This window comes from Bubalus bubalis, chromosome 4 (assembly GCF_019923935.1).
Source record: "Bubalus bubalis isolate 160015118507 breed Murrah chromosome 4, NDDB_SH_1, whole genome shotgun sequence".
Lineage (NCBI taxonomy): Eukaryota > Metazoa > Chordata > Mammalia > Artiodactyla > Bovidae > Bubalus > Bubalus bubalis.
This window is the reverse complement of record NC_059160.1, coordinates 144,280,448-144,568,805: the sequence shown is the minus strand read 5'-3', so window position 1 is coordinate 144,568,805 and position 288,358 is coordinate 144,280,448. Positions and strand designations below refer to the sequence as shown.

At 40.9% G+C, this 288,358-nt stretch overlaps 4 protein-coding genes and 3 pseudogenes across 16 annotated transcripts; 3 read left to right on the top strand and 4 right to left on the bottom strand.

Moving 5' to 3' along the window:
* Positions 1-28,211: 28,211 nt before the first annotated feature.
* LOC112584768 lies at positions 28,212-28,311 on the top strand (annotated as a pseudogene).
* Positions 28,312-117,782: 89,471 nt separating this feature from the next.
* On the bottom strand, positions 117,783-154,731 carry KIFBP (kinesin family binding protein). The gene is made up of 7 exons (XM_044942196.1): positions 154,231-154,731; positions 148,508-148,606; positions 134,969-135,048; positions 134,501-134,684; positions 131,874-131,958; positions 123,464-123,579; positions 117,783-119,226 (listed from the first exon to the last, which is right to left on the bottom strand). Exons 1-7 carry the CDS (start codon positions 154,654-154,656, stop codon positions 118,351-118,353), a joined length of 1,866 nt encoding a protein of 621 aa, XP_044798131.1. The 5' UTR covers positions 154,657-154,731; the 3' UTR covers positions 117,783-118,350.
* A 5,954-nt stretch (positions 154,732-160,685) lies between these two features.
* DDX21 (DExD-box helicase 21) lies at positions 160,686-185,532 on the bottom strand. 2 transcript variants are annotated; one of them, XM_006060323.3, is made up of 15 exons: positions 185,337-185,532; positions 182,967-183,413; positions 181,407-181,482; positions 180,465-180,643; positions 179,283-179,400; positions 174,516-174,701; positions 173,365-173,510; positions 172,504-172,653; positions 171,890-172,051; positions 170,569-170,688; positions 169,350-169,423; positions 166,998-167,157; positions 166,117-166,251; positions 163,984-164,028; positions 160,686-163,434 (listed from the first exon to the last, which is right to left on the bottom strand). In XM_006060323.3, the coding sequence occupies exons 1-15, from the start codon at positions 185,421-185,423 to the stop codon at positions 163,165-163,167; spliced, it is 2,355 nt and encodes a 784-aa protein (XP_006060385.1). In that variant the 5' UTR covers positions 185,424-185,532; the 3' UTR covers positions 160,686-163,164. The 2 variants fall into 2 exon arrangements, with proteins under 2 accessions (XP_006060385.1, XP_044798130.1); XM_044942195.1 differs by lacking the exon at positions 185,337-185,532 and adding an exon at positions 184,157-184,558.
* Positions 185,533-193,722: 8,190 nt separating this feature from the next.
* On the bottom strand, positions 193,723-228,022 carry DDX50 (DExD-box helicase 50). Of its 6 annotated transcripts, XM_006060328.3 has the most exons (17): positions 227,425-228,022; positions 226,915-227,128; positions 224,219-224,330; positions 223,433-223,729; positions 221,037-221,112; positions 220,470-220,648; positions 218,129-218,246; positions 217,826-218,011; positions 217,205-217,350; positions 211,680-211,829; positions 203,916-204,077; positions 202,591-202,710; positions 201,778-201,851; positions 201,396-201,555; positions 198,188-198,322; positions 197,051-197,095; positions 193,723-194,217 (listed from the first exon to the last, which is right to left on the bottom strand). In XM_006060328.3, exons 4-17 carry the CDS (start codon positions 223,619-223,621, stop codon positions 193,939-193,941), a joined length of 2,019 nt encoding a protein of 672 aa, XP_006060390.3. In that variant the 5' UTR covers positions 223,622-223,729; positions 224,219-224,330; positions 226,915-227,128; positions 227,425-228,022; the 3' UTR covers positions 193,723-193,938. The 6 variants fall into 6 exon arrangements, with proteins under 6 accessions (XP_006060390.3, XP_006060391.3, XP_006060388.3 ...); XM_006060329.3 differs by lacking the exon at positions 224,219-224,330; XM_006060326.3 differs by lacking the exon at positions 226,915-227,128.
* LOC102412061 lies at positions 205,186-206,461 on the top strand (annotated as a pseudogene).
* LOC102408972 lies at positions 207,300-207,768 on the top strand (annotated as a pseudogene).
* A 6,082-nt stretch (positions 228,023-234,104) lies between the features above and the next one.
* STOX1 (storkhead box 1) lies at positions 234,105-287,332 on the bottom strand. Of its 7 annotated transcripts, none has more exons than XM_006060332.4 (4): positions 286,497-287,332; positions 241,338-241,490; positions 236,941-239,272; positions 234,105-234,478 (listed from the first exon to the last, which is right to left on the bottom strand). In XM_006060332.4, the coding sequence occupies exons 1-4, from the start codon at positions 286,804-286,806 to the stop codon at positions 234,331-234,333; spliced, it is 2,943 nt and encodes a 980-aa protein (XP_006060394.3). In that variant the 5' UTR covers positions 286,807-287,332; the 3' UTR covers positions 234,105-234,330. The 7 variants fall into 7 exon arrangements, with proteins under 7 accessions (XP_006060394.3, XP_044798126.1, XP_044798125.1 ...); XM_044942191.2 differs by lacking the exon at positions 286,497-287,332 and adding an exon at positions 284,918-286,443; XM_044942190.1 differs by lacking the exon at positions 286,497-287,332 and adding an exon at positions 282,866-283,111.
* Between the last annotated feature and the right edge of the window lie 1,026 nt (positions 287,333-288,358).

Here is a 288,358-nt window from a genome sequence, read left to right as displayed (position 1 = left end):
CGCTGCTTGGTGTCCAGTACTGTTCTCAGAGTTGGGGCCCCACAACTGTGTTTCTGCCCTTGCAGAGGTGGCATTCTTGGCCTTTACACCTTCCACTTCCCTGTGTGAATCAGTGGCTCACTAACCTTGACCTCCAGCTGGGATCTGACCCAGGAGCTCCAGCCCAGCTGGTCAGTCTGTGTGGCCCAACTCACTAGAACCCTATCAAACTGGTCTCACCCTCTTTCCCCGCCTCCACCCTTTACATCCCTATTCCTGCCAATTACATCAGTACTTGCCTGGTCACCCTGGCCCCAAACTTCAGTAACAACAGAAATGGGTCACATCAACTGAGTGCTACATAAGTTCCAGGCTCATTTTTGTTGTTGCTCAGCCACTCAGTTGTATCTGACTCATTGTGACCCCATGGACTGCAGCACGCCAGGCTCCCCTGTCCTTCACTATCTCCCTGAGTTCGCTCAAACTCATGTTCATTGAGTCGGTGATGCCATCCAACCATCTCATCCTCTGCCTTCCCCTTCTCCTCCTGCCCTCAATCTTTCCTAGCATCAGGGTCTTCTCCAGTGAGTTGGCTCTTCGCATCAGATGACCAAAGTATTTGAGCTTCAGCATCAGTCCTTCCAATGAATATTCAGGACTGATTTCCTTTAGGATGGACTGGGTGGATCTCCTTGCAGTCCAAGGGACTCTCAAGAGTCTTCTCCAACACCACAGTTCAAAAGCATCAATTCTCTGGCACTCAGCCTTCTTTATGGTCTCACATCCATGCATGACTACTAGAAAAACCATAGCTTTGGCTATCCAGACCTTTGTCAACAAAGTCTCTGCTTTTTAATATGCTGTCTAGATTTGGCTTTTCTGGTGGCTCAGCTGGTAAAGAATCAGCCCGTCAATTCAGGAGATGCAAGAGACGCAGACTCAATCCATGGGTTGGGAAGATCCCCTGGAGAAGGAAATTGCAATCCACTCCAGTATTCTTGCTTGGAAAACTTCATGGACAGAGGAGCCTGGTGGGCTCCAATCTGTGGAGTCACAAAGAGTCGAACATGACTGAGTGTGCAGGCTCAGGTTTGTCATAGCTTTCCATCCCAGGAGGAAACATCTTTAACTGCATGACTGCAGTCACCATCCACCATGATTTTGGAGCCCAAGAAAATAAAGTCTGTCACTGTTTCTATTGTTTCCCCATCTATTTGACATGAAGTCATGGGACCAGATGTCATGATCTTAGCTTTTTGAATGTTGAGATTTAAGCCAGCTCTTTCATTCTCCTCTTTCACTTTCATCAAGAGGATCTTTAGTTCTTCTTCACTTTCTGCCATAAGGGTGGTGTCATCTGCATAGCTGAGGTTATTGATATTTCTCCTGGCAATCTTGAGTCCAGATTGTGCTTTATCCAGCCCGGCATTTCACATGATGTACTCTGCATATGAGTTAAATAAGCAGGGTGACAGTATACAGCCTTGACGTACTGTAAGGTGGTCTGGCCACACAGTCACAGGTTTTAGCATGGTCAATGAAGCAGAAGTAGATGTTTTTCAGGAATTCCCTTGCTTTCTCTATGATCCAACAAATCTTGGCTATTTAAGCTCTGGTTCCTCTGCCTTTTCTAAACCCAGCTTGTACATCTGGAAGTTCTCAGTTCATGTACTGTTGAAGCCTAGTTTGAAGGATTTTGAGCATTACCTTTCTAGCATGAGAAATGAGCACAGTTGTGCAGAAGTTTGAACATTCTGTGGCATTGCCTTTGTTTGGGATTGGAATGAAAACTGACCATTCCCAGTCCTGTGGCCACTGCTGAGTTTTCCAAATTTGCTAGCATACTGAGTGCAGCACTTTAACAGCATCATCTTTTAGGATTTGAAATAGCTCAGCTAGGATTCCATCACCACCACTAGCTCAGTTCATGGTAAAGCTTTCTACGGCCCACTTGACTTTACACTCCAGGATGTCTGGCTCTAGGTGAGTGACCACACCATCGTGGTTATCTGGGTCATTAAGACCTTTATTTTGTATAGTTCTTCAGTGTATTCCTGCCACCTCTTCTTAATCTCCTCTGCTTCAGTTAGATCTTCGCCATTTCTACTCTTTATTGTGCCCATCTTTGCATGAAATATTCACTTAATATCTCCAATTTTCTTGAATAGATCTCTAGTCTTTCCCATTCTATTGTTTTCTTCTATTTCTTTGCATTGTTCATTTAAGAAGCCCTTCTTATCTCTCCTTGCAATTCTCTGGAATTCTGCATTTAGTTGGGTATATCTTTCGCTTTCTCCTTTGCCTTTCACTTCTCTTTTTCCTCAGTTATTTGTAAAGCCTCCTCAGACAACCACTTTTCCTTCTTGCATTTCTTTTTCTTGGAGATGGTTTTAGTCACTGCCTCCTGTACAGTGTTACAAACTTCCATCCATAGTTCTTCAGGCACTTTGTCTATCAGATCTAATCCATTGAATCCATTTGTCACTTCCACTGAATAATCATAAGGGATTTGATTTAGGTCACACATGAATGGCCAAGTGGTTTTCCCTTGTTGTTTAGTCGTTATATTGTGTCTGACTCCTTTGGGACCCTATAGACTATAGCCCCTCAGGTTCCTCTGTCCATGGAATTTTCTAGGCAAGAATACTGCAGTGGGCTGCCATTTACTCTCCAGGGGATCTTCTCGACCCAGGGATCAAACTCACGTCTCCTGAATTAGCAGTCATATTTTTTACCACTGAGCCACCTGAGAAGCCCAGTGGTTTTCCCTACTTTCTTTGATTTAATTCTGAATTTTGCAATAAGGAGCTCGTGGTCTGAGTCACAGTCAGCTCCTGTATAGAGCGTCTCCGTCTTCGGCTGCAAAGAATATAATCAGTCTGATCTTGGTATTGACTATTTGGTGATGTCCATGTGTAGAGTCATGTTTTGTGTTGTTGGAAGAGGGTGTTTACTATGACCTCCTGGGGCTCAAGAATTCCAAGACCCACTCCCTTTCTTATTTAAAATGCCACCTGACTAGTTGTGCTTGTGGGCAGGCACAGAATCCGGGCAGTGTCCATGCAGGTCAGAAGCAGGATCAGAGGCCTGCTCTCCTGCTTCTGAAGCCTGAACAAGACTTCCTCCATTCTAATTTCCATGAGGAGGTGCTTGTGTGCTCGCTCGCGTCCAACTCTTTGCGCCCCCATGGACTGGAGCCTCCGCCAAGCTCCTCTGTTCATGGGATTCTCTAGACAAGAATACTGGAGTGGGTTGTCATGCCCTTCTTCAGAGGATCTTCCTGACCCAGGAATCAAACCCTCGTCTGCTGCCTCTCTTGCATTGGCAGTTGGATTCTTTACCACTGAGCCACCTGGAAAGCCCCTTTAATTTCCCTAACAGCATCCTAATCATTCTAATCCCTGGAACCTGTTACCTTACTCGGCAAAGGGAAATTAAGGTTGCAGATGGAATTAATACATAATCAGATGATCTTACAACTGGGCATGGCCTGGGTTATCCAGGTGGGAGCAATGTAATCACAAGCATCCTTTAAAAATGGAAGCCAGACAAAAAGGTCAGAGTGATGTGGTCTGAGAAGGACTCAGTTCACCTTTGCTGGCTGTGAAGCTGGGATTAGGGGCCACAAGCCAGGGAATGCAGAAGCTGGAAAAGGTGAGAAAGCAGATTCTCCTCTAGAGTCTCCAGAAAGGAACACAGCCCTGCCAACACTTTAGTTTGAAGCCCAGTGAGGCCCATGTCAGACTTTCTACCTATAGAACTGTAAAATGATATGTTTGTGTCATTTTAGGCCAGCAAGTTTTTGGTAATTTATTATCGCAGTCATCAAGTATGTGCTAATTTGTTACAGTTTGACTTAGAAAACTAAAACACCTTGTCTTTTATCTATTGCCTAGCCTGTAGTTATCTGTTGCCTCAGTGGCAGGCCAAGTCTACACTTCTCACTGGAAACTGAGGTCCTTCATGGGCCACCCAGCAGCCCCAGCCTATCTTTCCAGCTTCATGTCTCTACTGGTGTTTCTCTCAATATCTTCATCAGCCAGTTTCCCATTTTTCTCCCTGGGCACTTGGTGTTAAGACTGACCCATCCCCTCCTTTCCCACTCGCCCTTCTGCCACTGCAACCTACCTGTCCCTCCCTTCAGGGCTCAGCTCTCATCCCACTTCCTCTGGGTGACCTTCATCCTCAGCTGCTATACACAGACCCTCATTTGGACGCGGACTGCTGCTGCTAAGTCGCTTCAGTCGTGTCCGACTCTGTGCGACCCCATAGACGGCAGCCCACCAGGCTCCCCCATCCCTGGGATTCTCCAGGCAAGAACACTGGAGTGGGTTGCCGTTGCCTTCTCCATTGGACGCGGACACTCCTGCACGCCTGCCTAAAACTATGACTGTTTCAGAGCTGAGGACAATGGTTTGTCCCGCTGGTGCTGCGTTGTCAGTCCTAGAGGGCTGCCTCCTTCCCAGGCTGGGCATCTGGTGCTTCCAAGTGCTTCTTAGGAGGAGAAAATAGGCTCTGAGAGGGCAAGCGATGCCCCCCAAAGCCTCCTGGCTTTCACTCCACTGGTCTTTCCACTTGTGTTTGCAGCCTTCAGGCCCTCAGTAGACATGTGTTGCGTATGATGGTTTGATTTCTCAGGCCAGCTGGATGAGTCGCCTACCTCCACAGGCCAGCCAGCAGAAATGTGCGTGGGGTTGCGATGTGGGGGCTTCGAGGCTGGCTCTTTATGTTTTAATGCAGAAATAATTCAGCAAGAGGCAAAGTGATAGATAAGAAGAGATTTCTTAGAATAGGATGCTTGTGAGGCTGATAGGAGGGTGGTGGGCAAAGGGGAGCGCTGAACTCTGAGAGCTTAGTGGGCCACAGTTTTATAATCAAAGGAAAAGCGGGGAGGGAGAGAAGATCTGCTTTCATCATCAGCTCCTCCTCCACACCGGGTAAGGAAGTTTTCTTGTCCCTACATGGTCAAATTAAGAATATTGAAATGCAGTGGAAATGAGCAAAAAGGTGGTAACATACTAAATGTGGTAAATCATCTCAGGTTTCAATATAACATCTTTTCCTTATATTTTTGTTTTCAGTGTACAGGGGAGCATGTCCTAGGGATCATTATCTTACTGAGCTCGCTGGGCAGGATGTGGGTCTCATTCCACTGTTGCTTTATTTGGGAGGAGGCCTATCTCATACTTCTGTTGCATGGGTTTGTGGCTAAGCAAGTCTGCTTGGTTTTGTGGTTAAGTAGACTGTGAGTGAATGAGTAGTCATTCACTTACAGGGGTCTCCCATACTTTTTTCTCACAATCCCCTAGTGGGATGACCTATTTAATCATCTGTTTTGTCCCATTACTCTGTCCCTATCAAAACCAGTCTTTGAGGCAAGTCTACAAAATCACAGGAGATTTGTAGGAGCAGGACAATGTTTGTCTCCTTGACCGGCAGAGTAAAGTGGGGTATGCGCGTGTCCTTTACCCTGCTCTCCTTTACAGTGTGAATGAGGTGTGCTTAGGAAACTTTACTGATGCAAGAGGGATCTCTGATTCCTTGTTGAGCCCCGAGGCACTGTGCTAAACACAGAAATGAAGCGAGTGTTAAATTGACTTGGGCAACATCAGTGCTCTGCTCTGAGCCTTGGTTTCCTCATCTGTATATAAGGAATGTGTGCCATTGTGCTCATCCTCACTGGTCGGTCAGAAAAATGCAAATTATAATAACAGCAAGATACCATTTTTACCCAGCAGGTAAACAAAATGCTGTAAAAAGTGATTTCTAATGTTAGAGGGAAAATGGTAATTTGTGCATTACTTGTGGGAATATGAATTGCTACAGTCCTTGGGGAGAAGAGTGTTGCAGTATCTTCAAATGAAAAATATGCATGCCATCAGCAGTCAGAGAGGGCACCCTTGGGAGTGGGTAATACACCATTGGGAGAATTGACCAAAAGCATATAGAGGGTAGGCTCCTCAGGTGCTGGCAGTATTCTATTTCTTGACCTGGGTTCTGGTCACACTGTGTTGTATTTGTGAGAATTCATTTACGAACAACTTTACATTTATGGCATACTTTCTGGTATGTTATATTCTAATAAAATGTTATATGCTTGTCCTTTGATCCAGTAATGACAGTTTTAGAAATCTATCCTACAAAAATAAAAGCACCAACGTGTATCAAATGTAAGGATTCACTCACAAGCATGTCGATTTGCAGTGACATAAAACCTGAAAATAACCTGACTGTTCTTAGGAAATAGATGAATAAACAATGTATATACCCACTGTGGAACCAGAAGCAGATTATTCAAAAAGTTATATCAATCTATATTGAGCTGCAGAAAGGTTTATGATAAATCATTAAATCAGGGTTGGGGAAGCAGGTTTGCAGAGTAAGATGTATAATATGATTCTGTTTTTGTGAAAGAAGAGAAGGAACCCATGTCCATGTTCATATGTTTGAGTACGTGTATTTGAGGATAGATGAAGGTGTAGAAGGGCACCCACCATGCTGCTAACTTAGATTCCCTCCCCTGAAAGTTTGGGAGAGAGATTTTTATATATCTATATGCTTGTTTTTACAAGCATAATATGGGGCTGCCCTTGTAGCTCAGTTGGTAAAGAATCTGCCTGCAATGCAGGAGACCCAGGTTTGATTCCTGGGTTGGGAAGATTCCCTGGAGAAGGAAATGACAACCCACTCCATTATTCTTGCCTGGAGAATCCCAGGGACAGAGAAGCCTAGAGGGCTAGAGTCCATGGGGTCACAAGAGTTGGACACGACTTAGTGACTAAACCACCACCACTGCTACAAGCATAATATGTTTTAAAATTAGAAATCTTGATAAGCCGAGAAAAAGGAAGATACATGCTCCAGGAAAGAGTGGCTACACACGGGGAAGGTAGAGGGGAGTCCCAGGATGGAAGTGGAGCATCTGACCTGGAAGGCAATCAGTGCAGGCGGGAGCAGGAGGAAGGGAGGGCTCCTGGAGGGAGGCCTTTGATGGGAAAAGGACGACTAGATAACCAGGATGATGGATTGGCAGCCGGAATATGTTGACAGGGCAATACTGAGAGGGTAGGAGCAGTTAGAAACTCTAAGATCAGAAATCTGTAGTCAAGACTTCCCTGCTGGTGCAGTGGTTAAGACTCCATGTTTCTAGGGCAGGGGACATGGGTTCAATCTCGAGCTGGGGAACTAAGGTCTCACAAGCTGTGTGGTGCAGCCAAAAAAAAAAAAAATCTGTGCAAGAAAAGAATATAATCATAGTATATATTCTTAATTTTGCAGTGGGTGATACTAATGTAAATACAGCTTATCATTAACTTTAGAATCCTTCTACAAAGATACAGGAATTTGATTATAATAGAGTAAAATGTACACATAATAGTATGTGTGTTTATCAACACTGCCAATGTATAAATGAAAATATAGATTTGTGAGGAAAGTTGAAAGTTAAAGGCAAGGGTTTGGACACTTAGTGGATGATTAAGAAATTGAACAATAGGAGAAAAAACAAAGAAATGGAACAATATATACAAGTATAAACAAATATATTTATTATTTACATAAGTATACCTACATATTTATATATAAATTCACTACATATATTCTATATGGCACATGTATAGTTTAACCAAAAACAATTTTAATATTGGAGCTATATTGAAAGAGATGACAAGGGGCAGTAAGTTGTTGAGATATATATCCTTTACCATCATTGGAAAAAGTCAATAGATAGTGTTTTAAATTGATAAATCAAGAAGTAGTGACATGAGCGTATTGTAACACTTAACCAGGTAACCAGCAAAACGCGGCTAAACAAGTTCCCTCCTTGGAGTGGTTGGGAGAAGGTGGGGGTAGGAAAAGATGGCACTAGAAACTACTCCTTTTCATCTTAAACTCCTTGAAGCTATTTTTTTCAATCAAGGGTATTTCTTAAATTGAGTTTTTTAATATTTAAAATAAAAGTTTTTTAAAAAAACAAGGAAATGAATGTGATAATTGAGTGTAAGCACCATCAACAAATTCTAATTTGGGGACAAGTGAACTAAAAAAAATCAAGAACTACATCTCAGTGGTAACCAGTATCTTAAAAGTGGATGACATTGCTGTGGGGGACCTGGAGAGACTGACACTAGGTCAGAATGCTCAGGATCATATATTTAGGTGATTTTAAAAGCCCTTAAAGAAAACCCAAGAAGTTGCTAGCAAGGTAGAGTAGGGGAAAGCAGTGTTGTGAAAGGATGAGGAAAGAGCCTTTTCAAGGAAACGCCATGCTATCGAGAGGTCAGGAAATGCATACGTGTATGTAGTGAACAAACTTGAATCCTTATTTGAAATGACCAACCAGATAGCATATTGAAAAGCAGAGACATTACTTTGCCAACAAAGGTCCATCTAGTCAAGGCTATGGTTTTTCCAGTGGTCATGTATGGATGTGAGAGTTAGACTGTGAAGAAAGCTGAGAGCCGAAGAATTGATGCTTTTGAACTGTGGTGTTGGAGAAGACTCTTGAGAGTCCCTTGGACTGCAAGGAGATCCAACCAGTCCATTCTAAAGGAGATCAGTCCTGGGTGTTCTTTGGAAGGAATGATGTTAAAGCTGAAACTCCAGTACTTTGGCTACCTCATGCGAAGAGTTGACTCATTGGAAAAGACTCTGACGCTGGGAGGGATTGGGGGCAGGAGGAGAAGGGGACAACAGAGGATGAGATGGCTGGATGGCATCACTGACTCGATGGATGTGAGTTTGAGTGAACTCTGGGAGTTGGTGATGGACAGGGAGGCCTGGTGTGCTGTGATTCATGGGGTCTCAGAGTCGGACACAACTGAGCCACTGAACTGAACTGAATCCTTCTCAATGTGTAAAAGTACATAAGTGTTGAAAGTAGACAGTTAAAGTAGCACCTTCCAAGTATTCTGTTAATTCATAGGATTGGTTGTATTTGGGGAGTGGAATTGTTAAACTTGAGTCTTGGAAAGTAAGCTGACTGTTCACCGGGTGTTAGGGGATGGGGGAGGAGACAGGGAAGGGAGTGCAGAGAGAAAGATTCTCTGTGTGCCCATCACGCTTTGGACAAGTTCAAAGTAATGGTCTCACCATTGTTCCATCCGTGCATTCTAGTTAATATTGCTGTGTGTTAAAAAAAAAAAAATAAGTCCTAATGCCCAGAGTATATTAAATGTAGAAGTATAAAATAATCCCTTAATATATGTGCTTTTATTTGTTTTTAGGAAGGGCTATGTGTTCTGGGAGTTGTATGTTAATCCACCTCTTGGAGCTAGACACAGTTCTATATTCTAGTCACTGAAATTCTGAGGGGGGGGTAAGAGGAAGGGTGAAGGGCAGGGCTCCATATTTAGAAGATAGTTACAGGTTATAACCATAGGTCTGTGTGTGCATTTTTGTAAAGTACCTGTGTTTATTGTGGCCAAAGTTCATACTTTTATTTTGCAACATCTGTGCTTTTCAGGGGCTTCCCTGGTGGCTCAGACAATAAAGAATCTGCCTGCAGTGCAGGAGACCCAGGTTCAATCCCTGGGTTGGAAAGATCCAAAGGAGAAGGGAATGGCTACCTACTCAGCATTCTTGCCTGGGAAATCCCACGGCAAGGAAGGGAACCTGGGGGATTACAGTTCATGGGGTCGCAAAGAGTCAGACATGGTTGATGACTAACACTTTTGCTTCTCATGCTTGTTACAGGGCTTCCCAGGTGTTGCTAGTGGTAAAGAATTCGCCTGCCAATGCAGGAGACACAGGAGACATGCATTGCATTTGATTGCTGAGTTGGACATATCTGAGCATGACACAGCACGATGCTTTTTAGATGTCCTGAGGTTACAAGGTATGATAAAACATGGATGAATTAATCAATTTGTAAATATATTTGGTATGATTGATTAAAAAAAATATTTTGGGCATGGGAATTGTTAAACGGTTGCTGAGAAATGTACATCAGGACTTGCTCCTTAGGTTGGCAGCAGAGTGGCAGGAGGAAGTATAACAGGAGGGATGTGTGTGGATACATTATGTCTATATTTTAATGATACCCATCGATGTGTGTACATCTCTCAGCTGTACTATAGGATGCATTGTGGAAATATACCTCCTTGCTAATACTTAAATAGCTTATATCAGATAAAAAAAATCCTCTTAAAAGCATTATACTTTGTGTACTCTTTACTACATTCATTTTTAACTGAACATTAAGGGAATGTAGTATTTTAATCATAACTCTGCCAATATCTTTATCTAGAGGCCTGTTGCCATATTTATCTTTTCTGAAATTTTTGTTTGCCAAGAAAGGCAGGATTACATTTTTTTTTTTTCCTTCCAAATTGAGTTGGTGTGTATTCTTAGTTATCAAAATACAGCTTTGGGACTCTGAAATGGTAAATCTTCATGCTGTGTTAAAAAAGCATGGTGCATAACTGTATGATCTTAATTATGTAAAAATGGATGCTTAGTTGCATGAATACATAAATAGACCTCAGATCAGATCAGTCGCTCAGTCGTGTCCGACTCTTTGCGACTCCATGAATCACAGCACGCCAGGCCTCCCTGTCCACCACCAACTCCAGGAGTTCACTCAGACTCACGTCCATCAAGTCAGTGATGCCATCCAGCCATCTCATCCTCTGTTGTCCCCTTCTCCTCCTGGACCTAGAAGGGCATAAATACATAAATGGACCTAGAAGGACATATCAAAAGGTAAGCTGCTTGTGATGATGGATGACTTTGTTTTTTGCTTCCTGTGTTTTTTGATTTCCTGTTATGTGCATGCTAACTTTTAAGAAATGTTAATGTTGTTAAAAGGCTTTAAATGGGGGAGGGTCACGAATGAATTACTAAGAACTGAAAAGTTCCCGTTTGGCTGATCAGATTGGAGGTCTCTGGACTTCTGGCCAGTGACTAAGTCCTCTATATTCCGTGTGCACATCCCTTGGTATATTGGACCATAAGCACTGTATTTGCTACGTTGGTGTCTTGGACTGCCTTACTACAGAAGTATGAGGGGAGGAGCGCATTTTTCGGCGCATGCTGAGTTCCAGGCGGCATGTGACTCTCATCCCCTCCAAAGGAAGAGTGTTAAAGGCAGGTCCAAGTTACAAACATGTCTCTAGTCTACAGTTAGGGCACTTTCCTAGGGAAGAGATGCTCTACGAACAGAGAAATGACTGCATCCCCACAAGCAGGGACTCATTCTTTTTGAGCAGAATGTCACCAGAATACACCCTTTCTTGGAATGTGAAAGTGGGAGAATCTTAAGTACTTGTTCCACCTCAAGCTTTTCCAGCTCCTGAGAGATGGTCCTGGCTTTACATGCATAGTGCCACACCCCTGGGACAACCACTGAGCATTTCCATTTATCCTCCTAGAATTGCTGCTTGCCTCGTCTGTGTTTCTTGCCAAACAACCTCTTTCTTTTTCCTTGCCTCCCTTGAGGCATTCTAAAAGATTCTTCAGAGTTCACCAGGGAATCCTTAGCTTTCGTGTAGGAGGCCTCCTCTTGAGCCCTGAAAGACCTAGTGTTGTGGTTACCAGTCTCAGCCCCCCATTTGCATGCACCCAAAAGAATGCTCCCCATCGTACAGGAGGAGGGCCTTGCGAGACCTAGGAGAGGGTTGCAGCTCCTCAGCTGCCTACAGCTGCTGGGAACACTCTGTCCCCAGGCTTGGTGCTCCTTGGGAACCAAAGGCACAGAGTAGCTTTGTGGTTCAGGATGATTCTCCCTATAGAAGCTACTCTAATACACTCTAGCTTCCTTCTCTGAATTTGAACAACAGAACTTCTTGCACTTAATGTTTGTAAGAATCAAATGGGGTTCTACTAAAATGTAGATACCTGGTTCCCACCCCCAAGTTGCTGATTATTTTGGGGCTGGGGCCTGGGAACCTGCATTTTAAGTGCCTTGAAATGATTCTGACGCAAATGGATCCTGGGACTTGAGCAAACAATGCCCTATTCAACCTATTAAAAAAATCTCAATTATCCAAATTATTCAATAGTCATTAACTATCATTAAATATATAAAGAAATTCCTGCTGCTGACCCTGGAACAACAGAGTCGCCCACATGAGAAGCAGCTTAATTAGCAGTCTGGACTTGAATTTGGAGATCATATTTGAAAAGTATTTGTGTTCTATCTCTGGCAGCTTAGTGCCATCTCTGCTGAACAGTGATCAACCAAGCCTCTAATATTATCTCCTCTGGAGGGTGTCTGCCAATTTCTGTAAGCACCCCAAGTAATCTCAAAGTGACTTTCATTTCTAATGTATAATCATATATCAAGTCCGATCATTGCAAACATACCCACTGCATTTGATAAATATGCTTTACTAAGTTTGTGTGATAAGATATATATTCAGATTAAGAAGGTAAAAGCAATAATATTGTAAAACAATTATGTTATCGTTCAGTTGCTCAGTCAAGTCCAACTCTTTGCAACCCTATAGACTGCAGCATACCAGCCTTCCCTGTCCTTCGCTACCTCTTGGAGTTTGCTGCAACTCGTGTCCACTGAGTCAGTGACACCATTCAACTATCTCAGCCTGTCTCCCCTTTCTCCTCCTGCCTTCAGTCTTTCCAGCATCAAGGTCTTTTTCAATGAGTCAGCTCTTTGCATCAGGTAGCCAAAGTATTGGAGCTTCAGCATCAGTCCTTCCAATGAATATTCAGAGTTGATTTCCTTTAGGATTAACTGGTTTGATCTCCTTGATGTCCATGGGACTGTCAAGAGTCTTCTCCAACACCACAGTTCAAAAGCATCAATTCTTCTGTGCTCAGCCTTCTTTATAGTCCAGCTCTCACATCTGTACATGACTACTGGAAAAACCATAGTTTTGACTGTATGGACCTTTGTCAACAAAGTGATGTCTGTGACTTTTTAATACGCTGTCTAGATTTGTCATAGTTTTTTTTTTTGTTTTTTTTGTTTTTTTTTTCCAAAGAGCAAGCATCTTTCAATTTCATGGCTACAGTCACTGTTCACACTGATTTGGGAGCCCAAGAAAATAGTCTGACACTGTTTCCACTGTTTCCCCATCTATTTGCCATGAAGTGATGGGACCAGATGCCATGATCTTCGTTTTCTGAATGTTGAGCTTTAAGCCAACTTTTTCACTCTCCTCTTTCACTTTCATCAAGAGGCTCTTTAGTTCCTCTTCACTTTCTGCCATAAGGGTGGTGTCACCTGCATATCTGAGGTTATTGATATTTCTCCCAGAAATCTTTATTCCAGCTTGAGCTTCATCTGGCCTGGCATTTCTCATGATGTACTCTGCATATAAGTTAAATAAGCAGGGTGACAATATACAGCCTTGACGTGCTCCTTCCTCGATTTTGAACCAGTTATATTCCAATTTAAAAAATAAATTCTTTTAAAAGTTAAAGCAGCCCTGTGGAATTGAATTAAATTACAGCCTGGAACACTCTGGCACATTCTCAACAAATGAAAATTAAGGTATTCTTCTAGAAGAGCTTCGGAATCATTTCCCCTTATTTTTAAGTGGAACGTAATTAGGTTTTGTAGGCTCCAGACAGAGAAAAACAAACAGAAGATTAAATATTCAGAAGCAAAGTTCAAAACTTCAGTATAAAAGGACAATAAGTTGTTAACAAAGTCATTCTATAGTTTTGTGTGATCAGCCCAGTACAGTAGATTGGCAATTCTGTTTTCATTTTTATAATTTCTGATGTGATTATACCATTTTCTTAGTGTCCAGGCAATAGATGTAGGGTGAAAATTAAAAGCATAAAAGTCATCCAAAGGAGATCACAGGTGATTTTGGAGAATGATGAGTCTCCTAATAACAAAACCTGACTTAGGGTGATAACAGGAAAGCCAAAGTGATTAAAATCGGTGGAGGAAGAGTGAGTGAGATAATGCGGAAGGAAATGGGGGTAAAGAGCTCTCTGTTGATAGATGGTGAATGGCTGCTGCAGGTCATGTCAGGTTCAGAAGCTCATTATCATCCAGCAGGTTCTCTGGTTGGTTTTTCTTAACTATATTTTTGAACCCAGTTTTTATACACAGTATGTATAAGGCTTTCTTGTCACTTCCTGTAGATGAAAAATTAATATTGGGTCATGACCTCCCTGAGAAGTTACTGACTTAAAGAATCTGATTGGGTTGTATGGGTGACAAAATTCCCCCCCCTGTGAGAGCTATACTTTCTTCGGGATTTCTCTTTGACACATAGTTCCTGGTTGCTTTGTGGAATTTTTTCCTCTATTTTAAGTTTTTTTCAAAATCTCAAAATAACAAGTAATGATAACAACTTGAATGAATATTATGACCCCCAATTGATTCCCCCCAAAAACAATCACATCTCTCTGAGATGGTCCACTGGCTAAGAGTCCACTAAAAGGCCCAGCTGTGTACTGACACTAAGCCAGTTAATGCACCTACTTACACTGAGCCACTTAAAAAATATATCGTTGCCCTAACGTATTTGAGTTTTCTCTCTCCATATCTCATGATTGGTAACTGATTGTGATAATCAAAAACAGACCTGCAATGCAGGTACCTATGAAAAATTTAGAAATACTGCAATAGCTGCTAAGCTACAAAGTAGAGAATTTTTTAACCATCTATGTGTGCGTATACACATAGAGCTATAATTATGATTTGGATAATCATTTTAGGTTAATCTTCCCTTAATATAGCTTCAGCCTGGTTCAATGGCTTGTCATCAATTTTACTTCAGGTGTAGTTGTTCCTATAAAAAAAAAATTATTGATGTATTGCTGATATACAATGTTAGTTTCAAGTATATAACATGTTTTGACATTTATATACATTATGAAATGGTCACCCGAAATCTAGTAACCATCTACCACCATACAAGGTTACTGTATGGTAATATTACGTCTATAAGTAATAATATTGACCATATTCCTTATGCTGGATATGACATTGTTGTGATTTGTAGCTGTGTATCTCAATCTCTTTCCCATATTTTGCCCAACCACTTCTCTCATCTGGCAACCATCAATTTTTTCTCTGTATCCGTGACTCTGTTTCTGTTCATTTATTTTGTATTTTAGATTACACGTGTAGTGAAATTACATGGTATTTCTCTTTCTTTGTCTGACTGACTTCAGTTAGCAAACTACCTTCTGGATCTAGCCATGTAGTTGCAAGTGGTGCAATTCCATCCTTTTCTTATAGCTGAGTAATATTCTATTGCCAACTTCCATTGGATCATTGAAAAAGCAAGAGAATACCAGACAAACATCCACTTCTGCTTTATTCACTACACCAAAGCCTTTGACTGTTTGGATCACAATAAACTAGGGAAAATTCTTAGAGATAGGAACACCAGACCACCTGACCTGCCTCCTGAGAAGTCTGTATGCAGGCCAAGAAGTTAGAACTGCAGTTAGAACTGGACATGGAACAACAGACTGTCTCTAAAGAGGGAAAGGAATACGTCAAGGCTGTATATTGTCACCCTGCTCATTTAACTTATATGCGGAGTACATCATGCGAAATTCAGAGCTGAATGAAGCATAAGCTGGAATCAAGTTTGCCAGGAGAAATATCAATAACCTCAGATAGGCAGATGACACCACCCTTATGGCACAAAGAGCATCTTGATGAAAGTGAAAGAGGAGAGTGAAAAAGTTGGCTCAAAACTCAACATTCAGAAAACTAAGATCATGGTATCCGGTCCCATCACTTCATGGCAAATAGATGGGGAAATAATGAAAACAGTGAGAGACTTTATTTTGGGGGGCTCCACGATCTCTGTAGATGGTAACTGCAGCCATGAAATTAAAAGACACTTGCTCCTTGGAAGAAAAGCTATGAAAACAACCTAGACAGCATATTAAAAAGCAGACATTACTTTGCCAACAAAGGTCTGTCTAGTCAAGGCTATGGTTTTTCCAGCAGTCATGTATGGATGTGAGAGTTGGACCATAAAGAATGCTGAGCACCGAATAATTGATACTTTTGAACTGTGGTGTTGGAGAAGACTCTTGAGAGTCCCTTGGACTGCAAGGAGATCCAACCAGTCCATCCTAAATGAAATCAGTCCTGAATATTCATTGGAAGGAATGATGCTGAAGCTGAAACGCCAATACTTTGGCCACCTGATGTGAAGAACTGACTCATTGGAAAAGACCCTGATGCTGGGAAAGATTGAAGGCGGGAGGAGAAGGGAACAACAGATGAGATGGTTGGGTGGCATTACCAACTTGATGGACATGAGTTTGAGTAAGTTCCAGGAGTTGGTGATGAACAGGGAGGCCTGGCGTGCTGCAGTCCATGGGGTCGCAAAGAGTCGGACACGACTGAGTGACTGAACTGAACTGAACATTCTATTATGTATATATACCACATCTTCTTTATCCATTCATCAATGCATAGTTGTCTTTTCTTATAGTTCATTTAAATTAAAATGACTAAAACCAGCAGCTTGCTAACTTGGTAAAAGATACTCATATTGACGATAGCTCAAATGATAGCTCTGGGGAATTCCCTGGTGGTCCAGTAATTAGGACTCAGTGCTGTGGCCCAGGTTCAATCCCTGGTTGGGGAACTATGATTCCACAAGCTGTGTGGCACAGCCAAAAAACAACCAAAACTAATAATAGCTCTGCTACTTCCTAGCTATGTGAACTTGAGCAAGTCACTGAAGCTCTCTAAGCCCCAAATGTACACTCCATAAAAGGAGGGTGATAGTATCCATGTCAGAGTTTGAGACAATTGTGAAATAATGCAAATAAAGTGCTTACCAGAGTACCTGAATATACTTTTAGTAATGTTAGCTCTTATAAGTACACTTTATATGTAAAGTATAAAGAAATTCCAAAAGTAAAACAGTAAAAGCAAGAGTTGATAAACCATGCCACCAGGCCAAATCTTACCTGCCACCTGTCATCACGAGTAATTTTTATTGTAACACAGCCACATTCCTTCATTTATACATTGTCTTCAAGACTTTCACAGCAGCATTGAATAGCTGCAATAGACTGCATGGCCTGAAAAGTAAAATATTTACCATCTGGCCTTTTACATGGAGTTTGCCAACCCTCAAGTACAAGAAGAAATTTTATTGGCCCAAATAAAAATACCATTTGTAGACTTCCTTGGTGGTCCACTGGTTAAGAATCCATTTGCCAATGCAGGGGACACAAGTTTGATCCCTCCTCTGGGAAGATTCCACATGCCACAGGGCAACTAAGCTGGTGCCCCACAACTACTAAGCCTGTAAGCCCCCAAGCCCACATGCCACCACGAGAAAGCAGCCTCCCCACAGCAACAAAGACACAGTACAGCCAAAACTCAACTTTAAAAATAAATAAAATCAAAGTAGTGGCCAACTGAAAAATAATTGCTTTTAAAAAATAACCTTTGATATGTGGATGTGGCTATTTTCTAGTCAAAAATGAAAAGGAAAATCACAAAAGCTATCAAACCCATCCTCTCACATGATTTAGGGAGAAACTAACAGCGCTGACTCAAACTGACCTGAGGAGCAGAGATCAGCAAGATGTAGATAACCCAGAAAATGCCCTGAACTACAAGCAACTGCAGAACTTTCCCCAAGGCAATTGCAAGGGGAGAAGAAAAGTCTCTCCTTCATCCAGTGTAGGCCCCCGAAAATAACAGCAAAGAGATGAGGATAGTATGTAAACAAACCTGTCCTTAATAACCAGTTCTCTCCCCCAAAGATAGCCTACAGCATCTGAAAGAAACTAAAATTCACAACAAATTTCAATGTTTTTCTCAGATAACTCCTCACAATTGACAGGTAAATGCAATCTTCTGATTGAAGGCATTCATTTGTTGAATAAGTGAATGAATGAAGGGATGATGCCGTTAGCCTATTAATTGTCTAAATCTAGCAAAACAAATTTTGAGATTTTTTTCTTCCAGTTTTATTGAGATATAATTGACATATAACACTGTATAAATTTAAGGTGTACAGCATAATGATTTTATTTACATACATCATGAAATGATGACAACAATAAGTTTAGTGAACATCTATCATATTATGCAAAAAGGCAAAATGGTTGTCTGAGGAAGCCTTACAAATAGCTATGAAAAGAAGAAAAGTGAAAGGTAAAGGAGAAAAGGAAAGATATACTCATTTGAATGCAGTGTTCCAAAGAACAGCAAGGAGAGATAAGAAAGCCTTCCTCAGTGATCAATGCAAAGAAATAGAGGAAACAATAGAATGAGAAAGACTAGAGATCTCTTCAAGAAAATTAGAGATACCAAGGGAATATTTCATGCAAAGATGGGCTCAATAAAGGACAGAAATGGTATAGATCTAAAAGAAGCAGGAGATATTAAGAGGAGGTGGCAAGAATACACAGAAGAATTATACAAAAAAAGTTCTTCATGGCCCAGATAACCACGATGGTGTGATCACTCACCTACAGCTAGACATCCTGGAATGCAAAGTCAAGCGGGCCTTAGGAAGCATCACTACAAACAAAGCTAGTGGAGGTGATGGAATTCCAGTTGAACTATTTCAAATCCTAAAAGATGATGCTGTTAATGTGCTGCACTCAATATGCTAGCAAATTTGGAAAACTCAGCAGTGGCCACAGGACAGTTTTCATTCCAATCCCAAAGAATAGTAATGCCAAAGAATGCTCAAACTACAGCAAAATTGCACTCATCTCACACACTAGCAAAGTAATACTCAAAATTCTTCAAGCCAGGCTTCAACAATACATGAACCATGAACTTCCAGATGTTCAAGCTGAATTTAGAAAAGGCAGAGGAACAGAGATCAAATTGCCAACATGCATGGATCATCGAAAAAGCAAGAGAGTTCCAGAAAAACATCTACTTCTGTTTTATTGACTTTGTCAAAGCCTTTGACTGTGTGAATCACAACAAACTGTGGAAAATTCTTAAAGAGATAGGAACACCAGACCACCTGACCTGCCTCCTGAGAAATCTGTATGCAGGTCAAGAAGCAACAGTTAGAACTGGACATGGTACAATAGACTGGTTCCAAATCAGGAAAGGAGTACATCAAGGCTGTATGTTGTCACCCCGCTTATTTAACTTAAATGCAGAGGACATCATGAGAAATGCCAGGCTGAATGAAGCACAAGCTGGAGTCAAGATTGCCAGGAGAAATATCAATAACCTCATGCAGATGACACCATCCTTATGGCAGAAAGCAAAGAAGAACTAAAGAGCCTCTTGATGAAAGAGGAGAGTGAAAAACTTGGCTTAAAACTCAACATTCAGAAAACTAAGATCATGGCATCCACTCCCATCACTTCATGGAAAATAGATGGGGAAACAGTGACAGATTTTATTTTGGGGGGCTCCAAAATCACTGCAGATGGTGACTGCAGCCATGAAATTTGAAAGAAAAGCTATGACCAACCTAGAAAGCGTCTTAAAAAGCAGACACATTACTTTGCCAACAAAGGTCCGTCTGGTCAAAGCTATGGTTTTTCCAGTACTCGTTTATGGATGTGCGAGTTGGACTATAAAGAAAGCTGAGCACCGAAGAATTGATGCTTTTGAACTGTGGTACTGGAGAAGACTCTTGAGAGTCCCTTGGACTGCAAGGAGATCCAACCAGTCCATCTTAAAGGAAATCAGTCCTGAATATTCATTGGAAGGACTGATGCTGAAACTGAAACTCCAATACTTTGGCTACTTGATGTGAAGAACTGACTCATTTCAAAAGACCCTGATGCCTGGAAAGATTGAAAGTGGGAGAAGGGGACGACAAAGAATGAGATGGTTGGATGGCAATCACCTATTCAATGGACATGAGTTTGAGTAAACTCTGGGAGTTGGTGATGGACAGGGAAGCCTGGAGTGCTGCAGTCCATGGAGTCGCAAAGAGTTGGACACGATTGAGCAACTGAACTGACTATCTCATGCAGATATAAAACGAAAGAAATACTTCGTCCTTATGATAAGAATACAGGATTTACTCTTAACAGCTTTCATATATCACAAACATCGGTGTTATTAATTCCACTGTTTTCTAATGCCTATTTAGGTTCTAACTAGCCAGAAGTTATGGATATGTTGTCATTTGTCTAACAGTTAAAGCATTCAATACCCTGGGGTATTGCTTATTCCTTTCCCTGAACTGTTCTTTAAATCATATACTTTTATTTGATTTTCAGACTTCTGCCTGGTCTCTACCTAAATTGTTCTTTTTTAATTTAATCTTTATATTGGGATATAGTTGATTTATAATACTTTGTTAGTTTCAGATATACAGTGATGTGGTTCAGTTTTACATATATCCATGCTTTTTCAGACTCTGTTCCCATATAAATTATTATAGAATATTGAGTAGAGTTCCCTGTGCTATACAGTAGGTCCTTGTGGTTATCTGGTTATCTATTTTATTTTCTTTATTTTTTTATTTATGACCACACTGCTTGGCTTGCAGGATCTTAGTTTCCTGACCAGGGATTGTCCCAGGCCCTTGGCAGGGAGACTGCAACATCCTAACCACTGTACCACCAGCAAATTCCCTGATTATCAATATTATATATAGTAGTGTGTATATATTTGTCCCTAACTCCTCCCCATTACCTTTTACCTCTGGTAACCATAAGTTTATCTTCAAAGTCTGTGAGTCTGTTTCTGTTTTGTAATAAGTTCATTTATATCATCTTTTTAGATTCCACATATAACTGATACCATATGATATGTTTCTTTTCTGTCTGACTTATTAATAGCATGATAATCTCTAGATCTATCCATATCGCTGCAAATGGCATTATTTCATTCTTCTTTATGGATGAATAATATTCCACTATTTATATGTAAATCTAGAAAGATTAAAAAGAAAATAACAAAGACTGATGTAACAAAAAATATCTCACTATATTTTTAGGCAAGGCCTTACTGGGGTTCCTTCTTGCAGCAGGGAGAAGGGAGAACAAACAACAGGTTCCTTTGCTTGCTCACTCAAAAAGTCCCACTTTTTAGTAGCTCAGAATGTAGTCTTTCTCCCAACAATTAGTTTTAGGTGTGAGGAAAAGTAACACTGAAGTAACTCGATGGCTCAATAGGAAACTGACTCTAGTCCAAATTCTATCATGTTGCCAACACGTCTAAGGTTCTGGGCCTGTTGAGAGTTAGTTCAGAAAACTAATGGGGCTGCGGTGACATTAGACTGGTCTAGGTCTTCCATTTAAAGAAAATATAGACTCCTCTAAAATTTAGTACGTATCCCATGGCAGATTTTGCAAAACTATCCCAGAATTCTGACCAGTTACCTAGGTAAGGGGGAACCCCTAGTACCCTTCAGTGACTCTACAGTAACAGGAATGAAAACAACAGTGGAACAGCTCTGACAGAGTTGAAGCAGCCAAAACAGTATGAACGAACCCAGCATTGCCATGAGCCCCAATACCTACTGTGATAAAAATGTGGACTAAATAAGAAAGGAGGCTAGATTTTCTTCAAACATGGGAGATCTAGAGCAGCCACATTACTTTCCTAAACTCTAACTCTCAACATCCACTCTGTACCTTGCCCAACACAGGCTAGGGCAGCAGGTTTTGTTTTGTTTTGTTTTGTTTTTTTAATTGAAGCATGGTTGGTTTACAATGTTGTATTAACTTATGCTGTATAGCAAAGTGACTCAGTTATATACATATGCATTTCTGCTTTATTGACTATGCCAAAGCCTTTCACTGTGTGGATCACAACAAACTATGGAAAATTCTGAAAGAGATGGGAATACCAGACCACCTGACCTGCCTCTTGAAAATCTGTATGCAGGTCAGAAAACAACAGTTAGAACTGGACATGGAACAATAGACTGGTTCCAAATTGGAAAAGGAGTATGTCAAGGCTGTGTATTGTCACCCTGCTTATTTAACTTAAATGCAGAGTACATCATGAGAAACACTGGGCTGAAGGAAGCACAAGCTGGAATCAAGATTGCCAGGAGAAATATCAATAACCTCAGATATGCAGATGACACCACCCTTATGGCAGAAAGTGAAGAGGAACTAAAGAGCCTCTTGATGAAAGTGAAAGTGGAGAGTGAAAAAGTTGGCTTAAAGCTCAACATTCAGAAAACGAAGATCGTGGCATCCGGTCCCATCACTTCATGGCAAATAGATGGGGAAACAGTGGAAACGGTGACAGATTTTATTTATTGGGGCTCCAAAATCACTGCAGATGGTGACTGCAGCCATGAAATTAAAAGACGCTTACTCCTTGGAAGGAAAGTTATGACCAACCTAGGCAGCATATTCAAAAGCAGAGACATTACTTTGCCAACAAAGGTCCGTCTAGTCAAGGCTATGGTTTTTCCAGTGGTCATGTATGGATGTGAGAGTTGGACTATAAAGAAAGCTGAGCACCGAAGAATTGATGCTTTTGAACTGTGGTGTTGGAGAAGACTCTTGAGAGTCCCTTGGACTGCAAGGAGATCCAACCAGTCCATCCTAAAGGAAATCAGTCCTGAATATTCATTGGAAGGACTGATGCTGAAGCTGAAACTCCAATACTTTGTCCACCTGATGTGAAGAACTGACTCATTTCAAAAGACCTTGTTGCTGGGAAAGATTGAGGGTGGGAGGAGAAGGGGACGACAAAGGATGAGGTGGTTGGATTGCATCACTGACTCAATGGACTTGAGTTTGAGTAAGCTCCAGGTATTGGTGATGGACAGGGAGGCCTGGCGTGCTGCAGTCCATGGGGTCACAAAGAGTCAGACACGACTGAGTGATCGAACTGAACTGAACATTATTTTTCATATTCTTTTCCATTATGATTTATCTCAACAGATTGGATATATTCCCCTGTGCTATACAGTAAGAGCTTTTCTTTATCCATTCTAAATGTAATAGCTTGCATCTATGCACCCCAAACTTCTAGTCCATCCATCCCTCTCCCCCACAACCCCCTTGGCAAGTACAAGTCTATTCTCTGTGAATCTATTTCTGTTTTGTAGATAGGTTTGCTTGTGGCAAAGACAGTAAAATGTCTGCCTGCAGTGTGGGATACCTGGGTTTGATCCCTGGGTTAGGAAGATCCCCTGGAGAAGGAAATGGCAACCCACTCCAGTACTCTTGCCTGGAAAATTCCATGGATGGAGGAGCCTGATAGGATACAGTCCATGAGATTCCAAAGAGTCAGACACCACTGAGTGACTTCACTTCACTCACTCTCTTGTGCCATATATTCCAAATAAAAGTGATATGATATCATGTGGTATTTGTCTTTCTCTGATTCATTTCACTTAGTATGAAAATTTCTAGTTGCATCCATGTTTCTGCAAATGACATTATTTCATTCTTTTATAGCTAAATAGTATTCCACTGTAGTGTACCACACGTTCTTTATCCACTTACCTGTTGATGGACATTTAGGTTGCCTCCATGTCTTGGCTCAGAGAAGGCGATGGCACCTCACTCCAGTACTCTTGCCTGGAAAATCCCATGGATGGAGGAGCCTGGTAGGCTGCAGTCCATGGGATCGCTAAGAGTCGGACACGACTGAGTGACTTCACTTTCATGCATTGGAGAAGGAAATAGCAACCCACTCCAGTGTTCTTGCCTGGAGAATCCCGGGGATGGGGGAGCCTGGTGGGCTGCCATCTGTGGGGTCGCACAGAGTCGGACATGACTGAAGCGACTTAGCAGCAGTAGCAGCAGCATGTCTTGGCTGTTGTAAACAGTACTGCTATGAACATAGGGGTACATGTATCTTATTGAATTATCGTTTTGTCTGATGTATGCCCAAGAATGAAATTCTTGGATCGTATGGTAATTCTAGTTTCTGAGGAATCGTCATACTGTTTTCCATAGTGGCAACTTATGTTCCCACCCACAGTGTAGGAGGGTTCCCTTTCCTCCACATCTTCTCCAGCATTTGTTATTTGTAGACTTCTTAATGAGGGCTATTCTGACTGGTGTGTGTTGGTACTTAACTATAATTTTGATTTGCATTTCTCTAATGACTTGTGATTCTCTAATAATTAGTGATGTTGAGCATCTTTCCATACGCCTTTGGCCAACTGTATGTCTTCTTTGAGAAATGTCTGTTTTGTCTTCTGCCCATTTTTTTTCCATTTGGTTGGTTGTTGTTGTTGAGTTGTATGAGCCGTTTCTATATTTTGTAGATCAAGGATTATAGCAGTTTTGAAACTAGTGGCCAGGGAACCTCAGGCTGGGGCAAGAGAGCCCATGAAACTGTTACCATAATAATAAGACATTACTTTGTTCACTCATGCTCTCACAAATGTATAGTGGAATTTTCCAAAGGCTACATGACATGTTACGTCACACCAGTTATAAGAATCAATTTGTTTCCTATTGTCAGACATTAAAGACGTTTGCAAAATTGTAAAATATGCCACTTTTTCTGGGAAACAATTTTTCATAAAATTGTTTAAATCTAGGGCCATCCCTGGTAGTCAAGTTGTTAAGCCTCTGCACTTCCACTGCAGGAGGCCCGGGTTCAACATCTGGTCAATGGACTAAGATCCCGTGTACCTTAGAGTGCAGCCAAAAAAAATTTCAATGGGTTTATTATTAACACAAATTACTGAAATTTCCTTAAATTGAATTTCAAATAAACATAAAATATGCAACCTACATAAACAGTGAGCTTCCCTGGTGGCTCATCTGGTAAACAGTCCTCTTGCAGTACAGGAGACCCCAGTTCGATCCCTGAGTTGGGAAGATCCCCTGGAGGAGGGCATGGTAACTCACTCCAGTATTTTTGCCTGGAGAATCCTCATGGACAGAGGAGCCTGGCCGGTTGCCGTCCATGAGGTCGCAAAGAGTCAGATATGCCTGAGCGACCAAGCACAGACGCACATGAATGATGGCTGTCTGGCATCCTCCATTTTCAGTGCAAAGAGAACTTGAGACCAAAAAGTTTGAGAATTAATTAATCATCCAGACAAGCAACAAAGTCTGGGAGAGCAGCTGTCTCTTGGAAGCTCAGAAAGCAGTTTGTTGAACAGGCTATATGAGTAAAAAGGTGGAGGCCACAAGCAGCCAGTGAAACTTTCTGCCAATAACTAAAGGCAAAGTCTTAAAATATGAAAAGACTAAAGACAAAGTCTTAAAATATGAAAAGTCACTATAGAGAGGAATGGCAAAGGGGAAAGTGTGGATAGTTATGAGACTAAAGGCTGTTTTTTATGATTTAATATTATTTTTAGCTGCACTGGGTCTGCGTTGCTGCACATGCTTTCTCCAGTTGCAATGAGCAGGGATTACTCCCGAGTTCCGGTGTGTAGGCTTCTCATTGCAGTAGCTTCTCTTGCTGCAGGGCATGGACGCTAGGTGCGCAGGTTTCGGTAGTTGAGGTTCATGGGCTCTAGAGCGCTGGCTCAGTAGTTACGGCACATGGGTTTAGTTGTCCCCTACACGTGGGATCTTCCCAGACCAGGGATGAAACCTGTGTCTCCTGCATTGGCAGGTGGATTATTTACCATTGAACCACCACGGAAGCCCCTAAAGGCTAGTTTTAAGACCAGTTCTTATTATACTTGAATTTTATCTTTAGATCAGGATGAATTCAGTTGAAAAGAGGAAAAGCTATCAGGATTTAAGAAGCTGTGCCTTACAGGTTATGTTCTAGAGTGTGGCACAGAGAGCCCACAGAAAGAGCTCATTTAGTATTTGTAAAGCAAATGAATGAGTGGTTATAAAGTGAAAGTATGAGGTTGAAAGAGGTTGAGAACAAATTGGCCATACCAAGAATGGCTTATAACAGGGGGACTTGTTCTAGAGTCAGTTCTCAAGAGGGATGAAGAAATGAGAGGAGCTGAGATACAGAGACATCTCACATCCCCAGTACAACTCCCTCCCCTCTTTGCCTCCTCTTGATCCCCTTCACTTTCCTTGGAAAATCTGATTAAAGGGTGCTGTTAGCAATCATTCCTTCTCAAGCATCTTAGCATCCTAAACTCACTATGACCTAAACAGAAGTCTTCATTCTAACCCCACATCTCCCTCGAAATGAGGGTCTCTTGCACACTTCAACTTAATACAGTTCTCGACTCCTTTCCCCCTTATGCCTTCTACATAATCCTCTAGCACATCCTGTGATTCTACTTCCAAAGTACACTTTGAATTTATCCATTTCTTTCTATCCCTACTCGATCACTGAGAAGTTACTGCCTTAAAATGTGTGATTGAGTAGTATGAGCAAATTTTTTTATGAGAGCTGTACTTTTCCTGGGATTTCTCCTTGACACACAGTTCTTGGTTGCTTTCTTGAATTGTCTTTCCTATTTTAAGTTTTTTCAAAGTCACAAAATAATAGGAAATGATTAAAGAAACAACTTGAAAGGATATTATAACCCCCAATTGACTTTTCCCCCCAAAGGTCACATCTCTCTGATGTGCAAAAATGACTAAAAGGCTTCATTATGTACTGACACTTGCCTTATTAATGAATCTATCTGGGCCATTTAAAAAAATATTGTTGCCCTAACATATTTGAGTTTTCTCTCTTCATGTCTTATGATTGGCAACTGATTGTAATAATCAAAAACAGACCTGCAACAGAGATAACTATGAAAAGTTTAGAAATACTGCAATGACAACTTAGCTATAGAATGGATAATTTTATTTTGTAACTTTAAACTTTTTATTTTGTATTGGGGTATAGCCAATTAACAATGTTGAGGTAGTTTCAGGTGAACAGCAAGGGACTAAGTTATAAATATACATGTATCCACAAAATGGATAATTTTAATCTTAACATCTATGTATCTATATATATTGTTGTTGTTTAGTCCCTAAGTCATATCTGACTCTGCATCCCCATGGACTGTAGCCTGCCAGGCTCCTCTGTCCATGGGATGTCCCATGCAAGAACATTGTTGTAGGTTGCCTTTCCTTCTCCAAGGGATCTTCCCAACCAAGGGATCGAAACCGAGTCTCCTGCATTGACAGATGGCTTCTTTAACACTGAGCCACCAGAGAAACCATCAATATATATATAGGTATAGCTATAACTATGACTTGGAAAATATATGTTTTTAGGTTAATCTTCCCTTATTATAGCTTTGACCTGGTTCAGTGGTTTGTCAGCAAATTATTTCATGCGCAGTTGTTGCTTTAGATTTTTCTCATATGATGTATAGCTCATATACAATATTTGCATTATGTACAACATGACATTTATATACATTACAAAATGGTCAGCCTGGTAAGTCTAGTAACCATCTGTCACCATGCAAAGTTATTGCATGGCAATATTACATCTATAAAGAATATTATTGACTATATATTACATTCATTACAGATTATGCTATACATTACATCCCCATGACTTATAATTGTGAGTGTATACCTCCTGATCTCTTTCATCTGTTTTGCCCAGCCTCTCACTTGCTCTCCTCATCTGGCAGCCCCATTTGTTCTCTGTATCCATGAGTTTGTTTCCTGTTTTGTTAATTCATTTATTGTTTTTCAGATTCCACATATAAGTGAAATCAGGGGGTATTGTCTTTCTCTGTCTGATTTACTTCACAGACCAGAATATCTTTTGCATCCATTCATGTTGTTGCAAGTAGCAAGATTTCATACTTTTCTTACGGCCAAGTAATATTCTACTGTGTATATATACCACATTTTCTTTATCCATTCATCCATCAATGGATGGTTGTATTTTCTTATAGTCCATTTAAAGTGAAATTAATAGAACTAGCAACTTACTAACTTGGTAAAATATACTCATATTGGCCTTGGTTCAAATAATAGTCTGCCAGTGCCTACCAGTATGACCTTGAGCATGTCACTGAAGCTCTCTAAGCCTCAGCTGAACATTCTGTAAAAGGGGGATGATAGTATCCATGTCAAAGTTTGAGATAATTATATGAAATAATGCATATAAAGTGCTTAGTAGCATATCTGGCATAGACTAGGTATTGCTCAGTAATGTTAGCTTTTATAAGTACATTTTTTACATAATGTATAAAGAAAACCTAAAAATAAACCAGTAAAAGCAAGAGTTGGTAAACGATGCCTCCAGGCCAAAGCCAGCCTGCCACCTATTTTCACAAGTAAATTTTTTGTAACGCAGCCACTTTCCTTCATTTGCGTACTGTCTTCAGGTGCTTTCACAGCAGCACTGAATAGCTACAGTAGACCACTTGGCCTGAAAAGTCTAAAATATTTACCATCTGGCCCTTGACAGAATTTGCCAGCCCCTAAGTACGTGGAGAAGAAAACTAATTGGCTAAAAAAAATAGCATTTGAAATATGCATGTGGCTATTTTCTAGTCAAAAACAAAAATAAATGCTTGCTTTGGCAGCACATATACTAAAATTGGAATAATACAGAGATTATCATGGCCCCCGCAAAAGGACAACAAGCAAATTCTTGAAACGTTCCAAATTTTTGTTACCTATGACTGATTCATGTTGATGTATGGCCAAAACCATCACAATATGGTAATTATCCTCCAATTAAAAATAATTTTTTTTTAATGAAAAAACCCCACAAAATCTATCAAGCTCTCCCCCCTCACATGATATGGAGAAAAACTAACAGCACTGTCTCAAACTGATCTGAGGAGCAAAGTAGATAACCCAGACGAACAAGATACAGATAACCAAGAAAACTCCACTGAACTACAGGCAATTGCAAAAACTTTCCCCACAGCAACTGTAAGGGAAGAAGTCTCTCCTACACCCGGTGTAGGCCCCTGAGACGCACAGCAAAAAAATGAGAATGGCATTTAAGCAAACTTGTCATTAATAACCAGGCTTTTCCCCCAAAGATAGCCTATACTATCTGAAAGACCCTGAAATTCACAGGCAGTTTTCAGTGGTTTTCTCAGATAACTGCTCAGAATTGACAAGTAAATGCAGTCTTCTGATAGTAGTCATTCACTTGTTGAATAAGTGAATGAATAAAGGAATAATGCTTTCAGCCTATTAGTTGTCTAAATCTAGCCATATTTTTTTAGATCTTTTTTCTTCCAGTTTTATTGAGATATAATTGACATATAGCACTGTATAAATTTAAGGTGTATAGCATAAAGGTTTTATTTACATACATCATGAAATGATCATAATAAGTTTAGTGACAATCCATCATGTCATGCAGGTAGAAAAATTTTTAATAAGTATTTTTTCCTTGTGATAGAACTCTTATTAGAATTTGCTCTTAACAACTTTCATATATAACATACAGCAGTGTTGTTAATTCCATTGCTTTTCTTTTTTTGTCCTGCCATGTGGCATGCAGGATCTTAATTCCCAGACCAGGAATTGAACCCATGCCCCTGCAGTGGGAACGCTGAGCTTTAACCACTGGACTGCCAGGGAGGTCCCTACATTGTTTTCTAATGCCTATTCAGGTCCAAATGTGTGTTGTCATTTGTCTAGCAGTTAAAACATTCGATATCCTGAGATATTTCTTACTCTTTTCCCTGAACTATTATTTAAATTATGTACTTTAATTTTTACGGACTTTTGCCAGGTCTCTACCTAGATTGTTAATTCTTTTTTTTTTTTATTTTAATTTTTATATTTGGATTTGGTTGTTTTACAATGATGTGTTAGTTTCAGTTATACATATATCCATTCTTTTTCCGATTCTTTCCCCATATAGGTTATTACAGAATATTGAGTGAGTTCCCTGTGCTATACAGTAAGTGCTTTTTTTTTTTTAAACTTAAAAAATTTTTTTTAATTTATCTTTGGCTGCATTGGGTCTTTGTTGTACTCAGATCTTCTCTGGTTATGTTACACGTGCTTCTCATTGTGGTAGCTTCTCTTCTTCCAGAGCATGGGCTCCTGGGCACAGTGACTTCCGTAGTTGTGGTGCTCGGGCTCAGTATTTGCATCTCGCAGGCTCTAGGGTGCCAGCTTCAGTAGTCGTGGCTCATGGGCTTAGTTGCCCCAAGGCATGTAGTATCTTCCTGGACCAGGGATTGAACCCCTTCCCCCTGATTGGCAGGCAGACTCTTAACAACTGGACCACCAGGGAGGTCCTTATTTATTTATGACCATGCCACCTGGCTTATGGGATTTAAGCTCCCCGACCAGGGACTGAACTCCAGCACTAGGCAGTGAGAGCACAAAATCCTAACCACTGGAACACCAGGGAATTCCCTGGTTATATATTTTGTATATGGGAGTGTGTATATGTCAATCTCGAACTCCAAATTTATCCCTCCCCCCAACATCTTTCCCTTTGGTAACTCTAAATTTGTTTTCCGAGTCTGTGAGTCTGTTTTTGTTTTGTAAATAATTTTGTTTGTATCATCTTAGATTTTATCGAAGATTTTATTTTGTTTTATTTATTTTATTTTAATCTAATCATTTTAGATTCCACATGTAAGTGATATCATATATTTGTCTTTGTCTGACTTACTTCACTTAGCATGATAATCTCTAAGTCCATCCATGTTGTTGCAGATGGCATTATTTCATTCTTTATGGCTGAATTATATCCCATTATATATATATATATATAATGGGATATATATATAATGGGATATATATATAATGGGATATATGTCACAAAAAGCTAGTGACATTGAAAAGAAAATGGCAAGCAAGGACTTTTGTACCAAAAAATCTCACTTTCTTTTTTCAGGCAAGGTTTTACTAGGGCTCCCACTACAGCATAGGGGAGTGAGACCAAAGAAGTTTCCCTTGCTTGCTCTCTCCCTGATGGAGAAGAAAGTCTGTTCCTTATATGGGGTAAAGGTAGGGCTGTGACTAGGGTCTGACTGGAGGGGTGGCTTAGGAATTTGCCCACCTGTTAGGTGGTGGCGTGTGCAGGGCCATTCACAGGGCCCTGCTTTTGCTCCCAGCCATCTGCTTATGCTCCAGGCTCCTCAGAAGTGGAGTTTGGGGTTTTTTGCTGTCTTTGTATCTCTTAGGTCCAGAAATTGCCCCAACTGCCTATGCAGGCTCCAGGAGAGATGTATTCAGGTGCAAGCATTGTGCACTTCAGCAAAGGGTCCCAGTCCCAGCCTGTCTCATTCCCCACAAAATACTCAACACCCTATTCTAAAAGGGTAAGGGGTCAAAGTTCTCTTCTTCTGAAACTTCTTCCTCCTGGACAGAGACCACAGACCCTACCCTGCCCAAGAGGTGTAGAAGTCCCTTGCTGACTGTTCCAAGCACCTGTAGGGACCAGGGCCACTCTACTGGAATGGGCCGAATTCCTTGAGCCATCATGAGCCTTTTTTCAAACTGTTGGAGCCTAAAAAACACACACTTAACCAACAGTTTCAACGAACAAGGACTGAAAAGGAGAACAACAATCACCCTTAAGAGGCCTAGAAAGAAAAGGAACCAGGTTAACTTTGGGCTTTCTTAGCTGTTGACCAGACAAGGGAGGTGAAATTGCCCCTACCAAAATTATGAAGCCACTCTTCCTGGGCTTATATTTCCTTAACATTAACTTTTACATGTCCTATCCCATTGATCCAAGTGCAGCAGAAAGTATTAGTCATCACACAAACTCTACCTTGTTCCGCCAGAAGATATTCAAGTGTCAGACAACTGGCAAGAACCACATCAGCCAAGGAAATGAGAGCTCCCAAGTCCTGTTAAGGATTCAGATAGAAGCCAACCCACTACATCATTTTACTTTTCTGTTGACGGTGCCTTTTTGTTTTTTTTAAGCATTTTTAAAAAATGTTTATTTACTTATTTTTGTCTGTGCTGGGTGTTTGTTGCTGAGTGTGGGTGTTTCCATAGTTGTGGCAAGCAGGGGCTGTTCTCGAGTTTCAGTGTGTAGGCTTCTATTTGTGGCGGCTTCTCTTTTTGCAAGGCACAGGCTCTAGGCTCCAGAAGTTGTGGCACATGGGCTTAGTTGGCCCTTAACATGTGGGCTCTTCCTGGACCAGGGATTCAACTGGTGTCCCTTCCATTGCAAGATAGATTCTTAACCACTCTACCACCAGGGAAGACCGGTGCCTGTTTTTTGACTAGGTATCTCAGATCGTCCACTGGCTCACAGCTTTACTGTTCTCTCCAGTGACCCATGGGGTTTCTGGAAGTAAAAGCTTTAGTCTGGACAAATATACCCAACTACATATCCCTTGCAGTTTGACAGCAGTGGGGGTGGTTAAAATTACTTAATAGCTGTCCTTCCATTTTTGGCAATTCTTGGTCCTGGGGGCACCCCTCTTTCCAGGTTTTAAGAAGGATTTGGTTTCTTTGTGAAGGAGCTGCTCCATTCCTGTAGTTTTCAGTGGGAGCTGGCAGTGCCTTGTGGGCATAATCCTGGATCGCCTTCTGAATTTGTCCTAGATTAATAATAAATGTCAGAGCCTGGTTCACTTCCTCTTCAGTGAATGCCAGTAGTAAGAAAAGGCCTCCCACAGGTCATTTCAATGTGCTATGTCTCAGACCACTCCTGGGGGCTACACAGACTACACAGAGTCTGCAGTAGGAAGCAAGTTGTCCAGGGTTTCTGAGTTTCTTGGCAGAGCTTTGCTAAGGTTTTCTATAAAGTATGGTTCATTTTCTCTACCTTACTTGAAGACTAGGTTGCCAAGGGATGTGTTACTTGTAGTCTATCCCTGGGAGAGGAGCCCCTGTGTGATTTGGGCTATAAGAGAGAGCCTATTATCACTCTAGAGGGACTTTGGAAGTCCAAACTGAGGAATTATTTCTTTTAAAAGGGACTTACAGACTTCCATAGCCTTTTCAGATCAGGTAGGGAAGGCTTCAGACCATCCTGTGAAAGTAGCAAGGAATACCAGAAGATGTTTATGTCCTGATCATGAGTACATTTTCTAACTGTCAGTCTTCCCTGGTATATGTCCCTCGGGGTTGAATCAACCTGAGTAATGAAAGGGGGGTTGGATGGGTGTGTGGGTTATTGTGGGCACATAAATCATAGGCCAGCATGACTTGTTTTACTGTTCTTTTGAGCCTCTTCCCTCCAATAGTGGATGGAATCATGTCAACTCAGTGAGTTTCCATTGTTGGGCCCCAGGGATTAAAACCTTATATTCCTTTTTATACTGGCCTGTGCTTCCCTTCTCATAGCCCTATTTTTCAGTATTTGTATTCCTCTGGGGAATATTGGGGAAGGCTAGGAAGTTCAGGGGGGGCAATCACTAGAGGATGAGATGGTTGGATGGCATCACTGACTCGATGGACATGAGTTTGAGCAAGCTCTGGGAGTTGGTGATGGACAGGGAAGCCCGGCATGCTGCAGTCCATGGCGTCACAAAGAGTCAGACACAACTGAGGGATTGAGCTGAACTGATCACTAGAGCCATAATTTGTTCATATGTGCTCAGTATCTCAGTCGTGTCCAACTCTTTGGGACCCCATGAACTACAGCCCACCAGGCTCCTCTGTCCATGGAATTTCCCAGGCAAGAATACTAGAGAGGGCTGCCATTTCTTCCTCCAAGGTATCTTCCTGACCTAGGTATCGAACCCACGTCTCCTGCTTTGGCAGGAGGATTCTTTACAACTGAGCCACCTGGGAAGTCCAGGTTCCTGCATTCTAGCTGCCTGTTTTGCAAGTTGATCATCTTTGCTGTTCATCTTTGCTGACAATAGAGCCTTCCCTCAGATGGGCTCTACAGAGGATTACTGCTACTCAGATTGGGAACTACACTGCTTCTAAAAGAGCCAGAACCAAATCTTACGTTTTATGGGAGAATTTCTAGCAGTTAACCTTCCCCTTTCTTTACAAATGGTAGCATGAGCATATGGCAGGTAGAATCCACATTTAGAGTCAGTGAAAACATCTAATTTTTTATTCTTCCCTAATTGCAAAGCTCTCATTAATGCAATTAGTTCAGTCATTTGGACTAATATCTGGAGTGGCAGGGCCATGGCTTTTATGACTTCATCTAGACTAGCTGTGGCATATACTGCCTGTCGGGTTCCCATTTCTACCAAACTCCCATTCAACCTCAGGGGTGTCAAGAGGCTCATCTAGAAGATCAGACCCACTGGAGTAAGTTTGTTCTTGGGTTTCTATACACTGAGGCAATAAGTCTCCACTCTCAACCAATGAAAGCAGAGTTACTAGGTTTAGGGTTTGGCACACCTTTAAGGTAATGTCAAGGATGTCCATTAAAAGGGCCTGGTATCTTATTAACTTTCCTCCAGTCAATGAATGATGTCCTCTGACTTCCAGCACAGATAGTACCTGATGAGGGGTTAACACATCTAAGTGTTGTCCCAGGGTGAGCTTGGAAACCTCATTAACCAACATGGCTGTGACTGCTACTGCCCATAGCAGCTTGGCATTCCCAGGGCCACTGAGTCCAATTGTTTTGAAAAGTAAGCCACTGCTCTCTGATCTAGTCCCAGCCTTGGAGTCAGGATTTCTGGTGCTATCCTTGACCTTCTGTGACCATACAGAGTAGAGGACTTCTCCAGATTTGGAAGCCCCAGAGCTGGTGCTCTGTTCAGCTCAATCTTTAGAGTCTCCAAGCCCTGCTGGTGGTCTTATTCCATTGAAGGGGTACCCTTCCCCTCCCTTTAGAATGTCATATGGGGTTTTGCTATGAGGCCATAATTTGAAATCCAGATAGAACCCAGCCATCCCAAGAAAGCTTGGAGTTACCTCTTTCTGATTGGAGATGGTAATGCACTAATTGCTGGGTTTTGATCTATGGCCAGGGCTCATGCCCCTGGAGTCAAAACAGATTCAAAATATTGAATCCATTGCTGAGATCTGTGCCTTGGTTAAAGAGGCTTTATATCCCCTTTTTGCCCAAAAATTTAGACCCTAACAGTATTTTGATTTGAGTCTTGTTTGGTCTCACTATTCATCAATAATTACCAACATAATTGTAGCAGAGTCCTCAAGACTCAGTTCCCTCGATTCCCTTGCTAATGTATTTCTCAAAAAAGTGGGGGCTATGTTGAAAACCCTGTGTACTCACTGTCCATGTACATTGTGTAGCCTTCAGGGTGTCAGGGCCTCTCCATTCAAAGGCAAAAAGGTATTGAGAGTCTGGATGGAGCGGAATGTAGAAAAATGCATCTTGGAGCTCCAAAACAGAGTAATACTCAGCTTTCCCTGGCAGTTGTGTGGGAAGGGAGTACAGTTTTGGCACCAGGGGTGAACAGGGAGGACTACCTCTTTCTCTGCTCCTTAGTCTTGCACAAACTGATTCTCCCTGCTAGACTTCTGAGCAGGGAGGCCAGGGTGTTGCAAGGGGATCAGCAGAGCTTAAAGAGTCTGTGTTTTAGAAATTAGTTGAACAGTGGTTAGATTACCCTCAGGGCCTCAGACTTTAAAGGATATTGTCTCTTCCATGGGTATTTTCCCCAGGCCTTATTTTCATTGGGGGAACACGTTTTGCACTTCCTGGCACCAAGGGATCCCAACTGCAGGATCTACTTGTTCTCAAATTTCTTGGGGGAGGTCTTGGGGAATATTTTGATGCCCAACTGGTGGGTCATCTGTGACAACTAGCAAATGCATTCTCTGTTCAGATTCTTTACCTCCTTGGACTTAACCCTGTCCTAAGAATATACTAGCTCCTAACTTATTTAACAAATCTCTCCTGGGAGGTGGACAGGGCATTCTGGCATATACAAAAAGGAGTAAGTAATAATAACGGATCTGATTATTATTGACAAGGAGAGACATAAATTGCTTACCTTTGCCCATCAACTCCTGTCACTACAGTCATGGCTGGAGAGGGGGTTAGCTGGCCAAGTCAGAATAGTGTCTACAAGAAATTGATTTCTCCTACCTGCTGCATCGAGGGTGACCCGGAGCTCTGCACAAGTATTGGGGATGGATCGAGTGGGATCTGGAGCCACATAGGTGCTCCGGCCCCATCAGTTGGTGTGCGGAATCTCTCTTCTGAGAAATTCACAAGAATTGGGGCTGGCCACGGTTGCCCCTCAGTCATCACACTAGTGGGAGCTCAGGACAGTCCCCCTTCTGGAGCCCCTCTTTCTGACAAAAGGCACACTGGTTCCAGCTCAGGTGGCTCCTTGGTGGTCTGTCCAGTCTTCCTGGCCCTTTAGGGTCCCCTCAGGTGGTGAGTGAGTGAGAACAACCAAAAGCTGTGTTTTTTCCATTAGCTTCTTATTCTTATTGGCCTCCTCTGTTATGTCTTGATTATTATAACCTTGAAGGCCTCCTCTACCAAGGTTTACAGTGGAGGCCCAGCCTCAAGGTTTTGTGATTTTCTCTTGACATCAGGAGTAGCCTGGTTGATAAAATGCATGGCCAGTATGTCCTCCCTTCTGTGGACTCTGGGTCTGTATTGGTGTCCTTCCTGAAAGCCTCTGTTACCTAGCTCAGGAATATGCCTGGCTTTCATCTTTTTCCTGTGTGACCTCTCAGACCTTATAATTTACAGGCTTCACCATACACCTTTTCATTCCTTCTGATAGACAGGTAATATAATATCTCATCCTTGCCTGGCCTACTCAATCTTCATAGTCCCAGTGTGGGTCATGATCTGTAATTGCATCCCCACCCACCTGGTAAATGCAGTGGTGTGGATTGTTGGCCAGTAGGCCTACTGTGTGTTCCCTGGACTTTCTTAGTATATGCTCCATTTCATCCTGGGGGCAACAGTGGGCCAGAATAACCATGCTGTCCTGCCAGGTGAGAGAGACTGCCAGCCCCAGCCTGACAAATTTATCCCCAAACTTGTCAGGGTTCTCTGAGAACATGCCAAACCTCTCCTTACAGATTAACTCAATTAGCTTAGGATCTCTCTTTGGGATGTTCCAGGAGCCCCCTGAAGCACCCCGAAGTTAACTGGAAGTCAGAAGAATTTCTATTAGAATTTGATATTTGGGAAGTCTGTCAAAAATTTTTTTAAAGTTTTAAAACATCCAATCAGATAAGATCATAGGTTTTTGTGAAAAAATGCTTATTCTTTGTTCTATGGTGGGGGAAGAAAAGTCAAAAGTAAATATAGATCAGTTAAAGGCACCGGAACTCACACAACCTGGTTTCAAAAGCAGCATCCAGGACAACTTTATTCTCTTATGAGAGCGAAACAAACCCAGTCCTGCATCAGCCTAATCTTAATAAAATCAACTCACCTAATTAAATTTAATCCACCTTAGAAGATCCTGACCACATACAAAATTCTTTTCTCAATGTTCACCTTCCTTAAGCCTTCTACAACTTCCTGCAGCCATACATTGTCCCTTATTCTTTCCTCCGTTTAGAAATAGCCAGCTCTAAGACAACATCATCCTTTTACCTTTCAATAAGATATATTTCCATTCCTCATACTTTCTTTCCTGAATATCATCCTACTTTTCTTAAGCAATCATTAATTTATCGTGTGTGGGTGTGTGTGGGGGTGTGTGTGTGCACGCACACACACACTCAGTCACAAAGGCCTGTCTGACTCTTTGAGACCCCTTGGACTGTAGCCTGCCAGGCTCTTCTGTCCATGGAATTCACCAGGCAAGGATACTGAAGTGGGTTGCCATTTCCTTCTCTAGGGGATCTTCCCAATCCAGGGATCAAACCTGCGCCTCCTGCTTTGGCAGGCAGATACTTTCCACTGAGCCACCTGAGAAGCCCATTCTTTACATCAGAATTCCATAAATTAGTAGAGAACATGTTACTGCTGCTGCTAAGTCGCTTCAGTCGTGTCCGACTCTGTGCAACCCCGTAGACGGCAGCCCACCAGGCTCCCCTGTCCCTGGGATTCTCCAGGCAAGAACACTGGAGTGGGTTGCCATTTCCTTCTCCAATGCATGAAGGTGAAAAGTGAAAGTGAAGTCTCTCAGTCCTGTCCAACTCTGAGCGGCCCCATGGACTGCAGCCTACCTGGGCTCCTCTGTCCATGGGATTTTCCAGGCATGAGTACTAAGGTGGCAACAAATATCTTTAGTTTCTCTCTCACAAGGAGAGAAAAATAAATGAATTTAGATTTGTTTCACAATTAATGTTCCAGTATTTTATCTTATTTGAAATGCCCTGTGTGTGTCGGTTGCTCAGTCATGTCTGACTCTTTGTGACCCCATGGACTGTAGCCCGCCAGGCTCCTCTGTCCATGGAATTCTCCAGGCAAGAATCCTGAAGTGGGTTGCCATTGCCCTTCTCCAGAGGAATCTTCCTGACCCAGAGATCAAACCCAGGTCTCCCACACTGCAGGCAAATGCCCTATATATCTAATTAATTCCTATCATTAAACTTAATTTGGTTTCAAATTTATCAAAATTTGGACAGACTGTTTTAGACGCATGTTTCCAAAGCATGTAATTATTCCTATAGCTTACAAAAACTTCATATTCCAATTACATGTACTTAAAGTTTTATCATATCAGGTTATTTTTCCCTGTTAACAAGTTTATAAGAAAAACAATATGCACTTACTGACTTCTTATAACTCTTGGTATGGTGAAAGTATTATCCTTAATCTTGATAACTCTAAAAGGTCTGTATTAATTAAAGCCACAGGTTAAAGCTAGACAAGTTAATTTCTACAGAACCAGAGATCTCATAGTTTTCCCACTTGTGTTTAAAATGGCCTTTTCCCCCCTCAGTCTGGTGGGACTACAGATGAATCAGGAAGTTCCTGACAGCGTCAATTCCTAGGTAGGCTGATAAGAAGTCCAGGGTTCCCGAGGAGGAGAAAGGGGTCTGGGGCTCTTAAGGAGAAAACGACAAATGTTCTTTTCTACATTGCTTTGTCTTAGTCAATATAACAATGTATCTCTTTTTTCCAGTTTTATTTACTTATTTTTTTTACTTCATAATATTGTATTGGTTTTGCCATACATTGACATGAATCTGCCATGGGTGTACATGTGTTCCCCATCCTGAACCCCCTTCCACCTCCCTCCCCATCCTATCCCTCTGGGTCATCCCAGTGCACCAGCCCTGAGCACCCTGTATCATGCATCGAACTTGGACTGGCAATTCATTTCACATGTGATAATTTACATGTTTCAATGCCATTCTCCCATATCATCCCGCCCTCACCCTCTCCCACAGAGTCCAAAAGACTGTTCTATACATCTGTGTCTCTTTTGCTGTCTCGCATACAGGGTTATTGTTACCATCTTTCTAAATTCCATATATATGTGTTAGTATACTGTATTGGTGTTTTTCTTTCTGGCTTACTTCACTCTGTATAATAGGCTCCAGTTTCATCCACCTCATTAGAACTGATCCAAATGTATTCTTTTTAATGGCTGAGTAATACTCCATTGTGTATATGTACCACAGCTTTCTTATCCATTCATCTGCTGATGGACATCTAGGTTGCTTCCATGTCCTGGCTTTTATAAACAGTGCTGCGATGAACATTGGGGTACATGTGTCTCGTTCCCTTCTGGTTTCCTCAGTGTGTATGCCCAGCAGTGGGATTGCTGGGTTGTATGGCAGTTCTATTTCCAGTTTTTTAAGGAATCTCCACACTGTTCTCCATAGTGGCTGTACTAGTTCGCATTCCCACCAACAGTGTAAGAGGGTTCCCTTTTCTCCACACCCTCTCCAGCATTTATTGCTTGTAGACTTTTGGATCGCAGCCATTCTGACTGGCGTGAGATGGTACCTCATTGTGGTTTTGATTTGCATTTCTCTGATAATGAGTGATGTTGAGCATCTTTTCATGTGTTTGTTAGCCATCTGTATGTCTTCTTTGGAGAAATGTCTATTTAGTTCTTTGGCTCACTTTTTGATTGGGTGGTTTATTTTTCTGGAATTGAGCTGCAAGAGTTTGTATTATTTTTGAGATCAATTCTTTGTCAGTTGCTTCATTTGCTATTATTTTCTCCCATTCTGAAGGCTGTCTTTTCACCTGGCTTGTAGTTTCCTTTGTTGTGCAGAAGCTTTTAATTTTAATTAGGTCCCATTTGTTTATTTTTTCTTTTATTTCCAACATTCTGGGAGGTGGGTCCTAGAGGATCCTGCTGTGGTTTATGTCGGAGAGTGTTTTGCTTATGTTTTCATCTAGGAGTTTTATAGTTTCTGGTCTTACATTTAGATCTTTAATCCATTTTGAGTTTATTTTTGTGTATGGTGTTAGAGAGTGTTCTAGTTTCATTCTTTTACAGGCGGTTGGCCAGTTTTCCCAGAACCACTTGTTAAAGAGATCGTCTTTTCTCCATTGTATATTCTTGCCTCCTTTGTCAAAGATAAGGTGTCCACAGATGCGTGGATTTATCTCTGGGCTTTCTATTTTGTTCCATTGATCTATATTTCTGTCTTTGTGCCAGTACCATACTGTCTCGATGGCTGTGGCTTTGTAGTAGAGACTGAAGTCAGGCAGGTTGATTCCTCCAGTTCCATTCTTCTTTCTCAGGATTGCTTTGGCTATTTGAGGTTTTTTGTATTTCCATACAAATTGAGAAATTATTTGTTCTAGTTCTCTGAAAAATACTTTCAGTAGCTTGATAGGGATTGCATTAAATCTATAGATTGCTTTGGATAGTATACTCATTTTCACTATATTGATTCTTCCAATCCATGAACATGGTATAGTTCTCCATCTATTTGTGTCCTCTTTGATTTCTTTCATCAGTGTTTTCTATATATATGTCTTTTGTTTCTTTAGGTAGATATATTCCTAAGTATTTTATTCTTTTCGTTGCAATGGTGAATGGAATTGTTTCCTTAATTTCTCTTTCTGTTTTCTCATTGTTAGTGTATAGGAATGCAAGGGATTTCTGTGTGTTGATTTTATATCCTGCAACTTTACTATATTCATTGCTTAGCTCTAGTAATTTTCTGGTGGAGTATTTAGGGTTTTCTATTTAGAGGATCATGTCATCTGCAAACAGAGTTTTACTTCTTCTTTTCCGATCTGGATTCCTTTTCTGCTCTGATTGCTGTGGCCAAAACTTCCAAAACTATGTTGAATAGTAGTGGTGAGAGTGGGCACCTTTGCCTTGTTCCTGACTTTAGGGGAAATGCTTTCAATTTTTCACCATTGAGGATAATGTTTGCTGTGGATTTGTCATATATAGCTTTTATTATGTTGAGGTATGTTCCTTCAATTCCTGCTTTCTGGAGGGCTTTCATCATAAGTGGATGTTGAATTTTGTCAAAGGCTTTCTCTGCATCTATTGAGATAATCATATGGTTTTTATTTTTCAATTTGTTAATGTGATGTATTACATTGATTGATTTGCAGATATTGAAGAATCCTTGCATCCCTGGGATAAAGCCCACTTGGTCATGATGTATGATCTTTTTAATGTGGTGTTGGATTCTGTTTGCTAGAATTTTGTTAAGGATTTTTGCATCTATGTTCATCAGTGATATTGGCCCGTAGTTTTCTTTTTTTGTGGCATCTTTGTCAGGTTCTGGTATTAGGGTGATGGTGGCCTCATAGAATGAGTTTGGAAGTTTACCTTCCTCTGCAATTTTCTGGAAGAGTTTGAGTAGGATAAGTGTTAGCTCTTCTCTAAATTTTTTGTAGAATTCAGCTGTGAAGCCGTCTGGTCCTGGGCTTTTGTTTGTTGGAAGATTTCTGATTACAGTTTCAATTTCTGTGCTTTCGATGGGTCTGTTAAGATTTTCTATTTCTTCCTGGTTCAGTTTTAGAAAGTTGTACTTTTCTAACAATTTGTCCTTTTTTTCCAAGTTGCCCATTTTATTTGCCTATAGTTGCTGATAATTATCTCTTAAGATCCTTTGTATTTCTGTGTTGTCTGTTGTGATCTCTCCATTTTCAATTCTAATTTTGTTGATTTGATTTTTCCACCTTTGTTTCTTGATGAATCTGGCTAATGGTTTGTCAATTTTATTTATCTTCTCAAAGAACCAGCTTTTGACTTTGTTGATTTTTGCTATGGTCTCCTTTGTTTCTTTTGCATTTATTTCTGCCCTAATTTTTAAGATTTCTTTCCTTCTACTAACCCTGGGGTTCTTCATTTCTTCCTTTTCTAGTTGCTTTAGGTGTAGAGTTAGGTTATTTATTTGACTTTTTTCTTGTTTCTTGAGGTAAGCCTGTATTGCTATGAATCTTCCCCTTAGCACTGCTTGTACAGTGTCCATAGGTTTTGGGTTGTTGTCTTTTCATTTTCATTCATTTCTATGCATAATTTTAATTTATTTTTTCTTCTGTGATTTGTTGGTTATTCGGCAGTGTGTTGTTCAGCCTCCATATGTTGGAATTTTTAATAGTTTTTCTCCTGTAATTGAGATCTAATCTTACTGCTTTGTGGTCATAAAAGATGCTTGGAATGATTTCAATTTTTTTGAATTTACCAAGGCTAGATTTATGGCCCAGGATGTGATCTATCCTGGAGAAGGTTTCGTGTGCACTTGAGAAAAAGGTGAAATCCATTGTTTTGGGGTGAAATGTCCTACAGATATCAATTAGGTCTAACTGGTCTATTATATCATTTAAAGTTTGTGTTTCCTTGTTAATTTTCTGTTTAGTTGATCTATCCGTAGGTGTGAGTGGGGTAGTAAAGTCTCCCACTATTATTGTGTTATTGTTAATTTCCCCTGTCATACTTGTCAGCATTTGTCTTACATATTGCGGTCCTTCTATGTTGGGTACATATATATTTATAATTGTTATCTCTTCTTCTTGGATTGATCCTTTGATCATTATGTAGTGTCCATCTTTGTCTCTTTTCACAGCCTTTGTTTTAAAGTCTATTTTATCTGATATAAGTATTGTTATTCCTGCTTTCTTTTGGTCTCTATTTGCATGGAATATCTTTTTCCAGCCCTTCACTTTCAGTCTGTATGTGTCCCTTATTTTGAGGTGGGTCTCTTGTAGACAACATATACAGGGTCTTGTTTTTGTATCCATTCAGCCAGTCTTTGTCTTTTGGTTGGGACATTCAACCCATTTACATTTAAGGTAATTATTGATAAGTATCATCCTTTTGCCATTTACTTTATTGTTTTGGGTTTGAGTTTATACACTCTTTCTGTGTTTCCTGTCTAGAGAAGATCCTTTAGCATTTGTTGGAGAGCTGGTTTGGTGGTGCTGATTTCTCTCAGCTTTTGCTTGTCTGTAAAGCCTTTGATTTCTCCTTCATATTTGAATGAGATCCTTGCTGGGTACAGTAATCTGGGCTGTAGGTTATTTTCTTTCATCACTTTAAGTATGTCCTGCCATTCCCTCTGGCCTGAAGAGTTTCTATTTAAAGATCAGCTGTTATCCTTATGGGAATCCCCTTGTGTGTTATTTGTTGTTTTTCCCTTGCTGCTTTTAATATTTGTTATTTGTGTTTGATCTTTGTTAATTTGATTAATATGTGTCTTGGGGTGTTTCACCTTGGGTTTATCCTGTTTGGGACTCTCTGGGTTTCTTGGACTTGGGTGATTATTTCCTTCCCCATTTTAGGGAAGTTTTCAACTATTATCTCCTCAAGTATTTTCTCATGGTCTTTCTTTTTGTCTTCTTCTTCTGGGACTCCTATGATTCAAATGTTGAGGCATTTAACATTGTCCCAGAGGTCTCATTTCTTTTAATTCTCTTTTCTTTTTTCCTCTGTTTCATTTATTTCTACCATTCTATCTTCTACCTCACTTATCCTATCTTCTGCCTCTGTTATTCTGCTGTTGGTTCCCTCCAGAGTGTTTTTGATCTCACTTATTGCATTATTCATTATATATTGACTCTTTTTTATTTCTTCTAGGTCCTTGTTAAACATTTCTTGCATCTTCTCGATCCTTGTCTCCAGGTTATTTATCTGTAACTCCAATTTGTTTTCAAGATTTTGGATCATTTTCACTATCATTATTCAGAATTCTTCATCAGGTAGATTCCCTGTCTCTTCCTCTTTTGTTTGGTTTGGTGGGCATTTATCCTGTTCCTTTACCTGCTGGGTATTTCTCTGCCTTTTCATCTTGTTTAAATTGCTGTGTTTGGGATGGCCTTTCTGTATTCTGGCAGTTTGTGGTTCCTCTTTATTGTGAAGGTTCCTCGCTGTGGGTGGGGTTGGACCGGTGGCTTGTCAAGGTTTCCTGGTTAGGGAAGCTTGTGTTGGTGTTCTGGTGGGTGGAGCTGGATTTCTTCTCTCTGGAGTGCAATGAAGTGTCCAGTAATGAGTTTGAGATGTCAGTGGGTTTGGTGTGACTTTGGGCAGCCTGTATATTGAAGTTCAGGGCTATGTTCCTGTGTTGCTGGAGAATTTGGGTGGTATGTATTGCTCTGGAAATTGGTGGTGCTTGGTTTCAGTGTAGGTATGGAGGCGTTTGATGAGCTCCTATTGATTAATGTTCCCTGGATTCAGGTATTCTCTGGTGTTCTCAGGATTTGGACTTAAGCCTCCTGCCTCTGGTTTTCAGTCTTATTCTTACAGTAGCCTCAAGACTTCTCCATCTATACAGCACCGATGATAAAACATCTAGGTTAAAGATGAAAAGTTTCTCCACAGTGGGGGACATCTGGAGAGGTACACAGAGTTACATGAACAAGAGAAGAGGGAGAAGGGAGATAGAGGTGACCAGGAGGAGAAGAGGGGGAATCAAAAGGGGAGAAAGCAAGCTAGCCAGCAATCACTTCCCTATGTGCTCTCCACTGTCTGGATCCCTCAGAGATGTTCACAGAGTTACACAGAGAAGAGAAGAGGGAAGAAGGAGACAGAGGTGGCCAGGAAGATAAAAGGGGGAGACAAAAGGAGAGAGACAGATCCAGCCAGTAATCGGTTCCCTAAATGTTCTCCATAGCCCGGAGCACACAAAGAGATTCACAGAATTAGGTAGAGAAGAAAAGGGTGAGAGGGGAGATAGAGGCGACCTGGTGGAGAAAAAGGAGAGTCAAAAGGGAGAAAGAGCAATCAGGCCAGTGATCTTGCTCCCAAGTAAAAATGGGTACTGAAGATTGGGTTCTTAAAGGTACAAAGTTGATAACAAATACCAAAAAGCAAAGATTAAAAATCTAGAGTAGAGGTTAGATTCTCAAAAATACAATATTAAAAAAAAAGACACAAAAATTATAGAATATGTATATATGAAATTTGCTTTAAAAATGGGGTCTTTTTTTTGCAAGTTAATGGTAGGTTATAAAAATGAAAATTAAAGGAGTAATGGAGGACTTTGGAGAAGGCAATGGCACCCCACTCCAGTACTCTTGCCTGGAAAATCCTATGGACAGAGGAGCCTGGAAGGCTGCAGTCCATGGGGTCGCTAAGAGTCAGACACGACTGAGTGACTTCCCTTTTACTTTCACTTTCATGCATTGGAGAAGGAAATGGCAAGCCACTCCAGTGTTCTTGCCTGGAGAATCCCAGGGATGGGGGAGCCTGGTGGGCTGCCGTCTATGGGGTCGTACAGAGTCGGACACGACTGAAGAGACTTAGCAGCAGCAGCAGCAGCAATGGAGGACTTAAAAATTAAAAAAAAAAATTTTTTAATTTAAAAGATGATAATAGTAAAAATATATCTAGGACTTTCTCTGGAGCTGTTGCAGACAGTGTGGGGTCAGTTCATTTTCAGATAGTTCCTTAGTTTAGCTTGTACTTCTCAAGGTCTATAGGCCCCTTCCTATGTAGTCAGTGCTAACTACAGGGTTTTAATCTATTGCACCTGTCACTTCCAAAGGGGTTCCCTCTGTTCATTTTAGCTTCTTCTGTTTGCTGGTCTCCTCAGTGTCTAATTTCCGCCCTGACACAAGGAGGGCAGTGGTGGTCACTTTTTTTAGGTTCACTTGATCAGTCGTGCTGTGGGGAGGGAGGAACACTGCAAACAAATACACTGTGGCGTGTGCTCACAGTGATTCAGCCACACTGGGTTTGGCCCCGCTCATGGCATGTGTGCTTTCCCAGTCTACACTGCTCAGGCTCTAGGTTGCTCTGCTGGGAACTCTCTGACGCAGGCCCTGGGTTGCGTGCACTCCCCAGGTCTAAGCCACACAGGTTCAGGTTCTCGGGTACTCCACAAAGGTGCAGACTTGGGCCTGCGTTTTGTGCCCGTCCCAGGTCCAAGCAGCTCAGGTAACCAGGTGCTTGGCGAGCACAGTCGCCCCCAGTTGAAGACTGCGACTTATCACCTCCCCCATCCCAGCTGCTTGGTTTTCTGGGTGTACAACGGGCGTGCCTTCTCAGATGTGCCCTGTGTCTCTTCTGGGGAGCTGATCTCTGGCTGCGACCCTCCTGGGGATGTCAACCATCCAGAATCCCAAGAAGTCTTGGTTAGCAATGAAGTCTGCTTGCAGTTTGGTATAGGATGCCTCTCTGGGGCCGCGATTGCCCCCCTTCTGGCGCTGGCTGTCTCTGGCGGGGGATGGGCCGGTCTGCAGCCAGCCAACTCTGCTCAGTCCTTTGTTCTGTGTGCAGGCCTCGTGGTGTCTTAGGTTAGGGCTTTTTGGGATAGCTATCCCACAGTGTGGGTTGCTATCTCAAGCTAGTTCCCTCAGATTGCCCTTGGGGCATTCAGGCCTGGTCCTTACCTAAGCAATGCAGGTCGCGCCTCCCTGTCCAGCCCCTGCCTGCTAGTGGGCGATCCGGGCATCTGGGCTGCTGCTCTGCTGGGAGTTGCTGTTAGGTACGTAATCTGTGGGTTTTAATTATTTATTTATTTTTCCTCCCGGTTATTTTGCCCTCTGAGATTCCAAGCCTCACCACAGACCCACTGGAGAGAGTGTTTCCTGGTGTTTGGAAACGTCTCTCTTTTTTAAGACTCCCTTCCCGGGATGGATCTCCATCCCTACCTCTTTTGTCTCTCTCTTTGTCTCTTATATTTTGTCTTACCTCCTCTTGAAGACAATGGGCTCCCTTTCTGGGTGCCTGATGTCCTCTGCCAGCATTCAGAAGTTGTTTTGTGGAATTTGCTCAGCGTTCAAATGCTCTTTCAATGAATTTGTGGGGGAGAAAGTGGTCTCCCCATCCTATTCCTCTGCCATCTCCTGGCTATTGATTTCTAATTTCTTAGAGATATTCTGGAAAATATTTTGATGACCAGCAGGTGTATCATCACTACCAATAGATGTATTTTCTGTTTGAATTCTTTACCTACTTGGATTTCACTTATCCTGAGACTATATAACTCCTAATTTTTATTTATTTATTTATTTTTAGCCAACCTCTCCCAAGGAGGGGGAGAGGGCATTCTGGCATATACAGAAAGGAGTGAGTAGTGATAATGGTCCCGAGTCCGCACATTAAGGAGAAACATAAACCACCTTCCCTTTGGCTGTCCATCATCTCCCATCACAGTACAGTCATGGCTGGAGAGGGGGTCGGCTGGTCAAGTCAGAACAGAGCAGGTGGATCAGGTGTCCAAAGAAATTCAGTTTTCCTACCTGCCATGTCTAGGGTGACCTAAGACTCTGCTGGAGTCATGAGAATGGTCAAGTAGGATCTGGAGACAGGCAGGCACTTGAGTCTACCAGGCAGTGTACAGGAATCTTTGAGAAATTATCAAGAAACTGAAGCTGGTCAGGGGTACCCCTCGGTCATCCCACCAGAGTGTACTCAGGACATTTCCCCTTCCAGTGTCCCTCCTACAGACAAAGGCACACTGGTTTCAGCCCAGGGGACTTTCTAGCTATCTGTTGGATCTTCTCACCCCTCTGGGGTCCCCTCAACACGGCAGGTGAATCAAAGCAGCCAAAATCTGCTTTTTTTCTTCATTAGCCTCTTATCCTTATTGGCCTCCCTTGTTATATGTCTAGGTCATTTTTGACCTTGAAGGCCTCCTCTATCAAGGTTGACAATGAGGTTTTGGGGCCCAGACTCAAGGTTTTGTAATTTTCTCTGGATATCAGGAGTAGCCTGGATGATAACATGCATGACCAGTATGTCCTCCCTTCTGTGGATTCAGGGTTTGTACTGGTGTCCTTTCTGAATGCCTCAGTCCCCTGGCTCAGGAAGACTGCCTGTTTTTATCATTTTCCTGTGTAATCTCTCAGACTTTATCATAATTTACAGGCTTTGCCACATAGCTTTTCATTCCTTCTGATAGACAAGTAATGTGATATCTCATCATAGCCTGACCTACACGATCTTCATAGTCTGGGTGTGGGTCATGTTCTGGGATTACATCTCCACCCACCTGGTAAATTTGGTGTGTATGGGTGGCCAATAGGTCATCTGTGTGTTCCCCAACTTTCTCAGTATACACTTCTTTTCATCCCTGAGGCAACAGTGGTCCAGAATAGCCAGGCTGTCCTACCAGTTGAGAGAGACCTCCAACTCCAGCCTGACAAACTCATCCCTAAATTTGTCAGAGTTCTCTGAGAACCTGCCAGATTTTTCCTTACAGATTAACCCAATTAGTTAGGACCTCTCTTTTGGATCTTCCAGGCATTTGAGCAGACTCCAGGAGACAGTGGAAAACAGGGAAACTTGGCATGCTGCAGTTCATGGGGTCACAAAGTGTCAGACCTGACTGCGTGCACACACACACACACACACACACGCAAAGAGGGAATGCTTTTAGCACCCCAAAGTTAACTGGAAGTCAAGAGAACTTCAATTGCAATTTGATATTTGAGGAGTCTGTCAAAAATTGGTAAAAGTTTTAAAATACCCAGTTGGATAGGATTATAGGTTTCTGTGAAACAATACATGTTCCTGGCATTAAGTTGGGGGGGGGGGGGGGGAATCAAAAGTAAATATACATCAGTTAAAGGCACAGGAACTCACATGAAATGTTCTCAAAAGCAGCATCCAGGACAACAGTGTTCTCTTATGAGAGAGAGGAACCAAATCAAGCCATGCATCAGCCTGTTCGTTATAAAATCCACTTATGTAATGAAATTTAACCTAACCTTAGAAATTCTGACGATATACAAAATTCTTTTCTCAATGTTCCTCTTCTGCAAACCTTCTATAACTTTCTGTAGTCAAATTATGTCCCTTATTCTCTCAGAAATAGCCAGGTCTAGGACCTGTTTTATAGTTACCTGTTTTCCTTTCATCAAAATATATTTCCACTCCTCATACCTTCTTTTCTGAAAACACACATCCTACTTAAGAAACTATGAACTGTCCTTTACATTATCTTTCCATTCACTGACAGACAACGTGTCAAGGTGGCACCAAACATCTCTAGCTTCTATCTCATAAGAAAACAAAAGTATGAGAACTTAGACCTGTTTAGCAATTAATGTTACAATAGTTAACCTGATTTGAAATGGCCTGAATATCCAATTAATTCCTCTCATTTAACTTAATTTAGTTTCAAATTTATCAAAATTTAGAGAGACTACTTTAGATGGATGTTTCCAAAACATAATTATTCCTATAGTTTACCAAAAACTTTTTATACAAGTTACATTTACTTAAAAATTTAATCATATCAGGTTATTTCCCTGTTGACAGGTTTTACAACAGAAACAATATGTACTTATTGACTTCATGTAACTTTAGGTACAGTGAAATTATTATTCTTTATATTGATAACTCTGAAAAGTCTATATTAAAGCCACAGGTTTAAACTAGACAAGTATATTTCTACAGAACCAGAGATCTCATAGTTTTCCCACCTGAATTTAAAATGGCCCTTTCCCCCCTCAGTCTGGGAGACTACAGTTGAATCAGTAGTTCCTGAGAGCCCAGGCAGAATAATTACATTGCAAGAGCAGAGGAAGGAGAACACAAGCTCCTGTATTTTCTTTTTGTTCTTTAAAATCCCACTAAGTAACCAAAGAATGGAGTTCCAGGAAATATATATGGGCTGTGTCTGTATTTCAACCTGGAGAAGGGCGTGGCAACCCACTCCAGAATTCTTGCCTGGAGAATTCCATGAACAGAGGAAGTACTCCACTGTGCTCACAATGTTGGCAGAGACTTGCAGGAGCAATTGGACAGACAAAACTACACCAGAAACAATGATACCAATGACAAAACTTAAAGACAAACAAGTTTTCAGGATAAAGGGGACTGGAGTATAGGGGTGAAAACCAAGAGAGATGTAAAGGGAGGAGGGACAGAAAAGACAGAAAAAGAGAAAGAGACCCAGAGAAACATTGCCATTCCCACCCACCCCCGCAGGTGTCTATTCAGGCACCAACCTGCACGCTTCCAGAAAGGGCTGTGAAGAAGGGAGCACCCTGTCCACTGCCCTCCAGGGTGATCAAGCCTGGAAACCAGACAGTTACACATCCTGTGTGGGACTGCAAGCCACAGGAGAGACTCTCACCCACTTGTACACCAGTACATAGAAATCCTCAGCCTGTTCCCAACTAGACTTCTCTTGGCAGCAGGAAAATAAAGGTGAGAATATTGGAGGGTCAATTTCCAGCCACTACATGATATGAGGTTTGAACCTGTATCCCTCTCATACGGCTACCGGCAGTGGGGAGGCCCTGGACCAAGGTCTGCAAAGTATGAGTTAAGTCTCTCCCTCCTCTGCTTGTCACCTGCCAAGGTGAGCCTTTCCAGGCCAGAGGGAGCAGGTCTTACCAGCTGGGAGGAGTGATTCTGTAGCTGCCTGATGACCACACTCTCAGAATGACAGAAGTAAGAGAGGACAGAGAGAGAGGAGAGGACACAAAAGTAGAGAGATTTCAGGAGAGAGAAAGGGAAAATGGTGAGGGAAAAGTACAAAGGGAGGCGCTAAGTGAGGGGTCTGAGGCCTCAGGGACCAGGGAAGCAGAGTTAACAAACGGGTGACTCTGAAACAGGTGGTTCAGGTTGCTGCTTGTCACCCATGGGGAGGCTGTGTTAGGTGTCCCACGGGTGCCCAGATCCTTTCCTCAGTAGGGGACAAGCCCCATACTGGGTGCCGTAAAATGGTACCAATTAAGGTGGTTGTCTGCCTTCATCAATAGAAATTGATCACAGGCCAGATTAGAAATTCAGGAAAGGCTTTATTGAGGCCCTTGCTGCAGCGGGGGGGGAGGCTAGGACAAACAACAGTTTCCCTTGCTTGCTCCCTGAAAAATCCCCACTTTTTATTACGTCAGTATACAGTCTTTGCCCCAGTAATTAGCTACAGAAGTGAGGGAAAGAAAAAGGCTCTGTGGCTCTGATAAGGCATGGCTCTGGTCCAAGTTCTGTCATGCTGCCAACCCATCTAAGGGTTCTGGGCATACGTATTTCATGGAAGATTTTGCAAAACAATCCCAGAACCATGAACCAACTGTCTTCGTAAGGGGGAACCACTAGTACCCTTCAGCAACTCCACACTAATAGGGATGAAAATAACAATGGAACAACTTTGACAGAGTTGAAGCAGACAAAACAGGATGAAAGAGTCCAGCATTGCCAAGACACACAATACATTCATGATAAAAAGACATGACATCGCCAAGACTATACACTCAACCAAAGCCAATGTGGAGTAAGTAATAGAGGAGTCTACTTTTTCTTTTCATGGGAGAATTGGACCTGCCACTGCAGCCAGACTTAAACTAAGTCTCAACATCCATTCTGCATCTTGTCCAACACAGAACAGGCTAGGGAAGCTGTTCTTTTTTAATTGAAGTGTAGTTAATTTACAATGTTATCTTAATTTCTGCAGTACAACAAAGTGACTCATTTACACACATATATACATTCTTTCTCATATTGTTTTCCATTATGCTTTATCCCAGGAGGTGGGATATGCTTCCCTGGATATGCTATATTGGATATGCTATACAGCAGGACCTTGTTGTTCATCCATTCTCGATGTAATAGTTTGCACCTATCCACCCCAAACTCCCAGTCCCTCCCTGCCCCTCACCCAATGCCAACCAAAAGTCTGTTCTCTATATTTGTGAGTCTATTTCTGTTTTATAGATAGGATCGTGTGTGCCATGTTTTAGATTCTACATATAAGTGATATCATCTGGTATCACTTTTTCTGACTTACTTCACTTAGAATGATAGGATCTAGTTGCTTCCATGGTGTTGCAAATGGCATTGTTTAATTCTTTTTACGGCTGAGTAGTATTCCATTGTATGTATGTACCACACCTTCTTTATCCACTCATGTATTGATGGACCTTAAGGTTGTTCACATGTTCTGGCTATTGTGAACAGTGCTACTAAGAACATAGGGGTGCATATATCTTTTTGAATTATAGTTTGATACAGATATATGCCTAGGAGTGGGATTGTTAGATCATACAGTGATTCAATTTTTAATTTTCTGAAACCTTCATAATGTTTCCTATAGTGACTATGGGAATTCTATTAATTCCCACCAAAAGTGTAGAAGGGCTCCCTTTTCTCTATACCATATCCATCATTTGTTATTTACAGACTTTTCAATGATGGCCATTCTGACTGGTATGAGATGGGACCTCCTTGTAGTTTTGATTTGCATTTATCTAATAATTATTGATGCTGAGCATCTTTTCATGTGCCTATGGTCAACTGTACATCTTCTTTGAGAAATGTCTTTAGGTCTTCAGACCATTTATTGATTGTGTTGTTTTTTCTTGTTGTTGAGTTGTAAGAGCTGTTTGAATATTTGGGAGATAAAGTAGGGCAGCAGTTCTTAAGGTAGGGCCCAGGGAACCTCAGACTGGAGCATGATGTCCCATGAAACTATTTTCATAACAATATGACATTACTTTGTTCACACCCTCACAAATGTACAGTGGGGTTTTCCAAAGGCTACATGACACATTACATCACACCAATTATGAGAATCAACCCTTTCCTATTAAGTCAGAGATTAAAGATGTTCCAAAAGAGTAAAGTATACCACTTTTTCTGGAAGATAAATTTTTCATAAAATTGTTTAAATCCAGGGACTTCTCTGGTGGTCCAGTGGTTAAGACAGCACTTCCACTGCACGGGCTATGGTTGGATCCCTGGTCCGTGAACTAAGATACCATATGCCTCAGGGTATAGCACACACACACACACACACACACACACACACAAATCCAATGGATTTATTAACATTAAATTATTAAAGTTTCCCTTGAATTTCAGATAGGGCAAACATAGATAAAACCACACAAAACAAAAGCTCCCTGACATCCTCCATTTTCAGTACAAAGGAGCCTTGAGACCAAAAAGTTTGAGAACTGCTAATCCAGAGAAACAAGAAAGTCTGGGAGAACACCGGTCCCTGGGCCCCTTTGCTCAGGGAAAATGGTCTGTGGAATAGGCTATGTGAACAGAGTGCAGGCCACGAAGCAGCCAGAGAGATTTTCTGCAGATAACTAAAGACAAACTCTTAAAATAAGGTAAGTCACTATAGACAGCAAATGGTAAATCGCAAAGTATGTTGATGGTTACAAGGATAATGACTGATTTTAGGACCAGTGCCTTTTAACATGAAGTTTACCTTTTGAACACAAATTTAGTAACAGATGAGAGGAGGAAAAACTATCAGGGTTTAAGGGGTTGTGCCTTACAGATCATGTACTAGAGTTTAGCACAGACTAGCACAGAGAAAGAGCTCAGAAAATATATGTTAAGCAAACGCATGAATGATTATAAAATGAAGTTATGAGATTGAATGAGGTTGAGAACTAAATGGCCATACCAAGACAGGCTTATAACAGAGGGACTTGTTCTACAGTCATTTCTCAAGAGGGTTGAAGAAATGAGAGGAGCTGAGATGCAGAGCCATCTCACATCCCCAGTCAACCTCTCTCCCCTCTTTGCCTCCTCTTGATCCCCTTCACTTTCCTTTAAAGTCTGATTAAAGGGGGCTGTTAACAATCATTCCATCTCAGGCATCTTAATATCTTAGACTCACTATGACCTAAACAGAAATTTTCAGTCTAACCCCACATCTTCCTCAAAGAAACATGCTTCTCCTGCACACTTCAGCCTACTACGGTTCTTGACTCCTTTCCCCCTCACGCCTTCCATGTAATCCTCTAGCATGTCCTGTGATTTTACTTCCAAAGCACATTCTGAATTTATCTACTACTCTCCATCCTGATTTGATCTCTGAGAATTTGTTGGCTTAAAGTGTCTGATTGGGCTGTATGTGTAAGATTTCCTATGAGAGCTGTACTTTCTCTGGGATTTCTCCTTGACAAATTGTTCCTTAATTCTTGAAAGTTTTTTTTTTTTCTTATTTTAGGTTTCTTCCAAGTTCAAAAATAATCAGTAATGAGAAGAACAACTTGAATGGATATTATGACCCCAGTTTTTTCCCAAATGATCATATCTCTCTAAAGTGCAAAATGAGTAAAAGCTCTAGTTTGTACTGATATTCTATTTTTTTTATAATTTTATTTATCATTTATATTAACTCTGCTGGGTCTTCATTACTGTGAGGGCTTTTCTCTAGTCGTGGTGCAACCTTCTCATTGTGGTGGCTTCTCTTGTTGCAGAGCATGGGCTCAAGGTGAGCAGGCTTCGGTAGCTGCGGCAGGTGGTCTAGGCAGTTGAGCTCCGGGCTCTAGAGCACAGGCTCAGTACCTGTGGTGCACCAGCTTAGATGCTCCACTACACGTGGCAGTCTCCCAGATCAGGGATTGAACTCATACATTGGCTGGTGGATTCTTTCCCACTGAGCCACCAGGGAAACCCTCTGATGCCCTCTTAATGCATCTATTCTACATACACAGGGCTACTAAAAGCAACATCACTCCCCTAATGTATTGGAGTTTCTCTTCATATGTCATGGTTGGTAACTGATTGTGATCATCAAAAACAGACCTGCTATGCAGGTAGCTATGAAAAGCTTAGATATACTGTCACAGCTTAGCAACTTAGCTGCACAATGGATCATTTTTAACATCTATATATCTACATATAGATATAGCTCTAATTAAAATTTGGACAAAATGATTTTAGGTTAATCTTCACTTATTATAACTTCAGCTTGGTTCAATGGCTTGTCAGCAATTTTACCTCAGGTTTAATTGTCATTTTAAAGAAATTTCATATTGATGTCTAGTTGATATACAGTGTTAGTTTCAAGTGTACAACATGAGTTAACATTTACATAGATGATGAAATGGTCACCCTAATAAATCTAGTAACCACCAGCCACCATACAAAATTCCTGTATGGTAATATCATGTGTATAAGTAACATTACTGACTACACATTACATTCATCATTGTCTATCGTGTACATTACATCCCTGTGACTTGACTTATAATTGTGTGTACCTCTTGATCTCCTTCACCTATTTTGTCCAACTTCTCACCCCCTTCTGTCATCTGAAAACCCGTTTTTTTTCTCTGTATCTGAGTCAGTTTCTATGTTGTTTATTCATTTATTTAGTTTTTTAGATTCCACACGTAAGTGAAACCTGGGGTATTGTCTTTCTCTGTCTGACGTCACTTAGCATAATGCCCTTTGGGTCCATCCATGCTATTGCAAGTGACAAGATTTCATCCTTTTCTTATGGCTAAGAAATGTTGTCCACGTAAATTAAATCTTCTTTTTCCACTCATCTATCAGAAGATGGTTGTCTTTTCCTATAGTTCATTTAAGCTAAAATTAATAGAAATAGCAGCTTGCTAACTTGATAAAAGATACTCATACTGACCTTGGTTCAAATATAGCTCTGCCACTTCCTACCTGTGTGACCTTGAGCAAATCACTGAAGCTCTCTAAGCCTCAGATGCACATTCTATAAAAGACAGGATGACAGTCTCCATGTCAAAGTTTGAGACAATTACATAAAATAATGCATATAAAATGCTTAGCAGAGTACCTGGAATAGACAAGGTAGTGGTCAATAACATTGGTTTTTATAAGTATGTTACATACCTAAGGTATAAAGAAATTCTAGAAGTAAACCAGTAAGAGCAAGAGTTGGTAAACCATGCCCCCAAGTCAAGTCTGGCCTGCCACCTATTGTCACTAGTAAATTTTATTGTTCCACAGCCACATTCCTTCATTTATGTATTGTTCAGTTTCTTTCACAGCAGAATTGAACAGCTGCAATAGACTGCATGGCCTAAATAGTGTACAATTTTTACCATACAGCTTTTTACAGAGTTTGCCAACCCCCAGGTACACGGAGAAGAAACTTAAATTGGCTGAAACATAAGTAAGTTTTGCAATGTGGATGTGGCTATTTTCTAGTCAAAACAACAAAAAAGAAAAACACAAAATCTATCAAATGCACCCTTTAACACGATTTGGGGAGAAACCCACAGCACTGACTCAAACTGATCTGAGGAACAAAGATGAGCAAGATGTAGATAACCCAGAAAACTCCACTAACTACAGGCAACTGCAGGAACTGTCCCCAAGGTAATTGCAAGGGGAGACGGAAAGTCTCTCCTACACCCAGTGTATGCCCCTGAGAATAACAGCAAAGATATGAGAACAGCATGTAAACAAACCTATCCTTAGTAATCAGGTTTTCCCCATTATGATATATTAACCCATCTGAAAGACACTAAAATTCATAGACAATTTTCACCTTTTTTCCCAGATAACTTCTCAGAATTGACAGGTAAAAGCAGTCTTCTGATAGAAGGCATTCACTTTTTGAATAAGTGAATGAATGAAGGAATGACACCTTTAGCCTATTAGCTGTGTAGCAAACTTTGTTTTTGAGATCTTTTTTCCTCCAGCTTTATTGAGATATAATTTCCATACGGCACTGTATAAATTTAGGGTGTAGAGCATAATGAGTTTTTTTACTTACATCATGAAATGATGACTACAATAAGTTTGGTGAACATCCATCATTTCATGCAGGTAGAAAATTAAAAAAAATACTTTTTCCTTGTGATGAGAACTCTTAGGATTTACTCTTAACAACTTTCATATATAACATACAGCAGTGTTATTCTATTGCTTTTGGGGGGGTGGCAGACCCCACCAAGTGGCATGCGGGATCTTAGTTCTGGAACCAGGGATTGAACCTGTGCTACTGCCGTGGGAGCTCCAAGTGTTAACCACTGGACCACCAGGGAAGTCCCTCCATTGCTTTCTGTGCCTATTCAGGTCCACAAGTTATGTCTGTGTTGTCACTTGCCTAGCAGTTAAAGCTTTCAATATGCTGAGATATTTCTTACCCTTTCCCCTGAACTGTTATTTCAATTAGATACTTCTATTTAATATTCATGGACTTTTCTTGGTCTCTGCCTAGATTGTTCTTTTTAAAATTTTTATATTGGGACCTAGTTGATTTTCATGTCATGTTATTTTCATGTGTACAGCAAAGTGGTTCAGTTATATATATATCTCCATTCTTTTTCAGATTCTTTTCCTATATAGGTTGTTAAAGAACATTGAGTAGAGTTCTTTGTGCTATACAGTAAGTCCTTGTTGATTATCCATTTTATTTTTAAACTTTTTTTTTTTTTTTTCTGTGCCGGGTCTTCGTTTTTGCATGCAGCGTCTCTAGTGGTGGCAAACTGGAGCTGCTCTCTAGTCGCAGTGCTCAGGCTTCTCGTTGTGGTGGCTTCTCTCCGTGCAGAGCGCATGTTCTCGGGCGGACTGGCTTCAGCTGTGGTCCCCGGGCTCAGTAGTTGCCACTCACTGGCCTCTCGAGTGTGAGCTCAGTAGTTTTGGTGCATGGCCTTAGATGCTCCACAGCATGCAGAATTTAATCCCAGATCAGGGATTAAACCTGTTCCCCCTGCATTGGCAGATTCTTAACAACTGGACCACCAGGGAAGTTCTTATTTATTAATGGCCACACCACACAGATTGTGGGATCTTAGTTCCCCCCAGACCTGGCAGTAAGAACATGGAGACCTAACTATTTGACCACCAGAGATTTCCCTGATTATACATTTTGTATATAGAACTGTGTATACATTAATCCTAAACTCCTAATTTATCCCTCTCCTACTTCTTCCCCTTTGGTAACCATAAATTTGATTTCCAAATCTGTGAGTCTGTTTGTTTCATAAATAAGTTCATTTGTATCATCTTTTAAAATCCACATATAAGTGATATTTTATAATATTTTTCTTTGACTTACTTTACTTAGTATGATAATCTCCAGGTCCATCCCCATTTCTGCAAATGGTATTATTTCATTCATTTTACAGCTGAGTAATATTCCACTGGGGCTTCCCAGGTGGCACTAGGGGTAAAGAATCCATCTGCCAGTGCAGGAGACCCAAGAGATGTGGGTTAAATCCCTGGGTCAGGAAGATCTCCTGGAGTAGGGAATGGCCTATAGGGAATTCCCTGAGTAGGGAATATAATGGATTATAATATTTCATTATACACATACACACACACACACACACACACATATGTAAATCTAGCAAGAGTGACTAGAAAATGGCAAAGGACTTCTGTGTAAAAAAACTCACTTATGATTTTTTTATGAAAAAAATAAAAATTGGAGCCTCCTGCTGCAGCAAGGGGAGCAGGAATAAACAAAAAACTCCCTTGCTTGCTCACTCCCTGAAGGGGAGGTGCTGAGCTTGTTTCTTATATGGAGTGAAGATACAGTGTGTCCAGGAGTCAGACCAGAGGGGTTGCTTAGGTGTTTTGCTCACCCCTTAGGTGGTGTTGGAGAAGGCAATGGCACCCCACTCCAGTACTCTTGCCTGGAAAATCCCATGGACGGAGGAGCCTGGTGGGCTGCAGTCCATGGGGTCGCGAAGAGTCGGACACGACTGAGCGGCTTCACTTTCACTTTTCACTTTCATGCATTGGAGAAGGAAATGGCAACCCACTCCAGTGTTCTTGCCTGGAGAATCCCAGGGATGGGGAGCGTGGTGGGCTGCCATCTGTGGGGTCGCACAGAGTCGGACACTGAAGCGACTTAGCAGCAGTAGCAGCAGTAGGTGGTGTTGCGTGCAGGTGCACCCCCAGTACCCCGCTTTTGTACCAGGCTCTTCAAAAGTGACAGCTGGGTTTGTTGGTTTCTGCATATTTGGTCCAAAGTTTGCCCTAACTGTGCATGCGGTTATTTTTAGTCCCATACAGTTTCCTTGTATTTTGTTGCTCAAGGTGTGTTCAGCTGCAAGAATTGCAACACTGCAGCAAAGAGTCCCAGGTCCTGCCTGTTTCATTCCCCCTAAAGGAATCTACGTCCTTATTCTAAAGAGGTGAGGGACCAAAGGTCTCTTCTTCTGAAACTTCTTCCTGCTAGACAAGGGCCACAGGCCCTAGTCCACCCACGAGGTATAGAAGTCCCTCAATGACTGTTTCAAGGACGGATAGGAACCTGGCCCAATCTCCACTAGAATGGGCTGAATTCCTTGAGCCATCATAAGCCTTACTTCAAACCTTTGGAGTCTAAACACATGAACTTAACCAAAATGTTAAACAAACAAGGGCTAAAAAGGAGAACAACAACAATTGCCGTTAAAGGACCTAGAAAGGAAGCAATCCAGTTGATTTCCAGACCAGACAAGGGAGGTGCTATCTCCCCTACTAAAATTATGAAGCAACAGCTGCCTAGACATACATTTCCTTAACAGTAACTTTTACATGTTCTGTCATATTGATCCACGTATGGCAGGAAGTATTAGTTATCACAAACTCGACCTTGTTCAATCAGAAGGTACTCAAGAGCCAATTGTCAAGAACCACACCTGCCAAGGAAAGAGTAGAGGTCCCAAGTCCATAAAGGCTTCAGATTGGAGCCAACCCACTACATCCTTTTACTATCTGCTGATGGTGTCTATCTTTTGAATAAGTTTCTAGCCAGATCTTCCGCTCACAGGTGTACTGTTCCTCTCTTGTGACCTGAGGGATTTTAGGAGGTAAAAGCTTTAGTCTGGACAAATGTACCCAACTAGATATCTCGTGCAGTTTGAGATATTTTGATCTGAATCTTTTTTGGTCACACTACTTATCAATAAATCATAAGCATACTGTAAGCAGAGTTCCCTTCTCAAAGTTCAGGTCCCTCATTTCCCTTGCTAATGCATTGCTAAAAAGATGGGGACTCTCCCCAAAATCCTGTGGGAGCACTATCCATGCATATTGGGTGGCCTCCAGGGTGTCAGAGCCACTCCATTCAAAGGCAAAAAGGTAAAACGGTATGAGAGTCTGGATGAACCCAGAAAAATGCATCTTTGAGGTTCAAAACAGAAAAATACTGGGTCTTCCTGGCCCTTGATGAGGAGGGTATATGGTTTTGGCATAGTATGATAGTCTCCAGTTGCATCCATGTTGCTGAAGATGGCATTATTTTGTTTTTTATGGCTGAGGAGGATGCCATCATATATGTTCCACATCTTCTTTATCCATTCATCTATCAATGGGCATTTAGACTGCTTCCGTGTTTTGGCTATGGTAAATAAATGCTGCTGTGAACATAGGGGTGTGTGTATATGTTCTTTTAATTTTTTGGTCTGTGACGAGTCTTCGTTGCTGCATGCAGGCTTTCTCTAGTTGCTGAGTGGGGGTTTCTCTTTGTTGCAGTGGCGAGTCTCTAAGTGTGGTGGCTTCTCTTGCTGAGCACAGTCTCCAGGCATGCAGGCTTCAGTGGCTGGGACACATGAGCTTTGTTGTCTCATGGCATATAGAATCTTTCCAGACCTGGGATCGAACCCTATCTCCTGCATTGGCAGGTGAATTCTTAACCATTAGACCACCAAGGAAGTCTGCATGTATCCTTTTGGATTATAATTTTGTCCAGGTATATACCCCAAGCCTTAATCTTCTTTCTTCGAATCTATCTATTTATCCTTTGGCCATGCCACATAGCGTCTGAGGCCTTAGTTCCCCAACCAGGAATCAAACTCGTGCCCCAGGCAATTGCTGAGCAGAGTCCTAACCACTGTAAAGCCAGGGAAGTCCCCTGAGTATGTAACTTCTAACTAATATATCACAGAGTGTGCATAACACCAAATTTCAGACCTCTGGGGGACGAAGTGGGAAGGAAGGAAATGAAACAGGAAGGGGTTAAGCGGTGTTCTGGGTATATTGGTGCTCATTATTCTTTATATCTTTTCATAAGTCTGAAATATTTCTTTCCTTTTTTTTTAATCGAAGCACAGTTTATTTACAATATTAGTTTTATGTGTACCTCATAGTATTTCAAAATTTTAATATACTATACTTCATTTTTAATGTACTATAAAATATTGGCTGTATTCCCAGTACTGAACAGTACATCCTTCTGGTTTGTTTATTTATTTATTGAAATATATTGCTTTACACTATTGTGTTCGTTTCTGCTTTACAATGACATGAACCAGCTATATGTGTATATATTTCCCCTCCCTCTTGAACATCCCACCCACACCACCATCCCACCCATGTAGGTCACCACAGAGTACCAAGCTGAGCTCCCTGTGCTAAACAGCGGCTTCCCACGAGTTGTCTCTTTACACGTGGTAGTGTACATATGTCGATGCTACTCTCCCAATTCATCTCACCTCCGCTTACCCAGCTCTGGGGTCCATATGTCCATTCTCTGTGCCTGCACCTGTACTCCTGACCTGCAAATAGGTTCATCTGTACCATTTCTTATGCATGCATTAATATACTATACTTGTTTTCCTCTTTCTGAACTCCTTCACTCTGCATGACAAGACTCTAGGTTCATCCACATCGCTACCAATGACCCAATTTCGCTCTTCTTAATGGCTGACTACTATTCCATTGTATAAATGTACCGCATCTTCTTTATCCATTCATCTGTCAGTGGGCATTTAGGTCGTTTCCATGTCTGGCTACTGTAAATGGTGCTACATGAACACTAGGGTCCACGTGTCTTTTGAATTATGGTCTTCTCAGGATACATGCCCAGTAATGGGATTGCTGTGTCCAAGGCCTTAATCTTACTTTTATCATTTCACCCTTCCTGGAACCAAGTTATCTCAAACTGCATGATCCACCTGTCCTCTAATTTCTTAGAGGATGTCCTGGGATATATTTTGATGGCAAGTAGGAGGGTCTTCACTACCAATAGATGCATTTTCTCTTTGAATTCTTTACATCCTTTGATTTTACCTACCCTAGACTACATCGCTGCTAATTTATTTATCAAATCTCTCCCAAGGAGGGGGACAGGGCATTCTGGCATATACAGAAAGGAGTGAGTAGTGATAATGGACCCAAGTCCATAGGCAAGGAGAGACATAAACCACCTTCCCTTTGACTGTCCATCAACTCCCATCACAGTACAGTCATGGCAGGAGAGGGGGCTGGCTGGTTAAGTCAGAATGGAGCAGTAGCTCGGGTGTCTGTAAGAAATTCAGTTTTCCTACCTGCCATGTCTAGGGTGACCTGAGGCTCTGCTGGGGTCCTGAGGATGGTCAAGTAGGATCTGGAGCCAGGCAGACACTTGAGCCCTCCAGATAGTGTACAGGAATCTCATTTGAGAAATTATCAAGAAACTGAGGCTGGTCAGGGGTACCTCTCAGGCATCCCACTGGAGGGTGCTCAGGACACTGCCCCTTCCAGTGTCCCTTCTTCAGACAGGTGGCTTCTTGGCTGTCTGTTGAATCTTCTCAACCCTCTAGGTCCACTAAATGTGGCAGGTAGATTACAGCAGCCAAGCTGAGCTTTCTTTACTAGCCTCTTATCCCTATTGACGTTCTCTGTTACATCTCCGTTGTTAAGACCTTGAAGGCCTTTTCTTCACGGTTGACAGTGGGATTTGGGACCCAGCTACCAGCTTTTGTAGTTTTCTCCTGATATCGGGAACAGACTAGATGATAAAATGCACAGCTGATAGCAACCTCCCTTCTGTGGACTCATGGTCTATATTTGTGTACATCCTGAATGCCTCTGTCACCAGGCACAGGAAGACTGCTGAGTTTTCATCTTTTTCCTGTGTAACCTTCAGACTTGGTCATAATTTACAGGCTTCAACCTTTTCATTTCTTCTGACAGACCAGTAATGTCTCATCCTAGCCTGGCCTACACGATCTTCACAGTCCCTGTTTGGATCGTGTTCTGGGATTGCATCCCCACCTACCTGATGAATTTAGTGTGCATTCTGCATGTTCCCTGGCCTTTTGCAGTATACACTCCTTTTCAACCTTTGTGCAACTGTGAGCCTGAATAACCATGATATCCTGCCAAGTGAGAGAGACTGCCAACCCCAGCCTGACAAATGTATCCCTAAACTTGTCAGGGTTCTCTGAGAATCGGCCAAACCTCTCCTAACCCAGTTAGATTAGGATCTCACCCCAAAGTTAAATGGTAGTCAAGAGAATTTCAATCAGGATTTGATATTTGGGAAGTCTGTCAAATATTTTTTTTAAGTTTTTAACACTCAGTTTGATGGGATCATAGGTTTCCATGAAACAATACTTATTTCTTGAGCTAAGTGGGAAAAAGAACTCAAGTACAGACCACGTAAAGACACAGGCACTCACACCACCTCCTACCAAAAGCAGCCTCCAGGACAACATTGTTCTCTTATGAGTGAGAGAAACCAAATCCCATCCTGCATCAGTCTACTCTCCAATAAAATCCACTCACCTAATTAAATTTTATCCAACCTTAGAAAATCCTGACCCCTGAGAAAATTCTATTCTCAATGTTCCTCTTCTGCAAACCTTCTATAACTTTCTGGAGACATACTTTATCCTTATACTCTCCCCATTCAGAAATAATGAGCTCCAAGACATCACCCTTTATCCTTTCAACAAAATATATTTCCATTCCTCATAACTTCTTTTCTGAAAACACACATATACTTTCCATAAGCAATCCTGAACTGTCCTTTACATTGCTGCAGCTGCTGCTAAGTTGCTTCAGTCGTGTCGGACTCTGTGCAACCCCACAGACGGCAGCCCACCAGGCTCCCCCATCCCTGGGATTCTCCAGGCAAGAACACTGGAGTGGCTTGCCATTTCCTTCTCCAATGCATGAAAGTGAAAAGTGAAAGTGAAGTCGTTCAGTCATGTCTGACTCCTAGTGACCCCATGGACTGCAGCCTACCAGGCTCCTCCGTCCATGGGATTTTCCAGGCAAGAGTACTGAAGTGGGGTGCCACTGCCTTCTCCTACATTAGCATTCCATAAATTGGTAGAGAACAAGTCAAGGTGGCACCAAACATCTTTAGTTTCTCTCTCAAGTGAAGACAAAAGTAGGCAAATTTAGACCTGTTTAGCAGTTAGTGTTCCAACATTTTATCTTGTTTGAAATGGCCTGAATATTCAACTAATTCCTATCATTTAATATCTATTTTTTAAACTTATTTGGCTGTGCCAAGTCTTAGTTGTAGCACTTGGAATCTTTGATCTTTGTTGCAGAATGTCAGATCTTTAGTTGTGGCATAGGGAATCTAGTTTTCTGACGAGGGATCAAATCACAGGGCCCTGCATTGGGAACACAGATTCTTAACCACTGGACCACCAGGCAAGTCTCTAGACAAGTTAATTTCTACAGGGACCAGAGAGCTCATGGCTTTCTTTCTTGAATTTAAAATGGTGCTTTTTTTTTTTCTCACCTCAGTCTTGGAGACCACAGCTAAAACACATATTAGTTCCTGAGAGCCCAGGCAGAATAATCACATTGCAAAAGCAGAAGAGGGGAAAATGCAGGCTCTTGTGTTTTCTTTTTGTTCTTTACAATCCCACTACATAACTCAATGCTGGAGTCTCAGGCAATGTGGGCTGTGTTTGTATTTCTGGCTAAATATCAATAAAGACTTGCAGAAGCGGTTGGACAGACAAAACTACATCACATACAAAGATACCAATGATAAACTTAAAGATACAAACAAGTTCTCAGGATAAAGGGACTGGAATATAGAGTTGAGGACCAAGGGAGAGGTATAGGGAGGAGGGACAGAAAAGAGGGAAAAAGTGACAAAGGCCATTTCCACCCACCCCCTGCAGGTGTTCATTCAGGCACCAACCTGCATGTTTCCAGAAAGGGCCAGTGAAGGAGGGAGCACCCTGCCCACTGCCCACCAGGGTGATCCAGTCTGGAAACCAGACATGTGTACTTTCTGTGTGAGACTACGACCCACAGGTGGGAGTCTTAACCATGCATACAGCAGTATATAGAAATCTGCACTGTCCCCAGCTACACTTCTCTTGGTGGCAGGAAAATAAAGGAGAGAATTATGGGATGATTGGCTTTCCAGCTCCTACATGTAATGAGGTTTGATCCTGTATCCCTCTCATAAATCTCTGGCCAGAGACCGCTCGCTGGACCAAGGAATGCACTGTTTGAGGTGAACCTCCCCCACCTCTGCTCATCATCCATCAGGGTGAGGCACTGAGGCCACAGGGAGCAGGTCTCACAAGCCGAAGGAGCGATGCTGCAGTCGCCCGGTGACGGCACTCTTGCAAGGATAGGACAGAAGTAAGAGGGGACACACAGAGGAGAGTCCAAAGAGAGAAGCAGAGAGGCTTCAAGAGAGAGAAAGAGACCAAGGGGAGGGAGACACATTGCCTGAACGAGGCCTCAGGGGCCAGGAAGGCAGAGTTACCAAACATGGTAATGCTGAAACAGGAGGCTCATGTGGCTGCTTGTCACCCATGGGCAAGCTGTGTTTGGTGGTCCTGGAGGTCCCAGGTCCTCTCCCTAGAAGGGGACAAGCCCCACATTGGGCGCCACAAAATATGTTACCAAGCAGAGTTCTCAGCCCCCTTAATCAATAGAAATTGATCAGAGCTTAAGACTAGAAATTCAGGCAAGATTTTATTGAGGCCCCTGCTACAACAGGAGGGAGTGAGAACAAACAACAGTTTCCCCTGCTTGCTCACGCAAAAACCCCACTTTCTAGTAGCTCAGCATGTAGTCTTCCTTCAGTCACCCGCTGTAGGGGTGAGCAAAAGAACACAAGGCTGCTTGAAATAACTCAATTGCTCTGATAGGTCACTGGCTCTGGCCCAAATTCTATCCTGCTAACACTTCTAAGGTTCTGGGCATGTGTATTTCATGGACAATTTTGCAAAACTACTCCAGAACTGTGAACCAATTGTCTAAGTAAGGGGAAACTCCTCTTATCCTTCAGTGACTCATTCAGTACTAGGGACAAAAACAACAATGAAACAGCTTTGACAGAGTTGAAGCAGACAAAACAGTATCAAAAAACCCAGCATTGCCAAGAGCTCTAGGCCCTACTATGATAATAGTAAAGATGTTACACTGCCATGACTCTAGATTCAACTAAAACCAATGTGGACTAAGTAAGAGAGGCATCTATATCTTTTTTAAATGGGATACCCAGATCAGCCATATTAGTTTTCTCAACCAACCCTCAACATCCACTCTGCACCTTGCCGACCATAGAACAGGCTAAGGGAGCAGTACTTTTTTTTTTTTTTTTCCCCAGCTGAAGTATAGTTGATTTACAATGTTACGTTAATCTCTGCTGTACACCAAAGTGACTCAGTTATACACACATAGACATTCTTCACATTCTTTTCCATTATGATTTCTCACAGGAGACTGGATAGTGTTCCATGGGCTTTACAATAAGACCTTGTTGTTTATCCATTCTAAATATAAGAGTTTGCATCTACCCACCCAAACTCCCAGTTCATCCCTCCCTCTCCCCTCTTCCCCCAGCAACCACAAGTCTGTCCTCTGTGTTAGTGTATTTCTGTTTGGGTAGATAAGTTCATTGGTGTCATATTTAAATTCCACATATAAGTGGTATCATTTGGTATTTGTCTTTCTCTGACTTACTTCACTAATCTTGATAATCTCCAGTTGCATCCATGTTGCTGCAAATGGCATTATTTCATTCTCTTTTATTGCTGAGGAGTATTCCATTGTATGTATGTACCTCACCTTCTTTTTCCACTCACCTTGGATGGGTTTATAGGGTGTTTCCATATCTTGATTGTTGTGAACAGTGCTATGAACATAGGAGCACATGAACTTTTTTGAATTATAGTTTTGTACAGATATATGCCCAAGATTGGGATTGTTGGATCATATTGAAAAATCTGAGAAACCTTCATAGTGTTTTCCATAGTGGCAACTTACATTCCCACCAACAGTGTAGGAAGGTTCCCTTTTCTCCACACCCTCTCCAGGATTTGTTATTTGTAGACTTTTTAATGATGGCCATTATTTTTTTCTTTTCTTTATTTATTTGTCTGTGCTGGGGTTTTGGAGAAGGCAATGGCACCCCACTCCAGTACTCTTGCCTGGAAAATCCCATGGATGGAGGAGCCTGGTAGGCTGCAGTCCATGGAGTCACTAAGAGTTGGACACAACTGAGTGACTTCACTTTCACTTTTGACTTTCATGCATTGGAGAAGGAAATGGGAGGCCACTCCAGTGTTCTTCCCTGGAGAATCCCAGGGACGGGGGAGCCTGGTGGGCTGCTGACTATGGGGTCGCACAGAGTCGGACATGACTGAAGCAACTTAACAGCAGCAGCAGCAGCTGGGTTTTAGTTATAGCATGGAGGTTCTCAATCTTCATTGTGATATGCAAAGTCTTATTTGCATGCAGGATCTAGTTCCCAGTGAAAGTGAAATCACTCAGTCGTGTCCAACTTTTTTTTTTTTTTTTTTTTTAATTTCTTTTTTTTTTTTTAATTTTATTTTTAAACTTAACATAACTGTATTAGATTTGCCAAATATCAAAATGAATCTGCCACAGGTATACATGTGTTCCCCATCCTGAACCCTCCTCCCTCCTCCCTCCCCATTCCATCCCTCTGGGTCGTCCCAGTGCACCAGCCCCAAGCATCCAGTATCGTGCATCGAACCTGGACTGGCAACTCATTTCATACATGATATTTTACATGTTTCAATGCCATTCTCCCAAATCTTCCCACCCTCTCCCTCTCCCACAGAGTCCATAAGACTGTTCTATACATCAGTGTCTCTTTTGCTGTCTCGTACACAGGGTTATTGTTACCATCTTTCTAAATTCCATATATATGCGTTAGTATACTGTATTGGTGTTTTTCTTTCTGGCTTACTTCACTCTGTATAATAGGCTCCAGTTTCATCCACCTCATTAGAACTGATTCAAATGTATTCTTTTTAATGGCTGAATAATACTCCATTGTGTATATGTACCACAGCTTTCTTATCCATTCATCTGCTGATGGACATCTAGGTTGCTTCCATGTCCTGGCTATTATAAACAGTGCTGCGATGAACATTGGGGTACTCGTGTCTCTTTCCCTTCTGGTTTCCTCAGTGTGTATGCCCAGCAGTGGGATTGCTGGATCATAAGGCATGTCTATTTCCAGTTTTTTAAGGAATCTCCACACTGTTCTCCATAGTGGCTGTACTAGTTTGCATTCCCACCAACAGTGTAAGAGGGTTCCCTTTTCTCCACACCCTCTCCAGCATTTATTACTTGTAGACTTTTGGATCTCAGCCATTCTGACTGGTGTGAAATGGTACCTCATAGTGGTTTTGATTTGCATTTCTCTAATAATGAGTGATGTTGAGCATCTTTTCATGTGTTTGTTAGCCATCTGTATGTCTTCTTTGGAGAAATGTCTATTTAGTTCTTTGGCCCATTTTTTGATTGGGTCATTTATTTTTCTGGAGTTGAGCTGTAGGAGTTGCTTGTATATCCTCGAGATTAGTTGTTTGTCAGTTGCTTCATTTGCTATTATCTTCTCCCATTCTGAAGGCTGTCTTTTCACCTTGCTAATAGTTTCCTTTGATGTGCAGAAGCTTTTAAGGTTAATTAGGTCCCATTTGTTTATTTTTGCTTTTATTTCCAATATTCTGGGAGGTGGGGTGTCCAACTTTTTGTGACCCTGTGGACTGTAGCAACCAGGCTCCTCCATCCATGGGATTTTCCAGGCAATAATACTGGAATGAGTTGCCATTTCCTTCTGCAGGAGATCTTCCCAACCCAGGGATTGAACCCAGGTCTCCTGCATTGTAGGCAGACACTTTACCGTCTGAGCCACCACGGAAGTGGTGGAGGATCAAACCCAGGCCCCCTGCATTGGGAGTGCAGAGTCTCGGCCACTGAACCATCAGAGAAGTCCCAATGATGGCCACTCTGACTGGTGTGAGGTGTGTAGTTTTCATTTGCATTTGTCTAAAAATTGGTGGTGCTGAGCATCTTTTCATATGCCTGTGGCCAAATGAATGTCTTCTTTGAGAAATGTCTGTTTAGGTCTTCTACCCATTTTTTGATTGGGTTGTTTTTGTTGCTGAGTATGAACTGCCTGTGTATTTTATAGATTAAGGACAGAAGTTCTTAAAGTGAGGTCCAGGGAACCTAGACTAGGGCAAGAGACCCCATGAAACTGTTTTTATAATAGTTCTTTCTTACTTACCTGCTCACAAATGTACATTGGAGTTTTCCAAAGGCTCCATGACATGTTACATCACCCTAATTATGAGAATCAACTTGTTTTCTATTACATCAGACATTAAAGATGTTTGCAAAAATGTAAAATATACCACTTTTTCTGGAAAATAATTTCTTTAAAAAATTGTTTAAATCCATTCTCTAGCTGTCCAGTGGTTAAGACTCCATGCTCTCTTTGCAGGGGGCAAGGGTTCCACCCATTGTTGGGGAAATAAGATCCCACATGCTGCTGGGCATGCTAAAAAAGGAAAAAATACATTGGGTGTATTATTACATAAATTATTAGAGTTTCCATGCATTAAATTTCAAATTGGGTAAACATAGAAAGAACCACAGGAAAAAAAGCTCTCTGGCATCCTTCATTTTCAGTGCAAAGGGACCTTGAGACCAAAAAGTTTTAGAACTAATAAGCTAGAGAAACAAAAAACCTGGAGAACAGCTCTCTCTGAGACTCTGAGCTCAGGGAGAGTGGCTGTAGAACAGGCTATGGGAGCAGAGTGCAGGCCACAAAGCAGCCATTGAGATTTTCTGCTAATAACTAAAGACAAACTCTTAAACTATGAAAAGTCAATATAGACAGAAAATGGCAAATAGCAAGGTATGTTGATGGCTATGAGGATAAAGACTGGTTTTAAGAGCAGTGCCTGTTACACGTAAATTTCACCTTTTGAACTCAGGTTGAATAACACAGTTGAGAAGAGGAAAAAGCTATCAGGATTTAAGAGTCTGTGCCTTACAAATCATATTCTAGAGTTTAGTGCAGAGACTTGCACACAGAAAGAGTTCAGTAAGTATATGTTAAGCAAACGCATGATTGATTGTAAAATGCAGTTACAAGATTGAATAACGTTGAGAACAAAATGGCCATATCAAGAAAAGCTTATATAATAGGGGGACTTGTTCTAACGTCAGTTCTCAAGAGGGTTGAGGAACTGAGAGGAGCTGAAATGCAGAGCCATCTCACATCTTCCCCTCCTCTTTGCTTCATCTTGATCCCCTTCACTTTCCCCTTTCTGATTAAAGGGGGCTGTTAGCAATCATTCCATCTCAAGCATCTTAATATCCTAGACTCACTATGACCTAAACAGAAGTCTTCATTCTAACCCCATGTCTCCCTCACGGAAACGTGCTTCTCCTGCACACTTCAACTTAATACGGTTCTTGACTCCTTTCCCCTTCATGCGTTCCATATAATCCTCTAGCATGTCTGCACTAGTGATTTACTTCCAAAGCACATTCTGAATTTATCCACTTCTCTCCATCCCTATTTAATCCCTGAGAAGTTTCTGGCTTAAAGAGTTGTATGGGTGAGATGTTCTATAAGAGCTGAACTCTCTCTGGGATTTGTCCTTGACATTCAGTTCTTGGTTGCTTTCTTGAATTTTTTTTTTCATATTTTAGGTTTTTTCAAAGTCCCCGTATGGTAAGTAATAAAAAAAACCTTGAATGAATATTACAACCTCTAATTTTTTTCCCTCAAGTGATCACATCTCTCTGAATTGCAAAATGAGTAAAAGGCCCAGTTGTGTCCTGACAGTTCAGGTTAGTCGTGTCCAACTCTTTGTGACCCCGTGGACTGTAGCACACCAGGCTTCCCTGTCCATCACCAACTCCCAGAGCTTACTCAAACACATATCCATCGAGTCGGTGATGCCATTCAACCATCTCATCCTCTGTCATCCCCTTCTCCTGCTGCCCTCAATCCTTCCCAGCATCAGGGTCTTTTCCAATGAGTCAGTTCTTCACATCAGGTGGCCAAAGTATTGGAGCTTCAGATTCAGATTCAGTCCTTCCAATGAATATTCAGGACTGATTTCCTTTAGGATGGACTGGTTGGATCTCCTTGCAGTCCAAGGGATTCTCAAGAGTCTTCTCCAACACCACAGTTTGAAAGCAACAATTCTTCAGTGCTCAGCTTTATTTATAGTCCAATTTTCACATCCATACATGACTACTGGAAAAACCATAGCTTTGACTAGACAGACCTTTGTTGGCAAAGTAATGTCTCTGCTTTTTAGTACGCTATCTAGGTTGGTCATAACTTTTCTTCCAAGGATCAAGTGTCTTTTCATTTCATGGCTGCAGCCACCATCTAAAGTGATTTTGGAGCCCAAGAAAATAAAGTCTATCACTGTTTCCATTGTTTCCCCATCTATTTGACATGAAGTGATGGAACCAGATGCCATGATCTTAGTTTTCTGAATGTTGAGTTTTAAGCCAGCTTTTTCACTCTCCTGTACACTTTCATCAAGAGGCTCTTTAGTTCCTCTTCACTCTCCGCCATAAGGGTGGTGTCATCTGCATATCTGATATTACTGATATTTCTTCCGGCAATCTTGATTCCTATTTCTTCCAGCAATCTTGATTCCAGCTTGAGCTTCATCCGGTGTGAACTTGAGCAAGTCACTGAAGCTCTCTAAGCCTCACATGCAGATTCTGTAAAACAAGGATGACAGTATACATGTCAAAGTTTGAGAGTAGTTTCCCTTAAAATTTTTTTAAAGTGATGTAAAGCTGATATACAATATCAGTTTTAAGGATACAAGATGATTACACATTTATATGTATTGTGATATGGTCACCCTGATAAGTCTAGCAATCATTTGCCAACATACAAATTTACTATATGGTAATATGATGTCTATAAGTAATATTATTGACTATACATTACATAGTGGACTGTGTTATACATTACATCCCTGTGACTGTGCAGCTGTAAGAGTGTACCTCCTGCTTTCCTTCATGTATTTTGCCCAACCTCTTACGCCTCTCCTCTCATCTGGCAACCCCAGTTTCTTCTCTGTAACCTTGAGTCTGTTACCGTTTTGTTTATTCATTTTTTTTTAAATTCTACATGTAAGTGAAATCAAGTGGTATTGCCTTTCTCTGACTGACTTCACTGAGCATAATACCCTCTGTGTCCATACACGTTGTTGCAAGTGGCAGGATGTCATCCTTTTCTTACGGCTGAGGAATATCCTATTGTGTATATAAACCACATCTTCTTTATCCATTCACCAATGGATGGTTGTATCTTTATATAGTCCATTTAAACTAAAATTAATAGAACTAGCAGCTTGTTAACTTGGTAAAAGATACTCATATTGACTTTATTTCAAATAATAGCCCTGCCACTTGCTGCCTGTATGACCTTGAGCATGTCACTGAAGCTCTCTAAGCCTCAGATACACATTCTGTAAAAGGATGACAGTATCCATGTCAAAGTTTGAGACAATTATATGAAATAATGCATATAAAGTGCTTAGCAGAGTATCTGGAATAGACTAGGTAGTGCTCAATAATATTAGTTTTTATTAGTACATTTTATATATAAATACAAAGAAACTCCAAGAGTAAACCAGAAAAGCAACAATTTACCCCAGTAAAAGGAGTACACCACACCCCCAGGCCAAATCCAGCCTGCCACCTATTGTCACAAGTAAATTTTTAGTGTAACACAGCCACATTTCTTCATTTATGTATGGTTTTTCACAGCAGCATTAAATATCTGCACCAGCCCGCTTGCCTGAAAAGTCTAAAACTTTCGCCACCTGACCTTTTACAGAGAATTGGCCAACCCCCAAGTACAAGGAATAAACTTAATTGGCCAAAACAAAATTTCAAATACATTTGAAAGGCGGATGAGACTATTTTCTAGACAAAAACAAAAATCTGTCAAGCCCTCCCTCTCACGAGATCTGGGGAGAAATTAACAGCAGTGACTCAAACTGACTTGAAGAGCAGAGATGAGCAAGATGTAGATAACCCAGAAAACTCCACTGAACTACAGACAACTGCAAAAACTCTCCACAAGGCAATTGAAGGGGAGAAGAAAAGTCCTGCATCCAGTGTGGGCCCCTGAGAACTAACAGCAGAGATGAGAACAGCATGTAAACAAACCTATCCTTAATAACCAGTTTTCTCCCCCAAAGATAGCCTGCACTATCTGAAAGACCCTAAAATTTATAGACAGATTTCAGTGTTTTTCTCGGATAACTCCCCACAATTGACAGGTGAATGCAGTCTTTTGATTCGAGGTTCACTTGACAAATAAGTGAATGAAGGAAGGAAGTTTGCCCTTAGCTATTAGTTCCCTAAAATAGCAAGATTTTTTTGAAATCTTTTTTCTTCTAATTTTATTGAGACTTAAGCATTGCTTAAGTTCAAACTGTACAGAATATTGATTTGACTTGCATACATCATGAAATGACCACAGTAAGTTTTGTGAACATCCATCATCTCATACAGATATAAAAGCAAAAAATTATATTTCCTTGTGATGAGAACTCTTGGATTTACTCTCAACAGCTTTCATATATCATGAAGAGCAGTGTTATTAATTCCACTGCTTTCTAATGCCTATTCTGTTCCCACTAGTCAGAAGTTATACGTGTGTTGTCATTTGTCTAGCAGTTAAAGCAGTCAGTACACTGGGGTATTTCTCACTCCTTATCCTAAACTTTTACTTAAATTATATACTTTAATTTTCACAGACTTTTCCTGGTCTCTACCTAAATTGTTCTCTTTTTAATTTAATTTTTACATTGAGGTATAGTTGAATTATATTTGTTTTAGATGTATAGCAAAGTGGTTCAGTTGTATATGTACATAGATTATTCTTCAGCTTCTTTTCCCATATAGGTTATTCATTTCATTTTATTTTATTTTTATTGGAGGATAATTGCTTCGCAATACTGTGATCATTCTGCTGTACATCAACGTGAATCAGCCATAGATATACAGATATTCCCTCCCTCTTATGCCACCCTCCCTCTTCCCTCTCCTCCCCACCTCTCTAGGTTGGCACAGAGTGTACTGGCTTTAGATTCCCTGCTTCATACAGCAAATTCCCACTGGTTGTGTTATATATGGTAATGTACTCATATAGGTTATTAACGGAGTGGAGTTCTCTGCGCTACACAGTAGGTCCTTGTGCTCAGTAGGTCCTTATGTACAGTAGGTCCTAATGCTCCTGTGCTCAGTCATGTCTGACTCTTTGTGACCCTGTGGACTGTAGCCCACCAGGCTCCTCTGTCCATGGGATTTTCCAGGCAAGCATACTGGAGTGGATTGCCTCCAGATCCCTCCCCTCCAGGGATCTCCTCCAGGGGATCTTCCCTACCCAGGGAACAAACCCAGGTCTCCTTTGTCTCCTGCAAAGACTTTGCAGGTGGGTTCTTTACCAGTGCGCAATCAGGGAAGCCTGTTGATTATCTAGTTTATTTTTAAACCTGCTGCTGCTGCTAAGTCGCTTCAGTTGTGTCCGACTCTGTGTGACCCCAGAGACAGCAGCCCACCAGGCTCCCCCGTCCCTGGGACTCTCCAGGCAAGAACACTGGAGTGGGTTGCTATTTCCTTCTCCAATGCATGAAAGTGAAAAGTGAAAGTGAAGTCGCTCAGTCGTGTCCAACTCCCAGCGACCCCATGGAATGCAGCCCACCAGGCTCCTCCGTCCATGGGATTTGCCAGGCAAAAGTACTGGAGTGGGTTGCCATTTATTCATTTATTTATGGCCACACTGAACAGCTTGCAAGATCTCAGTTGCCAACCAAGGATTGTCCTGGGCCCTCGTCAGGGAGACCTTGGAGTCCTAAGCACTGGACCACCAGGAAATCCCTGATTATCTATTTTATATATAGTAATATGTATATGTTAGGAGAAGGCAATGGCACCCCACTCCAGTACTCTTACCTGGAAAATCCCATGGAAGGAGGACCCTGGTAGGTTGCAGACCAGGGGGTTGCTAAGAGACATGACTGAGCGACTTCACTTTCACTTTTTACTTTCACGCATTGGAGAAGGAAATGGCAACCCACTCCAGTGTTCTTGCCTGGAGAATCCCAGGGACAGGGGAGCCTGGTGGGCAGCCATCTATGGGGTCGCACAGAGTCAGACACCACTGAAGCGACTTAGCAGAAGCAGCAGCAGTATATATGTTAACACCCAACTCCTAATTTATCACTCCCCCTAAACTTTCACCTCTAGCAAACATACCATTTGTTTTTGTGACTCTTTCTCTTTTGTAAATAAATTCATTTGTATTTTTTTAGATTCCACCTATAAGTGATGTATTTTTTTTGGTCTGCCTTCACTTAGTATGAAAATCTCTAGGTTCATCTGTATTGCTGCAAATGGCATTATTTCATTCTTCTTTACAGCTATGATTAATAATGTTCCACTGTGTATGTGTGTGTGTGTGTGTATATATATATATATATATATATATATATATATATATATATATATCTAGAAAGATTGAAAGGAAAATGGCAAGGGACTTCTGTATCAAAAATCCCACATTTTTGGTAAGGCTTTTTCTTAAGGCCCCTGCTGCAGTAGAGGGGAGCAGAACAAACGATAGGTTCCCTAACTTACTCACTCCCTAAGGCTGGGGTGAAGTAGGGGCATGTCTGCGGGCCGGGCCTGGGGGGCTTAGGGGCTCTGCCCACCCCTTAGGTGGTGCCATGTGCAGGGGGCAAGTGCACTACCCTGCTTTTGCTACAGGCTCTTCAAAAGTGGCATTTGGGTTTTTTCATTTGTATCTTTTGCCCATAATTTGCCCTAACTGTGCATGCAGGCTGTTATTTTTACTCCCATACAGTTTCTTTGTATTTTGTTGCTAGAGGAGAGGTGTGTTCAGGTGCAAGCATTGTGCACTTCAGCAAAGGGTCCCAGGCCCCAGCCTGTCTCATTACTCCCAAGACTCTACACTCTTATTCTAAAGGAGTAAGGGATCAAAGGTCTCTTCTCCTGAAACTTCTTCTTCCTGGACAGGGACTGCAGACCCTAGCCCACCCAAGAGGTACAGAAATCCCTTGTGACTGTTCCAAGGCTCTATAGCAACTTGAGCTGTTCTCCACTGTAATTGACTGAATTCCTTGAGCCATGATGAGCCTTACTTCTAACTTTTGGAAGCTAAACACACAAATGTAAACCAAAGGGTCAGCAAACAATGGCTAGGAGAGGAAAAGCAATGACCATTAAGGGCCGAGAAAGGGAAGAAGCCAGGTTAATTTTGGCCTTGCTTAGCTGGTGACCAGACAAGGAAGGCGATATTGCCCCTACCAAAATTATGAAGTCACTCTGCTTGGGTTTATATTTCCTTAATAGGAACTTTTACATGTCCTGTCTCATTGATCCAAGTGCAACAGGAAGTATTAGTTATCATACAAACTCTACCTTGTTCTGCCAGAAGGTAGTCAAGGACCAGAAGACTGTCAAGGAAACAAGAGAGGTCCCAAGTCCCATGAAGGCTTCAAATAGGAGCCAACCCACTACATCATTTTACTTATTTGTTGATGGTGCCTGTCTTTTTTTTTTTTTAAGCATTTTAATAATTATTTACTTATTTTTATTTTTTGCCATGCTGGGTCTTTGTTGCTGCGTGCAGGTTTTTCTCTAGTTGTGGCTAGCAGGAGGTACTCTCTAGTTGGTGTGCAAACTCCTCAAGGCAGTGGCTTCTCTTATCGCGGAGGACAGGCTCTAGGCTCATGGGCTCCGTAGTTGCGGCACATGGGCTTAGCTCTGCAGCACATGGGATCTTCCCGGACCAGAGATCAAACTGCTGTCCATTGCCTTGAAAGGCGGATTCTTAACCACTTGACCACCAGAGAAGCCTGATCCCTGTCCTTTGACTGGATATTTCAGATCTCCCACTGGCTCACGGGTTTACTGTTCCTCTTTTGTGACCTGCGGGGTTTTTGGAGGTAAAAGCTATAATCTGGACAAGTGAACCCAGATAGATATCCCTTGAAATTTGACAGTGGTGGAGGTGGTTAGAACACGTAACAGGCATCCTCCCATTTTGGCAATAGTTGGTCTTGGGGGCACCCCTCTTTCTAGTTTTAAGAAGGATTTGGTTTCTTTGTGAAGGAACAGCTCCATTCCTGTGGTTTTCAGTGGGAGTGGGCAGTGCCTTGTGGGCATAATCGTGGATCGCCTTCTGAACTTGTCCTAGATTAATAATAAATGTCAGAGCCTGGTTCACTTCCTCTTCAGTGAATGCCAGTAGTAAGAAAAGGCCTCCTGTAGGTCTCTTCAATGGTCTAAATCTCAGACAACTCCTGGCAGCTTCATGGACCTGAGGACTCCAATAGGAAGCAAGTTGGTTCAGAGTCCTGGGTTTCTTGGCAGAGCTTTGCTAAGGTTTTCTTTAAAATATGGTTCATTTTCTCCACCTTCTCTGAAGACTGGGGGTACCAAGAGGTATACAGCCTCTAGTCTATTCCGAGGGCCATTGTGAGCCCCTGTGTGTTTTTGTCTATAAGTGACAACCTGTTAACTCTTTGGAGGGACTTAGGATACCCAAACCAAGTGACTATATGTTTTAAAAGGGACATACAGACTTCCATCACCTTTTAAGATCGGGTGTGGAAAATTCCAACCCATCCTGTGAAAGTGTCAACAAATACCAGAAGATATTACATCCTGGTCCTGAGAGCATTTGAGTGAAACCTAACTTCCAGTCTTCTCCTGGATATGTCCCTTGGTGTTGGACTGGCCTGACTAAGGAAGGGGGTGCTTGATGGTCTGTGGGTTATCACCGGTGCGTAAATCACAGGCAAGCATTACTTGATTTACTATTCTTTTAACCCCTTCCCTGAAAAACGCTTTGGCACCAAGTCTCATAGTGCATCCCTCCCATAGTGGGTGGCACCATGTAAGCTCTTAGTGAGTTTCCACTGTTGGACTTCAGGGAATAGAACCTTAGCCTCCTTTTCATATCAGTCTGTGCTTCCCTTCTCATAGCCCCACTTCTCAGTATTTCATGTTGCTGTGGGGAATACTGGGGAAGACTAGAGAATTCAGAGGAGCCAATCACTAGAGCCATAACTTGTTCAGGTTCCAGCTGCCTGTATTGCAATTTGATCATCTTTGCTGTTCCCTTGGCTTACAAAAGCCTCTTCCCTCTGATAGCCCCTACAGTAAATTACTGCTACCTGGGTGGGGAGCTACACTGCTTCTAAAAGAGCCAGAATGGAATCTTTATGTTTTATGGGGGAATTTCTAGCAGTTTATATTTTTCTTTCTTTCCAAATGGCAGTATGATCATGTAGCACATGGAACCCATATTTAGAGTTTCTAAAAATACTTCATCTCTTATCCTTCCCTAATTACAAAGCTCTCATTAATGCAATCAATTCAGCCCTCTTGGCTGATGTCTGGGATGGCAGGGCCTTGGCTTCTGTGACTTCATCTAGACAAACTATAGCATACCATGCCTGTTGGGTCCTTATTTCTACAAAACTGCTCCCATCAGTAAATCATTCGACCTCAGCTCATCTAAAAGATCAGACCTAATGTAGTGAATTTGTTCTAGGGTTTCTATACACTGAGGCAATAAGTCTCCACTTTCAACCACTGGAAGCAGAGATGCTGGGTTCAGGGTTTGGCATATCTTCTTGGTAATTTCCGGGGTGTCCACTAGGAGGGCCTGATATCTTGTGAACCTTCCTCCAGTCAACCAGTGATATCCTCTGACTATAAGCACAGATTATACCTGATGAGAGATCAACACAACTCAGTATTGTCCTGGGTGAGCTTGGAAGCTTCATTAACCAACCCAGGACTGTGGCTGCTACTGCCTACAGGCAGTGTGGCCATCCAAGGTCACAGAGTCCTGTTGTTTTGAAAAGTAAGCCCATGCTCTCTGATCTGTTCCCAGCTTTGGGATCAGGACTCCTAGTGCTATGCCTGACCTTCTGTGAACATATAGGGTTAAAGGCTTGTCGAAATTTGGAAAGCCCAGAGCTGGTGCTCTACTCAGTCTTTAGAGTCTCATAGACTTGCTGGTGGTTCTTATTCAATTGAAGGGGTTCCCTTTCTCCTCCCTTTAGTGTCTCATGTAGGGGGTTTGCTATAAGGCCATAATTTGAAAACAAGGTAAGACAGAACCCAGCCATTATGAGAAATCCTCAGAATTGCCTCTTTCTGGTTGGAAATGATAATGTACTAAATGCTATTTTTTGGTCTATGGCCAGGGCTCATGCACCTGGAGTTGAAACAAATTCTAAATATTGAATCCATTGCTGTGAAATCTGTGCCTTAGTTAGAGGAGCTTTATACCCCCTTGTTGCCAGAAAATTTAGTATCCTAACTGTATTTTGATCTGAATCTTTTTTTGATGTCACTACTTATAAATAAATCATCAACATATTGCAGCAAATTCCCTTCTCAAGGTTCAGTTCCCTCGCTAGCGCAGTTCTAAAAAGATGGGGACTGTCCCAAAAACCCTTCATAAATATTGTCATGTATACTGGGTATCCTTCAGGTTGTCAGGGTTCCTCCATTCAAAGGCAAAATGGGATTAAGATTTTGATTAAAGGGGAATACAGAAAAATGCATCTTTCAGGTCCAACACAGAGGAATACTGGGTGCTCCTGGCACTGGGATGAGGAGGGTGTATGGGTTTGACCCCAGTCGGTGAACAGGGATGACTGCCTCGTTCACTGCTCCTCAGTTCAGTTCAGTTCAGTCGCTCAGTCGTGTCCGACTCTTTGCGACCCCATGGACTGCAGCACACCAGGCCTCCCTCTCCATGACCAACTCCTGGAGCCTACTCAAACTCACGTCCATTGTGTTGGTGATGCCCTCCAACTATCTCATCCTTTGTCGTCCCCTTCTCCTCCCGCCTTCAATCTTTCCCAGCATCAGGGTCTTTTCCAATGAGTCAGTTCTTCGCATCAGGTGGCCAAAGTGCTCCCAAGTCTGCACAAACCAACACTCCGCACTAGACTTCCAAACAAGGAGAACAGGACTGCTGCAAGGGGATTAGCAGCGCCTAAAGAGTCTGTGTTTTAGGAATTTTCTGACCAGTGGTTGGATCCCCCTCAGGGCCTCAAGCTTAAAAGATGTTTGTCTCTTTCAGCGGTATCTTTCCCCAGTTCTTAATCTTTTTTTTTTTTTTAACTCTATCAGGAAAAAAATTGAGAGTGTTTAATTTGATTTGTTCTTCTTTCATGTATTGATATTCTTTTTATTACTTTCTTAAAATTGTAGTTCTTTTACAGTGTGTGTCAATCTTTGTTGAGTGACTCAGTTTTAAACATACATGCATTCTTTTTTAAATATTCTTTTCCATCATGGCTTATCCCAGGAGATTGGATATAGTTCCTTGTGATATACAGTAGAACCTTGTCTCTGCATTCTGATAGCAATAGTTTGAATCTACTCACCCCAAATTCCCAGTTTACCCTTCTTCTGCTCCCCTCTACCTGGTGAACCACAAGCCTGTTCTGTAGTCTGTGAGTGTGTTTCTGTTTTGTAGATGTGTTCATTTGTGTCATATTTTAAATCCCACATATAAGTGATATCACTTGATATTTTTCTCTTTCTGTATTTCACTTAATTTGATCATCTCCAGTTGCATCCATGCTGCTGCAAATGGTTTTGTTCTTCTTACAGCTGAATAGTATATCACTGTATACATGTACTACTACTTCTTATCCATTTATCTGTCGAGGAACATTCATTCAGGTTGTTTCCATGTTTGGGCTATTGTGAATAGTGCTGCTATGAACTTAGGGGTGCGTGTATCCTTTTTACTTGTATTTTTTTATTTTAGCTGTGCTTGGTCTTCCTTGCTGCACACATGCTTTCTCTAATTGTGGCAAGTAGGGGCTACTCTTCATTGCTGTGCTTGGGCTCCTCACTGCAGTGGCTTCTCTCGTTGCGAAGCTCAGGCTCTGGAGTGCAGGCTCAGTAATTGAGGCCCACGGGCTTAGTTTTCTCATGGCATGTGGAATCTTCCTGGACCAGGGATTGAACCCACGTCCCCTGCATTGGCAGGTGGATTCCTAACCACTAGACCATCAGGGAAGTCCACATGTATCCTTTTGCATTACAGTTTTGTCCCGGTATATGCCCCAGGCCTTAGTCTTTATTATTTAATTTGTTTATCCTTTGTCCATGCTGCTTGGCCTCTGGGATCTTAAATATGAAATCTTAATCCTTAACCAGGGATCAAATTCTCACCCATGCATTAATAGAGCAGAGCCCTAATGCCTGAACTGCCAGGGAAGTCCTCTGAATATGAAACTTCTAACTCTATATTATACAGTATACGTAAAAACTGAACTTAGGACCTCTGAGGGATGAAGTGGGAAGGAAGGAAATGAAACAGGGGTTAAGCAGTGTTCTGGGTATCTGGGTGCTCATTATTTTTATCTTTTCATAAGTCTGAAATATTTCATTCTATTTTTTAAACTGAAGCATACTTGATTTACAATATTAGTTTTATGTGTACTACATAGTAATTTGAAATTTTTATAAATTATACTTCATTTTAAGTTATAAAATATTGGCTATATTCCCATGCTGAACAGTATATCCTTGCAGTATATTTATTTGAGTATAATTGCTTTACATTTTTGTGTTAGTTTTTTTTTTTTTCTGATGTACGACAACATGAATCAGCTATATGTATACATATATCCGGGCTTTCAAAATAGTCAGTCATACAAGAAATCAATCCTGAATATTCATTGGAAGGACTGATGCTGAAGCTCCAATACTTGGGCCACCTGATGGGAAGAGCCAACTCACTTGCAAAGACCCTGATGCTGGGGAAGATTTAGAGCAGGAGGAGAAGGGGGTGAAAGAGGATCACCCCCATCAGGAGGTGTGCCATCTGTTGGATGGCACAACAGATTCAATGAACATGAGTTTGAGCAAACTCTGGGAGATAGTGAAGGACGGGGAAGCCTGGTGTGCTGCAGTCCAGGGGGTCACAAAGAGTTGGACACGACTTAGCGACTGAACAATAACAAGCAGCCCAGGCTTCCTAGGTGGTACTAGTGGTAAAGAATGTGCCTGCCAGTGCCGGCTATGTAAAAGACAGACTTAGATCCCTGCATCAGGAAGATCCTACGGAGGAGGGCATGGCAACCCACTCCAGTATTCTTGCCTGAAGAATCCCGTGGACAGAGGAGCCTGGCAGGCTAAAGTCCATGGGGTCCCGGAGAGTTGGACACAACTGAAGCAGCTTAGCACACTCGCATACATATATCCCTCTTGAGACTTCCTTCCGCCCCACCCTCCATCCTACCCATCTAGGTCGTCACAGAGCGCTGGCCTGCGCTCCCTGTGCTGGGCAGCAGCTTCGCGCTAGCAAGCTATTTCACACATGGCAGTCATATGTCAGTGCTGCTCTCCAGTTTCTTTGACCTTCTTTCCCCACCCCCATCTTGTCCGTATGTCTGTTCTCTACACCTGCATCTCTATTCATAACCTGCAAATAGGTTCATCAGTGCCATTTTTCTAGATTCCATATATACATGCATTAATATATAATATTTGTTTTTCTCTCCCTGATCTACTTCACTGTGTGTGACCTACTTCACTCTGTATGATGGACGCAAGGTTTATCAACATCACTACAAATGACTCTCTTTTTTTTTTTATGGCCATGGGATCACAAAGAGTTGGGCATGACTGAGCGATCAACACACACAATATTCCATCTTATATATGTACCACATCTTCTTTATCCATTCATCTGTCAATAGACAATTAGGTGACTTCCATGTCTGGCTACTGTAAATAGTGCTACATGAACACTGGGGTCCACGTGTCTTTTGAATTATGGTCTTCTCAGGGCACACGCCCAGTAGCGGGATGCTGTGTCCAAGGCCTTAATCTTACTTTTATCATTTCACCCTTCCTGGAACCAAGTTATCTCAAACTGCATGATCCACCTGTCTTCTAATTTCTTAGAGGATGTCCTGGGATATATTTTGATGGCAAATAGGAGGGTCTTCACTACCAATAAATGCATTTTCTCTCTGAATTCTTTACGTCCTTTGATTTTACCTACCCTAGACTACATCACTGCTAATTTATTTATCAAATCTCTCCCAAGGAGGGGGACAGGGCATTCTGGCATATACAGAAAGGAGTGAGTAGTGATAATAGACCCAAGTCCATAGGCAAGGAGAGACATAAACCACCCTCCCTTTGACTGTCCATCAACTCCCATCACAGTACAGTCATGGCAGGAGAGGGGGCTGGCTGGTTAAGTCAGAATGGAGCAGTAGCTCGGGTGTCTGTAAGAAATTCAGTTCTCCTACCTGCCACATCTAGGATGATCTGAGGCTCTGCTGGAGTCCTGAGGATGGTCAAGTAGGATCTGGAGCCAGGCAGGCACTTGAGCCCTCCAGACAGTGTATAGGAATCTCATTTGAGAAATTATCAAAAAACTGAAACTGGTCAGGGGTACCTCTCAGGCATCCCACTGGAGGGTGCTCAGGACACTGCCCCTTCCAGTGTCCCTCCTTCAGACAAAGGGCACACTGGTTTCAGCCCAGGTGGCTTCTTGGCTGTCTATTGGGTCTTCTTACCCCAATAAGGTCCCCTCAATATGGCAAGTGAATTAGAGCAGATAAAAATTGCATTTCCTTTGTTAGCCTCTTATCCTTATTGGCCTCCTCTGTTATATCTTGGTTGTTATAAACCTTGAAGGCCTCCTCTACCAAGGTTTACAGTAGGGTTTGGGGCCCAGCCTCAAGCCTTTGCAGTTTTCTCTGGATGTCAGGTGTAGCCTGGGTGATAAAATGCATGGCCAGTGGTGTCGTCCCTTCTGTGGACTCTGGGTCTGTTCTGGTGTCCTTTCTGAATGCCTCTGTCACCTGGCCCAGGAAGACTGCCTGGTTTTTACCTTCTCCCTGGTTAAACTCTCTGACCTTATAATTTACAGGCTTCACCATACCCCTTTTCATTCCTTCTGAAAGACAAGTAATATGTCTCATCCTAGCCCAGCCTACACGATCTTCATAGTCCCAGTGTGGAGTCATGGTCTAGGATTAGATGCCCACCCACCTGGTAAATTTGGTGTGGGTCGGTGGCCAGTAGGCCATCTGAGTGTTCCCCAACTTTCCCAGCATACACTTCTTTTCATCCCTGGTGCAACAATGGGCCAGAATAACCATGATGTCCTGCCAGGTGAGAGAGACTGCCAACCCCGGACTGACAAATTCATCCCTGAACTTGTCAGGGTTCTCTGAGATCCTGCCTAACTTATCCCTCGGGATTAACCCAGTTAGTCTAGGATCTCTCTTTAGGATCTTCCAGGCATTTGAGCAAACTCCAGGAGGTAGGGAAGGACAGGGAAGCCCGGCATGCTGCAGTCCATGGTATCACAAAGAGTCGACACGACTTGGTGACTGAACAACCACAAAGTCCGCAGGGTCACAAATAGTCAGACAGAAAGCACACACGTACCACACACAGGGACCCCTGAAGCACCCCAAAATTAACCGGAAATCAAGAGAATTTCAGTTAGAATTTAATATTTGTGAAGTCTGTCAAAAACTCGTAAAAGTTTTAAAACACCTGGTCAGATAGGATCATAGGTTTCTGTGAAACAATTATTATTCCTCATACTAAGTTGGGGGAAAAAAATCAAAAGTAAACAGAGATCACTTAAAGGCATAGGAACTCATGTGATCTGTTCTCAAAAGCAGCATCCAGGACAATTTTTTTCTCGAGAGAAAGAGAGAAAAAGCAAATCCAGTCCTGCATCAGTCTACTTTTTAAAAAACCCACTTACCTAATGAAATTTAATCCAACCTTAAAAATCCTAACCATGTAGAAAATTCTTTTCTCAATCTTCTCTTCTGCAAATCTTCTAAAACTCTGTAGCCAAATTTTGTCCTTTATTCTTTTCATATGCAGAAATAGCCAGCTCTAGGGCAAAATCACCCAATTTCCTTTCAAAAAATATATTTCCACTCCTCATACCTTCTTTTCTAAAAACACACATCCTACTTAAACAACACTGAACTGTCCTTTACATTACCTTTCCATTCATTGGCAGAGAACATGCCAAGGTGGCACCAAACACCTTTCGCTTCTGTCTCATAAGAAGACAAAAGTATATGAACTTAGCCCTGTTTAGTAATTAATGTTCCAATATTTTATCTCATTTGAAATGGTATGAATATCCAATTAATTCCTCTCATTTAAATTTATTTTTTTAATTGAAGGATAATTACTTTACAGAATTTTGTTGTTTTCTGTCAAACACCAATGTGAATCAGCCACAGGTATACATATGTCCCCTCCCCCTTGAACCTCCCTCCCATCCTACTCAACTAGGTTGATACAAAGGCCCTGTTTGAGTTCCCTGAGACATAATTTAGTTTCAAATTTATCAAAATTTGGAGAAACTATTTTAGACGGATGTTTCCAAAACATAATTATTCCTATAGATTATCAAAAACTTATTATCCAAGTTACATTTACTTATAATCATCAGGTTATTTTTCCCTGTTGAGAGGTTATGTAACAGAAACAATATGTATTTATTGATTTCCTATAACTCTAGGTACAGTGAAAGAATTATCCTTAATAACTCTGAAAGGTCTGTATTAATTAAAGCCACAGGTTTAAGCTAGACAAGTTAATTTCTACAGAACCAGTGAGTTCATAGTTTTCCTCCTTAAATTTATAATGGTGCTTTTTTATTCCCCCCTCAATTTAGGAGATCAAATAAATGAGGTATTAATATTTCCTGAGAGCCCAGGCAGAATAGTTAGATTGCAAGTACAGAGGAGGGGAAAATGCAAGCTCCTGTCTTTTCCTTTGTTTTTTTAAAGTCCCACTAAGTAATCTAAAGAAGGAGTCCCAGGAAATACGGACTGTTTGTATTTCAAGGCTTCAGAGCTGAGCCATGCCCACAATGTCAACAAAGACTCGCAGGAGCAGTTGGGCAGACAAAACTACATCACAAAGATACCAATGACAAAACTTAAAGACACAAACAAGAAATTTTCAGGACAAAGAGGACTGGAGCATAGGGGTGAGGACCAAAGGAGGGGTAAAGGGAGGAGGGACAGAAAACACTGAACATGAGAGAGAGGTTGCCATTGCCACACACCCCCTGAGGGTGTCTGTCCGGCACCAACCTGCACTCTTCCAGCAAGGGCTGTGAAGGAGGGAGCACCCTGTCCACTGCTCACCAGGGGGATCAAACCCAGAAACCAGACAGTTGTCCATCCTGTGTGGGCCTGCAACCACACAGTACATCAGTACATAGACATCCTCAGCCTGTTCCCAACTAGACTTCTCTTGGAAACAGGAAAATAAAGGGGAGAATACTGGGACAATTGGACTGCCGGCCACTACACAATATGAGGTTTGAACCTGTATCATTGTCATGAATCTCCCATCAGGCAGATCCCGCTGGAACTAGGTTTGCACCGTATGAGGTGAGCCTCTCCCACCTCTGCTCATCACCCATCGAGGTGAGCCTTTGCCGGCAGAGGAGGCAGGTCTCACAAGCTGAGAGGAGTGATGCTGTAGCTGCCCATTGTCCACACTCATGCAAGGATAGGATAGAAGTAAGAGAGGACAGAGAGAAACAGATGTCAGGAGAGGGAAAGGGGAAAGGGAAGCATGGACTGAGTGAGAGGACTGAGACCCCAGGGGCCTGGAAGCAGACTTAACAAACAGGTGAGGCTGAAACAAGAGGATCAGGTGGCCACTTGTCTCCCACAGGGACGGTGCGATTGGTGGTCCTGGAGATCCCAGAACCTCTCCCCAGAAGGGGACAAGCCCCACATTGGGCGCCACAAAACATGTTACCAAGCAGAGTTCTTGCCCTCCTTAATCAATAGAAATTGACCAGAGGCCAAGACTAGAAATTCAGGCAAGGACAAAGAGGTAGCAGTGGGGACCAAGAATAACCAACAGATTCCCTTGCTTTCTCATGCAAACAAAATCTCACTTCTTAGTAGCTCAGTATATAGTCTTTTGGGCTTCCCTAATGGCTCAGACAGTAAAGATTCCGCCTGCAAAACAGGAAACCTGGGTTCAATCCCTGGGTTGGAAAGATCCCCTGAAAAAAGGAAGGACAACTCACTCCAGTATTCTTGCCTGGAGAATTTCATGGACAGAGGAGCCTGACAGGCTACAGTCCATAGGGTCGCAAAGAGTCCGATACAACTGTGTGACTTTCACTTTAACTTTCACTTTTGTATTATCTTTGCCTCAATAACTAGTTGTAGAGTTGAGGAAAGAACACACGGCTGTTTGAAATAACTATATGTCTCTAATAGGTAACTGGCTCTGGCCCTAATTCTGTCATGCTGCCAACACATCTAAGGGTTCTGGGCATATGTGTTTCATGGAAGATTTTGCAGCATTTATTCCAGTACCATGAACCAACTGTCTAGGTAAGGGAGAACTCCTAGTACCCTTCAGTGACTCCACAGTAATAGGGATGAAAACAACAATGGAACAGCTCATAGTTGAAGCAGACAAAACAGTGTTAAAGAACTCAGCATCGCCAAGACACCCAATATATTCCATGATAAAATAATAAAGACATGATACTGCCATGACTCTAGACTCAACCAAACAAATGTGGACTAAATAAATAAGAGATGAGTCTATATTTTCTTTAAACAGAAGGCCTAGACCAGCCACCGCAGCCACGTTAGTGTCCCCAGATAACTCTCAATATCCACCCTGAACCTTGCCCTACACCGAACAGGCTAGGGCAGAAGTCCTGGGCTCCAAAATCACTGCAGATGGTGACTGCAGCCATGAAATTAAAAGATGCTTACTCCTTGGAAGGAAAGTTATGACCAACCTAGATAGCATATTCAAAAGCAGAGACAGTACTTTGCCAGCAAAGTTTCGTCTAGTCAAGGCTATGGTTTTTCCTGTGGTCATGTATGGATGTGAGAGTTGGACTGTGAAGAAGGCTGAGCGCCAAAGAATTGATGCTTTTGAACTGTGGTGTTGGAGAAGACTCTTGAGAATCCCTTGGACTGCAAGGAGATCCAACCAGTCCATTCTGAAGATCAGCCCTGGGATTTCTTTGGAAGGAATGATGCTAAAGCTGAAACTCCAGTACTTTGGCCACCTCATGCGAAGAGTTAACTCATTGGAAAAGACTCTGATGCTGGGAGGGATTGGGGGCAGGTGGAGAAGGGGACGACAGAGGATGAGATGGCTGGATGGCATCACTGACTCGATGGACATGAGTCTGAGTGAACTCTGGGAGTTGGTGATGGACAGGGAGGCCTGGCGTGCTGCGATTCACGGGGTCGCAAAGAGTCAGACACGACTGAGTGACTGATCTGATCTGATAATTGATTTACTGTTATGGTAATTTCTGCTGTACAGCAAAATGATTCAGTTATATATATATGTACACTTTTTTATATTCTTTCCATTGTGGTTTATTCCAGGAGATTGGATATAGTTCCCTGTGATATACAGTGGATCTTGCTTTTTATCCATTCTAAATGTAATAGTTTGCATGCAGCAACCCCAAACTCACAGTCCATCCCTCCCTCTCCACCAGTCCCTTGACAACTGCAAGCCTGTTCTTTGTGCTTGGAGTCTCTGTTTAGTAGACAGTTTCACTTATGCATATTTTAGATTCCATATGTCAGTGATATGATTTAGTATTTGTCTTTCTCTGACTTTCTCTGACTTATTTCCCTTAGTACTATAATCTCCAGTTGCATCCATGTTACTGCAAATGGCATTATTCCATTTTTTTTATGGCTGAATAGTACGTATGTACCACACCTTCTTTATACACTCACCTGTCGATGACCATTTAGGGTGTTTCCACGTCTTAGCCATTGTAAACAATGCTGCTATGAACACAGAGGTGCATGTACCTTTTTGAATTATAGTTTTGTCTGATGTATGCCCAGGAGTGCAGTTGTTGGATCATATGATAATTCTGTTTTTCAGTTTCTGAGGAACCTTCATACCGTTCCCCATAGTGGCAACTTACATTCCTGCCAATAGTGTGGGAGGGTGCCCATTTCTCCACACCCTCTCCAGGACTTGTTATTTGTAGTCTTTTTAATGAGGGCTATTCTGGCTGGTGTGAGTTGGTACCTCACTGTGATTTTGATTGGCATTTCTCTAATAATGAGTGATGCTGAGCATCTTTCCATATGTCTATGGCCAACTGTATGTTTTTGAGAAATGCATGTTTAGTCTTCTCCTTGTTTTTTCCTTTTCATTATTTGTTGCTGCTGAGTTGTATGAGCTGTTGGTATAATATGCAGATTAAGGAGGGCAGCAGTTCTGAAATTGGGGGCCAGGGAACCAGACCCATGAAGCCATTTTCCTAATAATAGGACGTTATTTTGTTCGTACACTCTCTCACAAATGTTCAGTGGAGTTTTTCAGCGGTTACACGACAGTTTACATCACACCAGTTATGAGAATCAACCTTTTTCCTCTTAATCCAGATGAAAGATGTTTGCAAAATGTCAAACATGTTGCTTTTTCTGGAAAATAACTGTTTCACAAAATTGTTTAAATCCAGGGACCTGGCTGTCCAGTGGTGAGGACCCCATATTTCCACGGCAGGGGCTGTGCATTCAGGCCCTGGCTGGTGGATTCCGCATGCCACGAGGTACAGCCAAAAATAGAAAAATCCAGTGCGTTATTATTAACATAAATTATTAAAATTTCCTTAAATTGACTATTAAATAGGGTAAACATAGAAAGATATAACCTACATAAACAAAAGCTCTCTGGCATCCACCATTTTCAGTGCGAAGGGGCCTTGATACCGAAGTTTGAGAACTGCTGATCTAGAGAAACAAGAAAGTCTGGAGAACACCTGTCTCTGGGGGCCTGTGCCCAGGTAAAGCAGTCTGTGGAATAGGCTGTGTGAACAGAGTGCGGGCCACAAGCAGCCAGTGAGATTTTCTGCTGATACATAAACTCTTAAAATATGAAAAGTCACCATAGGCAGCAAATGGTCAATAGCAAAGTATGTTGATGGTTTTTAGGATAATGACTGGTTCTAAGACCAGTGCTCAACTTCGATTTTACCTTTTGAACTCAAGTTGAATAACACAGATGAGAGGAGGAAAAACTATCAGGATTTAAGAGGCTATGACTTTTGACTTACAATTCAAGTTCCAGAGTTTAGCACAAAGACTAGCACACAGAAAGAGCTCAGTAAGTATATGTTAAGCAAATGCATGAGTGATTATAAAAGGAAGCTATGAGACTGAATAAGGTTGAGAACAAATCGGCCATATCAAGAAAGACTTATAACAGGCAGACTTGTTCTAGACTCAGTTCTCAAGAGGGTTGAAGAAAGGAGAGGAGCTGAGATACAGAGCCATCTCACATCCCCAGTCAACCTCTCTCCCCTCTTTGCCTCCTCTTGATCCCCTTCACTTTCCTTTAAAGTCTGACTAAAGGGGGCTGTTAGCAATCATTCCATCTCAGGCATCTTAATATCCTAAACTCACTTGCTGTAAACAGAAGTCTTCATTCTAACACCACATCTCCCTCAGAGACATGTGCTTCTCCTGCACACTTTAATTTAATATGGTTCTTGACCTTTCCCCCTCACGCCTTCCACGTAATCCTCTAGCATGTCCTGTGATTCTACTTCCAAAGCACATTCTGAATTTATCTACTTCTCTCCATCCCAACTCCATCACTGAGAAGTTTCTGACTTAAAGTGTCTAATTGGGTGGGATGGGTGTTTTTTTATGAGAGCTGTACTTTCTGTGGAATTTCTCCTTGACAAATGGTTCCTTGCTTTCTTGAAATTGTTTCCTATTTTAGGTTTTTCCAAAGTCCCAAAATAATAAGTATTGATAAAGTCAACTTGAATGGATATTATGACTGCCAATTGATTTTTTTCCCAAAAAGATCATATCTCTCTGAAGTCCAAAATGAGTAAAAGGCCCAGTTTGTACTGGCATCCTATTTTTTCAAATAATTTTATTTATCTTGGCTCTGCTGGATCTTCACTGCAGTGCGGGCTTTTCTCTAGTTGTACTGTGGGCTTCTCACTGCAGTAGCTTCTCGTGTTGTGGGGCACAGGCTCTAGGCTGAGCGGGCTTTGGTAGTTAGGGCGCATAGGCTCAGTAGTTGGGGCTCCCAGGCTCTAGAGTAGAGGCTCGATAGTTGGGGTGCATGGGCTTAGTTGCTCCACTGCGTGTGGAATTTTTCCAGATCAGGGATTGACCTTGTATCTCCTGCCATTGTCTGGCAGATTCTTTCCCACTGAGCCACCAGGGAAGAAGCCCACTGACACCCTATTAATGCACGTATTCTACACAGACAGAGCCATTAAAAAAATATCATTCCCCTAAGGTATTTTGAGTTTTTCTTCATGTCTCACAATTGCTAACTGTGATAATCAAAAACAGACCTGCAATGCAGGTAGCTATGAAAAGTTTAGAAGTACTGCAGCTGCTTAGGTACAAAAAGGACTATTTTTAACATCTATGTATCTGTATGTAGATATAGTTTTAATTATAATTTGGACAGTATGATTTTAGGTTACTCTTATTATAACTTCAGCTTGGTTCAATGGCTTGTCAGCAATTTTACTTGACATGTAGTTGTCACTTAAAAAAAAGTTTATTGATGTCTAGATGATAAACGGGCCTCCCTGGTGACTCAGATGGTAAAGAATCCACCTGCAATGCAGGAGACCTGGCTTGGGAAGATTCCCATGGCAACCTACTCCAGTTTTCTTGCCTGGAGAATCCCCATGGACAGAGGAGACTAGCAGGCTATGGTCCCATGGTGTCACAAAGAGTCAGACACAACTGATTGACTAAGCACAGCACAGGTGATATACAATGTTAGTTTCAAATGTATAAGATTTGACATTTATGTACATAGCAAAATTATCACCCCAATAAGTCTAGTAACCATCTGCCACCATACAAAATTCCTGTATGATAATATAAGTAATACTATTGACTATACATTACATCCATTGTTGACTATTCTGTATGTTATATCCCTGTGACTTGACTTATAACCCTGATCTCCTTCACCTGTTTTGCCCAACCTCTCACCCTCTTCTCTCATCTGAAAACTCCAGTTTTTTCTCTCTATCTGTGAGTCAGTTTCTATGTTGTTTATTCGTTTATTTAGTTTTTTAGATTCCACATGTAAGTGAAATCATGGGTGTTATCTTTCTCTGACTTCACTGAGCAGAATAACCTCTGGGTCCATCCATGCTCTTGCAAGTAGCAAGATTTCATCCTTTTCTTATGGCTGAGGAATATTCTATCGTGTGTATATAACACATCTTCTTTCTTCATTTATCTGTCAATGGATGTGGTCTTTTCTTATAGTCCATTTAAACTAAAATGAATAGAAACAGCAGCTTGCTAACTTTCTAAAAGATACTCATATTGACCTTGGTTTAAAAAATAGCTCTGTGAACCTCTGTGAACTTAAGCAAGTCACTGAAGCTCTCTAAGCCTCAGTGACACATTCTGTAATGGAGGATGACAGTACCCATGTCAAAGTTTGAGACAACTGTATGAAATAATGCATATAAAGTGCTTAGCAGAGTACCTAGAATAGACTAGGTAGTGCTCAATAACATTAGTTTTTATAAGTACATTTTATATACAAGGTATAAAGAAATTTTTTAAAGTAAACCAGTTTCATTGACTATCCCAAAGCCTTTGATTGTGTGGATCACAATAAACTGTGGAAAATTCTGAAAAAGATGGGAATACCAGACCACCTGACCTGCCTCTTGAGAAACCTATATGCAGGCCAGGAAGCAACAGTTAGAACTGGACATGGAACAAACAGAATGGTTCCAAATAGGAAAAAGAGTACATCAAGGCTGTATATTGTCACCCTGCTTATTTAACTTATATGCAGAGTACATCATGAGAAACACTGGGCTGGAAGAAACACAAGCTGGAATCAAGATTGCCGGGAGAAATATCAATAACCTCAGATATGCAGATGATACCACCCTAATGGCAGAAAGTGAAGAGGAACTAAAGAGCCTCTTGATGAACATGAAAGAGGAGAGTGAAAAAGCTGGCTTAAAACTCAACATTCAAAAAACTAACATTATGGCATCCAGTCCCATCACTTCATGGCAAATAGATAGGGAAACTGTGGAAACAGTGAGAGTCTTTATTTTGGGGGGCTCCAAAATCACTGCAGATCATGACTGCAGCCATGAAATTAAAAGACTCTTACACTTATATGCAGAGTACATTATGAGAAATGCTGGGCTGGAGGAAGCACAAGCTGGAATCAAGACTGCTGGGAGAAATATCAATAACCTCAGATATGCAGATGACACCACCCTTACAGCAGAAAGTGAAGAACTAAAGAGCTTCGTGATGAAAGTGAAAGAGGAGAGTGAAAACTTGGCTTAAAGCTCAACATTCAGAAAACTAAGATCATGGCATCCACTCCCATTACTTCATGGCAAATAGATGGGGAAACAGTGGCTTACTTTATTTTGGGGGGGGGCTCCAAAATCACTGCAGATGGTGACTGCAGCCATGAAATTAAAAGACGCTTACTCCTTGGAGGGAAAGTTATGACCAACCTAGACAGCATATTCAAAAGCAGAAACATTACTTTGCCAACAAAGGTCCATCTAGTCAAGGCTATGGTTTTCCAGTAGTCATGTATGGATGTGAGAGTTGGACTATAAAGAAAGCTGAGCACCGAAGAATTGATGCTTTTGAACTATGATATTGGAGAGGACTCTTGAGACTCCGTTGGACTGCAAGGAGATCCAACCAGTCCATCCTAAAGGAGATCAGTACTGGGTGTTCATTGGAAGGACTGATGCTGAAGCTGAACTCCAATACTTTGGCCACCTGATGTGAAGAGCTGACTCATTGGAAAAGATCCTGATGCTAGGAAAGATTGAAGGTAGGAGGAGAAGGGGACAACAGAGGATGAGATGGTTGGATGGCATCACTGACTCAAAGGACATGGATTTGGGTAGACTCTGGGAGTTGGTGATGGACAGGGAGGCCTGGCGTGCTGCAGTTCATGGGGTCACAAAGAGTCAGACACGACTGAGTGACGGAACTGAACTGAACTCCTTGCAAGAAAAACTATGACAAACCTAGACAGCACATTAAAAAGCAGAGACATTAGTTTGCCAACACAGGATCGACGAGTCAAAGCAATAGTTTTTGTAATAGTCACGTATGGATGTGAGAGTTGGACTATAAAGAAAGCTGAGTGACAAAGAATTTATGCTTTTGAACTGTGGTGTTGGAGAAGACTCTTGAGAGTCCCTTGGACTGCAAGGAGATCCAAGTAGTCCATCCTAAAGGAGGTCAGTCCTGAGTGTTCATTGGAAGGACTGATGTTGAAGCTGAAACTCCAATACTTTGGCCACCTGATGCAAAGAACTGACTCATTTGAAAGGCCCTGATGCTGACTGTGTGGATCACAATAAACTGTGGGAAATTCTGAAAGAGATGGGAATACCAGACCACCTGATCTGCCTCTTGAGAAACCTAAGCAACAGTTAGACCTGGACATGGAACAACAGACTGGTTTCAAATAGGAAAAGGAGTATGTCAAGGCTGTATATTGTCACCCTGCTTATTTAACTTATATGCAGAGTACATCATGAGAAACCCTGGGCTGGAGGAAGCACAAGCTGGAATCAAGATTGCTGGGAGAAATATCAATAACCTCAGATATGCAGATGACACCACCCTTATGGCAGAAAGTGAAGAGGAACTAAAAAGCCTCATGATGAAAGTGAAAGTGGAGAGTGAAAAAGTTGGCTTAAAGCTCAACATTCAGAAAACGAAGTTCATGGCATCTGGTCCCATCACTTCATGGCAAATAGATGGGGAAACAGTGGAAACAGTGTCAGACTTTATTTTGGGGGGGCTCCAAAATCACTGCAGTTGGTGATTACAGCCATGAAATTAAAAGACGCTTGCTCCTTGGAGGGAAAGTTATGACCAACCTAGATAGCATATTCAAAGTAATGTTGACATTACTTTGCCAACAAAGGTCTATCTAGTCAAGGCTATGGTTTTTCCTGTGGTCATGTATGGATGTGAGAGTTGGACTGTGAAGAAGGCTGAGCACCGAATAATTGATACTTTTGAACTGTGGTGTTAGAGAAGACTCTTGAGAGCCCCTTGGACAGCAAGGAGTTTAAACCAGCCAATCCTAAATGAAATCAGTCCTAAATATTCATTGGAATGACTGATGATGCTGAAGCTGAAACTCCAATACTTTGGCCACCTGATGTGAAGAACTGACTCATTTGAAAAGACCCTGATGCTGGGAACAATTGAAAGTGGGATGAGATGGTTGGATGGCATCACTAACTCAATGGACATGAGTTTGAGTAAACTCCGTGAGTTGGTGATAGACAGGGAGGCCTGGCATGCTGCAGTCCATGGGGTCACAAAGAGTCGGACACAACTGAGCGACTGAACTGAACTGAACTGATGCTGAGAAAGATTGAACTCAAGAGAGGAAGGGGATGACAGAGGATAAGTTGGTTGGATGGCATCACCGACTCAATGGACATGTGTTTGGATAAACTCCATTCTTTCTCGGAGAAGGCAATGGCACCCCACTCCAGTACTCTTGCCTGGAAAATCCCATGGACAGAGGACCCTGGTGGGCTACAGTCCATGGGGTCGTGAAGAGTCGGACACGACTGAGAGACTTCGCTTTCCCTTTTCATTTTCATGTATTGGAGAAGGAAATGGCAACCCACTCCGGTGTTCTTGCCTGGAGAATCCCAGGAACGGGGGAGCCTGGTGGGCTGCCGTCTATGGGGTCACACAGAGTCGGACACAACTGACGTGACTTAGCAGCAGCAGCAGCAGCCATTCTTTCTCAGATTCTTTTTCCATAAAGGTTATTGCAGAATCTTGAATAGAGTTCCTTGGATTATACAGTAGGTCCTTGTTGATTATCTATTTTATTCTTAAACCTATTTTTTAATTTTTTAAAATTTATTTTTGTCTGTGCTGGGTCTTTGTTGCTGCATGGCTTCTCTAGTTGTGGCAAGTGGGGGTTACTCTCTACTTGCAGTGTTCAGGCTTCTCATTGCAGTGACTTCTCCCCTTGCAGAGCACAGGCTCCTGGGCACGCTGGCTTCAGTAGTTGTGGAACTTGGGCTCAATAGTTGCAACTCACTAGGCTCCCGAGTATGAGCCAGTAGTTTTGGTGCACAGGCTTACTTGCCCCACAACATGTGGAATCTTCCCAGACCAGGGATTGAACCCATTCCCCCTGCATTGGCAGGCAGATTCTTAACAACTGGACCCCCAGGGAAGTCCTTGTTTGTTTATTGATGGCCACACTGCATGGCTTGTGGGATCTGAGTTCCCCGACCAGGGACTGAGCCCCAGCCCTGACAGAGTACAAAGACCTAACTACTGGACCACCAGAGATCTCTCTGATTATATATTTTGTATATAGGAGTGTGTATATGTTATTCCCAAACTCCTAATTTTTCCCTCCCCTACATTCTTCTCCTTTCAGTTCAGTCACCCAGTCATGTCCGACTCTTTGCAACCCCATAGACTGCAGCACGCCAGGCTTCCCTGTCCATCACCAATTCACAGAACTTGTTCAAACTCATGTCCATCGAGTCAGTGATGCCGTCCAACCATCTCATTCTCTGTCTTCCCCTTCTCTTCCTGCCTTCAATCTTTCCCAGCATCAGGGTCTTTTCAAATGAGTCAGTTCTTCACATCAGGTGGTCAAAGTATTGGAGTTTCAAACATCATCCTTCCAATGAATATTCAGGACTGATTTCCTTTAGGATTGACTGGTTTGGTCTCCTTGCAGTCCAAGGGACTCTCAAGAGTCTTCTCCAACACCACAGTTCAAAAGCATCAATTCTTCGGCACTCAGGTTTATTTATGGTCCAACTCTCACATCCATACATGACTACAGATTGTATTTCCAAGTCTTGAGTCTGTTTCTTTTTTTTTTTTTTTTTTTTTTTTTTTTTTTTTTTTTTTTTGAGTCTGTTTCTGTTTGATAAATAAGTTCATTTGTATCATCTTTTTAGATTCCCCATATAAGTGATATCATATAACGTTTGTCTTTGACTTACTTCAAATCACTTACTTCATATCACTTAGTATGATAATCTCTAGGTCCATCCATCTTGTTGCAAATGGCATTATTTCATTCATTTAATAGCTGAGTAATATTCCACTGGTAAAGAATCCTCCTGAGAGTGCAGGAGACACAAGAGATACAGGTTCAGTCCTTGGGTCTGTCAGGGAAGGTCCCCCAGAGGAGGGAAATGCCTGTAGGGAATTCCTTGAGTAAGGAATATAATGGAATACAATGTTCCATTATATGTATATATGTAAATCTAGCAAGATTGAATAGAAAATGGCAAAGGACTTTTGCATTTAAAAAAAAAAAAAACTCACTCTTTTTTTTTTTAAAGGAAGGATTTATTAGGGCCCCTGCTGCAGAAGGGGGAGCAAGAACAAACAGCAAATTCCCTTGCTTGCTCACTCTCTGAGAGGGCGGGGCCCAGTGTGTTTCTCACATGGTGTGAGGGTAGAGTGTGTCCAGGGCTCAGGCCAGAGGGTGCCTGAGGTGTTTTGTCCACCTCTTAGGTGGTCATGTGGGCAGGGGGCAAGTGCAGTACCCTGCTTCTGCTCTGGACAATCTTCTTTTGATTCAGAGCTTCAAAAGAGGCAGGGTTTGGGGCCTCTTTGCATCTTTTCTCCAAAATTTACCCTCAAGGTGCATGCAGGCAGTTATTTTCAGTCCCATACAGTTTCTTGGTATTTCGTTGCTTGAAGAGACATGTGTTCAGGTACAAGCATTGCAACACTTCAGCAAAGGATCCCAGGTCCCAGCCTGTCTCATTCCCCCAAAAAGATCTGCACCCTTATTCTAAAGGGGTAAGGGGTTGAAGGTCTCTAGTTCTGAAACTGCTTCCTGGACAGACTGCTGACCTTAGCTCACTGAAAGTCAAGGACCTGTAGGGTAAGGGGCTGAAGGTCTTTTGTTCTGAAACTGCTTCCTGGACAGACTGCTGACCTTAGCTCGCTGATTGTTTCAAGGACCTGTAGGAACCTGGGCCAGTCTCCACTGAAATGGATTGCATTCCTTGCACCATCATGAATCTTATTTCAAACTTTTGGAGCCTAAGCACACAAACTTAACCAAAAAGTTAAATAAACAAGAGCTAAAAAGGAGAATGACAACAATAGCTGTTGAAGGGTCTAGAAAGGGAAGGAACCAGGTTAACTTTGGTCTTCCTAAGCTGTTGACCAGTTAAGGGAAGCGCTAAATCCCCTACCAAAGTTATGATGCCAAGTCTGCCTGGACTTATATTTCCTTAATATTAACTTTCATGTGTCCCGTCACATTGATCCGAGTGCAGCAGGAAGTATTAGTTATCCCACAAATTCTACTTTGCTCTGCCAGAAGGTACTCAAGGGCCAGACAATTGGCAAGAACCACACCAGCCAAGGAAACAGTAGTGGTCCCAAGTTCATAAAGGCTTCAAATAGGATCCAACCCACAACATCCTTTTACTTACCTGTTGATGGTGCTTGTCTTTTGACTAGGTATCTCAGATCTTCCACTGGCTCACAGATGTTCTGTTCTCTTGTGTTGGGGTTTCTGGAGGTAAAATCCTTAGTCTGGACAAGTATACCCGTTCTCTTTCAGTTTCACAGCAGTGTGGATGGTTTAAATTACTATAGGGGCCTTCCCTTTTGACAGTGGTTGGTTGGGGGAACCCCTTTCCGGGTTTTAAGAAGAACTTGGTCCCCGGGGTTTCTTTGTGAAGGAACTGCTCCTTCCTGTGTATTTTTAGAGGGAGCTGGCAGTGCCTTGTGGGGACAGTCCTGGGTTGCTTGTGAACTTGTCCTAGGCAAATGATATATCTCAAGGCCTGGTTCATGTCCTCATTCACTAGAATGTCAGTAGTAAGAAAAGGTCTCCTATAGGTCATTTCAAATGGGCTAAGTCTCAGATCACTCCTGAGGGATACACAGACCTTGAGGACTGCAATAGGAAGCAAGCTGGTCCAGGGTTCCTGAGTTTCTTGCCAGAGCTTTGCTAAGGTTTTCCTTAAAGTATGGTTCACTTCTCTAGCTTACCCAAAGACTGGGGGTGCCAAGGGTATCGCTTGTAGTCTGTTCCTAGGGCTGTTGTGAGCCCGTGTGTGACTGTGGTTATGGAGAGGGCCTGTTATCACTCAGGAGGGACTTTGGAAGCCCAAACTGAGGAATTATTTCTTTTGAAAGGGACTTACAGACTTCTACAGCTTTTTCAGATCAGGTGGGGAAGGCTTCAACCCATCCTGTGAAAATATCAACAAACTTCGGAAGATATGTCCTGCTCATGAGGACATTTGGGTGAAATCTAACTGCCAGTCTTCCCCTGGATATGTCCCTCAGCATCTAATCAATCTGAGCAGCAAAGAGGGATTGGATGGGGGTGTGGGTTATTATGGGCACATAAATCACAGGCAAGCATCACTTGCTTTACTGTCCTCTTCACCACCTTCCTGCAAAGCCTTCTGCCCATATGCATCCCTCCCATAGCAGGTGACATCAGCAAGCTCTTCATGAATTTCCATTGTTGGGCCTTCTTCCTTTTCATGCCAGCCTGTGCTTTTTTTCTCATAGCCCCATTTCTCAGCATTTTCTTCTTCCTGTGGAGAATACTGGAAAAGGCTAGAGAGTTCAGGGGGACAATCACTAGAGCCATAACTTGTTCAGCTTCTTGCAGTTGAGCTCCTGTTTTGCAATTTGATCAACTTTGCTGTTTTCTTGGCTCACAGAAGATCCATCTCTCTGATGGCCTCTACAGTGGATCACTGCTACCCACGTCAGGAGCTTCACTGCTTCTAAAAGAGCCAGAATGAAATCTTTGTTTTATGTGGAAATTTACAATCGTTAACATTCCTCTTTCTTTCCAAATGACAACATGAGCATTTAGCACATGGAACCCATATTTAGAGTCAGTAAAAATATTTAATATCTTATCCTTTGCTAATTGCAATGCTCTCACTAATGCGATTAGTTCAGCCTTCTGGGCTAAAGTCAGGGATGGCAGGACTTTGGCTTCTGTGATTTCATCTAGACTAACCAAGGCATAGCCAGCCCACTGGGTTCTCACTTCTTCAAAACTGCTCCCATCATTAAGTCATTCGACCTCAGGGCTGTCAAGAGGCTTATCTGGAAGATCAGATCTGCTGGCATAAGTTTATTCTAGGGTCTCTATACATTCTGCATTAAGTCTCCACTCTTAACCACTGGAAGCAGAGTTTCTGGGTTCAGGGTTTGGCACACCTTCAAGGTAATGTCAAGGGATATCTTGCTAACCTTCCTTCAGTCAAAAATGATGTCCTTTAACTTCCAGCACATATTGTACCCTGATGAGAGATGAACACAATTAAGTGTAGTCCCAGGGTAAGCTTGGAAGCCTCATTAACAAACAGGCCTGTGGCTGCTACTGCCCACCGGCAACTTAGCTATCCCAGGACCCACTGAGTCCAGTTGTTTTGAAAAGTAAGCCAGTACTCTCTGAGTCAGTCCAAGTTTTGGGGTCAGGACTCCTAGCACTATCTCTGACCTCTTGTGAACATACAGGGTAAATGGCTTGTCCAAATTTGGAAGCCCCAATGCTGGTTCTGTACTTGACTCAGTGTTTAGAGTCTCAAAGACCTGCTCAGATCAGATCAGTCACTCAGTCATGTCCAACTCTTTGCAACCCCATGAATCACAGCACACCAGGCCTCCCTGTCCATCACCAACTCCTGGAGTTCACTCAGACTCACGTCCATCAAGTCAGTGATGCCATCCAGCCATCTCATCCTCTGTCGTCCCCTTCTCCACCTGCCCCCAATCCCTCCCAGCATCAGAGTCTTTTCCAATGAGTCAACTCTTCACATGAGGTGGCCAAAGTACTGGAGTTTCAGCTTTAGCATCATTCCTTCCAAAGAAATCCCAGGGCTGATCTCCTTCAGAATGGACTGGTTGGATCTCCTTGCACTCCAAGGGACTCTTGAGAGTCTTCTCCAACACCACAGTTCAAAAGCATCAATTCTTCGGTGCTCAGCTTTCTTCACAGTCCAACTCTCACATCCATACATGACCACAGGAAAAACCATAGCCTTGACTAGATGGACCTTTGTTGGCAAAGTAATGTCTCTGCTTTTCAATATGCTATCTAGGTTGGTCATAACTTTCCTTCCAAGGAGTAAGCGTCTTTTAATTTCATGGCTGCAGTCACCATCCGCAGTGATTTTGGAGCCCAAAAAAATAAAGTCTGACACTGTTTCCACTGTTTCCCCATCTATTTGCCATGAACTGATGGGACCGGATGCCATGATCTTCGTTTTCTGAATGTTGAGCTTTAAGCCAACTTTTTCACTCTCCTCTTTCACTTTCATCATGAGGCTTTTTAGTTCCTCTTCACTTTCTGCCAAAAGGGTGGTGTCATCTGCATATCTGAGGTTATTGATATGTCTCCCGGCAATCTTGATTCCAGCTTGTGTTTCTTCCAGTCCAGCGTTTCTCATGATGTACTCTGCATATAAGTTAAATAGACAGGGTGACAATATACAGCCTTGACGAACTCCTTTTCCTATTTGGAACCAGTCTGTTGTTCCATGTCCAGTTCTAACTGATGCTTCGTGACCTGCATACAAATTTCTCAAGAGGCAGATCAGGTGGTCTGGTATTCCCATCTCTTGAAGAATTTTCCATAGTTTATTGTGATCCACACAGTCAAAGGACTTGGCATAGTCAATAAAGCAGAAATAGATGTTTTTCTGGAACTCTCTTGCTTTTTCCATGATCCAGCGGATGTTGGCAATTTGATCTCTGGTTCCTCTGCCTTTTCTAAAACCAGCTTGAACATCAGCAAGTTCATGGTTCACATATTGCTGAAGCCTGGCTTGGAGAATTTTGAGCATTACTTTACTAGCATGTGAGATGAGAGCAATTGTGCAGTAGTTGGAGCATTCTTTGGCATTGCCTTTCTTTGGGATTGGAATGAACTCTGACCTTTTCCAGTCCTGTGGCCACTGCTGAGTTTTCCAAATTTGCTGCCATATTGAGTGCAGCACTTTCACAGCATCATCTTTCAGGATTTAGAATAGCTCAACTGGAATTCTATCACCTCTACTAGCTTTGTTCATAGTGATGCTTTCTAAGGCCCACTTGACTTCACATTCCAGGATGTCTGGCTCTAGGTCAGTGATCACACCATCGTGATTATCTGGATCGTGAAGATCTTTTCTGTACAGTTCTTCTGTGTATTCTTGCCATCTCTTCTTAATATCTTCTGCTTCTGTTAGGTCCATACCATTTCTGTCCTTTATCGAGCCCATCTTTGCATGAAATGTTCCTTTGGTATCTCTGATTTTCTTGAAGAGATCCCTAGTCTTTCCCATTCTGGTGTTTTCCTCTATTTCTTTGCATTGATTGCTGAAGAAGGCTTTCTTATCTCTCCTTGCTAGTCTTTGGAACTCTGCATTCAGATGTTTATATCTTTCCTTTTCTCCTTTGCTTTTCGAGTCTCTTCTTTTCACAGCTATTTGTAAGGCCTCCCCAGACAGCCATTTTGCTTTTTTGCATTTCTTTTCCATGGGGATGGTCTTGATCCCTGTCTCCTGTACAATGTCACAAACCTCTGTCCATAGTTCATCAGGCACTCTGTCTATCAGATCTAGGCCCTTAAATCTATTTCTCACTTCCACTGTATAATCATAAAGGATTTGATTTAGGTCATACCTGAATGGTCTAGTGGTTTCCCCTACTTTCTTCAATTTAAGTCTGAATTTGGCAATAAGGAGTTCATGGTCTGAGCCACAATCAGCTCCTGGTCTTGTTTTTGCTGACTGTATAGAGCTTCTCCATCTTTGGCTGCAAAGAATATAATCAATCTGATTTCAGTGTTGACCATCTGGTGATGTCCATGTGTAGAGTCTTCTCTTGTGTTGTTGGAAGAGGGTGTTTGTTATGACCAGTGCATTTTCTTGGCAAAACTCTATTAGTCTTTGCCCTGCTTCATTCCATATTCCAAGGCCAAATTTGCCTGTTACTCCAGGTGTTTTGACTTCCTACTTTTGCATTCCAGTCCCCTATAATGAAAAGGACATCTTTTTTGGTGTAAGTTCTAAAAGGTCTTGTAGGTCTTCATAGAACCGTTCAGCTTCAGCTTCTTCAGTGTTACTGGTTGGGGCATAGACTTGGATTACTGTGATATTGAATGGTTTGCCTTGGAAATGAACAGAAATCATTCTGTCTTTTTTGAGATTGCATCCAAGTACTGCATTTCGGACTCTTCTGTTGACCATAATGGCTACTCCCATTTCTTTTGAGGGATTCCTGCCCGCAGTAGTAGATATAATGGTCACCTGAGTTAAATTCTCCCATTCCAGTCCATTTCAGTTCACTGATTCCTAGAATGTCGACATTCACTCTTGCCATCTCTTGTTTGACCACTTCCAATTTGCCTTGATTCATGGGCCTGACAGTCCAGGTTCCTATGCAAAACTGCTCTTTACAGCATCGGACCTTGTTTCTATCACCAGTCACATCCACAGCTGGGTATTCTTTTTGCTTTGGCTCCATCCCTTCATTCTTTCTGGAGTTATTTCTCCACTGATCTCCAGTAGCATATTGGGCACCTACTGACCTGGGGAGTTTCTCTTTCAGTATCCTATCATTTTGCCTTTTCATACTGTTCATGGGGTTCTCAAGGCAAGAATACTGAAGTGGTTTGCCATTCCCTTCTCCAGTGGACCACATTCTGTCAGATTTCTCCACCATGACCCGCCCATCTTGGGTTGCCCCACGGGCATGGCTTAGTTTCATTGAGTTAGACAAGGCTGTGGTCCTAGTGTGATTAGATTGACTAGTTTTCTGTGAGTATGGTTTCAGTGTGTCTGCCCTCTGATGCCCTCTTGCAACACCTACCATCTTACTTGGGTTTCTCTTACCTTGGGCGTGGGGTACCTCTTCACGGCTGCTCCAGCAAAGTGCAGCCATTGCTCCTTACCTTGGAAGAGGGGTATCTCCTCACCACCACCCTTCCTGACCTTCAATGTGGGATAGCTGCCCCTGCGCCTGCACAGCCACAGCTCCTTGGACATGGGGTTGGTCCTCCCAGCCACCGCCCCTGGTCTCGTGCTTAGGGGTGTGGGGTAGCTCCTCCCGCCCGCTGACCCTGGCCTCGCTAGAGATTCTTATTCAATTGAAGGGGTTCCCTTTCTCCTCCCTGTAGAGCCTCAAGTAGGGGTTTTGCTATAAGGCCATAATTTAGAATCCAGATGTAACAGAAGCCAGCCATTCTAAGAGGCCTTGGAGTTGCCTCTTTTTGGTTGGAGATGGTAATGCACTAATTGTTTTCTATCTATGATCGGGGCTTGTTCTGCTGGGGTCAAAAGAAACCCTAAATATTGAATCCATTGCTGTGAGATCTGTGCCTTTGTTAGAGAGGCTTTATGCCCCTTTGCCAGAAAATTTAGGACCCTAACGGTATTCTGGAGAAGGCAATGGCACCCAACTCCAGTACTCTTGCCTGGAAAATCCCATGGATGGAGGAGCCTAGTAGGCTGCAGTCCATGGAGTCGCTAAGAGTCGGACACGACTGAGTGACTTCACTTTCACTTTTCACTTTCATGCATTGGAGAAGGAAATGGCAACCCACTCCAGTGTTCTCGCCTGGAGAATCCCAGGGATGGGGGAGCCTGGCGGGCTGCCGTCTATGGGGTCGCACAGAGTCGGACACGACTGAAGTGACTCAGCAGCTAACAGTATTCTGATGTGAATCTTGTTTGGTCACACTACTTAATCAATGATCACCAACATATGGTAGAAGAGTTCCCATCTCAAGGCCCAGTTCCCTCAGTTGCCTTGCTAATTCATTTCCAAAGGTTGGCAGCTGTCTCAAAAACCCTGCAGAAATACTGTCATGTGTACTGAGTATCCGTCAAGGTGTCAGGGTTCCTCCATTCAGAGGCAAAATGGTATTAAGAGTCTGAATGTAGATGGATACAGAAAAAGAATCTTTGAGGCACCAGGGGGTGAACAGGGATGACTGCCTCACTGCTCCAAAGTCTTGCACGAACAGTTACTCCCCACTAGGTTTCCGAATGGGAAGGATGGCGGTGTTGCAAGGGGACTGGTAGGACCTAAAGAGTCTGTGTTTTAGGAATTTTCTGACCAGTGGTTGGATTCCCTTCAGGCTCTAAAAGAAAAGATATTGTCTCTTTCAGCAGTATCTGTCCCAAGGTCTTAATCCTTTTTTTTTTTAACTCTATCAGAAAAAAATTGGCAGTGTTTGATGTTTCTGTTCTTGTTTCATGTATTGACTTTTTTTTGTTTTTATAAATTGAAGTGTAGTTCTTTTATAGTGTGTGTTAATCTCTACTGTACAGCAAAATGACTGAGTTTTTCCATAAAATACACTCATTAAAATATTCTTTTCCATTATATCCTGGGAGATTGGAAATAGTTCCTTGTGCTATATAGTAGAAGCTTGTTGCTTATGCATTCTAAATATAATAGTTTGCATCTTGTTTGTTGTTCAGTCGCTCAGTTGTGTCTGACTCTTTTCAACCCCAAGGACTGCAGCATGTCAGGCTTCCCTGTCCTTCACGGTCACCTGGAGCTTCCTCAAACTCATGTACATTGAGTTGGTGATGCCATCCATCTCGTTCTCTGTCGTCCCCTTCTCGTCCTGCCTTCAACCTTTCCCAGCATCAGGATCTTTTCTAATGAGTCAGTTCTTTACATCAGATGGCCAAAGTGTTGGAGCTTCAGCATCAGTCCTTCCAAATAAATATTCAGGACTGATTTCCTTTAGGATTGACTGCTTTGATCTCCTTGCAGTCCAAGGGACTCTCAAGAGTCTTCTCCAGCACCACAGTTCAAAAGCATCAATTCTTCCGTACTCCGCCTTCTTTATAGTTGAACTCTCACATCTATACATGACTCCTAGAAAAATATAGCTTTGACTATACTGATCTTTGTCAGCAAGGTAACGTCTCTGCTTTTTAATGCACTGTCTAGGTTGGTCACAGCTTTTCTTCCAAGGAGCAAGTGTCTTAATTTCATGGCTGCAGTCACCATCTGCAGTGATTTTGGAGCCCAAGAAAATAAAGTCTCTCACTATTTCCATTGTTTCCCCATCTATTTGCCATGAAGTGATGGGACCAGATGCCATGATCTTAGTTTTTTGAATGTTGAGTTTTAAGCCAGCTTTTCACTTTCCTCTTTCACTTTCATCTTAGCTTTCTGCCATCGGAGAAAGCAATGGCATCCCACTCCAGTACTCTTGCCTGGAAAATCCCATGGACGGAGGAGCCTGGTAGGCTGCAGTCCATGGGGTCGTGAAGAGTCGGACACGACTGAGCAACTTCACTTTCACTTTTCACTTTCATGCACTGGAGAAGGCAATGGCAACCCACTCCAGTGTTCTTGCCTGGAGAATCCCAGGGACGGGGGAGCCTGGTGGGCTGCCGTCTACAGGGTCACAGAGTTGGACACGACTGAAGCGACTTAGCAGCAGCAGCAGCAGATTTCTGCCATGAGGGTGGTGTCATCTGCATATCTGAGGTTATTGATAGTTCTCCTGGCAATCTTGGTTCTAGTTTATGCTTCATCCAGCCCGGCATTTTGCATGATGTACTCTGCATATAGATTAAATAAGCAGGGTGACAATATACAGCCTTGATGTGCTCCTTTCCCAACTTGGAACCAGTCCGTTGTTCCATGCCTGGTTCTAACTTGCTTCTTGACTTCGCAGGAAGCAGGTAAGGTGATCTGGTAGTCCCATCTCTTTAAGAATTTTCTAGTTTGCTGTGATCCACACAGTCAAAGGGTTTAGCGTAGTCAATAATGCAGAAACAGATGTTTTTCTGGAACTCCCTTGCCTTTTCTGTGATGCAACTGATGTTGGCAATTTGATTTCTGGTTCCTCTGCCTTTTCTAAATCCAGCTGCCCACCCCAAATTCCCAGTCTGTCCCTCTCCTCCCTGCCTCCACCTTGTGAACCACAAGTCTGGTCTCTAGTCTGTAAGCCTGTTTCTGTTGTGCAGACATATTCATTTGTGGTCATATTTTAAATTTCACATACAAGTGATACCATGTGGTATTATTATTCTCTTTCTGTATTTCCATTCGTATGATTATCTCCCATTGCATCCATGTTGCTGCAAATGGCATTATATTGTTTTTTTTTTTTTTGGTGAGTAGTATACCATTGTATATATGTACCACATCTTCTTTATCCATTCATCTGTGGATGGACATTTAGGTTATTTCCGTGTTTTGACTATTCTGAATAGTGCTGCTATGAACAGAGGGTGCAGTGTATTTTTTATTTTGGGTGTGCCTGGTCTTCCTTGCTGCACACATGCTTTCTCTCTTTGCTGTGACTGGGGGCTACCCTTCATTGCAGTGCCTGGACGTCTCATTGCAGTGGCTTGTCTTGTTGCAGAGTTCAGGCTCAGTAATGTGGCACACAGGGTTAGTTTCCTTATGGCGTGTGGAATCATCCTGGATCAGGGATTGAACCCACGTCCCCTGCATTGGCAGGTCGATTCCTAACCACTAGACCATCAGGGAAGTCCACATGTATCTTTTTGAATTATAGTTTTGTCCGGGTATATGCTCCAGGACTTAGTCTGTATTCTTTATTTATCTTTGGCCATGCTGGATGACATGTGAGATCTTAGTTTCCCGACACCAGGGATCAAATTTGCAGCCCATGCAACGGCAGAGCGGAGTCCTAACCGCTGGAATGCCCTGAATATGTAACTCCTAGCTGATAAATTATGTAGTATGCATAAATACCAAATAGGACCTCTGTGGATAGAAGTGGGAAGGAAGGAAATGAAACAGGTTAAGCAGTGTTCTGGTATGTTGGTGCTGGTATGCTGGTGCTCATTATTCTTTGTGTATTTGTTAATATCTGATATTTGTTTCTCTCTCTCTGAGCTACTTCACTCTGTATGACAGACTCTAGGTCCATCCACATCACTAAAATAACCCAATTTCATTCTTTTTAATGGCTGAGTAACTGTATTCCATTGTATTTCTGTACCACATTTTCTTTATCTCTTCATCTGTAAGTGGACATCTAGGTTGCTTCCATGTCCTGGATATTGTATATAGTGCTGCTGTGAACACTGGGGTATATGTGTCTTTCTGAATTATTATTTTCTCAGCAGTACATGCCCAGTAGTAGGATTGCTGTGCCCCAGGCCTTAATCTTATTCTTATAAGGGAAGGAATTTCGCCCTTCCTGGAACCAAGTTACCCCAAACTACAAGATCCACCTGTTCTCTAATGTCTTAGAGGATGTCCTGGGATATATTATGATGACCAGCAGGTGGGTCATCTGGAGCTATCACTACCAACAGATGCATTTTCTGTTTGAATTCTTTCCTCCCTGGATTTCACCTATCCTAAGACTACATGGCTCCTAATTTATTTAGCAAACATCTCCCGAGGAGGGGGACAGGGCATTCTGGCATATACAGAAAGGAGTGAGTAGAGATAATGGACCCAAGTCCATAGGCAAGGAGAGACATAAACCACCTTCCCTTTGACTGTCCATCAACTCCCATCACAGTACAGTCATGGCAGGAGAGGGGGCTGGCTGGTTAAGTCAGAATGGAGCAGTAGCTCGGGTGTCTGTAAGAAATTCAGTTCTCCTACCTGCCACGTCTAGGGTGATCTGAGGCTCTGCTGGAGTCCTGAGGATGGTCAAGTAGGATCTGGAGCCAGGCAGGCACTTGAGCCTGCCGGACAGTGTACAGGAATCTCATTTGAGAAATTATCAAGAAACTGAGGCTGGTCAGGGGTACCTCTCGAATGTCCCACTGGAGGGTGCTCTAATGTCCCACTCTAATGTCCCACTGCCCCTTCCAGTGTCCCTCCTTCAGACAAAGGGCACCCTGGTTTCAGCCCAGGTGGCTTCTTGGCTGTTTGTTGGGTCTTCTCACCCCTCTAGGTTCCTGAAACATGACAGGTGAATTAGAGCAGCCAAAAGCTGATTTTTCTTCATTAGCCTCTTATCCTTACTGGTCTCCTCTGTTAAGTCTTGGTTGTTATAGACCTTGAAGGCCTCCTCTATCAAGTTGAAAATGGGGTTTCAAGCCCAGCCTCAAGCCTTTGTAGTTTCCTCTGGATGTCAGGAGTAGCCTGAGTGATAAAATGCATGGCCAGTGGTGTCCTCCCTTCTATGGACTCATGGTCTATACTGGTGTCCTCTCTGAATGCTGCTATCACCTGGCCCAGGAAGACTGCTGAGATTTCATCTTTTTCCCTGTGTAATGTCTCAGACTTTATCATAATTTACAGGCTTCACCATACACTTTTTCATTCCTCTGACAGACAAGTAGTAAAATGTCTCATCCTAGCCTGGCTTACACAATCTTCATAGTCCAGGTGTGGGTCATGTTCTGGGACTGCACCTCCTCCACCTGGTAAATTTGTTGTGGATGGGTGGCAGGAGGCCATCTGCATGTTCCCTGGCCTTTATCAGTATATGCTCCGCTTCATCCCAGGTGCAACAGTGGGCCTGAAATACTGTGATGTCCTGCCAGGTGAGAGAGACTGCCAACCCCAGACTGACAAATCCATCCCTGAACTTGTCAGGGTTCTCTGAGAACCTGCCAAACCTCTCCTTACAGATGAACCCAATTAGTTTAGGATTTCTCTTTGGGATCTTCCAAGCATTTGAGAAAACTCCTGGAGATAGTGAAGGAAAGGGAAGCCTTGCATGCTGCAGTCCATGGGGTCTCAAAGAGTCAGACACAGCTTAGCAGCTGAATGGCAACAAGCAGTCTAGAGTGCAACAAGGTCACAAATAGTCAGAACTGAACATGCACCTACATGCACACAGGGGACCCCTGAAGCACCCCAAAGTTAACTGGGCATTAGTCCAGAGAATTTCAATTAGAACTTCATATTTGGGAAGTCTGTCTAAAATTTGTAGAAGTTTTCTAATACTCGGTCATATGGGATCATAGGTTTCTGTGAATCAATACTTATTTCTTGGGCTAAGTTGGGGGGAAAAAAAAAAAAAAGTAAATGTACATCAGTTAAAGGCACAGGAACTCACACACTATGTTCTCAAAAGCAGCATCCAGGACAATTTTACTCTCTTATGAGAGAGAAGAACCAAATCCAGTCCTGCATCAACCTACTTTAAAAAAAAAAATCCAATTACCTAATGAAATTTAATCCAACCTTAGAAATCCTGACCACATACAAACTCTTTTCTCAGTGTTTCTCTTCTGCAAATCTTCTAAAACTTTCTGTAGTCGAAGTTTGTCCCTTATTCTTTCCCTACTCAAAAATTGCCAGGGAAAAATTGCTAGGGAAAAATCACCCATTTTCCTTTCAAAAAATATATTTCCAGTCCTCATGCCTTCTTTTCTGAAAACACACATCCTACTTAAGCAACCATGAACTGTCCTTTACATTACCCTTCCATTCATTGCTAAAGAACATGTAAGGTGGCACCAAACATCTTTGGTTTGTCTCACAAGAAGACGATTAATGTTCCAATATTTTATCTTATTTGAAATGGTGTGAATATCCAATTACTCTCATTTATTTTCAAATTTATCAAAATTTGGAGAGACTCTTTTAGATGAACATTTCCAAAACATAATTATTCCTATAGTTTTCCAAAAACTTTCTTATCCAAGTTACATTTACTTAAAAATTTAATCATATCAGGTTATTTTTCCCTGTTAACAGGATTTATAACAGAAACAATATGCCCTTACATTCATGTAACTCTGGGTACAGTGAAAGTATTATCCTTAATATTGATAACTCTTAAAAAGTCTATTAATTAAAGTCATAGGTTTAAGCTAGACAAGTTAATTTCTATAGAACCAGAGATCTCAGTATTCCCACTTGTAATTAAAATGTCTCTCTTTACATCCCCCCACTCCCCCACCCCGCTCCCAGCTGTCTGGGGGACTACAGATGAATCAGGTATTTCCTAAGAGCCCAGGCGGAAGAGTTACAAGCCCATGGCAAGAGCAGGCATGTCTTTTGTTTTTTAAAATCTTAAAAGTCTTGTCTTTTGTTTTTTAAAATCCACTAAGTACCCCAACAAGGCCAAGTCCAAGGCAATGCAGGCTTGTTTGTATTTCAAGGCTTCAGTGCTCCACTGTGACCACAATGTCAGCAAAGACTTGCAGGAGCTGTTGGACAGACAAAACTACTTCACAGAGATACCAAAGATAATACTTAATAACAGAGAAGTTTTCAGGATAAAGGGGATAGGAGTATGGGTTGAGGACAGAGGGAGAGGTGAAGGGAGGAGGGACAGAAAACACTGCAAAAAAGAGACACACAGATTACCATTTCAACTCATCCCCTGCGGGTGTCTACTCAGACACCCAGCCACGCGCTTCCAGAAAGGGCTAGTGAAAGAGGGAGCACCCGTCTCCTGCCCACTGGGGTGAAAGAGGCTGGACCAGCCAATTGTCCGTCCTGTGTGGGGCTGCAACCCACAAGTGGGCCTCACATGTACACCAGCATATAGAAATCTGCTGCTTCAGCCCGTCCCCTGTGGGACTTCTCTTGGCAGCAGGAAAATAAAGGTGAGAATATTAGGAGGATCAGACTTCCAGTCACTACAGGATATGAGGTTTGAACCTGTATCCCTCTCATAAACCTCCAGTCAGTGGGGAGCCCCTGGACCAAGGTCTTCAGGGTATGAGCTAAGCCTCTCCCACCTCCGCTCGTCACCCATCAAGGTGAGCTGTTGCCAGCCAGAGGGAGCAGGTCTCACAAGCTGAGAGGAGTGATGCTACAGCTGCTCAGTCCACTCTTTCAAAAGGAGAGGACAGAGAGAACAGTAGAGAGATTTCAGGAGAGGGAAAGGGGAAATGGTGGTAAATGAAAAGGCACAAAGGCAAGGGAAAAGCATTGCCTGAGTGAGGGGACTGAGGCCCCAGGGGCCAGGGAGGAAGAGTTAACAAACTAAGGTGACTCTGAAGCAAGTGGTTCAGACTTTTGTCACCCACGTGGAAGCTGTGTTAGGTGTCTCCGAGATGCCCAGATCCTTTCCTCAGTAGGGGTTGATCCCCACTTTGGGCACCACAAATTGTTACCAACCAGGGTTGTTGGTCTCTTTCATCAATAGAAATTGATCAGAAAACAGACTAGAAGTTCAGGAAAGGCTTTACTGGGGCCTTTGCTGAAGCAGAGGGGAGTAAGGACAAGCAACAGTTTCCCTTGCTTGCTCCCTGAAAAAAAGCCCACTTTTTATTACCTCGGTGTACAGTCACGAGTTGTAGTCATTAGTTGTAGGGGTAAGAGAAAGAACACAAGGCTCTGTGGCTCTGATAGGTCACTGCCTCTGGCCCAAGTTCTGTCACGCTGCCAACACATCTAAGCGTTCTGCTGCTGCTGCTCCTCCTGCTGCTGCTAAGTCGCTTCCGCCGTGTCCGACTCTGTGCGACCCCATAGACGGCAGCCCACCAGGCTCCCCTGTCCCTGGGATTCTCCAGGCAAGAACAATGGAGTGGGTTGCCATTTCCTTCTCCAATGCATGAAAGCGAATCCCAGAACCATGAACCAGCTTCATAAGGGGGAACCACTATTACCCTTCAGCAACTCCACACTAATAGGGATGAAAATAACAATGGAACAGCTTTGACTTGAGTTGAAGCAGACAAAACAGGATGAAAGAATCCAGCACTGCCAAGACGCCCAATACATTCGTGATAAGATAATAAAGACATGACATTGCCGTGACTCTACACTCAACCAAAACCAACGTGGAATAAATAATAGATTATTTTTTCTTTTCATGGGAGGATTAGACATGCAACTGCAGCCACATTAAACTAAGTCTCAATATCCATTCTGCACCTTGTCCAACACAGAACAGGCTAGGGAAGCTGTTCTTTTTTAATTGAGGTATAGTTGATTTACAATGTTAATTTCTGCTGTAAAGTGACTCAATTATACACATATATACATACTTTTTCATACTTTTTTCCATTATGGTTTATCCCAGGAGATTGGATATACTTCCCTGTACTATAAAGTAGGACCTTGTTGTGTATCCAGTCTCAATGTAATAGTTCACACCTACTCACCCCAAACTACCAGTCCCTCCCTCTCTCTACCCCAATGGCAACCACAACTCTGTTCTATCTGTGAGTCTATTTCTGTTTTATAGATAAGTTCATGTGTGCCATGTTTTAGATTCTACATATAAGTGATATCATCTGGTATGTCTTTTTTCTCACTTATTTCACTTAGTATGATAGGGTCTAGTTGCATTCATGGTGTTGCAAATGGCATTGTTTCATTCTTTTTTATGGCTGAGTAGTATTCCATTATAGTATTCCATTGTTTGTGTCTAAGTTGGCTTAAAGCTCAACATTCAGAAAACGAAGATCATGGCATCTGGTCCCATCACTTCATGGCAAATAGATGGGGAAACAGTGGAAACAGTGTCAGACTTTATTTTTGGGGGCTCCAAAATCACTGCAGATGGTGACTGCAGCCAAGAAATTAAAAGACACCTACTCCTTGGAAGGAAAGTTATGACCAACCTAGATAGCATATTCAAAAGCAGAGACATTACTTTGCCAACAAAGGTCCATCTAGTCAAGGCTATGGTTTTTCCTGTGGTCATGTATGGATGTGAGAGTTGGACTGTGAAGAAAGCTGAGCACCGAAGAATTGATGCTTTTGAACTGTGGTGTTGGAGAAGACTCTTGAGAGTCCCTTGGAGTGCAAGGAGATCCAACCAGTCCATTCTGAAGGAGATCAGCCCTGGGATTTCTTTGGAAGGAATGATGCTCAAGCTGAAACTCCAGTACTTTGGCCACCTCATGTGAAGAGTTGACTCATTGGAAAAGACCCTGATGCTGGGAGGGATTGGGGGCAGGAGGAGAAGGGGACAACAGAGCATGAGATGGCTGGATGGCATCACCAACTCGATGAACATGAGTTTGAGTGAACTCCGGGAGTTGGTGATGGATGGGGAGGCCTGGCGTGCTGTGATTCATGGGGTTGCAAAGAGTCGGACACGACTGAGTGACTGAACTGAACTGAACTGACCACATCTTCTTTATCCACCCCTCTACTGATGGACATTTAGGTTGTTGACACGTTCTGACTGTTGTGAACAGTGCTACTATGAACACAGGGATGCAAGTATCATTTTGAACTATAGTTTGTAGATATATGCCTAGGAGTGGGATTCTTGGACTATATGGTAATTCTATTTTTACTTTTCTGAGTGCCTTCATACTGTTTCTGATAGTGACAACTTACGTTCATTCTCACCGACAGTGTAGGAGGGGTCCCTTTTCCCATACCCTCCTACAGCATTTGTTATTTGTAACAAATGGCCAATGATGGCCATTCTGACTGCTGTGAAGTGGTACCTTATTGTAGTTTTGACTTGCATTGCTCTAATGATTAGTGATGCTGAGCATCTTTTCATGTGCCTGTGACTGACTGTGTCTCTTCTTTGAGAAATGTCTTCAGGTCTTCAGACCATTTATTGATTGCGTTCTTTTTTCTTGTTGTTGAGTTGTAAGAGCTGTTTGAATATTTGGGAGATAAAGTAGGGCAGCAGTTCTTAAGGAAGGGCCCAGGGAACCTCAGACCGGAGCATGATGTCCCATGAAACTATTTTCATGATAATATGACGTTACTTTGTTCACTCACACCATCACAAGTGTACAGTGGGGTTTTCCAAAGGCTCCGTGACACGTTACATCACACCAGTTATGAGAATCAACCTGTTTCTTATTCAGTCAGACATTATGTTTCAAAAATGTAAAGTATGTCACTTTTTCAAAAGTAAAGTTTTCCACTTTTTTCATAAAACTGTTTATATCCAGGGACTTCCCTGGTGGTCCAGTGGTTAATACTCTGCAATTCCACTGCACAAGCTGTGGGTTCGATCCCTGGTCAGGGAACTAAGATCCCACATGCCACAGGGTGCAGCCAAAAAAAAAAACAAAAAAAAACCAATGATTTATTAACATTAAATTATTCAAGTTTCCCAAAATTAGATTTCAAATAGGGTAAACACAGAAATATATAACCTTATAACCTACATAAAACAAAAGCTCTCTGGCATCTTCCGTTTTCAGTGCAAAGGGGCCTTGAGACAAACAAGTTTGAGAACTACTAATCCAGGGAAACAACAAACTCTCAGAGAACAGCTGTCTCTGGGACCCTGCACTCAGGAAAGCAGTCTGTGAAACAGGGTCTGTGAACAGTGCAGGCCAGGAAGCTGCCAGATTTTCTGCTGATAACTAAAGACAAAGTCTTAAAATATGAAAAGTCACTAGATAGCAAATAGTAAATAGCAAAGTATGTTGATGGTTACGAGGATAAAGCCTGGTTTTAAGACCAGTGCCCGTTACAGTTGAATTTTACCTTTTAAAGTCAAGTTGAGTAACAGCTGAGAGGAAGAAGAGCTACCAGGGTTTAAGAGGCTGTGCCTTACAGACCATGTTCTAGAGTTTAGCACAACTAGCTCACAAAAAGAGCTCAGTCACTTACGGAAACACCTGAATGACTATAAAAGGAAGTTATGAGACTGAATAATGTTGAGAACAAAACGGCCATATCAAGAAAGGCTTATAACAGGGGGACTTGTTCTAGAGTCAGTTCTCAAGAGGGTTGAAGAAATGAGCGGCCCTGAGATGCAGAGCCATCTCACATCCCCAGTCAACCTCCCTCCCCTCTTTGCCTCCTCTTGATCCCTTCACTTTCAAGTCTGATTAAAGGAGGCCGTTAGCAATCATTCCCTCTCAAGTATCTTGATATCCTAAACAGAACTCTTTATTCTAACCCCACATCTCCCTCAGAGACATGTGTGTCTCCTGCACACTTCAGCCTAATACTGTTCTTAACTCCTTTCCTCTCAGGCCTCTTAACTCTCTTAACTCTCAGGCCTTCCACATAATCCTCTAGCATGTCCTGTGGTTCTACTTCCAAAGCACATTCTGAATCTATCCACTTCTCTCCATCCCTACTCAATCACCCTTGGATTAATCCTAATGGAATGTGGCTTGTCTCCCTGCTTCTCTTTTGGCGCTTTCCCCGTCTCCCTACAGGAGAAGGCAATGGCACCCCACTCCAGTACTCTTGCCTGGAAAATCCCATGGATGGAGGAGCCCGGTGGGCTGCAGTCCACGGGGTCGCTAAGAGTTGGACACGACTGAGCGACTTCACTTTCACTTTTCACTTTCATGCATTAGAGAAGGAAATGGCAACCCACTCCAGTGTGCTTGCCTGGAGAATCCCAGGGATGGGGGAGCCTGGTGGGCTGCCATCTATGGGGTCGCACAGAGTCGGACACTGCTGAAGCGACTTAGCAGCAGCAGCCGTCTCCCTACAGTCTATTCTCCCCCCAGGACCCAGATCAGTTTTTCATTAATATGCCAATCAGATCATGTTCTCCCCCTTTTAAAAAAAAAAAAAAAAATCCACAAATGTTCCCACTAAGCCTATAATAAAATCCTAACTCCTTACCCTCATCTACAAAGTCCTCTCCCACACCTGCCCCACCCCATCTCGCTCCCACCTCCTCTGCTGCAGTCACACAGGCCTTTCCTATCTTCTCAAATTCAAAACTCCTTCCTAAATTCAGTCCAACCTGAGGGCCTCATATTCTCTGGAATACTCTCCCAAAGAATACTGATTTTGCAGCTCTCTTCAGTCAGTCTGTTCAGTCGCTCAGTCGTGTCCAACTTTTTGCGACCCCATGGACTGCCGCACACCAGGCTTCCCAGTCCATCACCAATTGAGCTTGCTCAAACTCATGTCCATTGAGTCGGTGATGCCATCCAAGCATCTCATCCTCTGTAGTCCCCTTCTCCTCCTGCCTTCAATCTTTCCCAGCATCAGGGTCTTTTCCAATGAGTCAGTTCTTCACATCAGGTGGCAAAGTATTGGAGCTTCAGCATCAGTCCTTCCAATGAATATTCAGGACTGATTTCCTTTAGGATTGACTGGTTCGATCTCCTTGCAGTCCAAGGGACTCTCAAGAGTCTTCTCTAACACCACATTTCAAAAGCATCAATTCTTTGGTGCTCACTTTCTTTATGGTCCAACTTTCACATCTGTATGTGACTACTAGAAAAACTACAGCTTTGACTAGATGGACCTTGGTCAGCAAAGTAATGTCTCTGCTTTTTAATACGCTTCCTGGTTTGTCATGGCTTTTCTTCCAAGGAGCAAGCGTCTTTGCATTTCATGGCTGCAGTCACCATCTGCAGGGATTCTGCCCTTTTAGCCCATTAAATTCTTATCTCAGTGTCACTTCCCACCTTTTCAGCAGCCTTTCAGGTCACTTTCACTAAACTAGCTCCACTTCCCATTAAATGTCAACCTAGCATTCTGGTTCCTTTTTAAAAAAATATTTATTTTATGTGGCTGTGCTGGTCTTAGCTGTGGCATGCAGGCTCTTTCAGTTGCAGCATACAGGATCTCTAATTGCAGAATGTGGGATCTAGTTACCTGACCAGGATCAAACCTGGGCCCTCTGAAGTGGAGCAGGGAGTCTTAGCCACTGGGCCACTAGGAAGTCCCTCTGGTTTCTTTCTTAATAGCATTCATGACCTGAAATCTTCTTGCTTCTCTATTTACTTGCTCCATGAGAATAGGACCTTGTTGATCTTCATTATTGTATCCTCTAAGCTCAGAAAAACAAGAACAGTGCCTGACCCACAGTATTTAATAAGTATTAAATATTCAGTGATTCACACAATGCTGTTACATTCAAAGATCCACACCCCCCGCCCCCCTCCACCTCCAGCAAACTGACCTCAAAGGAAAAGCAAGGTACTTACCACACATACATAAACATCACAGAATCCTAGGCTTGGCTTCAGGACGCTTAGGACTAGGTTAACACAGTGCTATTCTCTGTATCAAATTTTACAGCTGATCTTGAATTTTGCACTATCGGAAGAGGAGCTCCATTTCAATCCTGCATCTACTTAAAATAACATATACTAACAATGTTATTATGTACAGATCTTTTTTCAACAAGGCTTTAAGGTTCACCAATACACTAGGATCCTCTGAGAAACTGAAGCCAGTAGAACTTTTCTGGTACATGGCAGTATTTCAGTAAGGATACTCAGTAAGATTTTACATGTTCTCTCTGTACAACATTACCAAAGAAATATTCTTCTCTGGCTTCAAATAAGGTAATACTTTTGAAGTATCAAAAATAAACCAATTCTTGCAAGAAGACAAAAGAATAAATGGAAGCTTTTGTTAGTGAAACAAGTCAATTTATTGTATTTCCAACAAGGCCTTTTTTTTCTCTATAATGAAACATACTACAATATTTTACAACATAACTTAGTTTTTAATATCTCAGAAAGGAAACTTTTTTTTTTTAAGGAAAGTAAATATTTTGGGAAGAATAACTACAAGAAGTTACTTTTTCAATTTTAATACAGTAACAGCTTGCTCCCCAGGTATATTAGCCAGCATTTTTTCCTTTAACAAATCCATCAAGTAAATATTAGCCAACAAAAAACCTACTTTTAGAAAATGAGGCAGAAAAGGCTTATATTTAAATAGGAAACAAGCAATCTAAAATACCAATCACATGTCACTTTAACAAGGCAATGTATTTACATAATTAGGTATAAATTATTAATTATGCTGATTAAGGTCCTAGCAAAGACTCAATTGGGCTGACTGTATCTCCAGTTCAAACAGCACTCACCTGGCTATTAAGTTAAACACCACAATGGAACTGGGTCTGTTTAACTAAGGGGGAAAAAATCTCCTCATTATTGCACATCTTCTGTCATTAGAAACAAGGATAATTAAGTTAGGGCCATCTTGGTTCTGAATCTCTCCATTTTTGTTGGAAGCAGACTTACCATCTCTTTACTAAGCTCTAGCTCAACTTCTATTTCCTGGGCAGCTTCAGGGTGCTTCTCACAGTAATCAACAATAAATTTGTAATGTTCCAATGATGTTGCCAAATTTTCTAGCTCTTTCTTGGGATCTGCAGTGATGATTTTGCCATAGAGGCGGGCAACTCGAAACTTAGCTAACATGGCAGGGCGAAGAACATCTTCCCCTATATGCTCAGGAAAGACTTTATTTGGGTCTCTCAGAGAGTCTAAGAAGAGCTGATAGTACTTCAGTGCTGACTTATTCAAATTATTGATTTTTTTCACAATGTGTGAATCAGGATCCCTCAGCTTGTCAGCTATGGCAACCTTCAGATCCATCATATCATAGTAAGCATGTGCAATTTCAAACTGAATCTGTCTGTTGACCAACAGGTAGTACTGTGGATTGAGGTCCACGATCAGGGGCTCTAGCATAGCTATTCTGCGTTTATGCATCTTGCACCGTCTCTCCATGTCAGTTTCAAAGAATGCAAGCACCTTAAACAGAGCGCTGTGGTCTTGGACAACTTCAATATGGTCAGTGACATAACCATCAATCTGAAAGAACTCTTTTGCCTCAAAGACATAGTGCTGACCCGTTAAGAAAAGCTCTCTGGCTTCTTCAAAATCTAAAGGTCTCAGATAGCTCACTTTCTCTTCCACTGCAGAGATGGCATCACACAGTTCACCGGTTCCAAACTGCACAGCTTTTTTCCTAACACTTTCTTCCTCATCTAGTTCTTTTTTCCTTAAAGCTCTAAGTTCAGATTGTTTATCAAGATCAAGCTCTCCTATGTTGTCCTGAAAGAAAAAAATAAATTATGGTTAAGGAAGACAGACACTGACTTGTCTCCTGCTGTCAGTACTAAAGTAAATTTAAGATCCCCTGGAGAAAGGAATGGCTACCCACTCCAGTATTCTTGCCTGGAGAAGTCCATGGGCAGAGAAGCCTAGCAGGCTACAGTCCATGGGGTTGCAAAGAAAACTGAGCAACTAACACACAAGAGTAAAGACAAGAAAACCCTCTTACTTCCCAATCTGGTGGAGGGAGGTATTATAATCACATCTTTTAGACACTCAGTTGTGTCCAGCTCTTTGTGACCATATGGACTGTAGCCTGCTAGGCTCCTCTGTCCATGAGATTTCCCAAGCAAGATTATTAGAGTGGGTTGCCATTCCCTTTTCCAGGAGACCTTCTCAACCCAGGGATCCAACCTAGAACTCCCACATTGCAGGCGGATTCTTTATCACCTGAGCCACCAGGGAAGCCCACATCTTTTTAAAACTCCTAGTTTTTTTTTAATATTTATCTATTTTTTTTTTAATTTGACTGATCCAGCTCTTAACTGTGGCATGTGGGATTTTTTAGTTTGTGGCAAGCAAATTCTTACTTGCAGGCATTCAGGATCTAGTTCCCTGACCCAGGGATAGAACCCAGGCCTCCTGAATTGGGAGCGTGGAGTATTAGCCACTGGACCACCAGGAAATCCTGACTTCTTTCTAGTTATAGTCCAAGTAATTAAAAATGAAAGAAACTAGGAAAAAAGTAAATAACACAACTAAACTGTTTATTACTTTCCTCTTCAGGGAACTAACTCATTTATAGTTACTCCTTCAGATAACATAAATGCATATGAACGGTAAGAGCTAAGAAATATTACATACATGTAATACATTGCTAGTATTGATATTTTAACATTAGAGTAAGGCTGAAATCTGTCTTAAAAATATTGCAAAGAAATTCCATTAACAGCATGATGTTTATGCTAAGTTATTTAATAAAATACACTACAGAGAAATGCTCTAGGTCTCTCAAAGATACTAAAATAAAGACAGTGTTAAATCTACCATCATAGTTAAAGTTATCTCCCCTACCTCCCGGGGCAAAAAAAAAAGAGGAAGGAACTAAGATGGTTGAAAAATAGACAGTTCATTCTCTTCTTCCTGGACGATAAAATTAAACATCAGATAACCAGTGGTCAGCCCCAAGGCCAGCTCTTCTCTTCATTTGAAAAGCCTTCTCTCTAGATCTGCACTGTTCAGAATAGAGTCATGTGGTGCGCACGGATGACTACTGAGCATTTGAAATGTCCACACTGAGATGTGATCAGTGTAAAATAATATACACCCAATTTCCAAGACTTAGTACAAATTATAAAACAGTGCAACAACTTTTTAGTATTAATGACAAACAGAAATGAATATTTCTTTATATATTCTAGGTGGAAGAAATACAAGTTAAAATTAATTTCACCTGCTTTTTTCTTTGTCTAATGTCACCATTTCCCAGGTGGTGCTAGTGGTAAAGAACCCACTTGCCAATGCAGGAGACATAAGAGACATGGGTTCGATCCCTGGGTCGGGAAGATGCCCTGAAGGAGGGCATGGCAACCTACTCCAGTATTCTTGCCTGGAGAATCCCAAGGACAGAGGAGTCCGGCAGGCTACAGTTCATGGGGTCACAGAGTTGGACACGACTAAAGTGACATAGCACCAAGCACAATGTAGCCACTGGAAAACTTAAAGTGACATATGTAGCTGGTTTTCTATTTCTATTGCTCAGCACAGCTCTACACAGGTGTCTCCATCTGTGCCCATGGTTGCAACTGCCATCCACAGGAGGAGGACCCACAAATCTTCAGGTACACCAGGCTCTTATTAGGCTCCAGACCCATAACTAAAGCGCCTCACACACCTCCTGCTCCTCTCAGGAGATTAGGACCCCTATTCCTCAAAATGTCCACAATGGAACTCTCCCTCTTCCGCAAACAGGTTCCTATTCTACTCTTATTTTAGGGAAGGTCACTCCCTCGATCTGGACAGCCAGCCGATGTGGGAGAATCATCCTTGATGTCTCTCTCCTCTCTCAACCCACACTTCGTGTCTATAATCAAATCCTTTCTGTCTTGCCCCCTAAATAACCTCTTGCACCCACTCTTTCCCACCATCTCTTCTGCCACCATCCTAGCCCAAGCTCCCTTCACATCTCACCCCCACTGTTCCAGTGACCTAAGTAATCTTCCTTGTCCACGCCTGCCTTCCCTCAATCCTCCATTCTGCCACCTAAGTGATCAGTCCAAACCCTCCCGCCCCCCACCAAGGCTTCCAGTTATGGAAGGCCCAGCATGTTCCAGGCCTTTTCTAACTCGGTCTTCTATCACACATGCTCTCTCTGCTCCAGCCTCACAGGCCTTGCTCCATCATTTCCACCACCATGCTCCCTACACCTCAGAACTTTTCAACATGCTGCTTCAGCTCCTTGGAATGCTGTGCTTTTTCTCCAGTCTAGAAATTCCTACGCATTCCCAGAGCTTCCTTCAGATGTTACTTCCTCCCATTGTGACTTTTTATATCTTGTGTCTCTCCTTTGTGGAACTTACTAAAGTTGCACTTCCCTGTGATGCCTATTTTTGTTCATCATAATACAATGACTACTATAAACCTGTCAGAAATAAATACCTAAATTTGTATATGTTATTAAACTTGAATTAAAGAAGGCTTTTCAGGTAAGCAGATGATCAAAGGATGAAGCTAAGGTAACAGCCAGATTCAAGGAAATCTGAGTAATTTAGTGGTGTGGTCACTGTGTGAGTTTAAAACAAGCAGGTGGTAAATTCCAGGCCCAGTCTGGAAAACACGGACTAAAGGAGCGGCAAGAGTAAGCCACAGGGCGCTCTGCTCGACACAGTCACTTCAAATGCAGGCCCAAGCCTCTAAATCCTGGCGGTGTCTTTATTTACACACTTTCTAGACTGCTTTCTGAGCAGAAGAATACTGACAGATTTTCCAGGCTGCAATTTCTCTAGACGTAAAACTCCCTAGTTCTTCTCCCCACACCCTTCCTTTTCCAAATATGCCTCATCTTTACCCTCTACCTCCAAAGTGCTCTCACCTTTGAAACACTGCTGCTTCTGGGGTTTTGTGGTTTGTTTGCTTTTATTTTGTATAGTAGTTTCACACGGTTCTATATTTACTAGTAAAAAACGGTTATACTTTAATGCATGTAAACAGAAGAGAGGCATGACAACTCCTCCAGGAAAGTCTCCTGGAGAATATGCATCCAAATGATTTCTTTTCCTCTGTAGTGTTAGTCTCTCAGCTGTGTCTGACTCTTTGTGACCCCAGGGACTGTAGCCCCCAGGCTTCTCTGTCCATGGAATTCTCTAGACAAGAATACTGGAATGGGTTGCCATTCCCTTCTCCAGGGGAATCTTCCTGACCCGGGTATAGAATCTGGGTCTCCTGCATTGCAAGCAGATTCTTTACCATCTGAGCCACCAGAGCTCTGATTAGGAACTAGAATCCATTAAGTATGGATTAGTAATAGTGGTATCAACAATGATAGTTAACATTGATTGAGGACTTAAGTTACCTCTTGAACACTTTCTGAGCCCTTTATACATATTTAACTCATAGGAACACTATTAAGTAATATTATTATCTCCATCTTACTTGTGAGGAAACTGAGACACAGAGAAGTTAACTGCCATGGAGACAGCCACAAACTAGCAGGGCTGTTTCCAGATACATTCATACTTATATTTTTATCAATTATATATTATTTACTGTCCAAAGTATATAAAGATTATTAAGATTTCCTGCCATCAGGTTGCTTCCAGTCTAAGAAGAGGTAAAGGAATAAGATAAGCATATGAATAAGAATAATACAAAGTCAAGTGACTTAGGGAGGGTTCTTGAGGGAGAAGAGATCTGTAGGGTTTAAGAATCGTATATACATTCAATAGTTTTTGAGCACCTGTTATGTCTAGAAGTCGGTACATAGTATGAATATGATGAAGACTCCCCTCTGGTGGGGCTTATGCTCTATCCAATGGCAAGTCTTGAAGGAAGAGGTGCTGTTTGAGACAGCCTTAATGGAGGAGTAAGATTTGAACAGGCTGAGACAGGGAAAGCAAGAAATAAGCTTTCTGCATGCCACGAATACACATGCAGTGAGCCCAATAAGCATACTTCCCATTTTAAGCTTTTACTTACATCCTACTGTTTAAGACAGAAAAGATCACTTTGACTGTATTACCTGCATGGAAAGTTGGGCATTCTGCATGAGAGTCAGACAGTACTTGATCCAGCATCTTGCTATTTCCCCTTTTCTTTGGTGATAAAGCTCTGGCACATCTCCTTCGGCTTCCGTAGCTAAAAGGTACAACGTGACTTGTGTAAGCCAATGGTCACAACTGTAATTTTCATTGTGTACGCCATTCTTCTTTATATCACTCTTGATTATAAAAATAACAAGTCCTAACTGAAGCAGTGGGAAGAAACTCACCCAAAATTCCTACCACCCAGAGGTTCTTTCTAGTTTTTTTTCTTTTGTATTACCTACAGGTAGAAACTAAGGTCACCACATATATTAAATTTTGAGTAAAAGCACCTCAGATATTGCAGGATTGGTTCCAGATCACCGCAATAAAATGAGTCTCGTGAATTTTTGGTTTTCTGTGGCTTATAAAAGTTAAGGTTTGCACTATGGTGTAGTCTATTAAGTGTGCAATAGCACTGTCTTAAAAATGTACACATTCTCATTAAAAAATACTTTATTGCTAAAAAAAATGCTAAACATCATTTAAGGCTTCAGAGAGTCATAATCTTTTTTGCTGGTTAGAGGGTCTTGCCTCATTGCTGATGGCTGCTGACTGATCAGGGTGCTGGTTACTGAAGGCTGGGGTAGGGAGGCTGTGGCCCTTCCTTAAAGTAAGACAACAGAGAAGTGTGCTGCATGATGGACTCTTTCTTTCAGGAACAATGTCTTCTGTAGAATGCAATGCTGTTTGATAGCATTTTACCCACAGTAGAACTTCTCTTAAAATTAGTCAATCCTCTCAAACCCTGTCACTACTTTATCAAGTTTATGTAATATTTTAACTCCTTTGTTGTCATTTCAACAATTTTCACAGTATCTTCACCTGGAGTAGATACCATCTCAAGAAACCACTTTCTTTGCTCATCCCTAAGAATCAAGTCCTCAGCTGTCAAAATTTAGCATGAGATTGTAGCAACTCAGACAAACCTTCAGGTTCGACATTTAAGAAATATTTATTTACCTATTTATTCAGCTGCACTGGGTCTTAGTTGTGACGGATGAGAGCTCTGGTTGTGGCATGTGGAACCTAATTACCTGAAAAGGGATCAAATGTCGGTCCCCTGCTTTGAGAGCACGGAGTATTAGCCACTGGACCACCGGGGAAGTCCCCTAGGTCCAACTTTTAATTTTAGTTCTCATGCTATTTCTACTATATCTGCAGTTCCTTCCTCCACTGCAGTCTTGCAACCCTCAAAATCATCCCTGAGGGTCTGGTCAACTTCTTCCAAACTGCTGTTAATGTTGATATTTTGACCTCTTCCCATGAATTATAAATCTTCTTAATGACATCTAGAATGGTGAATCCTTTCCAGCAGATTTTCAATTTACTTTACCCAGATATATCAGAGGAGTCACATCTACGGCAGTGATAGCCTCATGATTTTTTTCTTCAAATAATAAGACTTGAAAGTCGAAATGACTCCTTGATCTATGGGTTACAGAATGAACGTTGTGTTAGCAAACAGCATTAATCGTAAGTATATCTCCATAAGAGCTCTTGGATGACCCAGGTACACTGTCAATGAGCTATAATACTTTGAAAGGAATTTTTTTTTTTGAACAGTAGGTCTCAGCGATGAGCTTAAAATTTCCAGGAAACCATGTGTTGTCATCCAGGTTTTGTTGCTCCATTTACAGAGCACAGGTAGCATGACTGGCATAAAGCATAATCAGCATAATTTTTAAGGACCCTAGGATTTTCAGAATGGTAAAATCACCAGCTGCACTAGCCCCTAACAAGAGTCAGCAGCTTGTCCTTTGAAGCAGGCACTGACTTCTGTCCAGCTATGAAAAGCCCTAGATGGCCCCTTCCTCCAGCAGAAGGCTGCTGCAGCCACACTGAAAGTCTGTGTAGAGTAGCCACCTTCATTAATGATCTTAGCTGGATCTTCTGGAAAACTCGCTACTTTACCTTGCCTTTTTATGTTATGGAGACAGCTTCCTTCTTTAAATCTCAACTTCAAACTTTTCTTCTGCAGCTTCCTCACCTCTCTCAGCCTCCACAGAATTGAAGAAAATTAGGGCCTTGCTCTGGATTAGCCTTTGGCTTAAAGGAATGTTGTGGCTGGTTTGATCTTCTATCCAGACCACTAAAACTTTCTCCATTATCAGCAGTAAGGCTGTTTTGCTTTCTTATCATTTGTGTGTTCACTGGAGTAGCACTTCTAACGTCCTTCAGCAACTTTTTCTTTGCATTCATAACTTGGCTAACTTGCACAAGAGGGAGTATCTTCTGCCCCATATTTACATGCGTTCCTCACTAAGTTTAATCACTTCTAGCTTTTAGCTTAAAGTGTGAGATGTGCAACTCTTCCTTTCACTTCAAGGTCACTGTAGGGTTATTAGCTGATCTAATTTTAATAATGCTGTGTCTTCAGGAAATAGAGGCCCAAGGAGAGGGAGGGAGACACAAGGCAACAGCCAGCCAGTGGAGCAGTCAGAACACGTTTACCAACTACCATTACCATCTTCTATGGACACCGTTAGTGGCACCCAAAACAACTTCAACAGTGAAAGATCACTGATCACAGACCATCGTAACAAATAATGATGAAAAGGTGTGAAATGTAATAAAATGAGGGCTTCCCTGATGGCTCAGATGGTAAAGAATCTGCTCCCAATGCGGTAGACCCAGGTTCGATCCCTGGATCGGGAAAATACCCTGGAGCAGGGAATGGCAACCCAAACCAGGAATCTTGCCTGGAGAATTCCATGGACAGAAGAGCCTGGTGGGTTACAGTCTATGGGGTCACAAAGAGCCAGACATGACTGAGTGACTAACATACTTATCACTATCAACTCTTTAACGTCGTTTTTAAGTCTAGCATCATGGACAATGTATAGAAATATATTTCTATACTTCAGTCATTCTTCTAATACTGCCCATTGTTTCCAATTCCTCTTTACAAACAACTCTGAACAGGAAGATCTCTGTGCATAGATTTGTCTGGATTTTCAATTATTTCCTTAAGATAGATTCCTAGATGTGAAATTTACTGGGTCAGAGTTTACACCATTTAAAATGTTCCTGATACACACTGCCAAATTATTTTCAACAAATACTCGAACAACATATAAGGCTGCTCAATAAAGTCATTTTAAAAACACTGAACATAGCCAATGTTTTCGCTTTCTACTTTAAAGAGTAAAGACAAAACATCTCACTGGAGGTTTAGTTCTCATTAACTATTTCTTTTTGTGGACAAATACCTTTTAGACTTCAATCTATGATTAATTGAATGTTATAAGAGAAAAAAAATTAATTTTATAATGTGCATTCCTCTAACTCAGCCTCTGTATTCTTCTGATCCTTAATGATACAGTTACTTTATTATAAAACTTGTTAGGTGACCAACACAGTTTTTAAACTGAGATAACTGACATATTAGTTCCAGGTGTACAACATAATGACTTGATATTTTTAAATACTGTAAAATGATCACAACAGTAAGTCTAGCTAGAATCTGTCACTATACATAGTTAACTGTTTTTTCCTGGGATGAGACCTTTTAAGATCTACTCTGTTAGCAAATTTCAAATATGCAATCAATACATTATAACACACACTATGCTGTACCTTACATCCCCATGACTTATAAATTTTATGACGCCCTTCACGTATTTACCCACACCCACCTCTGGCAACCACCAATGTGTTCTCTGTACCTAGGAGTTGTGTTTTGGGTTTTGTTTTCTTGGGTTCCACATATAAGTGAAATCATACTATAGTGTGTGCCACTTTCTGATTTCACTTAGTATGATGCCCTAAGGTCCACTCGTCAAAAATGGCAAGATTTGTTTTCTTCTTTTTCTCTATTTTTCCACATACCATTGTAATAGCTAAGATTTACTTTTCACTTTCCAAAAAACCATTTTCATCCCTAGTAAGAACACACACTTTAGGTATTTTAAGTATCTTGTTAGAAACCAACACCCATTATCATGATGTTCAGCCTGTTGTACAGAATAAGTTTGGGAAAACTTTTTCCTAAACACTGTAAGTTTGATTTTTATCTGTCTTGAGCCTTCACAAGGTTGCAGAGCCCCCCATCCAATTTCAGAGAGCAGAGATCAGGACAGCGGCTCTACCTGGGGAGAAGCAAGTTGCTCATCTCCTTCATATGAATGTTTGGTTCTGTAGAAAAGGTGATTTTTAATCCCAACAGTAAAACTTTTCTACCTGGATTCTAAGGAAACAATATACAGCTGATTCTCATCATTCATGGTAGTTATGGTCTATAAAGTCACTGTGAATAATAAATTAGGTAATGCTAAAATATCACACCTAGGGGAAACATAGAGTTAGGTTCTAATGAGCTTCTGGACACAATAGTTTCATCAATTGATCAATATATAACACTTTACATGCATTTCTGTTTAAAGACACCTTGTTTCATGTCTAACTACTGACTCATTAACAATGAACTCGTGGCCAACAGCACTGTCGCCTGTGCCTGAATGAAGCTTGTCTAACACTGTATTTTCTCCAGAAGGTGCTTCACAGCCTTCACGTGCTTACGAACACTAGATACCACCTCAGCACTACAGCTGGGGGCCATTTTAAACAACAAAATGCAGAACAATCTGAAAAATGTGGAACTAAATAGACCACAAAAAGTATACTTGCTTATAGTATGAGGGCCTGAAATGAGAAGGCAGAGCGTTACCTTGCTCAACCGCAGCTGGTAATGTGCACCTCAGGTGTCTCAAACCCTCTGGCTCTCTGCAAATGACCACAGAAGTGCCTCGAGTAATAATCTTGGGGTTATAAGTAGATTGTAGCAAGTAGGCAAATTCAAAGATATGAAGCCCTTGATCTTTCCTTTTTAGACACAGTTTATGGATTATAGCTTATGGATATGAGTAAGTGACCTCCTTAAGGTCTGGAACCAAAAGTTACTGGACTGATACCTTACTAAAATGTGCTCAGAGGTCCTATGTGGGCATATTACTGCTTTTTTTTTTTTTAATATTAATTATGGAGAAGGCAATAGCACCCCACTCCACTACTCTTGCCTGTAAAATCCCATGGGTGGAGGAGCCTAGTAGGCTGCAGTCCATGGGGTCGCGAAGAGTCGGACATGACTGAGCGACTTCACTTTCACTTTTCACTTTCATGCACTGAAGAGGGCAATGACAACCCACTCCAGTGTTCTTGCTGGAGAATCCCAGGGACGGGGGAGCCTGGTGGGCTGTTGTCTATGGGGTCACACAGAGTCGGACACCACTGAAGTGACTTAGCAGCAGCAGTAGCAGCAGCATAATTAACAATGTTGTGTTAGTGTACAGCAGAGTAATTCAGTTATACATATACACGAATCATTTTTCAAATTCTTTTTCCATTTAGGTTATTACAGCATATTGAGCAGAGTTCGCTATGCTATACAGCAGGTCCTTTCAGGTAACCTATTTTAAATACAGCAGTGTGTACATGTCAATCCCAAATTCCCAATCTAACCCTTCTCCCAATTTTCCTGCCTGGTAACCATAAATTTATTCTCCAAATTGGGGCGTTTCTCATTTGTAAAGAAGTTCATTTGTATCATCTTTTTTATATTCCACTTATAAGTGATATCATATGATATCTGTTTTTTTCTGTCTTACTTCACTTAGTATGATAATCTCCAGGTCCATCCATGTTGCTACAAACAGCATTATTTCATTCTATTTAATGGCTAATATTCCATTGAAAAGACAACCCAAAGAATGGGAGAAAATATTGTAAATGACGTGATGGACAACGGATTAATCTCCAAAATTTTAAAATAGCTCACATGGTTCAACAGCAAAACAATCAAGAATGGGCAGAAGACCTGAACAGACATTTCTCCAAAGACATTTAGAGAGCCAAGAGGCACATGAAAAAATGCTCAACATTGCTACTTATTAGAGAAATGAGGTATCACCCCACACCAGTCAGAATGGCCATCATCAAAAAGTCTACTAATAATAAATGCTGGAGAGGGTGTAGAGAAAAGGGAACCCTCCCACATTGTTGGCAGGAATATAATTTGGTGCAGCCACTATGGAGAGCAGTATGGAAGGTCCTTAAGAAACTAAAAACAGAACTACCATACGATCTAGCAATCCCACTCCTGGGCGTGCATCTGGAGAAAATCACGGTTCAGGAGGATACATGCACCTCAGTGTTCACTGCAGCACTGCTGACAGCAGCCAAGCCACAGAAACAACCTAAATGTCCACTGACAGGCAAACTAAAGAAGGTGTGACACACATATACACAGTGGAATATTACTTGGCCATTAAAAAGACACTGCTATGTTTAAAATAGGTTACCTACAAGGCCCTACTGTAGAGCACAGGGAACTTTGATTTTTTTCCTGAAACATAACACTGTTGATTAACTATACTCCAATATAAAATAAAATTTTTAAATAATTCTAGAAAGTTCCAAAAGCAAAACTTGAGTTTGCCACATGTTGTCCATTACTTATATAGCATTTACACTGTATTTAGTATTGTAAATACTCTAGAGATGATTTAATATATACAAGAGAGGATGTGTGTTGGTTATATGCATTATGACTGGAGCATCCATAGGTGTTTGCTATGGGGGGGGGGGGGGGTCCTGGAACCAATCTCCTGTGGACACCAAGGGGCAACTGCACCCAAGAATTGCTGGATCATATATAGCTCTATTTTTAATTTCTTGCAGAGCTTCCATACAGTTTTTCATAGTGGTTACACCAATTTACAATACCACCATAGTGCACATGGGTCCCCTTTTCTACACCTTCACCAACGCTTGTTATTTCTTGTCTTCTTGATAATGGCCAATTAATACATGTGAAGCAATAGCTTGTTTTGGTTCTGACTTGCTCAAATACACATGCTGACTGTGCTGTGATTTATAAAACTAAGTGAAACACTATAATTAAAACTAGATATTTGGACACATCACATATACAGTATTCCAACCAAAAACGTAAATCTGAATCTTAGTGTAAGGAAACAAACACCAAATGGTAGAAAATCTATAAAATAAGAGGTCTATATTTTTTCAAAAATGCCTGATGAAAGAAAAGCTGAGGAACTGGTCCAGATTAAAGACAACTCAAGAGATGTGACAACTACTATGGGAAACAGTATGCAGGTTCCCTAAAAAACTGAAAATAGACCTACCCTATGATCCTGCAATCCCACTCCTGGACATATATCCAAAGAGAACCATAATTCAAAATGATATTCACACCCCAATATTCACTGCAGCACTATTTACAATACCCAGGAAATGGAAGCAAGAATGGATAAACAGAAGAATGGATAAAGATCTGGTACATATATACAATGGATTATTGCTCAGACATAAAAAAAATGAAATAATGCCATTTGCAGCAACATGGATGGACTTAGAGATATGAGTGAAGTCAGAGAAAGACAAGTATCATATGATATCACTTATATATGAAATCTTAAAAAATGGTACAAATGAACCTATTTATAAAATAGAAATAATAGGGAGGAAAGCAGGGCAGGGAGGGATAAACTGGGAGATTGGGACTGACATATACACGTTACTATATATAAAACAGATAACTAATAAGGACCTACTGTATACCACAGGGAACTCTTCTCAATATTCTGTAATGACCTATATGGGAAAAGAATCTTTACCATCTGAGCCACCAGGGTAGCCCCTGGGAAAAGAATCTAAAGACTGGATATATATATATGCAAAGCTGATTCACTTTGATGTACAGCAGAAACTAACAACACTATAAATCAACTATATGTCAATAAAATTTTTTTTAAGTACTAGAGAAACTAGTTGAAACTCCAGTACTTTGGCCACCTCATTGGAAAAGACTCTGATGCTGGGAGGGATTGGGGGCAGGAGGAGAAGGGGACGACAGAGGATGAGATAGCTGGATGGCATCACCGACTCGATGGACATGAGTTTGAGTGAACTCCGGGAGTTGGTGATGGACAGGGAAGCCTGGCGTGCTGCAATTCATGGGGTCGCAAAGAGTCAGACAAAACTGAGCGACTGAACTGAACTGAGAGAAACTAGTACTATAGAGAAACTGCTACAAAGGACGTTATGGAGACAGCTGCTAAATATGAATTATAGATAAAAGAACTGTATCTATGTTACATTTCCTGTTCTATGATTATGTAAGAAAATATTTTTCGGAAAAACTCACTGAAGCATTAGGGGGTGATGGAGCCTAAACATATCTGCAAACGAGGCAAATATAAAAACTTGGTGAGTTCAGATGGGCCTATGGTAATTCTTTGTTCTGTTCTTGAATTTTCTAAATTAACAGGATCTCAAAATAAGATTTTTTAAAAAGTTATATAATGAAACATGTACACATAAACTTACTGTCTTCTGTGGTTCGGATCTTTCCAATTTGACCAAAAATGACATTAGCAGCTGATAAACAGTGTCTGGCCTCCATAAAGCATTGCTGTTGCAGAAATAAGAATAAATTCAATTATCACAAAACCTTATTTGCAATAGATACTTGCATAGTCTCTTAATATGGGAAAAGCTCTAAATTCAGGTAAAAAACACTACTAAGGATACCCTGTATGTTAACTAAACAAGAAAGTATATAAGACATGTCTGAATATCATTTGGTTAAAAAACTTCTTAAAGATTAAAATAACAATACCCTCAAACTCTTAATAATCCAAACTGTCTGGAGAAATGCTTGCTGATTGGAAACTAGCCCCTCAAGGAATCAGTCAGCAGAAAAGAACGGCTGTCATCCTAGAGTCCACCACGCATCCGCGTCCTCTAAGCTTCAGTCTGAACAGCCGAGTTACATTCTGTCAACGGACTGGAAGATTTCATCTTTCTCAGGTTTAGAGATCCCCTTTAAATCCAATCATTCAAAGGCAAGCAGGATAAATACTGATAAGAGATTCCTGTCTTCTGAAATCTTTCCAATTGTACATATAATGAGGCTTCCCAAGTTTTGAAGTGAACAGACTTCCACAGACAAACTCTATGGAACTGCTTTACCAACACAGTTGAAGACTTCACAGTTCAAAGCTGGGCATGGTAAGCTTCTCAAACCCTTGGAGAAGATCTCCTTGTTACTTACTTTACATGTGTCATGTAAGTCACAGGAATACTCAGCAGAAGTACCAAGTTAAAAGTCAAATTTTAGTTGGAAGCCACCCTTGTTAAATGTCTATTTCATATTAGTAACACTGATTTTGCTAAGGTGGTTTTTAACAGTTGACTATGACTTTAAAATCTCAGCACTCAATGTATCTCCCCATTATGGTAATTCAGAAGCCATCTTGAGCACAGCTGGGTACCATGTGTAGTACTAGCCCAGCAGTATCTACAGATCAAAATATTGGTGTTAAACCTCAAAATCCAAAAGAAAGTTACAGTTTACATAAAGAAGTTTTAATTGTTGCTCTATAACTTCTTATTCATTATCACTGCAGCACTGTCCAGACTGGTTATCTGAAAGTAACCACTGTTAGAACTAACAGTGAGTGTGCATGGTGTCCCCTACGTGGCTGGTAAATGTGGGACTTTAGCACCTGCAAGGCAGGGACTCACTACGTAGCAAAACCTCATGGAACCAGATGAAATGACAGTGACATAAATGACAATTGTATTAAAAAAAAAAAAAGGCTCAAATCTCTCTTCACATTATAACTTAGTTAGTTGGAACAAAACTTACAAAACACTTTGGTGAAAAAAGAAAAGCACATGGTGGGGGAACGTCCTCATGAAATTTACTACATGCTCTACATAAGCAATGCTTAACAACTTTAAACTTGTAATTACACTTTAACATCTGGATATCTTAGTACAATTACAGTGAATAATTTTAAAGTTGCTAAACAAAATAAGGTGCTTCTGGGAACTATTTAAAAAAGGTGCCACAAGCAGAAGCACCAGGTAAGTTTTGATGATCACGATGAAATGAATTAATGAGATTTAGATTTAACTGAATGCTCTGATATATGCAGTAGCGTTACTTACACGCTTGATCTTAGACCAAAGTCCTAGAAGCGATGCTGTAGTCACCACAGCCCTTTCTCTCCTGCTAATAGCTTTTCTGAATGAAATTCTGTGGGACAATACTTTAAACACAGGGCGCGTTTATAGAACCAGCACTAACAAGACACTTAGAAAGGATATAGGCCCAGTAAGGATACAGCAGCAGATAAAGAGAGATCTAAGAAGGAACTCTGATAAGCAAAGAATTACCAAAGTTTCAGAGGCATGTGAATTCAAAATACAAAGAAAAGTTATTTCTATTACTGAGATATTGAGAATTAATATAAAATCTGGCTGGAAAAGGAGGCTTTAAAGTGTTTTAGCATTAAAAATACTTTTAAGGGCTAAAAAACTTAAAAGGTCAATTAAGAATATATCTACATAAAAAAATAAAAAGATATCTACATAATTCAGGATAATTCTGAAAGCAATGAAGAAGCTCAAATTTGTCCTTGTGTAATACTCTAGGTAAAAATATAACCACCCAGAACTCGAACTGAGCAGGACATTCCCAACACAGAGTAAGTTTCACAAAGGAGTTAATTCTAAAGAATAACTGAGAGCATTACATGCTTCTATCAAAGCCCACATTTAACAGTCAACTTCCTCAGACAAATTCTCACACTTGCCAGATTACCAATGCATAAAGATAAATCTACAAGATAAAATCTGCAATTTAAGGTAACATTTCACTAAAACAGAGATAGCCTGCCTGTATCAAAAAAGAATTGGTCGTAAGCAACATGTAGGACATAGTAAAATTATTTTAAGATTCAAAAGGATTATTGCAACAAAAGCTACAAACTTGAGTACACTGGCAAACTGGACTACATTTTTCTATTTCGTTTACATCATAAACTACAAGTTTTTGACAACATAAACTATCTGTTTTTAAAAGATGACATTTTCAACATTCTTTCGGTTCTACTTTTATACACACTATTGGTAACTCTGGTAGGTAACTACTCTGAGTAGCTTACCTTATTGATGTAAAATTGTGACAAGGTAGCAGCATTAATAGCCCACTCCATGGGATGGTAGGCGTTGTGCTCAAGCTGGCGTTTGAGGGTACTGTGGCAATAATGGGCAGCCTTCTCAAACATTTCCATATGCTGGTAGACTTGAGCCAGGTAATACAGATTATGAGTGTAAACCTTCTCAAATCTATAAAGGAAAAAATATCTCTGTAACAGTGTATAATTTATAAGGAACTTTCAAATCTATCAAATTTATAAGGAACTTGTTATCTTGACCCTCCAGTTCATATGACTACTGTATCTGACAGATAAGGAAACTGAGCCCCAGATATAAACTGGGTAACGCATCTAGGAAGTGGCAAATGACGGTTTTAATCTGTAACCTTTGCCTTGAAAGAGAAAATATTGAGCAATCATCTCAAATACACTATGTGGAAATACCTGTGAGGGCTGATTTCTAGACCTGCTCACCTTTTTGATCTCTCCTGTTCAGGAAGTTTCTCTTCTTCAGGAAGAAAATGCTCAGTAGGGTCAAGAGGAGGACTCCCAATCTGCAATCAAAGAAAAAGAAACTAAATTTTTACTGTAAAAACCAAGCACCTTCCTCTGGAGGAACTTGAGAAATCAAATTTGATTTTTTTTTTTACTTCATTTTTAACTAGTTCATTTTCACATACTATCTAAGAAGTAACTTCCTAACAATAATCTTAGAGTCAAATAAATAAAAAGAGAATACATACAAGCTCACACTTAACAATACTTTAATTACTGCTCAGGAGAACTTCAAATACACTTAAAAATCTTTCATTTTTAGAGATGTATAATTCTATAGGTATCTTAAGTCTTAATCTTCTCACAAACAAAAGCTCTTCTGAAAACTTACATAAGCATGATGTGTAACAAAATGTATGTACGTCCTCAGAGCAATATTGTTCTAAGCTAACCACCAGTAAAAATCAAAGTTTCCAGTATTTATTCTAATATTGTCAGGGAAACAAGGAGAGCATACACAGATTACCCCCCTTTCAACACAGGGAAATTAAAGTCAGTTATTCCATCATTTATTACCTTGGGCAAGTTACCCCATCTCTTGTTATGTTTCCTCATCTATCAAGTAAGGATAATAACATCTACCTCAACAAGTAGTTACGAGGATTCACTGAATTAATACATATAAAAAACCATATAATCTCATCTGAGGTCTTCCAAAAAAAGCTGCTGCTGCTAAGTCGCTTCAGTCGTGTCCAACTCCGTGAGACCCCATAGACAGCAGCCCACCAGGCTCCCCCATCCCTGGGATTCTCCAGGCAAGAACACTGGAGTGGGTTGCCATTTCCTTCTCCAATGTGTGAAAGTGAAGTCGCTCAGTGTGTCCGACTCTTAGCGACCCCATGGACTGCAGCCCACCAGGCTCCTCCGTCCATGGGATTTTCCAGGCAAGAGTACTGGAGTGGGGTGCCATTGCCTTCTCCGTCCAAAAAAAGCAGAACTACTTAACCACTGCCTCATTCTACTTCCGGGAGGACAGGCTGATCTGCCTTAAACTGAATTCACTAAACTGCAAATAGCAACCATGGTTTTCGTTTAAAAAAAAAAAAATGTGATCTTATATTCTGGATGCAAACATTAAAAGGATCACTTCTGTTCCTAGAATTCACAAAAAGTAAGAATGGCTAAGACAGGAAGCAAGGCCTAAGGCAAACAAATTATTCTTCAGAAACCTCCTTAACAACTTTGAGGGCTGTTTTGAATGCTTAGCCCTGTCCTGACGAGAGGAATTAATGTATTTTTTATGTACATACTATATCACACATCATACTGTAACACAGTCAAACCAGTCTCTTAAATAAAAAAGAGGTACAATTAAGAACAAAGAATTTTGCTATGTGTTTTATGTTTTTATATTAATACTAGTATTTAATGAAATATAGGTAATAATAGTATTAAATGAAATAATGACATTAAACGCTAATTAATACTAGTATTTAATGAAATACAATCTTCACATTTTAAACTAACAATGTCATGTGTAAGACTATGATCCTAAACTCATAAAGGCAACAAACACATCAATCTGGCTTTGTGAGGCTCTGCCCTTAGCACTTTATGAGGAAATTTTTAAAACTAAGATAGAATATCCACAGCTTTTAAAATTCAACTTGCTGATATATTCCTCAGAAAAAGTGTTAATGGCCTAAAAATGCACATTCAAAATGTACGTTAAACGAATCAAAAATGGTCAGACAACCTAAAAAAAACATTTTCTGAAAAGAAAAACACACAACTAAGAGGCACATGAAAACATGCTCAAAACTGTTTTCTAGTAATAATTGGAAAAATTCAACTCAGAATTAAAAATGAGACATCTCAAACCACTCAGAAAACCTATCATCAAAATTTCTACAAACAATGAAAGCTAAAGAGGGTGTACAGAAAAAGGAACACTTCCACATGCTAGTAGCAAAGTAAACTGGTACACCCACTATGAAAAGGAGCACAAAAGTGCCTTTAAAACGTTTAGAAAAACACACCTACTATATGACCCAGCAGTCCCACTCTTAAAGAGTACACGGGAGAGAAGCAGACTTTGAAAAGACACAGGCACGCAACGTGCACTGCAGCGCCTATTACAACAGCGAAGACGCGGAAGCAGCAAATGTTCATGGACCGACGAGCAGGTGAGGAGGTGCAACATGTGGGCAATGCAACTTGACTCAGGCATGAAAGAATGTAACCATGCCAACTGCCAGAACCTATGTGAAGTAGAGAGAATCCTACTAAATGAAGTCAGAAAGGCAAAAGTTTTATATTACTTGCAGGTGTAATGTGCACACCCCATGAACTAATTGGGAAAACAGATGCAGACACTTCAGAACCAAATTTATGGTAACAATAGGAAGCGCGGAAGGGATAAATTAGGAAATTAGGATGAACAAATACAATTATTACTCATAAAACATAATTAACAACAAGTGATATTCTACAAAGGAAGACCTAATTAACACTCTTTAGTAACTGAAATGGGAAAAGAATCTGAACATACAAAGATGTATGTATATGTAAAACAGGAAGATTCTGTACACCTACATCACCTACAACATGTACTTAAATGTTACTCCAATAAAAAATTTAAAAGTTAATACAAAAGAGAGCTACGCAAAGGCAAGTTTTGGGGCGCTTCTTCTGGAGCATTCCACTCTACAACCCAAAAGCAGGACTTGCTCTAAGGTTCAATGTCTGCTTGCCAGGGAAAACAGGGCTGAGGATGAAGAAATGCTGCCCACATGTGGCCACTTCAGGCAACAACTTGAAAACTACTGCCTCAGTTCAGTTCACTTCAGTCGTGTTAGACTCTTTGCGACCCCAAGGACTGCAGCGCACCAGGCTTCCCTTTCCATCACCAACTCCTGGAGCTTGCTCAAAGTCATGTCCATTGAGTCAGTGATGCCATTAGTCATCTCATCCTGTCTTCCCCTTCCTCTCCTACCTTCAATCTTTCTCAGCATTAGGGTCTTTTCAATGAGTCAGTTTTTCGCATCAGGTGGCCAAAGTATTGGAGTTTCAGCTTTAGCATCAGTCCTTCCAATGGATGTTCAGGACCGATTTCCTTTAGGATGGACTGGTTGGATCTTGCAGTCCAAGGGACTCTCAAGAGTCTTCTCCAAAACCACAGTTCAAAAGCATCAATTCTTCGGCGCTCAGCTTTCTTTATAGTCCAACTCTCACATCCATACATGACTACTGGAAAAACCATAACCTTGACTAGACAGACCTTTGTTGGCAAAATAAGGTGTCTGCTTTTTTATATGCTGTTTAGGTTGGTCACAGCTTTTTTTCCAAGGAGCTAGCTTCTTTTAATTTCATGGCTGCAGTTACCATCTGCAGTGATTTTGGAGCCCAAAAAAATAAAGTCTGTCAGTGTTTCCACTGTTTCCCCATCTATTTGCCATGAAGTTATGGGACTGGATGCCACGATCTTAGTTTTCTGAATGTTGAGTTTTAAGCCAACTTTTTCACTCTCCTCTTTCACTTTCTTCAAGAAGCTCTTTAGTTCTTCGCTTTCTGCCATAAGGGTGGTGTCATCTGCATATCTGAGGTTATTGATATTTGTCCCAGCAATCTTGATTCCAGCTTGTGCTTCATACAGCCCAGCATTTCACATGATGTACTCTGCATGTAAGTTAAATAAGCAGGGTGACAATATACAGCCTTGACGTTCTCCTTTTCATATCTGGAACCAGTCTGTTGTTCCATGTCCGGTTCTAACTGTTGCTTCCTGACCTGCATACAGATTTCTTAGAAGGCAGGTCAGGTGATCTGGTGGTCCCATTTCTTTAAGAATTTTCCAGAGTTTGTTGTGATCCTCACAGTCAAAGGCTTTGGCATAATCAATAGAGCAGAAGTAGATGTTTTTCTGGAACTCTCTTGCTTTTTCCATGATCCAGCGGATGTTGGCAATTTGATCTCGGGTTCCTCTGCCTTTTCTAAAACCAGCTTGACCATCTGGGAAGTTCACGATTCACATATTGCTGAAGCCTGGCTTGGAGAATTTTGAGCATTACTTTACTAGAGTGTGAGATGAGTGTAACTGTGCAGTAGTTTGAGCATTCTTTGGCATTGCCTTTCTTCGGGATTGGAATGAAAACTGACCTTTTTCAGTTCTTTGGTCACTGCTGAGTTTTCCAAATTTGCTGGGATATTGACTGCAGCACTTTCACAGCATCATCTTTCAGGATTTGAAATAGCTCAACTGTTGAAATAGGGACTCCACCACCTTCACTAGCTTTATTCATAGTGATGCTTCCTAAGGACCACTTGATTTCTCATTCCAGGATGTCTGGCTCTAGGTTGATGATCACACCATCGTGATTATCTGGGTTGTGAAGATCTTTTTTGCACAGTTCTTCTGTGTATTCTTGAAACCTCTTCTTAATATCTTCTGCTTCTGTTAGGTCCATACCCTTTCTGTCATTTATTGAGCCCATCTTTGCATGAAATGTTCCCTTGGTATCTCTAATTTTCTTGAAGATACCTCTAGACTTTCCCATTCTACTATTTTCCTCTATTTCTTTGCACTGATCACTGAGGAAGGCTTTCTTATCTCTCCTTGCTATTCTTTGGAACTCTGCATTTGAATGGGTATATCTTTCCTTTTCTCCTTTGCCTTTTGCTTCTCTTCTATTCACAGGTATTTGTAAGGCCTTCTCAGAAAACCATTTTGCCTTTTTGCATTTCTTTTCCTTGAGGATGGTCTTGATCCCTGCCTCCTGTTCAATGTCACAAACCTCCATCCATAGTTCTTTAGGCACTCTGTCAGATCTAATCCCTTGAATCTATTTGTCCCAGGGGAACTGAATATTCACAAGCACCTGTGGGCTGTGTATGGTACCTGTTCTCCAGTATTTCCAAGAGTAAGCAAGCAAAAAGAAAGAAACATGGGGCACACTTTCAGGAAGACAATTTCAACAGGTAAGTGCAACTTACAGTGTTAAAAAATAAAGCACTCGCAAACATACAAGACATGGTGAATTATTAGAGACATGCAAATCACAATCAAGAAAGGTATCCCCTTCTTAGTAGGCTAACTAGCCATAATCAAGACATCTCCAGACAGTAAAAGCTACAAATGGGACTAAGATAAGGGGACCCTCCTATGCGCTGCTGAAATGTCAATGGTGACAGCCACCAGAGAGAACAGTGAAAAGTACCTTTAGCAACAGTAAGAGTACAGCTGTCAAATATTTGGTCCTACTCTTCAGAGTATGTGAACCACAAACCAGACCTCGAAAAGACAGGGGCCCAAACATGCACTACAGCACCACTTACAATAGTCAAGACATGGAAGCACCAAAATATACATGACCAGAAGAGTCGATAAGGAAGAGGAACATACAATGCAATCTGAATAAGGCATAAAAAACTGTACACACCAACTGCTAAAACATAGCTGAACCTAGAGATAATCCTACAAGGTGAAGTAAGTCAGAATTAGAAAGGCAAAAATCATATGCTACCACTTATCAGCACAATTTAAACAAGCATACCCATGAACTAACTTGAAAGCATGAAAAGACTGGAGAGACTTGAAAACTACATTTATGGTAACCACAGGGGAAAAAAGTGGGGAAGGGATAAATTAGGAGGGTGGGATGAACAAATACAAATCATTGCCTACAAAGCACATGATTAAAAAAAGAATATCAACCAAGGGAGGTCTACTCAACACTCTGTATTAACCTGTATCGTAAAGAATCCAAACATACATAGATAAATGTGCATGTGTAATAGGAAATGATTCTATACGCTACGACACACACAACATGTATTTCCAAGTTACACCAAAAAAAATAAAAGACGTAATGAGAAATAAATTTGGGGTGCTTCTTCTGACACACTGCACTCTAACTTACAACCCCAAAGCTGGACTTGCGTGAAAAAATGCTGCCTCCTTGTGGACACTTCCCGCAACAGCAACCTGAAATCTACTGCCTACGAGAACTGTCAGTTCAGTCGTTCAGTTGTGTCCGACTCTTTGTGACCCCATGGACTGCAGCACGCCAGGATTCCCTGTCCATCACCAACTCCCAGAGCTTGCTCAAACTCATGTCCATCGAGTCGGTGACGCTATCAAGCCATCTCATCCTCTGTCGTCCCCCTTCTCCTCCTGCCCTCAATCTTTCCCAGCATCGGGGTCTTTTCCAATGAGTCAGTTCTTCGCATCAGGTGGCCAACATATTGGCGTTTCAGCTTCAGCATCAGTCCTTCCAATGAATATTCAGGACTGATTTCCTTTAGGATGGACTGGTTTGATCTCCTTGCAGTCCAAGGGACTCTTAAGAGTCTTCTCCAACACCAAAGCCTCAATTCTTCGGCACTATGCTTTCTTTATAGTCCAACTCTAGTACCTGCCCTCCAAAATTTCCAGGAGTAAGCAAGCAAAATGGAGAAGGAAATGGCAACCCACTCCAGTACTTTTGCCTGGAAAATTCCATGGATGGAGGAGCCTGGTAGGCTACAGTCCATGGGGTGGCAATGAGTCAGATACAACTAAGCGACTTCACTTTCTTTCTTTCTATAGTTCCTTTTGGAGAAGGAAATGGCAATCCATTTCCTTTCTTCAGGCAAGGAGTGTTCTTGCCTGAAGAATGCCATGGATGGAAGGGCCTGGTGGGCTACAGACTATGCGGTTGCAAAGAGTTGGACACGATTAACCAACTAACACACACACACACACAAGCAAGCGAAAAGAATTAAACACAGGGCACACTTTCAAGAAGACAACTTTAACAGAGAAGTCCAACTCAGTGTTTTTTTAAAAAAAGCACCCAGAAACAGGCGCAATATGATGAATTATTAGAGATGTGCAAATCAGAAGGTATCCCCTCACATCAATCAAAATGGTCATAATCAAGAAGTCTACAGACAATAACGTCTACAACAGAGTTAAGAAAAGGGGACCCTCTGATGCTAACAGCCACTAGAGAGTACACTATAATAGTGCCTTTCAAAGGTAAAAACACAGCCACCCTATGATCTGGCGATCACACTCTTAAGAGTATGTGTGCAGCAAACCAGACTCTGAAGAGACTCATGCAAACGTATACTACAGCACTATTTACAACAGCCAAGTCCTGGAAGCCACCGAAATGCCCACAGACAGATGAATGGATAAAGAACTGACGCGTGCACAGAATCAAACATAACTCAGCCATGAAAAAACATACGAAATGATGCTATTTGCAGTAACCTACAGTCCAAGGGGTCGCAAAGAGTCGGACACAACTGGGTGATTTCACTTCATGGACTTGTACATAATTTTAGTAAGTGAAGTAATTCAGAGAAAGACAGATATGATATTACTTGTAGATGGAATAGGTTAAAAAAAAAAAAATTGACACCAATTCACTAATTCGCAAAAGTGAAACAGACATTCAAACTTCAGAAACAAACTTAACAGTCACCAAGGAGAAAGGTGGTGGGCAAGATATGTTACGAGGTTTGGATCAACCTATACACACTAATCTGTATGAAACAGATAGTCAACAGAGGCTTACTGTATCGCAAGAGGGGTGTACTAAGCAGTCTTTAATCATCTGTATGTGAAACGAACTGAAGATGAATACGTAAGTGTGTATTTACCTGAAGAAGACTCTGTAAACCTAGAACAAATACCACGCTGTAAATCAAGTTTATATCACTAAGAAAAACATATTAAATTTAAAAAAAAAAACAGGGAGTTTTGAGACACAAACTTTTGGGTCTTTATTCTGGCACATTTCACTCTAATTTACAACCCGGGAAAAGGAATTCCCCTAAGGCTCTAGTTACTGCAATAAGAAGAGTTGGGTGTGAAGAAATTCAGCCACCCTGCGACCATTTCCCAAAACAGCAACCTGAAAATTGACTGTGCAGCACTGTGCAACTCTACTAAATACTCTGCAATGGCCTAAATGGGAGAGAAGCTAAAAACGTGTGGATATATGTATATGTATAACTGATTTACTTTGCTGTATACTTGAAACCAAAACAAGATATAAATATACTATACTCCAATAAAATTTTTTAATTCTGTATTATATATCTGCAAGTTGTTAAGAGAGTAGATCTTAAAATTCTCATCACAAGAAAAAAATTCTAAAAATGTGTGGTGATGAATACTAATCAGGCTTACTATGATCATTTCATAATATATACATATATTGAATCATTATGTTGTACACCTTCAACTAACATTATATGTCAATGATAACTCAAAAAGCTTTAACATAAAAGAGCAAACAAATTAGAAAGAAAACACAAAAATTGAGTAAATATGTGTAAAAAGTATGCACACTTTCAAAAGAGAAAATACAAAAATGAAAATAATATTTTAAAATTATTTTAATCAAGGAAATTCAAGATAAAATGAGACATTTTGCCTATATTAGAAAATATTTTTTTCAAATCTATGTAGGGAAAATATGTGAAGGAGATGAGAACGCTCATATAACAGTGGTGTAAGAATACATCGGGAGACTTTCTGTAGCAATTTTATAATGACTGACATGCTTATAAAATGGTCACCTTCCAAATACTGTATAGCATCATTGATATGTGGAATCTTAAAAAGAAAAAAAGAGTGAACTCCTAGAAACAGAATAGAATGGTGGTTGCCAGGGGCTGAGGTGATGGGAGAAGTGGGGAAACGTTTGGCAAAGGGTACCAACTTCAAGTTTAAGAAAGTTCTGGGGATCTAACATACAGCATGTTGACTATAGTTAATAATACTGTATTGTATACTCAAAAGATGCTAAGATGGTAAACCTTAAATATTCGTACCACAAAAACAAATAGAAAGAAAGGTAACTTTATGAGGTGATGGAGATGTCAATCAATCCTGTTCTGGTAATCATTTTCAATATATCTGTGAATCAAATCATCACACTGTGCATCTTAAACTTACACAAATTATATGCCAATTGTATCTCAAATCTGGAAATAAATCAATGAATGAATGTTTAAAATTCCTCTGCAGGACCTCCCCTGGTGGTCCAGTGGTTAAGAATCTGCCTTTCAATGCAGGGGATACAGGTTCGATCCCTGGTCGGGGAACTCAGATCCCACGTAACATGGGACCACTGAGCCCATACTAGCCACAACCAGAGAAGCCCCCGTACCCGGCAACACAGAGCCCACACACTGCAGCAAAGATCCAGTGCAGCCACAAGAAAAAAACTGAAATGTATGGTAATGTCCAAAATCAGTAATAATAAAATAAAAACCTTCTAGCTTGTAAGATTGTGTCTCTTCAACCACCACCACCCAAAACTTGCTAATAAATAACTCTTCACAACTACAGAATGCATTTTCTTTTTATAATTCTATATTTGAGCAATTTTATGGAGAAAAAGAATCCCTTTATTTTAATACAATAACTAATATGTCACCTTGGAAAACAGCGTGACAAAGAACAAGAGTTTGGGATCAGACTAACCACACTTAAATTCTGATTGTGTCACACAGTATATGCTTATCTCACTGAATCACAAAGTCCTTACTTATAAATGGGAATAATAGTATTTCTTTCATAGTGTTGTTATGAGAATAAAAGGTAGCCTGCTTAAGCACTCAATAAATATTAGTCTTTATTAGTTGCATCTTCTAAAACTAAAACATTAGTTTTATTAGTTATATCATCTAGTTCATCTTTACAGAGCCTTACAAGAAAAAATGTTAATATAGCTGTAATCACGGTGTATATGTTAAACGCATTTTCCATATACTGATAACCCAAATACTTCTATCATTTTAATGGTTACATTACATTGCCTTGCTAAGAGAGTATCATCATTTATGTAACCATTCTGCAATCACTGGATGTATACAGCATATTTTCAGTGACTCTGCATTAACTACTTTATTATCTGCTTTCCTGTTTCCTATCTTCAAATTCAATGATTCCTCCCTTTGTTTCGATCTCTCCATTATCTAGAACTATATTTTGTATGCATAGATTTTTAAAAATGGCATTCTAACCTGCCACTATTAGGTCAATAATTTATGAAATATTTTATTCAAAATTATTCATTACTGATTGATACCAAACAAGTAGAAAACCATATAAGCAATCAAACTTCTCCAACTAAACACTAGCTTATACATTTTTAAACTGAAACTCTCCATTAAATTCATTCAAGCATTCACACAGTAGTAACACTATTCCGTTTTTGGTTGATCTGGATGAATAAGGTAAAATATCACTCACTGGTTATCAAGAAATAGATATTGTTCTAGATGCTGCAGTGAATACAATAGCAAAAACATCCTTGTCATCCTGGAGCATACACTCTAGTACTGAAGAAGGATGATGAATAAAATATTAAAATGAATAATATGTTAGTGACAAGTGCAAAGCAAAAAAAGCAGGAAAGCGGGGGCAGGGTAGGAAGTGTTAGGGAGGGTTGGTTTGCAGTGTGAGGTGAGTAGCCAGTGAGTCCTCCTTGGATGGGAGACATGTGAGTCAAGATCCGAAGAAAATGAGGGAGTGACCCAGACAGATATCTAGGGGAAGAGCAGTATTAGCAGAGGAAACAGAGAAGGGCAGGGGTCCTGAGCTGGGAGCTTATCTGGTGTGTTTTAGGAACAGCAAGGCCAGTGTAGCTAAAATCGAATGAGACAGGGGAGAATAGCAGATGAAATTAGAGAAGTAACTGTAGCCAGATCAGATAATGAACTTGTAGGTTTTCATGGGTCTTCAGAGTCTACTGAGTAGGATGGGAAAACCACTGAAAAATCTGAGGAAAGGAGTGGTGTGATCTGATTTACCTTTGAACAGGGCTGAGAACAGACTGAAGGGGGTATAATACCAGGAAGACCAACAAGAAGGTTACAGCAAGAGATGATGGTGATAGCAGTGGTCTGATTCTACACATTACTTTGCCAACAGAGGTCCATCTAGTCAAAGCTATGGTTTTTCCAGTAGTCATGTATGGATGTGAGAGTTGGACCATAAAGAAAGTTGAGCGCAGAAGAATTGAGGCTTTTGACCTGCAGTGTTGGAGAAGACCCTTCAGAGTCCCGTGGACTGCAAGGAGATCCAACCAGTCAATTCTAAAGGAAATCACTCCTGAATATTCATTGGAAAGACTGATGCTGAAACTGAAGCTCCAATACTTTGATGGCCACCTGATGCAAAGAACTGACTCATTGGAAAAGACCCTGATGCTGGGAACAGTTGAAGGCAAGAGAAGGAAACGACAGAGGATGAAATGATTTGATGGCATCACTGACTCGATGGACATGAGTCTGAGCAAGCTCCAGGAGTTGGTGATGGACACAGAAGCCTGGCATGCTGCAGTCCATACGGTCACAAAGAGTTGGACATGACTGAGCATCTCAACTGACTGATTCTAGACCTAATTTAAAAGTAAAGCCAAAGGGACTTCCTCAGTGATCCATTGGCTAAGACTCCACACTCCCAACTCAGGAGGCTTAGATTAGGCCCCTGGTTGGAGAACTAGATTTGCACGCCACAACAAGATTCCACATGCCACAACGAAGATCTAAGATCCCAAGTGCCTCAACTAAGACCCAGCACAGCCAAATAAATAATATTAAAAAATAAAAGTAAAGCCAAGAGATCTGCTGAGACTGTGAGCAGAAGTCTCCAAGGTTTCAGGCCTCAACAATTCATGAAAGAAACTGGTGTTCATAGCAAGCAAGGTAGGAAGGGGAAGGTATCAGAAGCTCAGTGTTAGACAGTAGTTTTAGAGATACCTACCCATCTCATAAAGAGTGCGAGTGTCAAATCAGCTGTTGGACAGACAAGTTTGGAATTAGAGAGGTACAGACTGGGGATATAATTGGGGAGTCATCAGTATAGAGATGGTATTTAGAACAAAGAAGTGAATGTAGATGGAAAGAGATGCCCAAACACACTGAACTCTGGGTACCCCACTGTTTAGAGGTTGGGGATACAAAGATGAAGCAACAAGAACTGAGAAGAAGGGAAAACAAACACGTGGAAGCTAAATAAAAGAAGTAGTCGGACTTCCCTGGTGGTCCAGTGGTTAAGAATCTACCTGTCAATGCAGAAGACATAGGTTCAATCCCTGGTCTGGGAAGATGCTGCACAGCAACGGAGCCTGTGAGCCACAACTACTGAGCCCACGCCCTGGAGCCCACGCTCTGCAACAACAGAAGCCACCGCAACGAGAAGCTTATGCACTGCAGCTAGAGAAAGCCCTCATGCGGCAACGAAGACCCAGCCCCAGCGCAGCCAAAAATGAGGAAATAAAAGTACAACTTGGTATATAAGAAAGAAAGAAGTATGTCAAGGAAGAGAGACTACCCAACTGAGCCAGAGGCCAGACTGAATAACTATGCCAAACGCTCAAGATGAAGACTAAGAATTTACTACTGAAGTTAGCAATATATGAATCATTAGTGAAACTGGTAAAACATTGATTCTTAACCTTGAGTTTAAAAAACCTCAAAATACCTGGTTATTTCAAAAACTGCTACACATAGCCTCAGAACAAAATTAACTAAATCCATTTTAATTACACAAGACTGCCAATATTTTGTAACAGACTTCACTTTTTAGAGCAGTGTTAAGTTCACAGTGAAGCTGAGAAGAAGGTACAGAGATTTCCTATTGACCTCCCTGCCCCCAACATGTATGGCCTCCTCCAGAAAGTCAAGGGGCGCGTAAAATTTATTAAGGAAATGAATGGCAACACAGAGGTGTTACAAAGTTCACCTTTGTAGGACGGTGAGCCTCTAAAGCCCAAGTTTTCAACGTGGCTCTCTAGAGCCCTAGAACTAGTCCTACAGCACCTCTTGTGCTACCACAGCAGGGAGGGAAGAAGGCATCTGTAGTGGATTGGGCTCAGGGTTCTTCTGACCTGTTTCACCACAACACCTCTATCAAGTTTTACATATTGTATTTCAGAAGGGTTTTACAATTCAAAAACATAAAGTTATTGAAAATCACTGCCCTGAAGCAGTGCTTCTCAAAGCGCAGTAGCCAAACCAGTAGCAGCAGTAGCACCTGGTTAAAAAGGTCCCAACCCAGACCTACTCACTCAGAGTCTGGGGGTGAGCACTGTATTTTAACAAGTTCTCCAGGTGATTCTGATACATGCTGAAACTTGAGAACCAGTGCCTCCAAAATTTCAGATATTTTGCTTAAGTACTGATAGCTGTTTGCTTTCCTCTAAGCACTGCCATCCTCAGTAGAAATCAAAATAGAAATTTTGCAAGTATCAGTATTTCAGGACATTAGAATAATATTTCTTATACAGTTATACTTGGATTAAGACTTTATCCAAGGATTATTATTAAGAATGCTAAAGTCTTTAATAAAAAATATTAAATAATTTTAGCTATTAGGTGACCACATAGACAGTTGTATAAAGACATCCCAAAGCACACTGAAAAGTCATATTGTAATATTAAGAAAGGAATTCTTAACATCAATTTTTAACTAGTTTCAATCAAAGATTAAAATTTATCTGACATGCAACATACCTCTTTCATATACTGATTATATAGAGCTTCAGATGATTCTAGATAAGCTTGTGCAGTTTCAATTTCTTCTCTTTCAGACCACAAGATACCCAGGTTATTCTGAAAAATAAAAAGAGAAAAAAATGACAATATAAATCATCCAATAAAGTAGTTTTCATAGTTTCAAAGTCAATGCTTACCTAAATAGTACTAGTGTCTGATTAACAATGAATTAATTATTCATAATACTATTGTCCTTATGTCACAGGAGGAAGGAAGAAGAAGAGGAAGAGAAGTCGCTTAGTCGTGTCTGACTCTTTGTGAGTCCACGGACTGTAGCCTACCAGGCTCCTCTGTCCATGGGATTTCCCAGGCAAGAGTACTGGAGTGGGTTGCCATTTCCTTCTCCAGGGGATCTTCCTGACCCAGGGATCGAACCCAGGTCTCCTGCACTGCAGACAGATGCTTTACCATCTGAGCTGCCGGGGAAGAACAGGAGGCAGTCACTAAATTGGGTTCCCCAATGATTCCTGCCTTCTGGTGTTCGTGCCCTTGTACAATCTCTTCCCTTTAAGTCTGGGCTAGATTTAGTGACTTGCTTCTAACAAACAGAACACGGCAACAGTGATGGATGGTCCCTTCCAACATTAAGTTACAAAACACTGTGGTTCCATTTTGGGTGCTCCCTCTTGCTGTTCTCGCTGAGGCAAGTCAAATGCCATATTTTGAACCACATTAGGGTGTCAAGGAACTAAGGGAAGTCAACAGTCAGGGCCTGAGACCAACAGCCTGTATGAATCCTGCCAAGAACCACACAAGTGAGCTCGGATTCTCTAGGTGAACCTTCCAGTGCAGCCCCAGCAGGCCAATAATCTGATGACAGACCTTGAGCTAGGGGCAAGCCAGCCTGGATGCCTGTTATTTCAGTAACTAAGTTTCAAGCTGCTGACTTTGGGGGTACAATGTTACATTTTAAAAACTAAGTCAGTTTTCCCCCTGCTACACAACTCTTTTATCATAGGGCAAATCAGGCCTGTGCTGAAGACTAGCTCCTGCTTAGACGATGGGATTAGTCAGCGGCCAGACCCTCAGGACAGTCTTTCAGGCACAGGGATTCTTCTGAGGCTGGGCTTCTACCATCTCTTTTGCTTACTCCCCCAGAGAAGGGAACAGGAGAAGGAAACAATGTTTTTAAAGCAAATTCTTAACCTTGGCCCAAGAACCCACAAGTTACCCAGGAAGAGAATTCAGAGTCTATGAATGTGGAATGTGGATGGTGAAACATTACAAAGTCATTTTCACTATATCCTCTTAAAATTTAGCATTTTTTTTTTCAGGTATGAAGGCAGGAAACAAAATGTAACAGTGTTACAGTACCTGGGGCTTTGTGGTCTATAGAAGTGAAAAAAAATCTTTGTATTATAGCTCACAGATATCTCAAACTATCATTAATATTCAATAATACTTTAAAATTATATTTTAAAATAGATGTTATTTAATGGACTCATAAGGAACCTTATATATCACTATATCATACATTTGTTTTAAAAAATATTTGGATAACTTCAATATTACTGGTTTCTTTTGCAACCCTCTACATTTTATTTTATACATTTAAAATCATTATTCTGTTTCATGAAATACAGGCTTCAGTAGACTGCAAAAGGGGCATGTGGCAGACACAAAAAAATGTTTCAAAATCCTACAGTTTAAAGGTAATATGATCGCTGCCCTGGAACATAGACCTCTGGTCCTATGGCCTTACATAGTATACCTATTCTAGTTTGGGGGGTTTTTTTTAAGTGACTTGACCAGTTCTCAGTGTCTAGAGCTGCAGGTAGGTTATGGTGATAAATTACTGAGATTGGGCAATTCTATCCTCTGTATTTCTTTGCAGTACCCTGGGGAAGCTTAAAGACTCAGTACTAATTTAATGATTATTCTGCCCATCCAGCCTCAAGAGAATATAATCTCCCTTAAAACTCATTTCTTGAATTTAGAAATGAATCCACAAGTCACCTTTTCTCACTCCCTGGGTCAATTCACTTTTCGTCTGAGACACTCCATTTGGCCATGACACCAGTAAACCCAAACCCAGCAGACTGTACCTAACTAGAGAAGTACCTACTACCAGGAACCAGTTAGCCACATTTACTCTATTTAGATGGGATGGTGATGCATTTAGGCTGCTAGATCCAGGGTAAGCTCTGCCACAGAAAGCACCAACTCTGGTGTGTAAATCTGAAACCAAGTAGAGACCTAGAGTGTGTCTAGAAATGACACAGGTTTTTCTTCTGAACCATAACTTACTGAGGTCCTGAAGTTAAGGACCATGCAAGGGATCTAAAACTGACCTGACTTTTCAAAATACTGTTAATGTTTTGCTTCAGTGTTTCCTCCACTGAGGTAATCTTTTTTTTGATGTGCTAATTATTTTTACAATATAAATCCCATAATATATCAGAAAGTACTGTATCATTCACAGAGCATCACCATGTTCCTGCCCTTGGGATAACAGAATAGGTAAGGGAAAAAACTGAATCAAAAACAGCTAAAAAAGTACTACTAGTGAATTCTACCAAACACGTAAGGAAAAAATAATCCCAAGTCTACACAAATTCATCCAGAAAAACAAAGAGGAAAGAATAGTCCTCTATACCAAAGACATAACAAGAAACTACAGACTGATATCCTTCATGAACAAAGATACAAAAAATACTAACAAAATTTTAGCAAATTCCGTCCAACAGTACATAAAAAGGGTAATATCGGACCCAACTTTGGCTTGACAAAACCTCCAAGTGGAGTTTATCACAGGAAAGAAAGATTGGCTTAACATTAGAAAAATCAATCAATGTAATTCACCATATTAACAGACAAAAGAAAAAAAAATAAAAAAGATTATCTCTGATGCAGCAATGAAATGATGATGATCAGTGAAAGAAGTCAGACAAAAGAAGAGCATACACCATATAAGGCCATTATGGAATTCTAGAAAATGTGGGGGAGGAGGGCAAGAAGGGAAAGAGAATATAGGAGTGAGTGAGGGGTTACAAATGCACCTGCACAAAGAAACTTTTAGTGGTGATGGATGTGATCGTTACCGTGATTGCCGTGACTGTTTCATGGGAATACAGAGATGTCGAAATTCATCAAATTGCATACTTAGACACGTGCTGTTTACTGTATGTCCGCTGTACCTCAGTAAAACTGAGGTCCTCCTTAAACATATATGTCCGGGCAGTGGGGAGAACAACCTACTAATTTTGTCAAGTTAAATTTTGCTCAGCATGATAATGCAAGTGTGTATTTCTGAACAAACAAATCATTTCTAAAGGCTGCATACTGCTCTTCTATGTGGATGTACCAGTACTTATTTAACTACAGAGCTACTCACTAATGTTTATTTTATTCTTTTCTTTTTTAAATTAACAACGATATGACAAACATCCATGTTAACAGATCTTTGCATTCCTGTCTCAATGTTATTTTACAATACTGACGGGAAATTTTTAAGTCAAAGTCTTGACTCAGATACCTACTGATCTCCAGAAAGTTCTATGGATTTATATTTCCACCAATAATTATGCTAATGGACAGTATCCATCTCCTCATAGTTTCTCCAAAAATGAATGCAATCAATATCTTTAATAATCTCTGCCAATGTGATACAATTATTCTATACCATCCTTTCCGTCTGCTTTATTATCAGTAAGGTCAAATCTCTCATCAAAGCAAATATTAAATGTAATAAAAGGCCCCTGTAATAAACAGATCAGCTGAGCAGTAGACTTCAGAAACAGACTAGCATAAGCTGAATCTAAATAATCTTGCCGCTGAGGAACACGGTATATCACTCCTTTTAAGATTATCAGTTCTATTATCCCACCCTTTGTAAATGCAATTTCTAAAAATAACACTTTTAACAAATTATTGCTTATAGACAGAATACTATTGATATTATATATTTACCATATAGCCTCCTGGTTTGGTTTTGTTAACCTCCTGTTTCATCAAACAGTTCTAAGACTTTTATAGTTGATGACTTTAGGTATACATAAATCACATTAAAAAAATGATTTTTATTTTAAAAGATCGATACTATTTTTTGCTTTCTATATTACTGCAATGGCCAGAACTTCTAATCAAGATTTCGTTCCTGGTTTTAGTAAAAATATCTATAATAATTCACCATTCAGAAAAAGCTGGCTGTTCAAAATGCTGTAAATCATTGAATGTAAGATGTTAAAATTTTTAAGACACAATTATTTTATGTATCAACAAGAAAATACTGCCAAGTAAATTTTGACATAAAATCAATCAACTGTAAAATGGATCCTGATTTCAGAGATATTAATGTATTTAAGAACATGCACATTAAAAGTCACAAAAGTACAGTAAATACTGGAGACCTATATTACATTAAAGAAGGTTTCTATTTTTGAGATAGGGAAGGAATTTTTAAAATGTTCATTAAGATCTTAGGAGGAGAAGGCAATGGCACCCCACTCCAGTACTCTTGCCTGGAAAATCCCATGGACAGACAAGCCTGGGAGGCTGCAGTCCATGGGGTCGCTGGGAGTTGGACACGACTGAGCGCCTTCACTTCACTTTGCACTTTCACGCACTGGAGAAGGAAATGGCAACCCACTCCAGTGTTCTTGCCTGGAGAATCCCAGGGATGGGGGAGCCTGGTGGGCTGCCGTCTATGGGGTCGCACAGAGTAAGACATGACTGAAGCGACTTAGCAGCAAGATCTTAGGAAGCCAAATGGTTGAAGAAAATTTCAAATAATTGAGATTTTGTTTGAATTCAACATCTTATGGATTTCATTAGATCACATCCACTCAACAAACAAATGATTTAGAATGGTCTTTTATGTGCCAGGGACTGAGATTACAAATAATGAGCAAAAAAGAGATATAGTTCCTGTTATTATGTAGCTTTTAATTTAATTGGACCATGATAACAGAATATGTCCTATACAATGTCCTTTTTAACTCTGAGACCTACTAAGATCAACTGAGGTAAATGTTCCCTGAATCACATATACTAGGAACTGGAACTACTGAACATAAGGGTTTGTGAGCTAACTTAAGCAAAGTACGTGACACAAAAGTTCATACATATTTGCATTCTGAACTGTTATGTTCCCAACGAGAATGTCAGATTTATTTCTTAATAAACCAAGCACCAGAGAAATACGGAACAGTTGAGTATTAACGAAATCAAACGTATTAGGAGGAAGTCGGTTCAGAATACAACGATCCAAAGAAAGTTACTAAAACTATGAAGTGAATCTTGAAATCGGTTTTGAAGAGTGGGCAGGAATTCCCTGGGAAGCAAACGAATGACTATGGCAAGACAGACATCTTATTTCAAATTAAGAATGCACTCTGATTATTCTTTACAATTTCCTTGAGATCTGAAATTAATAAACAAATTACTTCGGGTTTTTCTTAATAGAATGAACTGGATTTGGAAAGGTGGAGGGTTGGAAAGAGCATTTACAATGTAGGAGGGTCTTGGGTAACCGATGCGTTGACTACGACTAAGTGAAGCAATGCGATGAAGGAGTAAGCGAAGAGGATGGAGAGGGAGTTTGGAAGCCGCTTACCACAGAGGTTTGAAAACGTGGGGACAAATTGTGCCTTATTACGTTTGCCTTTGGTCTTGGCAAGAGTTGAGGCCCCTCTCCACCCATTGGCCTCCGGCCAACAGCAGCGGGCCCGCATCTTTCTCACCTGCGCCTGGATGTAGAGGGAGACGCAGTCGTGCGACAGTCGGTACTTGCGCAGTAGCCGCAGGCATTTTACCAGATGCTCCTCCCCCGCCGACAACTCCTCGGTGTCAATGTGGTTCACCCCGAGATGGAACTCAATAACCGCTCGCCTCACGGCTCCCTGGGCGACGGGCCCCTCGGCCTCCACCAATTCAGCCGGCAGCCCCAAGGCGTGTTCCCCCGCGCCCAAGCTATCATCGGCCTGCGGTCGCTCATCCTCGTCCTCAGGAGCGGGTCCCAATAGCGCCTTAACCTCTTCCAGCAGCGCCCGGGCGCTGTATTTCGACTTGTACGGTTCCTTCTCCGGGTTTTTATGCAGTTCCACCCGTGATAAGGCCAATGCAGTCTGGAATTTCTCACGAATCTCGTCCCACGGAGAATCCGCCATAGCGGCCTGGTCAGCCTCGGTTTCAATTGGGACTCCCGCCTTCCTTCTCTTTTGCGACGCTTCACTTACGGCCTCTACAGCCCTGCGCCTGCGCATTGCGGAACGCTAGCCAATGACGTACTGCCGGGGAACCGCAGTATGCTTTGCAGTGACCAATGGGAAGGCGTTGTCGTCACCACAGCAACCGTTGTCATGGAAAGGAAGCTGTCCGAAGGCATTACCATTTCCTGCCCAGTCCCGCCCTCTGCGGCAGGGAGTCTCTCTTGCTTACCTGGTGATATCGATTGACTAACAGATCACAAGGAAATGTTGTTTACAAACATAGCTGGGTAACTACTCTCGTTAATTGCTATAAGCTGAAAGGCAGAAACGTTTTGACATTTGACAGTATATAACCCAGCCCATCAGTGGATAAAAATGTAACAAGGATCCGTGTATTGTTATTAATGTATAGCCTCTATGAACGTAAAAAGCAGAGTGATTGACAAATATTTTCATTTCAACCCTGAAATACAGGTTATAGGTCTATGTACAACTTCTCAATACAGGAGTGAAGCCCCAGAGCTGTCACAAGACAACTCAAGCAACGCCTTTCCGATTACATAACCTTCAAAATTACCAAGTAAAATAGGAGGGGCGGGAGCCTGGCCCCAGAAAGTTTTATCAGTTCAGTTCAGTCGCTCAGTCTTGTCCGACTCTTTACAACCCCATGGACCGCAGCATGCTAGGCCTCCCTGTCCATCACCAACTCCCGAAGTTTACCCAAACTCATGTCCAGTGTGCTTGTGCTTCTTCCAGCCCAGCGTTTCTCATGATGTACTCTGCATATAAGTTAAATAAACAGGGTGACAATATACAGCCTTGACATACTCCTTTTCCTATTTGGAACCAGTCTGTTTTTCCATGTCCAGTTCTAACTGTTGCTTCCTGACCTGCATATAGGTTTCTCAAGAGGCAGGTCAGGTGGTCTGTTATTCCCATCTCTTTCAGAATTTTCCACAGTTTATTGTGATCCACACAGTCAAAGGTTTTGGCATAGTCAAAGCCTTATAAAAGCTGCATAGTTAGGTCCACACTAGTTCTGAGTTCATCTTCTATGGCTCTCTACATTCTCTCTACTCCAGCCAAGAAGTTTCCTTTTCCTTGAACACATCAGACAGTCTCCTGTGTCAAAGCCTGTGTATTTGCTGTTCGTCTATCCTTCCACTAATTCTTCATGGCTCAATACCTCAACTTCAGATCTTTACTCAAATGATGACTTTTCAGGAAAGTCTTTCCTGACCACCATGTTTAAAAATAGCAACCTTGCCTCATTGGCTAACAGTCCTTATCACCTTTGTTTCCATAACAACTTATATTACTATGTGTGCATGTGCTCAGTTGTGTCCAACTCTTTGCAACCCCATGGACTGTAGCCCACCAGGCTCCTGTATTCATGGAATTTTCCAGGCAAGAGTACTGGAGTGGGTTGCCATTTCCTACTCCAAGGGATCTTCCCAACCCAGGGATTGAATTGCGTCTGTTGAGTCTCCTGCATTGTCAGGTGGATTCTTTACTGATCGGCCACCTGGATAGTTTAATGTCTTTCCCTGTATTAGGGCAGAAAGTTTTTTAATTGCTGAATTCCCAGATCCTAGAACAGTGCCTGGAAGATTAACAGACATTTAAAATATTTATCAAATGAACAAATTAGTCATTTGAAGTGTTGTGGAAAATGCACTGGTAGGAAGCTAATGTGGCAGCAAGAGTACCTGTTAAAGTAATTCAAAAGATGATGGTCTGAACTACTAGAGATGAGAAGTAGACCAAAGTAAGAGCTTTATAAAAGGTGGACTGGAGGTGGCTAGTGCTTAGTTTTACATTTAAGGATGAGAGAAGAAAGGAGAATGAATGCAGGAAATCAGCTTGGTGTATAGTGGTGTCACTCACTGAGATGCAAAACAGAACATTTTGGTGTGGGTGGGAAGGAGACTGTGAAGAGGAAACTTGGGTTCCAATTTGAAATAATGATATACAGGAGTCAGCTAAACATCCAGGAGTGGTTGTTCCAGTTGGGAGATGAATATTACAGTCTGTATCTCCAGAGAGCCATCTGGCCTGGCTACCAAGTTTTGGAAGTGAGCAGCCCATGCAACGGAAATCTTGGAAGTTTGTAAGATTTCCCCAGGACAGAGTTTAGGAAAGACTCCTGAGAAGCACCAGCATTTATAAAGGATAGAATCTGTACAGATAATATTATCACTCATGCTTTGCTTGAGAAAGGTAAAGCTTAAAAATTTGAAGCTTATCAATTTGAAGCACATCTGAGATTCAAACTTTGTGTCTATGAGCTTCCAGAATCAGTGCTCCTTTGTGTATCTCAAAGTGCTGAATATACCCAGGTCTTATAAAACTTTCTCAGGAGGCAGGTCAGGTGGTCTGGTATTAACATCTCTTGAAGCATTTTCTACAGTTTATTGTGATCCACACAGTCAAAGGCTTTGGCATAGTCAATAAAGCAGAAATAGATGTTTTCTGGAACTCTCTTTCTTTTTCCATGATCCAGTGGATGCTGTCAATTTGATCTCTGCTTCCTCTGCCTTTTCTAAATCCAGCTTGAACATCTGGCAGTTCACAGTTCACGTATTGTTGAAGCCTGGCTTGGAGAATTTTGAGCATTATTTTACTAGCGTGTGAGGTGAGTACAATTGTGCGGTAGTTTGAGCATTCTTTGGCATTGCCTTTCCTTGGGATTGGAATGAAAACTGACCTTTTCCAGTCCTGTGGCCACTGCTGAGTTTTCCAAATTTGCTAGCATATTGAGTGCAGCACTTTCACAGCATCATCTTTTAGGATTTGAAATAGCTCAACTGAATTCCATCACCTCTAGCTTTGTTCATAGTGATGCTTCCTAAGGCCCACTTGACTTCACATTCCAGGATGTCTGGCTCTAGGTGAGTGATCATACCATTGTGATTATCTGGGTCATGAAGAAATCTCTATGCAGGTCAGGAAGCAACAGTTAGAACTGGACATGGAACAACAGACTGGCTCCAAATAGGGAAAGGAGTACGTCAAGGCTGCGTATTGTCACCCTGCTTATTTAACTTATATACAGAGTACATCATGAGAAATGCTGGACTGGATGAAGCACAAGCTGGAATCAAGATTGCCAGGAGAAATATCAATAACGTCAGATATGCAGATGACACCACCCTTATGGCAGAAAGTGAAGAGAAACTAAAAACCCTCATGATGAAAGTGAAAGAGGAGAGTGAAAAAGTTGGCTTAAAGCTCAACATTCAGAAAACTAAGATCACGGCATCTGGTCCCATCACTTCATGGGAAATAGATGGGGAAACAGTAGAAACAGTGTCAGACTTTATTTTTTGGGGCTCCAAAATCACTGCAGATGGTGACTAAAGCCATGAAATTAAAAGACGCTTACTCCTTGAGAGGAAAGTTATGACCAACCTAGATAGCATATTGAAAAGCAGAAACATTACTTTGCCAACAAAGGTCCATCTAGTCAAGGCTATAGTTTTTTCAGTAGTCATGTATGGATGTGAGAGTTGGACTATAAAGAAAGCTGAGCACCGAATTGATGCCTTTGAACTGTGGTGTTGGAGAAGACTCTTGAGAGTCCCTTAGACTGCAAGGAGATCCAACCAGTCCATCCTAAAGGATATCAGTCTTGAGTGTTCATTGGAAGGACTGATGCTAAAGCTGAAACTCCAGTACTTTGGTCACCTCATGTGAAGAGTTGACTCATTGGAAAAGACCCTGATGCTGGGAGGGATTGGGGGCAGGAGGAGAAGGGGACAATAGAGCATAAAATGGCTGGATGGCATCGCCAACTCGATGGACATGAGTTTGAGTAGACTCTGGGAGTTGCTGATGGACAGGGAGACCTGGCGTGCTGCAATTCATGGGGTCGCAAAGAGTCAGACACGACTGAGCGACTGAACTGAAGTGACTGACAGTGAGTTTGGATAGTCTGTGTGAGATGGGATGGTTTTGAAGGACAAGATATGATTTAACAGGATTATTTAGAAAACAAACTGAAGGGAAAAAGCGGGAAGACTCGTAAGGAAACTACTGTAATCACCATAGTAGGTGCTCAGTATACATTTGTCTCTAGGAAAGTGATTTGCACAAGGTTAATTTGGTATCTCATTACTATGAGCCAGATAACATTCTATGTATTAAAATCACCTAATCCTCAGAACAACTCTGTGAGATATTATTCCCATTCTGCAGATTAGAAATTGAAGTCTAGAGAGATTAATAATTTACCAAAGGTCACATACAGTAATGCAGTTTTGCTCAAGAGCCCATACTTTTGATCATTATGCAATACTATCTTGCAATAGGAGCTCATCAAACCACCATGACACTTGGTGCGAACCTCTAAGGACCTTGCAAGAAGCATGCACACATGAAAACAAAAGGATTTTGATAAATCCTTAGATAGACATACCTGAGAAACACAAAGACATGGGACTAGGAAACGAGATGGGAGAGTTCTAGCTGCCAGGGGAGCAGTCCCTGTGGGTGTCCCCTGTCCAGTGAGTGGCATAGAGTACAGATCACCAGAACACAGTGACCTGAGATTTAGGCAATGATCACTTCTTGCTCCTAACATCAAAAGAGGGACAACTGGACATTGGGTACACTTTGCAATCTAATTATCAATGTATTAGATTGATACAGGAGGAAAAGGAGCTTAAGTGACAGATGGGAGATGCTTCAGCAGAATTCAGAATGTGGTAAAATCTACAGAACAAATGGCCTGGCTTCTTCAAAAAATAAATTCCAAGAAAAAAACTGCCCTTCTAGGATTCCCCTTGCCAATACATGATAATAAAGAACAAAAACTACATATGTACTTATCTTCTGACTCAGCTATCTCACTCCTAGGAATCTACTCTCAAGATACCCCTCTGAAAGTACATAAACACACACATAAGGAGGTTTCTTCCTGCAGCACTGTTTGTAATTGAAAAATACTGGAAACAACCTATGTGCCCATTCATAATAAGAAAAGGGTTGAATAAACTATAGTGTACCCACACAATGGAGTATGATGCAGTTGTAAGAACAAACAATTTCTGTGAACTAATGTGATTTCCAGGGTATACTGAGAAGAAAAAAAAAAGGTTCAAGGAAGCATCTATGGGATGGTATGCTTCATGTTAATAGATTGGTTTCATTCATTGTGCTATGATAATGGAAAACATTTATTAAACTCCACTCATGTCCAGTGGAGAGTATACACAAACTTTGTTCTATTTTTGCAACATTTATCTAAGTACAAAATTAGTTCAAAATAAAGTCTTTTCAAGAAATGCAAGTGACCAATAAACTTAAGATGTTAATCCTCATTCAATTAAAAGACGTAAATAAATCCATGTAATGCACCTAGCAAAGTGACCAAAAGCCAACACTTAGTGTTACTGCTGTGGGGAAACAGGTTTCTCTCCTAGAGTGGAGGGTAGGACCATAAACTGGAACTGCTTTGGAGAGCAACTTGCACCAAAATTTAAATTCATTCACTTTAACCCTGCAATTCTTTTATAGGATTTATCCTACGGTGGTAAGAAATCAGGTAAGTACACAAAGATTTAAACAATAACATTCATTTTAGGGCTGTTTACAGAAGAACAAACATGACCATCTTATAGTGGCATATTTATACTGTAAGACGGCATAGTTATCAAAAATGGCACAGGGACTTACCTGGTGGTACAGTAGTTAAGACTCCACACTTCCACTGCAGGGGGTGTGGGTTCCATCCCTGGTTGGAGAACTAAAAAAACAAAAGACACAGAAAAAGATGCACATGCCGTAGAGGGAAAAGCAATTCACAAAACTGAAGGAATGATTCCAATTTTGTAAATGAATTCCTGGAAGAGATGTTCACAAAAATGTTGGATATATGGTGACTTACTTGCTTTTCTGTTTGGATATTTATACCCATCAGTTATTATTTTTAAAATAAAAATTCCAAGCTTCAATTTTAGGGAAAAAAGTCACCAAAAACATAAATAGTAAGTACTAGTAATTTTATTATGGCATAAGGGTCTATTTGTATACATTAATTCAGTTTTACAGTAAAAACACTATATGTATAACTGTAAAGAAATGCTGCACAGATAGTTCCAACATAAAAACTGGTTTTTAAAAGTTCATTGAGTTGTCTGATACATAAGTTGGAAAATACTTTCTCTGTAGAAAATGGTAAAAATGATATTATTTCCCAGGCTAGCCCAACAAGCCCATTTAAACCGTACAGTAGTTGAATTATACATTTATAAATATGGTTTGAATTCTGGGATCCAGGAGAAATTTTAGCTTCATTTATTGAGAGTCATGTTGTCCTAAGCCATGTAAAGTGAAATTCCCATTCATCTTCTCCCTTACTCTCTTGAGTATTTCCTCCTAAAGTACAAGTCCACTGTCCTACTTGATAAACCAACCCATTCCTATCCAAACTTAAATGTTTGGGTTGTTGTTTAAGTATGCTCAGTATCTCAGCAAAAGAATTTAATAAAATGTGATCCACAAGGCAGGAGTTGTTGGTCATCAACTACCTAACTTCCTCTGGTTTGAATGGGAAACCATGAGGAGGTCAAGCGATAAAACTGACAAGTGGATCAAAGAACAAAAGCCAAGAGAATGTGAGAGCAGAGAGACATCCAGTCAGGATTCAAAAACAGAACTGAAATCTTAACAGAAAAAGAATGCTATCTCAAGAACCAAGGAGTTGAGCTGGTAATCTGAGCCCCTTACTGAAGGTGACTTGAGTAAGAAGCAGTTGGCTATAAAGACGCAGTCAGAGAAACCAGTGTCCAGCAAGATTTCAATTGTTCAAAATAATTAAATGAAAGTAAGATAGGTCATGTGTTTGAATTCCTCATATCATAGTTTATTTCCTGAAATTCCCAGTACAGAAATTAAAGCAAGACAATGTTACTCTTAACTCCTGTACCATGTACAAAGTTTCCCAGAGAAATAACACTTGAGACCTCGGAGCAATACTGGCCAGGGGCTATTTTAGGTTCTTCGGTTCCCTCAAAGCAACAACTTAAAAATAACCATAGTTTGTTCTTAAAAAGAACTCTAGGAAGCTGCAACCTTTCAATGCAGTAGCAATCTAATAGGAAGAGATCCTATACTGTGGCTATAGCAGCTAGGCTTTGAGAAACTAAACTGGATCGTCGTACCTAAAATCCCCAGCTTGCCTGTTAGAAATTAAGCTCTAAACACACTAATGAACCATTATGTTTTCATCATTAAAAAAAAGCTTTATCATGCACCTTCACTTGTTCTTCTCTTTGCTCTCAATATACATGTTTCCTTTTTGCATGTAGAAAATATTTTCAGTGGATTTTTGACTCTTAAGCAATGCAAATCTCTGCCCCCTATTCCCCTAGTTCCTTCTTGGTAAATAATGTTAATTTTCCAATAGGAGGTGGAGTACATTATCATCAAGCACCATTTATCTAGCTTCCTTACTTATGAAGAAAGTTATGGGGCCATGTTATACACCTGGAATTCCTTAAAGATACTTGCTTTCTAGTAAAATACGTGTATTTACACATATACATTATTTTTAAAATCTGTGAAGAATTCACTGAAGCATGAAATCACCTTTTGAGAAGCTAAAAATGTATCAAAATGCACATAACAATGGCTAAATACTATCTCCTATCAAATGCATCACCATCCTCCAAATCTAGAGTATATGCAGGGATAAACTGTATTAATCACGGTTAAGTGTGAAACCTTGCTTTGAAACATTGCTCACTATTAAATCTCAGAAGAAATATGCTAGAACCATAGGAGTAATTGGTGGGCAAGTGGCTGAGGAATACCAGTTAGAAAACAAAGCTTTGAGTGCTCAAAGTGCTTCTCTAGAAACTGTTGTATTCCCCATGGTATTTAGGAAGGGCACTATTAAGAATGAGTGTGAGTGATAGTTGCTCAGTCATGCCTGACTCTGCAACCCCATGGACTGTAGCCTGCCAGGCTCCTCTGTTCATGGAATTCTCCAGGCAAGATTACTGGAGTGGGTTGCCATTTCCTTCTCCAGGGGATCTTCCCGACCCAGGGATCCTACATCGCAGCAGAGTCTTCACCATTTGAGCCACCAGGGACGCCTACTATTAAGAGACATTTCTAAGTATAAAGATTTATACTTTATACTTAAAGTCAACTTAAAAAATATCAGCAGATACATGCTTCACTTTATCTTATACTCTATAAACAATACATTAGAATATGTAATGAATCCATACACCTTTTCAAAAGGAATACCCAAGACGGAAGTAGCAATAAAATTATAAATGACAGTCATCAATCAGATGAAATAATTTAGATGAAGCTTTTCTCTCTCAAAGAGATGGGGACTGGGCAAGTGGTCAGAAAGGAAATACAATGTGCTTTTAACTTTGTATGAAAAATAATGTTCAGTTTCACATTGCTGAACATAGTTCTGTTTTTGCCAAATAAATCCTCTACTTCAGGTTACTGTCCAAATGCTTTATTAAAACTCCGCTTCTGGCCTTTGTTTTGAAATCTGTTACTTTTGTTGCCACCTCCTGATCGCTGTCCTCTGAAGCTTCTACTTCTTTCCCGCTGTCCCCTGGCACCTCGGTTGCCCTCGCGCTGTCCCCTGAAGCCTCGGTTGCCTTCCCGCTGTCCTCGGAAGTTGCGATATCCTTCCCGTGGACCTTCTAGCTCTGGTTGCTCCGTGGCCACAGAAAGCTGCCAGCGCCGTGAATCATGCCACTTTTCCTGTTGAGAGAAGGTACTATTTTTTACCTGCTGTGATTTCTACTGAATTTGGTTTTAAAAGGCATGAGAAAGACAATATTTTTACCCTTTTTCTTAAGAAAAACCAGACTGATAACCTAAGTGCTTAAAAGGTCACTGGTCAAAAATAAAGTATCACTATAAGTACTCTCATCATTTATCCAATCTAGTAACTACAGGGTATCCACAGCTGTCAGGTAGTAAAACATATAAATATACCATGTATCAACATATTTCTGACAGTACTGAATAACGATATAGCAATTTAAAATGTCTATATAAACCCTGTAAAATCCATGGAGAAAAAAGCTGGATATTGTTCACAATGTTGTAAACAAAAACAGGAAAACAGGAAGGCTGAATAAAGAAAAATATCAATATAAAAAGAATAGCAGAAAAAGTAGTAAAATTTACTTCTTAATGGTCTTTTAGAGACTAGAGCTGTTGTTTCCCTATTATTCTGTGCTTTAAATAACAAACATTTTACAGTTTAGATACACATTAACTTCAAAATCTAAGAGAAAAGAATACCTGTACTTCTGTTACTGATGCAGTAGGGATATCAAAGCAAACACCCTAGAAATCAAAACAAATGCAAGTTAATCCAGATTTTGACAAGAATTATAAAATGCAAATTAATCGATACTCCAAAAGACTAGGTAATATGTAAAAGACAAAAAGATTAAAAAAAAAAACACCATTTTAGATAAACTTTAGACCAAGCCCAACACAATACATCCCCAAAGAACAACAGCAAAAAGCCAGAGGTATTTATGAAAGGACTCAAGACTCCCTAGAATTGACTAGAGATCATTCTTGGTTATTACACTGTGCTAATCCTCACAGAGCAATCAGCTACGTTTTATAGCTGAGAAAACAAAGGCTTGATGAGGCTAACTTGTCTAAGGTCCCACAGCAGGTAAGAGCAATTTTAAAAACTTGGTAAGCATAGCTCTAAAACAAAACCTATGGTTTAAAACCATTAAAATACACTGCCTTCCTGTAATCAGGATGACCTAACTAAAAGCAGAAAAAAAATTATATTGTTCGTTTTCTAGTTTCTGTAATTCAAGCTCCAATGAAAAGTATTTAAAAACTAAATACTATACAGGACAGTATCTTCGTTAACAAACAGTGCCATCATTTCCAATTAGGAAGTCCTCAATCCCTGGCCAAGGAACTAAGATCCCATAAGCCACTGGATGCAGTCAAAAAAAAAAGGAAGAAAAAAAAAAAAAAAACAGAAGAAAAAAGTCCTCCTGTTTCTCAGTGTCCACAAAATAATCCAATTCCCCTCGTAAGTGACACAGACACTCCTCTCCCTTGGCTGTCTTTAACTGCAAAATTTTGAGGAACATCCATTTCACTAACAATTTACCCAATTATAACCACAGATAGTATCAGGTACTGTTGGATTTTGCCATCTGTGGGAATCTTCATTCACATTTTAACTAACCATTCAATACCAGGCACTCACTGCAGTATAGAGACATCTAGAAAACAGTTTTGGCCCTTGAGTCGGCCATAGTGTTCTTGAGACTCTCAATCAGTATGCAAGCACAGCAAGGCAAAAGTTACATGAATAAACCCAAAGAATGCTAAAGTATACATAGAGGTACCCCCAACTCTGCCATTTGGCCAGGGGAAGTTTCAAAAAGACTTAAGGCTAAGCCGAGTCATAAAAAATACCATGGAGGGTAAGAAACACTCTGTAAACAGTGGACTGTGCATATACTAGGATGAAAGAAAGCAAGATGTACTTGGCACTGTTGGACTGGAGGGCGCTGGTGAGGAGATAGGAAGCTGCTAATGAGGACAGGAGCCAGCTAATGAAGAATCCCCATGTGAAAGTTGGGACTCTATCCCACAGATAATGTGGAGGTGCTTAAGGAGATAAACAACATGGTCAGAGAAGCAATGAGTTGAAGATAAACCTGATTTGGTTTACAAGGTCAGCAGTTCTCCAAGTATAGTCCATGTACCACTGGAACCCTGAGATCTTGGAGGCATTCTACCAAGTACACATTTTTATAATACTACAATGTTCTCTGTCCTCTTCATCCTCTTAAGGGTAGAAGGTTTTCAAGACATTACATTATAGTTGATATTGCTGTCTGACGACTAACAGAACATATTCTTAACGCTTTATTAGAATTTCAGTCTTAATTTCTAATACATAAATATCAATAGGTATAACCCACATAAACAAAAGCATTTTGGTGTCCCTAACAATATATTAAGAATGTAAAAGGGTCATTAGAGCAAAATACTTGAGAATTGCTGTAATAGTCTATCCATTAACTGAGGGCAGGAGTCAGAAGAATGAACACTAGGTTCAAAAGGCAAGATTTTAGATTTTTAATTCAATTTTGAATATTTCTGCATTAAGTTACTTAATAAACCCCATCTGGGTGGGGATGTCAGGGAAGTAGATGGGTCTTCAAGTCTGGCACTTTATGCAGATAGTTCAGGCTAGATACACATGGGGCAGTTGTCAGTGACCAAGTGGCAACTGAGGGTCATGGAAGACACTGCCCAGAGAAGACTATCTACAGAATGAAAATATGCAGCATCCTGGCAGAACAGGGAAAAGCTACCACACAGTGTTTCACCACCAGCATGAAGCTACTGAACCAAGGGTTACAACAGAGGCCTCAGCCTTACCTGCTTTCCTTTGAGAAAGACCATTCCCTTCACTTTGGAATCAATATCCTCACCCAGCTGCTCTTTAAGTTCTTTCCAAGCATAACTAATGTTTGGCATTTCAATTGAGCACCGCAAGATCATGGTCACAAAGCCCTATGGAAGAGGAACAAAGTTAAAGTCTCAAAAACAAACATACGTGATATAAACACTTGTCCTCATGTTTCTAAGATATTTATAAGAAAGTTCTTTCTAAAAACATACCCCTCCCACCCTGCCATTTTAGTACGAGTAAAACTGAGAAGCTCTGAATAAGACTGGTGCATTGTGCTAGCGTTGGTATCCAGATCATGATATTATACTTTTGTAAAACGTTACCACTGCAGGAAACTGGCCAAGTGTACAAGGAATCTCTCTGTATTAACGCTTACAATTTCACTAGAACCTACAATTATTTCAAAAATTTAAACTTAAAAAAAAAAAAAAAAAAGCATTACCTTTTTACGTTTCTAGGTATCCTAGCTAAAGAAATCATATGCACTTACATTGTTTATATGACTGGGGTTTTTTTTTAGGATTAAGAAAAATTGGCATACGATACACATACCATAAAATCTGGCTGGCATTTTAAAGTATACAATTCAAGGGGGTTTAGTATTTTCACAAGATCTACAATCACCAGTATTTAAAATTCCAGAATATGTCAGTATCCCTTTACCCCACCAAAACCCACATTCCCTTCAGCAATCACTGCCATTGCCCTCCTCCAGTAAGACACTGCAACAATTAACTTTCTATCTCTATGGATTTGTTAATATGTATCAACCTTCATGCAAAAGTTAAAACAACTGGGAAGTTTCAATGGGACACTAAAGTGTCAGAAATTTGACAGGGACCCCTACCACTTCTGAGTTGATCAAGGAGCGCTGGTCTACCGACGTGGCACCAGAAATGTGGGCCAGGGCTGCTGCCAGGGCTTCCACAGCCCCCTTCTCCTCAATCAACTTCTCGGCTGATTGCTTGAAGTGACCGATCGCAGTGGGAGGCACAGAGTCCAAGAGCCTGTGGTTTGATGGAAAGTAGATTTGTTAGGAAAAAGGATAGTCAAAGTGGACAGATTTCATTTTCAAGACAGCACAATCTTGAGATAAATCAGTCTTTCAAACCAAATCTTGCACATGTGTAACATCATTTTGATGTAGTGTATAAAATTATCACATTTCTGTAGCAATAAATCCACTCCTTTGATTGTGTCTAATTCTAATTTACCATCTAACCAAAAAAAATTTATTCAAGAAAATAATAAATAAGACAAGTATTAAGATGTTCATTACCCTGTTACAGAAAGAGTATAAATAATTTTAAAATGTGCACCAATATGGACTGGTTAAGTAAACCATAAAACAGATACAATGACATGCCATACTGCCATTAAAAATGTATCAATAAATAACAAACTTTTACAATTAAGTATGTGTTACTTTTAGAATTAGAAAATACTACAGCTATTCTCATTCTGAAATAAAAGAACTCTCAAATCAGGTTATATCAGACCCTTATGAGATTACACATTTGTTAGGAAATGACTATTATCTTGGTGATAAGAAATAAATGTCACATCTCAAAATTGAAAGAGATCACCCAAGACAAGGAGGAACAAGGCTGCATGAAGCAGCTTCTTTTGTCAAGGCTGCCGCTCTAGAAGCCTTCTCATGTACCACTAGCATCTTGGTCTCTTTTCAACTTTCTGGCCATCTAACCCCAAATTTTCTTAACTGGCATCACAGGAAACCCTGTTTGCAGGATAAAGAAAAGCATGCTAAATTTTAAAAATGCTGAATTAAATTGTTTTCATTTGCAAAACTTTCCTGAGCTACTAGTATGCAAATATTTAACATTTCTTCTGATCATGAACTCTTTTTTAAATTAAGTTTCTCACACATTTATAATAGTAACTATGAAAAACACTGTAAAAATGTTGCTCAGACTCTGGTTCTTAAGCAGGGGATGTAGCTCACCACTTGGAAACATTTGAAAAATCACTGGGACCTTTTTGGTGCCACCTCGCTCAACCTCAGGAATATACTGCACATCCAGGGATGCTAAATAGCTAAGTATCCTTGCCAATCAAAAAAATGGGCAGAAGACCCAAACAGACACTTCTCCAAAGACATATGCATGGCCAACCAGCACATGAAAAAACACTCAATATTACTAATTATCAGAAAAATGGAAAGAAAAACTACAATGACCATCACCCCACAGCTGTTAGAATGGTTATTATCAAAAAGATCACAAATGTTGCAGAGGATGTAGAAAAAAGGGAGCTCTTGGGAATGTAAATTAGTGCAGTCACTATAGGCAACAGTATGGAGGTTCCTCAAAAGACTAAAAATAAATTACCATGTGATCTTACAATTGCACTCCTGAGTATATATCCAAAGAAAATGAGACCGCTAATTTGAAAAAATTTCAGAACAGCACTAGTCACAATTGCTAAGATATGGAAGCCACCTAAATGTCCATCAACCAATGAATGGATAAAGATGTGGTATATATATATATAAGGGAATACTATTCAGCCATAAAAAAGAATTAAGTATTGCTATTTCCAACAACATGGAGATTATCATAATAAATGAGACAAATGAAATCAGAGAAAGACAAATATCATATATGACTCATGTGGAATCTAAAAAAATAATGCAAATGAAACTATCTACAAAAAGGAAACAGACTCACAAACTTATGGTTACTAAAGGGGAATAGAGTGGAGGGATAAAAGGGATAAATTAGGAGTCTAAAACTAATACAATACAGTAAATCAACTATAGTTCAACCAAAAAAAATTAAGTATTCTTCAATTTGTAGGACAACTGCACATAATGAAAAATGTTCTTGCCCTTATGCAAGTAGCACCTCCAATGATACTGTTAATCTAATCCTTACCACCTAGATATTTTCCATAACTTTTACCTACACCATATCTAAGACACAGTTATTTAAAATGCCAACACAACCAAACTATTAATAATGGTTTCCTCTGGTGAACAGGATTGGGCACGATGTGCAGAAATGAGAATTTTTATTTTATACAATTTTACTTCAGCACAGTCTATTTTTTTAATAAGCAGGTTATAAATTGTTTAAAACACTAAATAGAACACATTTTAATCTAAATTTCATTAATGCACAAAAACATGTAATAAATACAGCAAGCATAAAACAAACCACAGCAGTGGTAGAGAACATACCTGATGGCATCTTTGCTAGAAGCTTTTATTATCTCTGTTGGAGAAGGAACACCTATTCGTTTAAATTTAATTCCCTACAAGGAAATGAACCATAATTTAATGCACAACATGGCCATCAATTATTTCTACTGAGACCAGTAGTCCCCCAATTTTCTAATACTTACCAAACACATTTGGTAATTATTTAAAACAAACTTTTATCTTAGAAAGGTTTTTAGATTTACAGAAAAGTTGCAAAGATAGTACACCGAGTTCCTGTCTACCTGCACCTATTACTTTGGTACATTTGTCAGAACTAAGAAACCAACAGTGCTACATCACTATTAACTGAACCCTAGATTTCAGTCAAATTTCACTAGTTTTTCTAATATCCTTTCTTCTGTTGATATATGACCAAGAACACCACATTACATTTAGTTAACAATGTCTTCTTAGTCTTCTCTGATCCGTGACAATTTGTCTTTCCTGTTTTTCATGACCTTGACAGTTTTAAGGTGTGCTAGTCAGTATTTTGTAGACTGTCCCTCAATTTGAGAACATCAGTTTTTCTCACAGGGGTTAGACTAGGGTTATGGGTTTAGGGGAAGATGACCAGAGGTAAATGCCTATCTCAGTACATCATATCAAGGGCACATGCCCATCACTGATGTTGACCACAATCACCTGGCCAGGTGGTGCTCCTCCCCAGGGGAGAAAGTCCTCACCCCCAATCCCACTCTTCTCTTTACAAGACGGTAACTAAGTGAAATCCACTGAAGGTGATTAAAGCTCCACCTATCATAGGAGAAGGTATAAAATTCTTCTGCAAGGAAAAGTGCATTCTTTCCCATTAAAGAATTTCTCCTTTTGACAGTCTCATCTTTCATGGTTTTCAAGCAATTCTCCAAACTTCAAGTAACCCCCTAAACCTACACTTAAAATATTTCTGATGTGTTCATTGTGCATCACTGTCAGAAAACTGTCAAACATCTCAATAAAAAAAGACCCCTTCTCATCATAAATATTAAGACAAAACCACTGCTTTCAAATGCAAAGTTATTCAAAATAGGCTTTAAATGATATGACAATATATAAAACACATATTTAACGACAAGCTTTCAGTCATGGCCACATGCTTAAAAATAAAACTTAAATAAAGTTAACAAAAACCGAATAAAGAGACAAAGACTGACTTTGGAATTCAACATTAGCTGAATGAAGGCTAAGAAAAAAGTTTTACCGCTTTTTGTTCCACTTGGACTAACTGGTATTCTTCTTTGTGCTGGTAAAAGCAGATGCAAACCCCAGTTCTCCCAGCTCTACCTGTTCGCCCAGAACGATGAATGTAGGATTCAACATCCTATGGAAGTAAAATATGTCAATGATACCAAACAATGAAGAAAGATAGTCCTGAGAGCCTACGCAGAGCCGAGTGTCATGGTGACAGACTTGGACCGAGAGGGGAAGGTGTGAGGGAGGAGGCACCTAAGCATTCCAAATTTAAGAACTGAAAAAACTTTGAAACCTCTAGAACAGTGGTCTGTCCCTACGCTATGGGTAAATCTGCAAAAAGTATTGCTTTTTTAAAAAAGCATTATTTTATTTAACCCACTATATCCAAAAGTTTGCCATTTCAGTATGCTATTTCTACAAGACATGTTATCAATGAGATATTATACATTCTTTTCCCACAAGTCTTTCAAAACTACTGTGAATAGAAAGTTTAAATATTTTAAAAATCCAATGTGTATTTCATACTTACAGCACATACAAGTCAATTAAGACTAGTTGCATTTCAAGTACTGAACAGCCACGTACGTGCCTGTGGTGCTCATACTAGATAGCGCAGGTATACCGGCTTATTTAAATAATGTCTGTTACACACTTATGGGACATCCTGCGTAAGAAATGGTGACTTTGTAGTAATGTATTTTTCCATCACTGTGAATATTAATGCTGAGGGATTTGCCAAATTTGGGGGTAATGGGGTCTTCATGCCTGAAGTGATGGGAACAAGCTCCTTCAGACTAACTTTTATGTAAGTGTCCACACCATATAAACTGTTCATCAAGGACCTCTTTGGGAAGTTCCCATCACCCAAGCAGTTTTAACCAGAAGTTGTTAACTACAGGCCTTTCTCGCTTCTCTATTCTCTAGCTCTCAAGTTTATCTACCCTACCACCAACCCATCTATGCCTTACCAACTTCAAAGTCCAGTTCAAAATTGCACTACCCCCATCCAGCAACCTTTCAGGACAATGCTCTAACCAGAAACTATCTTTCCAACCTCTGCCCACTCACCACACTGTCAGTTCTGAGAGAGGTGGGGACATATGACAGGTTTATTTTAAAATCACCCTTAGCAACCTAACACCCCAAAGAAAGCTATCACTAATCATCTGAAAAGAAGCAATACAACTTTCAATTTAACACCCAAAAGAAACAACAAAATAAAAGTTGAGTGTAGCTTTGCACAGTAGAAGTATCGTAGCCAATGAAGTTTATCCAAGATGAATTATTAATGGGGTGGGGGGTGCGGAATCTAACTGTAAATCCCTTACCTTTGGTGGAGAACTTTGAACAACCAGATCAACCTCGGGGATGTCTAGCCCACGTGCAGCAACATTGGTTGCAACCAAAACTCCAAAATCACCATTTCTAAAACCTTTCAGGGTGATTTCCCTTTGCTTCTGTGGAATGTCTCCGTGTAAGGACTGGGCATCCTGCCAAAGAAACAAGCTCACTTAAGAATACCAGATCATATAATGCAGGTACTTTTAAAATCATCAATTTGGCCTATGTCTTTAGACATTCACATTTTGGTGACACCTCTGCTAAAAATAATACAAAGGGGAAAATATGCCTTCCATGGACAAGTCTCAAATTTTCAATGGTGGTCATTCAATCAACTGTATTCAACTATTTGTTGTCAACTATTTCAGTCACTAAGTCGTGTCTGACTCTTTGCAAAACCATGAACTGTAGCATGCCAGGCTTCCCTGTCCTTTACTATTCAACTACACCAAATATGAGTGATCAAATATTTGTAACCTTGGGTTTGAGCCACACTTTCTTCATCTGTGAGATAAGATGGGCAAATCAGATGAACTCTAAGATGTACACTCTATTAATTGAAAGATGCTGTCTCCTTATGGGAAGAGAGGGTAAGACCAACCTGTCTTATAGCCACATTCTGTGACAACTCCTGGGCTTCTTTCTTTGTTTCACAAAATATGATGGTGCGCCCTTGAAAACCACTGTACACTCGGATCACGTCTCCAATAACTGCTGCCCTCTGAGTCCAGTGGCACTTGATAGCCAGATGCTTAGGAAAGAGGGGAAAAAAGATTATTCAGTAAAGCCTCACTAGAATCTAAATCATCTGCCCAAGTCTAATGATACTAAAAGCAATTGTTTAAGCCTGACTAGAGAAAACTTCCACCACCACTGTTTAGAGGGAAAAAAACTGAACAACTAAAGCAGATAGCCTTTCCTCTTTCACCAAAGAGTACCCGGCTTCTTTATCCATTTTTTGACCTAACATGGAAAATGTAAGAAAAGAAATGCTGTTCCTAAATTCCCACAAGAAACCAAATAACAGGCAGCAGGAAAGCCTCTGTGTGTTCTGTTCTTTCATCCACTTAAACATGCAATCAGTAGTCAGTTTCTGTACAGGTCTGTTGCTTGGATGCAATAAAGTCCACTAGGTACTGGACCCTAAGGAAAACACAGCTTTAAGAGCAACACTACGATTCTGTTGCCCTCTAATGTATAAACTTGACGTGTAATGTCACTCCACTTACCAATAGATTTAAGTTCCAAAAGATTCTTCAATCAGGCTACCAGATAATGAAATTTAGAAAAAACACAGATACCATTTACCACTCGATTAGAAACGTAACTTTACTTGGCTTTTCACATAGATTTAGTAATTATCGGGAAAAGGAGTTCGTATCTGCACTCTAAATACGATCAGACAGGGAAAAGCATTATATATTATTTGTAACTAATGCCAACAACTGAATGAATCATTTACCTCTACAGTTATCGCTGTTTTCTGTGTCTTTTTACCAATCAGGTCCACTTGTTCATATGTAGATTTCATGTATTTCTTAGCAACATTAAACACCCAATAGGGGCAAGTTGCAGAAAAAAGCAATGTTTGGGGATTGTCTTCTGAATCTTTGAGGGGGGAAAAAAAAGTATGAATAATTCAAAATAGCCTACACAGACAGAATTCCACTTCACCCAATTTTTCCAGGGTCCATCCAACATTCTACAAGAAACACTTCTTACACCAAGCCAGGCATTGAGGACATAAAAATTAAAGACATCAAGGTTCCCAGTCGGCAAAGAAATATTGCCTTAATAATTTAAGTAAAGGATTCTTGAAATACCCAGAGAACTTTAAAGTTATTTTGCTTTCTAACCATCGGCCCTTATGAACCATGAGGGAAATCTGTCCTTTCTAATCAGACCTACTAAGTGGATAACACCAATTAAAAAGGTCCAATAACCAATGAATTTAAGTCACTAAATAACCTGTAATCAACACAATCGATTCTGTACTCATCTATTCTCCCAAGCATTTCCTCAACATTTGGAGGTTAGAATTTATTCATTTTTTGAGGTCAGACACTAAAAGTAACTCCCCAACCTCAATTTTTTTAAGTTTGCTCTTAGAAGACCACTGCATTTTCCTATATTTCCAATGGTAGCATAACTGACAGAACCCTTCTGAGAGCAACCAGACAGTGTATATTGAGGAACATAAGTATTTATACCTCTCAAATCAGATCTCCTTTGTGGAAATCTATCCTTAAGAACTAATTTTGAATATTGTTGTTTGAAGTAAGCTGTCTACATAAAAATGTCTGTCAGCAGATTTATAGTATGTAAAAATTAAAATATATAGACAGATTATCATGGCACAAATAGTTCATGGAGTTTTACATGTACAGTATGATTACAGTTAACATACACACAATAGCACAAATCAGGAATAAACCAGAAACAAAGTATACCAAGCTGGCTTCTCTTATTTTCCCAAATTTTCCCTATTGTAATTATGTGCAAATCATGGAAATTTCCTGCCAACTTCCTAAGGTTCCATTTAACTTTCAGAAGACTACTTAATCACTACCCTTCCTCCGATCCCTTATGCCAGTTTTTGAATGTGCAATTTACCTTTCTTGTATGCTACACATAAAATCTCTTCCACTTGATCAGCAAAGCCCATATCCAACATCTGGTCAACTTCATCCAGGACAACATGCTTAAGTTTGGTGAGATCTAGCTTGCCATTCTGCAGGTGGTCTTTGATACGACCTGGTGTCCCAACCAGGATATCGATCCCATTCTTCATGCGTTCAACTGTAAAGAACATCAATGATGAGATATGCTGGATTTTTAAGTCCTTTTATTAATCTGGAACACCAATTTGATATATTTTTTATTCTAAAATATTTATTAACTACAAGTATTAATACAAGGTACTATGCCAAATACTTTAGATACAGACACTCGAAGCACTCCTTTACCTACTGCGGAAATATGTAAGAAATGAGAGTCCAAAGACTTCCTTTGCAGTCCAGTGGTTAAAACTCCACACTTCCAATCTAGGGGGCACGGATTCAGTCCTTGGTGGGGGAACTTAAGATCCCACATCCCACACAGTGTTAGTGGGATAGAAAAAAAATAGAGTGGCAGTCCAGTGTACTACATGACATAACAAAAAAAAAATGCACCAATGAGGGATGGTAGCACCAGGAAAGAGATTATTTCCTTTATTGGTGGAGGGAGTCAATATTTCACAAAGTGAAAACAAGTATCTTAAAAATAGTAACTTCCTATAGGCAAGAATGCCAGGAGAAATATCAATAACCTCAGATATGCAGATGGAGAGTGAAAAAGTTGGCTTAAAGCTCGACATTCAGAAAACGAAGATCATGGCATCCAGTCCCACCACTTCATGGGAAATAGATGGGGAAACAGTGGAAACAGTGTCAGACTTTATTTTTCTGGGCTCCAAAATCACTGCAGATGGTGACTGCAGCCATGAAATTAAAAGACGCTTACTCCTTGGAAGGAAAGTTATGACCAACCTAGATAGCATGTTCAAAAGCAGAGTCATTACTTTGCCAACAAAGGTCCGTCTAGTCAAGGCTATGGTTTTTCCTGTGGTCACGTATGGATGTGAGAGTTGGACTGTGAAGAAGGCTGAGCGCCAAAGAATTGATGCTTTTGAACTGTGGTGCTGGAGAAGACTCTTGAGAGTCCCTTGGACTGCAAGGAGATCCAACCAGTCCATTCTGAAGATCAGCCCTGGGATTTTTTTGGAAGGAATGATGCTAAAGCTGAAACTCCAGTACTTTGGCCACCTCATGCGAAGAGTTGACTCGTTGGAAAAGACTCTGATGCTGGGAGGGATTGGGGGCAAGAGGAGAAGGGGACGACAGAGGATGACATGGCTGGATGGCATCACTGACTCGATGGATGTGAGTCTGAGTGAACTCCAGGAGTTGATGATGGACAGGGAGGCCTGGAGTGCTGCGATTCATGGGGTCGCAAAGAGTCGGACACGACTATGTGACTGATCTGATCTGATCTGATGCAGATGACACCACACTTAAGGCAGAAAGCAAAAAGGAACTCTTGATGAAGGTGACAGAGGAAAGTGAAGAAGCTGGCTTAAAACTCAACATTGAAAAAACTAACATCACAGCATCCGGTCCCATCATTTCATGGCAAATAGATGAAGAAACCATGGAAACAGTAACACTTTTTCTTGGGCTCTAAAATCACTGCAGATGGTGACTGCAGCCATGAAATTAAAAGAAGCTTGCTCCTTGGAAGAAAAGCTATAACAAACCTAGAATATTAAAAAACAGAGATATTACTTTGCTGACAAAGGTCTGACTAGTCAAAGCTATGGCTTTTCCAGTAGTTATGTATGGATGTGAGAGCTGGACCATAAAGAAGGCTGAGCACCAAAGAATTGATGCTTTTGAACTGTGGTGTTGGAGAAGACTCTTGAGAGTCCCTTAGACTGCAAGGAGATCAAATGAGTCAATCCTATATGAAATTAATCCTGAATATTCATTGGAAGGACTGATCCTGAAGCTCCAATACTTTGGCCACCTGTCACGAAAAGCCAACTCACTCAAAAATTCCCTGATGCTGGGAAAGACTGAAGGCAGGGGGAGGGGACAACAGAGGATAAGATGGCTGGATGGCATCACGGACTCGATGGACATGAGTTTGAGCAAGCTCCGGGAGATGGTGAAGGATAGCAAAGCCTGGCGTGCTGCAGTCCATGGGTCGCCAAGAGTCAGATACGACTGAGCAACTGAACAGCAACACAGGCAAGCAGGTATAGGGAGAATGACAGGATAGATGGGCAAGCATTATAAGAAAGTGCAGAGATGGTCAGAAAAGTGGGGTTCAATGTAACTGGGGTGAGATGGTAATGATACAACTTTGTTTCCATCCTGTTTTTGAAAATTAATTTCTATTGCTGTATAGTTGATTTACAATGTTGTGTGAGTTTCAGGTGTACAGCAAAGTGTTCCCTGTGCTATATACAGCAGGTTCTGATTAGTTATCTGGATGTAACTTTCTATCGAGTTGTTACTGTAGTTGAGGAATCTACTGCTAGGTACTTGACATACTTAACCAATTTCATCCTCACAACACTGCAGGGTGAGTTTAGCAATCCTACGTGAATAAACTAAAGTGCAGAAAAATCAAGCGACTTAAACTGAAAAATCACTCAGGTACTCTGTGAGCAGAGGTTAGAGGCAAACCCAGGCCGTTCTGATGCCAAAACCTATGTAAGTTCCACCAAAGCCGAAAAGAGATAATCACAAGCCTTGTGTGCCAATACTAAGACTTCTTTTGTCATTTTTTGTATTATTTGTAAATTTTTATTTTATATTGGAGTATGCTGCCACTGCCCAGCATCCTGAGAGAGTATCATATTGCATTTCACTAGCCCAGGAAAAAATAGAAATTCAAAGTATAGTTGCTACTGAATATGTATCACTTTTGTACCACTGTGAAGTCGTGAACTCTTAAGTCAACTCATCTTAACTGAGGGACCTTAAGTTGCTGTCAGGGACCTTAAATAGTTCTTTGGCTACATGGGTATCATATTGGTAGGGTAAATTCCTATAAGCAGATTTTTTTTTTTTTAGTAAGTAGAATTATTGAGTAAAAGAGTTTATGTATTTCAATTTAAAGAGGTGGTTTAATTCTCTAGTAGTCAAATATGCCTGTTTTCTTATTCAAGGAATTTTCAAACTATCTTTTATCCTTTGATACTCTAAACAGGTAAAATATTCATTATAATTTTAATTTACATCTCTGTGAATGAAACTGAATTTTATTTTATATATTACAATCCACTTTCTTATAATGTGAAATATTAATGCTCTCTGTTTCATCTTTAATCTTTTCCTTATTGATATACATATTAAGGGCTTCTCTGGTAGCTCAGCAGTAAAGGATCTACCTGCCAACGCAGGAGATCCACCTGTCAATGGATTCCATCTCTGTGTTGGGAAGATCACCTAGAGAAGGAAATGGCAACCTGCTCCAGTATTCTTGCCTGGAAAACCCCATGAACAGAGGAGACTGGCGGGGTATAGTCCATAAGGTCAGAGAGAGTCAGACACAACTTAGCAACTGAACAACAGGTGATTTACAATGTTGTTTTAGTATCAGATAGATAGCAATGTGATTCAGTTACACATATACATATATCTATTCTTTTTCAGATTCTTTCCGTATACAGGTTATCACAGAGTATCAAGTTTCCTGTACTATACTGGAGCACCTTGTTGATTATGTTTTATATCTAGAAGTGTGCAGATGTTAATCCCAACCTCCTAACTTATTTCCCACCCTCCACCCCTGCCACCTTTCCCTTTTGATAACGTAAGTTTTCTTCCTTTTTGGGTTCCAGGGGATGGAGGCTAGGGGTGGATTGGGCTGTATGGCTTGCAGGATCTTAGTTTCCTGATCAGGAACCAAACTGGGGCCCTGGCAGTGAAAGCACTGAGTCCCAGCCATTGGACCACCAGGGAATTCACAAACATGCATGTGTTTTCTGAGAGTCTGTTTTGTAAACACGTTCACTTGTTTCATTTTTTCAGATTCCATATATAAGTGATACCATATATTTGTCTTTCTCTGCCTGAGTTATTTAGTGTGATAATCTCTAGATCCATCTTGCTGCAACTGACATTATTTCATTCTTTTTATGGCTGAGTAGTATTCCATTGTATGTATGACCATATCTTTACTCATTCATCTGTCCAATACAAAGACTTCCAAAATGCTTAAGTCCCTTCCTGAATTATGTATCTGACCTACAAAACAAAGTTTCTAGGTCTTAAACTGGGAAATAATGGAATATTATAGGAGGGGATACATATGGCCCTTGGCACCAGAAAAAGGAAAGGCTGCCTACAGTAAAAAGAGGCAAGGACCCAAGGTCCTTGACAGATTGAAAAGAATAACCTTGAATTCTGACTTTCTAGTTCCTGGATTCTGTCCTCTTAGGCTCAGTAAGGCAGTCTTTAGGTAAACATAGATAAATAATAACAAAAGTCCTAAGATCCACATACAGATTTGACACATCATCATGCAGGACTGTGTGCCTGACCATCTTTAAACAATAATGGCAAAGGAGAGAGTTCCCTGGTGGTCTAGTGGTTAGGATTAAGCACTTTCACTGCCATGGCCCAGGGTCAATCCCTGGTTGGGGAACTGACATTCTGCAAGCCACACAACATGACCAAAAAATAAAAGAAGAAAAAAAAAGACAAAAGAAAATGACCATAAATGACTAAATCAGGTAGGAAAAGACAGATGTCAAAGTCAGAAGAAATTCCATCAGGTCATCTTAAAAGTAGATGGCATTTTCCTTTCCTCACTTGTGGATTAACTTACTTTGTCCTCCATAGGGAGTTCCACCATAAAAACAAGCCACTGCCAGCTTTTTTGTGATGTCACTGAAGTCTCTGCTTACTTGACTTGCCAATTCCCTTGTGGGTGCAAGAACCAGTACCTAAAAAGAAAAACTAATAATGAATCCAAAGTATTATGCAATATTTTTTTAACAAATTTCCAATGCACCAGGAGGTTCAATTCATCCTAACAATTACTTTCAAAATACCTATAATAATACCTAAAATAACACACAACAGATTTCTACCAAACCAAAAGGTAAAGCCTAGATTTAAATTCAGGTAGCCAGGATACAAAATCTATAGTCTGAAATCTCCACACTACAGTGAAATGGAAGTAGAATGGAAATCAGAAGAGTAAGAGCAGACCAATATGGTGAAGGGCTTTGAATCATAACAGGAAACACAACACATGACCACAACAGACCCTCAAATTGGGTAACAGCATGAAAACAAATGTGATTTAAGAACAACCTAATACATCCATTCAACAGGTATTTACTGAACATCCATTATATACCAGGCACTATTCCAGGTGCTAGAATAATTTATTGTTACAGCTGCTGAAATTGCAGACAAACAACAGTAAACGAATTAATGAGGAGGGGGCATGGATACTGGAAAGCCCATGAACGAAGTGAGGCCAAAAAGTCAGGTACAACAACCCAAAGCCAAGGTGACAACACAGGCATTTCAAGGAGGTCAAGGTTTGAATGCCAAGTTCTTTAGAAATGAGCTCAATAAGCACCATCCTCATCAGAGGGCTTGGCCTCTTCACATCGAATACTCCTTCCTATTCAGACATCTCTATTATCTATTAAAAATGTTTTCCCCATTTTAGGCAAAAATGCAGACACTTGACAAAACCCTTGAGCCCCAGGGACATCTAAAAGTCTTAAAGAAATATATAAGCATTAATAATAGAGGTGATCATTACCATGGAACAAATTACTATATTTAAATACATAAGGTTTGCAGTCAACAGTCTTAAAAGAATTATCCTGATTTATATCTTCAGATAAAGATCTCTAGTAAAAAAGATCTTAAGAAAAAGGCCTTAAGAACTCAAAACGAAACAAAGGGATATATAAGTGATGTCCAAGCAATGTCTTTTTGTGCGGACTTAGAACCTGTAAACTCTAAAGGCTGTGTTAAAGATACTTACCTGAGGGGCACGCCCTCTCTTCCGGTCTTGCAGTTCTCCAAGAAGTTTCTCAACCAAAGGGATAGCAAAGGAGAATGTCTTTCCAGTTCCTGTCCGCGCCTGTGCAATCAAATCCTTCCCACTATAGACATGGTGAAAAGTCTTTGCTTGTATAGGAAACAGGAAGGTCACCCCACGGGCTGTGAACAAATGAGCCATGTTACCTGACTGTGCAGTTCTTAAAGCCTCGGCCATACTGGAGGATGAAAGCATAGCCAGGCTTCTGATCCTGCAGAATTCTAGAATTCTACATTCTGGTCAACATCTACAAAGTTAGGTTCAAATATATTCTGGCAATGAAGAATCTTTTGACCAAAAATATCAATAAACTTTAAAGCACTAGAGTACAGTAAATATTTATTATCTTAAGAGATGAAGCCTCTTGTCACGAAATCTCACCCACAGGCCAATATAAGCCCCAAAATCAGGCGTTTTGCTGTCTTGACTGCACCATACCTGATTCAGAAAACACCTAAGTTGAGTATCTGTGACTTTCTACTTGGTTCATAGGCACAATACTAACCTGAGTTCTGAGTCAGGCTAGTATCATTAATCTAGGGATGCCTCAAGAAGTGCAAGAGGGTAAAAAAGAAAATACCAACATGGCATCAACTATTTAATTGCACCAGTACTATCAGTCATTATACCTCTGAATATATATAATGTATTTTTTATTTTTTTTGAATATAATATATTGAATAAATTTTAATCATTCGTTTAAGAGGCAGTAAAGGCCATCACTAGTTTAGTCCTTTACCAAATATATAGACCTACTTCATTATATATATAAGACTGCATATATCATCCTCCAATAAGAACATGTCCCAGTTTATCTCAACAAAACCAGTAGAGTGCTTCCAAATAACGTGTTCTAACATTATACAATATTGCCAAGAATATTACCTTTAAGAAGTTTAATAGTTTCTTCAGATATGGGAAAATTAGAGAAAGCGCCTTCTTTTTGCTCCACAGTCATTTCCTATCAAATAAAGGGGGCCACAGAAAGAAATCAGTAACTTTATCCCTACAGGTTAAATACAGAAAGCCTTCTCAGAAATTATTCTAAAATATTTCTTCTAAATCAACCAAAAAGACAAAAACACTCTGGTAAGTATATCAAGATCTGAAAAGGATAAAGATGACAGTAATCTATAAAACCCTAACAAAAGAAATTTTGTGGCAAATATATATAGCACAGATATACCACATATGGCTAGTGAAAGCAGTTTCAGCCTCAACTAAGAACTTTTCCAGTTATTCCAAATCAACAACACACTGGTGAACAGGTTATTAACCACTTCCCATAGCAACATCTTTCATAAACATATCCACAGAAAATAAGGGCTAAGCATTTACGACAAATGATTACACTGGCACTATGTGATAGTGAAAAATCTGCATGTCCGATAATTGAATAATTCAGTGAATTTCTAAACATCTATATGATGGATTACATAACCACTAAAAATATTTAATATTTAAAAGTAAGGAAAATGCCTATATAAAAATATAGGCAATGGGCTTCCCTGGTGGCTTAGTGGTAAACAATCCACTTGCCAATGCAGGAGACATAAATTCAATCCCCAGTCAGGAAAGATCCCACATGCCACGGAGCAACTAAACCCATGTGCACCACAACTACTGAACCTGTGCTCTAGAGCCTGGGAGCTGCAACTCCTGAGCCCAAGTGCCATATCTACTGAAACCCCCAAGTCTTAAAGCCTGTGCTCCCCGACAAGAGAAGCCACCACAATGAGAAGCCCAGGTACGCCATCCAAGAGTAGTCCATGGAGCAACAAAGACTCAGTACAGTCATAAATAAATAAAATTATTTAAAAAATAAAAATATAGGTAAGCTAGGAAAAGGCAAGATACAATATTGATAAAATCATAATCTGACAAAAAATAGCTGTATATGTTTTTTATAATCAGGAAAAATTTTTAAATCTTGATTACAACCCTACGGCAAAGAGAAATTTACTAGATTTAGCATTTTTCTTTGATGATTGAGCTTCTGAAAGATAACAGGATTAGCTTCCAAAAGGACATTTAAACATTGTATTCAACTCAAGTTAGTTAATGACCTAAACAAAAAAACTTGTGCAATCAAGCAAGCACCTTTTCAGTAGTTCCACTTAATCATGATTTACTAGGTGAAACCCTCAGAGGGATGCTGGAGTACATATGCATAACTGTATACCTCCTGTTGATTTCTGACTTGAAAATAAGCAGATCAAGTGTGGAGAGAAGACATTCTCTAAACTTAAACCTTGCCTAGTTGCACAGGAAGTATTCTGACACTGCAGTTTTTAAAATACTCACCCTGCACCTCAAGAGAGGCGCTATGAAGTGCTGACACATCCAATTTCCTCCCGTTATTAAATAATATGTGTAACAATTATATACTTATTTACCTGAATCAACATCAAAAGATACACTGTACATATTAAAATGCAACTTTACCTGCTCTAACTCACTGTTTTCTTCACTGGCAGCTTCCTTGGAGTTGGAGTCAGGTCCAGAGTCAGGGAATCCATTCTTGAGGTTGGGGCTTTTCTCTTGAATTTCTCCATTTATTTCTTTTTCTTTCTTCATCTTTTTGGGCTTAGGTGCACCCAATTCTTCCTCAGAAGGCTCTTCATTTTTTATAGCTTTTTTGGTTTTAGGAGAAACAACTGTCTTTTCACAGGGTTCCTTTGATTTTTTCGAACTTTTGGTTTTAGGAGAAATAATGTCATCTTGAGATGGCTCCTCTTTCTTTTTTGCCTTTTTAGATTTTGGAGAATTCACGTCAACCTCAGAAGTCTCTACTTTCTTTGTAACCTTTTTAGCTTTGGAAGAAATCATTTCTTCTTTTTCTTCTGCTGCCTCTTCAGTCTTACTAGATTTTGGCTTCTCTTTTTTACCTTTCTAAAAAATAAATAAAGACAATGCAAATGCTGAGCAAAGCACTGATACAGTTGCATAATATATCAATTATGCATTATTTCAAGATCACATAATTATGAAAAATACAATTTGGAGGCATTTTTCAACATGTGTACTTCTACCTTGCACTAAGGCAAAAATCAAACAGTATGCTTTTTAATACTGTTTCTTGGCTAACATGGAGAGAATAATATACCAATAACTTCACTAGCTTGGAAGAGAATGCTTCTTGGTAACTATTCAATTGTACAAGCTGTACAGTCCAATTTTTACAAGGGACTTGGAATGGCTCACAGGATTCTCCAACATGTTCTAAACCACAAACTACAGGAAATGATCAAGAACAATTTAACTTAATTTAACTTGATTAAGTTAATACAAGTATGTATGTCCACAGATAGATAATATTAAACAGATTTCTTTCTCTGCTTGAAGCCCTCTACAAGTAAAAAAAGGGATTCATAATCTCTGCCTTGCTTTTCTCACAAATGCAAAGAAATTTACATACAGACATTTTATGAACCAAAAAGTTGTAAAAACCCAATCTATCACCTCATGCGTAAAAAAGATATACCTAACTTAAAGGGAAAAACAGAGGGCACAAAGTCACAAGAAAATGGAACAAGGGAAACCCCAAAACCAAACTAGATTACAGCTCCGAGCTGAAATGTCTGACCATCTCCAACTTTTCATATTTCTGAAAACTTAGTGAAAATGTGTTTTACCTTCTGTTAAAACCTCCGTGGCAGAGCCTCAGGCCAAGGCAAGAAATATGGGGACTATTTCATTGAGCTGAAATCTGCCTCCAAAAAACTTCAGGCTTGGCCTCTGCTCTGAAATCATGGATGAACGGTAATCTCTCTCATATGACCTATCCTTCAGACATCTGAAAAACAATCTGGTCCACTCCATCTTACGGCTTCAATTCTACCATCCCTTTGTTCCACCAACGAGAGCGGATTTTCAGTCCCTGTGGACTGCTTTGGAATGCAGTGGAGTTTGCTGGTCGTGTCCTTTCTAACTTCAACATCCCACAACTGAATAGGCTGGCCGATGCAAGGTAAGGAAACCAGGACTACTTCCTCCCCTTGGGGACAAGTCTCTGCTACCTCCGTTTCCTACAACACCAAAATATTGCTGCTGGATAAACTCTCCCGTTAAAAAGACCCTGAAACAGCAGGAAAGAAATTCTAAGTCATGAACAACACAAGTTCCTAAGGACAATCTTTGTTTTCTCTGACCTTACCTCGGAACAGACAATCAGTCACAAGTTAAATCGCTTTCTAAGGAAGTAATAGGAAGGAAGCAGACAGCTATCGAGGTAACTTAAGACTACCGCACACTGCTAACCTATATAAAAAAAAAAAAAATACGGTGCGCAGTCAGCACAACACGTCTACATTTCCACGGGAAATCTGGCCAACAAACATTAAGAGGAACTGAACTACTTCTTCGTCTAAGGGCCGCTTTCCGGAAAACTGTATTTCCACCAGTAGGGTAAAAAATGTCACGACGGACGCCACCCACGTGTGCAGATGGGTTTCTGGCTGCGCCACTTCAGGAGGAAACGCTGGTCCCTCTTTTGACTTACAATTCCCTCCGCGCACTCTCACGCCGGGAGGTCCGTGTCTGGGGCAAAATGTGGGGCCTAACGGTGACCAGGTGTCGGACGTCCAGACTCTGAGACCACGTGGGACACCGGCCGGCTCATTAGTTCCCATCTGCCCGGACTTCTCGGCAACGCGCACACCGCCCGTGAAGAGCACCGACCATTCCCGAAACCCACGCGGGTCTCCGGCCGGGCAGGGTCCGCGCCGCGTGCCTTGTTTCCCGGCCCAGGCTCCTACTCTTAGCGCCCGGGTCCTCGTCCTGCCTGGTCCCAAGTCCCTCGGCCCTCAGTGGTACCTTCTCATTTTGTTTTCGCGGCATCTCCACTTTTGCCACGGCTGCGTCTGACTCCAAATCCGCGTCACTAAGAAGTTTCCCCGGCATCACTCAGCACAAGCTATGTAGGCCGACCAGTCTCGTCTACCTCGTGGAGAGAAAGAGAAAACGCTGCCCCTACAGCCCACCCAGCTTTCGTCACTTCCTGTAGTAGAGCGGAAGCGGAAAATACCGGCAGGCGAGGGCGTCGGTGGTAGTACCAAAGTAACTACTTCTCACATCCGGAGGACTCTGTGAATTAACTGCTTATGGCGCCTGGACTAGAAGGCATCTATAAAAGGGTAGGAATCCCATGGACGGAGGAGCCTGGTAGACTGCAGTCCATGGGGTCTCTGGGAGTCGGTCACGACTGAGCGACTTCACTTTCACTTTTCACTTTCATGCATTGGAGAAGGAAATGGCAACCCACTCCAATATTCTTGCCTGGAGAATCCCAGGGACAGGGGAGCCTGGTGGGCTGCCGCCTATGGGGTCGCACAGAGTCGGACACGACTGAAGCGACTTAGCAGCAGCAGCAGCAGGAATCACAAAGGATGATTTTATTCTCGTTCGAACACTGCCCAGATTCTCGCTAGCCCCAGCCTGATAAATGAAGATTTGGAGTTGCTTTTGAGTGGCGCCTCTTCAGTGCTTTGTATCCGATTGCTCGCGTTTGTAAGGTCCTTTCACGCGCAAACGCGCGTCATGTGTCATCATCTTGTGGAAACGTCGACCCATGAAAGGAGACCCCAGACTCACAAGCCTGGATAAGAACTAGATGTTAAGCGGGTCTGGCCCTTCATTCATGCGTGCGCTCAACATATATCTGCTGAGAATTCACCGTGTCAGGTGTGAGAAACAAGGTTGGGATTCGGCACAGAAGTCTGTCTTCAATAAGCTTTGTAGACTGGGGGGAGATGGAGAAGTGTCAGTTGTTTTGAAGGCATAAATAGGCACTTAAACCAGCTTTGGGACCTGTAGAAAGGGTCCCAAAACCATATAGACTTCTACTAGAAAATATCGGGGACCCCACTCCAGTACTCTTGCCTGGAAAATCCCATGGACGGAGGAGCCTGGTGGGCCGCAGTCCATGGGGTCGCTAAGAGTCGGACATGACTGAGCGAATTCACTTTCACTTTTCACTTTCATGCATTGGAGAAGGAAATGGCAACCCACTCCAGTGTTCTTGTCTGGAGAATCCCAGGGACGGGGGAGCCTGGTGGGCTGCCGTCTATGGGGTCGCACAGAGTCGAACACTACTGAAGCGACTTAGCAGCAGCAGCAGCAGTCTTGCAGAATTTGGACATAAACTACTTAGAGCGGTTGAGGGAAAGTGGTCCACTGAATGACGTATAACCAATATCGCTAAACTTCCTGTGAAGAACTAGTGAGGCAAAGAATTGGGAGCTACTTCATCATAAAATCATTTTTTTAATGGGTTGAAATCTTTACTGTCTTTGAAAAACTGAACCGTTTGCTCTGTGATTTTGGCCATATTTCTTAATCTGAATCTGAGTTTCTTATGCATAATGGGGATAACAAAACCTACTTCATCGGTTGACAAAATTAAGATAATGAATGAAAAAGGGTTAGCATTGTCTGGCACACAGAACACAATAAATAAGAGCTATTTAAACTGATAGGGGGAACTATACCCAACATAACCTATGAGAAAATAATCTGAAAAAAAAATAGATATATGTGGATCAGTATAACTGAATCACTAACCTAAACTCACACTGTAAATCAACTATACTATAATTAAAAAATAAAAACATGAAAAAAAAAAAAGACTCATAGGTATGTCAAGGTTTTTAGAAAGAACTCAAAATGTAATCACTTTGTGACCAAGGGAAATAACTGGGAGTTTTATTTCTGTATTTCATAAGATTAGTTTTTACTGCACATTCTTTAATCTGACAGTTCAAAGAAAATTGTTCATGTTTCACACATTATGTTTCACACATTATGTTTCACAGTGTCAATTTTTTAGCAGATAAATTTATGTAAATATACGATGCTTTCACTTAACACCCTGTGATATCCTTGAGCCAGGAGCTTTGATTGATTTATCCATCTTTGTATCCTTAAGATTTGGGGCAGTTCCTGGCACACATTAGCCTACCACGAGTAGTGGGGTAAGGAAGGAACGCTTTGAAATAAATTTTAGTTATATGTCCAGGCAGGAAAGCTATTAGGAAGTTGCAGTCTAGTCAATAAACCACAAAATTACATGATCCTGCTGTATATGATATGGCTGTACACAGTACAGAGAAGAATGCTACTAAATGGGAAATTTTTGTCAAGGCTCATACAGTAAATTCTTTTTTAACATACCTGCACATAGGCACAAGGCCAAAATTCCAAGGGGAAATATGCATATAGCCCTTTTTGGCTCAACGGTCACCAGATTACTATATTTAATCTTATTGTCTGTACAAAATTCAGTAGCAAGTGGAAGAAATGGGTCTTACATCCATTTGATAGGGAATTGGAAGTACTTCTTGAATTCTGCCAAGCCAGTCTCCTCTGATGTAGATAATGTAATATGTTTTCATAAAATTGGGAGAATTTTCTATTTCAAAAAGTAGGTACACACACATACACAGTAAATTAAAAATCTATACAACAAAATGTAAGCAGTAATGATCTCGGAGAGAGGTAATTATAGGTGGTTTTAATCTTCCATTTGCTTATCTATGTTTTTTCAAATTTCCAACAATGAACATACATTACTAATATTTTTTAAAGGAATACAGTTTTTAGAAAATAACTATTAAGCACTACTCCCAAATTATACAAAACAGAGAGGCTTTCAGACATTCACACCAAAGTGTGAATTTATTATCAAATTCCTAATGCTGAAAGGAATAAAACACATTATTTACAAATTCAAAAGCTGAAGATCAAGGTAATAGATTCAAGTTCAAGTAGATATCAGGGGACCACAGAACTAGGGTACAGAGCATCATACAGAAGGCTCTGAATAGCTGAAAGGTGGAGCCATGAAGGCACTGAGCTCTATGAAGAAGGAGCAAAGATAAAGAGGTGGAATGCAGCCCAAAGCTGAGAATTTGGTAAGGAATTTGCCCTGCCCCTCCTCCTTCCAGAAGACAGAGAAAGCTATTGTTCTATTTTCTTAGGATTTGCCCCTTTCCTTCGGAGAAGGAAATGGCAACCCACTCCAGTATTCTTGCCTAGAGAATCCCAGGGACAGAGGAGCCTAGTGGGCTGCTGTCTATGGGGTTGCACAGAGTCAGACACGACTGAAGCGACGTAGCAGCAGCAGCAGGAGCCAGTATTCTTGCCTAGAGAATTCTGTGGACAGAGGAACCTGGTGGGCTGCTGTCCATGGGTCGCACAGAGTCAGACATGACTGAAGCGACTTAGCATTCATCCATGCATTGGAGAAGGAAATGGCAACCCACTCCAGTATTTTTGCCTGGAGAATCCCAGAGACAGGGGAGCCTGGTGGGCTGCCGTCTATGGGGTCGCACAGAGTCAGACACTACTGAAGCGACTTAGCAGCAGCAGCAGCCCCTTTCCTTGCTAATAAGGACGCCGGCCTTTAGCAAGGGGACCCCTTAAATCCATTCTCCTTGGTATTTGCCTGCATGCATATCTTTTTCACTCTCCCTTACCCTCCAGTGGCTCTTCTACAACAAGGTCTATGAAGCCTTCCAATATATGACCCTTGTCGTGTTCTCACCACCACTTTCCTCACAGTCAAGATCCTGACAAGAACTACTTATCGTTCACCATGCTTAGACCATGTTGTATTAGCTACTCTGTGCCTGTTTCTTTTACCTCACTTAACTCACAATCATCGTGGCCAAACGCTTTCTCTGAACCTCCCATCCCAGCTTCCTGGGCTGCACTTGGTGTTCTGGTACAGAGTTTGCCAATCATCACACTTCGTCGTTGCCATGGACCCAGATTTATGTGTCCATCTATTTCACTATAATCTGAGCTGTCAAGGGCAGAGACTGAGCACTCCTTATTTAACTTTTATATTAATAAAACTTATTCTGAGGTACCAAACACCTCAGTAGGAATGCAGCCCTTATTCCATTTTGGGTATCAATACAGAGCTCTGCTGCTGCTGCTAAGTCACATCAGTCGTGTCCGACTCTGTGCAACCCCATGGACGACAGCCCACCAGGCTCCCCCGTTCCTGGGATTCTCCAGGCAAGAACACTGGAGTGGGTTGCCATTTCCTTCTCCAATACATGAAAATGAAAAGTGAAAGTGAAGTCACTCAGTCATGTCCGACTCAGCGACCCCAGGGACTGCAGCCTACCAGGCTCCTCCATCCATGGGATTGTCCAGGCAAGAGTACTGGAGTGGGGTGCCATTGCCTTCTCCGAATACAGAGCTCACACTTAACACAAATGCAGACAGAGCCATCTAGATTTCCCTCCCCCAAGTCATGCTATTTGGAATCCCACTGCCCATAATCAAAACTTCTCAATCCAGCACCAACAGTCCTTCTTCCCTCTTGGGCTAACTGTAATCTGGCTCTTACTGGAAAAGACTCCCCTATTGCTTCCTCACACATACATTGCTTATTCCTTCACATCCAGTGTGTAACTGGTGTCAGTGTCTTCCTCTTTTCCTCAGTTACTCCTTGACTTTCATGTAAATGCCCTTGTGCCTTTGGAAATCTGTGGTAATCTCACCTTTTCCCATTCCTAATTAATTTGCCAACCTCCACCACTTAACGATATTTTGGCAACTGGATTAGTTTTACACTTCCTCCTCAGTTCTCATTTGTCTTCATTCTCATTTGTCTTCATTATCCATGGAAACCATCCACATTAACAACTGGCTTCTCAGTTCTTTGACCATCTAAACTGAAATAACCTTTGCCCCCAACAGGCCTGCTCTGCAATTGTCTTCTCAACAGCTCCTCTCCTAAATCCTCAGACTCCGTCCTCAATCCTGTGCCCCTTCTGCGTCCTCCCTACTGTCAACCCCATCTCCACTTCAATTCCTAAGTAGGCTAGACTCCTTGGACTGTTAATCACTTATGCTGAATCCTTAACATCTTCACCTTGTCATCATTTAATCTTAGAGCAAAACCCCAGTCCCCCATCAGCTGTCTCCCACCTCCACTCCTACAGCACAATGCTGAGTGTTGTCATAGGAAATCACTCAACCACTCTAATGCCACTACAAATTCAGTCTCTCATCACGACTGGATCTCTGTGACCCTGTTTGCCTGGTGAGTTCTTCATTATGTTCTCTACTCAATACCTCTTGTTTCTCCACTTTCCTCAAATTTCCTAGCCTGCTACTTCCCTTTTCACTCTCAGTGGCTGACCATGCAAAACTACCACAGGAAAAAAATAGGAAGACATTAGCCAGATATGGAGAAGGCAATGGCAACCCACTCCAGTACTCTTGCCTGGAAAATCCCATGGACAGAGGAGCCTGGTAGGCTGCAGTCCATGGGGTCGCTGAGAATCGGACATGACTGAACGACTTCACTTTCACTTTTCACTTTCATGCATTGGAGAAGGAAATGGCAACCCACTCCAGTGTTCTCGCCTGGAGAATCCCAGGGATGGGGGAGCCTGGCGGGCTGCCGTCTGTGGGGTCGCAGAGTCGGACATGACTTAAGCGACGCAGCAGCAGCAGCAGCAGCAGCCAGATAATCTCTCAACTTTTTACCTTAACACCTGCAAACTCACCTCCATGATAATCATACCTTCCTCTTGACATTAGAGATGGGCTTCCCTGGTGACTCAGATGATAAAGAGTCCGCCTGCAATGCAGGAGACTCAGATTCGATCTCTGGGTTGATCCCTGGGTCAGGAAGATCCCCTGGAGAAGGAAATGGCAACCCACTCCAGTATTCTTCCCTGGAGAATTCCATGGATATAGGAGCCTGGCAGACTACAGCCCATGGGGCCACAGAGTCGAACATGACTGAGTGACTAACACTTTCATTTTTTCACTTTTCTGCTGTCTATGGCTAAAATCTCCAGAATGTGCTTGAGCTCATTTGTTTGGATCTTCATAGAGATTTTGATCTATCATATATTCATTCTTTCTCCTCCCCACTTCCATATTAGTATTTCAGCATGCTCAAATTGCCCTCATCTCCCCACCCAGCCAACACAAAATTCTCACTGCAATCTCGTCCTTTCTTCTACGTCGTTTTAGCTTGTTCTTCCCTATTCCTAGCCAAGTTTGTGGAAGACATGTTCATTGTTTGTTATCCCTACTTCACCTCCCTACTGAAGCCATGGCTAAATAGCTTCTACTCAATACTGTGTTAATATGGCTGCTCCCCATATCAATGTCTGCTTGCCAAATCCAAGGCTATTTCAATTTTCTCTTCTGGTGGCTCTGGAAGCCCCATATTTCTGGGCTTTGGGCCCTCTTCTTGTCACCCCTTCTCAGTGAGATCCCCTTTCCTCTGCTATGCAGTAAGTACACTGGTGTGCCTTTGGGTTACGTTTTCAGACCTTTTTCCTTGCTGTACTTTCCCTGGATCATCTCATCTACTAACTTAACTACAATTACCATTTTTTGTTTATTATTGCCAAATGTTTCGAACAGCCTCTCTCCTTCATATAAATCCAACAGCCTACTGTATTTCCTGACGTATGGACTACTCAATATTAAAATACATCTAATCCTGAACTAGTCATGTTCCCTCTTTCCCCCACATAACTTTTCTTGCTCTTTGTTCTAGTACCTATCTCAGTGACAAACATAGGTTTAATTCTTCTGCCTCTTTTATCTTCCAGTTGAAAGCACCAAGTCCTAACAATTCCATATCCTAAAAACCTCTGAAATCTATCCATGTTTCTCAAAGTCCACTGCCACTATTTAGCACAGTAGTTAAGAATGCTGGTTCAGAAGCTAGACTTGGTTTAAATCATCACTCCACTATATATTATCCAGCTGAGTGATTCTAAATAAGCAATAACCTCTCAAGTGCCTCAGTTCTCATCACTCAAAATATGTTACCTATCATTTATTAGTGCAGACCACCATCACCTCTACCTGGAATTACTCTAACAGCATCTTAAGAGGGCTCACAGTGCCTAGTCTGGCCCTTCTGCAATTCAGTCTCCTCAGCATAGTCAGTAATCTTTCTGAAACACAAATCTCATCATGTCACTTCTTACTGTAAGCTCTTTAATGATTCTCCCTTGTCTTCAAGAAAATATTTCAACTCCTGGGGCCTCTCTGGTGGTCCAGTGTTTAAGACTCCATGCTTCCACTGCAGGGGTTGCAGGTTCAATCCCTGGTCTGAAAACTAAGATCCTGCATGCCACGTGGCCAAAAAAGGAAAAAGAAAAAAGTTCTGTGATAAATACAGTATTTCATTTCCTTAAAAATGCACACAGGACTTTTGAAATCTGGTTCCTAAATCCTTATCTATTACTGTCCTCTATCACATGTAAGCCATACTGAACTATGTGGAGGCCTTCAGATTTACCGTGTTTTCTCTGCCTCTGGATTGCCGCGTATACAAGCATCCCTAGGAAATATTGCAGGTTCAGTTCCAGACCACCGCAATAAAGCAAATACTGCAATAAAGTGAGTCACACAGATTTTTTGGTTTCACAGTACATAAAAAAGTTATGTTTACACTATACAACAGTCTAAAGTGTATAAAGCTTTATATCTAAAATAAGGTACATACCTTAATTCAAAAATAGTATCAGAAAAAATAGGACCAACAGACTTGTTCAACACAGGACTGCCGCAAACCTTCCATTTCTAAAATATACAGTTATCTGTGAAGTGCAACAAAACGAGGTAGGCCTGTACTGCTCTGACTACAAACCCTCTCCCTGCTAACCTGGCTAGATCAACTTGTACTTCTGCTTTACTTCTCCTATCACTTCATCTAAAAAAGCCTGACTCCTAAGGCTGATTAGGCACACCCCAATTAGATCCTTCACATTCCATAGCTACTTTCATCCTAAACATCAGGTGTTAATCTCAACCAGAATTGCTGCTTTAAACTGTAAGTTCCTTGAAGATGGCGACCATGCCTTATTCACCACTATACCCCTGGGGGCTAGGATAGTGATGGGCACATAGTAGACATTCAACAAGTAACTTTAACTGTTGAATAAATAATTGAGGATGCACTGCTTGCACACCTTTTGATTAACTTTATCTAAAATTTAAAATGTTACATCTAACCAATCATGTCACCAGTCTTGACAGCCCTTTAATGCAAAAGGCATTTCTTATTTTCTACCCTATTATTATACAAAAGGAATGATCTTAATACAGACACACCATATTTTGTATTATGCAAGTAACGTTAAGATTGACTTAACTGCCACATTTTAGAAGAATTTTAAAAGATCACATTGAGAAAATTCTTAACACACAGTGAAAAGAGACAATAAAAGGAGGTTTTTTTATTCAAAGGTATAACTTGATAAGTAGATTTGTTTACAACCATTCTTGTGAAATACTTTTTAAAAAAATACAACCAACTTCTTTCCAAATAGCAGACACAGACCTCAGCTATGATGACCTAATTTTTGGTTGATAATGTACATGATTATGCAGAAACAGGCAAGCTCACACTGGAAGATTAACTATCTCAGTCAAAACTCCGCTTGTGGCCCCCACTTCTTGATCGATTTCTATTCCCACTTCGTCTTCTACCATCTTGTCGACTTCCTGACCGACTCCCCTGCCGACTCTGTCTACCTGACCGGCCACCGGATCGACCACCTGACCGGCCTGACCGGCCCGACCGGCCACTTGACCAACCACTCCTCTGTCTGGAATTAGAAGATGTGTTTCCATCATAATATTCTTCAATTTCAGGCAACTTGGCTGGCACTGAGAGTATCCAGTCTGAATCATGCCACTCTGCCTGTTGGGGTAATTTACAGGATTAATACAAATGCAAAATAGAAACCATAAGCAAGAACATGCGTATAGGAGACTCTTTGAATATCTATTAGCTAAATGTCATCAATCTATTAAGTCTAGAGTATCTGGAATAAAACTAAAAACCAGAAAGCAAAAAATATTCAAAGCTAAAACATAGGAACTTAAGTTTCCTAAATTTCATGAACAAACAAAACAGAAACAGACTCAGATACAGAGAACAAACAGGTGGTTTCCAGAGAAGAGAGAGATGAGGGGGATGAGTGAAACAGATAAAGGAGATCAAGAGACAGAAACTTCCAGTTACAAAATAAATTAATCACAAGGATGAAATGTACAGCTTGGGGAATATAGTTAATTATACTGTAATATTTTTGAATGATCAAAGTAGCAAGACTTATTGTAGCGATCATTTTGTAATATAAATACAGAATCACTATATTGTATACCTAAAACTAACACAGTTTTGCAGGTCAATTATACCTTTTAAAATTTTTTTAAAAATGTAGACACTGGGAGGAAATGCTTCAAAATGCTAATAGTGGTTATCTCTGGGGGATGGGAATTTATGTATGATTGTTACTTTTTTTGTTAATTGCTCAGTCGTGTCCGACTCTTTGCAACCCCATAGAGTGTAGCCCACCAGGCTCCTCTGTCCATGGGATCCTCCAGGCAAGAATACTAGAGTGGGCAGCCATTCCCTTCTCCAGGTGATTATTACGTTATACTTTTATGTGTTTCTAGTTGTCTGCAATGAACATCTACTCCTTGTAAAACTACAAAAAAAAATACAAAACAATAAATGTCATTAAAAATGAAAAAAATCCAGCTAAAACTTAAATCTCAAATTTAATGCAACAGTACAAAGCTTGGATCCTCCTCGCCCCCAAAAAAGTTTCTAAAAGCTAAGTATTAGTCGGAAGAGAGATTTTCAGGCCAATTTTGGCACTCTAAATTCCTACTCGGTTTATACATTCTAAAAGAGCCCACCGGTTTCTCAGCACAAAACGAACAGGCCACTAATAAGTGGTCATTGCTTTCAGAAGGTATACTGACAGAAACAAGGTCTGAGAGCTGATAATGCAGATTAAAAATCTGTCAACAGGGACTAAAAATGTCGCTATTGGAAACAATTTGGTATTGGGGTAAACAAAATATAAAGATCAGCAGCGCTTAAGAGCATCAATATGTCATATCCTGCTACACTGTCTTTCATTGTGATCATGAGTTGCCAAGGCAAGTTAATAGTAAAACACCTTACATGTCAGAATGAGCAGAGGCAAATAGCCACACACACAACTGGTGGCAATATATGACCAAAGCCTTAAAAATACACACAGTTTTTGGCCAAGCAGATATCTTAAAAAGTTCATCTTAAAGAAATAAACTTGGCAATGCATAAAGACTTAGCTATGCCAACATTTAAGGCCAACCTGTTTATAATGCACGTGAGTTGCTCAGTCATGTCGGACTCTTTGTGACCCCATGGACTGTAGCCTGCCAGGCTCCTCTGTTCATGGAATTCTCCAAGTAAGAATACTGGAGTGGGTTGCCATTTCCTTCTCCAGGGGATCTTTCCAACCCAGGGATCAAACATTGTAGGCCGATTCTTTACCATCTGAGCCTCCAGTGCAAATCTGTTTATAATAGAGTATTAGTATTGGAAATAATCTAAATGTCAGAAAAATAGGACATTGGGTAAGCTGGTCACCCATATGGCCAAATGCCAGGGAGCCAATAAAAGTAAGTAACTGTATAGTTGATAAAGAAATGTGTTTACAACATATTCTGAATTTTAAAAAGGACTTTGAAAACCAAATAATCCCGTTCTTGTGTCAAATATGTATGTATCAGGGACACAGATAGACAAATTTCACAGTGTAGGAATTTAGTGGACAATCTCTTTCTTCTTCAGATAAAACACAAGGAAAATTTTTTTAAAGAGACAAAGGAACTGGAGAACCTACAGAGTAAAAGAGACAAAAATCAAATTATACAGAATGAACTTTGCAGACCTTCTTATATTTAAAAATATTCAGGAGACAGAGGAAAATGTAAACACAAAATTGGATAATACTGATGAATTACTATTTGGGGGGCTTAATAATGGTATTATGTTTTTTGAAAGTGTTTTTAATATTTTAGCTATATAAAAGTATTTATGGTTGAAATGATAAGACTTCCTAGAATTTGTTTCAAAAGAATACAGGAGAGAGCTTCCCTGGTGGCTCAGAGTTAAGAATCCACCTGCCAATGCAGGAAACATGGCAGTTCGATCCCTGATCCAGGAAGATCCCACATGCCACGGAGCAACTAAGCCTGGGTACTACAAATATTAAGCCTGTGCTCTAGAGCCTGGGAGCTGCAACTACAGAGCCCATGTGCCTCAACTACGGAAGCCTGTGAGCGCTATAGCCCAGGCTTCGCAACAGGAGAAGCCACTACAACTAGAGAAGAGCCCCACTCTCTGCAACTGAGGAAAAGAAAAGCCCACACAGCAAGGAAGATCCAGCACAGGCATAAACAAAATTAAAAAAAAAAAAAGAAAAGGAATACAGTGTAAGTAGATGGAAGCAGACATGAAACACAACTGACCGTGAGCTGATAACTGCTGAAGCTGGGTGATGAGCACATGAGGATTTGGTATGCAATTCTATATTTTCACATTTGACAAACTGGATATTTATAATTTATTAGTTTATTAAGGATTTTTTCATTGATTTACACATGATAAAGATATTATAAATATGTCTTTTTAATCTCTGTATTTCAGAGAAACATATTCAACTATTTAATGGATAAAAATTTTTATATACCTGTAACCTTTCTGATTCGGCTGTGGGAACATCAAAGCAAACACCCTAAAAGCAAAATGAAAATATTTTTATTTAGATGCACACAAGGTGATTTTTTAAAATGCCTTCTTATAATTTTATATAAACTAAAAAAAGAAAAGATTAAGTGGGTCCCATGCTTACAGCTTACCAGCTAATACATAATAATAAAAAAATAAAAGATTAAGTGGGTCCCATGCTTACAGAATTAAACCAGCTAATACATAATAATGTATGACACAGAATGACTGTTAATTGTACTTCCTAAATCTAAAAGTAAACCAGTATCTAATAAGAATTGACTACTAATGAGCACCTAGAGTAGTCCCTAGAAAAGTTTTTGTAGACACTATAATGTTCCATGTCCTTTGTAAAATGACCCATCTAATAAATTCCTTTAAAAATTTAATAACTGAAGATGTTTCCTCTTTGATCTTGGCTGCCAGTACACTGAAAGTTAATTAATATCCAAGTATAGCAAATGGTTTGGCCTAAGGATCTAAGTATATTTTCCCTCCCCCTCCACATTTTTTCTGAATATACGTAGCTGTCTTACGATCTTTTTTGAAGGTAATATTAAACTTTGAGAAAGATAACTTTCCAATAAACAAGTTAATAAATTCTAGATTAGCATGAACTTATATAGTCAGGTGAGATGAATAAATATAACGTCTTTACACAAAACCATTAGAAGAAATCAGTCACTAAGATTACAGATGGCTTTAACTTCGCTATTTCATAACTGTATGAAAATACCTAATTCAGTTATCCTCATTAACAACCAATAGCAGGCCACTTAGAAACCAATATTGTATATTCTCTTAAAAAAAAAAAAGATTTAGCTGTTGCAATTATGTTGCTCAATTGTAAAAAATAAACACACACAACCACATATGCTTTCAAAGGCAGAAACTCAGATAACTTGAATTACAAATTAAGGAGAATGACTTACAGCTTTCTAGAGGAATGGGTTACTTACTAACTCCCCAAATTTCCAACTGGAAACACACTAACACATGGATAAAATAGTATTATTCATCCCATTAGACTTCAAAAAAACAATGAACAAAATCTACTAGTCTTTATAAACATATACGACAGTTGTCTAGAAAAGCCTACCATATTTCCTTTCAGGAGGCACATTCTGGTAATTTGGGACACAGCATTACTACTCAGCTTTCTGTTAAGTTCTTTCCAAGCACAGCTGACATCCTGTATTTCTTCTGGGCTTTCCAGAGTCATGGTCACAAACCCCTTAAGGAATAAAAGTCACATTGTATTTGAGAGAAAAGCAGCAGCAATAGGACAATAACATTCTAACTCAGCCTTTTTTTATGGCGTCCCAGGTGGCACTAGTGGTAAAGAACCCGCCTACCAACGCAAGAGACGCAAAAGACAAGGGTTCAATCCCTGGGTCGGGAAGATCCTCTGGAGGGGGAAATGGCAACCCACTCCAATATTCTTACCTGGAGAATCCCATGGACAGAGGAGCCTGGAGGGCTACAGTCCAATGGGTCGCAAAGAGTTGGACACAATTGAAGCGACTTAGCGTGCATGCGTACACTTCTTATAAGCCAACATGACCAGTATAACGTGACCACTAAAAAAATAAACTATACTAATATAAGACTAATGCTTATAGACCATTGAAAGTACCATTCTTCTATACATTGATGTAAGACTACATTTAATTCTTAACATAATGCTTCAAGAGGAAATTATACAAACTACAGCATCAGAGATAAGGTAGTGAAGAGTTAAGGAAATGCTGAAGGACTCAAGGTTAGCTTTGAGTGGAAAAACAAGAGGACATAAACTTGTTTAAACTTTTGAAGAACTACACTTGAGCAAAAATGACTTGCTTTGTAAAAGTTCACTGGACAAGAAAACGATCAACATGAAGAAGATATAGGGAGACATTGATGTAACAAATGGTTAAGTGCCCCCTACATATGTGCCAGAGACTGTCCTAGGTGCTAGAGATTCAGCAGTAAATAGTCCTTTGTCTCAGGGAGTTACCTTGTACTGTACATGTAGCAAGGGGTTGGGGTGGGGGCAGTGAATGATGATGGGAGTTGTTGCTGTTTAGTTGCTAAATTGTGTCCAACTCTTTTGCTACTCTGTAGCCCACCAGGCTCCTCTGCCCTGAGATTTCCCAGGCAATAACACTGAAGTGATCATGCCATTTCCTTTTCCAGGAAATCTTCCTGACCAAGGGGATCAAACCCAACTCTCCAGTTTGGCAGGCAGATTCTTTACCACTGAGCCACCAGTGAAGTCCAATGGTGGGAGAGGAGACAGTAAACAAAGAAGTAAATATATATAATGTCAGATAGTAATAAGAATCATTAAAAAAAAATAAAGCAGGGGAAGAAAACGAAAATAGAGAGAAAAGGCAGGAATAAGCTACCTTAGACAGGGTGATGGGGAAAGACCTCTGATACAGTGATACCAGATAGAAAGCTGAATGAAGTGAAGGAGGGAGCCAAGATTAGTAAAAGAACATTCAGAATAATACAAATAAGCACAAAGGCCTTGTGTACGATTAAGTTTATGTTTGAGTATCAGCAAGTAGGTTACAATAGTTGAAACAAGCAAGGGGAGAGTGACAGGAGATGAGGCCAAAGAGGTAGCAAGGGAAGACCCCACAGCACATTCCTCGTAAAGACTTTGGATTTTGATTTTAACCCATAAAAGAAATATAAAACCACCTACACCCTGTTGCTAAGATATTTAAGCAGAGGTTAGATGACCCATCTGCCAAAGAAGGATTCTTTTTATTAGATAAAAGATTTTAAAAGATAAAGGGATTAGATAACCTCTTAGATACTTCTTAGGTTTAAAAGTCTACCTTATGTTGATGTATGGCAAATATGAAACAAATACTATAAAGCAATTATCCTTCAATTAAAAATATTTTTTAAGTTAAAAAAAAATATATTACAATGGTAATGATGAAATATTATGAATAGTTTTATGCCAATAAATTTGATGACTTAAAAAGTGTACCTTAATGTTTCCTTAAGAAATGTGGTTTAAGTTTTCTTGAGGAGTATCTGGTGGGTTATTAGGGATAAAGTATTTGCTCAGTGCTAAAATAACACCCCATGGATTTCTTACTAATTACAGAGTAAAATATACTTTTTATAATGGGAATACATGGCTCTGGTATGGTTTGACATCTGATACTGACCTGGCAGGGGGACAGGTCAGATGGTGTTTTATACACATACACATACTCTCCACATATACAGGCAATCCTTACTTTGCATGGGAGAAACGCTGGGCTGGAAGAAGCACAAGCTGGAATCAAGACTGCCGGGAGAAATATCAATAACCTCAGATATGCAGATGACACTACCCTTATGGCAGAAAGTGAAGAACTAAAAAGCCTTTTGATGAAAGTGAAAGAGGAGAGTGAAAAAGTTGGCTTAAAGCTCAACATTCAGAAAACGAAGATCATGGCATCTGGTCCCATCACTTCATGGCAAATAGATGGGGAAACAGTGGAAACAGTGTCAGACTTTATTTTGGGGGGCTCCAAAATCACTGCAGATGGTGACTGCGGCCATGAAATTAAAAAGACACTTACTCTTTGAAAGGAAAGTTATGACCAACCTAGATAGCATATTGAAAAGCAGAGACATTACTTTGCCAACAAAGGTCCATCTAGTCAAGGCTATGGTTTTTCCTGTGGTCATGTATGGATGTGAGAGTTGGACTGTGAAGAAAGCTGAGCGCCGAAGAATTGGTGCTTTTGAACTGTGGTGTTGGAGAAGACTCTTGAGAGTCACTTGGACTGCAGGGAGATCCAACCAGTCCATCCTAAAGGAGATCCGTCCTGGGTGTTCATTGGAAGGATTGATGCTGAAGCTGAAACGCCAATACTCTGGCCACCTCATGCGAACAGCTGACTCACTGAAAAAGACTCTGATGCTGGGAGGGATTGGGGGCAGGAGGAGAAGGGGATGACAGAGGATGAGATGGCTGGATGGCATCACCGACTCGATGGATGTGAGTCTGAGTGAACTCCAGGAGTTGGTGATGGACAGGGAGGCCTGGCGTGCTGTGATTCACGGGGTCGCAAAGAGTCGGACACGACTGAGCGACTGAACTGAACTGAACTGATGTTAGCTGGAGTCTGTTTCTTGATTTGCATGGCTCCATGACAAAAAAAAAAAAAACCGAGGAACAGGTTCTGGTATACAAGTTTCAGTTAACACAGTACTGTGCAAGGTAAAGATGTCCTATATTTCTCTCCAGATAAATATCTATGGTTCAGTTTTAATCTTTCTCAACCAGATACAATTTTCTCACAGATTTCTACCTTATCGGAGGTGATCAAAGATCGTGGTTCAAAACTTGACGCGCCAGAGATGTGGGCTAACGCTGCAGCCAGCGCATCCACTGCCCCCTTCTCTTCTATCAGTCTCTGAGCTGATGGTCGGAAAAAATCAACAGCAGCATAAGAAACAGAAGCCAAAGACCTATGGTTCAAAAACAGCAAATTTTCTTGGTCAAGACAAACGGGAAAGATTAAAGATAAAAGAAGTAATGGGAAAAGAGAGCAACTTTTTCGTATTTTAATGTAATTAAATGTCTGTTGGTAAAACTGGTGATTAAATTTTCTGATATGTCAACTAGGAGAGCTTAAAGATGTATAGCCTAATACAAAAGAAAAAATCATTCAGCAAGGTCAGAAAGCATACCTGATGGCATCCATGCTTTTAGATTTAACTAAATCCATTGTAGAAGGAACACCTACACGTTTAAAAGTAATTCCCTGAAAATGAAAGAATTACATTAAAGAAAAATGGAAGTCTTTACAATTAATTCCTAAATTAATCTAGATTGTTGAATTTCCATTTCTTGGACTTAAAGATTTCCAAGCCCTAGCAGATCAAGATTTCCTAATAAATCATCAATAACAAATTCTAGAAAAAGGGAAAAAAAAAATTTTCTTTCAATTGTCTCGTAGTTACAAATCATGGAATTACAGTTACAAAACAGCTGATTTTTTAAAAAAGATGCTGTTTACAATAAATTTTTTATTATCTTCATTGTACAAAGTATGTGAAATGTATGAAAATACACATCATAAAAACAGGAAAAATACTACAAAAACTCGAGACCACAGAAAAATGTGTAATTTCTTGTAGAAACTGGCTATTGTAACATTTCTCAATATAATCTTGACTATTACACCAAGATAATGTCATAATCATCCATTTACAATATCAGACTAAGAGGTACTGAAATCACAATGCACTTCTGATTTTAGTCAAGGGAGAAATTCAAGGGAAAAGGGAGAAAGTCAGCTCTTCTGTCTTCATAATAAAAGCTGTATTAAAACAAAGTCTTGCAGCTAATATAAATTTAGCTCTCCACATGCTTCACATCCAAATGCAGCTTAAAGGAGAAGTCATAAAATCTATTTGTGAGAACAAATATAAAAAGATCTCTGATCTCTTTTCTAAGGCACCATTTAGATAATAAGCCTGAAATAATTTAACTCTACTTACTGCTTTTTGTTCCACATATCGTAATTGACCTCTTTCTCTCGGTTGATAAAAACATATGCAGATCCCTGTCCGGCCAGCTCGACCTGTGCGTCCAGAGCGATGAATATAGGACTCAACATCCTAAAAATAAAAGAGGTAACTCTTCTTAAAAAATGTGGCAAATTAAACAGTCATTCCAGCAACCAAATAGTAATACTAGAAACAACTACTACTATGGATAATAACACTTTTATTTCAATCCTGTTGCTCTTTTCAATATTCCAGAGAATATTTATGCTTGAATTCTGCAGTAAAAGGGATGAGATTTAAAACCTTTTTATCCAGCCTATCCCAAGGTTCTTTATATGGCAACTTTTTATACTTGTCTTGCATGATTACATACTTCAAAAGTAAATAAAGAACTTAACCATTTGCAAAGGTACCAGATTCTGATCGATTTAACATTACACTAACAAAAACTGGCTAAGAGCAAGAATAGATAACATATATATTTTTTAATCTAAGCAAAGTCTTGTAAATAAAAGGCAATTTATATAGCTCTTATTTTCTCCAAATCAAATTTCATTTCCTTGCAAAGTAAAAACGCAACGAAATATCAACTTACACCTATTAGAATGGCCATCACCAAAAAGACAAAAGAGAACAGATTAACATTTGTTAATGCTGGTGTGGAGGTGGAGAAAAGATAACTTTATGCACTGTTGGAAACCAATATGGAGGATCCTCAAAAGTTAAAAATAGAATGACCACATGATCCAGTATTACATTTCCAGGAGTATATCCAAAGGATATGAAAACACTAATTCAAAAAGATATCCACACCCCTATGTTCATGGCAGCATTATTTACAATAGTCAAGACACAGAACCAACCTGTGTCCATCAAGAGACAAACAAATAAAAAGGTTTACATGGAATATTACTCAGCCATAAAAAGAGGAAATCCTACCATTTGTGACAACATGGATGAACCTTAAAGGCAATATGCTAAGTGAAATAAGTCAGAGAAAGACAAATACTGTATGATCTCACTTACATATGGAATCTAAACAACAACAAATAAAAAAACTAAACCCATAGAAACAGAGGGTGGTGGGGAGGAGAAATGAAGGGAGGTGGTCAAAAGATATAGACTTTCAATTAAAAGATAATTCCTTTCTTCTTTTATACCTATATGAGAAGATGGGTGGTAGTTGAACCTATTGTGGGCATCAATTCACAACATATATAAAGCAAAGCATAGTGCTATTATGGCTTAAACTTACACAGTGAGGTATGTGAATTATTTTTCAATAAAATTGGTGGGAAAAAACACTCATTTCCTACCTGCGGAGGTGAACTCTGAATCACCAGGTCAACCTCAGGAATGTCCAAACCACGGGCAGCCACGTTGGTTGCCACCAAAACTTTAAAACTACCCTCTCTGAAGCCTTTCAGTGTAATTTCTCTTTGTGACTGAGCGATGTCCCCATGTAAACACTGGGCATTCTATTTGGAAAAAAAGGAAAAGTAAGTGGATAGCACATAGTTAGCAGTGACAGCATCCAGATACTATGTAGTCTGTGCTCTTTTTGTTGCTGTTTTTATTTATTTGGCCACACCGTGCAGCATGCGGGATCGTAGTTCTCCACCAGGGATTGAACCTGCACCCCTGGAGTGCAAGTGTGGAGTCTTAACCACTGGACCAACAAAAAGGGAAGTCCTTCCTCTTTTTGTTGTTGTTTCTAAATCTGGTAATTATAAAAATACATGCTTATTGTTTTTAAAAATCAAACAATGCAGAAAAACGTTTAGCATAAAATGCAAAAGCTTTCCTTAATATCAGTCTCCTAATAAGTAACTGCTAACAGTTCAGTAAATATTCCTCCACACACTATTTTTTAAATACACACACCTCACAAATCCTAGCATATAATTTTATGAATTTATAAAGATGGGATTATACTGGGACTTCCCTGCTGGTCCAGTGGCTAAGACTCTGCACTTTCAATGTATGCAGCCTAGGTTTGATTTCTCAGGGAACTAGATCCCACATGCTACAACTAAGTGTTCACAAGCCACACTAAAGATCCCACATGCTACAACGAAGACCTAGTGCAGCCAAATAAATAACTTAAAAAAGAGAGATTATACTATATATGTATGGTTTTACAACCTACCTTCTAAATTTGTTGTATCTTAGCCATAGATACACATCTACTTAATTTTTTAAAACTACATATAATTTCTTCATATGGCTACAGTATCTTCTTTTCTTTCTGGCTGTGACACATGCAATCTTAGTTTCCCCACCAGGGACTCAGCCCAGCCTCAGCAGTGAAAGCTCTGAGTGCTAACCACTGGATTGCCAGGAAATTCCCAGTATCATTTATTTTAGCAATACCCTACTAATGAACATTTGGGTAGGATCCAAACTTTCACCTTTAGAAACAAGGCTATAGTGAATAACCTTGTACTGTATCTCCAGATCCCTCAGTATATGTATAATTTCAGTAGATTACATGTCTAGAAGTTGAATTCCTAGGTCAAAAATTATAAACATTTAACATTTTAATAGCTACTGTAAAATTGTATTATAAAAAGAAGTTTATAAACAAATAGCATATACACATATGACTGGAGCCACTTATCTGATCTTATAAAAGTAGTTAAAGTACCACAGAAGACACTCCTGATGGATGCTCTTAAAGAAGAATCTGAGATAATTTATGACTTTTGCGTGTGCAACCCTCCCTTTTTTGCCAATCAGTTGGAAGCCAAGGGAGTGAATTCTGAGTGACTTCTCGAAATCCTCGAAGACCCCCACCCAGTTCTGTAAATACAGGAGGAAGCACAGAGATCATGGCAGAAGGAGGTGAATTAGAGTTTGTTAAAAGGATCATCCACGACAGTTTACAGCTTAAAAAAAGATTAAGATGGTATAGCTGTATGCTGGGGAAAAAAATGCAGCCTGGCTCCTCTGAAGGAAGAACTTCACATACAAGCGGTTCCTAAAGTCACCTATACTGAATTCTGCCAGGGTCAGACAATGAGATGGGCTTTGGCTTGGAGTTTTTATGATGACTAACAGTACCATTACCACCCAGTAAGTGAAGAAAACTAGAGAAGCCAAGGAAGCCCATTACGTTTGTAGTCCTCGGGTCTGTGATGAAAGAACTAGCCCTCAAAGCACCATCTCTGGGCCCTGAGACGGTGGAAGGCATCGTGGTTGTGACAACATGGATTGAAAAAATCCTCACTGATCTAAAGGTCCAGCATAAATGAGTTTCCTGTGGAAAGGAGAAATCAGCCTTTTCCTAACAGCCCTAGAAAACTCCTGGATTCACTTGAGGAGGAAGAAAAGAGACCGAGTGAGACAACTGAGAGAAGTGCCCCTAGCTCCCAAGAACGTGATCGAAGCCTTGGAAGAGAAAAAGTCTGCCCCCAAAGAGTCTGGCAGTAGTCAGGATGTTGCCCAGGGCCCCCAGGAGAGTGCCCTCGGGGGTCCTGCTTCACCAGAAGGCGAGTCTGCCACTGTGGGGGGCCACGGCCCCAGCCAGGACTCGCTTTCCCAGGAGGAAAACCCAGAACCCATGGAGGAAGAAAGGAGTGAGGAAAAGGGGGACATGGAGGTTCTGGAAGGTTGTAAAGGCTCTAGTAATGGAGCCCAGGACCACGAGGCTCCTGAGCCCTTCAGCAGCCCAGTGTCTGAAAAAGGGAACCATCTCCAAGGAGTGGCTGGACGTTACTTATTCAAGTGTCTGATAAACGTTAAGAAGGAGGTAGATGACGCCTTAGTTGAAATGCACTGGGTTGAGGGCCAGAACAGGGATTTGATGATCCAGCTTTGTACTTATATACGTAACCAAATTTTCAGGCTTGTTGCTAGTTAACTCCAAATTTCTAGCACAATTGGGAAAGTTCTATAAAGCAGCTTGCTTTGAAGAGTGGCCTGGGGGGTGGCAAGCTGAATTCCATCATTAGCTCACTAGTAACATTATGTGGAATTGTCTTAAAAAACCAACAAATGAGTCCATTTTTAAACACCCGCCTCCTTTAAAAAAAAAAAAATTACAGGGCATTGTAGTATGGTAGTTCAGAGAAAGAACTGTGGTGATCAGCATCAACAAAATGCCATCGGTAAACACATAAGGGATTTAAACCTGACTTAAGCTGATCACCTTTGGAGAAGGAAATGGCAACCCACTCCAGTATTCTTGCCTGGAAAATCCCATGGACAGAGGAACCTTGTGGGCTACAGTCCATGGGGTCCCAAGAGTCAGACACGGCTGAGTGACTTTCACTACTTCACAATAGGAGTGATTAGTTATATTTATCTATTTAACAATACTTAGTCCTAACCACTAGACCACCAGGGAATTCCACACCTATACGTCTGTATTTCTGTACTTATTGACTGCTTGTTATAAGAAAAGCACTGAATAAACACCTTATTTTGTCTTAAAAGTATATTAAAAAATTAATACCAATTTTTAAAATGGGAACATGGGCAGTGAAATATGAAGTGATTTGCCCCAGGTTACAGAGCCAGGAAATAACACAATTGGAATTTATATCGTGTTCTGACTCCAAAGTGGAACTAAACATTATACACAGAAAGAACATGTTAATAAGTGAGAACAATTACAGAAGTAGAACTGTGAGGAATGCCAGTATTTAAAGTGCAAGTAAGAGGAAGACGCGGTCGCGGCTGCTGCAGACTTTTGTGCCGCCCGCTCCTGCTCCTGACTCACCGCTGTTCACTCTCGCCGAGGAACAAGTCGGTCAGGAAGCCACGCCGCAGCCATGGCCTTTAAAGACACCGGCAAGACTCCCGTGGAGCCAGAGGTGGCCATCACCGGATTAGGATCACCCTCACCAGCCGCAACGTGAAGTCTCTGGAGAAGGTGTGTGCTGACCTGATCAGAGGCGCGAAGGAAAAGAATCTCAAAGTGAAAGGACCAGTTCGGATGCCTACCAAGACTCTGAGAATAACTACGAGGAAAACTCCTTGTGGTGAAGGTTCTAAGACTTGGGATCGATTCCAAATGAGGATCCACAAGCGACTCATTGACCTGCACAGTCCTTCTGAAATTGTCAAGCAGATCACTTCCATCAGTATTGAGCCAGGAGTCGAGGTGGAAGTCACCATTGCTGATGCCTAAATCAACCTTTTTAATAAATCGATCATCAGTTGTTATAAAAAAAAAAAAAAAAGTGCAAGTAAGAATATAAAAAGACTTCAACAAAGTTGGGAAAGATTAACCAGGGAAGAAGTAAGAAAACCTGTGTGATATCATGGAACCCAAGTTAGGAGAACTGTTTCAAGAAAAGATACTTTTTTTTAAAGTCAAAAGCAAATATACTTTTCCACAAACATCTATGACAAAATTTAGTGACAAGGTATTTTCATGGTTTCCAAACATAAGCAGGTAGAGACAAAAACCTACTGGGGTGGGGGAGGGGTTTGCTAGCCCTAAGAACACATAGATACTCCCTAGAAAGCATAATGGGGAAAGCATAATTTGAGAAAGTCAGTTGAAACTGGTAGAATTCTTAAACATTTAAGGGTGATCATGAGGAGCCAGAGGTAAAGTGTGAAACCAAATACCAAAAAAATTAGAATTCAAGAAATTTTGCTGAAAAAGCCTGAAACAGTCTGGGCCCAAATGAACTCTCAAACTAACAAACCAATGCTTCTTTGAAGGGACAAAGCCCTGCACTAAGAAATTATTGGACCTAAAATTCAAACTGAGGATGACAGGGATCCCAGAAGCAAAGGAAAGAGATGACTCAGATGAAAGTGAAGGGAAAGTCAATCAGAGCTCAAAAAGTGGGAGACTTTTTTTAAAAAGCTTTATTGAGATATACTTTGTAGACTGTATTCTTAAATACTATCAAAAATAAAAATGGCAGCTCTAGACCTGTGAAGCGAGAAAACTATTCTGACCCATAGCTCCCCATCAAAAGTTTGAAAAGATTAATCCCATCTAAAAATGAGCAACAGAACAGGTTATGGTTAAATACTATAGAAAGTAATTATAATGGAACAAATAAAAATATTCACCAAAACAATGAAAGAGCTCTAGAAAGGAATGCCTGCAAAACAGATAAAGAGTATATATTATATTTCTGAATGAGCTAAAAGAAAATTTTTAAATATTGATACATGAGAGAACAAGAAAAATCAGAATGAGAAAAAGTAAAATATGGGATGAAATGACTCAAAGAAGTAGAAATAAAAGGCAAAGACTTTTCACAAATGAAGACTACACCGGAAGGAATACAAGACCGATTGAACACAACAAATGATACCTTAATTTTGAAAAGTTTGAAAATTTAAATAAAGATTAAAAAATTTGTTATCAAGTGATAAAGGAGAGAGGAAAAAAGAGCCAACATATGTATAACAGGAGTCCTTGAAGGAAAAAACCAAAGCAATCAGACAAACCAAATACCAGAAAAATTAGAATTCAAGAAATTTTGTTGACATTTAAAAATACATACATTTGAAACTACAAATTATATGCACTGTGCATTCATAAAAAGTGAACAACACCGAAATATATTCTAGTGTAACTACTGATTTTTAAAGGAAAAGGAAAAAACACTTGTATTCAGGCAAAAAAACTTAATCAATCACTTATAACAGGAAAAAAATCAGACTGGCATCAGACTTTTTATAGTAGGCTTTATTCCAATGGAAAACATATGTAAGATACTGAAGGAAAAGGTAAACCAAGAATTTTAAATCCAACCAAAATGATTTTAAAGTTACAAACAAGCTATCATCAATACTACCAATACTAAGTCGCTTCAGTCGTGTCCGACTCTGTGCGACCTGAGACGGCAGCCTACCAGGCTCCTCTGTCCCTGGGATTCTCCAGGCAAGAACACTGCAGTGGGTTGCCATTTCCTTCTCCAATGCATGAGAGTGAAAAGTGAATCATGAGCCCTTACTTGGGAATCTTCTAGATACTAAGTGACAGCAAAAATGACTGAAGAGACATTGACACAAGGCCAATGGTGTTATCAATATAGGTTAAAATCATAAAAAGGAAAAAGAACTAGATATTACATATCTCCTGATGGAAGTATATCATCTGTGAAATAAATTTGCACAAACCAACCAACCTCAATTTACAGGAAATACAGAAAACAGCAGCATACTGCTTTCTGTTAAATGGTATCACTCATGAAAACTTGGTTTCTTAACTAATTTAAAAAGCTATAGAAGAAATAGAGGAATCCATGTATTGAAGAGATTTAATGAAATCACTTATTTGGATTCAGATTAAAAAAAAAAAAAACAAGCCATAAAAGAAAAAACAAAGCATGTATGCATGAGGCCATTGAGAATTTGAAGACTGATATTTGAAGATATTAATTTTTTAGATGTCATTAACAGTATTGTGAGTTTTGAAAAAAATAACCCTTTTATTTTAGAAATACATACCCAAATATTTCTGGGTATAATAACATGTTGTCTAGCATTTGCATCAGAATAATTCAAGCACAAGAAGTGAGGGGGCATTTGGATAAAATAATTGTTGCAGCTGAAAAACAAATACACAGGGGCTCATTACACTGTCAACTTCTGTATATGTCTTAGATAAGTTTGAAATTTTCTGTTATAAAAACTTAAAAAAGACATAAGGATTTAGTGTTCTGACCCATTCACTCAGTAAATATTTGCGTTTCAACTTATACACAACTCTACAACATTACCCACTCTTATCCATAGAAACTCATCTTGTTTCACTCTTCTGTGTTTTCAAGATCACATTTGCAAAGTCTTAAGAAAACTTCCAAATAGGAAAAGGAGTACGTCAAGGCTGTATATTGTCACTCTGCTTATTTAACTACTATGCAGAGTACATCATGAGAAACGCTGGGCTGGAAGAAGCACAAGCTGGAATCAAGACTGCCAGGAGAAATATCAATAACCTCAGATATGCAGATGACACCCCCCTTATGGCAGAAAGTGAAGAGGAACTAAAAAGCCTCTTGATGAAACTGAAAGAGGAGAGTGAAAAAGTTGGCTTAAAGCTCAACATTCAGAAAACTAAGATCATGGCATCCGATCCCATCACTTCATGGGAAATAGATGGGGAAACAGTGGAAACAGTGTCAGACTTTATTTTTCTGGGCTCCAAAATCACTGCAGATGGTGATTGCAGCCATGAAATTAAAAGACGCTCATTCCCTGGAAGAAAAGTTATGACCAACCTAGATAGCATATTGAAAAGCAGAGACATTACTTTGCCAACAAAGGTCCATCTAGTCAAGGCTATGGTTTTTCCAGTGGTCATGTATGGAGGTGAGAGTTGGACTGTGAAGAAAGGTGAGTGCCGAAGAATTGATGCTTTTGAACTGTGGTGTTGGAGGAGACTCTTGAGAGTCCCTTGGACTGCAAGGAGATCCAACCAGTCCATTCTAAAGGAAATCAGTCCTGGGTGTTCTTTGGAAGGAATGATGCTAAAGCTGAAACTCCAGTACTTTGGCCACCTCATGTGAAGAGTTGACTCATTGGAAAAGACTGTGATGCTGGGAGGGATTGGGGGCAGGAGGAAAAGGGGATGACAGAGGATGAGATGGCTGGATGGAATCACCGACTTGATGGATGGGAGTTTGAGTGAACTCCGGTGGATGAGGATGGACAGGGAGGCCTGGCGTGCTGTGATTCATGGGGTGGCAAAGAGTCAGACATGACTGAGCGACTGAACTGAACTGAAGCAAACTTCTGATGAAAATGGATAGAATTCAGGATTTTCCTGGTGGTCAAGCAGCTAAGACTCCACATGCCAATTTCTGGGCAGGGAACTAGATCCCATATGCTGCAACTAAAGATCTCACATGCTGCAACTAAGATCCAGCATAGCCAAATAAATAAACAGTTGCAAGAGGATTTAGAAATCTTATATTAAAAAAAAAAACTGACAGAATTCTATCCTGACTTAACAGATCATGACAGGCTGGCTCTAACATCTTTCTGAATTAGACTCAACTCTAAGAATGACAATCAAACCTAGATTACAAAGGACATGACTTTTTTACCTAGTGATTCATAATCTATAATCTCAATTAAAGAAATCATGAAAAAAGACTTACCTGTTTTATGTGTGGATTCATGGCCATTTCAGTTACATTCTTTTTGGTCTCACAGAAGATAATAGCCCTCCCTTCAGACCCACTGTAGACTTGAAGGACATCTCCAATAACTGCTGGCCTCTGAGACCAGTGGCACTGGATGGCCAAATGCTTTGAGGAAAGAAAATACCAAATATCTGCTTCATTCAAATTATTGAAAAGATTTCTTGTCTACATTTATTTCTATTTGTTCAAGAATTGGTCTTCCTGGAACACAATAAGACAATGATACTCCCCGATGCCACTTTAAAACAGCCATCAACAAGTGAAACGATAGGCAAATTGTAGTACACTTATACAGCGGAATCCTATTCAGCAGGTAAAAGGAATCAGCTACTGATCTATACAACAATATAGATGAGTCTCAAAACGTATCCTAGGTGAATGAAGCCTTACAGAAAGGTACACACAATACGATTCCATTTATATAAAGTTTTAGAACAGGCAAAACTAATCTATGATGGAAAACACACAACAGTGGTTTGCCTCTGAAAGGGGAATGGGCAGAGGCAGAGGGAACTTTCTGTGATGATGGTATAATATTCTTTATTTTGATAGGGGTTTGGGTTGCACACATGCATGACTCTACCAAAATGAAGCAAATGTACACTTAAAATCTTGCATTTTGTTGTATGTAAATCTTATCTTAAAAACTGTAAATATTAGGTGGATGAACCTCAAAAACATGCTAAGTCAAAGAAGTCCAACACAAAAAAGCCACGTGTTGTAATGATTACATTTATATGAAATATCCAGAAGAAGTAAATCCAAAGAAACAGAAAGAAGATTGGTGGCTGCCTGGGGCTAGGATAAGGTGGGAATGGACAGTGACTGCTAAACAGCTACAGGATTTCCTTTTCAGGTAATGAAGTGTTTTGGAAGTAAAGAGAAGCAATGGTTGTGTAATACCATGAATGTACTAAATGACTCTGAACTGCACACTTCAAAGTGTTTAATTTTAGCTATGCAAACTTTACCTCAATTTAAAAAATTACATGTAAATATTGAAATCTAGCTAAAGATATGCACACTAAAATACTTATGGGGAGGGAATTCAATGTCAGTCCAGTGGTTAGAACTCCAAGCTTTCACTGCTGAGGGCAAGGGTTCAATCCCTCAACTAAGATCCTGCAAGTGGCACAGTACAGCCAAAAGACAAAAACAACTTACAGGGAAGTATACGATTTCTGTAATTTGAAGTAAATTAAAAAATCAGATAGATATAAGGGATGAGTAGACAAGCAATAAGCAAATACAGCAAAATATTATTGGCAGAATCTAGCTGATGGGTACATGGGTGTTCACTATAAAATTCTCTCAGCTTTCAGTGTTTGAAAATCTTCATGATAAAATGTTGAGGAAAAATCTACTGTAACATTTTAAATCCATACATTTTAACATACTATATCTCAATAAAATTGTTTAAAACAATTAATTATTGAACACATGGAAAACACAGACAAGCACAAAGAAGAAAATTAAGAATCATCTGTACCAGGTAAATCAAAGTCTTGCTTCTTCCTCTCCACCTCTCAAAAATAAAAATAAAAAAGCAGGGCTTCCCTGGTGGCTCAGCAGTAAAAAAATATTCCTGCCAATGCAGGACACCAGGGTTCAATCCCTGATCCAGGAAGATCCCACATCAAGTGCACCCCAACTATTGAGCTTGTGCTCTAGAGCCCCAGAGCTACTAACTACAGAGCTCACGTGCCACGACTACGGAACCTTGCGTGCCCTAGAGCCAGAGTTCTGCAACAAGAGAAGCCATCACAATGAGAAGCCGTATACCACAACTAGAGAGAAGCCCCTACTTGCTGCAACTAGAGAAAAACCCATGCAGCAACGATGACCCAGCACAGCTATAAATAAATTTTTAAAATATCAGGTTGGTGCAAAGTAATAATGGTTTTTGCACTGTTGATATTTGCCATTTGATATTGGACAACATTCTAAATGAGGTTATCTTATACATTATTTTACTGTGCATTTCTCGCTTTATGGGGGTTTTTTTGCTAATAACTTATCACTTATTTTATACTATGGAAATGATGTTACACAAAATAGCAAATTCGAGTAATTTTCTTATTTGAGTTCAAAATGGGTCATACAACAGCAGAGACAACTCACAACATCAGCAACACATTTGGCCCAGGAACTGCTAATGAACATACAGTGTCGTAGTGGTTCAAGTAGTTTTGAAAAGGAGACAAGAGCCCTGAAGATGAGGAGCATAGTGGCTGGCCATCGGAAGTTGGCAACAACCAATTGAGAGGATTATCAAACCTGATCCTCTTACAACTGCACAACAGGTTGCAGAAGAACTCAAAAGTTGACCATTCTACGGTTGTTTGGCTTTTGAAACAAACTGGAAAGGTGAAAAAGCTTGATAAGTGGATGCCTCATGAGCTGACCAAAAATTTTTTTTAAATCATCATTTTGAAGCGTTGTCTTCCCTTATTCTACGGAACAAATAACGAACCATTTCTCGATTGGATTATGCTGCTGCTGCTGCTAAGTCACTTCAGTCGTGTCCAACTCTGTGCGACCCCATAGACAGCAGCCCACCAGGCTCCCCCGTCCCTGGGATTCTCCAGGCAAGAACACTGGAGTGGGTTGCCATTTCCTTCTCCAATGCAGGAAAGTGAAAAGTGAAAGTGAAGTCGCTCAGTCGTGTCTGACTCTTAGCGACCCCATGGACTGCAGCCCACCAGGATCCTCTGTCCATGGGATTTTCCAGGCAAGAGTACTGGAGTGGGGTGCCATTGCCTTCTCTGCAATTGGATTATGACATGCAATGAAAAGTGGATTTTATATGACAACCAGTGACGATCAGCTTGGTAGTTGGACTGAGAAGAAGCTCCAAGGCACTTCCCAAAGCCAAACTTGCACCAAAAGATCACGGTCATTGTTTGGTGGTCTGCTGCCCATCTTATCCACTATAGCTTTCTGAATCCTGGCAAAATCATTACATCTGAGAAGTATGCTCAACAAATTGATGAGAAGCACTGAAAACTGCAACCCCTGCCACCAGCATTGGTCAAAAGAAGGGGTCCAATTCTTCTCCATGACAACACCCGACTGCACATTGCATGACCAACACTTCAAAAGTTGAACTATGAAGTTTTGCTTCATCTGCCACATTCACCTGACCTCTTGCCACTGACTACCACTTCTTCAAGCATCTTGACAACTTTTTTGTAGGGAAAACGCTTCCACAATCAGCAGGAAGAAGAAAATGCTTTCCAAGATTTCACTGAATCCCAAAGCATGGATTTTTATGCTAGAAGAATAAGCAAACTTATTTCTTGTTGGCAAAAATGTGCTGATTGTAATGGTTCTTATTTTAATTAATAAAGATATGTTTGAACCTAGTTTTATTGATTTAAAATTCACAGTCCCAAACCGTAATTACGTCTACACCAACCTAACAAATAAATAAAAATAAAAAGATCCTGAATCTCATCAAGCCTGACAATCTAACCATCAACTCACAGGAAAATTAAAGCAGAGGAACATGTTAACTAACACCAGAGTTGCAAATCAGCAAACTGAAACTATGGGAAACTTGAAAGACAATTTTTTATTCAATTAAAAACTGCAAAGAAGGGACAGAGGAAACTATATTTAAAAGATTTAATAGATGAATGAATAAAGATATATACGATGGAATATTACTCAGTGACAAATAAGAAAATGAAACCTTGCCATTTTCAACTACATGGATGAATCTAGAAAATATCAGACAGAGAAAGACAAATACTGTATGATCTCATTTATATGTGGAATCCTAAAAAACAAAACACAAAAAAAATGAAAACAGAAACATAGATACAAAATACAAAACAGTGGTACTGTTTTGAAGTGCAAAGTGGCGGGGGGGGGGACTTGTGACAGGGATTGACAGGTAAAAACTTCTAGTTCTAAAATAAATACACCACAGGGATGCAATATACAGCATAAGGAATACAGTCAAAAATATTGCAACAACTTAGTATGGGAACAGATGGTTATCAGATTTATTGTGGTGATCATTTCATAACATATGCAAATATCAGATCACTATTTAGTACACCTGAAACTAACATAATATTGCATATCAACTATATTTCAGTTTTTAAAAAGAAAAAGATACAGTGAATAAACAAACATTCAACACAAGAATTAAAAAAAAAAAATTAAAACACATATAAACCAGTAGCAATATAAAGATCTTATGTGAATCCATATTCAAACGTACTACTTACCAAAAAAAGGACAAATAGGATAATGTGAACACTAGCTATTTAAAGATATTTTTAAAAATTGTTTTTTTCTACTGTGATGGTAACTTTGTGTTTTTGTTTTTAAAGAGCTCTTCTTTCCCATAAGTAATCATCAGTATTAGTTTGATGCTTATCCTTCCCACCTATCCACCTATAAATATCTAAAGAATCTATTTAGGATTATTTGTGTATCTTTTAAAATAGTACGATTCTGTACTTAGAATTTTGTAATCTGGTTTTTATCACTCAAATTCTTTTTAGCCATTATGTTGTGTTTATAGATCATACTCTTGCTCATCTGGACTATTTTAATCTACGTACACATGTATGTACATCTATCAAATGTAAAGGTGACATATGTGATACATGCTATGCTATGCTATGCTAAGTCACTTCAGTCGTGTCCGACTCTGTGTGACCCCAGAGATGGCAGCACACCAGGCTCCCCCGTCCCTGGGATTCTCCAGGCAAGAACACTGGAGTGGGTGGCCATTCCCTTCTCCAATGCATGAAAGGGAAAAGTGAAAGTGAAGTCGCTCAGTCGTGTGCGACTCCTAGCGACCCCATGGACTGCAGCCCACCAGGCTCCTCCATCCATGGAATTTTCCAGGCAAGTATACTGGAATGGCGTGCCATTGCCTTCTCCTATGTGATACATACTTGTCAAAAATAATGCAAATATTACCTTAATTCTCTTAAAAAAATATACTACAAGTTTAAATTTTCATCGAGTCAAAATTATAAAGCTTTTCCTTTATGGTGTCTTCTACTTTATGTCTAGAAAAGCCTTCCCTCCCTGAAATCAAATAATGATCTACAAACTGCTGTAAATTATTATATGGCTTAATTTTTTTAAATATTGGTGAATACGGTTGGTACAGGGTATGAAATGAGGATCTTTATTCCACCTAAGCTTTAATATATTATCCCAACACCAGCAAACTGTGATCAGTCACCTCACTTCTCACATTCTACATACTTTAAATCTGTCTCTATGGATATATGTATCTCTCCCCTGTTAGGACTTGCCTGTTCACAAACTTGTTCCCCTATTTAACTCTGCTCCTCAGTCTTAGACCATAGAAATACCTAGGCATCTTATTGACTAAGGACCAAAAACAAAAGATTTGGCCTGAATTGGTACCAAAAAACATACATTTAGCTTCAACAAATTTCAAAACACCAACTAAAAGCTAAAATCTATCATAATGGAAAGCTACTTACTTCCACAGTAGTTGCAGCCTTTTGAGTCATTTTCCCAACAAGGTCAACCTGTTCATATCTGGATTTCATATATTTTTTTGCAACTTTGTATACCCACTGTGGGCAAGTTGCAGAAAAAAGCAAAGTCTGAGGATTGTCTTCAGAATCTTAAATAAACAAAAAGAATTCAAATGCTTTATTTCTTAATATCCCACAAGACAGTCAGCTCTTAAAAATCCCCCCAAACTTCAAAGAAATTATGAATAATTCAAAACTTGGGGTGAATTTTGAACTTTACTGCAGTTATTAAAACTTTCAATTTTCAAAACTGAGGGAAAATATGAAGAAAACTGAACCCAAGAGGAAGATGCAAATTTAAGAAAGAACAATAAGCAAAGAAATCAGTAAGTTAGTAAAACTACTTTTATAAAATAATATATGTAAGAAAACATGGAAAGCAAAGAAAATGGTTAATGTGTACTACTAAACATTCTTGTTCAGGAAGAAAAGATACCAAATACTTTTAGTCTTGTTAGAACACTGGGGACATGTATCAATATTAAAAATTATAAAATAAACAATTCATAAGCTTTTAGATAAGAGAATAATTGCTAAATGTGCTTATTTTGAATTAGTATATACCAGTTTTGTAGGACTCATGGAGAATGTCTTCAACTTGTTCAGCAAAACCTAAATCTAACATTTGATCCACTTCATCAAGCACAACGTGGCGCAGTTTAGAAAGATCTAACCGGCCGCTCTGCAGATGGTCTTTGATACGACCTGGGGTCCCAACCAAGATGTCAATACCATTTCGAATATGATTAACTGTGAGAGGAGAGAAATGTAATACAGAAACTTCAAATATAGATTTTCACATCATACTTTTTTTTAGATTTCAGCAGCAAATAGATCTTTGTGCCACCATCACATATAGTTACTCACTTTGGCTTTGATATGATGTTCCACCATAAAAACATGCCACACTGAGTTTCCTAGTTATATCTTTGAAGTCTTTGGCTACTTGGTTTGCCAGTTCCCTTGTAGGAGCCAAAACAAGTACCTGAGCAAAAGGTTTAAGAAACAAAAAAATAAATTTCTATAGACTTCTAAATTCAAACTGAGACTTTTTAACTTTTTAAAGATGCATTTAAAACTAGAAATCTCACCATTGTCATTGTATTTAAAGACAGAGCACAAACAATAACAAGGATGGCTTATGTTTATTATATCCTCCTTTATTTCCTTCTGGAGAAGGAAATGGCAACCCACTCTAGTATTCTTGCCTGGAAAATTCCATGGACAGAGGAGCCTGGCAGGCTATAGCCCATGGGGTCACAAGAGTTGGACATGACTTACGAACTGAAAACCACCATTACTTCCTTCAGATCTCTTTTCAAAAGTCACTTTCTCAAAAGGATTCCTAACCTTCTTTTCATATCCTCCCAACCTTGATTAACTGTTTCTTCTTAACACTTATACTGTATAAAATATTTATATTCTACATATTTGCTCACCGTCTATCTTGCTCACTAAAATGTAAGCTCCATGAAGGCAGGGATTTATGTCAGTGTGAGCTACTATATTTCCTGGACTTCAAACAGTGCCTGGCACAAAACAGATACTCAAAAAAATATTTGTTGAATGAATGAATGAATCTCCAACATGTGCCATTTTTTAAAAAGAAACGGTTCAATTTATTTAAATTGCAATTAGCATATAAAATTGAATTTGTAGCTAGCACCAGAGAAGGGAGGGCTTCCCAGCTGGTGCTAGCAGTGAAGAGCCCGCCTGCCAATGTGGGAGTTGTACAGAGATGTGAGTGTGATCCCTGGGTAGGTAAGATCCCCTGGAGAAGGACATGGCAGCCCACTCCAGTATTCTTGCCTGCAGAATTCCTTGGATAGATGAACCTAGTGGGCTATAGTCCATAGGGTCTCAAAGAGTCAGAGACAACCGAAGTGACTTAGCACGCACACATCGGAGAATGGTCTTAACTGTTTGGGGTTTAATGAGAGGAGCTTCTTCTACACAGGATTCCAAGAGACTTACTTGTTTTATTAAGCAAATAAAACTCATGCTTCAAACAGGTTATACAGAAATTGATTTACACTTCATTTCCCTTTTTTTATATTTTGAAACTGCAGATTTAACAAAAGGTAGCCATAACCTTTCTGTGTACAGGGTCAATTATAATTATGCAAACAATAGTGCCTTACACGATTTAATTTAATCCTCACAAAAAAAAACCTATGGTGTGGTATTATCTTCCCAATTTTACAAATGCGTAACATGAGTCTTAGAGAAGTTGAGTCTCGTCCAAGATCAAATAGCTAGAAGTGACAGAGTTGGAATCTCCAGTAGTATCCTTGTAGCATGAAAGTTTTGAAGATAGTGTTGGGATTGTGTCCTATTGCTATTACTTTCAATCTTCCTAATTTCACCTAAGAAACAGAACTCTCTAATCCAAGACCATTATTATTTAATTATAGTCATATATGTGAATTTACTTTCACACTATTGGGGATCCCCAGGTACCAGGGACTGAACCTGTGCCCCCTGCAGTGGAAGCCTGGAGTCTTAGCCACTTGATGGCCAGGGAAGTCCCAATACTGTTGTTTTTCTTCTGCACTTTTATGAACCTGAAAGTGAACACAGGTTCTAAAAAGGTCAAAGTTTAGGCCAAAATTTCACTAGGTCCTCTCTGTTCTTTACTGCTGATATTATTAAGACAGATCTTCAGTGTCATATCTATAATACTCTTAAAGTCAATCAATAAAATAAATATTATTTACTGAATGACCAAATAAATCAATACCTCTAGCAAAATCACTGTTTAAAAGCAAAGGTTAGAAAAAAAAAAGCAAAGGTTAGGAATGAAAAAAGAAGAAATTAGATATGCTGGCTTCATAATATACAGTTATCAAAGACATCTATGGATCCATAGACATTACATTCATATGCAATAACTCACTTTAGCTTCACTTGAGATTTATCTTAAAAATCAAACTTTTGCTTTAGGCCCCAAATTTTTACTTTATGCCCCAGGAGTAACTTTTCTATCTTTGGGGCACTTGAATTGAAGACCAGTATACTGTTTTTCTTTTTTTGGGCCATGCCATGCAGTTTGCAGGATCTTAGTTCCCTGACCAGGGTCTGAACCAGGGTCATGGCAGTAGAAGCACTAAGTCTTAACCACTGAACCACCAAGAAATTTCCAAGACCAGTATATTCTTTCTTTCTCTTTCCATTAATGTTTAAACCTTTTACTCCCTATAATGGTTACCTTTGGTGAGCGGCTTTTTTTAATTGTCTCTTGATTTCTTTGGAGTCTTTCAATCAAGGGGATGGCAAAAGAGAATGTCTTTCCTGTTCCTGTCCGTGCTTGAGCAATTAAATCTTTTCCTTCATATACAGGACCAAAAGTCTTAACTTGAATTGGAAAGAGATATGTTACCCCTCGACCTGTAAAACGAGATTTCATTGAAATATTTACCTAAGACTAGCATTAGGAAAAATATATTTATTTGAAATTAACATTTCTAAAAAAAACAAAGAAAAGAAAGAAATTAACATTTCTGATTCATCAATATGTGCCTAAAGATATACCACCTAGCAGCATCTACAGCTATTCCTACCCCAAAGAGGAATTGGTCTCAACTTTTAACAAATACATTCAATTCTTTAAAGTTAAACTAATCAGAACACCCAAAAAATGATGTAGAAATAATTGCAATTATAAAAGCTATTTCTCTATGTTTTGTACATTTTCCTCTGGGTCAGAAAAGGTACAAGAGTTTTCTACAATCTAGTTTTAGATTTTCAATTGCCTATGCGTTAAAATTCATTGTACCTTTCAGAAGCTTTATAGTCTCTTCAGAAATAGGGAAATTGGAGAAGCCTCCTTCTTTCTGTTGACGTGTTAGGGTCTGTCAAAATGAAATCAAAGTTCTAATATAGTTCATATCCAACTAGGTATTTAGAATCTTTCATGCATTTACTGCTTTTAGTTTTACTAAAGGAGCTAGCAAATCAATTTTTCGTTAGTACTTGCAAAAACTGTGTAACTTACAAGATAAATTAATGGGAAATTCTTTTAATCTCAAAAGTATCCCTTTAAACATCAAGCTTATTTAATACATTTTCCCATAAAGCATTTAAAAACGATTAACTCACACATAAAACTTCCTTTAGACATACATTTACTACATAAATCAAAATATAATTCCACTTGACTAAGATATTACAGAAGAGTTATTCAATAACTCCATATTCACAGATATAGATAGTATTAATTACGAGATTAACACCAGGCTATAAACCAGCCTCAAAAGAAACTAAGCAACGAGGAAAGTAAATTGTTTCTAAAAGTTAAGTAAGTTGTTCTATGAATCTAAAAAGCATATTTTAGTCCACTCATACAAGGAAAAGTTCCTGTAAGCTTGAAAATTTCTCTAATATATATATACAGGTTATACATATATATATTATAATTTAACATCTATTGAAAACTTCATGTATTAGTCAATGCATATACAGAACAAAGACAATATATCTACTTATAAACTTTATTATTGGTTGTTTAAAGAAAGTAATTATAAAATCATACAAAACAGCAATTTGCAAACCAAGAACCAGATAAAAGACATAATATCAAATGCAAATGTAATCCATTTAAGCAAACCTAAATGCTGTTATTTTTTTAAGATTAAAAGAAAAAATTTTATTACAAAACTAATACATTTTCATTGCAGAAATTTTAGAAACCACATATTAATAGAAAAACATTTTAAAGTTATCTACAATCTGGTCAGTTAAAACCACATTTGAAACACATACTTGTCCAATCCTCACTCTATGCATATATACATTTTTAAATTAAATAAAATCATACTGTATATACTATTTTGTAATCTTTTTTTGCATTTAATAGGACAGACTGAATATCGTTGTAACATACTTATGCTCTTTAGAATCAATGCATTCTATTGCATGAATATAGCAACATTTTATTAAACCGATTTGCCCACTATCAGACATTTAAGATGTTTAAATTTTTTGCTATTATCAGCATCACTGTGATAAGATACTGATTCATACAACTCTGCACACCTCATGATTATGTCTTTAGGAAGAAAACTCCTAAAAGTAGAATTCCTGGATTCTAACATAATCTAAACAAAATAGTAAAGTTACGCTTATTACAATACAGACCAGTATAGCAGGCAAAAATCCCAACACAGCAAGATGTACATTCCGCTATTGAGCAACTCAGATTTGCAGGGCCTTCTTTAGATCAACTTTCTAACAGATGTGCTTCCTGACAGATAGCAAACTCACAAACTGCACCACACTGTAAAGCAAGGATTCAACATCTTCTCTCAAAGCTTCCCAAAGATAGCACATTCAGTTCAAATGTATCTAAATTAACAGCAACTGTCAGATTTTTTAAATATAAAGAATACTAAACACCAAGTTATTAAGAATCTCAAAGTTGTTTCCTTCTAAATATCTGAGTAATTTACTGACAATTTATAATACCTAGATAAACCTATGAACTCTGCTAGAGGAAGATACAAAAACAAATCGAATAAATTCAGTGCAAGAAAATACCTACACTAACAGATACTGATAAAAGCAGTGACCCAGGAATGAAGATTCTATACTAAGCATGTTTTCTATACCTCCCCCAAAAATTAATACCCAGGAGAACAGAGATCTTCAGATCATTTGTATATGTGTCATTTCTGCTTAAAAAAAGCAAACAGGTTTAAGACTGAATTACAATAAGACCTAAAAATCATTTAAAGTTGCTATTGTTACAGAAGTACAATAATAAGGCAAAATATACAACATCAAGAAGACTTTATGTACCCTGTTTTCAGAAAAGTCAGAATTTAATTAATGAGTACTGGCAAGGACTGAAGTAACCACAAGAATACAAAGTAGGTGACCATCAATTAGCAATTTGGAAAATCTATTTAGGAACCCAGTGTACAGGAAAGGTTTAAATTTGACCACCACTCCCTCTCCACCAACCTCTGCACCAAGAAAAAGGCAATATAATGAAAAAAACAAGGGACAAAGGAAAAAAGGCTCAGGTTTCAGCTCTATAGATCCCCCAGTCCAACTGAGAGTATTGGACATTAAGCAGGAAATATTATAGAATCAATTCTAATTAGTCTACAAAAGTCAAATTAACCTATATTTCAAGGATAATGTCAAATAAAAAACAAAAAATATCCATACCTCTTCTACTTTATTGTCACTTGATTTATGAGTAGAACTATTTAAAGATGACACTCGCTTTGATCTTTTTTCATGTTCATCAATATCTCCATTTGATAGATCTTTTCTTCTTGGCTTATGAGATTTAGAAAATTCATCTGAAAGTCTATCACATCCTTCCTCGGTGTCACCATTTAGCTTCTCTTTCATTTTAGCTTTTTTGGGTTTGGGAGCATCCAAGTCATCTGTAACACCATTTTCTCTTGTTTCTGATTTCTCATCTGAGTCATAATGGTGCCTTGACTTCCTTCTATCACTCTGTGGAAAAACAAAGAAGCAGTGACAGGAGGGTCACAAGGTCTGCTTTTAAGACTCTAGAGAAGTTAGAGTATGACTCCCCCCAACCAGCAAAGCTCAATTTATCGCAATCTTTAAAAGTTAGCTGGTAGAATTCTAGACTAGTTGCTATCCATTGTTCTCTTTCTCATCCCAACTCTTGCACTCTTAAGACTTGGCCTCTGCTGCTGCTAAGTCGCTTTAGTCATGTCCAACTCTGTGCGACCCCATAGACGGCAGCCCAACAGGCTCTTCCGTCCATGGGATTTTCCAGGCAAGAGTACTGGAGTGGGGTGCCATTGCCTTCTCCCTAAGACTTGGCCTCTAGTCCCTCTCTAATCCCATTATAACATTTAAGGGAAACTGAAATAGTTCCTTTTCAGTAAAAGAATGAGAACTCAAGACTATAAATTAAAAAGCAAAAATTTCTAATACCTTCAAGAAAGAAATTAAGATTTATTGAGTACCTACCCAGCACTGTGTAAAATGTTTTCAGCTTATCTTGTTTAAATCTTCATAACAACCCTATAAGGGAAGTACAGGTCCATAATCCCTTATCCGAAATTCCGATATCCATAATGCTCTGAAAACCGAAAGTTTTTTTGTAACTTATTTGGAGACAAAACCTTACCTGTCCTCAAATCATTCTGTGGCAAAATTTGACTTCAGAAAACGTAAAACTATTTATAATCTTTATTTATTCCATTCAGTATGAATATTCATATTTAACATTAAAGCATTTGATTATAGATTGGGGGCCCCAAACTCTACCGAGATGTTACCCTTTTAAAAATCCCCAGAGTTCTGAATTCCAAAACTAGCCTCAAGGATTTTGGATAAGGGATAGGGAACCTGTATTAGCTTTGCCATTTTACAGACGAGGAAACAAGTTCTCAGATATAAGTAACTTGCCAAAGACCCACATATGGGATTTCCTGCAAGTGAAAGTGCTATTTGACTTGAAAGCCCATGCTCTTTTCACATCATGCTTCCTCTCTGAACTCTGATAAACAAAAACCAAAGTATGTAATTTATATAAAACCATGATGGTTAATACTCCTATGGAAGGACAACTGTATTAGTAATCCCAGAAATTTAAATTTTTAAAATTTGGATAACAGAAAAAAAAAAAAAATTGGTTAACAGGACTTAAAAAGGGGGAAAGGAGGTGGAGGTGGCTTTCTGCAACTTTAGTTTTGAAATGCCAAGCTAGTGGCCAGTGTTTTAATATTGGCAGACAGCAAGAAATGTTTTGGAAATTTAGCACTTCAAAATTACTTGGTCAAACGTTCAAAATAAATTACCTAGTAATGACTAGTCTTGTTAAAACTACCACCACCAAAATATTTCACCACGATTTACACAGTTTATACAAAGTACTTTCACATATAAGTTTCTCATCCATAAAAGTTGCTATGAAAAATGAATAATATATATGAAAATGCTTTGTAAACATTAGAGCTTTACATTAATACAAGCTATACAGTTATATGTTACATCATTTGATCTTTAGTTAACTGAACTAGCTCACATCTCATCAAACCAATAGGTTCTATAGAAAAACAAGATTATTTATAGACCCAGCCTTGGGGTTTGAATTGTTCCTGGGCCCTGCACTTCAGGGAGATGAAGCAAGGTAAAATGAGACCTGTAGGTCCAAGCCCAGCAACATCCCAAGGTGATGAAATACATCGTTCCATTCAGATCCACAGTGCTCAACATTCTCCACTTTCTTGGCTTCCAAGACACACAATATCCCCTCTTTACTCTCTTACCTCTATCTTCTTCGATGTTTCCTCTTTATCCTTTTGTGGATGCTTAAGTCTCTGTTCTTTATGTACACTTTCATACCATTTTCATGGCTTCAACATACATTTCCAGGCTTCATTCCTAACCTGCACTCCAATTCTGAGAACCTAAGGCCCAGCTCCATATCTCAACACATCCAAACCCAGTTACCTTCATCTCAATGCCAGACCACTATTTGAATGCTCTATTTCTATTAGTTGGTACTCTAATCTGTTTCCAAATCTTTCGTTATCTTTCATAATTAAAGGAAAATCAACGAGCACCTCTGGAGAAACTACAATGTGAAAACTACCAATTGACAAAGATAAAGTGAAATATAAGCATGGGCAAAGATATGGTAATTTCCCTCAAGAATCTTTGGGAAATTTGGGGAAAGGATACACACAGGAAGAATGAGCTAACTTTACAAGGAAGTGCATAATACATGCTAATCAAATTATAAAGCCAGCACTGGAACAAGACTTTACGGGGGAATGAGATGACTGTATGTGTACACGGGAGTGGCTATAACAGACACAAACTAAACTTTGACAGATGGACAGGATATGGATGCCAAAAAGGGACAAGTATTTTTGGAGGAGCAAGAACTAAAATAACTGCTTGATGATTTCACTTACAGGAGTTATCTAGAGTAGTCAAATGCATAGAGACAGAGAGGTGAATGGTAGATGCCAAAGGTTGGGGAGACAGGGCAACTGAGGAGGTTGATGTTTAATGGGCACAGAGCTTCAGTTTGGGAGAATGAAAAGTTTTGGAGATCAAGGAAGATGATGTCTGCAAACAAATGTGACTGTACTTACTGCTACAAAACTATAAACTTTAAAACAATTAGGGATTTCCCTGGTGGTCCAGCTGCTAAGACTCAATGCTCTCAACACAAGGAAACTTGAGCTCCTGGTTGGGAAACTAGATCCCACATGCCAGGGCAGCCAAAAAAATTAATTAATTTTAAAAAGTAAATGTAAATTTTATGGTACTTGTATTTTACCACAATAAAAAAGAAATAACTGCTTGGCTGGAATGGCAGGTCTACCTTGTTGACAAGGTCAGAAGGGTAGGTTCGGCTCTCTGGAACTATGCAGAATATTTTCATTCTTTGGTCAAGTGTCAGGCTTCAGATACTGCTTCCTTACCCTCCAAAGCTCTGTTTCCTTTTCTCTAAGTCTCTTGAGAAGTGGGGCGGGAAGTCTCTGCAACTCTTCTAACAGACTCCTTGAGAGCAGGGACCTTCTTGGTGCCCAGCAAAGAGTCTGGTATAAATTAGGCTCAATAAATATTTGTGAATTGAATGAGAACACTATGAGAAAAGACTATTAATAATAATAGTAATAACAGCAACAAAAATAATAATAACCCACATGATCTCCATCAGCCAAATCCTGGCAGTGTTGGCTGTAACACTTTTCCTCAATCCTCTATTGACCCGTTATCGAGGTTTGTAAATCTAAGATCGCTTTCCCCAAGATTCTCGCATACAGGACAGGATGACGGAGAAGTTACACATATTCAAGGCAATCGTTTTTCTTAAATCATCTTCTAAGACGGCCAACGAGAACCAAACGACAGGCCTCGCTGCTTTAAGAAGAGGAAAAAAATGATTCCGCGATGAGAACTTGAGTCTGCCCATCTCTTAGGCGCCGACGGGAAGGACTGGGGGACCACGGGAGGCTGGGCCAAAGCCCAGTGCTGCCCTTCTCCGGCTGGGGATGTGGAGGTTGGAATGGCTCCAGAGCGACCTCCCAGGAACGAGGCCGGCGCGAGGAGAGGCCCTCGGATGCTCCGGCCCGGTTGGTGACAGACCATCAGGGAGACTTCCCTCCCCGCCCAAGCCGGCGCTGCCCAGGAGGCGCGGCCCATCCTCAGCGCACCTTTTGCCTCTCCTTCCTCTGGCTCTCGGTCTCCTCCAAGGGTGCCTCCATCTCCATAATGTCCCCCCAGAGGAGTTTCCCAGGCATCACTCGCCTCCACCGCTTGCTGCCGCCTCCCTCTGGGCACGGTGGCCACAACCACCTACGGGCAGCGACAGCGTGAAAGGAAGCGGGGGCTGGACGGCCTCCAGGCCAAGGCCGTGCGTCACTTCCGGAACACGCATCGCACGGCGGGGGAAAATAGTCCCGGATACTCCCAGTTTAAACTCCTTCCTTGCGACGCCGTCTCCCAGCCAATCAATGCGAAGAGTCTCGACTGACCCACCCTTATTCTGAAATAATTGGCTTCTAGAGTAAAACCCTGGCCAATCTCTATAAAGGATACGCAAACTGATTAGCATAAAATGTTCGCATTTTTTTTTCCGCTTTCTCTCCCCATCCCCCACTCCGAACGATTCTCCGCAGCATAGCGGAGATAATTTGGAGCTTCCCAGCATGCAGTTCAGGCGTTGGGGAGAACCCCAAAGGCGGTGGAGCGTAGCTCACAGGCGCAACTGGCTGGAAGGAGGACAGGCCCGTGCGAGAGCTAAGCGAACGCCACGCGTCGCGTTGCTTTTCGCCGCCGGAAGCTGCAGGCCTCGGCCCCGCCCATTGCGGAGTGAGGCGTTAACGTCTAACGGCTAAGCGCGAAGCCAGCCACCTAGCGTTGGTGGGAAGGGCGTCGTGGGGTCTGCAACGGGATAGGTGGGCTTGGGGTGAAGGCCAGGTCCGAGCAACCTTCCCTCAAGGTTTTAGTTGTGAAGTTAATCCTTTGTTCATTTTAGGTCCTTCCCACCCTACCCATTTGACATTAGAGGAAACTAACCCCCTAAGGGGCTTCCCTAGTGGTTCAGTCGGTCAAGAAACCGTCTGCAAGGCGGGAGACCGGATTCGATCCCTGGGTTGGGAAGGTCCCCTGGAGGAGGGCATGGCAACCCACTCCAGTATTCTTGCTTGGAGAATACCGATGGACAAAGGAGCCTGGCGGGCTGCAGTCCATGTGTCGCAAAGAGTGGGACACGACCGAACGACTCAGCACACAACCCCCTAAGAGGGATTAATTTGGCTTAAGTCACACTATCAGTGGCACAGTGAGGACTAGAAAGCTCATCTCCTGAATTCCAGATCATTGCTTTCTCTGCCACACCAACCTGAAAACTTTGAGTTTACCAAAACGTTTTGGGAAAGATGTTCCCATGAAACATGGAATGAATAATAGGGAAAATATGGAGAAATCTAGGAAAGAAACAAGCCTAAAATGTCTTCGGCAGCTTATGTATTTGCAATGGATAAAAGGATTTTACTTATGGGGATTAAACTGACCGTGAATTAAAACCTTGAACAAAACTGGAAACCTTTTGATAACACAAAGGGCTCTTTGGCATATACCTTTTCTTATATCACTGGTGCTAGCTTGTTTTTTACTTTCTTTTCACAGCCCCTTTCTTTTTATCTCTTCATGATCTCATCAACCTAGCTACTCTTGAGTGGAGAAAAAACAAATTGAGATGTAGGTGCGGGGGTACTCGCAAACCTCTTGACAATGTCTAGCACACCAGCTTTGTAACATGAGTATCAAATTTAAGTCTTCACAACATTTCAGTTTGCTATATGTCCGCAAAGAGTTGGACAAGACTGAGCATCCGAACTGAACTGACACGTCCTAGAGTTTGATTATTCGTCTTGAATAGCTGAAACCCCAAAGATAAATCTGTGATTGCTACAGGTCTTCTGTATAATTATGGGTTGGCCTGAAATCAGGGGCTATACATTTACCTAAAGTGACCTTATGGATTCAGTACTGTGAACAAATGGGGTGTTCAGTTGATGGTGAAAAAATGCTTTTCTCTCCCTAAATCATAATAGCTATGCATCTCTAGATTGGTGCTTTTCTAAAACCTTTATGTCCCACTCTCACACCCACTCCCAATTCTACCACTGTGAAGTCTTTGTAGCCCTACAGCAAGGTATGATGTGCATAGAAACACAGGAGTGGATGTGGCTAAGAATGTCACATGTTCAAAATTGGGATAATCATAGGAATAGCTGTTATTATGTTATGGTTGAAAATCAAATACAGATAAAGTAAAGCTTTAGTGCCTCAACTATTTTTGGCATTCATTGTTATGTTGGAGGTCATACAACAGGTCTGAAAAAGAACTGTTCAAGACTCCCTAGGCAAGAGACTAATAAGTATATTAGTATTTTTTAGAATGACCTTCTATGATTTGGGACACTCTACAAACCCTACCATTCTAAGCACCAAACTCATTGAATCAAAACTCTGACTGCTATCTATGCAGGTAGAGAGGGCAACTGTGGGGAAATTAAACTGAGTCATAAATAACTTGACCAAAGTGTGGCTTAGCCGAAAAAAATTAGAGTACCACTATATGTGTTCTCAGTGGGCATCAAATGAAAACATTGGGAATGGAGATGACAAAATGGATAATTCATTTTTTCATATTTGGTCCCTGTAAGTCTCAAAAGATTATACAGATGATGAAATTTATTGGGGGGGACACAAAGGGGGTAGAATGAATAATTAAAATGTACAAGTAACTCAAAACATAGTATTACTAGAACATCTTTGTTTTCCAAATATTTTGCCAGAGTTCCTGATACAATTTCTCAAAATTTGAGAGTTGAAGTGCCTCATCTGTTGCTCTGTTGTAACATTCCATAAGATTTTCCTTGCCTTGGTTTTGGCTCATTAAACTCTATAAAAACAAGATGATTATTTATAAACTTGCCTCTCTGGTCTTTCTCAAACCTTAGTGGGCTAGATTTTTATTTTTATTTCAGTTAGAAAGTAGAAGGTAAAAAGAACCATTTTGCCATCTTCATGTCAAGATTATGTGAGGAATTGAACCACCATTTTAAAATGTTAGGACATGGAAATAGTTTAAGGGGCAGCTACAAATGGATCAAGAGATGGTGAAGGCAGAGGTTGAGGAGAGTACTAAGAAGCAAGAAAATGAAAGAGGGAACAGAAAAGGTAGTTTCTACCCTTGCTAGCCACATGACCTTGGCCAACTGTAAAGTGGCTTTTTGTTAGTAAAGTAGGGGCAAAATGCCTTTCCTGCTGATAGTTCAAGGAATTGGGGGGATCCCCTGATATAACAATACAACAGAGATGATGTACAGAGGTACTTCTGTTTCTTTTAGCTTCAGGTTTTGAGTGTTGGCAAGGAGACAGCTTTGAACGTATTTATTTAGCATATGTATACTTCTATATGTATCTAGCTCATAATTCAAATTATTTGAGAAAGCTTTTTAAAGGTTTAACCTTTGGAAGAAGGTCTGTTTCTTTAGTCAATTGCTTTGTAGAAGCTTTGAATCAAACTTTCAAACAAACTGAGTAAGTCACTCAGTTTCTTCAGAAGAGGGCACCATTCCCCAGGAAATGGAATAGCTACTGCTAACCCACTGCAATGCCAGAGACCACGGTTCAATTCCTGGGTCGGGAAGATCCTCTGGAGAAGGGATAGGCTAACCACTCCAGTATTCTTGGTCTTCCCTGGTGGCTCAGCTGGTAAAGAATCTTCCTGCAATGTGGGAGACCTGGGTTCAATCCCTGGGTTAGGAAGATCCCCTGGAGAGGGGAATGGTTACCCACTCCAGTATTCTGGCCTGGAGAATTCCATGGTTGTGGGGTCACAAAGCACAACTGAGTGACTTTCACTTTCACTACTGAAAAGGAAACAAATTTCTAAGATTTCAAGTGAGACAAGGATCTGTAGAGGCAAGATAGTCATGAATTTCTTTTTGATATATCCTTTGGCCATTCTTGTTTCATGACTCTCACGTCTCTCCCACACTCCTTTTAGGCATTAGTCTGTCTTCCCCCTTCCTTAAAAGCTTTCTCAGGTAACTGTAGGATGGATTCTCAAAATGCACTTGATCCCAGTTTTTTCCCTGCTACGGCTCTTTCTACTCTTCCTCATGGAGCTGACATTGTGAAACATTGTCTGCTAAACTGCATTTAGTAATAATTGATTCATGATTATTCTAATATAAGAATAAGATACAAATGAAGCTTAACAAGGTCACACCAGCATGTGATAGGGTTGCATTACTGAGCAGGTGTAAGTTTAGCCACTGGCAAAGAAACTGATATTTCAGTTAGCAAGGAGTTAGGCAAAGGGTATGTACAGTTTCTGTTAGGATTATTTAAATATTGAAAATTGTTTACAGAAGCCAGCTGAGGCTTCAGAATCTGAGGATTCCAAGGGGTCTGAGATCCCAGATGAAAGAGGAGGAAGAACGTGATCTCACATTATATGACAAGCCACAAAAAGCCCATGCTTTGCATATTTTATTCCTATTTATAGCATAAGGAATTAACTGAAAACTTGTTAGCCAAAAGCATAATACCTCACCCAGGAATATCTGGATTTTGGTTAATGATACTTTTCTATAATCTTGAAGGACTGAATCTCTAAATGGAGGATTTCCAGACAACCTGGCAAAAACAAGAGACCCCTATAGTAGGCCATGTATAGATGAGTTTTGTGAATAAATATACAAAAATACACACGTATATTTGTAACAATGTTAGGTGCATCCTGCTTTGGGCACTTTAAATAGATTATTCTCAAATCTTACAACAATTCTTATAAGGTATATATCATTACTATCTTCCTTTACAGATGAGAAAAAATGAATTAGAGAAGCTTGGTAACTTTCTCCATCATACAGCTATGAGGGATTGGAATTACAATTTAAACTTATCTGACTCCTAAACTCAGGTCATCGATGCTGTTTCAAAAGAACAGTTTTCTCTCAGCAGACAGACAGAAGTGGGAAAGAAAATCATTAAGCAAAATTTCCACACACAAAAATTAACAGTGGGAAAAAAATTCAAGTCACCCATTGTAGAGAATAATCTCCCAAACAATTTAAGAACATGTACGCTCATCTTTAGTATCTGTGGTCATATGTTGTGTTTTACAGAAGGGAGGTTTACTGGTTTCATAATGGGCTTCATTTAATACATTTAGAGAGTATCAAATGTATCTGACAAAACTAGATAGATTTCATTGGTCCCTAGATGTGGCCAGAGTCACGAAAGACTCTGGATTCCCCACTGTATTAAGAAAATTGTCCAGGTCCAAGATCAAAGAAAAGTAGTCGGTACTCCTTTGACCAAGGATTGGTAGGGAAAGTGCAGACATAGAGACCTGGAAGCAGTACTTGGAAATTTTGAGTGAGTTCAGTATTTCACAAGATCCTCAGTGAATCTTTTTTTCCCCCTTTTTAAAAAATTGGATTTATTTTTATATAACCTTCACTCTACTGTTGGAAAGAATCTTCAAAATCGTCTAGTTCTGTCATACTTTTAAGAAAAGTACTGAAAATACCTCTACAACATACCCGTCAAGGGATCACCAAGCCCCTGTTTGAATGTCCTAAATGGTGGGAAGTTCATTTGTTTACAGAGTTGCCTACTTAATCTTCAGATAGTTTTATCTAATAAGTTCTTCATAATGAGCTGAATTTTTTTTTCTCTCCTAACTTCCATTAACTGGTGCTGACTCCAAGCTGTAAGACCCCCTAAATCTTTGCCTCCCCCACAGGGCTTTTCTATCCAGATAACCCTTGGTACTTTCTTTACCCAGGGTTTTTTGAATATCCCAGTGACCACAGTTAATCTTGGAATGCCATGGTAGATTGGTCAGAGCCATGAAAACCAACTGTCAGGAGTGAGTGGTCCAACCACAGTGAAACGGGCGTGTCTGATCTTTGGTCCTCTGCACTCTGACAGGGCCTGGAGGCAGCTCCCCACAGTGCTGAGCTTCATCATTCTGGCCTTCACTGTTACCTGGTTGGTGAGAGCTGGAAAGTATTCTCTATTCAATCATCCTTAGAAACCTCTTAGAAGAAACATCCCCTCAACTGTAAGTCAGCATTATGATCTACCCAACATGCTGAAACCAGTCTTGACTGCCCCACGTGTTTCCTAAACCCAAAAGAACTGACCATTCTACTACTTGGTCTGAAAAGACTTGACAGAAAAAATTCTGGTGAGGCTATGTAGGTCTTATGATGAACAAAAAAGATCAAATGTAGAAAATTATCTATCAGCTATCTTCCATCTTTTCTCTAAATCTCTTAATTCAGAATCTCCCTTTTACTCACAAGCCATCCTGCTTCCCTTCTATCTCCACCACTGAGAACATCCTGACTCCTCAAAGCCATTTTATAGAGAGCCTCAAACATGGGGAGAAGCCAGAGAAACAGTTGAGCCATATGCCTACTGCCACAAGTATTCTGGATATTGTCATTCAATTACAGTGTAGAGCCATTTCCTCATGTTAAAGCTGGTCACAAAAAATATCCTAGGCAGCAATGATTGGATAGAAGGAATTCTTGTTGTAAAGTACCAGTACCCAGTACATCTATACAAATTCTTTCTGAAGATAAAAGACTTTAGTTGCAAACAAAGTATCTATGCACCTAAAATACCATTTTCTAGAGTTATGTGTTGAAATCTGGTGAGATCCATTTACCATAAATACTCAGCATTGATGTGAGCACAGAAATTCACTACTGGGTAGTAAATTAGCATCTTATGTATTTGAAAAACTAATGTCTGTCTGTCTGATAGTCAACTTAATTACATTTAATTAGGAGAGCAATTATTCCATGTTTTTTATTGTAAACTATATAACCCCCAATAAATTTATAATAAGCTTCAAAAAAATCATTGTCAAAAAAGGAAAAAAGCCAGTTAACTACAACAAAATATGTAATGAGATTAATAACATATATGTTTGGCTTTAGAGAATTCTTATAAACTCAGTTGATTAAAACACTCTATATTAATGCTATACATTTTTACAAGAGTTTCCAAAAAAATTAGAATTAAACATTTATCACTGGAGTTAGTTGTAGTAAGGAGCTGGATGTAAGTGTTTGACTGCTCTTTGTGCCTTCAAAGTTCTGCAGTAAATTTTGTCTTCTTTTTAGTCCATCCAAAATGACTGAATTATTAGATGCCAGACTCTGTGTCCTAAAGATATTAAAAATAACAGAATTATTGCCTTTAAAAGGATTTCTAACCAAAGCATTATATCTTCATTTGTTACCCTTTGAAGCAGTACATTTACTAACAGGAGCTAACTTATCAAGTAAGTTAACCTTTAAAACTCTAAAGTGCTCTTTTACATTTTAAAGGGTTTCCAAAAGCAATTCAATTATTTGACAGCTGCTTTCTAAGAAGTTCACATTTTCTAAATATCTGTTCTCAGACCTAGTATCAAGTATATTCTAGTCAGAAATTGTAAGTTCCCTGAAAAACTCTTCTATACAGCTTCAGTGACCAATATCTTCTTGTGCAATTTGTTTCTTTTTTGAAAAGTCATATGGTAGAGAAAAGCCAACTATAATATTTTTCATATTGACAATGATTCTTTCCTAAGAGCTGTATGCTATGTTAGTCCCTTATTCAAAATACCTGCCTTGCTTCAGCCAACTCACATTATTGGTTTGGCATTTTGCTTTTGACAGTCCCTTCTCCCACCTTGCCTCCTCTCCCTCTCTTGTCTATTACATCGAGATGTCTCAAATGTGTCTTCCCACACATCACTCTTAATTCTACATCTGACAGTTATGAAGAGTTTGCACTCTGGTGTTTGTTCATTTGTTGGTCTTTTCGACTAAGCTGTAAGCTTCCTATAGGCAGCAACAACATCTTATTCATCTTTGTCTCCCTAATCTTCATAACAATTATAGCACATAATTGATGTCCAAATGTTATTTCCCCTCTCTTTTTCTATAAGTGTCTTTAATGATTATAGTTATAATAAGTCTTTCCAGAAAACCACATTATAAGCAATTTTAAAAAATTCAGTTTCTCAGAGACTTCCTTGGTGGTCCAGTAGTTGAGACTCCATACTTCTGCAGCAGGCATGGGTTAGATCCCTGGTAGGGGAACTAATAACCTGTGCAGAAAAATTCTCAATTGCATGCCAATTTCTCCTCTCTGTTTTGGGTTTGTTTTGGTTTTGTTTTTGCTTTTGCTTTTGCTTTTGCCAGAGAGAGAAAAAAAGGGGACCCCATGGGTTACTGGTTCACACCTCCATTGTTTACCTCAAAGACAGCATGTTTTGATACTTTAATGACAATATAACTACTATTTCAAGCAGAAAGATCTTGGATCTTGTTCCCCAATAAAGTAGATATGTTTAAAAAATGCAGACTCCCAGGAATTTAGCCAAAGTTATAATCCAAAATGTCTGCAAACATTTATATAGCAACAATTTACTACAGATTGAGTTATTAAAGCAAAAAGTTGGGAATAACTGAAATGTCAAAGGAAGGAAAATAATGGTTATATAAATAACAAGAGTCCACATAATATAATACTAAGTAGCCATTTTTTTTAAATGAGCTGGATATATATGTATTGATTGCAAAATATCCATGATAAATTAGGTGAAAAAAGAAAGCCACAGTTCTGTACAATCTGTTGTTAAAAAATATAGTTATAAATGCATGGGAAAAAGTCTGAAAGATATATGCCAAACTGCTAAGAATATTTGGGTCACCTCCTTGGAATAGGAATGGAAAAGGCTGGGAAATGGAGACTTCTAGTTTTACTTTTCTGTATTACTTTACTGTTTCAAAAGGAGGTACACTATTTTATTTAATAATAAAACTTATACATATATATATACACCAAATTTTAAGATGACTTTTTAAAAAACTAGTAACATGGAAATGTTCATTATATTTTATATTCTGTTGAAAAAGCAACATGCAAAATAGTAACTATAGTATGAGTTCAATAGACAAAATATACAGATCAATATGTTCAGACAGAAGTGTTATAAATACACCAAATGTAAAAAGGATTTTAAAATATCTAGATATCAGAGTGATTATAGGTGTCTTTTAAAAATAATTTCAGGGACTTCCCTGGAGGTCTATTCCTGTTCAATGCCAGTTCAGTTCCTCGTCAGAGAGCTAAGATCCCACATTCTCCATGACAAGGCCACAAAGAAAGAGGAAAAAATACTTTTCAGTATTTCTCAACTATTCTATTATGACCAAATTACTTTTATGTTTCTACTCTGAGCAATGTTATTTAAACAAATTGGTGTGGAAAAGATTAGTGGAAAATAGCTACATCTCTGTCTCATATTGTACAGAACCAGGAATGTTAAGTGAAAATATCCAACGTTCACTTCAGGAAGTGCTTGGTTTATGGTAGTTCCTTCCTATCTTTAGAAATAACTCAAGATTTTAGTAGTGGAACAGTGGAACAGTCAAATCTTGGTTCACATTAAAAATGAACTCTATCCTATTGTGTAAGAGTTTCATTATAACTTCATATAATTGACTCAGTAAAGGCTGGCAGAACTGCATTATTATAAAAAGTTTATGCAGGAATCTCCCGCTAGATAACTCAATATGCCCTTGATTTTAATAATTCCCGTGGCTTAGTGGCTGGTCACTTATGCGTGCACTTACCGTGGAGAATCTATTCCACTGTCTCCTGTCAGACTCTGGTTTTCTGCTCCTTCCAAGTGACTGCGTTCAGATTGGACATCCTGAGCCAACGCTGACATATGTGAAGTGCTGAAGAGCTCCAACTTGTGTGTGAACTGTTTTCTCATTTCCTGACTCTGAGCACTCTGACTCCAGCTACCTGGTTTCTTTCCTGTATCACCAACAGAGCCTTGTAGGGCTTCGGCCTCAGCAGTGGCTTTCCCTGTGCTGTAGTAACCAAATATACTTCCATCATCAGCTGCCGAGGCCTGTACACATTCAGCGACACTGGGTTCCTCCTCATAGTTAAAACCACACTGGATTCCTAAATTGAGGATACGGTTTTCAGCAGAAAGGTTGGGTTTTTGGCTTTCACCAGGGTTAGTGAGCTTGTAATGTTCATTTCCTTTAAGCACCTGAGGCTCAAACCTCTGTATGTTGCTGTCGTACTCAGTCAGAGACCTTTCTGTCACCTTCTGTTTTCCTAAATTATTCCACTTGTTTCCCTCCAGAAAGGAAAACTGAATGTTGTCCGGCAGCATTTGAATTAAGTCGTCATTCTCAGAAAAGTCATCCTCATCCAGATAGAGTGAACTGCAGGCCCCATCTTCATCTTCCACTTCATTCTGATACAAGGCCTGGTCATCATCAGAAAGCCCTTCATTTTCTAGACACACAGTCTGTACTTCTTGGACACGCGCCTTTCCTATCAGAGTTTCTTTAGAGTCTCGGTCTTGTCTCTCAGTTTGTCTCAAATGTTTTGCACCAAGTGGGTAATCCAAAAGACCAAGATTTTGGAACTGGTGTACTGTATTGTCAACTAATCTACAAGCAGGGGATGCTTGGTCTAAAGAAGACCCTCCAGATGGCAGGACATGCTGTGTCTCTTCTGTCTCTTCTAATGTGTCAAGATGAGAATAACTCTTCCTCGAGACTTCAGGGATTGCCTCATTTTCTCCACCATACTCATCGCATCTCAACATGCTTTCCCTGAAGGAACAGCATTTTCTACCATTCTGCAAAACATTACATTGAGAGTAATTTAAGAGGTGGTCTCTAAAATCATCGCTGATAGATTTGACAGGAGAGTGATTCACATAAGTGGATTCTTCTCTCAGTATATCATTACATTGTTCGCCATATAGCTCTTTGGCTTCACTCTCAAAGATTCTTGAGGAAACCAAAGACCCTGACCTTTCAAAAGGCTTTCCCTTTGGTCCAGTCTGATTGAGTTCCAAATCATTGGTCTTCTGGATTTTGTGCCCTTTGGTTATTGGGCTCCCTCGGGGAGCCAAACCCTGGAAAGGATTACTGATTCGCTTTTTGTAAATCAAATGGGGACCCAGTGCTAATGGATTCTCACCAAGTGGTTTCTGAAGTACTGCTTCATTTGGGCTTTTAATACTGGAGGTAGGCTGTGTAGCAGAGAGCTTGGGATGTTTCTCCAGTCTAACATTTCCTGGCTGAGGCCCACTTCCCTGACTCCTGGCTTTGTGTCTGTCCCTATGCGAATGGCCCTGCCTTCGAGGCTTTACAGACCAGCCCTGTCTTTTCTTAACTCCCACTTTTGAAGAATACTTATGTCTGAGCATCAGCATATCAGTGGATGTACCCTGGCTATTATATTTTTTCTGTTCTTCATACTTTTGCATTAGGACAGTATGTTTGATTAAGTTGTCAACAGTCAGAATGGGATTAATTCGTTTGATTATCTCATGTTCAATGTCTCGAGGGATATTGTCCATGTTATCTTCATCTCGGACAGGCCATTCTTCTGGTGGGAACTGGGCAGAGAAACTGCTGTGCTCTATTCTGGACTTCTCCTTTCTGGATATATTGCGCCAGAAGAGGTTAAAGCCAAACTTCTTGACTTTTTCTCTGTCTTTTGTGTGTGGTAAAGGTTTGATACTCTCACAGACGTGATTCTCCTCAGACACTGAAACTGCTTGATTGTGTACTAAAGATTTGGATTCCACAAGACCTTTCTGCCCTTTGTTAGTCACTTCTACAGCAGCTGGTGGTTCTTGTACATCCTGAGTGCACACATCATGGAAACACCGGCAAGAATGACAATGGGAAATGAGGGCCGTGTTTTCTGCACAGCTCTCCACGTTCACCAGATATGTAATGGAAGTTGGCATCTGGGAATTTTCATCTGACAGAACTCTCTTATTTTCTTGGGGGGTTGTATTTGTGATGAAGTAAGTCTGAGGAGTAACGATGAAGTATCCTTCTCCAGTATGATAAATCTTCCTTTCTTTAATGAGAGTTCCCAGAGTGGTATAAAGAATATCTCGAGATGGAATTGCAATGCCTAAAACAAACAAGAATTTTACCCTGATAGATTCTGAATAAGAAATATTTTTCATGAGTGACCCAATTAATATATGTAATGTCAAAAAAGCAATAAAAATAATGAGAGTTCAATTGAATAATAGGAATATAATTTGGTCTACACAAAGATATATGGGTAGGTTACCAGTTAAGTAGAGGGGAAAAAATGAGTTCCCTCAAACACAAACCCCAAGTTAAATGATCTCATTACAAATTTAAATTTTGATTAAGGAAAGACTTCTTGAGAGCAAACATAGTTTTTGAAAACCAGTCTCATAGCTTAAATCATAGTAAGAATCCAAAGGAAAAATGAAAATCAGTCTGTGCTTGGGTAAGGGCAAACCACCTACCATCTAGATTATGGTAGTTTTTCAAAAAAGGAAGTTAACAATTTTAAAGAAATTCCCTTTCCAGATAGCAGGGTTCAAAATTATATTTAGATTGTGAAAACAATGTTTAAAAGTGTAACACTGGAAGAAAATACATCAGTCTGTTAATATTGGTTTCCTTCGAGTGCGTGCTCAGTCCCTTCAGTCGTGTCTGACTCCTTATGACCCTATGGACTATGGCCTGGCAGACCCCTCTGTATATGGGATTATCCAGGCAAGAATACTGGAATGGACTCCCATGCCCTCTTTCTCCAGGTGATCTTCCCAACCCAGGGATCGAACCCGCATCTCTTATGTCTCCTGTATTGGCAGGAGAATTCTTTACTACTAGCACCATCTGGGAAGCCCTTTGTTTGAGCAGTGGTACTATAAGTGATTACCTTTCTATATTTTCTGGACTTTTCTACAATATGCATATTTTATAATGGGAAAATGAAAAATACTCTTGGGTAACTGCATTTGGGATATCATGCAGCTATGAAAAGAATGAGATTGATATATGCTTCAACAGAAAGACATCAAAAATCTGTCTTTAGCTTTAAAAAGAAAAGGTGTACAAAGAATATGTATATGTGTGTGCTCAGTTGCTCAGTGGTGTCCAATTCTTGGTAAACCCATGGGCTGTAGCCCGCCAGGCTCTATCCATGGAATTTTCCAGGCAAGAATACTGGAGTGGGTTGCCATTTCCTACTCCAGGGGATCTTCCCGACCTCAGGGATTGAATCCCGCATCTTGCATCTCCTGGGTTGGCCCGCGGATTCTTTACCACTGTGTTACCTGGGAAGCCCAGAAAGAAAGTATAGCATGATCCAATTTGTTGCTTTAAAAGGATACATATATTCAAATACAATATATGAAGAGTCCATGAGAAACTATAAATGATAGAAGTTGTCACCACTGGGAAGTGGCAATTTAAGAACAGGCAGGGACCTCTGTGGTAGATACAGTGTTTAAGACTACAATTCCACTGCAAGGGGCATAGGTTCGATCCCTGCTTGAGAAACTAAGGTCCCACATACTTCAGAGTACAGTCAGAAAAAAAAATAGGAGGCATGGGGAGAAGATTAATCATCTTTTGCTTTGCCCTCCTTTCTACAGAGTCTGACTTAATTAATTAAATTACTACCGTAAACATTATTTTTGAAAAAGTTCATCTGGAAGATAAAAGAAATACTCATAAATTTGCTGATGCAGACCTTTTTCGGACAGGGCTCTAATATAAGTTTCTATGATAGAAAAAAAATGGGAATTCCCTGCTGGTACAGTGGATAAGAATCCATCTTCTGATGATGGGGACACAGGTTTAATCCCTGGTCCAGGAAGATTCCACACGCCTTGGAGCAACTAAGTCCATGAGTGGCAACTACTTGAGCCCATGCACTGCAGCTACTGAAGCCAGAGCACGTGGAACCCGTGCTCTGAAACAAGAGAAGCCATCAAAATTAGAAGCCCACACACCACAACAAAGAGTAGAAGCCTCTGCTTTCTGCAACTAGAGAAAGCCCAAGCATAGCAACAAAGACTCAGCACAGCCAAAAATTAATTTTAAAAAAACCCTTTAAAGAAAAAAATTGTATATTGCCCAGTTTATGTGTTTAAGATTTATAAATAGAAAACACAGGCAATGAACTAATAGAGAAGAACTTGTTACTCTACCTGGGTAACGTCTCATCAAATGTTCCAACAGTGATTCTTGTGTTACTAGCATCTGATCAGCATTCATATCAGATATAGCACAGCAGAGAACTTCAGCCAAAGGTATAAACTGAGATTGAGCTATTGGATTCATTTGCACTGGAAAGACATCACCTAAATTGGAGATTTGAGGGGAAAAAAAGTGATAAATTTGCTACAAGATAGAAAATATTTGAAATTAGTTAATCAAGAATAAAGACAATATCAGGTGGAACTGCTATTTTTTCATCAGTCTTTACTCAGTCTGTTAACATTATACACACAATGATAAAAACCACAGGAAAAAAAAAAGCTTACTTTATGATCTCTACTTTTAAGAAGTCTGTGATATTTGTCACTATTTTATAAGCAAGAGATAAAAAGTTTCCATAAGAAAGCTCAAAGCGCTACTGGAGTTCAGGCCAGACAATGCTTATATGGCAGTTCACATCTTTCAAAGCATTTTTTCATATTAGCTACCAGAGATAAGCACAGATGGAAGGATTTCTTTATTTATAATATATACAGTCATAAAAAGCTCAGTAATTGTGCCCATAGTAGTTGTTGTTCAGTCACCAAGTTGTGTCTGACTCTTTGGGACCCCGTGAACTGCAGCACACCAGGCTTCCCTGCCTTCACTATCTACCAGAGTTTGCTCAAACTCATGTCCATTGAGTAGGTGGACATGACATCCAACCATCTCATCCTCTGTTGCCTCCTCCTCCTTGTGCACTCAATCCTTCCCAGCAATCAGGGTTTTTCCAGTGAGGCAGCTCTTCGCATCAAGTGGCCAAAGTATTGGAGCTTCAGCTTCAGCATCAGTCCTTCCAATGAATATTCAGGGTTGATTTCCTTTAAGGTTGACTCGTTTGATCTCCTTGCTGTCCAAAGGACACTCAAGAGTCTTCTCTAGTACCACAATTTGAAAGCATCAATTCTTCAGTGCTCACTAAGCCTTCATTATGGTCCATTTCTCATATCCGTAAATGACTTCTGGAAAAACCATAGCTTTGACTAGATGGACCTTTGTCAGCAAAGTGATGTCTCTGTTTAATGCACTGTCTAGGTTTGTCATAGCTTTCCTTCCAAGGAACAAGCATCTTTTAATTTCCTGGCTGCAGTCACCATCTGCAGTGATTTTGGAGTCCAAGAAAACAGTCTCTCACTGTTTCCATTGTTTCCCCATCTATTTGCCATGAAGTGATGGGACCAGATGCCATGATCTTAGTTTTTTGAATGTTGAGTTTTAAGCCAGCTTTTTCAGTCTTCTCTTTTACCTTCATCAAGAGGCTTTAGTTCCTCTTCACTTTCTGCCATTAGGGTGGTATCATCTGCATATCTGAGGTTGTTGATATTTCTCCTAGCAATCTTGATTCCAGCTTGTGATTCATCCAGCCCAGCATTTTGCATGATGTATTCTATATAAAGGTTAAATAAGCAGAGTGACAATATACAGCCTTGACATACTCATTTCCCAATTTCGAACCAGTCTGTTGTTCGTCTGGTTCTAACTGTTGCTTCTTGACCTGCATATAGGTTTCTTGGGAGGAGGTGAGATGGTCTGGTATTCCCATCTCTTAAGAATTTTTCACAGTTTGTTGTGATGTACCCAGTCAAAGGCTTTAGCATAGTCAATGAAGCAGAAGTAGATGTTTTTCTGGAATTCCCTTGCTTTTTCTGTGATGCAACAAATGTTGGCAATTTGATCTCTAATTCCTCTGCCTTTTCTAAAAACAAGTAAGGGGACAGAAATCAGTCTTCTGACTCCCAATCCAATATTTTGGTCATTCCACCATTTCCTAATTGAAATAATTAGTATGAGGAATTCTCTAGTGGTATCCAGTGGTTAAGACTTCCTTAACCTTCCACTGCAGCCATTGCCACATTAAAAAAAAAAAAAAAAAAAGTCAGTTTGTGGTATTTATTCCCTGGTGGTCCAGTAACTAGGATTCACTGCCGAGGGTGTGGATCAGCAAACTAAGAATCTGAAAGCACAAGCCATGTAAAACACAGCCAAAACAAACAAAAAATGTCAGATTGAAGGAAGGGAGTTGGTGAGGAAAAAGTGAAGTTAATGAGTCTTCCTTCTGAAGCAGGGTTTCTCATCTTTGGCACTTTTGACAAATGATGACAGATGTCAAATGGGGCCAGATGACAAGGGTGACAAGGACTGAGGGGTTTCCTGGGACTCAAGATTTTCAGTGCTATAACCAGAAAGTTGAAAGCAAACTGAGATGGTTGGTCACCATGGACAGAGAATTATTTGTTGTGGAGAGCTCTCTTGATCATGGTAGGTTGTTTATTAGCATCCTTGGCCTCTCAAAGCCAGGAGCATCTCCCACAGTTGCAGCATCCAAAAATGTCTCCAGATACTGCCAAACGTCCCTGAAAGGAAGGGGTTGGGGGTCAAAAGTATCTCAGTTGTAAACCACTGTTTTAGACCATTTGTTGGGAAAATCTTATTGTGAAAGAGTAGAAATAGAACACAAACAAGGAAAAATTAGGATCAAATGAATGTGACTGTGTAGGTTGTGATTTTCTTAAAAGAAGATCTTTGCACATTTGGATGCCAAAAAGAAGGACTTAGTGGCAATGATGAAAATTATTCCATGAGAGAGAAGACAACAAGATCCCAAAGAAGGGGAAAAGGAAAGTGCCTAAAAGGCACAGGTAAAAGAAGAACTATCTTAGAAATGAGAAAGATTGTACTTCATCTGAAACTTGAGAAAATATAAGATGGCACATGACCAGAAATACTCTGAGGCATGGAAGGGAAAAAAAATATTAGTACAGCAAAGTCATCTGATCTCTGGAAAGGGAGAAAGAAAACAGAGATGGGAGGAGAGAAAATGGGACTGAGGAGGTAAAGAGTAGGAAGGAGGGAGTTTTGGGGAGTTAGGGTACATTAGGCAATTTAAAGATGAACACAAAGATTATGAAGGAGCTCTGAGTCTCCTAAGTGTGGTTTCTGGCAGATGAAGCAGTCTGAAATCAAAAAGGATGGGAGTCAGGGAGGCTACTAGTTTCTAAAACTTGAATGTGCATGTGAGAATCACCAAGCGATTGTGCTAGGGTACAGATTCTGTGTGATTCAGACGATCTGAAACTAAGCCTATGATTCTGCATTTCTAACAACCTCCCAGGTGATGTTTCATGTTGCAGTTCTGAGGACCGCTCTTTAGAGTGGTAGAGGCTTAGGGTGTTAAAGTAGTTAACCGGTCAACAAATAAACATGGCCCCAGGGCAGCATGGGAGTCCACTCTAGCCAAAGAGAAGCCAAAGAATTTAGAAAACCTGGCTATAACCCTGCATTTGACTCTCCTAGTATCAGTGAGGAAGCCAATATATTGCACTGTTTCTTGAGGAGGAAATAAAGTGATGAGGACTGGCCAGGAGCAAAGGGTTGTAGCCAAAGTTGATAAGTGGCTCATAATACTTAGTGTATCTGCATGAAAGATAAAGGACCTCTTCCATCAGGAAACTAATAAGCCATTTGCTGTTAAAGATCACATTGATCTGTTTCCTTGTTTACTTAAGCTTCTCTATTTGGCAGGCTGGGGCATCTTTGACCTTGGAAGGTCACAACACAGGGCAGAATTGCTGTCTGCTTTGGCAGCAGAGGGAAGGATGTCCTCTTGGCCTGCTAGGTGTTCCACTGGGTGATGCTAAGATACCTATAGCGTTCTGAGAAGCTAAGATGAATGGCTAATCAGTTAGCATTTCAAAGGGCGGTGGTAAGAGATGATGCTATGAAACTGACTGTCCAAGCGGAAGGTTAACTGACCTAAAACTCAAAATTCTCCTAGAAACCCTACCTCTGAGCTAAGAGTAATAATAATAAGCCTTTCTCCCTATCTTCATTCCCTCTTTGCTTTTTTTTTTTTACTTTCCACATATGAGACTTACTTTCTTTTCTTTCATCTCCCTCCTCAACCGGACAAAATATTGAATTAAAGTACAATTTCACATATTTTTATGCTTCTTAAACATAACTTTATGTGTTTAATTTAAAACAAACTTATATAACTCTCTTCCCCATCTTCCAAGTCACTCTTGGTGACTTTTTTTCGTGTACGTGATCTTAAGTTGATTACCTGCCCCACTTCATGTGGATTTAGAAGTCCTTAATCCAAAAAGGAGGGACAAGTTCTTCTCTGCTAGAAATATACGGGCTAGAATGTTGGAGAAGTAGAGGGCAAAATCTAAAAAGGATTTGCTCAACCACACAATACACACTCAAACCTCACCTCACCCCTGGCCTAAATCCAGTCACTCTGAACTTTGAGACAGGGGGGAGTGGGAGGGAAGGGAAGGCTAGAGATGAGTGGCTAGAAAGTCAATTTATGTTTGATGCCCCTGCTGTGCCCCCTGCCAGTGACTGTCCATTTCTGTACACATGAAACAGGAAGCTGTACTAGGGTCCAGGAAAGGGGTTAGACCCGAAGCAGCCCATTTTCTAGTTCTACCCTTAAGTTTGTTTCCTCTTTTCATAGGAAAATGAATAGTCAAAATGGATTTTTTTTATGGGCCTGGGGGCAGACATACATGGGATGTTCCTGTACATTTGTCTGCAATCTCCTGTATATAACTACTTCCAAACAAAAGTTAAAAAAAAGATTTTTCAGAAAGTACTACTTTTCGTTAACAAGAAGTGCATGAGAAACAGAATGTTTCTCAGACATTTTAAAAATCCCAAGCAATTTTTTCTTAATCTCAACACTGCTTGCCAAATCCAAAGATACTTTTGGAAATTTTATTCGTAATTCCTACCATAGTGTGGGGATGTATATTCTAAAAGAGTAAACAAATCCACTACCCACTAGAAAGACAAATGCCTTTTTTTTTTAAATTACTACAGTTATATGTCAACTGTCTTTTAGAAAACATGTTGAATCGCATGTATCCTCTGCTTTGGAGCTCCCTCTAGACAAACCCTAGAGAAAGTTTCTCAGCACATTCCTTTCACAGCTGTTGCTAAGATACGTCTTCAGGTGCATAAATCATCAAGAGTTTTTTGTGTAGGAAAGCAGGGTGAACCCTGACATGGGAACATTTGTGACAGACATAAGAATCATTTTCCAGCTGCACCCATAGTTTGTTTCAGTTACTTTTGCACTTGGATTTCTGGAACGCAATGACCCTTGGAGTTTTGCGCCAAAATTTAACATTCTGTGTAGAGAATTCCTCTTTTAGATGTAATTAGATTTCACAGTAAAAGAAGGCCAGCCCTTTGTCTTTATCCTCAAAGTAATCCTGGAGTAATTGAAGAGCACCTTTAGTCCAGGCCTGCTATGGACCTCTGACCCTTGAGCTGGAGCAGGGATCAGAAGGCTAGGAGAGCTTGTGGGCCACAGTAAATAGTTCACAACAATGTTCTCTGTGTTTACACAGTCTTGTACTCTCGGGTGCCACGGAAAGGGGAGAAGTATTTATGCCAAAGGCTGATTTCACAAAAACTACCAAAAAAGTAGAACCGTACAGATTAGTGCCTGCTACATTTAATGCCACCTTTTCTGCACAGGACATTTTTCTTTTTACCCTGCTGTATTCTCAAAGGATTTAGTTTGTATATAAATTAAAAAAAAAAAATTCCAAGTTGTAACAATGAGGCAAATTATATGAGTTTTAAAAAGATTATTCTTTCGAAGTCCACTTTTTTAGGGAACAAAGAAATAATGCAAGGCAAATTAAATGTATGTAGCATGTAGATAAAATGAACATTGAAGCCCTAAACTATCAAAAGCAGATAGACATCCAGTAAAGTCCAGAGCCAGGCTCTCTGGGGCTTGCAGTCCTAAAACTGTGACTAGAAGCAGCTTCCTTTGTGATGGACATGAATTCATATAGACTCAGTCAATTCCTGCTCCCTGGTGCCTAATGATAGTGGTCTAGGAAGCCTCTGGCCAATAGAGCAGAACCCTGGAAATGTGGCTTGTTCCTGGAGTTGGTGATAATCACTCAACAATAATCTGCTGCAATCAAAGACCTCATCAAAATCCTGAGGACAAAGGAGGTGGTTTCTTTATGCTGGGACACAAAGGCCTCCTCCCTATGCCTCAGTCGCCTCAGCCTCAGTCCTCTAGAAGAAAACCCTCTTCTGGCTGTTTTCTAACAGTAAAGAAAAGTGGCTGAGAGAACTACTTCCTGAACAAGTCATAAGGCGTGAATATTCATGCTCCCGTGAAAAACAGCAAGAGGCACATTCATGACAAATATGGACACAGCAAGATTGCCTTTCACCAGACCCACAGAAGGCAGCTGGAGTAGACCAAGCTAACCTCCCCACCCTGCCAGCTCCACAGAGCTGTGGTACTGGAGAAACGGTCAATCCAGGAACACAGGACTCCCAAATCTGCCAGTATAGACAATCAGTTGGAAGTTTTAGTAAAATTAAAACAAGCCTAAACTTTATACTCTCCAAGTGAGAAAGGCAGAACCAAAATCAAGTTACAAACTGCCTATCCCAAACTTGAATTTGCTTTGTCCACTGGAAGTAAAAGCATCTTTATCAAAATTGAATGTGTTTATTTTGATATCTGAATACTCTAGTTAGAGTTCAGGGAAAAAATTAGTTTTCCATAAAAATGTTCCCTTTAGGGGAAGAAAATTACTATACAGTATTTATATTTATCTTGTGCTTTTAATTAAGGCACCTAAACAAATTCCAAGAGGGCCTCCTCGTGGAATCTATGCTCTGACATTGGGCATAAGAAGATGTTGCTACCAAACATGCAAAAGAAAGGAAATACGTCTTTGGAAATTTGGAAAGTTTCCCATTAGAACTTTTCTGGGTAACACTAAAACATGAATTGGCCACAAAATTAAATTCTAGGCAAAACTAATCCTAACATTATTTCATATTTAAAACACAAAGTTTTCTCTACTATAAACATGTTTAGTCCCTATACAAGTGTGTTTATGGACTCCATACTAGGCAGTCTGCCAGAAATTCATGTATTATTGACCTTCAAAGGGTTTAACTGAGCTGCTCAAACTCAGCTAATTACCTGGACACATGAAATCGGAGAGCATCTTTTTGGGAGCTTGTATTGAATGACACTGTGGGAAAAATATCTTCTACGTGCATTAGAAATGACAATAGAGCATGAAAAAAACAGCCTCCTGATACACTCAAGTTTAACAAAAAAGGATGTTTTGTCCTAAGTAATCCAAGAAGCCTCCCTGATTTTAAACTATGCTTTTATCCAGTACAGAATTTCCAAATTTCTTTAATAAAATTAATTCTGAACTTTAAAAAAATGAAAGTAATCTGTTACAAAGTGCCTCAGCCGAGATTAGATGCTGTGTAAAAATTTCCATGACTTTCAGTAATTAGATCTACTGAGTTAAACACTTAAATAGGTTCAGAAAATCAAACAAAAGGGGAACAAAAAGAAGAAAGGTTTCAAGCCAGCAAAGCCAGGCCCCTCTCCATGTCTCCCTTTTATTTTACAAAAATGAAAGAAAGCAAACACTTTGCTCCACAGTTAGAAACAAAAGAGAACCATGACTCAGAAACTGGCTAAGAGTAGTCAAGTTATCTACCATGGAAGCTGAAATTCCTTCTCCAGCTCAGTGATGTTTATTCTGGAGTCCCAGACAAATGGCTCCCTTTCTGGGAAATGCCCTCTGTTGAAAAGCTACAGGCTTCCCTGAAAAGAAGGCTGGGCCGTTCACCAGCAGGAATCCTTAGTGCTATCTTTACTAATGGCACTTCAACCTGTCAGGATTAGTAAATGAGAAGGCACTTTCTTTTTAAGTGACTTGTCCACTGATACTAACCAGTAGTGGAGTTGCAAAGGTCTTGGGCCATTTATGATGGAGACTTCAGAATCTGGTTGTCCCAGCACATGGATATGCTTGCAAAGACACATAGTTGGCCCTATCAGGGAGCCCTTTGAGCCTCCAGCAGCCTTCCTCTATAGAGATACAGGCATGCCTGGCTGGGAGGGAAGGACGTGAATGACTGAAATCAGCTGACCTTTTTTTAAAAAATGCTAAAACCAATTCACACTGAGCCCCAAAGCCCCTCAGGCATGGTGGTGCCCTTCCCTAACCTCTATTCCCTTCCCAGGTTCCACTTGGGATATGTTAATGACTTTACCCAGATGAGTTAGTTTTCTAAATAAGAAAGTCTGAAGTCTGGTGGGCTACACTGGTTCCTCTGCTCTAGGACTCATGGCCTGGGCTCTGATTGGAGGCTCTGGGGGAGAATCTGCTTCCCCGCTCATCCAGGGTTTTGGCAGAATTCAGTTCCTTGTGGTTGTAGGACTGAGGTCCCATTCCCTCAATGGCTGTCAGATGGGAGCCCTTCTCAGCAACTTAAAGCCACTTGGACTTCTTGTTATGTTGCCCCTTCAGCTTCAAAGACCACATGGGGTCTTCTCTACTCTTCCATTATCTCTCATGTGCCCTTCTGTTGCTTTGCTTCTGCTTCTGCTTCCAGCCAGAGAAATTTCTCTGCTTTTATGGGCTCATGTGATTAGATTGGGCCTACCCATATAATCAAGGATAATCTCCCTAAAGTCCATAACCTAATTACATCTGCAAAGTCCCTTATGCCATGTTAGGCAACATATTCACAGGTCCCAGGGATTCAGATGTGGACATCCTTGGGGGGGCGGGGGGGGCATTCTGCCCACCACAGCAGGTATAAGGGTTGGGGACAACAACAAGCTGAGTAGAGACCAGGTTGTAAACTTCCACAGTCCCTATATCTTCTTAAAAATGGGTGCACAGAAAAACATCCTTTCTTTGCCCTCCAGGCAAACCTGGGGCTGATTTGAGATGAACCTTCTTCCCAAGGGTCTAGAAGCTGCACAGGCAATGATAGCAATTCTCATCTTTGCTTGGCATCATGGTGATGAATATAAAATACCACTGTGCAAAACTTGGGGAAATTTTAGCACTAAGGTTGTTGTTTGAATAACAGATAAATAAAAGTTACCTGTAACAAAGAAGCAGCCTTTTAATATGCACATAGTCTTCATGTTACAAATGAGCATTACTCTGGAGGCAAGCCATCCGATGTGGGTTCTAACCCAGGTTTGCTATGTGGCTCTGAATAAGCCATCTCTCTTCTCTGGGCCTCAGTTTCTTTGTCTATAAGTGTGGAGCTGAACTAGATCAGCATTTTCCAAAATGCATTCTACGGAAAATTCATTCCATGAAATGCTCTGCAGGAAAAGGGTCCTAAAGGCCAATGTTTGAGAAAGCCCAGAGTCCCAGGGACATTGTTAACGGTTCTGAGAACAGTAACACAAAACCTAGCTTGTTTAACTCAATGTTTTCCAATCACATTTGGCAAGTTTTTACTCCAGGACTTATTACCCTTCAGCTGTGACTTCTCTCCATTCCAATTGGCCTCTCTCTGAATAGTCTGTATTTTCTCATCTCCATGACTTTGTTCCCATTTCCTCCACCTAAAGCACTCTTTCCCCACACCTCAGTGCTTCAAAATCCTGCCACAAAGACTGGCTCAAACACTGACTAACTCTCCCATGAACTGTTCTCTAATTCCATCAGTTGGAGATAGTCTCCTTCCTACACGGACCACTTAAGAAATATCTAACCAGTAGCTACCATGGCATGGTGTCCAGCACGCTGAACACACTGAGGTTATGACAGCAGAGTCCTTCAATCATTCCTTGTCCAGCAAATATTTATTGAGTACCTACCATATGCCAGTTAATGGGGATACGACAGTGAACACGACACAGTCCTCACCCTCAGAGGGCTCCCATTCTAGTGGAAGAGCAGTGCTTGGAGGCAATCATAACCCAACATGAGGGCTATAATTAGTAGGACTGGGACTCAGTATTCCTGGGTTCTACTCCTGAATGCCATTCTTGGAAGTTTGTGGAGCCCAGGCATGACCATCATAAGGAAGATGAGTCAGACCTGTCCCTATGTCGCCTTGGGTTACCTAAGACAGCTTGGGGTAAGAAAGAGAGTCCTGGAATTGGTCAGCCAGACCTGGGCTCAGATCCTCCACTTCCACTTCCTGAATGTCCTCTTCAAGAAATCATTACTGCTCAACCAACAGTATTTGGTTCAGATGTTATTGTGGAAAAACATCCAAAAGTACCTGGGATAAGATTTGACACACATGAGTTCTACCAATATTAGCACTCTTTAACTTCTCTTTGCAAATTAGGGATATTAAATTGATCATCTCTTATTCCATGTTATTATTATTACTTTGAAGGCTTCTTGGAGGGCACGGTTCTACACATGGATAAACTTAGCCAATCCTGACTTTTCTTTTCCTAACTTCCAGAGCCAATTTGATCAGACACCAGTCTTGACCATGACCTTCTCCCTACCTGAAAGTGAAAAGTGAAAGTGAAGTCACTAAGTCATGTCCAACTCTTTGGGACCCCATGGACTATAGCCTACCAAGCTCCTCCATCCATGGGATTTTCCAGACAAAAGTATTAGAGTGGGTTGCCATTTCCTTCTCCAGAGGATCTTCCTGACCCAGGAGTCAAACCCGGGTCTCCCGCATTGCAGGCAGATGCTTTACTGTCTGAATCACCAGGGAAGCCCAACCTAGGAGAAAACAAGTTATGTAGGTAAAGTCTACTGCTAGCCCTTCTTTCTTCTATTCACTAACACTTTATTTGTGACCCCTTGTAGACATTGTAGGCTGGCTCATTCAACCCACATTCCGAATCACCTTTCTCCACTATGGAGGCAGGAAAAGCATATTACATACCCAGTTTCCCAGGCTCACTTAAAACTAGTGGACATGTGACATCATGGTGGTCAACAAGATAAAGGCAGCCAGTCACCAGTGCCAGGAGAAGAGCTCTCAGAGAGAAAAGGTCTTTATTTCATCTTTTACCTTTCCATTCTTGACTCTTTTTTCCAGCCTGCATCCTGAAGAGATTGCAGCCACCTTGTGACTGTGAGGTGACAAGCATGGGGTCAAAAACCCTCACCCGCTAAGGAAGACAAAGCAGAAAGAGTGAGCCCTGGTGTCTGACAGCCTTGCTGAGCCACTGTGCTGGCCCAGGGGGCTACCTTCCTCCAGACTTCTTGTGATGAGACAAATCTACTCCTTATTTGTTCATGCCATTCTTAGAAGATTTTCTATAATCTACAACAAAACACATCTCTAACCAATACTTAGTCAAGGGCATCTGACATTTACCTCCTCATATTTTCTACTGTGGGCAAGTTTGTCTTGTTGAGGGCTTGAGTAAGCTTCTGGGTTTTATACCAGTTGGGTGTTTTGACATCCAACATAGCATAACACCTTAACTGCTATGAAGCTAGAAGGCCACACTGGTGGGTATTTACAGAAAAGGGGTCAGGGCTCCTGCTGCTTTCCCCCCATCATGTCAAGTCAAACATGCCAAGAGAAGAGACACAGAAGCTTTAGTGAGTTTCACTCATTTTCAACTGTACTTAAAAAGGTTACAATGGGCTCTCTACTCTAGATGAAAAAGGCTATCCTTATTACATGGAGAAATCACAGAGGGGAAAATAAGAAATGTCACAGTTGATACACCTTGATCTCAAAATATGAGTATCTACAGTTACAGCCCTAAGAACGGAGTGCCTTTTAATCTCTCCTGAAAGGAAGTCTTGTGAAATAGGGCCAGTAAGTCAATATCACCATTAACATCAATGTAAGATTAACTCAGGATTTAAAGAGGAAAATCATGAATAACCTCACTTAGACTTGAGGGGTGAGTGATCTCTGTCTTTGTTGAAGAAATCTGTCTCTGGTCGTAGATCCACACAGGCCCTGGGTCTGCAAGGTGGTGGACTAACCCCAGCAGAGGCCTCCTGCTCAAGAGAGGGCTGGGTTCTGTGGTATGAAGGGAGCTGGGAGAGGGTTCTACTCTGTAACACACACAGTGCTGCCTTTTACCACCGCCCCCCCTCCCCACACACACACACTTTACCAAAAACATCACAAACATTGCAGCCTTGCTGCTCTTCCCCTACTGAAAGTGGTGGGGGTTGGGTGACTCAGAATAATGAACAGGATCTGCCCAGAATCCAGGGAGGCTTATCAGTGTCCACAGGTGTTTCCCCAGGCCTCCCAGCAGGCTGCTCTCCCACCAAATCTGGAAAGCATCACTGAGTTTCTGTATCAACAGTCTCTTTCACTTCTCGGAGACTGTCTGCTGTGCTCTTCAGGTTGATTACAGACTCTCTTTTGGCCTCCTGAAATACTAACTTTTTAAAAGATAAAAGCCACTCCAGGGATACAATTCACATAAATGTATTTTTACTAAGAAGCACTTCTCAGCTGTTAGAAACTTTAAAAGGCATAAATGTTTTGATTTTAAGATTGTGAGTTTCCTTTTCTTCAGCACAGAAGGCTTCATCTTACATCTGGGCAAATGTGACTGCACCTCCATGGGGACTTCAGTGTATTTCTACAAGGTCATTGCCTTAGGAATGAAAATGTAAAGTTCACCACCCTGAGAAATCTTAAAAGAGGCTGAAGGTCTTGCTCACTACCAGTGACTCTGATCTTTACATGGGAGGGTCATCTGGTCACTGCTTCTAGGAGCTGACCACCTACTTCACACTAAACCAACAATTACTGCACCTTTGACCCAAGGCAGCCAGATGGTTTTTCTCAGATTACATTCTGGGAGAAAGAACATGGGCTTGTGCACATTGTGTGGTGAGGCTGTCCAGGCAGAAGCCTCTAGGGTCCATCTGCAGAGGTTACCTGACCTCTCCTTTGCCTTCCACACAGAGAGGGCCCCCCAACCCCACACAGAACAAATGCCCATGCTTTCTCTTCCTCCATCTCTTGGGTTTCAGCCAGAAAAGGGGTTCCAACCCATCTCTTAAATACACTTGCTTCCTAGCTTGCTATGTCCCTAGGCCCCTCCTCTTCCTTTCTAGGAGTCTAAGACTAACATTCTCCATTTACTCATGAAATATTCCTCCCCCGAGCACTGCACACCAAGTATTCCCACTACCCACACACAAGTACTCCCACTACCCACACGCGAAAGGTTTTCTCAACTCCTACTCAATCACCAACCCTCTTGCCAAAGCCAGCTCCTCCCTTTCTCGCTGCCACCTCCCGCCTTAGCCTAACAGCCCAAAGCATGGTGCCAAAGCTCAGATGCAGGAGAGCCAAACCAATTCTCATGCAGTTGCCTGTGGCAGCAGCACAGGCAGCTGGGGCTCGGGAGTTGTGCATCCATCCTGCTCCCAGCATGGCCCAGTGGAGCAAACTGTTAGCAAGAGCAGCTTGCGCTCTGACTCTCAAGAGCTGGGGCTTTCTGGATAAATGACACTGAAAACTTGGAATCCTCAGCGAGGTTAACTGACAACTTGCTAGTAAGAGGACGCTAGAGAGCTTTACTAACTCTGAAGGTGTGTTTAGATTTCAAGGGGAAAACGAGGCCCGAGACAGAGTCAACTCTAAGTCATAAAAACTTGAGTCATCAGGGTTGATCTGGGCTGCTTCAGAGATGTATTTATATTCCAAAAGTTTAGAGGGAGAACCCAGGATCCTTCTATCCTGTCTCCATGCAAAAAAGGTTCTTTCCCCCTCTTTCTGGGAGAGAAGGAAGCTGTTGTCTCTTTCTCTTGTACATAAGCAAAGAAAATTCACTTTTCTCCACCCCTCACCTATGGAGTGTCTGACCACCCCTGTTGGAGATTTTTCCCTCTGGCTTTCCTCTTATTACCCCAGTGGTAAGCATTGAGGCACGGGGTCTTGATGCAGGTATAATTACTTACATAATTATATTACTTTTAAGTTACTGCATAATAACTACCCTGTCCCTGATCAAAATACCTATGTGCATTAAAAATAAAATGAATAGAGATGAATATTAAAAGCCTGACAGCTCTGATGGCAAGAATGATGGGATCCGGTGTGTCTCGTGGCATGCTGGGAGATAAATGAGAGCCCTGAGGCTGGTTAGCAGGAGTTGCAGAAGATCCTGATAGCCCAGCTGTCAGGCGTCTGGCTTGGAAAATGGCAGCCTAATGGCACTTTTGGATTTAGCTCTCTCCGGTGGGACCCTGAAATCCTTAAAGGTGGCCTTTAAGTGGGAAAGGGGAGTCAATTAGCTCCACGGCCAGAGCAGGTCTAGGAGAACTGCAGAGCTACGCTGCCCAGAACTGCAGGGATGGAGTCTGCACCACAGTCTTGAAGACACTTCTCTGCTCCCCTCTGATCCTTTCCTACCCCAGAAATGATCGTCCAAGATTGGAATGCTGGGAGCTCTATTGGACGCCAGCACCATGTAGCCATGTGGAGAAGGGGACACAGGACAGAGGGTAAATGAAGATACTCAGGAAGACTGAGCAAAACCTCAGTGAGTGAGCAGAACAGTGCCAGAGTCTCCTCACACAGGCCAGAGGGTGAAATCTGGGCTGTTCTAAATGCCTGCAGTCTGCCTCCATTTTGCGTTCCCCCACTGGCAGTGAGGAAAACGGCTTCTCCTTGCAGCTGTGACTTTTATCCCTGTAAATGGTGACTTGAACTGCTAGGAGTTTGTGCAAAAGTTCGAAGTGTGAAAAAAGAGGAATTTAAAAAAGGCTTTGCAAAAAAAAAAAAAAAAAAAAAACTTTGCATGGTTTTCTAGGCTACTTCATCTGAATGTATGGCAGAAATTGATTTGGATGTTATATGCTTGTCGTAAGTGCTTGAGAGGGATCATCTCATGATCAGAGAAAGATGCAAAAAGATGTGTTCATGGGGTTCCCTTGCTTTTTGCCACCTGTGGCTGAAATGGATGCCTTAACCCTGAGGTTCTGGCCATGAAGAGAAAGCTGCTAGCTTCTTACCATCAAATTGGAGGCCTGCAGTCTTCATGGACTCTAGGTGTAGGAGACAGAACAAGTCCCTGTACTGGATTTTGGCTAGAGGCTTGCCTCAGGAAAGGTGTAGTAGTAAGCCAAGAAAGCAGGAGAAGGAAGGCTGTTTCCAGATTAAGGTCCACTTTAGAAGTTTCTGACATGGTTACTAGACACATGCCCTTTTGAAAAGCGGCTTCTAAGCTTGCAGAGGAGCTCCTGCACAAATCAGATTGCCCATGTGTATATCATGAAGTTGTGAGTCAACTCATATGACAGACAGGTGAAAGGAGCTTTAGAAAAAACTCCTTGCAAGAAAAGTCCTGCTAGCCAGGTAGCATTTCAGCTTTGCCCAAGAAAGTGGCAGCTATCCCCTCTGCTGCCCCAAGCAAGGAAAAGCTGCTGCTGTGCTAACTGGCTAGTCAGAGGGAATCACAGATTCACAAAGTTTCCCTCAGTTGCCTGGGTCAGGCTCACCCGATGCCTGTTGTGGCTTCAGGCTTTGCTAAACTAAAAACAAGTGTGGTCTCCCAGGTCCCTGAGCAGAACTTGGACTCTGAAACTGTTGAAAGACACCCTTTTGTGGGGCCGTGAGCTGTGGAAGACAGATCATGATGGCTGATAGACTTGTCGGGATTAGCACAGAAGCCTGTGGAAAGGCCTGTTTTCTGAAGAGGTCACTGCACATCGGGAAAGCCTGACTCTTGCCCAGCAGGGTTCCTAGGGAAGCTGCAAGTTGAGGAAGGTCCAATCAAGAGAAGCATGGCCCATCCGCCCACTAGGGAAGGTGTTACTGATGTTGGCTTTTTGGTTTCAGCCTTTCTGATTTTTGCTGTCAGGGCAACGCGTGCCTTTCCTGGTTCAGGCTGAGGTCACTACCAATCAGCTGCTGGTCCGACTCCCCTTTCACCTTATACCTCCTAAGGCAGCTTGATCATTCAATGCAGCCTTCACCAGGAGGGCTGATATTTAACAGGAGGGAAAGGGGCAGGGCACAACTTTGGAAAGAATGACATAGCCCAAGGACACGACATAAACCGATTAGAATCAGATGGGACCAAGATGGCAGACAAGACTAGACCTTAATCCTCAACCAACAAATGAGATGACACACCCAGAGGTGCCATGAGAGTTCCAGGGCACTTTTAAAAGACCAAGGAGTGAGTGGTGGCCCAAATCCTGGAAATCTCCACCCCTTCCCAAAAATAGTTGGAATAATCCTCCCATAGCAGATGAAATTACCCAGCCTATAAAAACTAACCACACCAAATTTCGTGGCTGCATTCACCCTCTGCGACGATCCACACACACTCTGTCTGTGGAGTGTGCTTCTCTCTGTATCTAAATAAATCTATTTCTTACCTACCACTTTGTTGCTCACTGAATTCTTTCTATGATGAGATATCAAGAACCTGAGCTTCATTAGGTCCTGAAATCAGGTACTATGGGTTTGGGCTGGGTTTCAGTCCCAGCCATGTGGGTTTAAGTCCCAAACTGGGTTTTGGCTGGGTTCGAATCCCAATATGAGATAAACGGTTTCAGATCCACTTTTGAATCTTTCCACTGGATCACTCTAGGATGACAAGGGTGAAGGCCACATAGATCTATTTCAAAAAAATTTGTATTTCAAAATTCTGCATTGATCATTGTCCTGGACATAAAGTAGCTTCCTTTCTGTCCCCTAACAACAACCCTAGATTGGTGTGCCTGAAAAGGGTCCTAGGAGATTTAGATTTAATAGTTAAGTCTGTTTGAACTGTATGAAAATATTCTGTGAGGAGGCATTCAGCCTCTCTTGCACCCACCCTCCTGGAGGAAAGGTCTGGGTGAGACAGGAGAATGGGGGAATAAACCTGTGAAGTTGCAGTGATGAGAAACACTGGTTTTATAACAATGGAGGGAAAGCAAAAAGCAAGGCTCCAGGCAAGGGAAAACTTGAGGCCTGGGAAGATAGTGGGGTGGGGGCAGAGATTAATGATCTCTGTTTTTCAGAATCTGCTCCTGAAGCCCCCCTCCCAGGGCAAAGCCACGCCTCTGGATTCTCCTGACTAGCAGCCCTGCAACCCCTTTCCTCCCTGCCCTTTGTGCTATTGTGAACATTCCCAAATTCAAACTGACCGCTGCCTGACACTGACCAGACAGGCATTTCCATGCAGAACACCTCCAAATATCTTCCACACTGCAGGGACAGATGAACAGATGGCATGAGAAGCAGGACTGCTTGAAACTACACTGAGAACTGAACTGACCTGAATCATCTGGGCTGAAGTGCAGAGTCCCCAGATGTATCCACTGGTGGGAGGTCAGAGGCCCCAGTAGGGATCCTGCCCACTTGTGCTGCCTAAATGATGTACAGCTCAATTTGGGCGCCCTCATAATTGGAAATTCCTTGTTCTCAGGGGTGCCCTGTGTGCCCTCTGCAGCTGGATGTATGAAAGGCAGGCATTAGTTTATCTCTGGTAAAAAACACTTACTTACACCGCAGGTGGTTATCAGAAACTTTCAAGGGTTTAAGGAAATACCCAGATAGACAGGTACTCTATGGGAAGCTTACCTACAATGGGAGCTCTTCCATTAGAAAAATGGTATAAAAAAAAAATAGAAAAATGGTACGAAATTTATCCTGACTTTTAACTGATGTGATTCATAACCCTGCCTCATCCTCAAAGGCATTCATGGCAGCTTCCACTCACTGAGGCCAGTTACATGCGTGATAGAATTTGCCCTAGATTTCCTTCTTGAAGGTCATGGCACAAAGTCTGTGCAAAGTATTAATATATCCAGCTTTACCTGGGTGTGTACCTCGGTCCCAGGTAGGCAAGGTTAGTGCAGAAACCTGAAGAAGCCACCAGGCAGTCTCAGGTAGTGTGCGTGCTAAGTCGCTTCAGTTACGCCCGACTCTGCGACCCCATGGACTGTAGCCTGCCAGGCTCCTCTGTCCATGGGATTCTCCAGGCAAGAATACTGGAGTGGGTTGCCATGCCCTCCTTCAGGGGATCTTCCCAACCCAGGGATAGAACCTGCAACTCTTACGCTTCGTGCATTGGCACCACCTGGAAGACTTCGCATGTGTGTGTTTGTCCTCCGTCGTGTCCAACTCTTTGCGACCCCATGGACTGTAGCTCGCCAGGCTCCTCTGTCCAAGGGATTCTCCAGGCAAGAATACTCATGTGGAATCCCTTTTCCAGAGGATCTTCCTGGCCCAGGGATTGAACCTGAGTCTCCTGTGCGGCAGGCAGATTCTTTACCATCTGAGCTACCAGGGAAGCCCGACAGACTTCCTAGTAAATGAGGTTAGTTCAACTGACTAAAACCAGGAGGAGTCTTGGAGGCAGGGACTAAGAGCAATACAGTGGGATTGACCTTATCCTGCCCTTGGGAGTCCTGCTGGGTAAGTGCTGTTTAAGACAAACGCAATGGATTGGTCCTGGCTCCCATTGGTCTGACTAAAACAAAATGACCAATAGAGAAGCATCTTATGGGAAAATTTACCAGGTGCCAACCATGGAAAAACATAACAGGTGGAAATGAGGGATAGAGAGAAAATGGTTTTGTGTTTCTGCAGAGCTGGGGCTTTTGTTCGTTTTAAAAAATCTGCTGAAAACTTGGGATCCTGGGCTAAGAGCAAGTCTTAGGAAATTAATTTGCAACTATATAGATAGTGAACTCCAGATTCACCCAACCCTGCAGGTATGTGTTTATATTTCAAGGGAAAATGAGATCCAGGACCTTGGAGATATTTCTAGGTCAAGAAGCTGGAGCTTATCTTTTTGCACTGCAAAAAGTTAGAGAACCAGAGTGCTTCTCGTCCAGTCTCCAAAGAACAAAAGCAAATGAAGGAAATGAAGGAAGGGCAATTGGCTTTCTCCTGTGTAAAAGCAGAGAAGAATCAGTGTTTCTCTCCTACACCAATGGAATGTCCAGCCACTGGTGTGGGAGGTTTCTCTAACCAATTCTCATGGAGTCACCCTAGGACTGATGTTGTTTGGTAAGGAATAATCAATCTGGTTCCACTTCGGGATGTCAGTGTGAAGAACTCTGTGAACCACTTCCTAGCAAAACAAAGCTGGTGGAAACTATAAGAACAACTATTCCAAGTCTCTGGAAATGTTTCTAACAGTATACACCAAACAAGGAAACATTTATTCAAGAAAATCTTGTTCAACTTGTTAACAGCCATGAGATTCTGTGGGAATTGAACCACTGCTTTCTCCCTCCCCAAAGTGTCCCTCCACTTCAGCTCAGTTTGACGAAAGTCCCACCTCAGGCAAAGATGGCCAAGAAGTCAGGGCTCCCTCTCCTCAGCTCCCAATCAAGGTTAATTATATCTCACTGGGAGGGGCAAACTGCCAGAATTTTCCATCCCCTCCAACTCGAAGCCAAAGAGGCTAAATTTAAATTCTTGGTGAGTGTGGCTGAGAGATTTGGGATTCCCTTCCTCTCCACAGCCTCTACCCACCCACTCCTGGCTCTATCCCAGGAGCCACAGTCCAAGAATACTGAGACTCCATCCACCTTTACCTCATCTCACTCGTATAAGTTCCGACCTGGGAGAGCAAGCTGGTCTTCAACTTGTGTCCAGCAGCCAAAGCAGTGGCTCAGTTTGCCCAGAGTGCAGAGGGGTCCATAAGAAGAAGTTCCAAAGTACTTCCCAAAGGAATGGGCTTTATTTGAAGAGTGTTTAGGAAAGTTCAAGCCTAAAGGCACTCATGAAGACAGCTTAGCTAAGAAGAGTCCCCCTGGGGTCAGAAAAAAACCTCAAAGATTGATCTCAAAAAACAATCCCTGCCAGAATTTAATTGGACCAGACTGGTGAGCATGTTTGCTCCTTAGTATTGTTGAAATCAACACAACAATCATCTGGTTGTCCATCACATATAAGGGAGCCCAAAATAGATCTAACAGTTGACTCCTCACTAGAAACAATGTACCCTAGAAAGCAGTGTGATAACATATTTAAAGCGATGAAAGAATAATCTTTTACCCAGAATACTGTCATGTGTGAATTCTAGATAAAATTAATAAATATGGATATTAAAAAAACAACAAGAACTTTCCCGGTGGTCCAGTGTCTAAGACTCTACCCTCCCAATGCAGGGTTCAATCCCTGGTCAGGGAACAAGATCCCATATGCCACAAACAAGATCTACTGCAGCCAAATAAATAAACATCTTTAAAAAAAAGAAAAGAAAAACCAACTATGCAGGATTTCCCTGGTGGTCCAGAGGTCCGTGTTCCCCATGCAGGGGCCTGGGTTCAGTTCCTGATCAGGGAACTAGATGCGCATGTCACAACTAAGACCCAGTAGAGCCAATAACTATATCAAAAAATAAAAAACCGACAGTGCTCTAATCAAAATATTTTAAAATTAAAAGACTTTTTACTGCCACAGTTGGAGAACAACCATATTAGAAAGTGAGTTAAGACCCAGATAATTAAGTTTACTCACGGTGTGTTCAAAGGTCCTAGAATGTTGAGACGCCCTCTTCCATCTTTTTGCAAGGATGGAGTTGCATTTGACTTGGGTGTGGAAACCTGTTCCCTCTTAGCATATCACACTGGTCTTTGTCCCTAGTTCCTGGCACAGAGCTCCTAAAACCTGTGGAATTTCATGAGTGTTAAAGGTAATTGGCAGGCCCCTAGAGAGCCTCAGGATGGGGGCTGGATGCCAGGAAGACCATGCCTTGATTAGAAGCTTGGAACTTTCAGCCTACTCTCCAACTTATGGGGATGGGTAAGGGGCTGGAAACTGCACTGATCACCAGTGGCCAATAACTTAATAAATCCTGTATATGTAATGAAACCTCCATAAAAACTCCTAAACAATAGAGTTAGGAGAGCTTCCAGGTTGAATACATCAGGCGTTGGAGAGGCCGTGAAACCTTGAACCTCTCTCCTACACCTTGTCCTATGCACTCTTTTGTTTAGCTCTTCCTGAGTTGTATCCTTTATAATAAACTGGTCTTCAGTCACTCAGTCATGTCCAAGTCTTTCTTACCCCATGGACTACATACAGCCTGTCCACGGAATCTTCCAGGAAAGAATACTAGAGTGGGTTGCCATTTCCTACTCCAGGGGATCCTCCCTACCCAGAGACTAAACCCACGCCTCTTACATCTCCTGCATTGGTCGGCAGATTCTTTACCACCGAGCCACCTGGGAAGCCCCAATAAAGTGGTAACAGTAAATAAAGCACTTTTCTAAGTTCGAGTTGTTCAAGAAAATTCTTAAACCTGGAGAGGGTGGTTGTGAGAACTCTTGATTTTGTAAGCAAGTAGAAGTCTGATAACCTGGGGACCCAACACTTTCAACTGACATCTGAAGAGAGGACAGTCTTATGGGACTGAACCCTGAAGCCTGTGGAATCTGACACTAATTACCCAGAGCTAATTGTGCAACACCCAGTTGTCAGAGAATCAGAGAATTAGTAGGTGTCAGAAGGAAAAAAACATTTCTCACCCTTCCTGCTTTCAACGCTCATTCTCTATGCCTCCAATCTGTGTAACTGGAGCTGGCAGTCCCAGTCAGTAGGTCCCACAGCCTTTCCTCATGGCCCCCATATGGCAAAAGGCCGAGCAGAACCACACTAAAGTCTAAGTATAAACAAACAAGATGTGGTGGAATCTCAGCTACTGACAAAAGTGTCAGCTTTAAAATGAGGGTGTTAACCACTTCAGTATTCTTACCTTGAGAACCCCATAAACAGTATGAAAAGGCAAAAAGTTAGGACACTGAAAGATGAACTCCCCAGGTCAGTAGGTGCCCAATATGCTAGTGGAGATCAGTGGGGAAATAACTCCAGAAAGAATGAAGCTATGGAGCCAAAGCAAAAACAACACCCGGTTGTGGATGTGACTGGTGATAGAAGCAAGGTCCGATGCTGTAAAGAGCAATATTGCATACGAACCTGGAATGTTAGGTCCATGTAATCAAGGCAAATTGGAAGTGGTCAAACAGATGGCAAGAGTGAAGGTCAACATTTTAGGAATCAGCAAACTAAAATGTACTGGAATGGGTGAATTTAACTCAGATGATCATTTTATCTACTACTGTGAGCAGGAATCCCTTAGAAGAAATGGAGTAGCCATAACAGTCAACAAAAGAGTCTGAAATGCAGCACTTGGATGCAATATCAAAAACTACAGAATGATCTCTGTTCATTTCCAAGGCAAGCCATTCAATATCACGGTAATCCAAGCCTATGCCCCAACCAGTAATGCTGAAGAAGCTGAAGTTGAATGGTTCTATGAAGACCTACAAGACCTTTTAGAACTAACACCCCAAAAAGATGTCCTTTTCATTATAGGGGACTGGAATGCAAAAGTAGGAAGTCAAGAAACACCTGGAGTAACAGGTAAATGTGGCCTTGGAATGAAGCAGGGCAAAGACTAATAGAGTTTTGCCAAGAGAACGCACTGGTCATAGCAAACACCCTCTTCCAACAATACAAGAGAAGCCTTTACACATGGACATCACAAGATGGCTAACACCGAAATCAGATTGATTATATTCTTTGCAGCCAAAGATGGAGAAGCTCTATACAGTCAGCAAAAACAAGATCAGGAACTGTCTGTGGCTCAGATCATGAACTCCTTATTGCCAAATTCAGACTTCAATTGAAGAAAGGGGGGGAAACCACTAGACCATTCAGGTATGACCTGAATCAAATCCCTTATGATTATACAGTGGAAGTGACAAATAGATTTAAGGGATTAGATCTGATAGAAAGAGTGCCTGATGAACTATGGACAGAGGTTCCTGACATTGTACAGGAGACAGGGATCAAGACCATCCCCAGGAAAAAGAAATGCAAGAAAACAAAATGGCTGTCTGAGGAGGCCTTACAAATAGCTGTGAATAGAAGAGAAGTGAAAAGCAAAGGAGATAAGGAAAGATATTCCCATTTGAATGCAGAGTTCCAAAGAATAGCAAGGAGAGATAAGAAAGCCTTTCTGGGCAATCAATGCAAAGAAATAGAGGAAAACAATAGAATGGGAAAGACTAGAGACCTCTTCAAGAAAATTAGAGATACCAAGGGAACATTTCAGGCAAAAATGGGCTCAATAAAGGACAGAAATGGTATGGACCTAACAGAAGCAGAAGATATTAAGAAGAGGTGGCAAGAATACACAGAAGAACTGTACAAAAAAGATCTTCACGACCCAGATAATTACGATGGTGTGATCACTTACCTAGAGCCAGACATCCTGGAATGTGAAGTTAAGTGGGCCTTAGAAAGCATCATTACAAACAAAGCTAGTGGAGGTGATGGAATTCCAGTTGAGCTATTTCAAATCCTAAAAGATGATGCTGTGAAAGTGCTGCACTCAATATGCCAGCAAATTTGGAAAACTCAGCAGTGGCCACAGGACTGGAAAAGGTCAGTTTTCATTCCAATCCCTAAGAAAGGCAATGCCAAAGAATGCTCAAACTACCGCACAATTGCACTCATCTCACACGCTAGCAAAGTAATGTTCAAAATTCTTCAAGCCAGGCTTCAGCAATACATGAACTGTGAACTTCCAGATGTTCAAGTTGGTTTTAGAAAAGGCAGAGGAACCAGAGATCAAATTGCCAACATCCACTGGATCATCGAAAAAGCAAGAGAGTTCCAGAAAAACATCTATTTCTGCTTTATTGACTATGCCAAAGCCTTTGACTGTGTGGATCACAATAAACTGTGGAAAATCCTGAAAGAGATGGGAATACCAGACCACATGACCTGCCTCTTGAAAAACCTGTACGCAGGTCAGGAAGCAACAGTTAGAACTGGACATGGAACAACAGACTGGTTCCAAATAGGAAAAGGAGTATGTCAAGGCTGTATATTGTCACCCTGCTTATTTAACTTATATTCAGAGTACATCATGAGAAATGCTGGGCTGGATGAAGCACAAGCTGGAATCAAAGATTGCCAGGAGAAATATCAATAACCTCAGATATGCAGATGACACCACCCTTATGGCAGAAAGTGAAGAGGAACTAAAGAGCCTCTTGATGAAAGTGAAAGAGGAGAGTGAAAAAGTTGGCTTAAAGCTCAACATTCTGAAAACTAAGATCATGGCATCTGGTCCCATCACTTCATGGGAAATAGATGGGGAAACAGTGAGAGACTATTTTTCTGGGCTCCAAAATCACTGCAGATGGTGACTGCAGCCATGAAATTAAAAGACGCTTACTCCTTGGAAGAAAAGTTATGACCAACCTAGACAGCATATTAAAAAGCAGAGACATTACTTTGCCAACAAAGGTCTGTCTAGTCAGGGCTACGGTTTTTCCAGTAGTCATGTATGGATGTGATAGTTGGACTATAAAGAAAGCTGAACACTGAAGAATTGATGCTTTTTAACTGTGGTGTTGGAGAAGATTCTTGAGAGTCCCTTGGACTGCAAGGAGGTCCACCCAGTCCATCCTAAAGGAAATCAGTCCTGGGTGCTCATTGGAAGGTCTGATGTTGAAGCTGAAACTCTAATACTTTGGCCACCTGATGCGAAGAGCTGACTCATTTGAAAAGACCCTGATGCTGGGAGGGATTGGGGGCAGGAGGAGAAGGGGATGAGAAAGGATGAGATGGTTGGGTGGCATCACCAACTCAATGGACATGAGTTTGGGTTGGCTCCAGGAGTTGGTGTTGGACAGGGAGGCCTGGCGTGCTGCAGCTCTTGGGGACAAAGAGTCAGACACAACTGAGCGACTGAACTGAACTGAACACAGAATTGAACTCCAAGGGAGCTTTTGCAACACAAAAGCTACCAAGGGTTTCCTGGCAGTTTAGTGAAGTTGAAAAGTTAATGGCTTAGAAACTCTAGCCCACTGTTTCCTAAACATCAATCATTTGGGCCACCTTTGAGATTTGGGACCTATCCATATATGTAATATTTATCTCCAAATCCACTTTATTAAAATAATTACTGAGCAAACTTGATGTCCCTACTGTAAGCAGAAAATCAGTGCCATTTGTTAAATAGAAGGTATACATTAGTTCAGTAAGAGAATGTTTAAATGTATGTGTAAATCAAGTTATGCTAGCACTACCAATGCTGTCCATGCCACACTTTGGGAAATAATGCCCTAAAATTATGCCATAATCCACTGTGCAGGATGAAAGAGTAAGACCGAAAACAGAAGGCACTGTCCTTGTGAAGTGCCCTGAGTTGGAGAACCAGGCTTCCTCTTGAGAAGACTGATTTCAGCTTTGTTTAGGAAGTGCACGAGTAGCCACTAACATCTATAGCACTTTGATCCACTTAGAATACTATACTAAAAACACGTTCTTTTTATTACCAGGACTCTCAACCAGCAAATATAACTACGGGCCACTACAGGGCTAGACAATTAAGTTCAGTTTAAAGACAAAACTCGGCCCCTGGGATTTCTGAAAGGCACCGTCACCAAATGCTATACTGCTCTCCAGAGATGGACCATTTTATGTGATCCACAGTTACCACTGAAAGGGCACACCATTTCTTTATTCTCTTCTCTTAGGACTGTGAAGAGTCAGCTGATAGAAAGTTTAAGAGAAACAGATTCAGGCTACAACAAAAACAAACATACAAAATAAAGCAAACACCAAAGCTGCTCCTTGCAGGTAATTTTTCAAGCTGTATTCCAACAGGAACCAAAATCTGGAGAACAAGGATTAAAGAACAATCGTGAAACAGATTCTAGGGACAAACACACATACTTCATCTTGCTAAGCTTCGACCCTGACTAGCTTTCCCTTTCCCTTTTATACCGCTCAGACGGGAGAGGACTCACCCATCCAGAGACAATGCAGGGACATGCCTTGAATGCCCTGGTTCTCTACAGTCTGATCCTTCCACTTGGACTTACGTGAAAGTCGGCAAGGAAGCTGGGTGTTGCCTGACCTGGCTGAAGTCTGGCTGGAACTGCTGCTGCTGCTGCTGCTGCTAAGTCGCTTCAGTCGTGTCCGACTCTATGCAACCCTATAGACGGCAGCCCACCAGGCTCCGCCGTCCCTGGGATTCTCCAGGCAAGAATATTGGAGTGGGTTGCCATTTCCTCCTCCAATGCATGAAAGTGAAAAGTGAAAGTCAAGTAGCTCAGTCATTCTGACTCTTTGCGACCCCATGGACTGCAGCCCACCAGGCTCCTCCATCCATGGGATTTTCTAGGCAAGAATACTGGAGTGGGGTGCCATTGCCTTCTCCGCTGGCTGGAACTAGCACCTTTCAATTATGGATAATTAGCAGGGACTAGAGGCAGGTTCCTTGCCTCTGCCCTAAAGAAGATATAAAAATGACATGTTTTCCAGTACAGGAAATGGTGCTCAGCCTATGCACAGGGCAAGGAGACTCATCGCCCCTCACTCTGCCCTCCCTGGCACCCACATTGAAGCTGGCCTAGCATGGCTCTTGATCAACAACTAAAGGAAAAGCCTCAAGTGATTCCAGGGAGGATGTAGGCAGGAGAGAAGACTTGAGAATATGTCTGCCCTCCAATGCCCAGACCCACCCAGACCTGACACAATGAAATCCCTGACAACCCCAGCCATCCCAACCAACATGTATCTGCTAATGCTCTTAAACCTTAAACAAGGGTCATCTTTTGGCGCCTTTCAAAATATTTTTCCTCTCAGCTGGTATGAATTTGCTAATTCTTCCCAAGGGATTTGTCTCTCTTTGATCCTCAGTGCCTTTGCACCTCTTGAGAACTTAAATGGGTCTTCCAGGGTTTCCATTTTCTACCTACCTCAGTATTCTTGCCTGGAGAATCCCATGGACAGAGGAGCCCGGCAGGCTACAGTTCATAGGGTTTCAAAGAGTCAGACACAACTGAAGCAACTTAGCACACACGCAAGCGTGCACCTGCATTGCTCACTCTTTGGCATCTGGAAGGCATTTGGTTTCACAGAAGGCCTTCAAAGACTCCAGAAGTCAAAGGTCAAAGTTTATATTTGTAACACACAGCCAGAAACAGAGAAAATTTAACAGAGAGACATACCGCGTCCATACATCAGAAGATTGAGTTTGTTAAGATGTGAATTCTCCTCAAATTGATCCACAGAGCTAATACAATACTAAAAAGTTCAAGCAGAATTTTTTAAATTTTAAAAATTGACAAGTTGATCTAAAGTTTATATAGAAAAGCAAAGGACCTAAAACCGCAAAAACAAAAAGAAACAAAGTTGGAAGTCTTGACAACTTTGATTTCAAGGTTTACTACAAAACTACAGTAATCAAGACAGTATAGGACTGGTGACAAAACAGGCATCTAGATGAAAAGAACAGTGTACAGTCCAGAAATAGACCAACACACGTGGCCAGCTAATATGTGACGCATGGCCAAGATCATTCAGTGGAGAAAGGATAGTCTTTTCAGTAAATGATTCTTGAAAAATTGGACATATCAATGAAAAAAGATTTAAAAAATGAGCTCTGACCAATAACTCACACCGTATACAAAAATTTTATGAAACGCGTCATAGAGCTAAACGTAAACCTAAAAGTATAAAATTTCTAAAAGGATAAAAATCTTCGTGATTTCAGTTCAGCGAAGGCTTCTTGCTGCTGCTGCTGCTGCTGCTGCTAAGTCGCTTCAGTCGTGTCCGACTCTGTGCGACCCCATAGACGGCAGCCCACCAGGCTCCGCCGCCCCTGGGATTCTCCAGGCAAGAACACTGGAGTGGGTTGCCATGTCCTTCTCCAGTGCATGAAAGTGAAAGGTGAAAGTGAAGTCACTGAGTCTTGTCCGACTCTTCGTGACCCCATGGACTGCTGCCCACCAGGCTCCTCCGTCCATGGGATTTTCCAGGCAAGAGTGTTGGAGTGGGGTGCCATTGCCTTAAAAACTGATATATTGTATTTCATTTAAATTAAACACTTCTATTCTTCCCAAGATTCTGGTAAATAATGATAATAATAAAAAGACAAGCTACAGATTGGAAGAAAACACGTATCTCATAAAAGACATAGGAAAATATACTAAGAACTCCTATAATGGAAGAGTAAAACAATTTAAATGGGCAAAAGATTTGAATAGTTACTTCCTCAAGGAAGATACAAATGGCAAAGCTATTGAAAAGATGCATTAACAAAATACAAAGTAAAACCACAAAGAAATACCACTACCTATTAGAATAGGCAAAAATAATCAAATCAAATACAACATCAAAACAAATAGAACACACATACATTGCTGTTGAGAATACAAAAATGGTACACTTTGGTTTCAAAATAGCTCTCTAATCCCATGCCAAGGTATTTACCTAAGAAAAATGAAAACATACATCCACACCAAGACCTGTTAGCAAATGTTTGTTGCAGCTTTATTCATAATCACTAAAATCTGAAAGCGAACCTAAATGTCCATCAACTAGGTGAACGGATGAACATGCTGTGGAACATCTATGTGATGGAATACTACTTGGCAACAAAAAGGGATGAATTAATGATATGCACACTGACAAATCTCAAAAGCATTATCCAAAGTGCAAGAAGCCAGACACAAAAAACTATACACTGTATGATGTCCTTACAACATTCCAGAAAAGGAGAAACTATAGGAACAGAAATCAGATCAGTAGTTGCCAGGAGTCAGGTATAGAAGGATGAGAATGATTACAAAGGGTACTAGGGAATTTCGGGGATGATGTAAGTATTCTATATCTTAATTGTGGTGGTGGTTACAAACTGTTTATATTTGTTAAAACTCAGACCTGCTTACCTAAAAAGGATCAGTTTTTCTTTTTTAATTTATTTTTGGCTGTGCTAGGTCTTTATTGCCATGCACAGGCTTTCTCTAGTTGTGGCAAGCAGAGGCTACACTCCAATTGCGGTGCACAGGCTTCTCATCGCAGTGGCTTCTCTTGTGGAGCTTGAACTCTGGGGTGCTGGGGCCTCAGTACGTGGTGGCACACATGGAATCTTACCAGGGATTGGAACTTGTGTTCCCGGCACAGTGAACCCTAAGAAAGGCAATGCCAAAGAAGGCTCAAACTACTGCACAACTGCACTCATATCACACGCTAGCAAAATAATGCTTAAAATTCTCCAAGACAGGCTTTAGCAATACATGAACCGTGAACTTCCAGATGTTCAAGTTGGATTTAGAAAAGGCAGAGAAACCAGAGACCAAATTGCCAACATCCATTGGATCATCAAAAAAGCAAGAGAGTTTCAGAAAAACATCTGTTTCTGCTTTATTGACTATGCCAAAGTCTTTGACTGTGTGGATCACAATAAACTGTGGAAAATTCTGAAAGAGATGGGAATACCAGACCACCTGACCTGCCTCTTGAGAAATCTGTATACAGGTCAGGAAGCAACAGTTAGAACCAGACATGGAACAACAGACTGGTTCCAAATCAGGAAAGGAATAGGTAAAGTATATTGTCACCTGCTTATTTAACTTATATTCAGAGTACATTATGAGAAACTCTGGGCTGGATGAAGTATATGCAGGAATCAAAATTGCCAGGAGAAATATCAATAACCTCAAATATGCAGATGACACCACCCTTATGGTAGAAAGTGAAGAACTAAAGAGCCTCTTGATGAAAGTGAAAGAGGAGAGTGAAAAAGTTGGCATAAAGCTCAACATTCAGAAAACTAAGATCATAGCATCCGGTCCCATCACTTCATGGCAAATAGATGGGCAAACAGTGGAAACAGTGAGAGACTTTATTTTTTTGGGCTCCAAAATCACTGCAGATGGTGACTGCAGCCATGAAATTAAAAGACGCTTACTCCTTGGAAGAAAAGTTATGACCAACTAGATAGCATATTAAAAAGCAGAGACATTACTTCGGCAACAAAGTTCCTTCTAGTCAAGGCTATGTTTTTTCCAGTAGTCACGTGTATGGATGTGAGAGTTGGACTATAAAGAAAGATGAGTGCCAAAGAATTGATGCTTCTGAAATGTGGTGTTGGAGAAGACTCTTGAGAGTTCCTTGGACTGCAAGGAGATCCAAACAGTCCATCATAAAGGAATCAGTCCTGAGTGTTCATTGGAAGGACTGATGTTGAAGCTGAAACTCTAATACTTTGGCCACCTGATGGGAAGAGCTGACTCATTTGAAAAGAGCCTGATGCTGGGAAAGATTGAGGGAAGGAGGATAAGGAGAAGACAGAGGATGGGATGGTTGGATGGGATCACCGACTCAATGAACATGAGTTTGGGTAAACTCCGGGAGTTGGTGATGGACACGGAGGCCTGGTATGCTGCGGTCCATGGGGTAACAAAGAGTCAGACATGACTGAGTGACTGAACTGAACTGTACTGAATATTCCATTGTGTATAAGTTTCTGTGTATGTATACATACCACATCTTCTTTATTCGTTCATTTATTCATTTATTGATGGACACTTAGTTTGCTTCCATATCTTTGCTATTGCAAATAATGCTACAATGAACATTAGGTTTTTTGTTTTTTTTAATTAGTGCCTTTCTTTGGATGACTACCCAGAAGTGGAGTTTCTGGAGGGCACAGTAGTTTTATTTCTAATTATTTGAGGAACCTCCTATTGTTATTCATGGTGGCTGTATCAACTTACATTCTCACCAACAATGCACTTTTCTCCATATCCTCGCCAACACTTCTTGTTATTGTTGTTGTTTTAAAATTTGTCCATATCACGTGGCATTCAGGATCCGAGTTCTCCAACCAGGGACTGAACCCAGGCCTGAGCAGTGAAAGTGCTAAGTCCTAACCAGTGGACTGCCAAGGAATTCCCATTGTTGACTTCTGGATAATAGCCATTCTGACAGCTGTAAGTCATGATGTCTCACTATAGCTTTGGTTTGTATTTCCCTGATGACTAGCAATATTGAGCATCTTTTCACAAGTCTATTGGGAATCTTTATATCTTCTTTGGAGAAATGTCTATTCAGGTCTTCTGTCCATTTTTTAACCAAGTTGGATGAGTTCTTTGTATATTTTGGATATTAGCTCACATCAGACATATCATTGGCAAATATCCCATTGAGTAGATTGCTTTTCATTTTGTTGATAATTTCCTTCATTGTGCAAAAGCTCTGCAGTTTGATGTAGTCCCATTTGTTTATTTTCGACTTTTGTTTCCCTTGCCTGAAGAGACATATCCAAAAAAAGATTGCTCTTTGATATCAGAGTGTACTGCTTATGTTTTCCTCTAGGAGTTTTATGGTTTCAGGTCTTACATTTATGTCTTTAATCCATTTGAGGTTTGTTTGTTTTTTGTCATATATACACAAATATATATACATATACACAAAGTTCCTTGACCAGGGATTGAACCCATACCATCTGCAGTGGAAGCATAGAATCTTAACCACTGGACCTCCAGGGAAGTCCCTTTTGTTTATTTTGTGAACGGTATGACAAAGTAGTCTAGTTTGATTCTTGTGCATATAGCTGTCCAATTTTCTCAATATCATTTACTGAAGAGACTGTCTTTTCCCCATTGTATATTCTTGCCTCCTTTGCTATAGAATAATTGACCACATAAGCAGAGGTTTATTTCTGGGCTTTCTATTCTGCTCCATTAATCTACGTTGCTTTTGCGCCACTCCTATATCATTTGACTTATTATAGCTTTGTAATATAGTTCGAAATTGGAGTGTGTGATACCTCCAGCTTTGTTCTTCTTTCTCAAGACTATTTTGGTTATTCAGAGTTGCCACTGAGATCTTGATAGGGAATTCACTGAACCCATAGATCACTTCGGGTAGCATGGACAAGATGGACATGTACACACTGCTATATTTAAAATGGATAACCAATAAGGACCTACAGTATAGCACATGGAACTCTGTTATGTGACAGCCTGGATGGGAGGGGGGTTTGGGAGAGGAGATACATGTGTATATATATGGCTGAATCCCTCTGCTGTTCACCTGAAACTATCATAACATTGTTAATTTGCTATATCCTAATACAAAATAAAAAGCTCAAAATATTAAGCCCTCCAATCCATGAACATTGCTGCTAAATCACTTCAGCCGTGTCCGACTCTTAGCAACCCTATGGACTGTAGCCCACCAGCCTCCTCTGTTCATGGGATTCTCCAGGCAAGAATACTAGAGTGGGTTACAAATTAACCTTAATTAAATTAACATAAAAAAGGCTATACATGAAATGCCCACAGCTCATATCATAATCAATGGGGAAAAACTGAAAACTTTTCCTATAACATCGGAAACAAGATAAGGATGCCCACTCTCACCACTTCTATTCAACATAGTCCTGGAACTCCCAGCCAGAGCAATTAAGCAAGAGAAAGAAATAAAAGTCATCCAAATTGGAAATAACTGAAATTATATATTTACAGATGACATGATAAAATATGCAGAAAACCCTAAAGACCCCATAAAAGCTGTTAAAATGGATCAACAAATTGAGTACAATTGCAGGATATAAAAATCGACATACAAAAATCAATTTTAAAAAATCAGTTGCATTTTTATTTACCAACAAGGAACTATTTAAGAAGGAAACTAAGACAATAACTCCATTTGCAATAGTATCAAAAGAATAAAATCCTTAGGAATAAATTTAACTAAGGATGTGAGAGCCTGAAAACATTGATGAAAGATAGTAAATGGAAAGATATCTTGGTGCTTGTGCTTTGTATTTTACAAAATGTTTTCACAGATAGTATCTCATTTGAGCCCAATGCCAATGCTGTGAAGTATAAAGGGCAGATAGAAGACTTGCCAACAGACAAGGCAACCAAGGCTCCAAGAGGACCAGATGAAAAGCTGGTCACTCATCTGGTTAGGGACAGAATTAGATCTTGGGTCTCCTGCATGGCCTTTGGGCTCTTTTTATGACCTTACTCAGATGACAGAGTAACCACTGAACAAGCACCAATGGCATAAACTGCAGTAGATCCACAGAGGTCAAAGGCACGAGTACAGGCAACAATCTCTATGAAGATAATACACACATGAGGCTGGGAAACATCTATGATGTATTGTGTTGAATAAGAGTATGAAAGTAATCACACACACGAACATGTACTCGACTCCTTGATACTCTTCAGTGGCCTCAGGCTCAAATCCACATTCCCCAGTATAGCAGTCAAGGCCTGTCACAGGCCAGCCCCTCTCCAGGCCCTTCATGCCACTGCCCACCTCCTACTCCATGCTCTGGCTGTGCTCAGATGCTGGTGGTTCTTCCATGTGGGCCTTGCCCAGGGACACATGCCCTCCCCTGACCTCTGCTCAAAGTGTGCTTCTCATCAAGCTAACATCTACTTATTCTTCCTATCTTGGTTCAGGTGATACTTTCTCCTGGAATCATGTGTACATATTTATGGGGCTCTTGATCATCTGTCCTTCTATTGCTCGACATGATTCTTTTTTTTTTTTTTTTAATTTGCTTCATATGATTCTGTATCACTTATTTGTTCATCTGACCCTAGTCAACAAGCCCCCTAAGGTGAGGGTATGAGCATTTTGTCCCTCAATGCATGCGCAGGGCCAGCCACATAATAAAGGCTCAGTGCATACCTAATAAATGATCATGTGAGCAAGGGAGGCCCAGCATGGAGAGCTCCAACAGCCTCGAGACTTCAGACACATGGCGAAGAAGGATACTATTAGAGAATCAAGATGTGTGGGAAGGAATAAGGTGAAGATTCAACATCCCTGATTGTGGAAAATAACTTAAGCAACTTTAATGTGAGCTTTCATCTGCGCCTCCTGACATAGGTGACTGGCAGGCTGATTCAGACAGGCTAGTGCCAAGCCAGGAGCTGGGAAGCCTGAGCCAGTCAACAAAGCCAAAGTGAGCAGTGGGCTCTTCACAGCTGAACACCCAGAGGCCCAGAGAAGTGAGGTGACTGACCTAAAGATTCCCTGCAACTTAGCAGCAGGGTTAGTTTCAAAGTCAGGTATTGAAATCCCAATTCAGGGTTCTTTCTATAGCACCAGGCACCCTTTGGATCTGAGATAAGGTTCAAAGGGTTGTGGATCTGACTGGCACTAAGGGCCTGGTGTAAAATAGGAAGCAAGGACAAAAGGACAGAGATCTTGAGCATGGTCATGTGCCAGACCAGCAATATTCAGCACAGGCCCCAGTGGAGACAGGCTAGCGAGAATGAGAAGCTAGAGACACATTTTCTTCTCCCTCCATGCTAAAGATTCCATTTCTTTGTTGTTTTCCTGACTCTGACTCTGGACTAGCCATAGGCTGAGTACTCTCAGGTACCTCTTCAAAACAAGCTGCAAAGAAGTTACTGTAATCTCCTTTGTATCTATGAAAACAGTAGAGCTGAGAGGGCTAAGTGATTAGCTCCAGGTTACAGAGCTAGTAAGTGGCAGGGCAGGAATTTGAACCTGACTTTTCTCCACTAACCAAGTGGTTCTAAGTGGTCAGGAAACTTTCAGCTTTCAGTGACTCTTCTCAGTTTTGCTGAGACTGAAGATAATTCAGCAACTGAAGATAATTTTATGCTGGTGTTCTTTAGTAGTATCGTGTGCAAGATTCACAGAGCTACTTAAGAGGCTTAATACGTGGTACAATAAAAGAAGGAAAATGATCATGTTTTGAAACAAATAGTCTGGAGATAACCACAAAATTTTCTGGGACATTCATCCCTCAGCCAGCCCCAGAGGTAAGAATGAAGTATCTGAAACTCAAAGATGACTCAAGACTTTGTTTTTCCCTTGGAGAACAACAGACATGTAAGTACATACAGGGATGGTGACTCCAGCCATGGCAGATCTGGGGGAAACCAAAGAGCACCCATGGGCACTGGCAGCAACAGTTTGGGGAGGTGCATGTTGACCTAAGTCCTCTTGGGTGTCGCCAATAGCCAGACCATAGAGCCTGTAGATTTCAGGCTCACCCGGGTCACCTCAGGACAAACAACTAACTGGGAGGGAGCAGAGCCCCACCCATCAGCAGACAATTAGATTAAAGACTTACTGAGTATGGTTCTTTTGTTGAGTATGTGGGCTACTCCATTTCTTCTAAGGGATTCTTGCCCACAGTAGTAGATATAATGGTCATCTGAATTAAATTTGCCCATTCCTGTCCATTTTACTTCATTGATTCCTAAAATGTCAATGTTCACTCTTGCCATCTCCTGTAATGTCTGATTTTCAACATGCTGTCTAGGTTGGTCATAACTTTTCTTCCAAGGAGTAAGTGTCTTTTTATTTCATGGCTGCAGTCACCATCTGCAGTGATTTTGGAGCCCCAAAAAATAAAGTCAGCCACTGTTTCTATTGTTTCTCCATTTATTTGCCATGAAGTGATAGGACCAGATGCCATGATCTTTGTCTTTTGAGTGTTGAGCTTTAAGCCAACTTTTTCACAACAAACTATGGAAAATTCTTAAAGTGATAGGAATACCAGACCATCTTACCTGCCTCCTTGGAAACTTGTATGTGGGTCAGGAAGAAACAGAACCAGACAAGGAACAATGGACCGGTTCAAAATTGGGAAAGGAGTACGTCAAGGCTGTACATTGTCAGCCTGCTTATTTAACTTCTTTGCAGAGTACATCAAGAGAAATGCTGGGCTCGATGAAGCACAAGCTGGAATCAAGACTGCCAGGAGAAATACCAACAATCTCATATATGCAGATTATACCACTTTAATGGCACAAAGGGAAGAGGAACTAAAGAGTCTCTTGATGAGAGTGAAAGAAAGTGAAAAAACTGGCTTAAACCTAACATTCAAAAAACTAAGATCATGGCATCCATTCTCATCACTTCATGTCAAATAGATGGGGAAACAATGGAAACAGTGAGAGACTTTATTTTCTTGGGCTCCAAAATCACTGTAGACAGTGACTGCAGCCATGAAATTAAGATGTCTGCTCCTTGGAAGAAAAGCTATGACAAACTTTGACAGCATATTAAAAGAGCAGAGACATCACATTGCCAACAAAGGTCCATATAGTCAAAGCTATGGATTTTCTAGTAGTCATGTATGGATGTAAGAGTTGAACCATAAAGAAGAGTGAGCACCAAAGAACTGATGCTTTCAAATTGTGGTGCCAGAGAAGACTCTTGTGAGCCCCTTGAACAGCTAGGATATCAAACCAGTCAATCCTAAAGGAAATCAACCCTGAGTACCCATTGCAAGGACTGATTCTGAAGCTGAAGCTCCAATACTTTGGCCACCTGATGCAAAGAGCTGACTCACTGGAAAAGACCCTGATGCTGGGAAAGATTAAGGGCAAGAGGAGAAGGGGGCAACAGAGGATGAAATGGTTGGATGGCATCACTGACTCAATGGACATGAGTTTGAGCAAACTCTGGGAGATAATGAAGGACAGAGAAGCCTGGCGTGTTGCTGTCCATGGGGTTGCAAAGAGTTAGACACAACTTAGCAACTGAACAACAACAAAGAGCACCCATCTCAGGCACCCCAGGGGGAACAGCATGCTAAGATAGCCTATGTGAGAGCCCAGTGTGTTCAGAACACAGTACTCAGGTCTGGCTGAAGGGAAATAATGGTTAGTATTATATGTCAGCTGGCTATAGATACTGTTGTTCAATCAAATGCTAATCTAAGCTTCACTTTGAAACTATAGATGGGATTAAAGTCAATAAAACTTAAGAGAGATGATCCTTGACAATTTAGGCTTCTATCAGTTGAAAAGGCTTACGTGCAGAACTGAGGCTCCTCAAAAGAAGAAACTCCACTTATGCAGAGCAGCCTGGGCATGTGCCTGAGACTTCCAGCCTGCCTTTCATGATGGCCAGACCAATGGATTTTAGACTTGCCTTGCCAGCCCTCACAATCATGCAAAGCCAATTCCTTGTAATAAATCTCTTAATATATATTTCACAGCAGTTCTGTTTCTCTGACTGATCGCTGACTGATAAAGAAAGGCAGGCACCTCAGAAGATGGGGGAGATGGGGTGAGGGGGAGTTCAGGCTAGACTTGGATTCGAGAGCCTTCCAGCACATGTTAAAGGCTCTGGACTTTTCCTGAAAAGATAAGAAGAAAAGCAGAAGGGACTCTAGCAGATAAAGAGCAGAATCATATCTGCAGTTTAGATGCTGATAGTCTGTCCACCTGGAGGATGGGGAATGAACTGGAGTGTCCAGGGCCAGCCAGGAGACAGCACCATAAAAAGGGAGGAAGCCGGAGCCATAATTCAGGTAGGACATGGTGGATCTTGGTTGGATAAAGCCGCAGCAGTGGAAATGGTGAGAAAGGGGTGGGTTTGAGAGACACCAAGGAGTAAGCCTCATGGAACTTGGTGACATGCTGGCTGGGGATGAGGCAAAAGGAAGAGGAATCCAAGATGATTTTCAAGTTGACAGCGCTTTTCATCCCACTGGACCTCAACATACACGGTGGCCACTAGAGGTGCCGCCTCTCATCCACCAGTTGCCAAATCAAAACATGAAGCTAAGGACACTCATTAACTACCCAGATGCAACATTCAGATCATCCAGCTTGATAACAGAAATATGTCTACAAGACACCCTGTTGTGAGCCCTTTGGCTCTTTCAGACTAAACCCTTCAGCTGCCCCTGCCCAGAATAAGGGAAAAGGCAACATCTGGCAGAACAAAGCCAGAAAAACATGGCTGGAGAGATCCCGGGTAGAAAGGGAGGTAAGAGCAAAAGCGGGGTCAGAGCAGCTGTTTCTGCCATTTCCCAAACCTTGGAGTGAACCAAAGGCCTGGTAGGAATCTGACAGGCTCACAGGGAGAGTGAGTACCAGGGCACTGGCTGGTGAAAATTACGAGTCTCTGCAGGAACCCTGGAAGAACTGGTGATGAATAGAGAGGAAGGTAAGAAACTCAAGGTAAGAAACCCAAACAACTAGCCACATCACAGGCTTGATTCATTCCATTTCCTATCTGCAAAATGGGCAGAGTTATTTCAGGTTACTACTAAACAGAAGAAAAAGAATAAGCCATAAAAGACTGGATACCAAGGTCTGGGAGAGAAAAGAGATGGAACAGAGGCATTTGTTTTGATGACTGGCTAAATAATCTGTCTGCAACACAGGAGACCCTGTTTCAATCCCTGGGTAGGAAAGATCCCCTGAAGAAGGGAATAGTCCAGTATTCTGATCTGGTGAATTCCATGGATAGAGCTTGGCAGGCTACAGTCCACGGGTCACAAAAAGCTGGACACAACTGAATGACGAACACTAAATGATCTTGTCATAACCATTAATTTCTCTGTGGTCATGATGTTTTAAAAGAGAAAAAGGCAGGACTTAAAAACACCCATTAATGAGGTTTCATTTCTAATAATAGTGGACAAGATATTATTAGACCAACCCTCTTGCAAAAAACCACCATAAACTTTGGACAAAATATAAAAACTTGAAAGTACTTAAATGCAACCAAAATCAGTAGAAACTGGAAGGGCAGTCCTCTCAGAAGGAAATGGCAATACATAAGTTTCTCATTTTTTATGGCCCTTCACCTAAAGGCAAGCTACATTAGGAGCCAGGCCAGGAGACTGAAACTATGGCAGAAACCCAAAAGCCGATCTTACTGGATTAAAGAATCTAAGGCCACTTTGGAGCAGCTACTTCAGCAAGAAAGTGATGCTGAAAACGAGTGAGCCATGGAGGTGGAACCCCAAATTCTAAATATAAACTCCTGACTGAACTGTGAACCATGCATGCAGAGGGCACAAGCAGCCTACCTTAAGAGATTTCAACCTGCCATTTACTGCAGGGGAGACAGAGTTCAGAGATAGGAGCACAGCCGAATTAGTTGCTTAATAAGCAAACAAACAAAAAAACTCTACTGAGGAAAATAATAATCCAGAGTGTCCACAACATATGACTCATAATGTCAGAGATATAATCCATAATGACAATCCATAATGTCAGAGATACAATCTATGTCTAGACAATACAAACAAAGTGAGCCATTCCAAAGAAAAGGCAACCAATGAGATCGATCCTAAGATGACTGAGATGGTAGAATTACAAGGAATTTTTTTTTTTTTTTTTGGTGGCCCATATAGGGATACAAGGAATAAAGCTAGTATAGCTATTCTGAAAGATTTTTTTAAAAAAAGAAAACATACTTATAATGAACAGGTTAGAAATCTCATTAGAGAAACAAATTATTAAAAAATAATCAAATGGGGAATTCCCTGGTGGTCCAGTGGTTGGAGACCTGGCTCTCTCACTGCCAAGGACGTATGTTCACTCCCTGGTCTGGGGATCTGAGTTCCACAAGTTTCACAACGCAACCAAAAAATAAATAATCAAATAATAAAACAATTTCCCATCCATTATTTAAAAAAAAATAACCAAATGGGATCTACCCCAAAATAAAAACATATGTCTACACACAAACTTGAATAGAAATGTTCATAGCATTCTTCACAGTGGCCAAAAAGTGGAACCAACGCAAACAACCATCCACTGATGAGTAGATAAGCAAAATGTGGTACATCCATATAGTGGAATATTATTCAGCCATAAAAATTAAGTACATAAGATATAACATGAAGGAACTTTGAAAACATTATGCTAAGTAAAATGTACCAGACACAAAAGACCACATATTGTGTGGGTTCCATTTACATGAAATGTCCAGCATAGGCAAATTCATAAAGGTAGAAGGTGGATGACTGGTTGGCAGAGGCTTGGGCAAGGGGAGAATGGGGAGATATTGCTAGTGGATATAGAGTTTCTTTGGAGGTGATGAAAATGTTCTAGAATTAGATAATGGGAATGATCATACAACTGTAAATACACTAAAACCCACTGAATTGTAGACCTTAAAATGGTTAATTTTATGTTATGGGAATTATATCTCAACTTCTTTTAAAGTAAGGTAAAACATTATGTGAAACTGGGTAACGAATATGAAACTCTGCAACTTTTCTGTAAATCTAAAATTTTTCCAAAACAAAAAGTTTATTTTAAAGTAATTCTATTTACAATAGAATCCAAAATTGTTTTCAGGGACATAAATTAACAAAAGATATTTAGGACTTAAACACTTAGAAGTACAAATCACTGCCAAAACAAATTAAGACATAAATTGTTAAGATGTCAATTCTCCCCAAATAAGGGTGACCAAGCATCCCAGTCTGCCTGGGATATAGGGGGTTCCCAAGATGCAAGACTATCATTTCCAAAACCAGAGCAGTTTGAGGAAAACCAGGATTCATTTCGCATCTAACTTCAAATTAATCTATTGTTTCAATACAATCCCAATTAAAATTCCAGGTGTATTTTTTTTTAAAGACATTGACAAGCTGATTCTAAAATTTATGTGGAAGAACAAAGTTGGAGGACTCACAACATCTGATTTCAAGTCTTACTATAAAATACAGTAAGTACAGTATTGGTGAAAAGACAGACTCAGGATGAATGGAAATAGCCCCTTACATATATACTCAACTGATTTTCCACAAAGTTGCAAATGGAACTCAATGAGAAAGGTTGGTCTTTTCAACAAATTGTCATGAACAACTGGACACCCATATGCAAAAAGAAAAGAAAAACCTTCAAACTACACCTCATACCATTCAGGTGCTGTGTGCTGTGCTTAGTCACTCAGTCGTGTCTGACTCTTCGTGACCCCATGGACTGCAGCCCTCTAGGTTCCTCTGTCCATGGGGATTTTCCAGGCAAGGCTACTGGAAGGGGTTGCCATTGCCTCCTCCAAGGGATCTTCCCAACCCAGGGATCAAACCCATGTCTCTTGCATTGCAGGCGGATTCTTTACCGACTGAGCCACTAGGGAACTCACATAAATAAAATGGCTCATAGACCTGATGTAAAACCATAAAACTATAAAACTTCTAGTAGAAAACACTGGAGAAAACCTTTGGGGAATATAAAATGAGTGTAAAATCGTACAAACACTTTGGGAAAAGGTGCCATAAAACTAAACATAACCTACTTAAGGAGTCAGCAATCCCTCTCCTAAGTAAGGACCCAGAAGAAATAAAAGCACAAAAAAAGTGTACAGAAATATTCATAAAAGTTTTTCATGTTAGCCATAAACTGGAAACATTCCAGATGTCCATCTAAGGATAAATGAATAAACCATGATATATTGACATTAGTAAAATGGATTTCTACTGAGCAATAAAAAGGAACAAATTAATAATGCAACAGAGATGAATCTCAGAAACATTGGGCTGAATGAAGAATCCTCACACAAAACAGTATATAGTCTATGATTTCACTTATGTGAAGCGCTTGAACAAGCAAACTTAATTTATGGTTTACACAGAAAAGTGGTTACTTCTGAGGGTGGGGGCAGAGCTGACTGGGAAGGGGCAGAGGGAACTTTCTAGGGTCATGGTAATTTTTCAAACTGTATTGGAAATTTGGGTTACACTCATGTATATTATATGAAAAATGCATGAAATGCTACATTTATAATTTGGGAATTTCACTGTTAATTTCATCTAAAAATTCCATTAGCTACTGAACCCAACAAGATGCCAATTCACAACACAACTCCAGAAACAAGGAAGAATAGGAGTTGGCCCATTCCTTCTCCTCACCATCTCTCCATATCCTAACCCCCGGCCATTCCCAAAATCAGATAAAGTAAGTCAGAACATTTCTGATGTTTGCCCAACTCTTGTACCATCAGGGCCTACGTATCCTTGAACTATTCCCCCAAATAAGATCCCAGAACAGAGTTTGACATTTACACCTAGCATAAATTACTGGCTGGACTCGACTCAGAAGGAGCCCTTGTCATTTTACCTTGATTCCTCTGTGCTCAGAGATGTTTCAAGGAGCAGGTAAGAGAGACATGAGGAGAGGTAGGAAAATCCTCCCATCACCTCCCCTTCACCAACCTGACAGCCTGATCTTTAGTACCCTTCAAAGCACACACCAGGCTACTCTTGTCCAGCTGAATCAGAGACTTGCAAGAATCAGGTCTTGCAGTGCCCACATCTGTCACCGCGGGATGCAGAAGACTGCGTGTGAACCAGCCAGCTTCCAGAACCCAGGCTCCCACTCAGCTCTCCCCTCTTGAACTAAATATGAAGTACACAGGCTGACTCCATTCTCTCCTTGAACTCACTCAACTCTGAGTGAAAAGTACACTAAAACAGAAAGAAAAAAAAAAAAAAAACTAGAACAGTATCTAGCATATGAATACATTAATGAAACAAGTGTTTTGAAAAAGCCACAGGCATTTTTTTGTTTTGTGTTTATGGCAGTGCTGCACAGCCTGAAGGATCTTGGTTTCTGGGATTGAACCCTGGCCACAGCAGTGAAAGCCCAGAACCCTAACCACTGTGGATCACCAAGGAACTCACACAGGCATTCTTATTTTCATTCTCATTCGATGAAAAAGATGAAAGGCCACACTGGCTGTGAAAGAGTTGGGATACCTCAACTACCAATTTCGGAAAACAAACTGGTTTGGCCAAGTGGCCTCCCCTCCCTTACCCCAGGAGGCCATCATAAACCTTTCAACTCCCCAGTGGGTGTGGTCCTCCAGTAAGGACTGATTCATCCAAACAAACACAGGTGTCCCCCATCTCCACCACCTGCAGTTTTGGGAAGCTTCCAGAGCTCAACCCATCAGTTGTTAAGGTCATTTGCTAATTTTTTTAAAAAAAGAATAGAAACAGAAAACACTTGAGGACTAGAGCACAAAAGAAGAGTTAGCGCCTGGTTATCCTGCTAAAGATCCTTCGGCCCCTTAGGGAAATTCTGTCAGCCTGGAAACTATTTTTCTCACCAGAGTGAGTGAGTAAGTGGGATAGAGAAAGTGAATAGGGAAAGAAGATGCACAAAACAGGGGAGAAACAAACTGCTGTAGCCTTAAATTCAGATCTGTCCCTGGGGTTCAGGTGACCCCTGTCTGCTTGGCTACAGCAATCCCTCCTTAAATCTTACAAGGCCACCATAAGCCCCCGGTTTGGAAGTCTAGGAGAAGGCCCCACGGAGCACAGTGGGCTTATAAAACTGAGGGCCATTCCTCCTTGCCTCCCTGCATTTTGTCTGAGCTGATCAGCAACACTTCCTAAGCCCAAATGCTCTTATACAGGAGTTGTTGTTAACTCATGTCCAACTCTTTGTGACCTCGTGGACTATAGCCCGCCAGGCTCCTGTGTCCATGGGACTCCTTCTCCCATGGACCCAGGGATTAAACCCACGTCGCCTGCATTGGTAGGCAGATTCTTTACCGCTAAGCCACCAGGGAACCCCTTACATAGGAGTACATGAGCCTCAAAAAACAAAACAACAATGAAAAATCTATGATGCCAAAGAGACCAAACTGGTCTGACCAAATTGATTCTTTGTGTCTTTTTCTAACATTTTGCTCTTTCCCACAAGGTACTGAGAGTGGAGTGAAAACCTGCATTAGTTCTCAGCTGTTCTTCCTTGCCTTCCTGGAAGCTCATTTTAGCTTCTGGAAGCCAGACCTGCCAGACTTGTGAAAGCAAGTGGACTGAAATTTCCAGTATCTTTGAGAGAAATCCACTTCTCCTCCTCTCACCACCTTCTGGGACTCTTGAGGTGGCCCAAGAGCTGCCTTGATGCCTCCTCTCCTGCAATCTGACCCAAGGACCCCCAAATTAGACTAGTAATTAGCGAATACATTTAAAACAAACCTCTCTCCTCATGTGTATCCACTGACCAGCATCAAATAAGATCTCCCCTGTTTTCTTCCTCAAAATATCCCAGTAGGTGGTTTTGTACGAATTATGTTCAAATTCTTATCAATATTCTGTTAAATAACCTCAAAACTATTCCCTCCAAGAGCCCCTCATCAGGGGAGATGACCCAGAGTAAAGACCACTGTGCTGCACACGCCATAGAATACAGTGTCCATCATATCCTGAACTGCGCACTGAGGCAGCACTATCTAGTGGGTGGAGAATTAAGAGTACCTGGTGATATGTTCACTTTGTCCAATGCATCTTTCCAATGGCAGCAAACAGGGTCAACCCACGAACCAGCATTCACCACTGCTGGCTACAGCCCAGGTGCAGCATCACAGCTACCTCTGGCTTAGCACAAGCCCTCTCTATTTCACCCTCAGGTCCAGACCCCAACCCCATCCACTCCTTCTCTGCAATATGCTCTGTGCTCACCCTTTGAAAGGGGGATGGGGGAACCAGAGAATGCAGCCGCTAATTCAAACCAGAAAAACCGAGGACACAGGGCTGAAAAGAGCTTTTCATCCAGCCTGTGTGAAAGACCCCTTCCCCTTTGAGAATTTTGGCTTGGCTACTTGGTTCACCGCTATCAAAGCCAGAAACCTATTTTCTTCACTCACTCCTCCAAGTAAAAGGAGATGAAATGTGTGTATGTGGCTTTGCAAATGAGCTCTTTAGGGAAGAAAAGTGGGGGTGGGTAGAGGTACCATACAGAATTGGATGCATGGAGGTGAGAAGCCAAGGTTCGACCTCACCGGCCTAGGATGTGGAGACATCACCTCTGAGCAGATGATACACAACATCAAGTACCTCATGCTATCCTGCTCCCTTACACCTGGGGACTAAAACAAATGTGTTTTATTGCTGCTCCTTGTTCTCCTCCTCCTCCTCCGAGGATGATTTATGGGCTGAGACAGAGAGGGATTCTTCAGTAGGAGTCAAAATTGAGGGCTGGAACAACTGGAGACTTGTCAATAGCACACCATCAAATGGTATAGCCCCACATAAATGCAGGCAGAACCAGGCTGTTTGCAGGGAGCTGACACCCACATGAGTTTAGTGGGTAACAGAGACCACTCAGTGATGTGGCGGCTTATGTTCTTAATGAGAAACTATTTTACACAAGCAAAAAGCTGCTGTCTCCTAACAAATGGACTCTGAAAAGACTGGAAAGGAGGAATTCTCCCTATTTAGCTAATGGGATGGGATGTGTCCAGAACGCCATTTGTCATTTCTTTTTCCCTATGAGTTAACGACCCCAAACCCTCTACTAGGCTCTGTTCCAAGACCACCACACCACCCAGTACAGCAGGGCATGAAAACCACAGCCTGTTGTCCGCTCCAAGCGTGTAATTTGAAACAAAACAAACAAAACATCAGCCAGTTCACAATCGGTAGATTCTGGCCAGCTCCTGGTGTACATTTCCTAAGCACCCCCACCCATGAAGCCGGCGCTGAGGCCCCGGTCTCCTGACCGCACACTTCCGGCTCCCGGGGCCCTAAACCTCTCTCCCTAAAACATCACTTTTCCAGACTGAAAGTTCCTTCGATCAGGAACCTGTGCACTTCACTGCCTCAAAGAGTTGAGGAATGGAGACACCCTAAAGTTGGCCCAGGGCACGTCCAGTCATGTCTCGTTGAAGGTGGAAGCTCTTGTGTCCCAGCAAGAAGGAACGTCTCAGGACAGTTCTCCAGCCACTCTGTCTGCGCTCCCAAATCCGCACCCTCCACCGCCAGTTCCCGCCCCAAAGGCCAGGGCTCGGTCCCGCAGCTCGCGCCTGACGCTCTCCCTTCCGGGCCCCGCACTCACCCACCGCCAGGATTCGAAAGCCCCGCGGCGGGCGCAGGGCCCGGCGACACCAGGCATCGCGCAGCACCTGCAGGCTGGCGGGAGGCGCGTGCACCAGCAGCACCCCGCGCCGCAGCCAGCCTTGGAAGGCCAGCCGCGAGGCGGCGCGCGCCAGCCGGGAGTTCCAGAAGCAGCGCGCGTTGGCTCTTCGGAAGGCGCGGAACACAGCGCGCCCGCCAGGCTCCTCCGCACCCTCCGCCTCCTCCTGTGCCTGCAGCCTGCACAGCACCAGCGCCAAGGAACCTGGCGCCAGTTGCACGGGCCGGGCCATGCTGCCTCGGCGGCCAGGGCCCGCAGCTTCGGTGCGCTGGTGGCCGCGGTCTGCGGGAGGGATCGGCTTACTGTGCGCGGCGCCGGCTGCCGGGGGAACGGGGCTCCGGGGGGCGGGGTTGATTTGAGCGCCGGGCAGGGGGTGGGGCGGGACGTGCCAGTGGCCTGGGGACGGCCACTGCTCTCACCCGAGAGGCGGCCAATAGGGGTTTCCAAGTGCTTAATTCCCAGGTCATTCTCCACACCCCAACCCAATCCCCCAACTCCCACTCCGGGGGACTCCCCACTTCCCTGCTTCCCGGCAACCCGAGCTCCTCTTCCCCCATGGGCAGTCACTGGGGCTAAACCCGACCGATGGGCGGGTGGCGCCCACAGCTCCCGCGGAATTAAGCTCCCTCCAACTGCGGCGCGAACGGCAGGTCAGGGTTCCGCAGAGCCTGGAGGACTAGGACGGCCGCCTTGGCCCTGGCTTTGGGATCGCCCCCAAGAAGACGCCACGAGGGGTGGACTCCCTCGGGTCAGGAGTTAGGTCTCCGTCTGCTTCTAATCAGTTTGCGTAAGTTACTTTCCCTCTGTGACCTCCGTTTACTCTCTAGTAAAATAACGAGTTGGGACTCAATTCTAAGAACCTTTTTCGTGACTTTCTGAGGTTCTAGTGTCTGGTCCCTTTCCTGGGTTATCCCATTCACTTGAAGGGACAAAGAATGATCCAGAGGCTCCATCTCGATCGGCTGGCGAGGCGCTGTAGTGAAATCCGTGAAATTCAGGCCTCGGTTGGGATGGGGATTCAGACAAAAATCCCCAGGAGTGTACGGAAAGAAACTTGTGATCTATCTGTCACAGCAGACTCTAGCCAGTGCCTCGCAGCATGGGGGACAGTTCAGATGCTGAGGGGAAAGAAGGCTGGAATCCTGACTGTTGCACTGGGTGAGGAGAGCTCCTGGGGGTAAGAACAGAAAGGAATGGAAGGGCAGTTGATTATCAGCACTTTGAGAGGGAGCAGAGGGGCTTGAGGACACTTGGGAGTCAGTCCAGATTCCCACTCCCTCAGCTTATCAGTTATCAGTAACAACTACAATAATTTGAGATAATCTTCACCTTGCTCCTAGTGAGTCATTATCACAGTAAATGATAGGGGATGTTGTTAATAGCTAGAGCTAACATGTATTGAACACTGTATGCTGGAGGCCTTAATTTCACAACTCCATGTTAAGTTCTCTTAGTATTTCTCCCTCTCTCTTTTTAACAGATAAGGTAACTGAAGCTAGGTTGGATTCAGAAGCACTTCCTGGTCAAACAGATAGTAAGAAATGGAGTCAGACAGCTTCCAAGTCAGAGCTCCCTATGACAAATTAAGTCTGACACAATTTTCAGTTTAAATAAGCAGGCAAACCTGAGACAACCATCTCACATTTCATTTCTGACTGAGATGGATAGATGGATAAATACAGCAGAGCCCAAATGAACTAAATGTCTGTCTGTATAGCCAAGCTCCTCCTCTCTGTCGTGAGAGATGACATTACTGTGTTCCCCAACCTGGGGAACTATGACTT

Bases quoted from the DNA above. Each gene is read 5' to 3' on its own strand.
- KIFBP (XM_044942196.1), bottom strand. From the start codon at position 154,656: ATGGCGGATTCTCCGTGGGACGAGATTCGTGAGAAATTCCAGACTGCA. The intron at 148,607-154,230 runs GTGAGAAAGATG...TTTATTTTTCAG, and splicing joins CCCTCTACATCCAGGCGCAG to AATAACCTGGGTATCTTGTG. The intron at 119,227-123,463 runs GTAATACAGTCA...TTTTTCTTTCAG, and splicing joins ATGCCCAACTTTCCATGCAG to GACAACATAGGAGAGCTTGA.
- DDX21 (XM_006060323.3), bottom strand. From the start codon at position 185,423: ATGCCGGGGAAACTTCTTAGTGACGCGGATTTGGAGTCAGACGCAGCC. The intron at 180,644-181,406 runs GTAATATTCTTG...ATTTGTTCACAG, and splicing joins AACTATTAAACTTCTTAAAG to CCCGTGGGGTGACCTTCCTG. The intron at 166,252-166,997 runs GTAGGGGTCCCT...CCTCTTCCATAG, and splicing joins CCTTGATCAACTCAGAAGTG to GGCTTTGTGACCATGATCTT.
- DDX50 (XM_006060325.3), bottom strand. From the start codon at position 227,511: ATGCCTGGGAAACTCCTCTGGGGGGACATTATGGAGATGGAGGCACCC. The intron at 218,012-218,128 runs GTGAGTAACTAT...CTCCTCTCACAG, and splicing joins AACATCATATCAAAGCCAAA to TTAATCATATTCGAAATGGT. The intron at 202,711-203,915 runs GTAGGAAATGAG...TTTTATTTTTAG, and splicing joins TTCAGAGTTCACCTCCGCAG to GATGTTGAGTCCTATATTCA.
- STOX1 (XM_006060332.4), bottom strand. From the start codon at position 286,806: ATGGCCCGGCCCGTGCAACTGGCGCCAGGTTCCTTGGCGCTGGTGCTG. The intron at 241,491-286,496 runs GTGAGTGCGGGG...TCTCCAATTTAG, and splicing joins CTTTCGAATCCTGGCGGTGG to GTGATGTCTTTCCAGTGCAA. The intron at 239,273-241,337 runs GTAGAGTAACAA...TGTTTGTTTTAG, and splicing joins TTTGATGAGACGTTACCCAG to GCATTGCAATTCCATCTCGA.